The sequence below is a fragment of the Lissotriton vulgaris genome, chromosome 8, assembly GCF_964263255.1.
Source record: "Lissotriton vulgaris chromosome 8, aLisVul1.2, whole genome shotgun sequence".
Taxonomy (NCBI): Eukaryota; Metazoa; Chordata; class Amphibia; order Caudata; family Salamandridae; genus Lissotriton; species Lissotriton vulgaris.
In genome coordinates this window covers 1412592228-1412880585 of record NC_141696.1, presented here as the reverse complement: position 1 = coordinate 1412880585, position 288358 = coordinate 1412592228, and the positions used below count along the sequence as shown (strand labels likewise).

The 288358-nt window shown below is 46.7% G+C and overlaps 1 long non-coding RNA gene across 1 annotated transcript; it reads right to left on the bottom strand.

The window, feature by feature from the left end:
* Positions 1-133146: 133146 nt before the first annotated feature.
* On the bottom strand, positions 133147-287653 carry LOC147698838 (uncharacterized). Its single transcript, XR_015299371.1, has 3 exons — positions 287595-287653; positions 150267-150324; positions 133147-133522 (listed from the first exon to the last, which is right to left on the bottom strand). It is a non-coding gene; the product is annotated as an uncharacterized LOC147698838 (long non-coding RNA).
* Positions 287654-288358: the final 705 nt, after the last annotated feature.

Below are 288358 nucleotides of genomic sequence, written 5' to 3'. Positions count from 1 at the left end.
CATGTGCTTGATTGTGAGCAAGGAGAAAACTCAAAAATTAACCAAAAATAACAAAAAATGGAATGCTGATATGAAAATATAATACAGTCTATGTACAAAGTATACAAGGAGAGAGATAAAAATTACTTTGACACCTAACCTACTAAGTCCAGTGTGTTAAATTCATATTACACACTTAAAATGTATTTGTGTCTGGCCGGATGAGTTAATCACGGTAAGTATTATTATAATTCGCCGAGTGGGATACAACCCGGACTCCTAACCACAGATGTAGAAATAACCATAAAGGGCCCCAAATGGACAAAAAAGGGGGGAAAATGCCGGAGTTTAATGAAAGTTGTGAAGATCTTCTGTAGCGTTAAGCCCATAGGGCTGTTTACTGTCCAAGGCTATGATGTATAGGGTTTCCAACTTCCTCAACATTTTGTCCCTATCGCCATCCCGTCTTTGTAGTGGCACTGCATCTATGACATAGTAACTCAAACACAACAGATCCCTGTCATGTACTGAATTAAAATGTCGTGCCACGGGGTAGGCTGGGTCATGGTTTACAATTGCCCGGAGATGCTGCAATATTCTGACGTGCACTTGCGACCTCGTGCTTCCCACATAGCACAAGCCACAAGTGCATGCCAGAACACACACAGCAAACTCCGTACGGCTATTGAAATTGCCTCTGATTGCGATCTTGGCGCCGGAGAAAGGATTGACATAGTGGGTCATATTTTGTCCAAACTTGCACGCACGGCAAGAACTACATTTGTGGAAGCCTTTTCTGTTTAACCAGTCACTGCCAGTGACTAGTTCTGGACTTGGCTTCACTAGTCTGCTGTGCATGCTATAAGCTCTTTTGAAAGTGATGATGGGTTTGTCAGGGACTCTTGAGCATAATACACCGTCAGTTTTAATAATTGACCAGTGCTTGTTGATGATGGTTTTTATCTGTTTGTGTTGCTGACTATAGGTGATGATTAGTCTAGGGGGCTGGTCCTGACTGTCAACCTCAGCAGGCCTGGGCACCAATAATGATTCCCGTGATCTTTCTTTGGTTTTGAGCAGCGCCTTAGACAGCGTTGACTCACTGTACCCTCTGGCTCTCAAACGATTCATCATCAAACTGGCTCCCTGATCAAATTTTTCAGTATTGCTGCAGATTCTTTTTAACCGCAAAAGTTCCCCCAAAGGTATACTTTCAATTACGTGACGGGGATGTCCACTGCTGGCATGTAATATACTATTGCCAGCAGTGGGTTTGCGGTATAGTGATGTTATGATATTGGTTCCTTCAATATCAATCTGGACATCCAGAAATTGGGCAGATTGTTTGTTAACACTGGACGTGAAAAATAAATTGCTGCTGTTGTTATTGAGAATTTGGACAAACTGATGTGCGCTCGAAATATCGCCCTCCCATATGCAGAAAATATCATCAATGAATCGCATCCAGTGTTTAACATTGTTGAAACCCGGTGTGACGATGAGATCCCGCTCCTCCCACTAGCCAATGTGTAAACACGCGTAGCTGGCGGAGAAGCAGGATCCCATCGCAACACCTCTGATTTGTTTCCAAACATCCTTACCATACATGAAAAAATTATTGTTGAGGCACCACATCACCAATTCACATAGTATTGAATTATGACCATAGTACTCGCAAGATTTGTTGCCCAAATAGTGTTTGATGGCTTCAATACCCTTTGTGTGTTCTATACAGGTATACAATGATTCAACATCTAATGTGATCATACACCAATTGGGTTGCCATTGTAGGGTGCCCAATTTGGACAGAAAGTCCCCAGTGTCGTTAATATAACTGGCAAGGCCCTGAACATGACATTGCAGGAAAAAGTCAATGTAGCGTTAAATGTTCTCACTCAGACTGTTTATTGCAGAGATGATGGGTCTGCCGGGAGTTGGTTGCCTCATTTTGTGCACCTTTGGAATTAAATAAAGGTGCAGCATCACTGGATTCTCCACATGTAAAAAAGCGTATTCCTCAGATGAGATCAGATTGTTGCGTTTGTATGACATCAGCATACGTTTTATGTTGTCTCTGGCCCGTTTGAATTCCAAACCACTGCTTCTTTCATAGCAGTTGCTGTCGGCCAATTGTCTCATTGCTTCTGTCACATATTCTTGTTTTTGCCACAAGACGATGTTCCCTCCTTTGTCAGAGGAGTTTATTATTATGTCCGGATTCCTGCTTAGTTTGTTCATCAATTGGTCATATTGGGCACGCAGAAAGTTGTTTTTATTATTTTTTCTGGTGATATTTTTCTGTCTGTGTGTACGCCTGTTGAGTGTCTTAAGATCCTCCACCACACACTCATGGAATATGTCGACCGCGTCCTTCGGCATGACAGGGACAAACTTGCTCTTGGCTTTAAAGGGACTTTCTCCAGCTCCCTTTTGTGCAACATTTATGGCCCGAAGTTGGTTCTGGGTATCCGATAGATCTGTGGATTGATTATTACTGGAAATAGAGGATCCAGTTTCGAAGTCACATAAAGTTAGCAAGATTCTCGCATCCCTGGAAGCTGCCAGAGGAACCTCATTAATCGCTTCATCTTTATCCTTACTGTTGGTCTCTTTGGGGTTGGATTTGATGGTGAAAAACTTCTTTAATTTAAGTTTCCTGATGAAAAGAAACACATCTGCTCTTGTGTTTGTGTAATTGAATGAGCTTTATGGGCAATAGTTAAGTCCCAAGGATAGTATTTGTTGCTCCGCCATTGTTAAAGTCAAATTTGACAAATTTGTGATGGTAATGGCCATGGTTATTGCTTTTAGTTCTTCTTGTTGTACCACGGCTTGTTTTTGTTTTGCGGCGGTCTTGGCGTGTTTCCTCCTTGCCTTGCGCCTTGCATTGCGCCGCTTCGGGCACCATTGTTGCGCGTTCTCGGTCGCAGCGTCTTGAGGCGCTCTTCGACTAAAAAATCGATTTCCTCAATTAGGTTTAGGACCGTGTGCGTTTCACTGTCTTCAGATACACCGGTCGATGACCCCAGTGAGCTGCCTGAGCTTGATAAAGAAATGGAGTCCAGATCCGGAAGAACCGAAGGTCCTGGTTCGTTGCTGGTAGCTGAAAGTTGCATTGCTCTAGCTTGGCTGTTTGCCTGTTTTAGTTTTCTTGTTGATCACATTTCCTTGCAAAAGTATAAATGCGACCTGTCTCGTAATCGTTGTGATCTTGAGCAAATTTGTTTATTTTGCGCAACTTTATTTTTTCTTCATGCTTTTTTAGTCTGTCACCAATTTCTTTACAACTTTTGTCAATATATGCTTTAATGTCCACATCCACTTGTTTGTCAAGTTCTTTATTGCTTTTTTTTATTTCTGCCAGCAGGGTTTCTCTGTCCAGTATTGCATACTTTATTAAGATTTTAATCAGGTTCATGGAGGCATTGAGGTTGCTTTCCCCCCATTCCCTGAGCATGGCAGGATTCGGGTCCACAAAGCTGGGGGCTAGTAATATTCGTAAGCCCCTGGGTACCCTCCCCGCTTCTGCATATTTATTCAGGGACTTATGTTCCCACCATTTCGTGACCTCGGATTTGGATTTCTTTTCCAGTGTTTTTAATAATTGTTTAACGTCCTGGTTAGCTGGACTGGCGGCAGTTGGAGGCGTTTGTTTGTTGGACCCGCCTCGGGGTAAATTCCCGTAAAGCATTTCTTCTGCTGCCTCCCTCTCTTCGTCGAGACTCTTTGACATGATTGAAACAGTGAGTCACGGTGTTTCAAGAAGGATTTGGAATGTTATAATCGGCACCAAGCCGCTGCGTGTGCTTTTGCCTGAATTGTAGCCGCTGCCTTCTCACCTGCTAATAACTGTATGTGAAGACGCTGAGCCTCGGCTTTTTTTCTCCGCTGGTCAGCCGACCTGCTGATCGCGCACACCGGTGCTGGATTTGTAATCACTTCGTCAGTTGCAGGTGGCCATGCCACGATACTCCTCCTCGGAATGCTGCAGGTTCTGGCTGTAAAGGCGAGGCCACTCGTTACGAAGGGGGTTCTGTCGACGGAGACAACCAAAATCCGTGATTTAATTCAATGAAAATCCTCTGACTTCCACACCAGTGGCGCGGCAAAAGAAGGAGACAGACCTCACGGCTTCAGGCAAGATGTTGCTTTTATTTAAAACCTTCCTGGCGACGCGTTTCGAGTAACTGGTACTCTTGATCACACACCATTGAATGAGTCAGCCTGTTATTTTTGAATGCTTGTTTTCCCTGACCCCTCCTATAGGCCACACCTCCTAAAGTGCATTACATGGTTTTTTAAAACATAGGCATAGAAAGGGTACATATATCGTAATGGAATATAAAACAGACTGGTGTGGACTTTTCGATTTAGTGAAAAAAGTATATTTTGCCTGAAACAATACCGTATAACAAATTAATTCTGTTTATACTTGTCAATCAATTTTTCATGATTTTATAATGCTAAAATATCGCATGTAAAAACCGTAGTTACTTCCATTAGTAATTATTGCACATATCCCATGGCTGTGTATAACCGTCTATTATAACTGCATGAATGAAGAAGCGCCTCACGGCTAATAAAGTGACTGGTGCTATATCCTTGCTGCGTGAATGCACATACCCATCGGGTATAAAATAACCAGTAACAGATAATATTTAAACAACCATCAGATTCGTGAATATTAATTCCACCTATAGTTGAAACAATCATGTAATATAAAATCTAAGTGTTTTGGAACTAAACCATGAAACCCCCAGCTCATGTAATGAATATTTATTAAACATTCAAAGTGCTTGAATTTATGTACATCATAAATATTAATACTATATACACTGTACATACTCAAAAAAAACCATTTCTTTTAAAGTACCAGTGCTATATGTGTACATGTGCTTGATTGTGAGCGAGGAGAAAACTGTGAGAAAAACTCAAAAATTAACCAAAAATAACAAAAAATGGAATGCTGATATGAAAATATAATACAGTCTATGTACAAAGTATACAAGGAGAGAGATAAAAATTACTTTTACACCTAAATTACTAAGTCCAGTGTGTTAAATTCATATTACACACTTAAAATGTATTTGTGTCTGGCCGGATGAGTTAATCACGGTAAGTATTATTATAATTCGCCGAGTGGGATACAACCCGGACTCCTAACCACAGATGTAGAAATAACCATAAAGGGCCCCAAATGGACTAAAAAGGGGGGAAAATGCCGGAGTTTACTGAAAGTTGAGAAGATCTTCTGTAGCGTTAAGCCCATAGGGCTGTTTACTGTCCAAGGCTATGATGTATTGGGTTTCCAACTTCCTCAACATTTTGTCCCTATCGCCACCCCGTCTTTGTAGTGGCACTGCATCTATGACATAGTAACTCAAACACAACAGATCCCTGTCATGTACTTAATTAAAATGTCGTGCCACGGGGTAGGCTGGGTCATGGTTTACAATTGCCCGGAGATGCTGCAATATTCTGACGTGCACTTGCGACCTCGTGCTTCCCACATAGCACAAGCCACAGTGCATGCCAGAACATACGCAGCAAACTCCGTACGGCAATTGAAATTGCCTCTGATTGCGATCTTGGCGCCGGAGAAAGGATTGACATAGTGGGTCATATTTTGTCCAAACTTGCACGCACGGCAAGAACTACATTTGTGGAAGCCTTTTCTGTTTAACCAGTCACTGCCAGTGACTAGTTCTGGACTTGGCTTCACTAGTCTGCTGTGCATGCTATAAGCTCTTTTGAAAGTGATGATGGGTTTGTCAGGGACTCTTGAGCATAATACACCGTCAGTTTTAAGAATTGACCAGTGCTTGTTGATGATGGTTTTTATCTGTTTGTGTTGCTGACTATAGGTGATGATTAGTCTAGGGGGCTGGTCCTGACTGTCAACCTCAGCAGGCCTGGGCACCAATAATGATTCCCGTGATCTTTCTTTGGTTTTGAGCAGCGCCTTAGACAGCGTTGACTCACTGTACCCTCTGGCTCTCAAACGATTCATCATCAAACTGGCTCCCTGATCAAATTTTTCAGTATTGCTGCAGATTCTTTTTAACCGCAAAAGTTACCCCAAAGGTATACTTTCAATTACGTGACGGGGATGTCCACTGCTGGCATGTAATATACTATTGCCAGCAGTGGATTTGCGGTATAGTGATGTTATGATATTGGTTCCTTCAATATCAATCTGGACATCGAGAAATTGGGCAGATTGTTTGTTAACACTGGACGTGAAAAATAAATTGCTGCTGTTGTTATTGAGGGTTTGGACAAACTGATGTGCGCTCGAAATATCATCCTCCCATATGCAAAAAATATCATCTATGAATCGCATCCAGTGTTTAACATTGTTGAAACCCGGTGTGACGATGAGATCCCGCTCCTCCCACCAGCCAACGTGTAAACACGCGTAGCTGGCGGAGAAGCAGGATCCCATCGCAACACCTCTGATTTGTTTCCAAACATCCTTACCATACATGAAAAAATTATTGTTGAGGCACCACATCACCAATTCACATAGTATTGAATTATGACCATAGTACTCGCAAGATTTGTTGCCCAAATAGTGTTTGATGGCTTCAATACTCTTTGTGTGTTCTATACAGGTATACAATGATTCAACATCTAATGTGATCATACACCAATTGGGTTGCCATTGTAGGGTGCCCAATTTGGACAGAAAGTCCCCAGTGTCCTTAATATAACTGGCAAGGCCCTGAACATGACATTGCAGGAAAAAGTCAATGTAGCGTTAAATGTTCTCACCCAGACTGTTTATCGCAGAGATGATGGGTCTGCCGGGAGTTGGTTGCCTCATTTTGTGCACCTTTGGAATTAAATAAAGGTGTGGCATCACTGGATTCTCCACATGTAAAAAAGCGTATTCCTCAGATGAGATCAGATTGTTGCGTTTGTATGACATCAGCATACGTTTTATGTTGTCTCTGGCCCGTTTGTATTCCAAACCACTGCTTCTTTCATAGCAGTTGCTGTCGGCCAATTGTCTCATTGCTTCTGTCACATATTCTTGTTTTTGCCACAAGACAATGTTCCCTCCTTTGTCAGAGGAGTTTATTATTATGTCCGGATTCCTGCTTAGTTTGTTCATCAATTGGTCATATTGGGCACGCAGAAAGTTGTTTTTATTATTTTTTCTGGTGATATTTTTCTGTCTGTGTGTACGCCTGTTGAGTGTCTTAAGATCCTCCACCACACACTCATGGAATATGTCGACCGCGTCCTTCGGCATGACGGGGACAAACTTGCTCTTGGCTTTAAAGGGACTTTCTCCAGCTCCCTTTTGTGCAACATTTATGGCCCGAAGTTGGTTCTGGGTATCCGATAGATCTGTGGATTGATTATTACTGGAAATAGAGGATCCAGTTTCTAAGCCACATAAAGTTAGCAAGGTTCTCGCATCCCTGGCAGCTGCCAGAGGAACCTCATTTATCGCTTCATCTTTATCCTTACTGTTGGTCTCTTTGGGGTTGGATTTGATGGTGAAAAACTTCTTTAATTTAAGTTTCCTGATGAAAATAAACACATCTGCTCTTGAGTTTGTGTAATTGAATGAGCTTTATGGGCAATAGTTAAGTCCCAAGGATAGTATTTGTTGCTCAGCCATTGTTAAAGTCAAATTTGACAAATTTGTGATGGTAATGGCATGGTTATTGCTTTTTGTTCTTCTTCTTGTACCACGGCTTGTTTTTGTTTTGCGGCGGTCTTGGCGCGTTTCCTCCTTGACTTGCGCCTTGCATTGCGCCGCTTAGGGCACCATTGTTGCGCGTTCTCGGTCGCAGCGTCTTGAGGCGCTCTTCGACTAAAAAATCGATTTCCTCAATTAGGTTTAGGACCGTGTGCGTTTCACTGTCTTCAGATACACCGGTCGATGACCCCAGTGAGCTGCCTGAGCTTGATAAAGAAATGGAGTCCAGATCCGGAAGAACCGAAGGTCCTGGTTCGTTGCTGGTAGCTGAAAGTTGCACTGCTCTAGCTTGGCTGTTTGCCTGTTTTAGTTTTCTTGCTTGGTCAAATTTCCTTGCAAAAGTATAAATGCGACCTGCCTCGTAATCGTTGAGATCTCGAGCAAATTTGTTTATTTTGCACAACTTTATTTTTTCTTCATGCTTTTTTAGTCTGTCACCAATTTCTTTACGACTTTTGTCAATATATGCTTTAATGTCCACATCCACTTGTTTGTCAAGTTCTTCATTGCTTTTTTTTATTTCTGCCAGCAGGGTTTCTCTGTCCCGTATTGCATACTTTATTAAGATTTTAATCAGGTTCATGGAGGCATTGAGGTTGCTTTCCCCCCATTCCCTGAGCATGGCAGGATTCGGGTCCACAAAGCTGGGGGCTAGTAATATTCGTAAGCCCCTGGGTACCCTCCCCGCTTCTGTATATTTATTCAGGGACTTTTGTTCCCACCATTTCGTGACCTCGAATTTGGATTTCTTTTCCAATGTTTTTAATAATTGTTTAACGTCCTGGTTAGCTGGACTGGCGGCAGTTGGAGGCGTTTGTTTGTTGGACCCGCCTCGGGGTAAATTCCCATAAAGCATTTCTGCTGCTGCCTCCCTCTCTTCGTCGAGACTCTTTGACATGATTGAAACAGTGAGTCACAGTGTTTCAAGAAGGATTTGGAATGTTATAATCGGCACCAAGCCGCTGCGTGTGCTTTTGCCTGAAAGTGTAGCCGCTGCCTTCTCACCTGCTAATATCTGTATGTGAAGACGCTGAGCCTCGGCGTTTCGTTCTCCGCTGGTCAGCCGACCTGCTGATCGCGCACACCGGTACTGGATTTGTAATCACTTCGTCAGTTGCAGGGGGCCACGCCACAATACTCCTCCTCGGAATGCTGCAGGTTCTGGCTGTAAAGGCGAGGCCACTCGTTACGAAGGGGGTTCTGTCGACGGAGACAACCAACATCCGTGATTTAATTCAATGAAAATCCTCTGACTTCCACACCAGCGGCGCGGCGAAAGAAGGAGACAGACCTCACGGCTTCAGGCAAGATGTTGCTTTTATTTAAAACCTTCCTGGCGACGCGTTTCGAGTAACTGGTACTCTTGATCACACACCATTGAATGAGTCAGCCTGTTATTTTTGAATGCTTGTTTTCCCTGACCCCTCCTATGGGCCACACCTCCTAAAATGCATCACATAGTTTGTTAAAACATAGGCATAGAAAGGGTACATATATCGTAATGGAATATAAAACAGGCTGGTGTGGACTTTTCGATTTAGTGAAAAAAGTACATTTTGCCTGAAACAATACCGTATAACAAATTAATTCTGTTTATACTTGTTAATCAATTTATTGCATGTAAAAACCTTAGTTACTTCCATTAGTAATTATTGCACATATCCCATGGCTGTGTATAACCGTCTATCATAACTGCATGAATGCAGAAGTGCCTCACGGCTAATAAAGTGACTGGTGCTATATCCTTGCTGCGTGAATGCACATACCCATAGGGTATATAATAACCAGTAACAGATAATTTTTAAACAACCATCAGATTTGTGAATATTAATTCCACCTATAGTTGAAACAATCATGTAATATAAAATCTAAGTGTGTTGGAACTAAACCATGAAACCCCCCCAGCTCATGTAATGAATATTTATAAAAAATTCAAAGTGCTTGAATTTATATACATCATAAATATTAATACTATTTACATCGTACATACTCGAAATAAAAAAATTCTTTTAAAGTACCAGTGCTATATGTGTACATGTGATTGATTTTGAGCGAGGAGAAAACTGAGAAAAACCCAAAAATTAACTAAAAATAACAAAAAATGGAATGCTGATATGAAAATATAATACAGTCTTATGATATATATATATAAGGAGAAGCTGCAACAGGAGACACAGAGAGAACAGTCAGCATCTGTTTGTGTACAGCCAGACCGGTTTCGGGAGTCTATCCCTTCTTCAATGGCTCCTGCTTGGCAATGATGATGCAGTATGCACTCGTGATATTAAAGCCTGCCTTCAAGGGCGTGGTCAGATGAAATGGCCTTCAGGGTCTTGTAGTGCATACACCATTTACCTCGTGTGAGTTCATCATTGTGGCAGTTAATAAAAGTACGATTAAAACCCATGTGGGCTGGTGAGCATGTGGCTCTGGGTGTCCTCTTGTCTGTGGTCAGCTGCTTCTGGACACCACTCCCCTGTGTACTGATCGCACTGTTGGGCGCAATCACGGGTCCGCAGCAAGCGGCAGGCTTTGCTTCCACGACTGGGCTCAGCCGCAAAATATTCAAACAAAGAGTTTAGCCCTCAGTGGAAGAAGCCACAAGAATGGTAAAATTTGGATCCATTTCTTTAAGGAGCAGCTGCAACAGGAGACGCAGAGAGAACAGTCACCATCTGTTTGTGTACAGCCAGACGGGTTTTGGGAGTCTATCCCTTCTTCAATGGCTCCTGCTTGGCAATGATGATGCAGTATGCACTCGTGATATTAAAGCCTGCCTTCAAGTGCGTGGTCAGATGAAATGGCCTTCTGGGTCTTGTAGTGCATACACCATTTACCTCGTGTGAGTTCATCATTGTGGCAGTTAATAAAAGTACGATTAAAACCCATGTGGGCTGGTGAGCATGCAATGTGTTCTTTCACATGGGACAAGCCCCATGTAAAAGGGCCTGCGTCAGTCTTACGCCTGATGTGAGGCAGGCACAAGATTTTGACGCAACGGCGTCCTAGAAGTGACGCAGTGAAATCTCATAGATTTCACTGCGTAACTTCTACGGGGCTTTTTGCGGGGGAACGCCCTCCCTTCATACATTATACCTGACGCAGGTATAATGTAGCGCAGGGGTTTACAAAGTGACGCATCTGCTTAGATGCGTCACTTTGTAAATAGTGCGCAACAGGAGGAATGTTTTACACCACCGATGCGTCACAAAAAGTGACGCATCGGAAGCGCAAAACTGACGCAAGCCCTCATAAATGAGGCCCTCAGTGTCCCATATCCCACTGCTCACAACCATCTGTGACTGATTTGCGGCTCATAAGGCGTGCAGCAATCCCACAGCACAGGATGCGCCCGAGCAAAGCCACGCCAAGGGTGGGTCAGTCTTTGCCCAGAAAAGCACGGGCTGGGCCACCCCCCTTGGCTGCACTTTTTCTTCACAGACATTGGTAAACTAGATTGTTCCTCAGTTCTGTAATCTTCATAGTAATTACCCGGGGCTGAGTCAGAAGGAGCAGGGCTTGTTGAGTTTGTGTGTTATGGCCCAGTTTAAAGGCGCAGCATGCTGAAATAAAACACACTCACATTCAATCTGTGGTATTGCTCCGAACCACGAGGTTGGGACCCGGGTCTTTTTATTTCCTTGCCCCGCATGTCACGAGCTTAAACCATTCAGCTTGTGTGTGATAGGTTTGCCTAATAAACACCCCTCTGTCGCTGGACTATGTGGGATATTCCACATCCCCAGCATAACATTCCTCCTTACTCAAATTTACCAAAACCATATGAACAAAATAAAACCAAACGGTGATGCTCAATCTTCCACTGAAGTAACAAACATCAAATACTACGCTCAAAACTCCCACAGGTGATTTAGCCAACAAAAGCTAAAATAACAAAAACACATGATCCGAAACAGTATGATGATTTGCCATAAATGCTTCACTGTATCCCAAAACAAAATCTTTCAACCTCTGGGAGACAACGGTTTCAGGGCGCAGATCATATCTTCCCATCCCTTGTCGACTGGGACCATGCCCCCTGCCTTCCTGCTGAACATGAGAAGGGGGAAAAACAGAGAGGCATATTCTCAAGGATTTATCGCTGCGTTATTGGCACTATTTCGCAGCCAAAGTGGCAATAAATATACTGCCCCATTCACAAGCTGGTGCTAACATCCAATGTCACCAGTTTACCAGTGATAGCAGCCGCAAAAAAAACATTGCCACAGATGACACTGGCAACTATCGCTAATGAGATGCAGAGTAGGCATTCCTGTGCAAAAAGTCGCGACAACACCACTCCACAACATTCTCAACGACCAGCTAGATCGGCGATAAGATCCAAAAACAGGCGATAAGGCGCGTTAGCAGCAGAAATTTAACACCTTCTCTGACCTGGTGTAAAGTCAGACGACAGCTCAGAGCCACACCTGAAGAACAACGGATGCCATGGAGCTACTGATCATGCAGCTCGGAGCCCCAAGAGGGTCACAACACCCACCGCCACCACCCCCAGGCCCACCACCCCCCTCGGACCTCCCCCGGACTACCACAGAGGCAGCACAGACAAAGACAGCGGACCTTCAGAAAATGCACCAGCCTCACAGACCTAGCAACAGAGAATATCATTGCCCACTACAGGCTCAAAAAGACAACCATCCTCCGCATCCTGAACATCATAGCCCACAGGCTGGCGGTACTAACACAGCGGACAAACAACATCCCTCTGCAGACAAAGCTGCTGGCTGTGCTTCATCTGTTGGCCTCTGGTACCTTCTAACCAACAACTACCAGAGTCAGAGGAGTCTCACAGCCAGCCCTATAAAAGTTCCACACAACTGTCTTGGATGCCATCATCAGCTTGGTACCCCAGTACCTTCACTTCCCCACACTGCGCAGGAACAGCTGGAGACCAACCAAGGCTTCGACTGCATAGCTGGGTTCCCACACGTGTTGGGGGCAATCGACTGCACACATGTCCTACTTGTGACCCCTGCCGACACTGCACAGAATTACCGCATAAAGGAAGCACACGCATTCCATCAATGTGCAGGCAATAGGGGACCACCGGGGAGTCTTCACCAATGTCGTCGCAAACTACCCAGGCAGTGTGCATGATTCCTACATCTTCCGACAGTCCATCATCAACCAGCGTTCTCAGGATGGCACCTTTGGAAATGCTCTGCTCGTTAATAAGTACCAAATGAACATAACCACACACCCCAACTCCACAATCATGCAACTCAGAACTCTGGGAATGCACATGTTAGAAACTCACATACAACATGCCAAACAACATGCCCACCTACCAGACACGACAACACAATGATCCAGCGGGTTACTAGCAACAGATAATCTAACACCACATACTCACCTGGGCCCATAAATTCATTCACACTGGCAATAACTGCTGGGGTCATGTTTTGTAATTCTCTAGATTAGTTATCTCTAGTCCCTAACTAATCTTTCATTGATCAAAAAGTTCTTTCCTCAGGTCAATGGAACATTATTTGGAACTAGTTGACGGTGAAATGACATAAGATTTCAATATACTTACACATTAAAAATGATCACAGAGTCGGGATGTATTTAAAATTTTATCTCAGATTAATTCATGTGAACCACTTACACAGTACAGAACCAACTTCGTTTCTCACAGGAAGGAAGAATCAAATAATCAAATCAAAATGCATTCATTTATACTTTGCAATGACACTGCATGGAAAGGAGAGGATAGAGAGAAAAACACTCAAGCGCATACACAGATATTTTTATAATTACCAAGAATGGAGTGAAAACCAACTCCCAGGCATAGGAATTGGAAGGGGTCCCCCAGGAAAGGTCTGGGGAACAAAGTATTCAGGACAGGAATTAGAACCGGAATCAGGACAGGACATGCGACCTCTCAATCACCAACGCTTGCGTAGCACCCCTCTCTGACACTCTTTTCCTCCTCGAGATTCTTCCGTGATCTTCTTCTAAATTAATTTGCTTATGATAATTGGCTCAGATATTCGATTCTTCTTCAGCGTCACTCGTCACTCCGACACTCCGACAGTATCCGGGTATGGACTTCAGCATCTCCGTATTCAGTCTAACTAACTAACTAAGAGTTACCTCAATTATACCTTTCTGTATGTTGGTACCACCCATTAATGTTTCAAACTAATGACATTTCTAACTCTGATTGGACATGCAATCACCATGTCTACTACACTACAACGCTAGTCTACAAAAACAAACAGAGCTCACCAACTCACTCTCAACCACAACCTACACACAAAAACCTAACAATATGGCTTCCAACCTGATGGTTGAGGATTACGATATAGAAAAACAACATGATGGTTATCTTGTTGCTGTTAATACCAAGGATAATATTTTATTTATTTAGAAGTTTGTAAAGCGCGTAGCTACCTCCGACGGAGGTGTCCCGGCGCTGAAGACAACATCTAGTGAGGTTCAGAGAAGTTCAGGGGGATAAAGAGTGGGCTAGATCAAGGAGAAGAGCCAGGTCTTACGTTTCTTTCGAAACAGAGGCTCAGAAGTCAAGAATCTCAGTTCTATTGGCAGATGATTCCACAGTCTGGAGGTGGCCACTGCAAAGGCCCTTCCTCCCGTTCGCGCTAGACGAAAACGGGGGCAGATCATTAGGCGGAGATGGTTAGATCTGAGATTTCGGGATGCTTGTGAGATCTTCAGTCTGTGTCTCAGGTAGGCGGGGCCTCGACCATTAAGAGCTCTAAAAGCAAGGGTCAGGGATTTGAACTGAATACGTAGTCTCACTGTGAGCCAATGGAGTTTGATCAGATGAGGTGAAATGGAATGACGGTAGGGAACATTACAGATCAACCTGGCCGCTGAATTCTGTACTGTCTGCAATCGATTTATGAGATACGCTGGGGCTCCAAAGTACAGACTATTTGCATAGTCCAAATGGGAAGTTATGAGGGCGTGGACTACTGTCTTGCGTGAGTCTAATGGTAGGAAGGGGATGATTTTTTTAATCATACGGAGCTTTCCAAAACAAGACGCTGTGACTTTGTTAATTTGGGTTTTGCAGGAGAAATAGCAGTGTCAAATTGGAAGCCCAGATTGCGGGCAGCTTGGACAGGTACAGGGGGAGGATCTAATTCAGCGGGCCACCAGAGGCTAGTAGAGATGGGGGATTTCTTTTTTTTTTTTTGGTGTAAGATTTTTATTGACAATTGCCATCAAAATAACATCAGTACATCTGGTCAGTCATACACTTCATATGGTAATGCAATAGTTTGTACTGTCACACAGCTATTCAGCCGACAGCCCTCCGGTCCGGCAGTGATCGATGGAAATGATGTGAAATGCAATCAGGATACAATAACTGAATTTATGAAATCTTACTTTTTCTAGTCCATTTTTTGTTTTTGTGTAGAAAGTTGAACAGAACAAAACTCGATGGCTCATCTGTGGTATATAGTCACAAAATAGGAAACTGTGTCAGTGAAGTGTGCCGATCCCAATTACCCAGGTAGATACCCTTCCCCTGGGCGTGGCTTGGACGCCGATGGCGATGGTCGCCTGAGAGCTCGGCTCCGGGACTGAGCCCACTTTGATCCTGCAGATCGGAGGCCGCGGGGCACCCTGACCCCCGCAAACCGATGATTGGACCAGTGGGGACCTGCTGGAACGCCCGGGGATACTTGAAAACCGGTTGTTCCGTCGAAAAACCGAAGTTCAGGGGTTCGCAGAGTGAGACCCAAGATGGCGCTCGGACTTCCCCGATTTCTTGGCCGGGACCCTAGACCCATGGGAGCGTAGCAGGGCACGGCGCATCCGCTCCACATCCTCTCTCCCAGTGGAACGTTAGTCTGGGGAACAACTGGGAAAGGTCGGAGCACGGCGACCGTCCCCTGACGGACGGCTGGTTGATTTCTAGTCGGACCTAGGACATGGACGGCCGGCGGCCCAGTGCATGAAGACGTTCCCGCAAGCCGCACCCGGCTACCCCCACTGAGCGACTGAACTTGATGGGCGGCACAGTGCCCTGGCGCCGTAGAGTCTCAAGCGGTACTGGTGACACTCATTCCAGATCCTCTTCGGCCTGGCGGGCCTACCCGACCTGGCGCCAGTCGTCCCCGCCTCCTCCTCATTGGCCTCCGACGACACAGCGGTGGCACAGCCCGGGGTTTCGGAAGAGCAGCGGGCCCTGGAGACGGCGATCGGCGGCCCTCGGCACGACAACTGCGTGCCAGGAGCGATTTGGATGGCGCCAGCACTCGGTGGTACCTTTGACGAACTTTCCTCCACGGGGCTTAACCGCCATGGGAAAACCGAAGGGGCCCAAGGGGACCACCCCAGCCGCCTCGGATACGGAGGCGCCGGATAAGGATGACCGAGGAGACCCGGAGAGACCTGGTGGTCCCCATCTGCAGCAGCAATTTGACCGGGTCCTGGAGGCGATCGCAACCACGCGCTCGGCCCTACAGCAAGACATCGCCCAGGTCGCGACGAGCTTGGGCCTCCTCAGGGCGGACCACGGCAAGCTCTCGGATAGGGTCAAGGAGGTGGAGAGCTCAGTGAAGGTCTTGGAGCCGGCACAGAGGACCCTGGCCGCGACAATGAAGGATGCCCCGGATTGTGGCCTTGGAGAGACGGGCGGAGGATGCTGAAGGACGCATAGACGGAACAATATTCGGGTGGTGGGCCTGCCGGAAAAGATTGAAGATGGCGACATGGTGGCCTACTTGGAAGCCTGGCTCCGGGACACAATAGCCCCAGAGGGTCTGTCCTCCTTCTACACCCTGGAACGGGCGCACAGAGTGCCGGCGAGGCCGCCGCAACAGGGCCGCGCCCCGCGACCGGTGGTGGCGCGTTTGCTACACTTTCAGGACAGAGACCTCATCCTCAATGCAGCCAGACACAACGGCCCTTATCAGGTGGAGAATAGCCAGGTGAACATTTTCCCGGACTATACATATGAGACCCAGCGCAAACGAGCTTCCTTTCTGGCGATCAAGCGCGAACTTCGGAGCGAGGGCATCCAATACTCGCTCCTCTTTCCTGCACGGCTCTGCATTATCATAGACGACAAAACCCAGTTCTTCGATACCCCAGAGGACGTCTGCAACTGGCTCGAACTCTATAGGGCTGGCAAAGATGGTTTTGGCTCGTCGTCTCAACTGGCAGAGGAACCTGGACAACAACGCCGCTCCAAAAGACTTCGCAGCCGCCGCGGCAAGCCGGGCAGGCCTTCGACTGTGGAGACACTGGCGGAGCGGAGAGGAGTGCTGAAGATGGTGTCTACACTATCTGGTTCGCACAGTGGCCCCATTATCGAGGAATCGGGACTTGGAGGCGAAGGGGCCCAGACGGACACGGAAGAATCGGAGACCGGTACTGTCCACTTGCCGGTGGTTACTCCGGGCTCAGCTGAGAGCATGCTGGATGGACAGGGGTGACGGGGTGAGCTACTTCCAATTGGGTGGGGGTAAGCGGCGGGGGTGGTGAGGGGAGGCGAGTGATCATAGGCCCTGGTGGAGGGGGGGGAGCCCCGGCTGGGCTGTAGCGGTTTGATCTGGGCTCAATTCCATCTCGGTAGTCCGAGAATCGAGGGCCCATTGCCCGCGCCCAGCCCGCACCTAGCCCTTAAGGCCTTCCTGCGGTGACGACCGCAGGATTAGTCGGGGATTGTGGGATTGTTGGGAATATGGTTTGGATGGGAACTAGATGGCATTATTTGGGTCCTGTTCTGGGGAGGGTGGGTAGGGGTTTGTTTCGAACGGGAGTTGTTGTTTCTTTGTTGGGTAAAATGGCCGCCATCAGTGTCGCATTGACTGTCGCTAGTTTTTGGTTGGGGCCTAGGTGGGGTGGCCCGGAACGGACGATATGGGACAATGGGAGATATTGCTAATGTGAAATGCATCACTTGGAATGTACGAGGGCTTCACACTATGTCTAGACGACACAAGGTTCACGCTTATCTAGTGCGTAGAGGGGTGCAGATAGCGCTGCTGCAGGAGACTCATCTTAACAAGGCGGAGGGGGCGGCGCTTCAGCGTAGATGGAGGGGGCAGGTCTTCTATACCTCGTACTCAGCGTACGCAAGAGGAGCACTAATATGGATCAGGGCTGGGGTTCCCTTTCAGGTTACTAAGTCACTGGTGGATCCGGAGGGTCGCTATGTGGCTTTCTCGGGCACTCTGGGGGGCAGGGACTTGAACATTTGCTGCATTTACGCGCCTAATGTGGACCAGCTTGCCTTCCTCTCCGGGTTATCGGGTTCGTTGGCCCATTTCTTCTCGGGAACCCTCCTACTCGGTGGTGATTTCAATTCAGTAGTGGACGTAGAGGCCGACCGCTCGCACCCCCCCCCCTCCCAGACTCCCCAGTTCGCCGGGTGGCAAGAGGGCGGAAGGACTGGCAGTCACACTGGGGGCTCACGGATATCTGGAGGGCACAGCACCCAGATTCTAGGGACTACTCCTATTTCTCTAGCTTGCATGAGTTGCACGTGCGGCTGGATGGGTTTCTGGGATCGGCGGAGGTGGTTTCTGCTGCGGTACGTTCTGAGTATTTAACCAGGACCATATCAGACCACAACCCCCTCCTGATGGACCTTCGTTGGTTTCCCGGGGTTCCTGCTGTGCCCACCTGGAAAATGCGCCCGGAGATCCTAGAGGACATAGTTTTTAAGGCGGACCTGGGGGACAGAATCTCAGAGTACTTTGCGTCCAATGGGGGTACTGCGGGATCGAGAGCGTTGGAGTGGGACGCCTTTAAGGTGGTGGTCAGAGGCTACTGCATTTCTAAAAAAGTGGGCATGCGGCGAGTCATCCTTGATGACCTGGCTGCGGCTGATCGGAAGCTCCGCGAGATGGAGCTTCGCCGCCCCGGTCACCCTGAGCTCCAGGAGCGCACATCGGCGGCGAGGGAGACGGTGGCGACGGCGGTCGAACGGCTGCGCTGCTTTGACTATAAGGCCTACACTACTAGGTCGCTCGCGGAGGGGGATAGGTCGAGCGCTTTGTCGGCGTGGCTGGCCAATCCCACGCGCCGGACATCTTTGACGACGTCCATGCGCACAGCGGAGGGAGCTGAAGTACACACTCAGTCGGAGATTTTGAGCTGCTACCTGCGCTACTATGAACAATTGTACCGCAGCAGCTCTGCCAGGGACCCTGACCTGATTGAGGAATACCTGCAACCCCTAGAGTTGCCAACGCTGGAGCCGGACGTGGCGAAGGCTCTAGGCTCCGACATTGAATTGGGTGAAATTCGCAGTGCCATTAAAGGGATGGCGAGGAACAAGACCCCGGGCCTGGATGGCCTCCCAATTGAATTTTACTCCGCTTACGTTGACCTCTTGGCACCTCGGCTACTGATAGTATACAGAGAGGCGAAGCGGCTGGGTCGTCTCCCCGGCTCGATGTGTGAGGCTTTAGTGGTTCCCCTCCTCAAACCTGGGAGAGAATCAGCTGACCCGGCGTCCTACCGACCGCTTTCAATGCTGACGGTCGATTATAAGATCCTGAGCAGCATATTGGCATCGAGGCTGTTAGGGCACATGCGCTCTTTGGTGCACGAGGACCAGGCTGGATTCATTCCCAAGCGGAACACAACCATGAACATTCGCAGGCTGTTTCGCTTACTAGGGGATTTGCATTCAGACGCCCCGTGCCCGGTGGTTCTTTCAGTAGACTTGGAAAAGGCCTTTGATAGCCTGGAATGGGATTACCTGCGCAGTGTCTTGCTACGATTCGGTCTGGGGGAGGGCTTTGTCAGGTGGACCACGGTATTGTATGCCTCGGCGTCAGCCAGGGTAAGGGCGGGCCCACTGATCTCCTCACAATACCCGGTGGAGAGAGGCACGAGACAGGGTTGCTCACTATCCCCGCTGCTCTTCGCGCTAGCGGTGGAGCCCCTAGCGCTGCTGCTCCGATCCGGGGCTTACTTCAACGGTTTGCGGACGCCTTCTGGCTCGCACCATGTCTCGCTGTATGCTGATGACCTGTTGCTCTTTCTTGAGAACCCGGTTGCTGCCTTGCAGGGGGCCGCGTCGGCGCTAACAGCTTTCGGAGAGGTCTCGGGCCTTCGGGTCAACTGGGCCAAGACTTGTCTGTTCCCGGTTCGCAGGGGAACGCCCAGTCCAGACGTCAATGGGGGTATTAGATGGGAACCTGACTGCTTCAAGTACCTGGGGGTTTACATATACCACGACCCAATTGACCTCCTGGATGGGAACATAGCCCGTTGCACTCGAGCGTTGCGTGGTAGCATGGACTTCTGGGCTACCTTGCCGCTCTCGGTGGCAGGGCGGATCGCCCTGTTGAAAATGGTGGCACTCCCCCGGCTGCTCTACTACTTTCGTGCATTACCGATTTGGATCCCGCCGGCCACCTTTCGCCAGTTGCGATCCATGGTGGTGGGATTCCTCTGGGGTTCGGGCCGCCGGAGAGTGGCTCTCAAGACCCTGATGAGGTCAAAAACTGAGGGTGGCCTGGCGATGCCGGATTTTGAGAAGTACTATTTGGCGGCGCAACTACAGACCTTCACCCAGGAGGTCGCAAGAGAGTTTCGGGGCCCGGAGACTGGGAGAGGCACGGGGATGCCTAGGCACGTTATCTCCTTCATCGCATTGCGACAACGTTTGGCCTTGCAGGACCTGACGCTCGAGGAAAGGACCATTCGTTTATGTTGGAATCGAGGACAGCTGAGGTTGCCATATGCACCTGAAATACCACTGGGTATGTTGACGGCCCTCCCGCACGGGGGGACTGGTCATGCCTGGGGCACTGGGAGGACGCGGGACTGCAGCTGGTGGGGGACCTTTACGAGGACGGGACGTTATTGCCCTTCCAAGAGATCATAGACCGCTTTGATGTTCCTCGGGGTGATTTCCTCTTGCACGCGGCCCTGGTCCGAGCGATACAGACGCACTGGAAAAGCGGGCTGGAGGAACCGCCTACATCCCCGGTGTGCCAATATGTTATGATGTCCGCGGGGACGGTCAAAACGGTCACGTGTCTGTATAGCAGATTGATTGGCGAGGGGTTGCCCCCCCTCACCACTTTACGAACCCGATGGGAGGCAGACATAGGGAAGGAGATACCGGAGACGACCTGGTCACAACTCATGAGGCGGGCCTGGAAGGGTACGCGCCATGCCTGCTTCCAACTGGTCCACTTTTACTTGCTCCACAGGGCCTATTTGACCCCGACGAAGATCCAACAGTACTTCGCCGCGGACTCTGCAGAGTGCCCCAGATGCCGGGCGCCTGAGGCGGATCTCCTCCATATGTTGTGGTCTTGCCCGGCGCTGTCCTCCTATTGGCTTGGAGTAGGAGACACCCTGAATAGGGTGACAGGGAGGTCCTTGTCGGTCGACACGGCGGTGGGGCTCCTACACTGGTTCCCGCATACCCCCAAGAATAAAATCTCAAGTAAATTTATTGATCTGGGGCTTCTCCTCGCTAAGGGGGAGATAACCAGGAACTGGAAGGCAAGGACTGGTCCAACAGTGGGTAGATGGCACGGCGAACTTTTGAAATGGGCGGCGGGAGAGAGTACGCTGCGATACCAATTGGCTAGGCGTCAGCAAAACGAGAGAGCGCTAGAATCGGCACTGGAATGGGAGACGTTAGTACAGGCCCTCAGAGATGATTGCGCTTCCAGCGATTCCGAGAGTGAGGATGCGACACGTCCCGAGTCCCGATAGATAACTATACTTCAGATGTCTGTTGGATCCTCCGGGGTACTTCACATAGGCCTTCCTACGTACACTACCACACACACTGATGGCGGGGTTGGGGGGGGGGGGTACCAGTAGAACCACTGGATTGTTTGGGAGGGTTTCTTTTGCTCTGTTGGTAGGATGATTTAGAAAAGCAGATGAAGACCTTTGGATCATCCGGACCAGCTTCGACCTTATACCAGATCCCCTTTGGTGTTTGCCGCCCGACCCTTGGGTTGTGGGCTGAATGGCTGTGTACTCTTGTCGTTGGCCAGGGGGAGATGGGAAATGCTCAATTTTTTCTGATTGTGATTATTTTGCTGGTCCGATATGTAATATTAACTAATTCCTGCAATAAAAATATATTTAAAAAAAAAAAAAAAAGTAGATACCCTTCCCCCCTCAAGCACCGAACAAGTCTAAATCCCTGTTAGCAAAGGAACATTCCCCGTCCATCCCCAGAATTCCCCCCCGATTCAATCGACCAGTTCCTCCTCATCCTCCGAGTCTTCGTCTTCGTCCTCCGGCAGCTATTAATTCAGTATTGAGTCCACTGTAATTCTAATACCCGCCCCATAGTTTATTTTCTGCCCAGGTCCAAACATGCCTGCTGCAATTATCTTTGAGGAGGTAAGAAGTGAGATGCAGGCATTAGTAGCAGTCTTCCAGTGTCTAAATTCTGTGACTGTTAGCGGGCATTACTTTCTTGAAGTTACCATCAGTCACAATAGGATTCATTTGATGCAAAGAGGATGAAAAATGTTTTCTTATCTGCGCACTCCCTGATTTGATATCAATGTTGCTCAAAAAATTATGTGTACAATTTACAAAAGATAGGTGTGCTGCTTGGTGATAGGGCAGCCAGCCCAAAGTAACAAAAGAACCTCCGGTGGAAAACTCCACTAGTATACCAAGCGCGCTTCCAAGTATTTAAAGTATAACAATTATCAACAATTTACGCCTGAGTATTACAATTAATCACACAACAAAAACGGTTTCTTCTTCAAAGATCAAGAATTTTTATGTAATCATTTACTTGTAAATCTCATTTTCCAACAAGTCAGTGATAGATTCAATTAATGCAAAGTTAATGAAAGAAATGACAAAAATAACTCAACAACACTAGAATGCTGTGTTTCTGCAATTAACACTCTGCAGAAAAATATGCTGATACATTAAAGAACATAGTTGAGAAGTAGGCCCAATGCATTTCGGGGGGATTCCCTTCTTCAGGGGCACTGCAAAAATAAAACAATGTATAAGTCATTCATATTTACATTTTTTTGGTAAACCTAAGGGTACAAGAGTGAATTATTTACGATGCGGAGGCAGTTCATGGCAACCAGTTGATAATACATGAATGAATATAAACGTAAAAATTACAACATCATGTTGTATAGCTTATGCACTATGAACATCTTATCCAGGTCAACGGAGAAACCCCAATTGCTGAAGAAAAAGTGCGAAGACTGTATTGCAGTGACTAGATACAGATACTGTAATGAACAAGGTTATTCTGTACAAGTGGCAACATTCCTAATAAAAACGTCATGTTATTATAAGTGTGAATATAAAATAACTCATATACTCACATCTCAACTATTCTGAGTCACATAGTGGATTAGGGGATGTTTCTACCATGTGGGAATTTCGAATACGATCCTATAAACTGAGGACAGAAAACAACAAAATGTATGTTTATCAACCACTTGTTATCTAGGTGATCACTGACCAACCAGGTCTTCTATTCATATAGATCACAACTTACTCGATGTCATTGCAAACTGTGGCTGATAAATCGATTCCGCGAGGGTAGTCAATACTGGATGTAGTCTAAAGTATGTGAGCACCTAGTCCGTCTGTACTAAGCGGCATTCAACCATTGCGAAGAATTCTCGAAACTCTCTTTTTCTGTGGTGCAATAAGCAAAGAGAAATAAGACTCTCCTTTATTTATTGAAAGTTGCAGAAGACACTCTAAGGTAAAAGACTAAAAATCATTCTGAAACATCTACACGGTGAAGTTCTAATACACGCATGTTAACGCCATCATTTTTGGCTTCCAAATGACAAGACAAGCTGAGCCGATCATTTAAAATCTTCCCTAGATGTCAAAGCTCTTGGCATTAATGTAAGAGCAAGTTGATTTAAACAGCCTAATGCCGCGCATCGTTTCCCCTTACCGAAACTGGTAAACTGTTAATCTTAACGTTAAATCGCGCTTGGCTAGTTACGTAGTAGAACACTAGATGAAACCGTGCATTTCTAAACATCAAATACGCGCTTATAACCGTTTGCCTGCCAAACCAATGCACATCGTTTCCCCTCGGCGAAACCGATTTACTGTTACTCTTCACGTTATGGTGATTGGCATGATTCCGAAATGCAGCGCTTTATAACGTACACATCTAAACATCGTGTTCATGCTCGCTAACCAATTGAGCTCTGCTTTTCATAGTTTCACACTCACCCCAGTAGTGCACTTCCTCACAAAATTACCAATCAGCTTCTCTCTTTAAATCTGAAAAGAGTAAGCGAGTCTATTTTAAACAAGTTAAAATCTGCTAACTCGAAACTAACAATACCACCGCCAACTGCAACTCACCTTAACTTTTGACAGTTCCCGGTCGTCCTCTAACGCACTCCACCATGGATTAACCTGTTAATGGTGTGCTACATTGTTATATACCCGAGAAAATTAGAAACCGAAGTGAGACTACATTGTAACATTCATTTCTGAGCACCCATGTGACCACCATCGACAGAGCAAAAGGACTGAGTTATGTTCGGCCATCTTAGAGTGGTGCAGAGAAGCAAAAATGCGTCCTACACTGTTACCTCCACTTAATATGTTACATTGATATGAACCCTCGTTCTCACTCTAAACTAAGTGAAGAAACGGACAGTTAATCATTCATCTAAACAGATAAACAGTAGGGAGCACCCAACTGTATAGCGACCCTGTGAATAACAATGACCGAAACGCTGAGATTGTATGTTATCTCACGCTGATATATCATGTGGTGCAATCGCAAAGCTTGAAATTTCCATCCATGTTTAGATATAGCTAAATGTAGTGTCTATCTCATCTGCTACTGCGAGTAATGCAAAAACTAGACTTAATAAAAATCACCAACACGGAACACAATTGGTCCACTGTATGTGACTACTCAATATTAGTGTGCCGAGAGTGCATAGAGTGCTTGGTTTTTCCTAAATATTTCTGTCCTGAACAAAATTATTAAATAAATGAAGTAGATTAGGATGCTGTTCGAATAAAAAGTAAACCAGCTTTTTTGATAGCAGCTGGTTTACTTTTTATTCGAACAGCATCCTAGATAGACACTACATTTAGCTATATCTAAACATGGATGGAAATTTCAAGCTTTGCGATTGCACCACATGATATATCAGCGTGAGATAACATACAATCTCAGCGTTTCGGTCATTGTTATTCACAGGGTCGCTATACAGTTGGGTGCTCCCTACTGTTTATCTGTTTAGATGAATGATTAACTGTCCGTTTCTTCACTTAGTTTAGAGTGAGAACGAGGGTTCATATCAATGTAAGATATTAAGTGGAGGTAACAGTGTAGGACGCATTTTTGCTTCACTGCACCACTCTAAGATGGCCGAACATAACTCAGTCCTTTTGCTCTGTCGATGGTGGTCACATGGGTGCTCAGTAATGAATGTTACAATGTAGTCTCACTTCGGTTTCTAATTTTCTCGGGTATATAACAATGTAGCACACCATTAACAGGTTAATCCATGGTGGAGTGCGTTAGAGGACGACCGGGAACTGTCAAAAGTTAAGGTGAGTTGCAGTTGGCGGTGGTATTGTTAGTTTCGAGTTAGCAGATTTTAACTTGTTTAAAATAGACTCGCTTACTCTTTTCAGATTTAAAGAGAGAAGCTGATTGGTAATTTTGTGAGGAAGTGCACTACTGGGGTGAGTGTGAAACTATGAAAAGCAGAGCTCAATTGGTTAGCGAGCATGAACACGATGTTTAGATGTGTACGTTATAAAGCGCTGCATTTCGGAATCATGCCAATCACCATAACGTGAAGAGTAACAGTAAATCGGTTTCGCCGAGGGGAAACGATGTGCATTGGTTTGGCAGGCAAACGGTTATAAGCGCGTATTTGATGTTTAGAAATGCACGGTTTCATCTAGTGTTCTACTACGTAACTAGCCAAGCGCGATTTAACGTTAAGATTAACAGTTTACCAGTTTCGGTAAGGGGAAACGATGCGCGGCATTAGGCTGTTTAAATCAACTTGCTCTTACATTAATGCCAAGAGCTTTGACATCTAGGGAAGATTTTAAATGATCGGCTCAGCTTGTCTTGTCATTTGGAAGCCAAAAATGATGGCGTTAACATGCGTGTATTAGAACTTCACCGTGTAGATGTTTCAGAATGATTTTTAGTCTTTTACCTTAGAGTGTCTTCTGCAACTTTCAATAAATAAAGGAGAGTCTTATTTCTCTTTGCTTATTGCACCACAGAAAAAGAGAGTTTCGAGAATTCTTCGCAATGGTTGAATGCCGCTTAGTACAGACGGACTAGGTGCTCACATACTTTAGACTACATCCAGTATTGACTACCCTCGCGGAATCGATTTATCAGCCACAGTTTGCAATGACATCGAGTAAGTTGTGATCTATATGAATAGAAGACCTGGTTGGTCAGTGATCACCTAGATAACAAGTGGTTGATAAACATACATTTTGTTGTTTTCTGTCCTCAGTTTATAGGATCGTATTCGAAATTCCCACATGGTAGAAACATCCCCTAATCCACTATGTGACTCAGAATAGTTGAGATGTGAGTATATGAGTTATTTTATATTCACACTTATAATAACATGACGTTTTTATTAGGAATGTTGCCACTTGTACAGAATAACCTTGTTCATTACAGTATCTGTATCTAGTCACTGCAATACAGTCTTCGCACTTTTTCTTCAGCAATTGGGGTTTCTCCGTTGACCTGGATAAGATGTTCATAGTGCATAAGCTATACAACATGATGTTGTAATTTTTACGTTTATATTCATTCATGTATTATCAACTGGTTGCCATGAACTGCCTCCGCATCGTAAATAATTCACTCTTGTACCCTTAGGTTTACCAAAAAAATGTAAATATGAATGACTTATACATTGTTTTATTTTTGCAGTGCCCCTGAAGAAGGGAATCCCCCCGAAATGCATTGGGCCTACTTCTCAACTATGTTCTTTAATGTATCAGCATATTTTTCTGCAGAGTGTTAATTGCAGAAACACAGCATTCTAGTGTTGTTGAGTTATTTTTGTCATTTCTTTCATTAACTTTGCATTAATTGAATCTATCACTGACTTGTTGGAAAATGAGATTTACAAGTAAATGATTACATAAAAATTCTTGATCTTTGAAGAAGAAACCGTTTTTGTTGTGTGATTAATTGTAATACTCAGGCGTAAATTGTTGATAATTGTTATACTTTAAATACTTGGAAGCGCGCTTGCAAAGAGGATGAAGCCATTTTTGTGCCCACAGCACTTCTGTAAGCAGAAATGCTACATCAGTAATTCGTGGGATAAGCTTTGGAGGCTAGTGGGACCAAAAGGGTAGACGTTTTTTATGGGTAGAAAAGGCCAGAGAGGGAAATTAATTTACCCTGACTGCTTCCTATCTGTTCCAAATGTGTTTAATATTGCACCAGGAAGGCTTGGACCCTCCTTCGTTTACTAAAGGCACACTTATTTACCGAAATAAATCATGATAGTTTCTCATTGTGGGCAATGAAACACCGGTTCTAAAATACTAGAATTAACGGCGAGCAGCAGTCATGATTCATTTGGGGAAATAAGCGTGCGTCTGGTAGATTAACACCCAATGCTGTAATGCAAATATAAAGTACTTGTGAAATGGAAGCTGGACCCTAAGCATTCCCTGAGAAAGTGGCACGCGAGCTTCCACTTTCCCCTGTAATTTTACATTTGCGTCAGGCAGCATATCCTGCACACAATCATGATAGCTGCTTGTTGTGGGCAGTGAAACGCCGAGAAGTAGATAGTGCCAGCTTTATCGGCATTTCATTGCCCACGAAGAGGAGCCATCGTGCTTTATTTTGGAAAATAAGTGTGCGCCAAGACGATTCATGTCCAAGGCGGTGTTGTAAAGTATTCGGAAAGGGGGAAGTGGAATCTGGAAACGTAGACAGAGAGCAACAAAGGTGTGCCCGCTCCAGTGCTACCGAGATCCGACCTCGAGACAAACACAACCGACTCCATCCGAAAAGAAAACAAAATTAAAATGTCACGTCTTCCCAGTTTTCTAAGCATGCAGGCTGGATTTGTTTTTTAATCTATGTATGAGTGACAAATCAACAGTCACGGCCGGCATGACGGGTGGGGGTGGAAATGGGGTCGTCTTGGGAGGCATGGGGGGGGGAGGCGGGATGGGTTTGAGAGAGCGCAATTTGAATAAAAAGTATATCCGAGTCATATTTACAAGCATATCGCATAAACGTAGAAATGAAATGTATACTGTAACGTGAAGTTGACACTTGTAGCATAAAGTTAACAGATGTAACCAAAGTAATATAGGAAATGTATTTGTATTTACTCTTGAACATGCATTAGATTTAGAAGGCCCGTATAAATAGTGGGCTAATGTAGAAATGTGTAGAAATGCTTACGAACAGAAGAACGTGCAAAGTAGAATTCATGTACGTGTGTAACTTTAAATGAAGAAACGGCGAGAAATGTAAAACGAAGAAATGTGCAGAGCATATATATAACTGTGTAACGATCGAGAATATAACTTTGTATTCTATGTAAAATGTATTCACTTATAAGTAAATGATTTGCTAAATGCGATTATATATAAATGTGTGTTAAAGGTTATACTGTGTAGAAGAGTTTTGTAGGAATGTTAGAAGAGTTTGGTCATGTGTGATTTTAACCTGACTGACCAAGGGTTCGCAGGAGTGTAGTCCGCTGTATGTAATTTAGTGGGCTCACAGGAGTCGTGAATAGCCTTGTTCTGAATGTGCGAGCCAAGGAGTCTAGGTTCTTGTTAGATTTAAGATGACAATGCCGGACGAAGTTTATTGCCTAAACGTGAGAGGAGACGCTTGGAATTTGAGTCTTGTTTTGAAATGACCGTTCACAGGACCAAGAAAGGTTAAGCATATAGTCGTAAAGAGTAAAGTTCTGCTGAGGTGATAGACTTTTGCTCCGAAAGTGTCAAATGAAATGTCAGATGAAGTCACCAGCAAGAAGACGAAGATGGCGTCTAAGAAGAAGGGTCAACTTAACGGACGACGCGAAGAGATGAAGCTATGAAAGGAGCTAGAAAATGACATCATGGGGAAAGTCCGTGGTGGGCGTCGAAGGGGCGTTCCACCCATACTGTGATTGTGTATTTTAGGGACAGCACCCCGGGGAGAAGATAGCGAAGGCGAAGCGAACAGCGAAGCGAAGAGCTCAGGGCAAAAAGGCAGATGACTTGAGCAGATGCGCTGAGAGAGATCAGAGCGCAAGGGAGCAGTAGGCCGAGGACCCTTAGAGAGCGGATGGGTAGGCAGAGAGGGTACTGCTTCTTAAACTTAAGATTACCTTTAGAGGCTAAGAGAGTTTGAACTTCTTTGGAAGTCAAACTGCTGACACCTTTTTTAGGTAAGGAACTTGCGAAGTAGGGATGTCACCTAGCATAGAGTAGGGACAGATTTAACTTGATTATTTTTCTCTTTTCTTTAGATGACGCAACGGAACCACATTATATCTATGCTTTTTAATTTGTTGATTCTCGAACTGACTTTAATTGTATTCGTCTGTAGACTGAGGTTCTTTAGGGAATATATGTTCCTTCTAGTTCCTGTATACTTATTGAATATTATCCTGAGAGGATTGTATTTGCAACTTTTCTTAATTTTATATTAAATCTTTTAAACTTCATCAGTTGTAAGTGGTTCTTCAGAGTTGCGTCAGTTTATGGGGTTTATCTAACCTATGCGGGGTTTGTCTTTTACTCAATGACAGAAAATAATTGATCCAAATTTGACGAATGAGATGAGTTATCAAATTGATCATAAAAGGTATTAAAATCTCATTCCCCGCAGTTGGTAGCAGAGAAAGATGGTTTTCTTCTTGAGGAAGACAACCTAGGTCAGGTTTAGTTTACCCCAAGGTCCCTAGTCATCGATGACCAGAAGAAGAATCCCAGCCGAAGACGGTGCTGACGGTGCGTCGAGAGAAAAGCAGCAGAGTCGGTCGAGAGTGAGTATAAGGGTCATGCGTTGTAAGATTGCGGTGTTTTATGTTGTACTTGTGTTGTAATGTCAAGCGGAGTTGAATGCCTGTAGTGTGATTGAGGGAAGGTTGTGAGCGCGCGCAACCGGATAAAATCTTAAGTTCAAGGAGAGCTTAAGTGGTTCGGGTGTATCGAACACCCAGAGTAATTTGTCTACCATTGAAAGCGGGTCATGAGGTACCATTGATCGCCCGACAGACCGATGATAGGGGGAGCGTAAGAGTGAGTGTATGAGTAACGGACGCTGGTCGTACGTTCACTGTGTGTAAGTAACCTATCAGTGAAGGCGAGCGTCTGAACGTGAGAGGGAAGACGTTTCACCAGTTGAGGTAGCAATTACAGTTAGACTGTGGCCGTACAGTCAGAGAAAAGTGATCGCTTGGACGGAAGTAGTCATTTTTTGGTGTATGAATGAAACGCATGCAAGACCGCGAGACGAGCTGAGAAAGGAGGGGAACTGCTGCAGAGGGGACGAGTGACGTCAGCGTAGAGTCGCGCTGAGATTGGCCGGTTGGTGTAGAACCGCGCTGGGATAGGCCGATTAGCGAGAGTCGCACAGGGATAGGTGGTTGTCATCGGGACGTAAACAGGGAAGAGAATTAATAAGGAAAATCGTAGATTACCAAAAATGAAGTGTTTTAAACGTTTAAGGGCGATCTTTAAGAGAGATAGAAGAAACTTATATGCAGGAGAAGAAGCTCCACCAGAAGGCACACCAGCTTATCATATGGCAGTAAAAGTAGGCTTACACTCGATACTATGGATCTCTGAGTGGAATAAGCTAACTGAAGGGAATAAGGAACTGACGTTTCCGAGATACGGGACGTTTAAGCTAGAAGTATTGAACCAACTGAAAGCGGTAATGCTCGCAACGAGACCTCTACCGAGGCCAACACAGTTCGAAGCCCTTAGTGCATGGTTTAGAGCAGCGCAAGAAAAGAGCTTGAGTAGACGCCAAGAAAGAGTGAGACGATCGGTAAAAGCAGTGCAGGATGCTAAATGGTATGATGAAGCTAAAAAGTGGAGAGTGCAAAAGATAGAAGCAGACAAACTGTTCACAATGCTAGAAGCTACGGGAGAAAAGAAACCTCTAGAAGAAGATGAGGATAGCGAGCCAGATGAAGATCTGATAGATAGGCTATTAATGGATAGACCACCTCCGTACAACAGAGAAGCCGAAAGTCCCGTACTACAACAAGGGGACGGAGCTAGATGGGGGGAAAATAAACCGCTCCCAGTAACAGAGTGGGATTCCAAGAAAGGTGAGGAAGTACCTCAATCTAGTCCCGAACAGAGAGTAGTAGGAAGATTCGTGGTTCAGAAGGTGCCAGAAACGCAGCATGCAAGGTTGTATCAAATGCCAGATGCTCTTCAAGTACCTGTTACCATAGGGCCTATAGTGTCAATCTACAACCCAGAGGGGGTCCAGCAGGAGGAACAGGCACGATGGGACAGGGAAAGGGCAGAGAAGGAGAATAGGAACAACACGATAAATCCTCAGAGGCAGTTGCTAGGACCGATGAGTCGGAGTACCCCATTAGATTCCGCAACGGGTCCCTGGATAGAACAAGGGGGTCAAAGAGGACAAATGGATTTGAGGGGACCGAAACCAAAATCCTACAAAGAGTTAAGGGAATATTTGAGAGAATGGGATGCTGCCGAAGAGACTCAGAATAAGAAATTAGAAACAGGAGCAGAATGGAGAGACCAGGATAACAGGATCCTCTCTCATTGTGGAGCTGGCGAAAGCAGCCCGGAGTGGGAGAGAGGGAGTCAAGGAAGCAGAGGAGATACTTGCCATATTACCAGCGGCAATAGGCAAATGTGCAACGACAGGAGTGCAGGGTGTGGGGGAGTGCCTCGCGTTATCCTTAGTGAGGGAGAACGAAGGACGCAGGAGTACCGAAATAGTTTCAGGTGCACTCACCATACCCCGGACGAAAATGTGCGACATTGGAATCACGTGAACATGGAGAGTCGCGAAGGGTCTCGACATGCCTCCGGTGATCACGGACGAAATCATGGGAACATGGAGAGCCGCGAAGGGTCTCGCCATGCATCCGGTGATCACGGACGAAGTCATGAGAATATAGGGAGTCGCGAAACGTCTCGCCATGCATCCGGCGATCACGAACGAGATCGCGGGAACATGGAGGACCGTGAAGGACATTATCGGTTATTGAGCGACACCAGACAGCAAGGGATTTGCAGTGATACAGAACAGCACGGAGCATCCTATCTCGTATCTGGAGAAACCGAGCCGAAGAGACGGAATGTAGTGATGGGGGATGGAGCATTGTTCCACCATACCCCAAGGGAAGATGGAAAGGCTTGGGATCTAGAGAGGTGGGAACAAAGAGATGGAAGAAGAACTTCTCATAACTCACCTGTGCTTAGGCGTAGGGCGCATAGTGGAGGTGAGAGGGGCGTGAGCGATCAACCTAGGACTGACGTACTGAGAGCTGAAATAAAAGCAAGACGGCTTGATGTACTGAGTTTAAAATCAGATTTGGATGAGATAATTGACGGCACAGTGGCAATAGAAAGGTTAGAGCTGTACGAACCGGATGAAATACTGTTTCTATCTAAGGATGTTACTCGGAAAGCAAGGGCAGCTCATGAAAAATTATCTGAATTAGCAGACAGGTATATGATAGACATGTCACGAACTAAAGCTTTACAGGCCAACCATAGGCTGAATTGCACGGATCAGGATCTAGATGAGCGTAGGACGATTGGGCTAAGAGTACACATAAGGGAACTAATCATGTGCATCAGAATATGGAGGGATCTGGATAGATGGGAGGAAAGATGGTCCAAGAGGGGAACCGTCAGAAGGAGTGCACTTGCGAAGTCCCAGGATGGAGACCTAATGCGAATGGAAGCTTTCCCTTTGCGAGAAATCGCGAACGGAAACTACGTTCATGTGCCCTGGAGTAGGGGGGATTTAGTGGCATTCACTAATTCTTTCCCAAAGCTTAGAGAGAACCCCGTGGAGTGGTATAAGCAGGTAGAGAGATTCGTGAAGATCTCTAAGGTGCTGTGGATAGATTTGAACACTTTGTTCGATATCGTAGTACCCGGAGATTTGTGGCCGGCATGCAAGCTTAGTGTTGAATGGCCCGCTTGCGAGCCTCCGAGAGATACCCGGACAAACGGTCCATCAGATAGAGTCATGGAAAAATACGAGAGAGTAATAACATGGCTAAAAGAGAAAGTGCCGGTGCAGGATATAGACTGGGTTAAGATAGATCGAACAACTCAGGAGCCTAAAGAGACAGTTCACGAGTTCTATGAGAGATTACTAAAAGCATTCAAACAGTACAGTGGGTTGGACGTAATGGATCCTAAAGACATAGGACAGTTTGTGTCGAAGTTTGTTCTAGGATTGAGACCAGACATAAGCCTAATGATACAACAGCATTTGATTTGTTGGCAGAACAAACCTTTAGATGAGATTCTGAGGTATGCGAGGTACTGTAGCGATGAAATAGATTCGAAGGCAAAGAAACTTAAGGAAAAGCTGATGTTGGTGCAGATGCAAGCAGGTGGAAAGGGTGGACAGAGGCAACAGGGAACAGGAACGCCAGCAAAGAAACAGAATAATCAAAGCAGAGATGAGGAAGAAAGACCGAGACCGAGAATAGATATTGCGACACTGAAAAACACCACAAGGTGCCATCAGTGTAACGAGGTGGGACATTGGAGACGCGAGTGTCCTTACAATGTTGAGACAGGGGAATTAGAACAGGAGGAGGAAGAGGTACAGAACAACGTGGTTAAGGGAGCAACAGTCCCGAAGGGAAAGTTTGTCAAAGGGGGGACTCAGACTCCTCGAGCCCCGTTTCCTCAACCGCCTCGCATTACAAATGGAGGGAAAACCTATAGGCAAATGCCATTGTTCGTAGGAGGAGAAGAATGTTACTACGTTGATCCTCTTACAGGGCAACGAGTGAATAGGGAGGAAGACTGTACTCTAGGAGCAGCCCTGGAAGTAGATCAGAGAGGACCATACGTAGAGGCTGAAGTGGCTGGATGTCCTACGACCTTTTTGGTGGATACGGGGGCCACTCGATCCACGTTGAGATCAGCGGTAGTCCCAGGTCTGCCAATATCGGGAGAGACGATTCAGGTGGTAGGAGTCGCAAACAAGAGGATGACGAATCCTCTGACCGAACCAGTGTCAGTGAAGATAGGGAATTACAGTGACGAACACCAGTTCGTGATCTGTGATTCTAGCCCTGTGTGTTTGCTAGGAAGAGATCTGTTGTGTAAACTGAACTGCACAATACATTGCACACCTGAAGGAGTAGAAGTGCAGACCAACGATGAGGATGCCGATTTTAAGGTTGTAAACTCACAGGAATGCGTGGAACTATATCCTACCTTAACAGTGGAGGAGCTTCCACAGGACTTGAGGGAGAAAGTGTCAGCTGAGGTGTGGGACTTTACTGGAGAAGAAATAGGATTGATCAAAGGGGTAGAACCAGTAAAGATCCTGGTAAGACTCAATGCTGAGTATCCAAGAACACCACAATACAAGTTGACACCGGAGACGATTGCCGGAATAAAGCCTGTGATCGAATCCATGATTAAACAGGGAATACTGAAGGAGATCGTGGGTAGTCCATGTAACTCCCCGATTATGGGTTTGCAGAAGCCTAATGGAAAATACAGAATAGTGCAGGACCTTCGAAAGATTAATAATATTGTTGTCTCATGTTGTCCAGTGGTACCGAATCCATCAGTGATATTGTTTCAGATACCGTTCCAAGCTGAATGGTTCACAGTGATAGATTTGTGCCAGGCTTTCTTTTCGATTCCTTTAGATGAAGAGAGCCAGTATCTTTTCGCTTTTAAGCTGGAAAATCGCGTTTTAACATGGTGTCGTATCCCTCAGGGGTATACAGAAAGCCCATCGATTTTTAACCAGCTGCTGAAGAAAAATCTTGAGAGTCTAGTACTGCCCAAGAATTCGGTTCTGGTCCAGTACATAGACGACCTCCTAGTTGCGTCAGAAACTGAGGAAGCTTGCAAGGAAGACACCATCACCTTGTTAAATCATTTGGCCGAGAACGGACACAAGGTGTCTCCAAGTAAATTGCAATATTGTATGACTGAAGTGCAATACTTGGGCCATAGGATTGAAAAGGGAAAACGGAAGGTGTCTCCAGACAGAATAGAGGCGATTATGAAAATGAACGCGCCTAAAACACAAAGAGAAGTCAGGATGTTTCTAGGCATGGTCGGTTATTGTCGACAGTGGATAGCCAACTTCTCACTGAAGGCAAAACCGTTACTACAACTGACGCACAAAGGAGTGAGTGATCCGGTACCATGGGACAAAGATTGTTTGATGGCATTTTTGCAGCTGAGGGAGGACTTATGTCGCGCCCCGGCTTTGGGAATGCCGGATTACACAAAACCATTTTTGCTTTACTGCTGCGAAAGAGAGGGTTGCGCTTTAGCAGTTTTGGCCCAGATACACGGAGATGCGCGTAGGCCAGTTGCGTATTTTTCGGCTACATTAGATCCAGTAGCCCCAGCGTTGCCCGGATGTCTCAAATCCGTAGCTGCAACGGGTGTCAGCATTGAACGTTGTGAAAGTGTGGTAATGGGACATCAGTTAGTGGTGTACGTACCGCATTCTGTGGAATTGTTAATGACCAGGACTAAGACTCAGCATCTGACGAATAGCAGGCTCACACGCTACGAGCAAGTCATATTGGCTGCCGAGAATGTGACCCTAAAAAGATGCTCCGTCTTGAATCCTGCAACTTTGATGCCACTTACAAATGAGATTGATGATGAAATTTGTACAGATCATGACTGCCTTGATGTGACTGAACTATGCACCAAACCGAGACCTGATATCGTAGATGAGCCATTGACTGACCCCGATGAAATATTCTTTGTTGATGGTTCATGCGTAAGGGACGATATCGGTCAGCTGAGAGCAGCATATGCAGTTTGTACAATTACCAGAGTTGTGGAAGCCGCCTGCCTGGAAGGAGTACACTCCGCTCAGGTAGCTGAAATTATTGCTTTGACCCGTGCCTGTTTAGCAGGTAACAAAATTCGAGTTACCATATACACCGATAGCCAGTATGGTTTCGGGGTAGTTCACGATTACGGGCAGTTGTGGTCTCAAAGAGGTTACATGACCTCCTCGGGTTCTCCCATTAGGAATGGAGAATTCGTGAGACTATTGTTAGAAGCATTGCAAGGCCCGGCAGCCATAGCGGTTGTCAAATGTGCCGCGCACACGAAGAATGTAGATTTTGTGTCGCAAGGCAATCGTTATGCAGATGAAGTAGTGCGTTACTGCGCAGAACAGGGATATTCTCACACCAATGTAGAAGTGGGGGGAATACAAGAAAGAACTGAATTAACAATGTTGTTAGACACTGTAGATACGTGGGATGAGTTGAAATGTGTTCAGGAAAATGCACCAGATGATGAGAAAAAGGGCTGGGAAACAGCTGGATGTACTAGAAGTGAAATGAACTTTTGGATCTCTGCAGATGGGAGAGCAGTTTTACCAAACGAACTTGTTAGTCCAATGGCAAGGAAATTGCATGGATCAGCACACATAGGTAGAGATGCTATGGTGAGAGTATTCAGACAAACGTGGTTCAATCCGAAATTTAGAGTAGCGGCAGAAGCAGTATGTCAGCGATGTGCGATCTGTCAGCAACTAAACGTAGGAAAGAGAACACCAGTCACATTGAGTCACATAGGAAGGTCTGGGGGGCCTTTCAATAGAATGCAGCTTGATTTCATAGAAATGCCTAAATGCAATAGACTCAGATACGTTTTAGTGATTGTCTGTATATTTTCTAGATGGGTTGAAGCTTACCCTACACGTAGGTGCGATACACTCACAGTAGCGAAATTGTTACTTAGAGAGTTGATACCGAGGTTTGGGGTGCCATCCTCTTTGGAATCGGACAGAGGAACTCATTTTAACAGCGAAATAGTGAAGATGCTGTGCTCAGCTTTGAGTATCGATCAGAAGCTCCATTGCAGTTACCGACCAGAAGCTTCAGGGATTGTAGAACAAATCAACAGCACAATCAAGTCCAGACTTGCCAAAGTTTGTTCATCGACATCCCTGAGTTGGCCAGACGCACTTCCATTGGTTCTTATGAGCATACGTAGCACACCAGATAGAAAAACATTTCTCTCTCCACATGAAGTGCTAATGGGGAGAGCTATGAGATTGCCATCGGTTCCGACTGCAGCGTTATTGAACATCACAGACGATTTGATCTTGGACTACTGCAAGGGACTATCTGATGCCATTAATTCTGTGTCCCTCCAGGTCCAGGCTGCAGAGGTTCCATCAGCACAAGACTTGTGCCATGACCTGAGTCCGGGGGACTGGGTTTTGGTGAAGAAACACGTCAGGAAGAACTGCTTAGACGTGCGCTGGCGAGGACCGTTTCAAGTCATACTAGTTACAAACACTGCAGTAAAGTGTGGAGGCCTGCCAAACTGGATACATGCTTCACACACCCGAAGAGTGCCAACACCTCTAGAAGAAACAGCTCCTCTCTCGGATGAGAATCCAACGGAAAGCGGAGAAGCCACAGAGGGGGAAAGCCAAGCTGTAGAGGTGATCGAAGAGGCTGAGCCTGTGTCGGAACAGGTTGACGACGGTCAGGACACCAGTGGGACCGAAGTCGCCTCAGGAGAAGAAAGTAACTGGGAGTTCGAATCAGATACCGAACAAGCTGAGAGTGACCAAGAGACAAGTCCAAGAACACGGAGCAGGAGGACAAGGAGTGACGAAGCTAGTTGGCCGGAGAGAAGGAGAAGGCCAAGCTTAAAAGCACAACAAGAAAGAACTCTTGTCCCGATCGCTGAAGAGTCGGATCAGGAAGAAGAAACTACAGATTCAGGCACTGAAAGTCCGAGAAGATCAAGAAGGGTACGTGTGCCCTGCAGAAGGTACGCCACCCCAGAGTGGACTTATCTAGCAGATGTCTTGGGGACAGAAATCTGGGAGAGTGAGAGAAGTGAAGGTAATCGATCTCGATCCATTTGTGGCAGTGGAGATATGGATGTTGACGCCTGGACTCGAGACTGAGGGGTTACTGACTTTCACACTTCCCATACCCCCATACTTGAGTCGGATCAAAGATCTAGTGCAAAATAGATTACAGTTTCCAACTTTTGGTCATCAAATTCCAGAAGAAGAAGAAAAGGTTGTTCGTTTTGAATTACTGGAACATGTTGTTAAAGCTGCAGGTACGAGAATAATTGTAGATGCATAAAGACTTTTGTTTAAGCTATAAAGAAGAAGATAACCTAGCGCCGAGTGGAAAGAAGAATAAAAATTAGGGATTACATTTAGAGGACGGAGAAGGGTTAGGGTTGTCTGTTGTTAAAGAGAAAAAGACATTGTTGCGAAAAAGAGACTTTGTTGATAAAAGAGCACTTTACAAACTGAGAAAGCAAATAAAGCAAACAAAGACTTGAGGAGAAAAACTTTCTTCGAAAAAGAACGAGTTACGCTGTTTTGATAACATGGAGAACGGCAACCCAAACCGAAAAACCAAATGCATAGTAGGTACACTAATAACAGTAGTAATTTTTCTCATAATTACAGTAGTGACCATATCATACATAGTAGGACAGGAAAGTGATAAAGAAACAGCAGATGTAAAGCCTGTAACGACTTTGAAACCCGCTCTTGTTGGGAAGAAGGAGGAGAGCAATGTTATCCGTGAAAAAGCGTTACTGGCAGATGAAGCTCGTAGATTGCACGTAGACGAGTCACAGGGAAACTTTAGGTCAAACGCATATGCCAAACTATTGTACGAATATATCGATGCCATGGAGGCCAAAGATTGCTACGTTTGTATGCAATTGCCGGCTTCTGTAGATGAAGGCATCAGATATCATCATCTCCCACTGACTTATGGGATAACATGTAGTTTACTGCTCAGTATATTTTATGGTAGAGAAGGGTTTGAGTACTACTTTTCAAATTATGATTCGGTACTGCCTGAAGTTCCGAATTATAAACAAATGAATAAGTGGGACTATTATAAAAAGGAGGATAGACTAGCCAAATTCTTTCTTCCTTGGGATACATTAGATACATCATACGCACGCAGAAATAATCTGACTTGCAAAGTGTCAGAGGTAGAGAAAAAGTTCATAGGACAAGTAGATGACCGATACAGAAGGCAGAAGATTCTAAAAATGTCAGGACAGTGGAAAACTGATTGGACCGAAGAAGAAAAGGCACATAAAAAGAAAGGTAGCAATGGTCCAATAGCTTTGGATAGAACGCAGAAAGGAAAGTTATGTTTAACTCGAAGCAAGACATATTATGAGAGTGTATTTGTAGGTGAAGTAAATTGCGAACATGCTTTTAGATTAGAGTACTACACGAAAGATTTCATGAAAGGGATGCAAGCTATTCCGAATGTGTATTTTGTATGTGGAAGAAATGCCTATGTAAAACTGCCTGACAATTGGTATGGTTCGTGTTACTTGGCAATTGTCTTCCCCAAAATATATCATGCAAAGGATTTAGCGATCATAGAAGGAAAGGCTTCGACAAAAGCGAAAAGAGAAGTAGGGGATGCAGAAGTAGTTGGAGACATATTTGGAGCGATGTTTCCTATGTTAGGTTTAATACTTAACGATGTTAAGATCAGGAGACTAGCTACAGTCGTAGATAGATTGTCTGCAAGTACTGCAAGGTCATTAATGCTAGTAGAGGGCGAGATGCAGTCAATTAGAGCAATGGTTCTTCAGAATCGTCTTGCTCTAGATGTTCTATTAGCAAAAGAGGGCGGAGTCTGCAAGGCTTTGAAGGTTCAGGAATGTTGGACTTATATTCCTGATAATTCAAAACCACTTTAGAAGGTCATACAAAACATTACAGAGATACACCAAGAAATCGAAGATTTAACAAAAGTAAATGTTTGGGAAAAAGTAGGTCATGGAGTAGGAAAGGTTGGAAGTTGGTTTGCCAACCTTGGTAAAAGCATTGTGTGGTACATACTAAAACCTGTATTAATAGTATTAATTTGCATAATTACATTGTTAGGGTTAGTAAAACTATACAAATGGTATAGGTCGAACCGGTTACAAAGGTCCATGAGAGAACAAGAAAGGAGATTAGCTGCTTTACAAGATCAACAGTATAAAAGTTTAAGAGCTCTCGAAACGATAAAAAGAGGAAATATTGTAACTAGTTCTGTGTAAAGGTGTTATTCAAATTTCATTTAGTGATGACCCCTATAGGTCATCAAAGGGGGGAACTGAGAGAGCGCAATTTGAATAAAAAGTATATCCGAGTCATATTTACAAGCATATCGCATAAACGTAGAAATGAAATGTATACTGTAACGTGAAGTTGACACTTGTAGCATAAAGTTAACAGATGTAACCAAAGTAATATAGGAAATGTATTTGTATTTACTCTTGAACATGCATTAGATTTAGAAGGCCCGTATAAATAGTGGGCTAATGTAGAAATGTGTAGAAATGCTTACGAACAGAAGAACGTGCAAAGTAGAATTCATGTACGTGTGTAACTTTAAATGAAGAAACGGCGAGAAATGTAAAACGAAGAAATGTGCAGAGCATATATATAACTGTGTAACGATCGAGAATATAACTTTGTATTCTATGTAAAATGTATTCACTTATAAGTAAATGATTTGCTAAATGCGATTATATATAAATGTGTGTTAAAGGTTATACTGTGTAGAAGAGTTTTGTAGGAATGTTAGAAGAGTTTGGTCATGTGTGATTTTAACCTGACTGACCAAGGGTTCGCAGGAGTGTAGTCCGCTGTATGTAATTTAGTGGGCTCACAGGAGTCGTGAATAGCCTTGTTCTGAATGTGCGAGCCAAGGAGTCTAGGTTCTTGTTAGATTTAAGATGACAATGCCGGACGAAGTTTATTGCCTAAACGTGAGAGGAGACGCTTGGAATTTGAGTCTTGTTTTGAAATGACCGTTCACAGGACCAAGAAAGGTTAAGCATATAGTCGTAAAGAGTAAAGTTCTGCTGAGGTGATAGACTTTTGCTCCGAAAGTGTCAAATGAAATGTCAGATGAAGTCACCAGCAAGAAGACGAAGATGGCGTCTAAGAAGAAGGGTCAACTTAACGGACGACGCGAAGAGATGAAACTATGAAAGGAGCTAGAAAATGACATCATGGGGAAAGTCCGTGGTGGGCGTCGAAGGGGCGTTCCACCCTTACTGTGATTGTGTATTTTAGGGACAGCACCCCGGGGAGAAGATAGCGAAGGCGAAGCGAACAGCGAAGCGAAGAGCTCAGGGCGAAAAGGCAGATGACTTGAGCAGATGCGCTGAGAGAGATCAGAGCGCAAGGGAGCAGTAGGCCGAGGACCCTTAGAGAGCGGATGAGTAGGCAGAGAGGGTACTGCTTCTTAAACTTAAGATTACCTTTAGAGGCTAAGAGAGTTTGAACTTCTTTGGAAGTCAAACTGCTGACACCTTTTTTAGGTAAGGAACTTGCGAAGTAGGGATGTCACCTAGCATAGAGTAGGGACAGATTTAACTTGATTATTTTTCTCTTTTCTTTAGATGACGCAACGGAACCACATTATATCTATGCTTTTTAATTTGTTGATTCTCGAACTGACTTTAATTGTATTCGTCTGTAGACTGAGGTTCTTTAGGGAATATATGTTCCTTCTAGTTCCTGTATACTTATTGAATATTATCCTGAGAGGATTGTATTTGCAACTTTTCTTAATTTTATATTAAATCTTTTAAACTTCATCAGTTGTAAGTGGTTCTTCAGAGTTGCGTCAGTTTATGGGGTTTATCTAACCTATGCGGGGTTTGTCTTTTACTCAATGACAGAAAATAATCGATCCAAATTTGACGAATGAGATGAGTTATCAAATTGATCATAAAAGGTATTAAAATCTCATTCCCCGCAGGTTTAATTAAAGAAAATAAAACTTACCGTCCCGCGCCATCTCTTCTTCTAGATGGGTTCCGACTCCCGCCGTCCTGCAGCTCTCGTCATTAACATCAAGGAAAGGCAGCCTCCCTCCCTCCCCTTGCCAATCACAACGCTGCAATGGCAGCATTATGATTGGTGAGGCGCAGGGGAGAGCACCCCAGCTGAGCCATATTCTCTATGTAGGCTTCTGCATGCAGTAGCCTACATAGAGAATAAGGCAGAGTGTGCGGTTCTGCTCGAGGGCAGGGTGGGAGTGGCTTGCTCACTGTTGTGGGTATTGACAGTTTGGTCGGCCCCAGGGCCGACCAAACATTCACTACCTACAACAGTGAGCAAGCCACTCCCACCCTGCCCTCGAGTAGGACCGCCCACCCCCAAAAAGGCACTTCTGCTTTCTCCCCGTACCAGAAGGCATAAACAGAAAATGGTAGTTATTACCATTTATGTTTCTGCCTTCTCGCACGGCGATAAAGCAGAGGGGCAATGCCCCCACGCCCCAATGGGGGAGCCGCCAATGTGTGCAGGACATCTAACCTGGGCTTGTATTGGAATTCTATAACGCATATTAGCAAGCCCATTATCGCCATTTTAGCAGCAGTTTCCTGCCGCTAAAACAGCAATAATTTTAACGAGGTTCTTGCTAATATGCTCCTTTATTTCCTTTTGCCTTGTAAATATTTTTACATCTGTGTACCCCTTCTCACACATTTACTCAGAATTTCAATTGGAACTGGAATACATGACCATTGTTCTGTGTGCTCGGCAGAGAGGTCAACCCACTGACAGGCACTTTGCTCTACCTTCAACCTCATTGTTGGATCTCTCAATCAAAACCCCTCATAAACACCTTGCACAACTCAAAGTATGCACTATACAAGAGTAATAGGATACATGAAACAACTATTAAAAAACAAGATTATGAAATAGCTAACACTTTGGAAATGCAAGATTAAGTAAAACATGTGAAATAAGACAGGAACCAAATCGTTGACATGCATTACCGTAACGTTTTAAACATTCATTGTTTGTAAATCAATCCATTTTTTGGGCATTAATGTTATGGGCATGAAGATAGGGCAGTGTTAACTCCATATAGCAGATAACTGTCTTTACTATAAGCACATATTTCTCCCTGTGCGCTACACTCTGATATTTGGATCAAATTTATAAGAGAAAAAAACCCCAGCTTGTCTTTTGGATTAATTTTGCAGGGAAACAAATACAGCAGCTCCACTTCTAAAGGGGACAGTGACCTACAGCCAGGACCTGGGGTGTCACAGTAAGAGAGGTTAGCGTGACCAGGGGTCTCAATACAATATACATAACACAAGATTATCATAACACTTCCCATTACCGAGGACAAGGCACCAAATCACACGTTTGTATCCAGTCCTACCATGTGATGAATGGGAAAGGGTGGGATCTATGCCTATAAATGACAGACGGCTGGACTCATGCAGGAATGAAGAATCAGTTGCATAACACCATGACACCGTGACACTGACCTACTCTGGATACCACCATAGACTACAATGGCAATGAAGGGCTTTAGAAAGGTAAACCCTGCGTGTCACAGCCAAGAAGTCCTCCTGGTACCTCCGGTAAGTCCTACGCAGCGGAATTTCTGAGTGCTGGTCGGAGGCCCAGCACACTTTCTCCACTGCTCTGCAAACGCTTCTACTAGTTAAAGAAGTGTTTGCAATGCAATAGGTTTCACATTTGCAAGAGTTAGATCTACTGGCGCTTCTAAACATTTTTTACAAATGTTTTTGGGAGTAGAGTGGATGTACGTTGTATGTAGGCGAATTATGTGGTAAGTTGTGCAGTGAAATTATGTGGATAGAAAGTATGTGGTATTTAGTGTGTAGGAATTATGTAGAGTGGGATTATGTGTTATGGAGAGTAATTATATGGTATGGTAGTCTTTGTTGTAGAATGGTAACCTTAGGTTTAGTCTTCCTCGTTTCCATAGAAGCTCAACTATGAGAAAAAAAGAAGGAATCACTGAGGAGCACTTGTAGACCTAGTCAGATGTATGAGCAGGGCCACTGGAATTATGCGACTGTTTGGCTGCACCGACTTTCGCACAATTATACATTTTCTGCATTAGCCACATAATCAATCATTTGCTCCCTAATCTGCAGATTTGAACAAAAAAAGACTTGTTTCTAGCTCAAACTTTACCAAAAATGCAGCGACAAGTGTTACAGCGTGGTTGAAGGCCCTTTGCAAACCTAGAACCTATTGCTAAATGTGGCTTTTAAATTGGTACCAATGGTGTGCAAGCCACTCTTGCTTCCTTCTGCGCCTCTCTTGCCTCTTTCTGCAGTTCTGTTGATTCTTTCTGCACATTTCTTTCTATTTCTGTACTTCTCTTACCTCTTTCTGCAAACCTCTTCTACTTTCTGCACCTCTCTTTACCCTTCCTGTACCTCACTTGCTTCTTTCTGTACCCCTCTTGCCTCTTTCTGCACCCTTCTTCCCTCTTTCTGCACCCTTCTTGTCTCTTTCAGCACCTCTGTAGCTTCATTCTGTACTTCTCTTCTTTCTGCACCCCTCTTGCCTCTTTCTGTACCCCTCTTGCCTCTTTCTGTACCCCGCTTGCCTCTTTCTGCACCTCTGATGGTTCTTTCTGCACTGCTCATGCTTCTTTCTGCAACTCACTTGCCTCTTTTTGCACTTCTCTTGGTTCTTTCTAAACCTCTGTTGCTTCTTTCAGCAATTCTCTTGCCTCTTTTACACTTCTCTTGCTTGTTTCTGCACCTCTCCTGTATCTTTCTGCACCTCTGTTGCTTCTTTCTGCACTTCACTTGCCTCTTTCTGTACCTCTCTTGCCTCTTTTGGCAACTCTGTTGCTTCTTTCTGCACCACTCGTGCCTCTTTCTGTACCTCTGTTGCTTCTTTCTGCACTTCTCTTGCCTCTTTCTGCACCCTTCATGCCTCTTTCAGCACCTCTGTTGCTTCTTTATTCACTTCTCTTCTTTCTGCGCCCCTCCTGCCTCCTTCTGCACCTCTGTTGCTTCTTTCTGCACTTCTCTTGTTTTTTTCTGCACTGCGCTTGCCTCTTTGTGCATCCCTCTTGCCTCTGAGCACCTCTTTTGACTCTTGCTGCACCTGTTGCTTCTTTTTGCACTTCTATTGCCTCTCTCTGCACCTCTCTTGCTTCTTTCAGCAGCTTACTTGCCTCTTTCAGCACCTGTGTTGCTTTTTTTCTGCAGATCTCTTGCCCCTTTCTACACCTCACATGCCTCTTTCAGCACTTCTGTTGCTTTTTTCTGCAGCTCTCTTGCCTCTTTCTGTATACCTTGTTTCTCTTTCTGTACCTCTCTTGCCTCTTTATGCACCTCTGTTCCCTGTTTTTGCACCTTTCCTGCCTGTTTCTGTACCTCTTGCTTCTTTCTGCACTTCTCTTGCTCTTTCTGCACCCTTCGCGCCTCTTTCAGCACCTCTGTTTGTTCTTTCTGCACTGCTCTTGCTTCTTTCTGCATCTCACTTGCCTCTTTCTGCACCTCTCTTGCTTCTTTCTACACCTCTGTTGCTTCTTTAAGCAATTCTCTTGCCTCTTTCTGCACTTCTCTGACTTCATTCTGCACCCCTCCTGCCTCTTTCTGTACCTCTCTTGCCTTTTTGTGCACCCCCTTACCTCTTTCTGCACCCTTCTTGCCTCTTTCTGCAACTCACTTGCCTCCTTCTGCACTTCTCTTGCCTCTTTCTACAGCTCTGTTGTTTCTTTCAGCAATTCTCTTGCCTCTTTCTGCACTTCTCATCCTTTCTGCACCCCTCCTGTCTCTTTATGTATCTCCCTTGCCTCTTTCGGCACCTCACTTGCCTCTTTCTGCACTTCAGTTGCTTCTTTCTGCACCTCTCTTGCCTCTTTCGACACCTCTGTTGCTTCTTTCTGCACTTCTCTTGCCTCTTTCTGCACATCTCAGTTAGAGGTAGTTTTAATCCCTCTGCCCTATTATGTAGGAGGGCCTTGCAGGGGAGGTCATGCCAATCACAGGGGTACCCCAAATCATGGTGTATACCCTAGTGTATGTAGGTGTTTTCACAGTATTCTAGGTCTCTTTCAGCATAGCACTGGCTCTGGGCCTGGTTAGTCAGAGTCAGATACCACCAGTACCAGTCTGCAAAATGTTGGGGGCACAGGATGACTGCAACAAGGCCTCTTTCTGCACCTCTGTTGGTTCTTTCTGTATATCTCTTGCATCTTTCTGCACTTTTCTTCGTCTTTCTAGAGTTCTGTTGCCTCTTCCTGCATTTCTCTTGCTTCTTTCTTCACCGCCTTTCTTCCTCTTTCTTCACATGTCCTACCTCTGTAAGCATAGTTCGAAATTAGCATTTAAAAAACCTTTGAAATTCACTGAAAATACCATAGGTTTCAGGGACATTATAGTTAGAAATTAGCATTTAAAAACCTTTGAAATTCACTGAAAGGGACGTTCTAGTTCGTTGGACATTTCACTCATGCAAAACAAGAGAAATTTGGCTGTTATAGTTAGTTGAGCTAACTATAACTCACACCCCTTCAATGCACTGCTGATGATGTCACATATTACATCACTGATGGCATTGTCAGTGACATCACTGATGACATCTCAAATGACATCACTGATGACATTATCCACGTGATAATCTGATGCACCTCCTCACACCCTAATATAACCTTTGATACACCCACTCTAAAATACAGACTGCCATTCTCGAAACCATATACACACCAATACCAGTTACTACATACCCACTCACTGATTCCTAGGTCTAGACACACATCTACTCCCTCATCCATACAGTCACTCATAAATGCAGTCACTCATCAATACAGCCACTATCATATGTACTCATACACCCATACAGACACTCACACACTGCCACTCACCCATAGAGTTACTCACACAGCAATACAAAGAATCAATCACACTCCCATTTACTCACCTACACAGTTATACACACACCACCTCACTTATTTATACAGATACTAACACATACTTAATCGCGTATACAATCACTGACACAAGCACACATTCATCCATACAGCTACCCTCACAATCACTCACTATCACATATAATCATTTATATACTCCAACACTCACATATACTGCTTTTCACATATGTAGCTACTCACACATATATCACTGAGACATCCAGTCACTCACCAACACAGCTATACACACACTCACCCACCCATATAGCGCCTCATAAACACACTCTTGAATCCACACACCCAGTGAATCACACACTCACAAATCCATGCAGGGAGTCATACATACCCCATACACCCACACAGACTCTGAGACACCCATTCAGGTACCTCGACAACCAATCAACAACCCATATATAGATACTCATGTAGCTACTCACCAACGCAAACAGCCACTTACACCTGACAGACTGATACAGACATTCATACAGATTATTCAGTCACCCATGTATTAGTAAGACACATTTAATCACTCACTTATACAGTCAGTCATGCACCTATAAAATCATCCATTCAGACACTCATACACCCACTCATTCTTAAATGCACCTTGGCATATATATGTATAAAACATATTTAAACTCTATAGAAACACTCAGTCACTGGATGATGTCATCAGTGATGTCAATTATGATGTCATCAGTGATGGCACTGACCATGTCATGAGTGATGTAATATGTGACATCATCAGCAGTGCTGTGCCTGGGGCACGAGTTATAGTTAGCTCAAATAACTATAACTGCCGAATTTCTCTTGTTTTGTACGAATGAAATGTCCAACTAGCTAAAAAAGTCCCCGAAACCTATGTTTTTTTTATGTGAATTTCTAAATGCTAATTTCTAACTATAACGTCTCTGATACCTGTTTGTTTCAGTGAATATTTATATATTATATATATCCGTATCCACTGGAAAACAAATATATATATATATCTATATATATATCTATATATCTATACATATATATATAGATAGATATATAGATATATATATATAGATATATATATTCCTTACACATGTTGTCCACAGAAGATTAAGACACAGCTTTATTAGTTGCAGGAGCATGACTGTGCATTCATGTTCGAAATTCAAAGTGGCCTGATGCATTTCGAGCCTCCTGGCTCTTGTTCACAGGCTTTGCTGGCAAAACGGAAACCATCATTTTCGGCATTTTAACAGGTAACTTCCTCTTGGCGCAGTGCACTCTGGTCATTGAAGTGCCTACAATAGAAAAAAAAACTTTCAGTAGGTCGTTCCGTTTGTCAGAAATGTTATTCAGCAATGTTATAACCCTCCAGTGGGCCTCCAAACATGCCTGCACAGTCCATTAAAATATCTCCTGTGGCCACACTGAGGCACGAACAGTTCTTCGCCCCAGCAGCACCTTCCAAACTTTTCACAAGGCGGTGCGCTTTCACGGCGGGACGGCCGTTAGTTATTCCTTACACATGTTGTCCAGAGACGAAAGCGCGACTCCACAGAAGATTAAGACACAGCTTTATTAGTTGCAGGAGCATGACTGTACATTCATGTTCGAAATTCAAAGTGGCCTGATGCATTTCGAGCCTCCTGGCTCTTGTTCACAGGCTTTGCTGGCAAAACGGAAACCATCATTTTCGGCATTTTAACAGGTAGTTATTCCTTACACATGACGCTTTCGTCTCTGGACAACATGTGTAAGGAATATATATATATATATATATATATATATATATATATATATATATATATATATATATTACCTACTGGCGATAGCCAGTAGGTATATATAGATATATAGTTAGGATTTTTTCTCTATGGAACTTTTGAAAATTCTATGCCTAATAACTTTGGCGTTTGTGGACGGAATTGGCTGAAATTTTCAGGAAAATGGACCATTGTGTTTCTGAGCAGCTCCTGGAAATTTGGGGGGTTTCGTCAAGGGGGGGCCGAGAAAAAAGGGGGGTCCCAAAACGCGTTTTTCCCATGTTAATTTCCATAGGGCGGTTGGACTCACTTTTAGCCCGAACGGCTGAATGGATTTCCACGAAACTTGGCAAAATTGTAGAGACTGTTAGCCCGATGTGCCTTTGCTAGGTCTCAATATATGTGCTTCAGTGAATTTTGAGAAATTAACGTTTAAAACAAGATATATATCTGTAACAGCGCTCCGGGCTGCGCTCCGGTCCGCTTACTTTTCGCGTATCGGAACTTTGCGAAGCGAAGCTGATTGGCTCTCCGGTGTCTGTCAACATTCTAAACAGTCCGGTGCGGCCGCCATCTTGTCTCTCGGTAGGATCGAGAGACAAGAGGAGGCCAAAACAAAGGGGGAAATGAAGGAAAGGGGGCAAGGTAGACCCCTTCTGACCCCCTAGGATTGATGAGGGGATATTATAGAGCCACGCTGGGCCCAAAAAAAAAAAAAAAAATTCAGATTTTTTCGCCGTAGAGACGCGTCTTGGTACGCGAACCGGGCAGCTAACCGGGCAGCTAACCGGGAAGCTAACCGGCAGTGTAACGGGAGTCTGACGAGTAGCTGATTGGCTGTCAACATTGTAAACAGTCCGGAGCGGCCGCCATCTTGTCTCTCGGTAGGATCGAGAGACAAGAGGAGGCCAAAACAAAGGGGGAAATGAAGGAAAGGGGCAAGGTAGACCCCTTCTGACCCCCTAGGATTGATGAGGGGATATTATAGAGCCACGCTGGGCCCAAAAAAAAAAAATAATTCCGATTTTTTCGCCGTAGAGACGCGTCTTGGTACGCGAACCGGGCAGCTAACCGGGCAGCTAACCGGCAGTGTAACGGGAGTCTGAGGAGAAGCTGATTGGCTGTTATCATTGTAAACAGTCTGGAGCGGCCGCCATCTTGTCTCTCTGTGGGATCGAGAGACAAGAGGTGGAAAAAAAAAAGGTGTAAATGAATGAAAGGGGTAAGGCAAACCCCTCCTGAACCCCTAGGATTGATGAGGGGGCTATTAAAGTTCCCTGGGGGGTGAAAAAAAAAATTGCGATTTTTCGCGGTAAAGGAGCTTCCTGGTACGTTAACCGGGCAGCTAACCGGCAGCGTAACGGGAGTCCGACATATTGTGTTTTTTGAACGTTTGTGATATGTGCACGTGTGGATTTTGTCTAATTAAGGTTAAAAAAATATATATATATCTTTAAGCGTGTTCTGGCGCGCTTACGTTTTGGGTTTGGTTTGCGCTGCAGAGACATACGTCAAGGTTATGCGATGCATCATGAGGCGTCTCACGGGCTACGTGATACGTCACTTAATAAAGAATATATTTTACAGCTATAGATATTAGCTTTTAAAAAACCAATGAAATTCACAGAAAAAACCATAGGTTATAGACCATATATAGTTAGGAATTTGCATTTACAAAACCTTGAAAATTCACTGAAAAAACCATAGGTTATAGACCATATATAGTTAGGGATTAGCATTTAAAAAACCTTATTTTACTCGCACAAAACCATTGAAATTCCATATATAGTTAGATGCACTAACTATATATCGCGGACCCGCAATCCACTGCTAATGATGTCACATATTACATCATTCATGACATGGTCAGTGACATCACTGATGACATCACTGATGACATCTCAAATGACATCACTGATGACATCACTGATGACAACACCCAGTGACTGTATGTTTCTGTAAAGTTAAAATATGTCTTACATATTGAAGAATGAGTGGATGTATAAGTGTCTGGATGAAGGATTTAGTAGGTGCATGACTGACTGTATGAGAGAATGATTAAATGTGTCTCACTGAGTGCATGGGTTAGTGATTAAAGTGTCTTAATTTGGCAATCATTATTTATGTTCTTCTGTAAACTGCTGCATGTTTAAATCAGTAGCTATATCAGTAACTATATGGGTTATTGAATGGTTGCCCAAGTATTTGTATGGGAGACTGAGTATGTGTGTGGGTGGCTGGGAGGTGTATAACTCTGTGCATAGATGTGTGAGCAGTTGATTCCCTAGGTGTATGGGTTCAAAAGTGCATGTAGAAACAGCTGTATGGACAGTTGACTGTGTGCATGAGTATATTGGTGAGTGAATGGATATCTCAGTTCTACATGTCAAAGTAAGTACATATGTAAAACACACTCCATGTGAGAGTTGACATATATAAATAACTGAACATAAGAGCCAGTGAATGTGAGAGTGGCTGTATGAATCATTGTGAACTTGTATCAAGGATTGTATAAGAGAGTAAATATGTGTTAGTATATGTTTGAATAAGTAAGGTGTGTATAACTGTATAGTTGAGGAAATGGAGGTGTGATTGATTCTTTGCATGACGGACTAGGTGTGTGGGTAACTCCATGGATGTGTGACAGTCTGTGAGTGCCTGTTTACACTGAGTGTATCTAAGGTTATATTAGAGTCTGAAGATGTATTATCACATAAATGATATCATCAGTGATGTAATCAGTAATGTCAAATGAGATGTCAGTGATGTCATCAGTGATGTCATTTGAGATGTCATCAGTGATGTCATCAGTGATGTCATTTGAGATGTCATCAGTGATGTCATCAGTGATGTCACTGACCATGTCATGAATGATGTAATATGTGACATCATTAGCAGTGGATTGCGGGTCCGCGATATATAGTTAGTGCATCTAACTATATATGGAATTTCAATGGTTTTGTGCGAGTAAAATAAGGTTTTTTAAATGCTAATCCCTAACTATATATGGTCTATAACCTATGGTTTTTTCAGTGAATATATATATATATATATATATATATATATATATATATATATATATATATATATATATATATATATATATATATATATATATATATAAATATATAAAAGCTCCAAGTTTGTCCACAAACGAGTTGGGTGCAGTGTTTTGTGGGTCCCCAATCAAGCCCACAGATGGGCCCCGGAGTGGGAAAGGTCTATATTCTCGGTGCTGCTGCCCCATATGCAGAGTTCGACAGGATGTCAAGTTCAAAGGCCCGCTGCTCTTAAAAACGGTGGTGCGCTCTCCAAGGCTGGACCGCCGTGTAAATACAAAAGCTCCAAGTTTGTCCACAAACGAGAGCGCAGGCAGGCTGCAGCAAATCCCCTCAGACCTTCACCCACAGTGGGATGTCGCCGACGCGTTTCGGATAAATTCCTTTTTCACAGGCTGGTAACCACAGAACACAGCGTTTCATGCCACACCACTTTATTCAATTACAAGCCTCCTGATAGGCCGGTAAGCCGCTCCAATCAGCAACGTCCCAGGTCTTATGGGACATGTAGTGCGGTGATTCTACCCAGTTGGGTGCAGTGTTCTGTGGGTCCCCAATCAAGCCCACAGATGGGCCCCGGAGTGGGAAAGGTCTATATTCTCGGTGCTGCTGCCCCATATGCAGAGTTCAACAGGATGTCAAGTTCAAAGGGCCGCTGCTCTTAGAAACGGTGGTGCGCTCTCCACGGCTGGACTGCCGTGTAAATACAAAAGCTCCAAGTTTGTCCACAAACGAGAGCGCACGCAGGCTGCAGCAAATCCCCTCAGACCTTCACCCACAGCGGGATGTCGCCGACGCGTTTCGGATAAATTCCTTTTTCACAGGCTGGTAACCACAGTGGGTGAAGGTCTGAGGGGATTTGCTGCAGCCTGCGTGCGCTCTCGTTTGTGGACAAACATGGAGCTTTTATATATAAATATATATATATATATATATATATATATATATATATATATATATATATATATATATATATATATATATATATTCACTGAAAAAACCATAGGTTTCACACCAGTTATAGTTACCTGGAAATTTTACTGACATAAAACCATTGAAATTCCCACGTTATAGTTAGTTGGACTCACTATAACTTGCGCGCCTGCAATGCACTGCTGATGATGTCACATATTACATCACTCATGACATGGTCAGTGACATCACTCATGACATCACTGATGACACCATCCAGTGAATGTGTCTCTTTCTAAAAAATAAATATGTTTTATATATGTATTTGTAAAGGTGGATGGAAGAATAAATGTTTAAATAAGTGTCTAAATGGATGTTTTTTTTTTTTTTAAATGATTGATTAACTGGCTTATTAAGTGTATCTTAGTGAATACATATATTAGCGAGTAATGTTTAAATATTTAAATGTTTGTATCAGTGTTTCACTTTGTGTATAAGTGGCTGCAAGGGTTGGTGAGTAGCTACATGTGTGTGTATATAAGTTATTAGATGTTTTTTTTAGTATCAGTAAGAGTGTCTGTATGGTTTGGTGGGGGTATTACTTAGCACATAGATGCATCAATGACTGACTCACTGTTTGTATGTGTTTTGAAGACAGCTTATGTGCAGGACTGTATGGGTGGATGAGTGTGTATATGTGTGTGTTAGTGAGTGAATGACTGTCTCACTAGTGTCTTTATCAGTAACTACATATGTTTTAATGTAGTATATGGAGTATTGATGTATATAAGTTAGTAAATGTGAGAGTGAGAGATTGTAAGAGTTCCTGTTTAAATAAGTATGTGTTTCTATAAGTGATTGTTTAAGAGAGTAAGTATGTGTACGTTTCCTTAGAAGTAAGGTGGTAGTGTGTGTATAGCTGTATATGCAAATAAATGGATGTTCAATAGTTTATTTGCATGTGTGAGTAAATTTTGGATGACTGTTGGTGTGTAACAGGATTTATAGGTGTATCACTACATATGATGAGTGAGTATATGTATGAGTGACTATATAGAACTGTTGATGAATGAGTGGATGTGTATATAGATGGTGGAATTACTGAATTGGTTGTTGTAACTGGTATGGGTATCTCCATGTTTTTGAAAATGTTAGTTTCTATTTTTGAATATGTGTTTCAAGGGTTACATTACACTGAAAGGAGGTCTGTCACTCTGTCACAAGGATGGAGTCATCAGTGATGTCATGAGTGATGTCACTGACCATGTCATGAGTGATGTAATATGTGACATCATCAGCAGTGCATTGCAGGCGCGCAAGTTATAGTGAGTCCAACTAACTATAACGTGGGAATTTCAATGGTTTTATGTCAGAAAAATTTCCAGGTAACTATAACTGGTGTGAAACCTATGTTTTTTTCAGTGAATTTAATAGGTTTTTTAAATGCTAATTCCTAACTATAACTGGTGTGAAACCTATGGTTTTTTCAGTGAATTTCATAGGTTTTTTAAATGCTAATTCCTAACTATAACTGGTGTGGAACCTATATTTTTTTCAGTGAATTTCATAGGTTTTTTAAATGCAAATTCTTAACTACAACTGGTGTGAAACCTATGGTTTTTTCAGTGAATATATATATATATATATATATATATATATATATATATATATATATATATATATATATGGAGAGACTGGAGCATTTTACGCTACTCGAAAAATATGCACTAAAATCCAGCATGATGAAAATTACCCACCTAGTGCATTCTGGCTCCCGTAGTTAGTATACTGCGGGCCGTAGTCCACTTGGAAAGTACCTGTAACACACCCACCTGTGAACAAGGCGGAGTACCGCTGAAACGCGTAAGGACCTTTTAGTGTGTTAATTGGCTGCTGTGCTTCTGACAAATAAATGTCCGCTTTCTGCATCAGTCGGAGTTGGGCTCCATTCTTTCCTGTGAGGTATTACAAAGCAGCAGGATCTCCATTCCTGCCCCAGGAGCCCGCCCTGCAGGTTCGGAGCCCCCAGTAAATGGAACTTTGTGGTGATGTTAAATGAGGGGGATGAACCGCTTACGAACGTTGCCAGCCACCAACGGACTTCCACAGGCCATTTGGCAGTGCTTTCGGTGAGAAAGGGAGAGGAAAGAGGCGTTTGTTCTTTCCTGCAACTCCGCAGCGCCAGCACCTACTTTGAACATTGCAGCAAAGAAAGACTTTTCTTTAAATACATGAACTCTTGCACTTTAGGATGGGAAAACAAATGGAGAGACTGGAGCATTTTACGCTACTCGAAAAATATGCACTAAAATCCAGCATGATGAAAATTACCCACCTAGTGCATTCTGGCTCCCGTAGTTAGTATACTGCGGGCCGTAGTCCACTTGGAAAGTACCTGTAACACACCAGCCTGTGAACAAGGCGGAGTACCGCTGAAACGCGTAAGGACCTTTTAGTGTGTTAATTGGCTGCTGTGCTTCTGACAAAAAATTGTTCGCTTTCTGCATCAGTCGGAGTTGGGCTCCATTCTTTCCTGTGAGGTATTACAAAGCAGCAGGATCTCCATTCCTGCCCCAGGAGCCCGCCCTGCAGGTTCGGAGCCCCCAGTAAATGGAACTTTGTGGTGATGTTAAATGAGGGGGATGAACCGCTTACGAACGCTGCCAGCCACCAACGGACTTCCACAGGCCATTTGGCAGTGCTTTCGGTGAGAAAGGGAGAGGAAAGAGGTGTTTGTTCTTTCCTGCAACTCCGCAGCGCCAGCACCTACTTTGAACATTGCAGCAAAGAAAGACTTTTCTTTAAATACATGAACTCTTGCACTTTAGGATGGGAAAACAAATGGAGAGACTGGAGCATTTTACGCTACTCGAAAAATATGCACTAAAATCCAGCATGATGAAAATTACCCACCTAGTGCATTCTGGCTCCCGTAGTTAGTATACTGCGGGCCGTAGTCCACTTGGAAAGTACCTGTAACACACCCACCTGTGAACAAGGCGGAGTACCGCTGAAACGCGTAAGGACCTTTTAGTGTGTTAATTGGCTGCTGTGCTTCTGACAAATAAATGTCCGCTTTCTGCATCAGTCGGAGTTGGGCTCCATTCTTTCCTGTGAGGTATTACAAAGCAGCAGGATCTCCATTCCTGCCCCAGGAGCCCGCCCTGCAGGTTCGGAGCCCCCAGTAAATGGAACTTTGTGGTGATGTTAAATGAGGGGGATGAACCGCTTACGAACGCTGCCAGCCACCAACGGACTTCCACAGGCCATTTGGCAGTGCTTTCGGTGAGAAAGGGAGAGGAAAGAGGTGTTTGTTCTTTCCTGCAACTCCGCAGCGCCAGCACCTACTTTGAACATTGCGGCAAAGAAAGACTTTTCTGTAAATACATGAACTCTTGCACTTTAGGATGGGAAAACAAATGGAGAGACTGGAGCATTTTACGCTACTCGAAAAATATGCACTAAAATCCAGCATGATGAAAATTACCCACCTAGTGCATTCTGGCTCCCGTAGTTAGTATACTGCGGGCCGTAGTCCACTTGGAAAGTACCTGTAACACACCCACCTGTGATCAAGGCGGAGTACCGCTGAAACGCGTAAGGACATTTTAGTGTGTTAATTGGCTGCTGTGCTTCTGACAAATAAATGTCCGCTTTCTGCATCAGTCGGAGTTGGGCTCCATTCTTTCCTGTGAGGTATTACAAAGCAGCAGGATCTCCATTCCTGCCCCAGGAGCCCGCCCTGCAGGTTCGGAGCCCCCAGTAAATGGAACTTTGTGGTGATGTTAAATGAGGGGGATGAACCGCTTACGAACGCTGCCAGCCACCAACGGACTTCCACAGGCCATTTGGCAGTGCTTTCGGTGAGAAAGGGAGAGGAAAGAGGTGTTTGTTCTTTCCTGCAACTCCGCAGCGCCAGCACCTACTTTGAACATTGCAGCAAAGAAAGACTTTTCTTTAAATACATGAACTCTTGCACTTTAGGATGGGAAAACAAATGGAGAGACTGGAGCATTTTACGCTACTCGAAAAATATGCACTAAAATCCAGCATGATGAAAATTACCCACCTAGTGCATTCTGGCTCCCGTAGTTAGTGTACTGCGGGCCGTAGTCCACTTGGAAAGTACCTGTAACACACCCACCTGTGAACAAGGCGGAGTACCGCTGAAACGCGTAAGGACCTTTTAGTGTGTTAATTGGCTGCTGTGCTTCTGACACATAAATGTCCGCTTTCTGCATCAGTCGGAGTTGGGCTCCATTCTTTCCTGTGAGGTATTACAAAGCAGCAGGATCTCCATTCCTGCCCCAGGAGCCCGCCCTGCAGGTTCGGAGCCCCCAGTAAATGGAACTTTGTGGTGATGTTAAATGAGGGGGATGAACCGCTTACGAACGCTGCCAGCCACCAACGGACTTCCACAGGCCATTTGGCAGTGCTTTCGGTGAGAAAGGGAGAGGAAAGAGGTGTTTGTTCTTTCCTGCAACTCCGCAGCGCCAGCACCTACTTTGAACATTGCAGCAAAGAAAGACTTTTCTTTAAATACATGAACTCTTGCACTTTAGGATGGGAAAACAAATGGAGAGACTGGAGCATTTTACGCTACTCGAAAAATATGCACTAAAATCCAGCATGATGAAAATTACCCACCTAGTGCATTCTGGCTCCCGTAGTTAGTATACTGCGGGCCGTAGTCCACTTGGAAAGTACCTGTAACACACCCACCTGTGAACAAGGCGGAGTACCACTGAAACGCGTAAGGACCTTTTAGTGTGTTAATTGGCTGCTGTGCTTCTGACAAATAAATGTCCGCTTTCTGCATCAGTCGGAGTTGGGCTCCATTCTTTCCTGTGAGGTATTACAAAGCAGCAGGATCTCCATTCCTGCCCCAGGAGCCCGCCCTGCAGGTTCGGAGCCCCCAGTAAATGGAACTTTGTGGTGATGTTAAATGAGGGGGATGAACCGCTTACGAACGCTGCCAGCCACCAACGGACTTCCACAGGCCATTTGGCATTGCTTTCGGTGAGAAAGGGAGAGGAAAGAGGTGTTTGTTCTTTCCTGCAACTCCGCAGCGCCAGCACCTACTTTGAACATTGCAGCAAAGAAAGACTTTTCTTTAAATACATGAACTCTTGCACTGTAGGATGGGAAAACAAATGGAGAGACTGGAGCATTTTACGCTACTCGAAAAATATGCACTAAAATCCAGCATGATGAAAATTACCCACCTAGTGCATTCTGGCTCCCGTAGTTAGTATACTGCGGGCCGTAGTCCACTTGGAAAGTACCTGTAACACACCCACCTGTGAACAAGGCGGAGTACCGCTGAAACGCGTAAGGACCTTTTAGTGTGTTAATTGGCTGCTGTGCTTCTGACAAATAAATGTCCGCTTTCTGCATCAGTCGGAGTTGGGCTCCATTCTTTCCTGTGAGGTATTACAAAGCAGCAGGATCTCCATTCCTGCCCCAGGAGCCCGCCCTGCAGGTTCGGAGCCCCCAGTAAATGGAACTTTGTGGTGATGTTAAATGAGGGGGATGAACCGCTTACGAACGCTGCCAGACACCAACGGACTTCCACAGGCCATTTGGCAGCGCTTTCGGTGAGAAAGGGAGAGGAAAGAGGTGTTTGTTCTTTCCTGCAACTCCGCAGCGCCAGCACCTACTTTGAACATTGCAGCAAAGAAAGACTTTTCTTTAAATACATGAACTCTTGCACTTTAGGATGGGAAAACAAATGGAGAGACTGGAGCATTTTACACTACTCGAAAAATATGCACTAAAATCCAGCATGATGAAAATTACCCACCTAGTGCATTCTGGCTCCCGTAGTTAGTATAATGCGGGCCGTAGTCCACTTGGAAAGTACCTGTAACACACCCACCTGTGAACAAGGCGGAGTACCGCTGAAACGCGTAAGGACCTTCTAGTGTGTTAATTGGCCGCTGTGCTTCTGACAAATAAATGTCCGCTTTCTGCATCAGTCGGAGTTGGGCTCCATTCTTTCCTGTGAGGTATTACAAAGCAGCAGGATCTCCATTCCTGCCCCAGGAGCCCGCCCTGCAGGTTCGGAGCCCCCAGTAAATGGAACTTTGTGGTGATGTTAAATGAGGGGGATGAACCGCTTACGAACGCTGCCAGCCACCAACGGACTTCCACAGGCCATTTGGCATTGCTTTCGGTGAGAAAGGGAGAGGAAAGAGGTGTTTGTTCTTTCCTGCAACTCCGCAGCGCCAGCACCTACTTTGAACATTGCAGCAAAGAAATACTTTTCTTTAAATACATGAACTCTTGCACTGTAGGATGGGAAAACAAATGGAGAGACTGGAGCATTTTACGCTACTCGAAAAATATGCACTAAAATCCAGCATGATGAAAATTACCCACCTAGTGCATTCTGGCTCCCGTAGTTAGTATACTGCGGGCCGTAGTCCACTTGGAAAGTACCTGTAACACACCCACCTGTGAACAAGGCGGAGTACCGCTGAAACGCGTAAGGACCTTTTAGTGTGTTAATTGGCTGCTGTGCTTCTGACAAATAAATGTCCGCTTTCTGCATCAGTCGGAGTTGGGCTCCATTCTTTCCTGTGAGGTATTACAAAGCAGCAGGATCTCCATTCCTGCCCCAGGAGCCCGCCCTGCAGGTTCGGAGCCCCCAGTAAATGGAACTTTGTGGTGATGTTAAATGAGGGGGATGAACCGCTTACGAACGCTGCCAGCCACCAACGGACTTCCACAGGCCATTTGGCAGCGCTTTCGGTGAGAAAGGGAGAGGAAAGAGGTGTTTGTTCTTTCCTGCAACTCCGCAGCGCCAGCACCTACTTTGAACATTGCAGCAAAGAAATACTTTTCTTTAAATACATGAACTCTTGCACTGTAGGATGGGAAAACAAATGGAGAGACTGGAGCATTTTACGCTACTCGAAAAATATGCACTAAAATCCAGCATGATGAAAATTACCCACCTAGTGCATTCTGGCTCCCGTAGTTAGTATACTGCGGGCCGTAGTCCACTTGGAAAGTACCTGTAACACACCCACCTGTGAACAAGGCGGAGTACCGCTGAAACGCGTAAGGACCTTTTAGTGTGTTAATTGGCTGCTGTGCTTCTGACAAATAAATGTCCGCTTTCTGCATCAGTCGGAGTTGGGCTCCATTCTTTCCTGTGAGGTATTACAAAGCAGCAGGATCTCCATTCCTGCCCCAGGAGCCCGCCCTGCAGGTTCAGAGCCCCCAGTAAATGGAACTTTGTGGTGATGTTAAATGAGGGGGATGAACCGCTTACGAACGCTGCCAGCCACCAACGGACTTCCACAGGCCATTTGGCATTGCTTTCGGTGAGAAAGGGAGAGGAAAGAGGTGTTTGTTCTTTCCTGCAACTCCGCAGCGCCAGCACCTACTTTGAACATTGCAGCAAAGAAATACTTTTCTTTAAATACATGAACTCTTGCACTGTAGGATGGGAAAACAAATGGAGAGACTGGAGCATTTTACGCTACTCGAAAAATATGCACTAAAATCCAGCATGATGAAAATTACCCACCTAGTGCATTCTGGCTCCCGTAGTTAGTATACTGCGGGCCGTAGTCCACTTGGAAAGTACCTGTAACACACCCACCTGTGAACAAGGCGGAGTACCGCTGAAACGCGTAAGGACCTTTTAGTGTGTTAATTGGCTGCTGTGCTTCTGACAAATAAATGTCCGCTTTCTGCATCAGTCGGAGTTGGGCTCCATTCTTTCCTGTGAGGTATTACAAAGCAGCAGGATCTCCATTCCTGCCCCAGGAGCCCGCCCTGCAGGTTCGGAGCCCCCAGTAAATGGAACTTTGTGGTGATGTTAAATGAGGAGGATGAACCGCTTACGAACGCTGCCAGCCACCAACGGACTTCCACAGGCCATTTGGCAGTGCTTTCGGTTAGAAAGGGAGAGGAAATAGGTGTTTGTTCTTTCCTGCAACTCCGCAGCGCCAGCACCTACTGTGAACATTGCAGCAAAGAAAGACTTTTCTTTAAATACATGAACTCTTGCACTTTAGGATGGGAAAACAAATGGAGAGACTGGAGCATTTTACGCTACTCGAAAAATATGCACTAAAATCCAGCATGATGAAAATTACCCACCTAGTGCATTCTGGCTCCCGTAGTTAGTATACTGCGGGCCGTAGTCCACTTGGAAAGTACCTGTAACACACCCACCTGTGAACAAGGCGGAGTACCGCTGAAACGCGTAAGGACCTTTTAGTGTGTTAATTGGCTGCTGTGCTTCTGACAAATAAATGTCCGCTTTCTGCATCAGTCGGAGTTGGGCTCCATTCTTTCCTGTGAGGTATTACAAAGCAGCAGGATCTCCATTCCTGCCCCAGGAGCCCGCCCTGCAGGTTCGGAGCCCCCAGTAAATGGAACTTTGTGGTGATGTTAAATGAGGGGGATGAACCGCTTACGAACGCTGCCAGACACCAACGGACTTCCACAGGCCATTTGGCAGTGCTTTCGGTGAGAAAGGGAGAGGAAAGAGGTGTTTGTTCTTTCCTGCAACTCCGCAGCGCCAGCACCTACTTTGAACATTGCAGCAAAGAAAGACTTTTCTTTAAATACATGAACTCTTGCACTTTAGGATGGGAAAACAAATGGAGAGACTGGAGCATTTTACGCTGCTCGAAAAATATGCACTAAAATCCAGCATGATGAAAATTACCCACCTAGTGCATTCTGGCTCCCGTAGTTAGTATACTGCGGGCCGTAGTCCACTTGGAAAGTACCTGTAACACACCCACCTGTGAACAAGGCAGAGTACCTCTGAAACGCGTAAGGACCTTTTAGTGTGTTAATTGGCTGCTGTGCTTCTGACAAATAAATGTCCGCTTTCTGCATCAGTCGGAGTTGGGCTCCATTCTTTCCTGTGAGGTATTACAAAGCAGCAGGATCTCCATTCCTGCCCCAGGAGCCCGCCCTGCAGGTTCGGAGCCCCCAGTAAATGGAACTTTGTGGTGATGTTAAATGAGGAGGATGAACCGCTTACGAACGCTGCCAGCCACCAACGGACTTCCACAGGCCATTTGGCAGTGCTTTCGGTGAGAAAGGGAGAGGAAATAGGTGTTTGTTCTTTCCTGCAACTCCGCAGCGCCAGCACCTACTGTGAACATTGCAGCAAAGAAAGACTTTTCTTTAAATACATGAACTCTTGCACTTTAGGATGGGAAAACAAATGGAGAGACTGGAGCATTTTACGCTACTCGAAAAATATGCACTAAAATCCAGCATGATGAAAATTACCCACCTAGTGCATTCTGGCTCCCGTAGTTAGTATACTGCGGGCCGTAGTCCACTTGGAAAGTACCTGTAACACACCCACCTGTGAACAAGGCGGAGTACCGCTGAAACGCGTAAGGACCTTTTAGTGTGTTAATTGGCTGCTGTGCTTCTGACAAATAAATGTCCGCTTTCTGCATCAGTCGGAGTTGGGCTCCATTCTTTCCTGTGAGGTATTACAAAGCAGCAGGATCTCCATTCCTGCCCCAGGAGCCCGCCCTGCAGGTCCGGAGCCCCCAGTAAATGGAACTTTGTGGTGATGTTAAATGAGGGGGATGAACCGCTTACGAACGCTGCCAGCCACCAACGGACTTCCACAGGCCATTTGGCAGTGCTTTCGGTGAGAAAGGGAGAGGAAAGAGGTGTTTGTTCTTTCCTGCAACTCCGCAGCGCCAGCACCTACTTTGAACATTGCAGCAAAGAAAGACTTTTCTTTAAATACATGAACTCTTGCACTTTAGGATGGGAAAACAAATGGAGAGACTGGAGCATTTTACGCTGCTCGAAAAATATGCACTAAAATCCAGCATGATGAAAATTACCCACCTAGTGCATTCTGGCTCCCGTAGTTAGTATACTGCGGGCCGTAGTCCACTTGGAAAGTACCTGTAACACACCCACCTGTGAACAAGGCAGAGTACCTCTGAAACGCGTAAGGACCTTTTAGTGTGTTAATTGGCTGCTGTGCTTCTGACAAATAAATGTCCGCTTTCTGCATCAGTCGGAGTTGGGCTCCATTCTTTCCTGTGAGGTATTACAAAGCAGCAGGATCTCCATTCCTGCCCCAGGAGCCCGCCCTGCAGGTTCGGAGCCCCCAGTAAATGGAACTTTGTGGTGATGTTAAATGAGGAGGATGAACCGCTTACGAACGCTGCCAGCCACCAACGGACTTCCACAGGCCATTTGGCAGTGCTTTCGGTGAGAAAGGGAGAGGAAATAGGTGTTTGTTCTTTCCTGCAACTCCGCAGCGCCAGCACCTACTGTGAACATTGCAGCAAAGAAAGACTTTTCTTTAAATACATGAACTCTTGCACTTTAGGATGGGAAAACAAATGGAGAGACTGGAGCATTTTACGCTACTCGAAAAATATGCACTAAAATCCAGCATGATGAAAATTACCCACCTAGTGCATTCTGGCTCCCGTAGTTAGTATACTGCGGGCCGTAGTCCACTTGGAAAGTACCTGTAACACACCCACCTGTGAACAAGGCGGAGTACCGCTGAAACGCGTAAGGACCTTTTAGTGTGTTAATTGGCTGCTGTGCTTCTGACAAATAAATGTCCGCTTTCTGCATCAGTCGGAGTTGGGCTCCATTCTTTCCTGTGAGGTATTACAAAGCAGCAGGATCTCCATTCCTGCCCCAGGAGCCCGCCCTGCAGGTCCGGAGCCCCCAGTAAATGGAACTTTGTGGTGATATATATATATATATATATATATATATATATATATATATATATATATATATATATATATATATATATATATATATAAAATTTCTATGGCAAAATGAAACCCCTCATTTTGTTCCTTTTCAAATTAAATTTATTAAGTGTTACCACTTTATTCCAATCAAGATGACTTCAGGTGTGCCATACTTTTGTCATAGGTAAGACTGTTAGCGTTCTAGTTGTTCTTTAGAACACTCTGAGACATTCTGTCATTGGGCTTAGTTGGGCAACATCTGGCTGTTATTTGGGCTACATTTGGGCTCTTTTGTCTCTGGTGGCCATCTTGGGAGACTGCATATCAGAATTGTTTTAATGAAATATAAGAGGATTTGAGAAGTCACTCAAAATGTGCCCTAATTTTTCTTTCTTCAGCACTAATCATAATTTCTATGGCAAAATGAACCCCCTCATTTTGTTCCTTTGCAAATTAAATGTTTTAAGTGTTAACACTTTATTCCAATCAAGATGACTTCAGGTGTGCCATACTTTTGTCATAAGTAAGACTGTTAGCGCTCTAGTTGTTCTTTAGAACACTCTGGGACATTCCGTCATTGGGCTATAGTTGGGCTACATCTGGCTGATATTTGGCTACATTTGTTTTTTTTTGTCTCAGGTGGCCATCTTTGGGCTACCTTGGGCTATATAGGGCTACATTTGGGCTCTAACATATATATAGCCTAATGTAGCCCAATATATATTTTTTCAAAGTTAATTTTCGTGAAAACCACTGGAGCATATATCTTGAGACATAGCAAAGGCACATCGGGGTACCAGTCCCTACAATTTTGCCAAGTTTGGTGGAAATCCATTCAGCCGTTCGGGCTAAAAGTGAGTTTGACCGCCCTATGGAAATTAACATGGAAAAAACACGTTTTAGAACCCCCTTTTATCTCGGCCCCCGCTTGACGAATCCCCCCACATTTTCAGGGAAGGGGCGGAGCGGGGCGGGCCACCTACTTTGAGAAATTCGCGAAGATTCGTCCACCGGCGCCAAAGTTATTCCAAATAGAATGTTGCGGATTTCCTATGGAAAGGAGATCCTAACTATAACTACCTATAACTAGAACTACCTACTGGCGACCGCCAGTAGGTAATGTATATATATATATATATGCTTCTTTAAATGCATGACCTGCAAAGCCTGCAAGAATGGGGTAAATAAAAAGTCCTATACTTCCCCTTTCTCAGACAGACAGATTTCCATCTCAAAATATTTAACTTGCAAGACTGAAGACTGAATTTGCGATTTACGTTTTGGAGTGCCCATGTGGACTTAGGTACATCGGAAGTACTAAACTCCCAGTGCACAAGAGGGTACTACAGCACATGAGGGCCATCACGAATTATGATGAAGCTTATCCTGTCGCAAGACACTTTAATGACTGCCACAATAGAGACCTTTGTGGTAGATGCAGTCATGCCCCTGAGAAGGGGTGGCGACAGAGAAGGGATCCTCCGCAAATTAGAAACCCATTACATTCTTAACCTTGACAGTAAACATCCCAATGGTTTGAATGCATGGGAGGATCAGCATACATGCTTATAGACTAATATTAAACTCGTCTCTCTGTTATCGCTCTGTCTTGAATGAACTGCAAGTAATTTATTTGGTATTTATCTATGAAATTTGGAAATATGTAATGAATGTTCTGGTTTTTCAACTTTTAGATAAATTGATTTTATTGTTATAATTAATTTTACTTAGCACTAATTGTTTTATATATGCATTTTACTATTTATTGGTTTTTAAATAGTGGCTTGCATATTTTAGCACATTTTGGTTTGCACAGGTTCTTTGCACTATTGTCTTGCACATTTTTGCACGTTGCCTTTGATAAACATTACTTATCATATACTATGATACGTCATCTGACATTTTATCAATTCTAGTATATAGCAGTGTCTATGTTTTTGAATAATTTTATTGAGGAATGTCCATCACATTACACATTTGCAGTAATTGTATTTTACAATTATTCCCAGAAACAACCACAACAGGCATGTCATTTGCACATGAGATAGTGTCAAATATGGTTTTAAATTGCTATTTTAGCAGTAACTATGTTGACTTTTATCATCCCTGATTTTTACCATTGATTTGTGTAAATAGGTTGTTGCGCTTTTAAAACAGTATTTATTGATGTCTTTTAAGCACATGACGAGCTGCTTAGCATTATACTTTGTTTATGTCTATGATGATATTGTTGATTGCAACTTGCACTGCCACTTTAAATTCATGAACATCACACCATAGCGTGTCATGTGATCAGGGGCCAAGGGGGCCCGAGACGCGTCATGGCTAAGGTGCAGGGTTACTTGCACGAATAAAATAATTGCACCTTTAAAATTTGGGTCTGCTGTCGTCCTTCCAACTACTCAAGGCATCGACTTTCCTGTTCCTAAATTACCGAGTGGCTCTCTCGGTTCAAGCAGAACCCCTCCTTTGTTTTTTGGTGGAACAAACAGCAAGCCACGCGGCCAGGTCTTGACCTCAGAAGCAAAAAACAGTTTTCCTACACAGGATTTCTACTTTGTTCCAGCCCCCGAGCATACTGCAGTAACCTTGTGGAGCAGACCAGCCGGGCAATGTCGGTGTGTCTAACAGCTCGGTGAAGGAGAGTGCGGGTAAGACAACGAGGACAGCTGTCCGTTTGTAGTTGCTCTGTGCTCCATTAAAATACCCCTATATGCACCATGGCCGGCGCGCTGCGGAGTCGGGAAGAAGCCGCGACTGATATGTTCAGTGACGAACCATCAGCGGTGGTACCTGTAAACCAACCTGGAGCCATGAGTGATGTGGCCGACGCGACTTATCGCGACAAAGTTAAAAAACTAGAAAATTTTAAAAAAGGAGAGCAGGCGAAATGGTGGGAACATCGGTCCCTGTCCCGGTATCTGGAAGTGGGAAGAGTGCCCCGTGGCTTGCGCATTATGTTGGTCCCCACGTACGAGACTCCCAATCCTGAGCTGCTAAATGAGTGGGCACATTGTAACCTGCAATCATCCATGAGTCTCATGGCCTTACTTGTGAAATATGCCGAGATTGATCGGGTTAAATATGAAGAGCAAATTGTGACACTTGAAATGGAATTAAGTAGCTGTGAACAGAGTGTTGCTAATGTCAAAATGAGAGATGACATGCTTGTATGGATCAGCAAAGAGGAAGAGGTTATACGCAAAAGGAAAGCATTCAAATTTCAAAGGGACAAACAGGATTATGAGAGGGGACAGGTGTTTACCTTCGCCAAACGCTTCCAGGCTGTGAAAAAGAACATTCCCAAGCCTCCGTTAGACTCAGTGCCTCCACAGCAACAGGGAATTCTAACCAGCAGGGCGGAATCGACAACATCGCTCTTGGATTACAGCTCTGTGGGAGAAAACGGATCCGATAATGAGCAAGCAGGCCCTAGTGGAGAGCTGGGGTTTCGTCGACTTACCTTGGCCTAAGAGGTAGATTGTATGAGGCGGGACCGCCTCGATACTCTAAGGCCCAGGGTAACAAAGCCCAAAAATTCCCAAACTACAAACGCCACCAATGTAGGAAGCTCCAATGCGAGGGGAAGAAACAAAAGAACCAACAATTATTGGAAGCGCAAGCAAACACCAATATAATGGCAGCAACGGATGCGATGTCTGTAGTAAACTTGTCTGACATTGAACTGAGCATGACAGAGACACAAATTCTATCTCTGGGTCAGTCGTATAGCCGTGCAAGCAACTTCAGGTACACACAAACCAGGGTTGATGTGTTTCGTTTTGTGCGTAAGATGAAACTTAAGAAGTTCTTTGCTTCAGAACCGACAAGGGAAAGAATACAGCGTGGGACTGCGGCTGCAGTCGATAGCCCGGCGGCCTTAACAGCAGGTGATATGAATCTTAGAATGGACCTTGTTGGTTTACAAGGTGAGAGTACTCAATTGTCAGCAAGCGACATGAACCAAGCCACAATGGGGGCCGGTTTCATGGATTTTAAAGCAAAATTTTCTGTCCGGTAATGGTCAAGGACAACATAGACTATTAACATGATTTGGTGACTACAGACATTAAAAAGTTGCAGCACAAGGTGGCACGAAGCAAATTTAAACATTCTAAATGTGACCAACAATACCATGATCTTGTTAAAAAACGACAAGCGAACAAGTCTGTGATTATTCGCCAGGCGGATAAAGGCGGCAACGTGATCATCTGGCCGAGGGAGAAATACATGGAGGAGGCATGGCGTCACCTTAATGACAAAGATTGCTACAAAAGGGTGGATGTAGCAACAATTAAGGTATTTTGGAATAGTTTTTATATGAAACTAGTGGCCTGGAAAGGTTTGGGATTATTACGCTCTGATGAGTTAAAGTTTTTGAAGAATGAACTCCCAGTTATACCTTGTATATATTTTATACCCAAAATACACAAACACCCGTAAAACCCTCCGGGCAGGCCCATCATCTCTGCCTGCGGTAGCCTGCTAGAGAATACTTCCAAGTATATTGACTTTTTCCTTCAGGAACACATGAACAGTTTACCCACCTTTATTCAGGACACCGGAGATTTCCTCAGGAAATTAAAAGACATAACATGGCAGGAGGACTACTTACTCATCACGCTAGACGTGACCTCCCTATATACAAGCATCAATCATGTTGATGGCCTTAAAGCTGTAAAACACTTGGACAATCGGCCTTTACATTGCCATGCCCACAACAATATGATTGTAAACATGATTGAAATGTGCCTGTATAATAACTTCTTCATGTTTCAGCAAATGTGCTTTCAGCAGACTAGAGGAGTGGCGATGGGTTCCTGCTTCTCCCCCAGCTATGCTTGTCTGCATATGGGGCTGTGGGAGAGGCAGGTTCTCGGAGTCCAGTTTGCTGAAATTATGCACAATAATGCTGTATGCATTTACAGATACATAGACGACCTGTTTTTGATTTGGAGAGGGGAGGAGAGCTTGGCTAATGTATTTATTGATAATTTGAATGTCAACTCTTTAAAACTTAATTTACCTCCAGTGTTAGCAAGTCCACAGTGAACTTTCTGGATGTTGAAGTTTTTATTGACCAACAAACAATTCAAACCACATTGCATCATAAGGCCACGGCAGGCAACACACTGCTGCATGCGACCAGCCACCACCCTCTCCATTTGATCCACAGCATCCCCTATGGGGAGATGCTACGCATCAAACGCATTTGCAGCCGACAACAAGATGTGGTGGAAGCACAATCAGCTTGCCGTTTGCGCTTTCTAGCAAGGGGCTATACTGATAAAACTATCAAGTCAGCTATCAAGCGCACATGGGCCCTACCCAGAAATGAAGCTTTAATCACAAAAGCCATGAAACAAAGAAATCAGCCAGTGTCCGAAGATAACACTATTCGTCTAATAGTTACCTATAGCAAACAACATCAGGCGATTAGGAAAATCATGGGTAAACATTGGGCACTCATTCAGAATGATCCAGCACTAAAAATGGGGTCCATCAAGTCACCGACCATCACTTACAGAAAGGCAGGATCAATGCAAAATAGCCTGGTTAGTAGCAGCCCTGAGGTCTTGGCCAAGACCGACTGGCTGAGTAGCCGCACAGGCTTCTTTAAATGCATGACCTGCAAAGCCTGCAAGCATGGGGTAAATAAAAAGTCCTATTCTTCCCCTTTCTCAGACAGACAGATTTCCATCTCAAAATATTTAACTTGCGAGACTGAATTTGCGATTTACGTTTTGGAGTGCCCATGTGGACTTAGGTACATCGGAAGTACTAAACTACCAGTACACAAGAGGGTACTACAGCACATGAGGGCCATCACGAATTGTGATGAAGCTTATCCTGTCTCAAGACACTTTAATGACTGCCACAATAGAGACCTTCAATTACTACAATATTATGTAATAGATGCAGTCATGCCCCTGAGAAGGGGTGGCAACAGAGAAGGGATCCTCCGCAAATTAGAAACCCATTACATTCTTAACCTTGACAGTAAACATCCCAATGGTTTGAATGCATGGGAGGTTCTGCATACATGCTTATAGACTAATGTTAAACTCGTCTCTCTGTTATCGCTCTGTCTTGAATGAACTGCAAGTAATTTATTTTGTATTTATCTATGAAATTTGGAAATATGTAATGAATGTTCTGGTTTTTCAACTTTTAGATAAATTGATTTTATAGTTATAATCAATTTTACTTAGCACTAATTGTTTTATATATGCATTTTACTATTTATTGGTTTTTAAATAGTGGCTTGCATATTTTAGCACAATTTGGTTTGCACAGGGTCTTTGCACTATTGTCTTGCACATTTTTGCACGTTGCCTTTGATAAACATTACTTATCATATACTATGATACGTCATCTGACATTTTATCAATTCTAGTATATAGCAGTGTCTATGTTTTTGAACAAATTTATTGAGGAATGTCCATCACATTACACATTTGCAGTAATTGTATTTTACAATTATTCCCAGAAACAACCACAACAGGCATGTCATTTGCACATGAGATAGTGTCAAATATGGTTTTAAATTGCTATTTTAGCAGTAACTATGTTGACTTTTATCTTCCCTGATTTTTACCATTGATTTGTGTAAATAGGTTGTTACGCTTTTAAAACAGTATTTATTGATGTCTTTTAAGCAAATGACGAGCTGCTTAACATTATACTTTGTTTATGTCTATGATGACGTTGTTGATTGCAACTTGCACTGCCACTTTAAATTCATGAACATCACTCCATAGCGTGTCATGTGATCAAGGGCCAAGGGGGCCTGAAACGCGTCATAGCTAAGGTGCGGGGTTACTTGAACGAATATAATATTTGCACCTTTAAAATTTGGGTCTGCTGTCGTCCTTCCAACTACTCAAGGCGTCGACTTTCCTGTTTGAAAACTGTGGAAAACTGTGGCCACGGTTCCTTTGTTGATAAACTCGACGTGAATTCAGTGAGTTTTCTACGGGGTGACAGCGTGTTTGATTTAGAGGGGGTGGCTACCCCAGCCGTGTGCCCGCCGGATTTGTGGCTTGGGTCAGCCTAACTTTCGTGTTTCATACTGTGGCCTGCAATATATTGGTAGTACCAAATTGCAGGTCCACAAAAGGGTACTCCAGCATATTAGAGCAATCAACACCAATGACGCCACCAACCCTGTCGCACGACATTTTAAGGAGTTCCATGGTAACAACAGTAGTCTCCTTAAATATTACGCTATTGACTCAGTAGGTCCTTTGAGGAGAGGTGGCAACCGGGATGGGATCTTAAGGGCACTTGAGACCAGATATATCCTGGAGATGGACAGCAAGAGTCCGAATGGCCTCAATTCCACGGAGGATTTTTACACTTGTTTGTAGGAAACTTAACACCTGAAATCCTCTTGCTGTACCGTTACCACTTCCTCGCTTTCTTGGTGTTGGCAATCTGAAGTAATGGTTACCTGACTTGGCCATTAATGTTTGGTCTTTTGGCAATCAAATATGACTATACAAGGTAAAAAACACTAGGTCATAAGAATAATGTCGATTTAAATGTTTGCTGTGTTCCTCAGAAGCCTCATGTAACCAATTTTAAGCTTATTTTCTGAAAAAAAGATTAAAATTGTTTTTTAACTGCACTTGTTTATTTAGCATACTCAACAGCGAGGGTTTTGTGGTTTGATCATGTATAAACATCTAATATTGAAAAGGTTTGGGGAGGTGCTAAAATACACGCATAATTGTGCCCTGTATATCCGACTATGATACTACTACACCTCATCCAAGTAGTTAGATGGTAGTAGTTGGAAGGTTCTGTTATGTATATAGTTGTAAATATATGAAATTTGGTGTATATATTTTATATACGAGGGACCGTTTGGTATATTGTGCATTGACTTATTGTTGTATCTCAGGCATTTATGCCGTTAGCCTCAAGACATTTAATCCCAATGAAATTTTGATTGAGGGTTTTCTCTTTGCACACTTTGTAAATATATGAACTTTCTAATGAATTTTGTACATACCTTGCGTGCCCATGGATTAACGTAATAACCCAGTCGAATTGTCGGATATTTCAAATGTATTTATACAGTTATCAATGTGAAGGGCAATTGCGTTAACACACATGGTTCCCCGCCCCTGCAATTGCAAACAAATCAGCTTTCAATGCAGTTAAACACTCCCACTGCTTCAAATTTAACCAATAAAATGTGTCCGTCGCTGTGGTATGAGCACTTTAAATTTCTTGCAACTCTCTCAGTGCGTCATGTGACCAAGGCCTCTGTGTAGGCCGAAACGTTATGCTGTCGTGGTGTGCTGAGGAATAAAGAAACTCACCTGCACTCTGGGTCTTCCGTGTTTTTTCCTGCTTGATGGTCAAGAATCTGAGTCTATCGCAGAAAAAGCGCAAGTGCGGAAATATATATATATATATATATATATATATATATATATATATATATATATATATATATATATATATATATATATATATATATCGCGATGCGAGGAGTATCAGAAGAAAAATCTCCACGAGCCCACTGATCAAGTTTAGAAGGTATTTAATTCAGTAGCAGAGAAAGACGCGTTTCGACCACGTACGTAGTCTTGGTCACATATATCTATATTCACTGAGGGACCACCACCTCCCTGGGGCCAAATCCAAAATGTAAATGTTGTGTGGGGATCGAGGTCCCCTTCTGGGCCATATATAGTCCTGCAAGCCCATGCAAAAAAGGAGGGGGACGTGTGTATCCCTTACTGGAGCCAATTATGGCCCTGGGGCCCGCAACCCCCCAGGGCCAGCTCCTGAGTTGTCCCAGGGTGCCCACCCCTGGGACATAGCAGTTTGGCTGTGCTTGGCGGGAGATGACCGCTCCTGCCAAGCAGGATCAAACATAACTCTGTTCCCAGCAAGCAGGAGCTCCCAAACTGCCCCCGCTTGCAGGTAGCTGAGTTTTCATCTGCTTCAGTGGCTGCTGTCATGGGGGCAGGGAAATAGGATGAAGTGATTGCTCCAACACACAGGGAGCTGCATTTCTAGTCATTCCCTCTGTGTGGGAGCAATACTGGCTCCTGCAGGAGGCAGGGAGATGGCTGGGACCAAGGGGGTCTTTTGGTTGCACCCGTGGGTCACATCATTGCACAGTGGATATCCTGGGTGAGCTCCAGGGCACCTAGGCAGACTAGGCTGGACCCCACGAGATTGGGTCCCCATGGCAGAAATCAGCCCCAGGTAATATGTAAGGTCATAAGCAGTGCATGGGGGGAGCGTAAGTTATAATTTGCTCAGGTAACTATAACTGCGGAATTTCAATGGTGTTGTACATGTAAAATCTGAGCCTAATTATTATGTCTGTGTAAACTTTGTTTTTTACAGTAAATTTCTAAGGTTTTATAAATTCTATTTCCTAACTATAATGTCCCCTTAACCTTTGTTTTTTTTTCAGTGAATTTCTAAGTTTAAAAAAAATCAATTACCTAACTATAACATGCCTGAAACTTTGATTAAGTGAATTTGTAAGATCTTTTTTAAATTTTATTTCCTACTGTAACCACTAACCTTTGACACCAAATGTGTGACTAAGTGCATGAGTGTCTCAGTGGGTGTATGAGTGTCTGAGTAGGTTTGTAATGGATGTGAGCGTATGAGTGTGGCTATAAGCGGGTATTTGGTTGTCTGAGAGGGTCTGTGAGTTGGTGAGTGAGGCTATGAGTAGATATGTGAGTGGGTGGGAGAGTATGAGTGATTCTGTTTTGGGTATATGAGTGTCTGACTGTGTCTGTAATTGGCCACACATCTAGTTTGTCTGTGAGTGGGTGCATGAGTGCCTGAAAAGGTTCACATGTTCTGTTAATTTTCTGCCTTTTTCTGCTCTTTTCTGACCTTTATTTTGCCTCTTTCTACTCATTATTGACCTTTATTTTTTCTCTTTCTGTTTGTTTCTGACCTGTAATTTGCCTCTTTGTGCCATTTCTGGCCTTTATTTGTTCCTCTTTCTGCTCATTCCTGACCTTTATTTAGTTTCCTTCTGCTCTTTTCCCACTGGGACCGAGGGAGGGGAGCCTGAAGGCCCTTGCGTCCCTTGCCGATTCCTCGAATCCTGCAGGAGCCGGCATTGCTCTCACACGGAGGAAGCTGCAGGAAAGGCAGCTCCCTCCGTGCAAGAGCAATCTGTTTCATTTCTATCCCTGCCGACAAGTATGCGGCCTGGGAAAGAGATGAAACCACCGCTTCCAGCAGGCGGGAGTACTTTGACAGCTCCCGCCCGCTAGACGCACAGTGTTTGTTTTTGTTTTCCAGTCAAGCGAAAGCAAACCGCTTTTTCCCAGGAAAAAGCAGGAGCCAGCCCTGGGCGGTGGTGGTCCCCAGGGCAATATATGGCTCCAGGATGGGGGGACGTGTGGCCCCCTCCTTCTATTTGTATGGGCTGGCCCTGGGGAGGTGTTGGTCCCCAGGGCCATAAAGGCCCCTTTCCAGTTTTTTAAGCGATTTGGCCTGGGGAGGGGTCTGCACCTCCCCTTCTTTTTATATTTAGCCCTGGGGGGAGGAGGGCTTCGAAGAAGCCATGGAGGGGAGTCTGTGCAGCCCACCTCAATTATGTAAATAAAGCCCCGGGGAGGTAGTGGTCCCCAGGACTCTAATGCCCACATGCATCAAGGGTGTTTTGCATTCGCAAACGGTGCGAATCGCAAAATTCGGCCGTTTGCGAATGCAAATCCCGTTTTTGGGATGCATGAAGCTTTTTGCTATTTTCGCAATTTAAGAAATCGCAATTTGTTTGCGATTTCTCAAATTGCGATTGCATTTAAGAAATCGCATTTTTGCGAATTCTTAAATGCAATGCATGATTTTGAAAAATTTGCGAATTCGCAAATTAGAAGTGGTAAATTACCATGAAGTTCACCTTCATGGTAATTTTAGAAAACTTTCAAAAATGCACTAAAGTGCATTTTTGAAAGTTTCATATTAAACACACACATGCCCTTTGGGCATGTGTGTGTGAAAAAAGCACTTTCAGGTACATTACAGGGGTGCAGGGGGGGTCCTTTGGACCCCCCCCTGCACCCTTGAAATTGCATTCTTATTTTGCGATTCCTTAATTGCGAATCGCAATATGAGAATGCCTTCCAATTGATTCCTACGGGCCTCTAGGCCCATAGGAATCAATGTAAAGGGATTCCTTATTTGAGATTCGCAAAATTGGGAATCGCAAATAAGGAAAAATAAGGAATCGCAAATAAAAATGTGAATTTTTCATGCATAGGTATTTGTTATTTCTAAATTGCGATTCCTTAATTTTCGCAATTTAGGAATCGCAAATACCAACAATGATGCATAAGAGTCTTAGTAGGGGGGGCCGTGCGCTCTCCCCTTTTCTTTTAAAAATGCCCATGGGACCTAGCCTACCCTGAAGCTAATTTCAAAACAAGAGCAGGAGACCACGCTTGTTTTTGTCTTCCAATTTTGCTTCAAATTTGGAGATCCACCTGCGATTTCACAGCACAATTTAAGAAAAAAACATGTTGTTAAACTCCACCGTCACATCTAGGGGGGTCAGGGTATGCCTACCCTGCCCCCTTTTCTATATTTTTAACATTTTGTGTGGGACTCAGCTTTAGCGGAGTCCTAAGATGGCTGCCCACAATTCCTGGTTGAAGTGCTGGCAGCGAATGAGATTAGAGCATGGGAACTGTCGGATCCGTGCCCCTCCATATGCAAATTCTGATTTCGGTAATATCTTTAAAACTGCTGAACGAATGTACACCAAAATACCAAAATGCACTACTCTGGACCAAGATCTAGCTTTCTGCCAAACTGAGAGTAATTCTCTTTAGTGGTTCGGGCTATAGTCATGTTTGAAAACCCAATGGGAAATAACATGGGGAAACGCGTTTTAGGAACCCCCCCCTCATTTTTTCTCAGTCGCCGCTTCATGGATCACCCTGAGCACTTACTGCACAAGGGTCAGGAAAGTGTTAGAAGTAAGAAGTAAGCCATAAATCCTAGTATAATGCCTTATTGATGCCATTTTATAACGACTAACAGAACAGCGTCAATGTAATTGCTCTACACTTGTTCAAATGTTGCTTGTGGGTATATAAAACTTAGATTGTGAGACAATCTTTGGGATTGCACAGAGAGCTAAAGATAAGTTAAAGGAATGATGCACCAGTATCAATTAGTGTTCGAACAATACCAAAGCGGGAAAGACGGATGTACATTCTACCTGTAAGCTGTCCAGCAATTGATACATTTATTTATTTGAAGAGTTTTATATAGCGCTGGCTAGATGCTTTTTAGACTGGCATTGCTCTTTGAATTACCTGGCCAGAATGTCATGTTTAGCAGTAAGAATGTTAGGTACAGTTGCAGTACTAGATGTGCTCTTCCATATCTTAGCATCCAGATGGTGGGTTCAGAAAGCTATGAAAAGATGGGACAGTGCTTAATGATGCCACTGGGCTTGACTACCCAGCAATCACCGGAGACCAGGGAAACTTTCTCCCAGCCTTTTTCTGTTTTGGAAGATTCTCATTTTTCCAATGTGATCTTTTAGGCTAGACAATTATGAAATATTACTCAAGCTGGACACTTTCTGCATTAGAGCAGAGGGTTGATGGCTTCCCCTCTACTGCAGGCTGCTATAAAGCTTTGATTTTATTTCCATGATAATGTGAGGGTGTAATAACTGGCCTCACCTGTTCAGACCAACAATGAAGAATGGTTTCTCAGCATGGGATGGGAAAAGGTGGGGAAGAGTAGCAAATGAAGATGATTTTGCACGCAAGTTATGGACACTTTCACCAAGTCTTCTCTGCATTACATGTATTGTTATTATATAACAAAAAAGGGCCTGACTCTAATCAGTAAGGCTGAGACAACTAAACCAAAAAAACCAAACAAGCTGCCAGTACTGATGGAAATTTCAAACCACTGAATAGATGGTGCAAGGATATTCAAACCAAGCACCCATATGCTTATTAATAGCTTTTATTTTCAGTATTCAAAACTTTTCATTTGAAAAACATATAAGGGATTTATACATACATATGATATAGAACAAATAAATACATAATACACACTACTCTTTTCAATCACCAACAATCCTTTTATTCAAACATACAGTCACAAACATTCCAACTCCAATCAAACAATCACCACACTTATCACACACCACAAAGTCCTTACAGGTCAATCGAAGTTTTAACAAAAGGCCTTACCACTAACCAAACAAAGTCCTACTTGGGTTATTTTTAAATGTGCACAGAATTTGCATAAGAAACAAGTCAATTTTAACAGAACAGTTTTTTACACTTCTTCAAAGTGCACCACAAGTCTTAATCAAAACATTAAAAAAATTGTTTGGTAGTGGCAATACAAAAGGTCTACGTGTTTCAAACCCCGAACACTGTAGGGGTTCTCATCAGGACCAAAAAACCACTGTGGAGACAAAAAAACAAAGAAAAATCAAGACCTTACTCTTGCTGCATTTACCTGGCGCTCCTTATCAATCACCGCTGGCCACTACTTACCATTGTCTCCAATTTATTAATGAAATCCGTAGTGTCTTTAAGATAAGATTTTACATATCCCATAAATTCCTTTCCTAAAGAGTACAAATTTTTATATAATAAACATCCAAGAACACCAGTGTACTACGTCTTACCAAAAATTCACAAGTGTGAAAAAACGGCTGCGGGAAGGCTGATTATTTCTGGCTGCGGTGCTTTGATAGAACCAATTTCCAAATATGTCGATTACTTCTTAAAGGAATTTATGGGATATGTAAAATCTTATCTTAAAGACACTACGGATTTCATTAATAAATTGGAGACAATATCATTCAACAGTGAGACTGACTTATTGGTAACTGTAGACGTGACTTCATTGTACACGCACATACCTCAAGATGAAGCAGTTGAGGTACTCTTCGATTTTTGGGAAAAACGCGAAAAACCTGTTAGAGTCCTCTCTGAGTTCATCACTAAATAGGCTTACTTTGCATTAAAGAAAAACTACCTTACGTTTGGTGACGACTTCTTTTTTCAAATAAAGGAGTCACAATGGGGTGTCCTTTTGCCCCGGAGTTGGCGGTTTTGTTTGTGTCAATGTATGAAGATTCTTTTGTGTACAATAATAATCCCTTTTTGCCCAAGATAACCACCTGGCGTTTCATTGTCGACGTTTTCCTAGTGTGGTCTGGGAATGAGACACAACTGATGGCATTTTTTGATTGGCTTAACGACAGGACAAAGGATATTAAGTGCAGTATTTCGCGCATTTATTGATGTGGAAGTACATCCAGCAGGGGGCGACTTGATAACAATGCTGTTCAAAAAGAAAACAGATAGAAATAATGCTCTTTTATTTTCCAGCAACCACCAAAGGAGTTTGCGAGAAAATTTGCCTTGCGGGCAATTTTTAAGAATTCATAGTAACTGCTTTTACAGAGATGATTACACCACAAACGCAAACATTCTAGCAGGTAACCTACGGGAGCGTGGGTACCCGAAGAAATTAGTTAAGACTGCAATGAAACGTGCCTGGTGTAACCCGAGAGAAATATTGCTGGAAAGACGTGAAAAACTTTCTTTGGAGCTCCAAGTTGGTGTATCAACTTTTTTCCGAATTCCAACAATTTGAAAAAGGTAATTTTTCAAAATTGGCATTTAATTAAAAAGCTGGACAAAGATTTTGCATCTGTTCCTTTGTTTGCCTTCAAAAAGGAAAAGAGTATTTCCAACTTCATTGTGAGAGCAGCAGTGAAAAAGCAGCCCAAACAAACATTGAGGGAATTAATGGGTCTCCAACCAAAAACAGGTCACCACAGGTGTGGTACCTGTGTTTGTTGCGATCAAACGATAGAGGGGTCCTTATTCTCACACAGAAATGTTTACTGGAAACACAATACATTTACCAACTGCAGAACAAGATTTGTGGTTTATGGTATTGTATGCCCCTGTGGATTACTTTACGTTGGTAAAACAAACCAAGAAATACGTCAACGGATTACGCAGCATAAATCCCGCATAAGGAATTCTGTCATTTAAGCACCATTGGTAAATCACTGGTTTAAAAAGTCACATGTGAAAGGAGATATCCGCTAGACAGTAATTTGCAAGGTAGAACGTGATCCAAGAGGTGGGGATATTGAGTTGAAGTTATCTCAAAAAGAAGCCATGCTTATACTAAAATTTGATACGGCTGTGTCAGGTTTGAACGAAATTTTCCGAATTATATAAACTGTAAGCACATCCGTGCAGGTATCACTTCACAGGATCTAAATGAACATGGACACCATAGGTGTCAAAATCTAGGAACACCTGTACAGGTACTTTTCCTATAGTACGATGAAACTAGAAAAGACACTTTGCGTTAAAACCCAAATTCAGGGGAAAATTGGATTTTGGGCACACATGGTACATCATTGTGGACAATTCGTATAGATTATCCTCCCCTATACAACTTGTGGCAAGGGTGCCATTGTTTTTGAAAGTTGCTGCTGTTTCTGATGAATTGGTGTTGTTTTTGAGATAGTGCCAATCACAAACGGGTTCGGCTCGAACTGAAGTACCGAAAAATAAATTACAACCCAAATAGAGCCATACTTACAAATATCCCCAATACCAATTATCCGTCAGTTGGCAGTGTAGAAGGTCCAATCGTTTATTATAACAAAACAAACTCTGCCAGAGGAGCTTCTCGCGACTTAACCCCTCGAGGTCCGCCGAGAAGACTGCTGGCACATTATCAACAGATCACATATATACTGTTACATTTCGAAACCGTTACCTAAGAAGGAAAAATACAAGTTGGTACAGGTTGATGCAGGGGAAAGACCATATACGGAAGACAAAGCTTTCTTAGTTTAGCCCAGCTCGTTATAACAAGGTCAAGAGGGTGACTCCCTTCTGCTAGCTCAGAGAGAGTCCGCACAGCGCCTCCTGGAATGTGCGTATCCAGCCTACCCCCACCTACAACCTTGACAGGCCTAACGTGCAGAAGCAGCAGTTTGTTACAGTTGTACTATTTCTCAGGAGAACGGGTTTAGCTGAGTGTAATGGTAGGTTTTCACTAATGCTGTGAGCAGAGTAGGACACAAAATGGCGTCGGTCGAGTCAAACTGTATAAGCTATGATTAAATGCAAAAATGTGTAATATGGCATTTACTAATCCCTAAGTCATTACATATTGCGTGCTTATTAGTGTTTTAATCCCTCTATTGGCCTAATAGGTGCATCACGCTAATTACTAAAATGACTACATGTTCTAATAAGCCTAAATCAAATTCCGGTTCCTCAGAACCGGGCATTATACCTCTCTTCGCGATGTGCGTAGACCCCCCAGAGAAATGTGTAGTATTTACCTGGAAGGACTATATAGGTCAAACTACACTACCCGACGAGCCATTCTCCCGGCACGCACGCCACATGCTTGCTCGACGTTGAGGTGCCAGGATTTATCTTCCGGTGCTCACGTTTTTTAGTTCCTGTCAGCAAAACAAAAGACTGTACCGATGGCGTTTGTGGAACCAGGCGTTAGAGGATCGAGGTAAGACATGCAATTTTGGCAGTCGTGTGACCTTCTGAGCAAGAGCGGCAACTCAATATCATAATATTGTTGTTTTTAGCTGGTGAAAGCCTTGAATTACATTATAGCGAGGGGAGGCGAAAAAGCACCCGGCTTAGCAGGTATGCTTAAGACCATGTTCGATCGGGTTACATTCACTCTTTTTTTGAAACACGCAATGCAAGGAAATGTGAAACTTATTTGTGCATACCGCTGTTTATCTAGGTGCCCATGCATCGGCGTATTGAGTGATTTGGTGGAACATGAGATACGTAAAATCCTCCGCTGAAATATTTTGGAGGAAGTGTAAATGCCATCAATAGACTAATTCGATAAATGCCCCCGAACTGATTTTGACCATAGGACGTGTTCTGTCTGTTTCTTTTGTTTTAGAATCACACTCTGAGTCAAAAATTATGGAAGTCCACGTGGTGGCTTTTTCTTTAGATTGGTAAGTAGTGGCCAGCGGTGATTGATAAGGAGCGCCAGGTAAATGCAGCAAGAGTAGGGTCTTGATTTTCCTTTGTTTTTTTGTCTCCACAGTGGTTTTTTGGTCCTAATGAGAACCCCTACAGTGTTCAGGGTTTGAAATGTGTAGACCTTTTGTATTGCCACTACCAAACAATTATTTTTATGTTTGGATTAAGACTTGTGGTGCACTTTGAAGAATTGTAAAAACTGTTCTATTAAAATTGACTTGTTTCTTATGGAAATTCTGTGCACATTTAAAAATAACCCAAGTAGGACTTTGTTTGGTTAGTGGTAAGGCCTTTTGTTAAAACTGTGTTTGGCCTATAAGGACTTTGTGGTGTGTGATGAGTTTGGTGATTGTTTGACTGGAGTTGGAATGTTTGTGACTGTATGTTTGAATAACAGGATTGTTAGTTATTGAAAAGAGTAGTGTGTATTATGTATTTATTTGTTCTGTATCATATGTATGTATATATCCCTTATATGTTTTTCAAATGAAAAGTTTTGAATACTGAAAATAAAAGCTATTAATAAACATATGGGTGCTTGGTCTGAATATCCTTGCACCATCTATTCAGTGGTTTGAAATTTCCATCAGTACTGGCAGCTTGTTTGGTTTTTTGGTCACATGTATTGTGGCATGTTTAAGCGGAAGGATCACGCTCTAAATGTATTAGAAGTAAAAGCTCTTCAATGCCTCATCAGGCTTATTAGAATTATACATACCTACAGTACAGTATTTTATTTATTTATTTGAAGAGTTTTATATAGCGCTGGCTAGACCCGGAGGTATCAGAGCGCTTTACAAGAGAACAGTTGTACAGAGTTACATCAGTTACCATAACATAAAATAAGACAGATACGAGTCACTTGGAGCAAGAGGGTGGGAGGGGGTGGGGATTGAGACAAGGATGTAGGAAAAAAAGAAACAGAACTAAGTCAGGCAGGGCTGGAAGAGGAAGGCAGCCACAGGATCACAGAGGGAGGAGGCAGGGGAGGGAAAGGAAAAAAACGATGCAGAGAGACGAGGAAGAACTATGTCCAATGTCCGGCTTTGTAGGTGATGGCCAAGGGGGTGAAAACCAAGCCAATCTCCTCGATAGCTGCCTAAACAGCTCCACCTGGCATCAGCCATGTTGGTCGGGCTCCCCGTCAGTACAAAATGTATGGTTTCTACCCATGGGGCATCGTCATAGTTCCATCAGTCGCACCGGTCGTGGTATTACCGGGTAGCACCACCCGCTTCAACCTCCATCTCTCCAGCACTCGTCTATCCTCAGCTGGTCAAAACTGGCTCGGAGTGAAGAGTAAGCAGACTCCGCTCCACGATTCAGGGGCATGGCCTCGCAGTCCCTCGCCTCGCAATCCGGTGTTCTGACTTTCTCCACACAGGCACCGACGAGTCCCACAGATATTTGGGTGGCTGCCATGTGGTTGGCTTTGATGTTTGAATAGATTGGCGATAACATCTTAAGAGGCTGAGTTCAATGAAACCTGCATGAGTGTTGAAGAGGGCAACAGTACTTTACAGGTTAAACTAATAAGGAACTGGAAGTGTTGCTGAAGAGCCCCCCAGCTAGCTGTATAAGAAAATGATTGACCTGAAATCAATAATACAGCATTATCAGACGGGCATATCACTGATTGAATGTGCTAAGATCTGAGTCACGGGCGCCATTTTGGGCATAGGTAATGCTCTCATAAAGGTCACTGTAGCAATGAAGTCGGTCTTACAATGAAGCGCTCCTTATTATTAACAGGTATCGCATCAGCAATAGTCAGTGACAGTCCTGAAGCAGCTTCAGACGAACGTATCACTCATTAAATACGCCAAGTTCTAAAACACAGGCGCCATCTTAAGGTCAGACTCAGCGCTCATGAGAATCGCTGTGTTGAAAGGATCAGCTTAGCAATAACTCACTCATTATAAATAACAGGCACCTCATCAGAAATACTAGCTCAGATTACGGGATTTCACCGCGCACCTCCGCTCCCCATACTTCTTATATAGTCGCCATTTTAGGATCAGAACGCCTAAACTAATGATTGCCGTAACGTTAAGATCATTTTGTATGGCTGCAGTAAATATTGCACCTTAGTGAAGAAAAGTGAGGTCAAATTGATCTTCAGGTAACGGGCACTCGGAATGGCAATCAGGCTCATTGCAGTTTCATTGGTAATGCCTTTGTTGATGTTGTTCCATGTCCGCCATTTTAGATCATTTTATTTTTCCAATCGGTGGGATTACGGGCAGCAATTAAGCTTCTCTAGCACATCTAATCGAACGATACAGGCACCCACATGAGTAGCGCTTTAACAGGAGCCGGAGCCCGTTACTCCGATCCGCACTTGGTCCCAGCGGCTCTGGAAATTCAAGCACTCAGATTCTGCACTCAACAGAGAGACAGGATCATCGGCTCTGCCGGGAAACACGTCGGCCTAGCCCGCGGGTAAGTGGGAGCTTAAACAATGAAAATTCCGGTGAGGGTGAACTGCTAAGAGCCAGGCAGGAGAGTGGAGGGCTGATGGTAAGGTTTAAGAGGGGATAACTACAGATGTGGTAATCCCCAAACCGGGAGCTCTCCGGAGGGCTCCTACTCTGCAGCGGCCATCTTGCCTACAATAACATGGTACATGAGCATGCAACTGCTATATTGCAACATGCACTGCAAATAATGAACGGATGATATTTAAGCCAGTGCAGCCATCCACGATCACAAGACAGAGCAGGGGCAATTTAGTCTCCTCCAGAGAGATCTCAGGATAGAGCAACGGAGCACCGATACCCAAAAAGGGATCACAGGCGATGTAGAAACACCAACACTGGAATCTGAAGAGATGGTAAAAGAAGGTGTGCAGAGACAACTATAATAAGGGGGAACATCATTTAAGACGCGGTTTTTACACCACGGTGCCTTTACCCTGCAGCTATTACAACGCAAGTCGTTACTACGACTTGCGCTGGATGGTGCTGTGGGATAAGGAATCTTGCAATTTTATATTCCAACACCTTCCCTACTGTTACGGGGACTGGAGGTTGGAATATAAAATTATAAGATTCCTAAATCCACGCCCTACAACGCAAGTTGTTGTAACGACTTGCGTTGTAAGACTTGCGTGGTAAAGGCATGCGTTGTTACAACATGTATTGTAACAACGTACATCCATAATAAGTTCCCACTTCTTGAATACATCCTACTTTTGCTGTATGCTAGTCCTCCTTTGGCCTTTCAACTCTGCAGAGAATCCTATGCCTCATGTGACACTCACACACCTCTCCTAACCATATGACATCAAACACACTATTGGCATGCAAGTGCACCACACTCACCTTTGTCCGCTGCACTCCTGCTTCCTAGGGGCCATACATATGCACTTCTGCAACCCAAGAGCCATGAAAACACTTGCCTTGCAAGTACTGCACTAACACTCTACTGGCATATTACACACTACATTTCTTTTCTTAGGGTGATGTGCATATGCTTTTGCTATCCATGCGCAGCTGAACTCTTGATTGAGTAAGTGGTCTAGCACCTTCTGAATGGGGAAAAGAGAGAACTCTGGATTCACTCATGGCATCGGAACGATTGCATAGGAAGTGCACATAGCACAGACACTCACAGAAGGAGGATTCTAGAGGCACATGCTCCTTTGATCTATGCATCTTCTGACCCCTTTCCCTGTCCCTCCATCACAAGGGTATGCCCAGGGGTACTCACTTGTGCGCCAGGCACATGCACACCAGCAATTGGGTAACAGTGGGGTCTACGATGTCCTCTACTGCCAGGGTTCACTATTCTGCCTCCTGTAGGAGGCGTGGGGGCAAAGCCAGTACTGATGAGCAATGGAGGCTGAAGGGGAAGACAGGTGCCAACTGTGACCCTGGTTGATGCAGTTTGCTTTGACCAGGTGCCAAAGCGTACAAAAGCTGCCTGCTGGTGTCTTGCTTTCATTTTCAAACGGTCAGATGGGCGAGAAGAACAGCAGACTTGACTGATGCCCGCGTAGGTTTTAATCTCGGAGCAGAAGTCTCAGTCCATGGCCAGGAGGAATTCTTGATGTTGCTGATGACCTGGGTGCATTGAGTGGAAAGGCTGCCAAAGTCATGGACACATTAAACAGGTGGGCCAGCCAACAAATTAACAGGGAGGCTAGTAGAGCCTGTGCACAAGCCAAGCCAAGCCTTGAAAATATTTGCTATGTAAAGTATGCAACAAACACCATGTTGTACGAGTTACTTACCTTCGGTAACGATGTATCTGGTAGAGACGATTCTAGCCGCAGATTCCTGAATTTAGAATTATCCCCAGGTGTGAGACTGGATCCGGAACATTTTTGCCACTGCATCCCTGCGTGCCGGGGGGACGGCATCACGTGACTCCGCCCTGACGTTGTACGTGACGTCAGTGAGGTCACATAAGTCCCACCCCGGCGCGCCTACATCAGTTTTCTTCTGAGAACTTTTCTGCGACACAAAGCGGAACCATCAGAACAAAACTGTGAGAGTATAGGAACAGGTTGCGAAAGAGCAGAAGAATAGACAAAGCATGGTGAGGAACAGCACCATATGGGGCAGTGCCAGACACTGCAGTACTGAAAAGCAGGGAAAAGAAAGAACAGAGCACCGCCCTGAGCAGCAACCCTGCAAGTACGGAGAGAGCCCCCCTGGGACAGAGGAGTATACGATGATAACATGTAGCAAGTCTACAACCCCAATCAACAACAATGAAGGGGAACAATTCTGGGACAGACAAGGAACGACAATACACCCAGACAAACTCATCAAGAAGGTTACATCCCCCATAAAGAACAAAGGGCAGAGGCACAGCCAAGCGACCCCAACCTAGAGTATAGCAGAGGGGCCAAACCCCTCAGTAATGAAAAGGGAGGGGGGTGTTGAAGGAAGGCCCAAACCTGGAAAAACCAGAGCGTAAATGCTTAGAAGGACAGAGAAACCCATCCTTCAATGGCCAGAAAGGAAGGAATGGAACAATAAAACAGGACGAAGCATCCTGCCAGGAAAGAAAGAAAGAAAGAAAGAAAGAAAGAAAGAAAGAAAGAAAGAAAGAAAGAAAGAAAGAAAGAAAGAAAGAAAGAAAAAAGAAAGAAAGAATGCACTCACAGAAGACATACCCCCCAAGAGGAGGCGAGTGCAGAAGACCAGCGGAAGGTCCTCGCAGAACGTGGAGGAAGGGCAGGTCATGAAGGAATCTGCGGCTAGAATTCTCTCTACCAGATGCATTGTTACCAAAGGTAAGTAACTCGTACATCTGATAGAGACTACTAGCCGCAGATTCCTTAACGTAGAAAAAATACCCTAGCCATACCCAAGGGGGAGGAGGGTCTGCGAGAGGACCTCACCAGCCTGGACTGAACACAGGGCCCCAACAGGGGATGAGTCAAACGGACAGGAAGAAGAGCCCTGTCCCCCCAGGCAAGGGAAACCCCTTCATCTAAAAGACAACCGACCCCGAGGGGAAGCGGGAATACAAGAAAAGAGGGAGCCCGCGCTCACTCAGCAGGAGGAAAAAGGGCAAGGCGAAAGGGGGCCAGGGCACCCCACGCCCAGGCAGGGGACCAAGAATCCCCATCAGACGCCTTCAAAGGCCCAAGCAAGGCAGAGGAGCACAGAGGAAGAAGAGCAACCCAGAGACTCCAAGGAGAACGAAGGAAAGCCCCCCTCCGCCCCCCACTGGGAAACACACCCAGGGAAGAGGACAGCCGAGTCTATCACAGCCGGAAGGCAACAGACAAGACAGAACTGCGCCTCAGCCAGAAGGCAGGTGGAAGAAGAAAGGATTGTGCAGTCCCACCAAAGGAGAACTGGCCAACACCCCTCAGGGACAGACAGCGCCCGATGAGGCACAAGGAACCCAAAGACCACCTCAACCCCCAGGGAGGAGAGGTGAAACTGAAGGCAGGGCTCACTGGAAGAAAGCCGAACACACCCCAGCCTCAAGCAGCGGACAAGGCAAGGACGGCTGCCCCGCTAAGGCACAAGGAAAAGCACAATGGTGCAGAAGAACAGCAGGTCGACAACGGCAAGCACAGCCAGCAGCAGACAACACCACGGAACAGTGCACCCAGGACAAGCAAGACGCCAGCCGAAGATAGAGGCCAGGCAGGCCAAGAAGGGCCTGGACACGCCCCAAGGGAGGGGCTCGCACACACAGCCCACGAAAGAAGTGGAAACAGGCAGAGCTACGACGCAAGGCTGCAGACAGCAGACCAGACCAGGCCAGCGACACAGCGACCCCGGAAAAGGACAGACCGGGGCGCAATGCAAGCTATTACAAGGCCATCAGCAAGAGGATCACACCTGCGACCTACCGTGATGCCACGGAGAGCAGAGGCCCGAAAGGAGACCACACCTCCCCAGCACATGACAGAGCTATATAATAGCTACCAAAACCCCACATAAGGCATGGCACGTCTCTAGACATAGGAACCATCTTAGGAAAAACTTTCCGCAGCAGAGGACAAACAGAAAAGACCTGCGGAGGATCCGCAGACGGCTTGACCAATCAGCCAACAACATCACACAGAGGACCTAATCTCAAGGCCAACACAGCTTACCAAAAGCCAAACACCACACTTAAAAAAAAGGGCCGGACCAGCAGCCAACAGTACCATAGTCCTAACAAAAAGGACTTGAAGGCGCATTAATCACACAGAACACAACTGAGAACACCTCCCACTTCCAGACCAACTCACAGGTCACTGAGGGGGAGAAGAAGGAGGAGGAGGAGGAGGATGCCGAAGCCCCGCCGGGAACCTCTGAATGGCCGAGTCTGCAAGTGCATGAAACAAAAAAGGAAGGTCCACCAGCCGTTCCCGAACGTTCTCTGGGAACACACTATCCCGAAGCCAAGCATGTCGACACAGGGGGACCACCGAAGCCAAGGTACGACCAAGCTCCTCCGAAATGTCCAGAGCACAACGAAGAATAAATGTCGCCAGCTCCCGGCCATCCAATACATGGTGCCTCAGATCAACACAGGCACCCTTATGAGAAACGGCTGACATAAGGGACTCCGCCAAATCCCACAAGCAAGAAGTGGCCCTGGCCAAAACACAAAGAGTGTTCAGGGCCCGCAGAGCCGCACTGGTGGAGGCAAAGATATTGCGCCCCCAGGAATCCAGCCAGCGGGCCTCCCGAGACGGGGAGACAATATCGACGGCAGGGAGGGAAGGGCAGTCTGCAAAAGAGGGCCCCTGGTAGAGGGGTGGAGGGAAAGACACACAGGATCACTCAGCGCAGAATGTGTTGGGGCACCGGGTCCCCCGTGGCGGGACGGCCCCAAGCCCCCAAAAGAAAAGAATAGAGCGAAGCTGCGAAGGGAAGGAGCAGCTCCCTACCATCAGAGCCCTGATGGAGGACCTCCAGAAGGTGATCCGTGGGGAAATGGGCAGCCTGATCACCAATGCACAAAATTCCCACAGCCGTGGAAACAGTGCATGCGAAGGCAGCACCCGCCTCCATAGGGCCCCGCGGTGGAGAAAGCAGCTCCTCTGTGGGCGACGGCTGCAAGTTAAGGCGGCCGTCCCCCAGACCAACCGGAGGAAGAAAAGGCCAAGTCCGGAAAGGAGGAAGGGGAGGCTGAGGAGTATGGAACCTGCGGTGTCTCAAGCGAAGACCGCTGCAACGTTGAAAAGCCGTTCTTAGACGACGTCGGGGGAAAAGCCACAATGTGGCGGCCCGTCTCTGGAGAGGACAAAACCAGCAAGCACCGAATCTCTGGAGAAGAGGAGGCATCGGAAGACAAGTCAACGACCCGACGCCAGCCTGGCACAATAGAGTCCGCGACCGGAGCCAGGTCAACGTCGACCGGCGCCGCAGGAGACGCCGGAATGACCTCTGCCACAACGTGTGGCATAGGAGGCTGAGGCTGGGTCGGAGCCGGGGATGCTAAAGAACGGCGCCGAAAATGCGTTGACTCGACCTCCGACGAGGCAGCCGCCTGCGTGGAGAGACGGGGGCCCGAAGCCACGCCCGACCCCCAGCCAGTCCCTGCGGAGCCGACCAGGACCAGCAGCCACCGGCACCTGAGCAGCTTCACCTCGGACAAGGCCGCCGCCTGCCCCAAAGACCGAGGGGGACTCGGGGACACGCCCCAAGCCCCGGCAACGTCCAGCAACACCACAGGGACCCCCATGGTTGTTTACGGTAAGGCAGGAGCACCGTGGTCTGAAGGAGGGAACCCCGAAGGGCCGCACTCAAACGGCACCACATCCTCCGAAACCTGGATCCGAACTAGCTGAGGCTGGAGCCACCGGCGACGCCGCAGGAGTCCCCACACGCAGCAAGGGATCCGCAGACATCCCAGGAGGAGGAGGAGAAGCCAACGAGGCCGGTAAGGCCGCCGCATAGGCATCCATCTGGGCTCTAGTCGCCCCCGCATCGGGGAACAGCGGATAGGGTGACGACACGCAGGGCTGCACCACCCGCAAAGAGCCCACGCCCCCAACGGGCCGGTAACCAGCACTCAGGAAAAAACTGTGACACTTACCAACAGGTGAGTGACCTGGGAGGAGGACGATGCCGAAGACGGATGCAGCGGTTCTTGAACCCATCCGCGGGAGACTGATGCGGTGACGACGCCAACCTAGACATGTGCACTGAAAGGAGTTTCATCCGGCGCTTCCACCGGGACTCCGGTTTCATCTGCAGTCACGCCTCACAATCTGTAGAATCGTGGTGTTCCCCCAAACACCACATGCAGATGGGGTGAGGATCCGTCGCCGACATCTGACGCGCGCAAGAGGAGCACGTCTTAAAGCCCGAAGGCATTCGCACACTGTTCCCAGAAATACATTTCAGAAACAAAAAAGGGAAGGCCTGAAACAGGCCAGGAACACAAACCGGATCCGCGTTGCACGAGGAAAAGGAGAAAACTGACGTAGGGCACCGGGGTGGGACTTATGTGACCTCATTGACGTCACGTACGCGAACAATGTCAGGGTGGAGTTGCGTGATGCCGTCCCCCCGGTGCGCAGGGATACTGTGGCAGAAAATTTCGGGATCCAGTCTCACCCGTGGGAATAATTCTACGTTAAGGAATCTGCGGCTAGTAGTTTCTATCAGATGGAATATGGGAAAGCGTTTCACCTTATTACCTCAGATTTTTTTAAAGTATTTATTAAAAATGAGAGTTTTTAAACATGAACTGAGAAACATTCTTGCCTCCACCCTGATGACAATACTTTTAGTGAACTAAGAGGAAAGTTAGGTATCCGATTTACCCTAAGTATTGCCTAGATTTTTATTATAGCTTGAGATTAATTTTAGGTCATTAAATCAGAAACAAGTGTGGTTTATGTAAAGTGTACATCCTGAACTTACATATTTGGTGGGCACACTCATATGTGATAGTGAACGAAAAGTAGTCTCGGAGAAACAAAGTATTTACATACAATCACACAATTTGGTCTATCAAGAAAACTGATTGAACCCAGATTTTCGTGTTTCACACAGTGGAATTGAGGCACTAGATGCCGGACCTTAAAATGTAATGTGTTTTTCCTGAATGCCTGGAGGACGAAATTAAAGTGTGGGTGATAAATAGACTATGTTTTATTTTGCGCATATTTACGTATCACAAACCTTACCCGAGGGCATGAAACACTTCACAATAGATATAGACTACTTTACAAGTGCTTCTTTGGGCACACTCAGATTTTGTTTCCCCTTTTCCTGCTTCCTTTCACATATAGATATAAGGGGGCCTATTCACAAAGGAGATATGTAGCACATAAAGTAGTACTCCTATTGTAGTATTTTAGGTACTCTCACTTGCCTTTGTATATTAGCCCCAAAGTATCAAAAATCGAATAAAATTGAAATATTCATGGCAGCTTTATTTACAATTAATAGAAATAGAAAGGACTGTGACCTTTTGAAAGTGGACATTGTGAAGACAATTCACAAAGGCATGTAGCACTACTGACGCTCATAAATGCTTTTGTGAAACAACCAGATATTATGAATATTTAAAGGCACTGTTATGTGTTAGCACAAATGAAGATCAAATTTGTGAGCGAGTACCGTTATTATTATTTGTATCATTCATTTGATTTTTGTCTGCCAGTTGCTAATAAAGAACAAGTCACCCTCTCCTCCCTAAAGGCAAAATGTCTCCTTCATTAAAAAAAAACAAGCATTTCCAATGCTTTAGGCCTCGCATTTAGTAGAGAGTTTAAGCTATTGGCATTGTAAATGACAATGCCTTTCTATTTATCTGTTTTGATAATTAACGCATAAATAATAGGCACTGTCATTTACAATGCCAATAGCTAAAACTCTTGTAAATGCGAGACCTATTTCATTTCAAATAAGCAGCCGCCATCGTCCCGGGCTGCTTAGAAAGTGAAAACGCGCATGGCGCACTGAATGCTGCAGGAAAGGGGGTTGTGCCAACAGTAGAAGAAACTCATGAAAGAAAACAGTGCTCACAGACTAAATAACACATACCGTGTAACAACAGGAGTAAAAGGGCCAGTCCTCGTGGGAGGTTACAAATGAAGACTAGGCGGTACTAAGGAGGGACGAACAAGCCAATTAACGAATCAGAAACCAGCATTTACGAAGGACAAGGACACAAGCAAATGACAAATATTGGCGGCGAGTGGGCGGGCCTTCAAGTCTATTCTCGAATACAGCATGCCTCTCAGAGCAGCGCATGCGCTGCCCAGGCTCTAACTAAAAATGAGTTTCACTTCAGCCTCCATGGGGGAGAGAAACTCACAGAAAGCCCCTTGTGACAAATGCCAAAGAATTGCTGAGGATACGGCTAATGGTAATTACAAAGAGTTAGGGGGAGGGAGAAATACAAGGCAGGAAACTTCCAGAACCTATGGTGCTCCAATCTTTACATGTATTCCGTAATCGTACTCACCCTTAGGAACAAATATGGCCTCACTCTGGCGTGGGTGCTTTATTTGCCCCATAAACTGAATAAACAGAGCTTCTAATAAATAACTAACATAATGAAATCTCTGCTTTACCTCAGTAAGCAACAGGGCAGGGGCATTATTTTAAACAGCTACAAATTAGCACATTGAATCAAAGAAGATGTAGGTTTTATGGCGTTAGAGCTAAATGAAATCCACTCTAGATAATTACCCAACAGCCCTTCAGCGTCAGGATGCAGCCATTGAAGTGCAGAGAGGCTCACAAACTTTAGTAGGCCCCCAATGCTTTGCGGGTCCAAATTCAACCCAAAGCCAATGAATATCTGTGAGATTTCCGAGACTTAAGGGACCCTCATGACATTTTTCCTGGCCCTATAAATTGTAAATTGATACTTGTATAGTGCACTACTCACCCGCAAGGGTCTCAAGGCGCTTGTACGAATACCGCTGTGGAACCCATCCTGGCTTTCCCTGTGAGGCGTCCACTCCTGGGCACCCCCAAGGTGGAGGCCAGGCATCCTTAGCGTTGTGGGGGCCATTGTGGAGATTAAGCAAGCTATTGCCCAGAGTTGCAGAGTGGGACTACATGATTGGAATAGGCACCGAGGCGAGAATTATCAGGTCCGTGGAATTTTGAGCCCAAGACCCTCCGAGGCGGGGAATTGAACCCTGGTCCCGGGCTAGACCTCTGCATCAGGGTCATCCGCTCTAACCATTGAGCCACACTTCTCCACTCTCTATAATTTTGTGTTATGCTACTGGCCTGTAGGGCAAGCAGGCAGTGCAGACAGGCTGGTCTGACAGGTCAGTGTGTGGGACGGTTTTGTGGTTTCTTGTGGGCCTGTTTTGTGTTCGGTAAACACTTACGCATCTTGTCTTTACAAGTTCAAAACCGCCCCAGTTTCCCAACATGGCCACTTGTTTAGTTTTCTAATTCAGTAATTGGCGGTGTGTGTGTGTGGGGCGGTTGGCGGGGGGGGGTCACTATTTATTTTGGTGCCCAGGCCAATTGTCTTTCCTGGTCCGACTCGGTAAACAGGCAACGCTCTGAACCTCTTCTATGCCAACTGGATGAAGCCACTCTGGCATGGCCGTCAATTGGGGTCGCAACTGGGCCCCTCAAACAACCTGTTGTGACCCCTAGCACTCTGCTTGCAACCCCTAGATCTGTTGATCAGGGCACGGGTTTAGATTTATGAAGACATAACTTAAAATTTAAAAATGCATTGTGACATCATCTTGTCCTTCCAGGTTTAAAATAATTGAGGTGGTACTGTGATTCACAAAGGCATGCACTAGAAGAAGCCTGCCCATGTGATGTGGCACAGAATTTACGCAGTGGCGTAGCTGCATGCACATTTGCGTATGTGCACATATGGGCTTGGCTGGGTGGGACCCCTAGCCCGGTAGAGTAGTTTCAGTCCAGTGTCCAATCACTACATTGCGATCCCCCTCTGCTCCGTCTTGGCCTGCAGTGCAATAGCCAATAGCAGCGTGGCACCAAGCATTGAGCTGATGTGGGTTGCATCCTGGCCTGACCCTGCAGTGTCTCTTCACCCAGCCCCAGGTCCACATCACACTTCTAATACGCATGCAGGTATGCCCTGGTGCTGGGACAGTGGTTAAGAAGCAGTGCTTCTATGGTTTGATTGCTCTTACGTAATACGACAGGCGACCCGTGCCTCCTGTTTTTTAACGTGAATAACTTTTTGTAATGAAGGGTGCAATTGCTAATCATTTTTTAGGGTGAACACCGGGTGCGGATGATTTGTTGTGATCAACACATGATAGAATGCAGTTGCCAGGTTTTCAAGAAACATGTGTGGCATTCCCATTCTTTTTATGTGCTTATGAGTGACATTTCATTGCCTAATTTATGACAGTTTGAGCACATCAGTACCAGTGAATCAATCAATAGTGAAATACATAGAGGAATAAATGTTCTCATATTGTGCAGTGAGAAGCACTGGTGAAATGTCCTTCAAACAGCTGCCACAACCCCCAAGGGTTGATGGAAGATCACTAAGCCATTTCCCCCAACTTACATATTCGTACTAGAAACAACTCTGACTTTGTGATATTTAACAAGCACTTCTATCCAACCGGATCCTGAGGCTTTTTTTCTCAAGTCACCAGTAGACTCAAGCTCCTCCAGGCAGCAGACTTGCAAAACAAACCCACACAAAAATAATGTGACCTTGGGTAATGTAACTAGTGCTCATGTAAAGCTCAGCAATACCTTTGGGTTGAGTTTGCACTATCCAAAAGTGTACAAAAATATATATCCTTCCTTATATTTGTACACACTATCAAACCACTCTTTGCAGCGAGTAGTGCACCTGTTAGCCAGCTATGGGTATGATACAGAAACGCTAAATAAAAAACACATGAAAACATGAATACTGCTGTGTAGATTGTTTACAGTTGGGTGTTACCTCCTCCACTTAGTCAGCCTAAGCCTAAGGTCACAAATGTACCTTTTCACCTGCAAGTTTATGGCTGCACGATGGAGCAAGGTGAAGAACAAGATTTTGTTCAAACTTGTGAAGTTAATCTCCGATAACAGTAATTAAATTAATAAGCTTGTGGTGAAATTACTAATCAACTTAGCTTAAGAATACATTCATCAATACACGCTGGATGAACTAAAGTGCTTTATGTTGCAAACGCAAAGAAAGAAATAATAAACTAACCTTGTCTATTGTCTTTGTCAGTATTTATAATGCTGCTTGACTGTGCTTTATGCTAGGTAACATAATTAACAGGATTATTTAGTAAAGGGGGTGGGTAACAGAATGGGTCTTAATTCTTTAATTAATTGATGTCTTGTGTTTGTTTAATAATAGTTTCCAAAGTGAGGCCTAAAGGTGGTTTAGAAAATATGGCTGACAGAGCTGTAGACCCAAAAGCTTGTCCAGAGTGAAGTCTTTGCACATGCGTAGCTGTGAAGATTTTTACTGCACTGTCATCGTTAATTGAAAAAGCAGTTCTTTGGTTGTGTTTGAACGTGCTCATGGAGAAAAGGCTCAAGGACAGGAACTTAAAGTGTCTGCCAAGGCTAGGAAGTAAATGTTCGAAACTCGAGGAAAAAGTTACTTTCTTGAGGAAGCTGAAAGATGTGGAAATAAAAGACAATAGGGCTTATTTGAAGCCTGGACTTGGTCAAGAATCGGAGATGACCTAATACATTTTATCATGGACTGACACAGGACAGCCAATGAAAAGCTCGGATTTGCTTAAAAGAATGTAAAATGTAGAAAGTTTAGCTAGAGGGAAAGGTATAAAATCTGACACTATGAGCAGGGAAAAAACTCTTACTTTCCGATTCCTGAATGACGTGACATGCTGTTGGGCCTTTGGCGCATGTAAGGACAGCAGACTTTAAATGATTTTTCCTTTTTAGGTGAAGTGAGAAATAGTCAGGGAAATAGATTTAGGGAATAGAAACTGTTATTATACTAATACTTCGTTTTACAGAACTTGCTTTGAAAATGTCCGTTTTAATTCATTTCCTTATTTAAATGTTGCTTTCTTAATTGCTTATAAAATAAAGATTCTAAAACGTAAATGCTTTTTCTTTATGGAAAAAATAAAGTTAATAAAATTAGATTTGAAGAGACAAGCTGGTCTTGTTGTTCATGGTCTAGTTTCCATCAGTTGATCCAATCGCCTTAGTGGTCTGATTAATAAATAATAAATGTTTAAAACCACGGTAAAGAAAGATAAACTGCAGTTGTATATAATAATGTAAATAATATGTGAGTAGTTTAGTTAATCACACCACCTGATTCAGTTGCTCAAAAATAGTCTTATTGGTATTATGGGCCTTTTTATGTGTTTCATGATTAATGGTGAGTATTGAGGTGATAGTTAGCGTTTATGAGACAGTTTTTCAATCAGAGCGCTGGATCATAATGAAGACACAACTTTAATAGTATTAGACTTTTTATTTACAGAACATTGTTTTCAGATGTGATTGTTCAATTAGATTAATTTAACTACATCAGTACTACAAGTTCCAACATGCACTGATTTGTGCATGAATGGGAGACTGCCTCAATCAAGCCAGAATGAGCATGCTGAGGGATTGTGGCCAGGAAATGCCCAGCTTTAGATTCTCCTCTGTGCCAAAAAGAACAGCGTCACGAGGGTTCAAAAGTCACATGATGGCACTTTCTATGTTGTCACCAGGTCAAAGGTGTCGTGATGTCACGTCCTGTGATGTCAGTTCCGCAACCCTTGGCGTTTTGGTGAATCGACAGCCATGCGCTCTGTGTGAAATGTTTTTCAAAACATAAGAATGTCCTCAAGCCTGCAGAGTGCTAGAAAAAAACTCGAAATGGGTGGAAAAATCACATTCTAGCAATTTATTTTGAGGCTGAAAATGCGGTTGATTTCCTCCTCTCCGCCTCACAGTTTTATCCCTTTTTCAGTGTTTCACATGTTGTCCTGCAGATGTTTGCCGAAAGGAATTACATCATGAGATTAGATCTTCCTGCACAGATATAGTCCACGGAAAGGAGGGGCGGTTTCAGCAGGATGATTGTGATTGTGTGTGTGTAGGCGCCGATCACAGGGCCCGCGAGCTGGTGCTCTTGACAGGGGCTGAAATCTCCCGAACGCTGCTCTGCGACGATGAGGGGCGGCAATGATAAACAGGAAAGGGAATTAACTATGGCTGGGTTTCAACAGCTGCTGCATGAGCCAGAGAGAATCCTAAAGTGTCCGAAGCACATGCACATCCGGATGAAAATCTGATGTCCTGTCTGGAACACTAATGAGAAAACAGGCTCGCGCTCACTGCTGCGCAATGGCCGACGGCAACCAATTTCCCCATGAGAACAAATATACGGTGTGAAAGGAACAAGCGCACACGCACACAAATGGACAATTAGCAACATTTATGACATAAAAAAAACATATACAATAAACACTTTTACACAATCAAATAAACAAAAAACGCACAATGCCAGCAAAACATTACAAAATAAAACACATATTTTCTAACATGGAGTGAAGACGTTTTATAGCCAAAGGGCATTCAAACAAAAACAAACAAACAATAAAAGCACTCAAGCAGAGTGCTCGTCCCGAGGCAATACTCCATGGGAGTTAACTTCTATGGAAAAGTGGGTGGGACATTCAACACCCATCAGCCATTACCCCACTCTCATTTTTTAAATGAGAGATAATCCAATCCTAAGCAAATGAGGAGTTAGACTCCACGAAGTAGATACAACAGATCGACCTAATGAATATTCTGTTCTATTCATGGCACATCTAGAACGCATGGCTAACCAACGGGCTTCCCTGCCCTTATGAACATACCAAGCGACACCAAAGACGATGATATACTGAGTGTTGAACATTGCAAGCCCTCACCCCCAGTCACTTCATCTGGGTTTTATCCATCATCATTCTTTAGCTCACTTCGCCACCCCAGTTCAGACATGGCCATATGCAAATCAGTCTGACCCTGTGCCTCATGGGAACAGTCCAGCCCGAACTGCCAAGCCATGTCTTCCCTGGACTGGAAACAAGCATCCTGGGACCAGTTTCTGGCATTACAGCCGTCATCAGCCAGGCTAGCTTGAATCGAGTGGCAAAGTGAGCAAGGGACCCACGTCTGGGCATCACCTGCCAATTTAGGGCGAACAAAGCAAAACCAAAGGGGATGATGGACGGAGTGTTGAACATACCAGTCGCAGATTACCTTTGCTAAATAGAAGAAAACATAGTTAAAAAGAAAGGTCTTTAGCTGTTTCCTGAAGCCGAGTTGCACCTTACTCTTTCTTGGAGCTAGTGGGAGAGCATTCCAGAGTTTAGGCCTGGGTAGGCCAGCCTGGCGTTTTTGATCTTGGGAACTGTGATTAATGGATCTTATTGATATTTAGACAGTTACAGTCATGCTCTTATAACTTGCTGTCTCAAAACGACCACTTTCTATTTTCCTCTGTGTTGTTGTTGAAAGAACAATTAATGTATGTACATTTAGAGGCAATGTCCTTTTGCACTTTGTCCCCTTTCTTTTTTCCATTCTACCTGCACTCACAAAATATTAGTGGTATTCCATGCCTCATACCACCCTAAGGGCCCCACTTAAACCTATCTTTTTAATGTTTACGCTCTTGTGACAAGTTTGGTAGGGAACTGCATTCAAATGTTGCTGACAAACTCCAGCGCGCACAAAACGCTGCGGCGAGACTCATTCTCAACCTTCCTCCCAGAGCCTCTACCACACCGGCCCTTAAATCTCTGCACTGGCTTCCGGTCCGCCAGCGAGTGAAATTTAAGGCCATGTGCATCACGCACAAACTCATCAATGGGGCTGGACCTGCCGCCCTCAAAGATATGATTACACCTTATAAAGCCCACAGAAACCTTCGCTCGGACAACGAACATCTGGCCACAGTCCCAAGATTCAAGAAGACGCGTACCGGTGGCCGCCGCTTCTCGGTTAAGGCCGCCTCTAAATGGAACGCTCTTCCTCGCCTGCTGCGCCTGGAACCTAGCCACGCACTTTTCCGCAAAAAACTCAAAACCCTCCTCTTCCCCAAATAGTTCCTGGTTTTCGCCTGTCCTGGATTTTACAGTCTTATAGCGCGGGGATGCCCTCGGATCACCAGGCGCTCTATAAATCTCAAAATAAATAAATAAATAAATTGTAAGTTTGTGGGTGTTTACACCTTGTGCAATATATGTTTCACATACTCCCTACGCCTTAACGCCGCCATTTTTAAATATTCTAGATCCATCCACTGGTGAATATGTCTGTTATACGCATGGGCAGTCAAATTATGAAATTCTGAATTTGTCTAATTTTCTGTGCGATTATGGGTTTACCCCACATACCACATAATACACCAACAGGTCCAAGGATGCTCATTTCCGGTCCAGGAAGGACCTAGTTTGGCAGTTGGGGCTGGACTGTTCTAATCAGAAGCAGGGTCAAGACTGATTTGCATATGGGTGGGTCCAAACTGGGGTGGCGTAGTGAGCAAAAGAACAATGGATTTAACCCAGATCACTTGAATGACGGTGAATGTTTAATTTCCTTAGCATTTTATCCATTAGTGGCTGCGACATAATTCACCATCTGCAGCATTATTTGCAAATTGCAAGATAAAATGTTTCTAGCTCAAACAGATGAAAAGTTACTACAAAAAAGTGTCCCACATTGTGTTGCACAGTTACACACCTTCTGCAAAGCTTAGTTGGGCTTTTAATTGCTAACTGATGCTTTAAAGTGATAATCGACTACTAATGAGATGTAACCTTTGTCCTAGCAGGGGCAAAATGACAAAATAATGATACAATTTTAACACTGAAGATGCCATAGAATCTTATTTGGCCATCTATTGCTGAATATTATTTGGCCCCCTATTGCTGAATATTATTTGGCCTTTTATTGCTGAATACTTTTAGTGGCCTAATCTTAAGTGCCATCTACACCCACAAATATCTGAAAATCAAAAGTAACACTGATTTCCCACTTGTGTTCAAGAAAGATTTTGTAGGACATTCCGAGGGGAGTGGCCAAGTCAGCGACTAAGATGGTTGCTCGGCATTGAAGCTCCGACGACGTTGGCTCTGATTCTGGTTCGGCTGGATATATTGGTCCTGTGGTGTGGGATTCCCTCACATACCTCCTGGGGCTAGAGCAAAAGGGCCAAATAGCTCTTGGAGCTGTGACAGTGGTAGAAGCAGCGGCGCGTGGCAAGACAGGGTCTGTGGGTGAGCCCGAGGTGTGGGGCGAGTGGGCACAGGGTGCGGCCTGTGCCTTGAGCACACAGCGGGCTGTCACTGCTGTGGTGGAGAATGAGCAGGGGCACCCACTGCGAGGCCTGTAGCAGAGACGGGTAGCCCTGGGGGAGGGGGCGGGGGGGGGTGAAGTAGGGCCGAAGCTGAGAAAAGGATCGGCTGAGTAGGGCAACCAATGGGGGAGGCCCTGATTTTAGTCTTACATCGGTAGGTCACTGCGACCCTGAGAGGCCTTCTGGGTCCATGTTGGTGAGAGATGTGCCCTGCCCCACGACTGTAAGTACAGGTCCTCGATTGGATGGCACCCCTCTTGATGCGCTCCTTGCTGCCTGATCTACCCTGCCACCTTTGATTGCTGCCTTCTGGCATCCTATGGCTTGTTTTCTACACCACCCCTACATCCCGAGGCATAACAACTACAGGGATGCCGCCGTTACCTCCCCCCAGCTGCTTCTGACCAGCTTTGCCCCTTTTGATGGCCCCTTCCCCCCTTGGGGGACCCTGGACACTGCGAGTTGCCGTCCATCTGCACCAATGAGCCTGGATGGGGCCTACAAAGGAGAGCTGCCTGTGGCCCTGCCAACTGCAACTGCGGGTGAGAGAATCTGGAGTACAGCGGTGTCTGCCAATACAATGGTGAGAGGGCACCCAAAACAATGCAAGCTGCCATTCAAAAAGACGAGTGCTGCGGGGGGTGCGGAGAGTGCCTCAGCTATGGAGGAAAGCGCAGTGGGGTGCTATACAGCTGACCAAACAACTGGTCTAGATGCCATTATGGCCAAGCTCAAGACTGGCTTTCGCTCAGTAAATACCTGCCTAGACACCATTAGAAACCGGCTAGACCATATGGGGGAATGCCTAAATAGGCAATGTTAGATTTGGGGGTCTCTGGTTGGCACAGGTAGGTACTTGTGACAAGCAGGGACCCTCTCCTCTAGTCAGGACAAGGGGATTACACTCCTAAAATAACCCCTGCTCACCCTCTAGGTTGCGTGGCGCGAGCAGGCAAGGCTTATCTCAGAGGCGTTGTAAGTTAAGCAGTTGTGACCACATACAGTAACCCAGCGACAACACTACAAATAGACACCACACAGGTTTTATATAAAAAATAAGTATACTTTATATAGAGTTACCACAAGACCATTAAACGACAAAAATACACACTATGATTACTTTAAGGTGGTAGATTAAGCTTAGTTCAGTTCAGTTCTTAGATGCGACACTCTGCGTCAATGTACCTTAAGTTGCGTTGTGCTTCCACGACAAGCAATGTCGCAGCGATGGGAAATGCGGCAAAGTTCAGATACAAAGAAATAAAGACGTGAAGATCTTCCAGATGCGGCACGCTTCTCGGGGATGCGAGAAGCTCTCGGTTCGATGCGTGGACTGCAGCGGCGACACCCTTACGATGCGACGGCAACAGCTCCAGCGGCGACACTTTTCTCCCACGATGCGTGAAGCTTCTGCTCGATGCGACAACTACAGCGGCAACATCCAAGATGCGACGGCAGCAGTTCCGACGGCGGCGCGCTTCTCGGGGATGCGAGGTGCTCTTGATTGATACGGTGCAGTGCGACAGTTCCAGCAGCAACACCCTCCTTCTCCAGAGTTGCGATGGCAGGCACAGCGACGGCGACACACTCCGACCTCGTTGCGAGATTGTTGTCCTGATGCGGTGCAGTGCGACAGCTCCAGCGGCGACACCCTCCTTCGGAGTTGTGCGGCAGCAGCAGCGACGGCGACACGCTTCCTCTTTGTTGCGGCACGCTTCTCTCCGATGCGGTGCAGGACAAGTGTGGCTCAATGGTTAGAACGGCAGACCCTGATGCAGAGGTCTAGCCGGGGACCAGGGTTCAATTCCCCGCCTCGGCGGGTCTTGGGCTCAAAATTCCACGGACCTGATAATTCTCGCCTCGGTGCCTATTCCAATCATGGAGTCCCACTCTGCAACTCTGGGCAATAGCTTGCTTAATCTCCACAACGGCCCCCACAACGCTAAGGATGCCTGGCCTCCACCTTGGGGGTGCCCAGGAGTGGACGCCTCACAGGGAAACCAGGATGGGTTCCACAGCGGTATTCGTACAAGCGCCTTGAGACCCTTGAAGGTGAGTAGTGCGCTATACAAGTATCAATTTACATTTTATTTACATTTAGTGAGACAGTTCCAGCGGCGACACCCTCCTTTCTCCGGAGTTGCGACGGCAGGCACAGCGACACGCTTCTTCTCGTTGAGTCGCGCTTTCACCTCCTTGCGACACGCAGTTCCTCAGAAGGCCCAAAACAGCAGCAGGCACTTCCAAAAGAACTGTGGGGAGCTGGGGGGTGAAGCCTGTGGTCCCTGAGACTTCAGCAGGAGGCAAGCTCTTTTCCAAGCCCTTGGGGATCCTTCACAAGTTGAAAGCAAAGTACACGAAGTTCCTTTCTCCTTCCTTTGGCAGTAAGGCAACCACTGCAGGCCAATCCCCCAAGCAGCACTTCATCTTGGGAATAGTGTCTACTCAGTAAAGGTTTCTTCTTGTAGTCCAAAAATGATCTAATTTCTTGGGGAGCAGGGTCCCAATATTTATACCCCAAAATCCTTTGTTCTCTGAGGGGAGAGGGGCCTGTGCCTAGTCCAAACCAGTTCTGAAGCACTCTGTTTACCAGACCTCTCCTTTCCTTTCACAGTGCAGAGAAGAAACTTCAGACGCCCCACAGGAGGTGGAGCCAGCATTGTGGAAGGCAAGTACAGTCCTGGAGCACTTTGTTGACAGGACTCCTTCTCTTCTTGCAGTGTGCAGGGCAGAGACATCAGACGCTCCCCAGGGGGTGGAGCCAGCATTGTGGAAGGCAGGCACAGCCCTATTCTGAGTTCAGGTGCAGTCCTCCCTCCCATCTAGATGCAGATCTCTCTATTCACCACTGGGTGACTCGGCCTGTGTCCTGGAATTCCCCAGCCCTGTCACTCTCAAAACCAGACATAGGAATACACAAACTAGCAGAGGCAGGTTTGAATGGTTAGACTAGCAAATACCTACTTTCTAAAAGTGGTATTTGCAAACACAGAATATTAAAATAAACTTTACTAAAATATGTATTTTATTATTCTGAGTTCAGGCATACTAGACTCGAATTTCTACCATGTTCTCGGAGCCTGTTAGGATTACAAAATGTAACAATTCTAACAGCCCATCCTGGCCTATGGAGAACAGGTAGCCTTTCAATAGTAAAAAACGAAAATGGCTGTAATTCACTATAAGGACATGCCACACACACCAAGGCTTGTCCTACCTTATACGTACAATGCACCCTGCCCTTGGGCCTACCATAGGGGTGACTGATATGAAGAAAAGGGAAGGTTTAGGGACTGGGAAGTGGGTGCACTTGCCCAGTCAGCATGACAGTACCAGACTGCACGTAGGCTCTGCAATGGCAGACCTTAGACACATTTTACAAGGCTGCTTCTGTGGGTGGCACAACCAGTGCTGCCGTCCCACCAGCAGTATTTGGAATACACGCCCTGGCACACTCAGTGCACTAGACTAGGGTCTGACAAGTAAATCAAAATAACCAAACATGGCATCACTAATCCATACATCGATTTACAATAGAGAGCACTTGCACTGTGGCACTGAATAGCAGTGGCACAGTGCCCAAAGCATCTAAGACCAGCAAAAATACATGAGGCAACAGCAAAAAATGGAAGGGAGACCCACACCAATGGTGCCAGGTCTAACTCGTGTCCCCTCCAGCTGAAAAGTGGGGAGAACTACCCTAACTACTGGGAGTTCTCTTCACTAAGGCGGAAAAATCTGGACAGACCATCAGCATTGGCAATTTCTGTACCAAGGCGGTGTTCCACCGTAAAGTCCATACCGTGTAGGGAGATGGACCACCTCAACAGCTTTGGGTTCTCACTCCTCATTTGCATCAACCATCTGAGGGACCTGTGATCTGTCTGAACCCGGAAGTGAGTCCCAAACAGGTATGGTCTCAGCTTCTTCAGAGCCCAGACCACAGCAAATACCCCACACTCAATAGCACACCATCTCTGTTCCCGTGGAAGTAACCTTCTACTGATAAAGGCTACAGGTTGATCTAGGCCCACCTCATTCATCTGTGACAAAACAGCCCCCACACCATGCTCTGAAGCGTCTGTCTGGACAATGAACTCTCTTGAGAGGTTGGGTGCCAGGAGCACGGGCGCCGTGCACATGGCAGCTTTCAGGGCCTCAAAGGCTTTCTGAAAGGTGTCAGTCCAAATCACTTTCTTGGGCTGCTTGCTGGAAGTCAGCTCTGTCGAGGGTGCAACAATGTTGCCATATCCCTTGACAAACCTCCTGTAATACCCTGTGAGACCTATGAAGGCTCTCACCTCTGTCTGGGTTTTGGGTGGCTCCCTAGCCAGGATGGTTTCAATCTTGGGTTGTAGGGGCGCCACCAGGCCGCTCCCAACTTGGTGTCCCAAGTACACCACAGAACCCTGCCTGATCTGGCACTTACTCGCCTTGATCGTGAGGCCTGCTTTCCCCAGCGCCAACAACACTTCCCAGAGGTGGCATAGATGTTCCTCGCAACTGACACTGAACACTGCGATGTCATCCAGGTAGGCGGTACTGAATTCCTCCAGTCCAACCAACACCTGGTTGACCAACCTCTGAAAGGTGGCAGGGGAATTCTTCATCCCAAAGGGTATAACACGGAACTGGAAATGCCCATCTGGTGTGGAAAATGCTGACCTCTCCTCTGCCCCATCAGTCAAGGCGATCTGCCAGTACCCAGATGTGCTGAGGTACCGTGTAGCCCCTAACCGATCAATGAGCTCATCAGCTCTGGGGATGGGGTGCGCGTCAGTCTTCGTGACTGAATTTAGCCCTCTGTAGTCCACACAGAACTGGAGTTCGGGTGTGGCACCCGGCGCTGGCCCAAGGACTGCTGGATGACTCAATCACCCCAAATACAAGCATCTTTGAGACCTCCTCTTTAATGCAAGCTCTTACCCTGTCAGTTACCCTGTAAGACTTGTGCTTCACAGGTAAGCTGTCTCCTGTGTCCACATCATGGATGCACCAATCTGTGACACTGGGAACCGGGGAGAACAGATCAGAAAACTGTCCCAGCAACTGGCGGCATTCATTCTGTTGCTCATGGGTCAGGGTGGAAGAGAGGTTAACACCATCCACTGACCCATCTTGCTCTGAGGCTGACAGGAGGTCAGGAAGAGGCTCAGTCTCCTCCTCCATCCCAGCATCTGTTGCCAAGAGCATGCCCACTTCAGACCTCTCTAAGTGGGGCTTAAGGCGGTTGACATGTAGGACCCTCAAGGGGTTCCTAGGAGACCGTAAGTCCACCAAATAGGTAACAGGACACTTGCACTCCACAACCTCAAAAGGTCCGGTCCACTTATCTTGGAGCGCGCAGGGCTCAACTGGGGCCATGACCCACACCTTCTGTCCAGGCTGAAGCTCTACCAGAGTGGCATACTGGTCATACCAGAGCTTCATCTCCTGGCTGGCCTCCAGGTTCGCCTGAGCGAGCTGACTGAAGTGCCTGGTTTGGTTCCTGAAGGCCAGCATGTAGCTAAATACATCTTGGGGAGGTTTCCTGGGAGATTGCTCCCAGCCTTCTTTGACCAGACTCAGAGGTCCTCTGACCGGGTGTCCATAGAGCAGCTCAAAGGTACTGAACCCTAGAGATTTCTGTGGCACCTCCCGGTATGCAAAGTGTAGGCATGGTAAGAGGACGTCCCACTTACGCCTCATGGGTTCCTCAAGACCCATAATCATGCCCTTCAGGGTCCGGTTGAACCTTTCAACCAACCCATTTTCTTGTGGGTGGTAAGGAGTGGTGAACTTGTAAGTTACACCTCACTCCTGCCACAGGGACTTCATATACTTAGAAATAAAGTTGGTCCCCGGTCAGACACTACCTCACGAGGGAACCCCACTCGGGAGAAAATACCCATCAGTGCTCGTCCTACCACGGGGGCCGTCACTATCCTCAGAGGTATGGCTTCCGGGTACCGGGTGGCATGGTCCACCAAGACCAGGATGAACCTGTTGCCCATGGCTGTCTTGGGGTCCAGTGGCCCCACAATGTCAATCCCCACCCGCTCAAAGGGGGTACTGACCGCAGGGAATGGCTGGAGAGGAGCTTTGTGCTTCCTCCCACTCTTTCCACTTGCCTGGCAAGTCTGACAAGTCCTGCAATGAGTATCAGAACTCCTGCGCGTTTGGGGCCAATGAAAGTGGGTGACAAGCCTCTCAAAGGTCTTGTCCTGCCCCAAATTTCCTGCTAACGTCACATCATGAGCCTGCCCCAGTAGGAAGGCTCTGAACTTCTGGGGTACCCCCAGCACACGGGCGGACCCAGGTTCAGCAACCTTAGGCTCACTATACAGGAGGCCATTCTCCCAGTAAATCAAGTGTGACCCTGACTGATCACCTGCTGCCTGGCTTACAGCTGTTGCCGCAAGCCCACAAGAGAAGGGCATTCTTTCTGCTCCTTGCAAAAGTCTTCCCTGGAGGTACCTCCTTCTTGCTTTTTTTTTTAATCCTCATTTTGCGATTATATGTGTAAGGAGTTGGCGGGAGCCCGTTGCTACAACATTTTGTGCTATCACTGCCCCGTGTTAGTCGACCTAGGGTGGGGAGTATCCCTTTAGCGGTTGTTTCAATCAGGGGTCTCCTTTATCCTTTATCATAATCAATAATTCTGTTTACTTTTGAGGGAGCTAGCCTTCCTGGCTACTCGGCGGGAATGATTCCGGTCTGAATTATTGTAACCGCTTTAATCATTGGATTTTATTTTCCGGGGCCACACAAATGCATTAAGTGCCTGGTTGAAGATACAGTTCCCAGATTTCCCAGAAGTTTAGCTTTTTACTGGGTTTTCCTTTCCTATCAAGTGTGTTTATTTTTATTATGGAATTCAGCCAGTTCCCATGTAATGGTGGTACTGGTTTAACCCAGTTTATGCATGTCTCTCTCCTTGCTAGCAGTATCAATACAAACAACAGTCTTTCCTGTTTTTTTGTTAACTTACCCAGATCATTTGTGATGTAAATCCCAAAGATAATGAGAGTTATACTTACATCTATTTGTTTTCCCAATACTGTGCTTATCGTCTTACCGACTTCCTGCCAGAAGGAGTCGAGGAAGGGGCATTCCTGGAACATGTGAATATCGTTCGCCTTCTCCATTCCGCATTTGGGGCAGGTCTTTATGTAGGCTCCCTTAAACTTTGATAACCTTTTTGGGGTCCAATAGGCCCTGTTTATTGTAAATAGGTGGTTCCTCTTCAAAGCGGCTGGTTTTATGGTAGACCAGTACTTTTATAGGGATCTTAGCCATATATTTTGTAAGTCTAGCTCTGGTATATCTTTCCTCCAGACTGTTTCTGGGATCAAAAAATCTTCTTCTCCTGATGTAATGAGAGCCAAATACCACCTAGATATTTCTTTTATCATCATTGTGGCTTTCGTCATTTCTTTCTCTAGATCCTCGTTTCCCTTTTTTCCTCAGTTAGTGATTTGGCCCAGCTGACAAGTTGATAATATTTAAATTTGGATAAGGTTGAATTGGAAATTATGGATAGTTGATCCCATGTAGTTATGGAATTTTCTGCCATCAGTTGACCCCAATTTTCGATTCCTGCTGCTTTCAGAGGTAAGGCCAAAGAGTCTTTTAAGCAGTCAGGTGTGCTCGGAGATTCCCATATAGGGGCCATAGCGCTGTAGTATGGTATATTTAATGTGCTTCTGATTTGGTACCATAATTTTGCTGCGTTGTTTAGGATCTTTAGTTTTATCTTTTTGAAGAATTTTGGGTGACCAAATTTATATAAAAAATGATCTGTTCTACCTGTCATGTTTTGTAGGGAGTCGGGGTAAGATTGATACTTCTTTAAAATAGGTCTCATGTTTTTAAATTGGAATGCCCTGCAGTATTCAAATAGGTCAGGATTGGCTATTCCCCCTTGCTCTTTTCTCCTCCTTAGTTTACTCCAAGTGATTCTTGTTCTTTTAGATGACCAAATAAAACTTGTTATTTCTCCCTGGATTTTCTTCAATGCGTCTCTCTTGAATTCCAAAGGTATAGTATTAAAAAGGTAGGTAAATTTGGGTACAATGGACATTTTTTTTATATTAGATCTTCCCAGGAAGCTTAAAGGTAGCACATCCCATACTTTGAGGAGTCTCCTGGTTTCTCCGGCGATTCTGTTGAGATTTATCTGGGACACTTTTTTAGATCTTTAACCAGGTTAATCGCCAGATATTTTATTTTGTCTTTAGTGTATGGGGTATTGGGGTGCGTGTTCCAGCTCATAGCCTCAGTTTTCGCCTGATTTGTCAGATAGCCAGACACACTGCCAAAGTTAATTATTGTATCTTCTATTGCTGCTACAGAGTTTTAAAAGTTATCCGTAAAGACCATCAGGTCATCCGCGTATAAGGCCACTTTTTTGGACCATTCTTGATGTTTAAAGGGTGTTATTGAGCTGTGATTTCTGAGAGAGCATGCTAATGGCTCAATATAAAGATTGAACAGTAGCGGTGACAGCGGGCATCCTTGCCTTGTTCCTCTTTGTATTTCAATATTCTCTGTAAGGCTCCCATTGACTAGTATCTTCGCTCTTGGCCTTTTATAGATTTCCACCACCATATGACCAAAGCTTTCCCCTAGATTATATTTGCTGATGACCTTATTCAGAAATGTTCAGTTGACTCTGTTGAAAGCTTTGGCTGCGTCGAAAGTGATTATAGTAAGGGGTACTTTTTCTCAGGTGGCTATATCTATTGCCGCAAAAAGTTTGTGGGTTATCTCTTGTATTTGCCTTCCCTTCACGAAACCCTTTTGGTCAGGGTTGATCAGTTTTGTCATTACCGAGGCTAATCTCCTTGCCATACCCTACGTAAAGATTTTGTAGTCGCAGTTCAGCAATGAGATAAGTCTGTAAGATTCACAGACTTTTGTTTTTTTTCCTGGTTTTAGGATGATGCTGATGGTCGCATCGTTCCATGAGTCGGGAATTTTATCCTGGTCCTTATAAATTATATTTATTAGCTTTGTTATTGGCGGAGCCAAGGTTTCCCTCAGGGCTAAATAGAATTTGTTAGGTAAGGCATCAGGGCCGGCAGCTTTCCCTCTTTTCAGACCCTTTATCACAGCTCTTACTTCTTCAATTGTGATATCACTATTCAACTCTTCTTTCTCCTCCTCCGATAGTAGTGGGAGGGACAGGATATCTAGATAGTTTCCAATCTGTTCCTCCGTGGGGTTTGTGTCTTCCTTGTATAGATTGGAAAAGAAGTTTGTGAACTCCTACATTATTACGGAGTCCTCAGAGCTTGGTTCAGTTTGGTTATGCTGCTGAATGCTGGATATTTTATTTCTTGTTTGGTCGGCCTTGGTTTTCCATGCCAGCATTTTACTGCATCCTTTCCCATACTCATGATTTGATAATTTGCTGGCTTCCCACTTTTTTCTCACTTTGTTCTCAAGGAGGTGAACTAGTTTCTCTTTTAGTTCTTGCCTTTTCTTTTCTAGTACTTCTTTGCTATCTGGAGTGTTTCATGTCACTATTTGTGGATCTAATAGTTTTTTTTTTTTTTTTTTGTGTTCAAACTGCTTTTTTGAATATTACAGATATTACACTGCTCGGTATGCCTACAACCCGGAGGCCGGCAGCATCATGTGGAAAGCCATGAGGAGGTTGCACTAGGTAGAACCCAGCTTTAAAACCGACATCCCGGGGTTCTGGTAGCGTTGAATAGGAGCATGTAATGCGAGATCGGCAGCAAGTGCTAAAAGGAATATCATTCTGAAAATACAATGCAGTAGAACAAGGTTTTTCCTGTTTTTTGTTTAGTGTCCAACAGTGAACAGAACTGTAGTAACTCACAAACATACTCGGGAATGGGTTCAGGGACAGCAGGTTAGCATCACGTGTCCATAGTCTTCAGTCATTGTGCTACGATACATCAACACTTTCAATTGTACATCGCACACTGGGGGGTGCGGATTTCGTGCAGTACTATAGGGTAGTACCGGGTCAAATGATGTGGGTGTATGGAAGCATCAGGGCAGTGGGGAGTGCAGGACGAGCTAGGGTCCACTGACAGTGTCCGCGTGCGCGGTGTTCGTGAACAACAGACAAGAAAGTGCCGTGCAGGTTGTGATCAATAGAGCAATATGCGGGGTAGTATGCTAGCATGACATGTGGTGAGTGGCGTGCGCGGCAACAAGTATCCGGCAGCTCTGCCAAGTGTATTTAAGTGTATTTAACTCAATCAGCCACTGGCAGGTCCGTCCTCAGGGACGTCATCGTCGTCTGCTCGAGCGAATAAATAGGCGACCAGAGGGCCCCAGATATCCTTAGGCCGCTAGGGATCGGTACCAGTTCAGTGAAGGTGACGTGTTGCTCCTGACAGTAAATCATATCTGCCAACCACTCCTTGAATTTAGGTGCTCTGCCCCTGCCCCATCGACACGCCACTCGACGCCTTGCCATCAGCAATGCAATATCTACGAATTTCCTACAGGATTTCTGGATGTGTGGCGTGTCCGATCAGCGTGAGGAGCGGCTCCGCGGCGATGGTCTCTCCGGTCATCGCCGTGAGGGCGTCAGTCAGCTGCTGCCAGTACAGTTGGACAGGAGGGCATTCCCAGGCCAAGTGCAGGAAGCCCGCGTGTTCGGCGTGACAGCGCTCACACCTGTCGCTGTCAGCGAGGCCAAATCTGTGTTTTTTTTCAGGGGTATAGTACAGCCGTTGTAAGAATTTATAGTGTATCATTTTAAGTCTGTTACTAGCTGATATATGGGCCGTTAAGGCACAGCAGTACTGCCAGTGATCGTCGGTGAGTTCGATGGCCAACTCAGTACCCCAACACGTTCGAGCCTTCGCCTCTGGCATCACAGCGGCAGATCTGAGTTGACGATACAGACCAGCGACCAAGTGCGCTCCGTCTTGCGAGCACACTAGGAAGTGGAGTGGAGGAAGGATCTCAGGTTCCGCAGGGAACGATGGTAGGATGTCTCTCATCCCTTGGAGTAGACGCAGGTAATAAAATACATCCAACTGGGTGCGGGCGTGAGAGGAAAAGAACAACTCTGCGGATTTGAATGTTCCATCCGCAAACAAATCGCCCCATGAGGCGATCTGCAGCCGTTCACAGAGCTTATGAAATCCTCGCTCCTGTAGAAGGGCAAGGTTAGGGTGAAATGTCAATGGCAATTTAGGGGAGTAAGGTAGATCACTTGACAACCTCTTAGCTATGCGGCGCCATGCATTAAGTGTGCAGGATATGGAAGTGTTCGGCGTTGGTATGAGGGGCTCCGGGCAGAAGAGCAGGCCATTAAGCGGAATGGGATGTGCGATCCAGTCCTCCACCGCCAGCTGGGGCATGAAGGGCATCGGGGCAAGCCAGTGATATGCATAATGCGCCTGCGCACAGAGGTAATATGCCTCGAAGTCGGGTATGTCAAAGCCTCCAGATTGGTAAGGCTGGGTCAGCATGGACCATTTCAGTCGTGGATTCTTACCACTCCAGAATAGCCGAAAGAGTTCCGATTTGAGGGTTTTGAAAAAAAAGGCCCCCGGATAGTATGGAATATTGAGAAAGAGGTATAGGAACTGAGGTAATACCACCATTTTAATGAGGGACGCTCTGCCAGCCATGGATAATGGTAAGGTGATCCAGCAATCCACTGTAGTCGTAAGTTTCGTGACTGCCACTCCGTAATTGGAGTGTAGCGTTTCGTCTTTATCACGCGAAATCTGTATACCTAGGTATCGGAGGTCCGTCCGGCACCACTCGAGGGGATAGTCGAGGGGGAAGTCAGTGACCGCATCTGTAAGGGGGAAGAATTGCGACTTGGACTAGTTAATGTTTATTCCCGACAACCCGCCGAATGCCACAAATTCCCTCAATAGGGGATTGATGTGGAGTTCAGGATGCTTGACATAAAGGGTAATGTCGTCAGCGTATAAAGACACATCAATTTGGCGCTGAAGGCACCGTACCGCGCCATTACGATGTAACTGACGCAATCTGCAGGCCAGTGGTTCAACTGCAATTGCGAATAGTAGGGGGTTTTTGTGGATCTAATAGTTTTATGTCTTTTTCCATGTTTCCAATTTCCTGCTTTGTGAGTCTGGATCTGTAGGCTCCCATACTTAATAGATAACCCCTAATAACTGCCTTATATGTATCCCAGGTGGTTTGTTTTGAAGTGCCAATTTGGTTGTCCTCAAAGAAATTAGCGGAAGCGATCGTTAGTTCTTCCGTAGACTGCGGGTCTAACAACATAGTGCGGTCAACCGTCCATCTGGGTTGTGCGTTATTGTTTGTCATTTGTATAGTTGGACTGCTGAGTGGTCAGACAAGTGAGCTGGCAGGTGCTCAATTCTTCTAACGCTGCCTAGTATGTTCCTATTTATTAAGAAGTAGTCAATTCTAGATCTGTGACCCAGTTCTTTGTTATGAAAGGTGAAGGGCTGTCCTTTATCTCCCTTTTCCTTCCACATGTCCATCAGATCCAGATCTTTTTTGTAGTTACCTAACCACTCCCTCATTTTGGGTAAATTTGCTTGTCTACTAGGGGGGATCTATCCATTTTCTAATATAATGTTATAGTCGCCCCCTAGTATTATCGGAGCAGTTGTTGATAAAAGTTCTGTGTAGAGTCTTTGGAGGGGAGTTGGGTTGTCCGAGTTTGCCTACTACAGTAAATATGTTATCATTTATTCTTACATTGGTTACAGCCCATCTTCCTTTGCTGTCTACTACTTTGTGTTCAATCTTAGCTTTAAGTGATTTTTTTAAAATTATTGCTATACCTTTGATATTGCAGTCTTGATTAGTGCACACATAGGCATCAACCCAGCTAAGATTTTTCAATATTTGGTCCCACTTCGCACTTAAAAGAAGCGTCTCTTGTAGTACGATTACCTCGCTTTCGGCTTCCTTTAGGTATTCAAGGATCCTTCTTCTTCTATTAGCAGTTCTAAGACCATTAACATTCCAAGAGAGAACTTTAAATTTTTTAGAGTTTGTCATCATTTATTTAAATTGTGTTGGGTAGTGATATAGGTTGATTTGTGTTTATAGGCCCCGCGTACTCCTTTTACTTTAATTAGTGAGGACATTTTTTCTATTTTTTTCCCCAGTTTGCTCCCCACCCGTGCTCTCTTTTTGTTTTGTATTTGTGCTTTTTTGTGAGGTTCATTGTTACCCACCCTGAGGAAGCCTCCCTTCTTCTTTTTGGGCGGTATTGTTCGCCCTCTTTAAGCTCCATTCTTCGCCTGGTTTGCAAGTTTCACCTTTCTTGACTTTTATGTCTCGGTCCGCAGTTGATCCTTAATTTGTTCTATAAAGGTTTCTACCTCTTTGGGATCCCTGATGTTGTGCATTTTGTTCCTCCACATGATCCTCAGAGCAGCAGGGAATTTCATTTGGACTGTGGCCCCAAGGGACTTTAGTTCTTGCATGAATTGCCCCAATTCCCACTGTCTATCCTGGGTAGCTTTGGACATGTCGGAGCGAATTCTGAAAGACCAGTTATCTTTTTTAAGAGTGCCATTTTTAAGCCCTAGCTTTAGATTCTCTCTTTCAGTGTGTAGGTTTTAAAATTGATTAAGATTTTCCTTGGTGTCTTTCTCTCTTTGCTCTTTCCGAAGTGATCCCGGTGGACCCTCTGAATGTCATCCATCAGATTAGCTTCTTTGGCCCAGGGGAAATACTCTTCTAGGAGGGAGATAATAAACCTTTTAATGTCTGTCCCTTCCAAGTTCTCTGGAACGTTCAGTACCCTTAAATTGTTTTTTCTCGCTTGATTTTCTAGCGATTCGAGTTTTCCTTCATGCTTCTATCGCTGTCTCTTAGCAACCTTATCTCCTTTTGATTAGTGTCCACATTTTTACTGAGAACTTCTACCGCTGACTCGACCGCAGTCACTCTTTCTCCTAGCTCATTCAGTTTTTGGTCTATGTTCTCGCATACTTCCTGAATTTTATTTTGATTAGCCTCAGAGATTGCAAATTTTTCTCTTATTTCCCCCAGCATTTTATCCATGAATTTTTCCATGAGCTTCTCAGTATGTTCTAGGGCAGGGTGGTTTCCCCCTGAGTTAGCTGTAGGTGTTTCAGCAGATGATGATGGACCCCCCTGATATCTCAACATGCTGGTCTGCGTGGGACTCTTTCCCTTTACTCATGCCCCGAGCTTTATCGTCTAAATCTGTAATGTTCAGCTCCACTCTCGTAGGGCGGTTTATTTTTAGGATAGTGACTGGGTTCGAGACTAGAGATTTGTTCTTGTCTTGCGGGGCAGGGTGGTTACCTCTCACTTGGACCAGCTGTTGAACTTTGAAAAAGGATCTTAGAGAGGGGGTTACTTTAATCTTTTGTTCTGGCTGATCTTTCCCTAGATCTTTCTCCTTCGCTGTTCTACTTTTTATTTTTTGTGACTGGCCTTCAAGGTTGGGAGTCCCTCTCCTTCCTTTTTGTACTCCTAGGAAACACGGTCTGTTTTATGGGAGGGAGGAAGCACTGTTTGGAGAACTGCCTGTTCCTAAGACAGTAGCTAGATCTTTTCCTGCTACCACCTTCAAGCTCTACTACTATGGGGGTTTGGGTATCTCCACCCCCCTAGCCTCTGAGTTTTCCTGTGGGATAACAGCTTCTGCCACTATTTCGCCCTTTGCTCTCTCTCCCCCCAGCCCCCTTTCCACCCTTCACTTGTTTGCTTTGCTTACACCCAGTAAGCAGGTCTAGCGACCACCTCTCCACCTCTCCCCCTGTACCTTGTTCATGGGCGTATGTGCAGTCCTTCGATCAGGCCAGGGAGTATTCTGCTGATCCCAGAGGTCCAGATGCCTCGCTTCTGTTTGGGGCAGTGCAGAAAATGCCTCCTCCGTGGGCCCCCTCTTCCCAGCCTCCGCTGTGCCAGAATCCCCTGTGTCAGTCATTCTTACCAATTCCGTCGATTCTACCATCACTTCTACCGCCTCTGCACAGTAATCCCTGATCTTGTTTGTGGCAGCCGCGTCTATCGAGGGAGCACCATCAGCGCTTCCTCTTTTTACCCGGAACTGTAAAGACTCTGCTAAGTCGGGTGTTGCTGTACCTGGGCTGCCGCTTCTGCCGCTTCTACCGCTTTTGCCCCGGAACAGGAAGGGAATCCTTCCTATCGCTTTCCGGCAGCCTCTGTTTGCTCCTGCCGCCGCCGCCCAGAGCCCGGCGTATGCGGTCAGAACGCTGTTGGTTACAGTGGTAGCCCGGGGGGAGAGAACTCACATTCCGGGACAGTCTCCAGAGATCGCCAGGTAAATACCTTTTGTTGTTGTTGCTCACTGCGGGTTTTTCTGTAAATTTACATGCGGAAGGTGATTTTATTTGCGAGATATGTCTCGGCGAGCACGGAGCTCCCGACCGGACCTCCTAGCCGGCCGCCATCTTCCTCCAATATCAGTTCTACCTCCTTCTTGCTGCCAATGGGTAAGCTCAGGCAGGTCTCCCAGTTCAGCTATCTGCTCCCCAGTAGGCTCCAGGGCATCCCCCTCAGGGCCTACCTCCTCCTGGGCTGTGGGAAACTTCAGGTGCCGGTTTCCCGCGCCCCTCGCCACTTCTCTCTTCGGCAGGTTCCTGGGCCTCCCTCTCAGGCTCCAGGTCCTCTTGAGAACCCCTACTGGCTGACATTGACCGGGTGGTCACGCACGCCCAATCAGGCAGTCCAACCATCTTCAAGTGAGTACTCTTCTCCACCTTTTCCCAAGGGGAGCTCTCCAAGTCATTTCCTAACAAACAGTCAACAGGCATGGCGGGCCTCAAAGCTACCTAAAGAGTACCAGAGACCCCCCCCCCCCCTCACCCCCCAAAGGACAATGACTCTGTGTTGTTGGCGTTAACAACTCAGCAAAATGCATGAGGGACAATCTGATCTTGAAACACCAGGTGACACATGACAGCTGTCACACTGGCTCCTGTATCTCTAAGAGCCTCCACCTTGTGGTCATTGACGGTCACTTGCTGCCCATATTTCTTAGTGTTCCTGGGTAGCTGATCTTCTGAGACCGTCTCACAGTCTCCTAAAGAGACAAGGGTCATCTGTGCGGGACCCCACCCACCTTGGACATCCATCTCCTCCCCCAAGGATACACTAGCCATCTGCTGGGGCGGAGAACTACTGGATGCTTGTTTACCAAACAGACGGCACCTGGTATAATTTGCCTTATGACCCAGGTCACCACTCTTGTAACATTTCAGGGCCCCTGGGGAACAGGACTACTTGTCGGGCCCCTTTCTTTCTCTCAGGGGGAGGCTGGGAACCTTTCACGGGGTTCCCTTGGGGACTACTTTGGGTCCCTTTGCGGAACTCCTTCTGTTTACCCTTGTGCGGGGGACCCTGCCCACCTTTGGCTGAGTCTCCCATGTGACCCTTGTTGACCCTGGTACTGACCCAGTGGTCCGCCTCCTCAGCAAGCTTCCTAGGGTTAGTCAGCTTGCTATCTATCAGATGCTGGCACAGCTCTGGAAAACAATTATCACACAAGTGCTCCCATGCAATCAAATCAAAGAGACCTTTAAAATCATTAACCTTGCTGCCCTTTACCCAACCATCCAATGCTCTGCAGAAAAAAGTGACATATTCAACCCAAGTACTGTTTTCTAACGTTTTGCATTTCCTGACCCTCTGCCTATAGAGCTCAGGTGTCAAACCATATTTAGACATCAATGCTTCTTTCATGTGGCCGTATGAATTGTGTACTTCAGAAGGCAGGTCTAACAATGTATCCCGCTCCTCACTAAGGGACCTTCCCCACAATGCCGCTCCCCAAACTCTCTCAGGGAGCCGTGGGAAGACATGGCTACCTCATAGGCTCTGAACCACTGACCAATATCATCATTTTTGTAAAACTCCTTCACCACATCCTTGGGAATATACACTCTACTTTCTGTATGTACTGACGGTACGCTGCCACCAGAGGGAATACTTTCTAAACTTTTAGCTTTTAACTCCAACTCCCTCAAAACTTTTTCATGCTCAAACTGTATTTTCTTTTCCTCAAGATCTAACCTTCTATTTTCTATTTCTAGCTGCCTATTCACCTTGAACTTGGTTATCTCCATTTCATGCCTTCTTGATCTCTCTTTGTCTTTCAACTCTTCTTGGTACAGAATTTTGTTACAGCCAATGCTACCTGCACGGGAAGGTACCTTCCTTCCCCCTGAGCCCAATGGCTCTTTGTAGTGGTTGCTTTAAGTTACTGGTGCACTTCGCGCGGTGTGTCGCGCGATGTGCACGGATTCATTGTTATCTTTTAATTGTACGGCCACGCGCAATGTGGTCGCATGCATTATTATTATTTGATTCTACACCCTCGTGCGATGTACTCGTTTGGTGGTTATCTCCAACGTGCCTTCAGTCATCGTTGGGGCTGACCACTTGAAGGAAGCATTTCACATCGGGTGGAGTTTATCTTTTGAATTGGAAATTAAAGCCTGATTTCATCTCTACGACTTTTCCTGTGGATTTCCTTATCATAACATTTTGGCGACGAGGGTGGGATAAACTCCACCATACCCACGCAATATTTGTATTAAATTTGCGACCATACCTTACAAGTTTCATTGTGAAGTTCGACATGAATCACGGATTACCAAGGTATGTTGATATGAATTTCATGTACAAGTGACTTTTAAACCTAACGTCAGGATTGGCTTTCAATTCAAGCTTCAGGATTGGCCATCATTAATTCCTTTTCTTTCACATTCACGGATTGGCCATTAAAAATCCTTTGTTACATCAGGTGTTTAAAGATTGGTCAAATCGCCCATTTTATGACTCAGCGCTGATTCGCCAGTAGATTTCAAAGGCATTTCATAAGATCTGCATTACTATTAGTTAATTTCCAGTCAGCGGGCCAACCACGCACTCGTTTCTTTGGTGTTCAGAAACAATCATTGGTGCGTTATTTCATTGGAGTTTCTCCCCGTCAGCGCATTTCTTCAGCGATGCGCACGCTTTCATAACAGTTTATTTCTTCAGCGATATGCTTCCATAACAGCGCATTTCTTCAGCGATGCGCACGCTTTCATAACAGTTTATTTCTCCTCTTCCTGTTGCATAATTGCATCATCATCCTCCTCAATCACAGGAGTTTTCCTTGCTTCTACCCAGGCCCTCAGCGCCTTGTAGAATTCTTCGTTCACTCTGAACCCAGAGTGGGAAACATTGAACAAAAGTACTTCAACTGCTTTACTTTGTGGCTCTCTAGCTTCTCTTCTTCCCATTCACAATCAATAGAGGCTAGGGATTCTGTATCTCCCATGAATCAGGCATCTTTCAAAAATAGAACAAAAAATCCAAAAAGGAATCTACCAAAAAGTATGTGTTATCGTTATGGTCTGCACCAGTCACTGTACATCAGCCACAAATGAAAAATTCGGAATCCTCACCGCTGCTACCAATGTTAGATTTGGAGTTCTCTGGTTGGCACAGGTAGGTACTTGTGACAAGCAGGGACCCTCTCCTCTATTCAGGATAAGGGGATTACACTCCTAAAATAACCCCTGCTCGCGTGGCGAGAGAAGTCAAGGCTTATCTCAGAGGTGTTGTAAGTTAAGCAGTTGTGACCACATACAGTAACCCAGTGACAACACTACAAATAGACACCACACAGGTTTTATATCAAAAATAAGTATACTTTATATAGAGTTACCACAAGACCATTAAACGACAAAAATACACACTATGATTACTTTAAGGCGGTAGATTAAGCTTAGTTCAGTTCAGTTCATAGATGCGACACTGCGTCAATGTACCACAAGTTGCGTTGCGCTTCCACGACAAGCAATGGGAAATGCCGCAAAGTTCAGATACAAAGAAATAAAGAAGTGAAGATCTTCCAGATGCGCACGCTTCTCGGGGATGCGAGAAGCTCTCGGTTCGATGCGTGGACTGCAGCGGCGACACACTTACGATGCGAAGGCAACAGCTCCAGTGGCGATGCTCTTCTCCCACGATGCGTGAAGCTTCCGCTCGATGCAACAACTACAGCGGCGACATCCAAGATGCGACGGCAGCAGCTCCGAAGGCGGCGCGCTTCTCGGGGATGCGAGGTGCTCTTGATCGATGCGGTGCAGTGCGACAGTTTCAGCGTCGACACCCTCCTTCTCCGGAGATGCGACGGCAGGCTGTTATGATCGCGGAAGCACCGCGAACTACAATTCCCGGCATCCTCCGGGAAAGAACTACCGCTCCCGGCATCCTTCGCGGCGCATCGCGCTCCCGCGAGACTGTTCAAAGGGCGAATGGCGGCCGGGGAGCGGTGTCGGTGATTCCGGACCTGACTCTGTTCTTGTCCCAGGAGTTCTGGTGATCGGGCGCGGTAAGAGTTTGGTTGCTGCAACGCTGAGAGGTTTGAGCTCAGCGGCAGCTTGTCTCTTACACGCCTCTTGCTGTTGCAACCCTTTGTGGAGACCTTGCTTGCTTGTACTCGTGCTTTTTGGATTATGTGTGGGATTTGACCCGGTTGGTATTTTCGGCCAACGGCGGGTTATCTTGTGTAGCTATCGAACTTGGGATAGTTACTCCTTTTTGTGGTGATTTATTTGTTGCTTGTAAATACGAATTGTCCTGGAACTCAACTAAGAGGTATTAGTTGAAGATCCCATCAAAAGACCTTCCAGAGGAGCCTTGTCTAGAAATGCATTACTGTGTGTAGAAAGGGTATCACGGATCATATGTACATATATGTGTAACTTAAATTGTTGACTTTTGTATTAACAGGGGATTAGGAGGTGTGGGTCACACTCTACCCCTGTGATGTTTAGTGGAGTCACATTTAGGTAGGTGCATAGAGTTCAATAGGTTGGGTTGTATCAGACACTGTGTACATGTTCTTCTAGACTATTTATGTTCCTGTATGTTCTATTTCCCATAGTTACCTCATATCCAACCCTACGTGCTTCTACACATCCACAAGGCTTTATCTTTTCTTTTACAGGTATGAACCCTCATAGCCACGATTATAGAATTGATTCATTTACAGTATAGGGATTTAGTCTTATGCTTGTGTTCTGTTTGTGTCTTACAGATCTCCCTCCCTGCTGTCCCCATCCTTTCCTTCCTTGATCTTTCTTATTTTTTCCCCTCACTTAATCCTGTCAACACTCTGTGCCATAAAGGCTTTCCAGGTGTTGGCTAGATTTAGAGGTGGACTTACCTTTCTACAAACCGATCCTGAGGACGATTCGCAACACAGGCACAGCAACGCGACACGCTCCAACCTCGTTGCGAGATTCTTCTCCGGATGCGGTGCAGTGCAACAGCTCCAGCGTCGACACCCTCCTTCTTCGAAGTTACGACGGCAGCAGCAGCGACGGCGGCAGGCTTCTTGTTGAGTCGCGCTTCCAACTCTTTGCGACACGCAGTTCCTCAGAAGGCCCAAAACAGCAGCAGGCACTTCCAAAAGAACTCTGGGGAGCTGGGGGGTGAAGTCTGTTGTCCCTGATACTTCAGCAAGAGGCAAGCTCTTTTCCAAGCCCTTGGAGATCCTTCACAAGTTGAAAGCAAAGTACACAAAGTTCCTTTCTTCTTCCTTTAGCCGTAAGGCAACCACTGCAGGCCAATCCCCCAAGCAGCACTTCAGCTTGGGAATAGTCTCTCCTCAGTATCTTCAGGTTCCTCTCCTCAGTAAGGGTTTCTTCTTGGAGTCCAAAAGTGATCTAATTTCTTAGGAGCAGAGTCCCAATATTTATACTCCAAAATCCTTTGTTCTCTGAGGGGAGAGGGGCCTGTGCCTAGTCCAAACCAGTTCTGAAGCACTCTGTTTACCAGACCTCTCCTTTCCTTTCACAGTGCAGAGCAGAAACATCAGACGCCCCACAGGAGGTGGAGCCAGCATTGTGGAAGGCAAGTACAGTCCTGGAGCACGTTGTTGACAGGACTCCTTCTCTTCTTGCAGTGTGCAGGGCAGAGACATCAGCCGCTCCCCAGGGTGTGGAGCCAGCATTGTGGAAGGCAGGCACAGCCCTATTCAGAGTTAAGGTGCACTCCTCCCTCCCATCTAGATGCAGATCTCTCTATTCACCACTGGGTGACTCAGCCTTTCTCCTGGAATTCCCCAGCCCTGTCACTTTCAAAACTAGACATAGGAATACACAAACTAGCAGAGGCAGGTTTGAATGGTTAGGCAAGCAAATACCTACTTTCTAAAAGTGCTATTTGCAAACACAGAATATTAAAATAAACTTTACTAAAAGATGTATTTTATTATTCTGAATTCAGGCATACTAAACTCGAATTTCTAACATGTTCTCTGAGCCTGTTAAGATTATAAAATGTAACAATTCTAACAGCCCATTTTGGGCTACGGAGAACAGGTAGCCTTGCAAGAGTGAAAAACGAAAATGGCTGTAATTCACTATTAGGACATGCCACACACACACACCAGGGCTTGTCCTAACTTACACTTACAATGCACCCTGCCCTTGGGCCTACAATAGGGGTGACTGATATGAAGAAAAGGGAAGGTTTATGGACTGGGAAGTGGCCACTTGCCCAGTCAGCATGACAGTACCAGACTGCACGCAGGCTCTGCAATGGCAGACCTTAGACACATTTTACAAGGCTGCTTCTGTGGGTGGCACAACCAGTGCTGCAGGCCCACCAGCAGTATTTGGATTACATGCCCTGGCACACTCAGTGCACTAGACTAGGGTCTGACAAGTACACCAAAATAGCCAAACATGGAATCCCTAATCCATACATCAATTTACAACTGGGAGCACTTGCACTGTGACGCTGAATAGCAGGGGCACAGTACCCAAAGCATCTAACACCAGCAAAAATACATGAGGCAACAGCATAAAATGGAAGGGAGACCCACGCCGATGGTGCCAGGTCTAACAGGCAAAATGTGCACATACCAGGGGCAGAGGAACAAATATCTTTTTTTTTTTTTTTTATATTCTTATATAGCGCCTGAATAGACCCCCGAAGGGGTATCTCCGCGCTTTGCCAGTAAGAATATAACTCCAGATGGTCTTGTTCAGAGAGGATAGTACATATTACCAGGGGAAAGTCAATTGCTGGAAAATAGGTGTGTTTTTAAGATCTTCCGGAAAGTCAGATGGCTGGTGAGTGATCTCAACTCAAGAGGTAGAGAGTTCCAGAGCCTTGGTCCCATATGGGCCAGCGCTCGGCCTCCTTGTCTGGACTTCTTTATTCTAGGTACCTGTAGAAACTGCAGGTTACCAGAGCGCAAGGAGCGCCCAGGGGCATATGGCTGAAAGATTTTGGCCAGATATTTTAGACCTTCGCCTATCACACTTTTGTGAATAGTGCATAGGGTCTTAAACTGGACTCGCTTCCTCACTGGTAACCAATGGAGTCTGGTCAGCAGGGGGCGAGAAGGAGTCCTAGAGGGGACATTAAGGACTGTCCTTGCTGCCGTGTTTTGGATCACTTGTAACTTTTTAAGTTGCCCTTCATTGGCTCCTAAAAGAAGGCTGTTACAATAATCCACTCTGCTGATGACTAGCGCCTGCACAAGTGTTTTCCTGTGGCAGTCTGGCAGATAGGGGAACACTCTTCTTAGCATCCCAATTGCCCGAAAGCAGGTACTAGCCACTTGATTTACATGGTCTTTGAAAGTGAGTGTCTGATCTAATAACACTCCCAGGTTTTTGACCGTGCTCTTAGGGCTGGGAACAGGTCCTAATTCTAAGGGCCACCATTCAGGTGACCAGTGTATTGCTGCTTGTCCAAACAACATGACCTCTGTTTTCCCTACGTTGCATTGAAGACAGTTTGATGACATCCATTCAGATATTGCTCTCATTCCATCTGCAAAAGATCTTTTTATTGCAGGTGTCAGACTTTTAAAAGGAAAGAGGAGTTGGGTGTCATCGGCGTATGACACCGGGGTAAACCCAAATGATCTTGCTAGGTTGGCTAAGGGAGCCACATACACATTAAATAGTGTCGGGCTTAGACAAGAGCCCTGTGGCACTCCCTTGTTGAGCTCCCTGTGGATGGATTTGTGGGAGCCCAGCCTAACTTCTTGGGAGCGGCCAGATGGAAAACTTTCCATCCATGACAGAGCCACTCCTTCCAGGCCTACGTCCTTTAAACGATCGAGAAGCACCTTGTGAGACACCGTATCAAAAGCGGCGGAGAGGTCCAGCAGCACCAGAATCATAGAGCTGCCCTCATCCAGTGCCATTTTGATGTTATTGGTCACTGTTTGAAGGGCTGATTCGGTGCTGTGGTTAGGCCTGAACCCAGATTGTGAATAGTCCAGGCCCTCCGTCGCCTGGACTATTCACAATCTGTCGCTCCATCTGGATTACAAGACACCTCCGCTACAGTTGTAAAGAGACTGGAAAAGCTGGAGACGCGCCAAAAGGCAGAAGCCGTAAAAAATTAAGATTTGGAGGCCAGGTGGTGCCGAAACAACATTTGCATTTTAGGGATCACGGAGGCGGCCAACACCAGGAAACTGGACCTCTTCATGGAGTGCCACCTCTCTGACCTCCTAGGAAGAGAAAACTTCACCTCTACATTTGTTGTGGAGAGACCACATAGATCTCTGGGTCCGTGCCCGGTGCTGGTTAACTTGCCAAGGACATTGGGGCTCAGCTCCTCAACTACAGGGCCCACAATGTCGGGTTTCGGAGGGTGAGAGCTTAGCCCACTCCAGTACCAGGGAGATGCTGTTGCAATTTCTGCAGATTTCACCACAGCGGTCCAGGAGGCCCACCGCAAATTCGGTGAGGTCAAAGCTACATGGCGTAAATTGGGACTCCAATACAACATGCTCTACCCGGCCTGCCTTTGAGTCAATGTTGAAGGGAAGCACCGACCCAGCAGTCGAGCATCCCCAGGGTGATCGACACCTGAGAACATCGCGCCTGACTCACAAATCCCTGCCAGTATGGAACTTTTCTCACCTGGCTAAAATCTTCTGATGAGATGCTTCCTGACTGCCGTTGGCGCGGTACATTGTGGCGGCCCTCTACATCTGCTCATTCCACTGCACTTGAACATGTTAGTTATTCCGACACCTTTGACTGCCTGGACCCATCCGGGACCCCCATATTGTCTTGAACATTGCTACATTTTGAGCCAACCGTCGAGCCATTGCCACTTCCCGAGGGTTTCATACCACTCCACAGTTAAGAGGGAGACATTTTTCAGCATTTTGCTATCTAGGGATTCACTTGTCATCAGGTGTGTAAGGGAGGAGGGGGAATCGGCATTTTTGGGATGTTTCAGTTTATTTGAATATATTAATTCACTGTTCCACCTATGAAGCTTACCAGCTACACTACAGATTTCCTTATGATTCTTATTGATGAATGTCCTTATACACTAATGTCAACCCATTTGCCGAGGTCTCTTTTTCTCTACAGCATTGGATCAGGCCAGCGCTCAGAAGCCCACTGCGAACTGTCAACAGTGATGAATCGCTTTACTTGCGGACTTTAGGGAGACGGCATAGAGGGAGGTCCATTACTTCGTGAAATATGCTAGAGCCCGCCAGTATGGGGAGGGGGAAGAGGCCAGACCGTACACTGTCTAGACTGCTACAGCCATACAGATGGCAGTCCTGTATATCGGGCCTGCAGCACCCTGATGGCACTCGGGTCTCAAATACAGTGGGTGTCCAGACTGAGGTGCTTAACTATTACACCAACCTTTATACTTCGCAGCTAGAGGGGAATGACACTGAAAGGTCCAGCTATCTAGAGGAAATAGCCACGGTTGGCTCCCTGCGGGGCTCCGCAGTTCCTTAGTGAGCCTTTTACTGTTGAAGAGATCATTCAGGCAATATAATTTGATGGACGGTTCAAAGACACCTGTCCTTGACGGCTACACAGGTGCATTTTATAAAGCATACAAGCATATTTTTGCACCATACCTTCTTGCAATGTACTCTGAGGCAATGGAAAATGGTGTGCTTCCACACGCTGATCCTGAAACCGGGCAAGGACCCACTGAACTGCGGTACCTACCAGCCACTCTCATTGAATTTCGACAACAAAATACTAGCAAATATTTTGGCAACTCGTCTTGCATTACTAATGGAACAAATAATATCCCCAGCCCAGTCTGGCATTGTCCCACACTGGTTAACCGCTCTGAATCTGCACACGGTTCTTGAAGTGCTACATAGGATCTCTCCAACAGTCCCCGCAATGGTCGCCTTATTATATGTGGAAAAAGCATTTAAATCACTGGTCTACATATAAAATGGAGCAAATCCAAGGTGTTTCTCCTCACCGTGGCGACCACACAGGTGTGCTGCGAATTCCCATTGACATGGTGTGACACCTCGATCCGAAATCTGGGGATTCATGTCCATAAGAATAAGAACAGGTTATACGCCTCAACTATACCTTTTTCATAATATTCCTATCCCATTAACCAATGTGTTTTTTGCGACGCTCCGTAGTATATTAAAGTGCCTTCTTTGGGGGGCGTGGCCAAGATGGTGGCCGAGTAGCACAATTTCTTCAGTACTCCGTTCGCTAGGGTCGAGAAAGGCATCCAGACGGCATCATTGCGACCCCAATTCAGGCGGAATTGCACCTCTACGGCCCCGGACATTGACGGGCTGAGCGAGAGCGAAATCACGTCCCCGCGCTGCAGGGATCTGTATCGGGACACCGGGGCTACGGACTGGCGCTGAGGCCTAGATAACGCTGCAGTCACCGCACTCGACCCCTGCCGCGGGGGTGATTGGTGCAGTTGTGTGAATTGCTGAAGGTAGTGCGGAGAAGACCCGGCTGTGTCCTTGTGAGTGCAACAACGAGGAACTGTGCCGGCATCCCCAGGGCAGGCAGCCCTGGAACCTCGTGGAGGCCTGAACGGGCCTTGGAGCAGCCAGAGCGGTGACTGCCGGAAAGACCTCAAGATGAAGCCGGGTTGCTGGAGAAGTGGCCGCAAGCAGTGCCACCACCCGGGTGAGCAGGCAGAGGTAGCGACCCGGGGTGGAGGACGCCGATTCAGAGGGCAGAGATCCGGTAAATCACAGGAGCTGGTAAACAAACTTCAACACTCCCTCACAACCCCTGGGGGCCGGAGGAATGAAGGTTATAGATATACGGACAGACTGGACGACGGCGGAACTCCCCAGTGACCCTTCGACTGCGCAGTCCCTTGGCCTGCTCAGAACTGCCCCAAGCTCGGCACTGCCCCACAGCAATATCTACGCAACTAGCTAAGAAGGACCCTACGATTAAAGACCTCCTTCAGCAACCAGGCGCCAAGAAAACGGGGGGCCACGGACCTGAACAACAAATGGCACCGCCCTCTGAGAAAGACATGGTCCCGGTCGGAGACCGCGTAGATCACCCAATAACACTGGGCTTTATGGAGCAACTGTTTGGCATGCTAAGGGAGGATTTTGCAAGCCTGCGGCAAGACGTAGCCTCAGACATCAAACAGCTGCGAATGGAGACCGCACTCACTGTGCCGGGAGGCCCACCTCCAGTCCGGGACAACAGCAGGACATCCTCATCTGTTTTCACTCATATAGGCAGAAGGAGATCATTATGAGTGCAACACGAAACATTGAGACCGTGGCATTTGGGGTCTTCAGGTGGGGGTCTTCCAGGACCTCTCGCCCCTCACTCTGCAAGGCTGCAAAGCTTTGAAGCCGGCCACAACATATCTCCGAGACCAAGGTACTTGATGCCGATGAGGACATCCATTCAGACTATCTTTCATTTGGAATAAAGAGTTGCGAGTGGTGCAAACTTTTAAAGAAGCCTAAGAAATCCTCAGAATCGACCTGGAGGAAGATGGAGGCCTTGAGACGCTAGAGGAAGGCCCAACCTCTGAGAGGCCACCTTAGTGAACTGAAGACGGGGTCCCACACGAGGGAACAGCCCAAAACCTTCTGAACAAGAAAGCCAGACAGAAAAGGAAGCTCTTCTGCAACAGATACAGAACCGCAAGGGTGCGGGTGACCACCTTAACGAGTGAACTCAACAGATGCTATTGTGGGGCCCAGGGAGTGAGACAGCATTCAGACAAACCTGGGGTGAGCTATTTTGGTCTGGGTGAGCAGAGCCCAACCCCTTGGATGCGATGACAGACTACCGGACACATGGACCCATGCACAATGGTGTGATCCAGGGCCAACGGATGGCGGGTCATCTGTTTCATTTGACTTGTTTGCTGTTTCTTTCTCCTCTCTCCTGTTTTTCTTTCCATATTTCTGACATCAGAGGTTTTAACACACGGGTATAGATCCCGGCGTGAGGGATCATTCACATCACAAAGTGGCTTGGGGTCCACCAAACCATTTCCTTGGTGGGCACGAGTAGAGGGGGGGATACGCATCAGCACCAAGCACTTCTAGCTGGACACTCTCTGGTGGATAGGTTGGGCAATTAATCCCACAAACGCAAGGTACACAGAGAGATTGCTGCATTCTGGCCTGCAGGTGGCCTGTGGGGGTGGGGGAGGGACTCGGGTGGTGGCATCGTGCCCACCAGCTAAACCTTACGGGAGGTTGGGGATGGGAGGAAGCGCCTAGTCTGGCTTATGGTCATGCACCTAAGTTTTGCCCTGGCTTATGCCCACACATCCCCCAATGACAGTTCCTAAGGTTCTTAACCAGAGTTTTAACGGTCGGGGTCTTAACTCACCCATTCAACAGAGGGCACTCCTAATTATGCCAAGACGTTTTAAATGAATATCTGCCTCTTACAAGAGACTCATCTCCTGTGCGCTGACTGGAAACGTCTCATGTCGAAATAGTTTGACAGACAGTATTTTTAATAAGGGACTGGGAAGAGGGCGGAGTGGCCATCTTGTTGGCAATTCAGTTTCAGGGGACAGTTTTGGAAGTACATGCAGAAACACCGGGCAGGATGCTAGCACTGAGGGTATCAGTTGGGGATCACACATACACAATCACTTATGTCTACAGCCCTAAGGAACAGCTTCTTCCTTTGGCTCGCTGAACACTATTCTTGAGTCTCTGGATGAGGACTTGGTGGTTGGGGGAGACTTCAACCTGGCCCCAGACGCCCAGATGCCCTCTCGGAATCTATTTTACAGAGGCTGAGGGAGGTTGGGCTTACGGACACTTGGAGACACCGCTACCCAACAGCTTGGGAATACACCTTTTCCACGGCACACCAAACTGATGGCCGCATAGACTTGTTCTGGACTTCCTCAATAGTAATGAGGGCTACAGAGGAAGTTGTGATTGGGACAGCGGCGCTCTCAGATCACTCCCCAATTTCCCTTGCGTTGCTTTGGCCCAGGGGATCTCCTCGCCAGAGAGCGTGGAGATTGAACCATAAACTTCTCACATACAATTCTAATGTCACCGAGATACGTACCACTATACAAACTTATTTAGCAACCAATGATGATGGCTTGGTCGCAGTCCCCTTAGTGTGGGATGCGCTGAAGGCGGTCATAAGGGGCCAGTTCATAGCTATTGCGGCTGGATCGAATAAAGAGAGGAGAGATAAGCGGGAACACCTGGTGGACCAAATTAGAGAGTTGGAGGGAGTCCACCGCCGGAAAGGGGTGATCCGGATGCGCAGGTTACTTAACACGACGAGGAAACAGCTAAGGGCTCTTGATCGGGCTGAGTACGCCCTTCTATGCACCAGAAGCGCTATTACGTAGGGGGTAATAAGGCTGGGAAATTCCTAGCACACTTGCTTCGAGCCCAGAAAAACGCCTGTCGTATAGCTGAGATTAGGTTTGGCCGGAGAGAGATTCTCTGGTCAGATAGGGTCATTGCGACTGAATTTGAGTCCTTATATACCACCCTCTACACAGCGGATCAATCAGATCAGTCAGCGGCCAGAGAATACACTTGTGGGGTACGAGTGTCCTCCCTCCTGCCAACGAATGCGGCCAAGCTGGAAGCGGACATACGACAAGAGGAGGTCTTACGGGCAATACAGAGAGGACGGCTTTTCGGCTGACTTTTACAAAGTTTTTGCATCAGACCTTATCCCCCTCCTAACCCGACTGTTCAATACTTTTAGTGCAACTGGAAGCTTGGCTCCGTCGGTGTCAATGGCGGAGGTGGCTGTTATACATAAACCGGGAAAAGACCCTCTAGACTGCGCATCACACCGTCCCATATCCCTTCTAAATGTGGATCTGAAGATTTTTACCAGTATTCTAGCAGCACATCTCGCTCCCCACATGCAAGGAATGGTGGACCAGTATCAATCGCGGTTTATCCAGGAATGAAATTGAAGCAATGGGACTAGGCGACTATGCCATCTTCTGGATAAAACTCAGCACACGCAGATTCCTGCGGTGTTCCTGTCGGTGGACGCCGAGAAGGCATTCGACCGGGTCCACTGGCCCTACCTGTGACAGGTCCTACACAGATTCGGCATTGGGGAGCGATACATGAAGTGAGTGAACTGCATATACATCAGACCGGAGACCCGAACCAGGGTAAATGGGGTTGCCTCCCATCCCTTCCGGATTGGTGGGGGCACTAGACAGGGGTGTCCAGTCTCCCCCCTACTCTTTGAGCTCTATATGGAGCCGTTCGCGGAGCGATTCAGACTGCTCCCAACCAAAACTGGGATTCAGATGGGTGATAGAGAGCATAAGATTTCGCTTTATGCGGATGATGTGGAGCATTTTCTCACACAGCTGTTGCTCTCCCTGCTCCCCCTCTTGGCGGAGATAGAGGCCTTTAGCACCATCTCAGGCTTTAAAATAAACCTTCGGAAGACAAGGGCCTTAGCCTAATCCTTCTCAAAGCAGACCAGCAACACCTTGTGACACAATTCCCATCCGCAGGGGCTTCCAGTGGCATTACGTACCTAGGGCTGCGGATCTTTCCCACGGTTGAGAAGATTACTCAGAGATCCTGGCTAAAGTACAAAGGGAACTCCTTACCTGTAAGAAGTACATAATGTCATGGTTGGGCAGACTGGCTGCTATCAAAATTACTCTCTTACCCATATTATATTTATAACGCAGACGCTTCTGCTACATCCTCCACCTAGAATACTGGCTCAACTTCAGCAACTCATTAGGGGTTTGAGATGGGTACGGAAGAAGGCACGCATGGCTCGACACCTGATTTTTCTCAGGCAAGAGTATGGGGGACTCGGAGTCCCACACCTGGGGCGATAATTTAAGGCAGCGTAATTATGCTGCATGACAGAATGGTATAAATTGGAATTGAAAAGGCACTGGTGCTTTAATGACTGTGCTTTCGCAGGCATGCATATTTGGAAGGTGCCCTGGCTCCCCAAATGACACCGCCAACCTGGAGTGTACATCTCCCAGGTCTTGAGATCCGCCATGAGGGTGTGGGACAAAGAACAGGAGAAGTGTGGGCTCTCGACTGCTATGTCACACCTGACCCCCTTCATAGGCAACCCTGACCCCCCGCTAGCAAAGGGAATGAATACTTGAAATGGCAATAGGCCAATTGCAAACGAATAGGGGACCTTTTCGACGAGCAGGGTGTTCTTGACTTCCCCCAACTATTGTCGGGATTTGGAATCCCCAGAGACGCGTGCTGGTCACCCATCCCAGATACATCCCCACCCAAGCCGTTCCTCACTAAATTAAGAGCTCTGGTTCATCACTTGTAACTCAGACAAATGCCTACTGTCCGACATTTACACCTTTCTGAACAAAGCTAAAAATAACAATAAATCCCCGACGTAGCAAAGGTGGGAATCAGAATTCGAACAGGAATTTTCCATGATGGAATGGGCGAGACATTATCCATAGGGCCAGAGCCTTCTCCTGTAGCACAGCTGAAAAGGAAATGTTTTTAAAGATTGCACATTACTGGTACTATACCCAGGCCCGCATTGCACAATGGAAACCAGGAGGGGATGATCTCTGTTTGCGCAGGTGTGGATAATCAGGCACACTAACACACATTCTCTGGCAGTGTCCTAAGACCTTTTGGGACTCCATCCTACCAGATATTGACAACATTTACCACACAGAAATCACTAGATTCCCCAGCTCTATCTTATTGGGACTCCCTAACCCCCTGCAATTAGGTCTTGCAGGGGCAGAGCGATCACCTTAGCACTAGGCGCGGCTAAGCAAGTGTTACTATCCAGATGGGGAACGTAGGTCATCCCAACTAAACTGGACTGGCTACACAAGGTCTAGGAAGTGGTGGGCATGGAGTGGATTACAGCGGGATCTCCCGAACATTACCCAGATTTGACAAGACATGGGGCTCCACTGTTGCTTATCTATCATCCGAGTTTGTAGAACTCACATGCCCAGGATACCTGCAGGTTCTCAGGCTTTCTACCACGACTCTCACCGAAAAGGAACACACTCCCAAGGAGGGGGTGACCCCCTTACTAGCTAGAACCCCAAACGCTCAGGATATGGAGAGTACCTAGACATCTGACTATCTCCTTTCATATCTCTTTGATTCTTTCTCTCTACTTTCCACAGTATATTCATACTCCTCACTATTCCCCATGAGCCAAAGGTTGCAGGTGGTGGTTTTGTTTAACTTTGATACCCAAAAATCAATAAAACGATTTAAACCATAAAGTGCCTCCTTTGAGGTGGCAGACAGCCCCGATTTGGATGGGACATCTAAGTGCTCCAGTATAAACGAGGTGGACTCGGAGTTCCCAATACGCACCTATATTATCTTGTGCTGCAGTGCAGCTTCGCCCAACATTGGTACCATGAAGACACAACACATGCATACCAAATGCCAGACTCAAGACAGATCTTGCAGCCAGACACCTTTAAAGACGCTGTTACTGGCAGGTCTGCCGCAGGACCCCCACGACATACAAATGTTGTCTACAACTAGCTGGGCCTGAGGATACTGATTTGGATGCTGGGCAGACAGCTTGTGCACTCTCCCACAATCTCCCGGGCTGCCAACCCCTGGTTACCTATCACATAAGAGAACTGGTTCAATGCACGTAAACAAAATACGCATTAGATACCTTTGGGGCTCTCTTCCCCAAAGGTCATGTATTTTCCCGTACAGAAGATGTTCGTTTTTAGGAAACTCCCTATATGGATCACTTGGAGCTGCAACGGCTCCAGTAGGCACTCAAGGCCCAGGTTTCATCCTACCGACTGGCAACATATGAATTCACACAGCTGATATTGGTGATCACTGATCTAGATGGAGACTGGCTATACCACAACTGCTTAGACCTTTTACCAACCTGTGACTCTAACCCTAGGGCAGCTTGAAAGGCAGACCTGGGGTACCCCTTTCCAGATAAAACAGGTACCCTTGCTGCATGCAGACACACCTTTTTCCTTTAACCACCGTCATAGGATGATACACTACAAATTCCTGTGAAGAGCGTACGCCACGTCAACTAAATGATCACACAAGCTATACATTGTGGAAGCAAACACCCACCCACCACAGAGGCGTGGATTAAAAGCCCAATATATTGCAACACCAATAGTGAGCTCTATGCATCTCTCCAGCAGCCCACCTCTAGAACTAGAAATACTGCCAACCATTGAGAGACTACCTCCTAACACTAGACCCTCTCAGGTACCACTCAATCGCCATAAGCGGCCTACTTCCAGCACTATAAACATTGCTACACGACATTGGCGGATGGGGAGACTCCACATCAAAACTCTGTATCCATTCAAGATGACCTGTGATGTCCTAACATTTTATTTCTTCTACTTCTTGTGTTGCTCTTCGATGTCTGTGACATGTAACAGAAAGTACTATATTGATGTTCTCCTTCCGAGGAACTGTTGTTTTCAGTGTATAGTACTATAAACAATTTAAAATAAAGTTTTTTTTTTTTTTAAAAAGGTTTTGTAGGATCTACTTTTGTTTTCTGGCCACCTCCAGTCCTCGGCCCCTTGCATCACAGCACGGTGGTTTATAGGTCAATGAAATGCGTGAGAAGTGCTGCCTGTAAAAAGAAAACTTGAGGAATGACATCTGCAGAAAAAAGACATGAAACAAGAGTCTGACACCGAATTAGAAAAGTTGTTTTACCTTCACTGGCACAAGCCACTGTCACTTCACAGAGGTTTCAAAGAGACAAAAGGATACATTTGGAACATATTGGGAGAAATGTACTTATTACCTCAGCATACTGGGGCCAATGATTTCAATATTTTAAATAAATCACTTACTGCAAAATTATAAGCAGACCGCTAATGTTTCATGACGAGTAATTTGGGATTTGCAGAAATAAGCCATTTTGCCAAAGATTCCAGTACGACGATTTTATGTTTGCGGGGGTTTCTGGTACAGAGGGAGGGTTTGCGAAAGGTAAGATGAACACCATGCAGATAGCTGACAACTGCACTTTTACCATTGATGGTGGCATTCAGTCTTGCTTTTGAAACAACAACACTAAGCATGTTGGGAAATGTAGGCCAATACGAATAATGGGAAACGTCAAACTACATGTTCCATTATGGCTGGAAATATAGGTTTGGTTGAAACTCGACATAATGGGCACAAGGTAAACGGGTGACTATTTACGGAAGAAAGGATTACAGTATATTTTTACTTGTCTTTTGGAAGCAATCACCCTTCTCAGTATATTTTTTCTAAATGATCTTTTATTGGACGTGTGGAGCCAATTTTCTGGCATTTGATACCCATCAAACATATGGCGATATATGATGAATCAGGTACGTTGTTAATGCCACTGAATTTTTTTTTATTGCACTGGTTTAAAAAGTCATCTGAAGCAGCCGCATACCCCTGATCTTTTCCAAAATACTCTTTTAGGTAAGCATTTTAAGATTTCAAAATATTTACCTCTAACCACTTCGAATTAAATGTATATTTCGTATTCTGTGCTGCTCGGATTTTGATCTGTGTTAAATAACGTTTTAGCAACTTAATTAAAGGCGTATGAAAAGGGATTTCGTAATTTTGTACTAGCACGTGGTATACGTTGCATGCAGCGTTTCAATAAAAAAAATTGGAAATTCATTCAAATGCAATTTGGAAAATAATAAAATAGAGCCTCTGCTAGATGAAAACAGAAGGAAGCCATGGACATTTTCTTTACTGTCCCCGGGTCTTTTAAGCACAATCTCCCCACAGTTTTCTCCTGCAAAGCGTATCTGTGTTTCAGGACACCTTCAGTCAAGTCCTGGCTTTTCAGTCAACACAACTTGGCATGATGGGATTTTTAACCTTATACTAAATGTTAAAAACAAAATTACAAGTCCCAGAATGCACCATGCTCGAGGCTAAAACGTTAGGACTTTCAAAAAAATGTCACACTTGGCGAAGATAAATTGCCAGCTAAAAAGGCAGGTGGCAGGAACCCCTGGGGTCTTCCACATTTTCTAATTCCTACAATCTGCATTCAGTCGCTGGGCTAGGCCGTGCATTTTAAAAACCTTCACATTTTGGGGGTGTTGTCAATTACTCCACTCAATTGACAAAGCCAAGGTGTGTGATTAAACACTGCCTTTATTGAAGCAGTCACACATTTTTTATATGTGCATCAAGCATTACAAGTAAATGCCATATGCAAAAATATACAGAACGTGGGTAAGCACACACTCCTGCCCAGGAGACTGCCCGAATGAGAGGCTGTATGCAGATCAGAGAGCACTGGCCTGCATTACCAGGCTGGTCTGTGCAGAGTTAGCAGTAGGAGGACACACACAATGCAGTAAGGCCAAAACAAAGATTCGGAATCTCAACAGGGCAGATCGAGTCCTCTCAAGTGCCTCTTGTTTCTCAAAAACATCAAGTGTCCATTGTTGTGACTTGAAAAAGGTGCTTTAGTTCCACCGGTGTTGCTCGAGCTTGTGCTTGTGGCATGCTGCAAAGGGAAAAAAACAAGATTTGATTACTTATCACTATATAATAAAGTTTACACTTGCACAAATAAAGTATAAAATGTTGAGTCATACAATGACCCAGAAGTACATTATCTGGTAGGGATGAAAGATAACCCTTAAATGTTCTGGTCTCCGAAGACAACACCAACACCGACATCCAGATGGACATCGCCAACCGGATGAAGAACAACTGCCTAAAGCTCAACACAGACAAGACAGAGGAACTGTTCTACTGTGACAAAGGCTCCCCATGGGATGCCTCCTGTTGGCCCATGGAGCTTGTTCCCACGCAAACCCCGACTGACAATGCCAGAAACCTATGCATCATCATGGATAACAAGTTAACCATGACAGGCCAGATCAACTGTCTCCTCCTCCTGCTTTTTCATTCTCGCAAGATCTTCAAATGTCTACCCCAAAGCTCCAGACATACCAACACCCATGCCCTCATCTCCAGACGACTGGATTACGGCAACACTCTCTTACACAGGGAACCCATGCCAACCCCTCGAAACACTACAGACCATTCAGAATGCCACAGCCAGACCAGTCATCGACCACCCAATACAAACCCACATCACACCCACCACAGGGAACTCCACTGGATTACTATTTAGAAAATATCTCTGACCTACGCATTCAATGCCCTACATTAACCACTGCCTTCCTCTCGCTAGCCCACACCCACTGCTTTCGAGGAAGAAGGCGTGGAGGACGTTCTTTCGCCTACCTGGCAGCGAAGACCTGGAACAAACTACCCCTAAATCTCATCTCTTCCACAGTTCCATAAGGCTCTGAAGACCTAGCTCTTCTGCTTATCACCTGGACTGTGCGAGCACTTGGATACCCTCATGGTTGACAAGCTACACTTTACAAATCTACTGATTGAATGATTAATTGACTGTTGCCACAGCGAGACCTTGCGGGACTAAATCAGTCAAAACAACAAGATGTCAGACAACTTTGTATCCAAGGTTTGGATGTTGCGGGGGAATACAAGGCAACAACAAACTTCTCCCACTGTCCTGCAGATACAATTGTGGTGGATATACCACTGGCTGCTTAGGTGACCCCAATTATATTGGGCATGATATTAAAAGCCATCAAATGTCGCCACTCAGTCACCACACATCGAGATGCAAGTTGTGCCGGCTTGGGTGCTGGACCCAACCCTCATGATGCAACAGGTGGCCCTCCCGAAGGAGTAGCCTGATCGGAGGACAAATGCTGATTGCAAGACGTTCCAAACTCTCCACGCCCATTCTGTAGCATTTAGGACTACTTGGGCCCAGTCTTTCTTAATCTTTTTCAGAACTGTGGATCAGAAAGGCATACAGGAGCCCCAACCTTATTTTGAAATAGTTGAACTTGTTGAGGAGGAGGAGGAAAGGCTCGGACAAGCCCTGTGCCCAGGACGGCTGCAATGAAGTAGCACCGTTGTGAAGGAGTCAAGTGTGACTTTGACACTATTGAAATGCCCACTGATGTCAGAAAATTGGCCATCGTCTGGAGGTGGCTTATGACTGGTTGAGGCAAGCTCGCCTTCAGTAGCCAGTCTTCGAGTTATGATAAGACTGGTATTAACATTTGAAATGGGCTGAAACCACCACCATTACCTCTGTGAACACTCGAGGCGCACTGGTCAAGCCAAATGGGAGCACGGACTGCTGAAAATGCTCTTGGCCTACCTGGAATTGTAGCTAGTGTTGAGGGACTGCAGGGCGGGAATGTGGAAAGAAGTCTTCTGCAAATCCAATGCCTCCATTCAGCCTCCTTGATTCATGACAGATAGAACTTGTGCCAGTGTGTACATTTTGAACTTGTCCTTCAAGAGAAAGAAGTTCAAAAGGTGCATCGTTTGTCCACTATTGGACCCAATATATTTTTCCCTTTTATTAGACCATCCACGCAGGCTGCACACGTTGTAGGCTGCTTTTTCTTTACAAACATTATCAAATTACATGTTTGTTTTTATATCACACATTTATTTTAGCCACTGTGTGTTGGACCGCCGGGTGCAGTCCGATCTGCGCATGCGTCAAATTCGCCCGCACCACAGTGGAATGTGCGCCGCGGCGAAGTGGTTAGAAATAGGCTGCACATGTTTTATTATTCTGCTTTTTTGCTGAGATTCAGTCTGAACATTTAGTACAAGGTCAAACAACATTGTGCCCTGTTATTCTCTGTTGTTGGAGATTAACACCTAGGCACAATAGAAGAGACCCAGCTACTTTTTAAGAGTAGCGCATTTCTTATCACATAAACTGAGACTTGCCTTTTTAAAAATAGAGAGGAGGATTTTTAGCAGATACGAGGTTCCAGAACCAGAGCGCCAGCTTTGTGCAATCTAAGATGCAGACCAGATAACAGCAAAGGCCAGGTTTGGGGCCCATCACCATCCCAGAGATCTTTGTGTTACATCTGGCTTATGTCTGGCTTTTACCTTGCTTAGATTTCCCCATTGCTTAGCCACTGTATCTGGTAGAATGTTTGATGACACCTTAGAATGTTTGGTACCTGACTGGTGTGTGGAGAGGCAGTTGATGGCAGGCAGGCTGAGCGACAGAAGAACTGCTCCTGGTGGGGTTTATATTTACATCTACTTATATCTTTATTATTATCTTAATCTGGAACTTAACTTCAATAAATCATACCTATTCATACATACTGGATTTTTTATTTGTTACACTTTGTTATATTATTGTGAGGCTATGCTTAGGCAGATACGCCAATAACCATGACAGGGATTTTCATTGTGTAAGATTTATTCATGATGCTAATTACATTACTAAGTTATATGTATGTTTTCTAGTTCCAACACAGTTGCTTCATAATAGAGCACAATAGTTTTAATAAATATTGTAAACAGTTTTCGTGTCTTGTTTAGTTTATTGTGGACATGAGTGAGGGAAAGAAGGGTGATAACCTGTTACCGTGGTTCTCTGAGGTGACTATAGTGTGGTTCTGGGAGGCCAAATTACCTGTTACTCTGGAAAGGTTGGGACAGCAGGTGAGGCAGCATGGGCTAGTCTGAATTGGGGTTCATGGGTACTGATGTGATATGGTCACTCAGTCCCTACATACTGACATTTTTGGATCCCAGGCATAGTTCTTGTTCAAAGCAGAATCCCTCCAACAGGCGCAGATCAAAGATAGGACCGAGACCTCCATCCTTTTTCAGCACCAAGAAATAACGGGAGTAACAACCAGCTACAATGGGTTGATTAAAGAGGGTTTGCTGCAGCTGCAGGAGGGGCAGCTGGGGCTTTTTAGTAGTATGTTGCCCCTGTTGGCTTGATCTCCAACCTCAATTATGAAAGGGCTGTGAGGTTTGTTGGTGCTGAGACACATAAAGGCTGCCTCTGCTGATATCCCCTGCCAAAGTTTTGAAATGGGGGAAGTTGCCTGAGGGAAGGCACTGCTAGCCCTAAAAAGCGAGAAGTGGCTTTGCTCTCCTTACATTTTCCTCAGGCTGAGTGCACCACATTTCTGAACAGCTTACAGCTGCCAAAGGGCATGTCCGTTAGAGATTGTTGAACCTCAGAAGATAAGCCTGTAGAGTGAATCCAGGCGTGGTGCTGAAGCACCACAGTGGTCCCACTTCTCTTCTTACACAGTCAGTCGCGTACAGGCCCAAGCAAATGTAGAACTTTGCTGCATCCTGGCCAACCGTGATGAGGCATTGCAGGGTTGACCGTTTGTCATCGGGAACAGCTGGCAAGATAGCCGCCATTCTGCCAGTACCTTCCCAGGAGGTAGTTAATATTCATGAACCTGAATGCAAGGATGGTGGAGGAAAATATATGCTTGGTGTAAGTCTCCATGCCTTTTGATTAGTGTTGGGAGTTGTTGGAAATGCATTAGGGTAACAGTGACTCATGGATGTCTGTACCACTAAGCTCTCTGGAGAAAATCAGGATCCATGAGAGCAGGTCTATGCTGCCTTGCCACTTGCCTATTAACCAGGGCAATGCCCTGATGTGGCATAAGTGCCCACCAGCACATCAACAGAAGCCTGATTGAAAGGAAGAAGAGGTTCTTGGCTTGTTTGGCCTGGGTTGAGCACCTCTGTCAAAACATCCGTATTCACCTCTGTTGTGTGCGGGATGAGGTCTAAAACATCTAGCACCCTCCTAATCACTGTTACGGAGGAGGCAGACTCCTAGGGCCTCAGCTAAGACACCACCAGATTACAGACCAAGAAGTGTACAAAAGAAAAAACAAGACAACAGGCCGTTTCCCTTTAGGCATTCAGGATCTGGAATAACATCCCTATATTCATTTAGACCGCCCCAACACTGCTCTAATTTAGGAAAGAGTTAAAAACTCCCTATTTAAAGAACACTACTTCACAATGCCTTAACCGTCCTCAAGTAGCTTCTGCTCCTGCTAATCATTGGCTTTCATCTTACCTTTGAACATGTACAGTGCTCCTCTGCCTTTTGGCTGGGTTTGTGCTAGGGAAATATTATATAAATACATACATATATAAATATATATCCAAACAAACAGGCGCCCCATTGAAGAAATCGCCATACGAAGGTAAGTTCAAGCTCATCTTTATTGGCCGACAGCCTGCCAGCAGGAACCATCGAGGAGCTGCCATATTCAATTTGTAACATGCTAGACGCGTTTCAGGTGTGACCCTTTCCTCAGTGGCATTTCGGTAACAAACAGCTGCATGCGCTGCTGGGAGTACACAAAATAGTTCCAAAACCTCCCCAGGTGGGCGGAACCATTGGCATGGCATTGTAGGTGATGTAGTGTACTCCAAATACATCCAAGTGGATGCTTTGCCGCAGTCTTGTAAATGTCCATAAATAAAGGATGCAGCCTCCAAGGCGGGACATGTCCTGCTTTGTGACTGCAAACCGGAGCTTTTGGAACAGGTTCCCCCCTTGTGTAGAGGCGCTAGTTCCATCTTCGTTCAAACGCTACAGCACCCTCGTGGTGTTGTCACTGACCCGCAGCAGCGGTGGGCATTTCTTCAGGACTGGGTAAGGGCCACCTGTATATATATTTACTGTAATAAATTTGCTAATGGTAGTGTATACATTCTTTTAGTCACAAAACATTACAGTATGCTTTAATAAAACCTCATATATTTTCTTAAACATCACACCTAAAATGAAATTATGGTTACTAAGCAACAACTGACAGACTGTAAAAAAAAAGAAAAATTAAACTCACGCCATGGGAGAAAACGTCTATGGTGTGGGCACCATTTGTGTTCTTTGTTTTTCAAAAACAAACTCCCTGTTTGGGTGTCTGGAAAAAATAAATGGGGAAAAAAACTTTGGAAATGTTTGACAACTGGCCGTCATGTTTGACCAAGCCAGCTGTCAACTTCTCCTACACTGAGACAGGAACTGCCATGACGGCAGTTCCTGCTAATGTACACAGATGCTCGCGGGCAGGGCCGGACTGAGAACTACAACCGACCCTGGCAAAGTGCTTGGCCGTCCCCCCCACCCCATCCCCTCGGGGGGGTTGGAGGTCCCGCCGAGCTCTTTGCCGGGGCCGGTTTTCGGCTGCTTTTGGTACTGGGCAGATTTTCTATGCTGCAAAAACGGCGCTGTAACAAAAACGGGCCCCAGGGGCCCCAAACCGGGCCCCACCTGTGCGGCACACCGGGGGATTGCCCGGTGCCCGCTATGGCCAGTCCGGCCCTGCTCGCGGGGCCGGCAGACGTTTCTAAATTGGCAGGCAGAAGAAAGACAGGGAGGCAGACGAAAAGTCCTCTGCCTCCCTGTCTGCCTTTACTCCATCCATGAACTTCTAAATCTGGGCCTCTGTCTTCTGGGGGACAGTGAGCTGAAAATTTTGGTTCGGAATGCCATCACAAGCGATTGCCATAAGATTATTTGCAAGCATTTGTCCCATAATCTTTTGTATGTTTGATTGCCAGTAGTATGCCTGGAGACCTGAGACTGGGCAGCTTTCCAAGCCTACTACTGCTAACGTTTGTGAACTCTAAAAAGTGGTATATTTGCATCCATTTAAGTACCTCTATTAGTGCCGATATGCTACTTTTTTGGTAAACCGGTCACTATATGCATTTAAGTTATTGATCCAAAAAAATGAACAAGTTAAAACCTCTTACTAAAATCAGGATAACAAGAAAAATAAATAAACACAGATAAGGTAGAACTAACTCAGAACCCAGATCTAACTACCAAGCCAATAAAGCATTTATTTGAATGGGGAGGCTAACTCCAACCTGCCTACCCCCTCTCCCTACGAAGCTAAACCCCTCCCTGCAGACTGACGGAAATCCCTTGTAAATATCCTCAAATTCAGATTGTAGATTCATGGCCCTGACAAGGCTGCGAAGTGCCCCGATTGTGATGGCGTTCATCGGAGGCCCCTCTGTGTGCATAGGTGAAATAGGTGACTGGGTGTGGGGCTGTTGTGTGGCGTTTAAGGGAGCATTGGGCGCGGTTCGAAGTCGTGCTCCAATCTTCATTCGGTAAATGTGTCGCTGCGATTACGCATGAGATGATGCAGTAAGGTGTGCTTTTAGACGCGGCTGTGAATGTGAAGATACAGTTTTTCCTTTGGCAGTATCCTGTCTTGTGAATCTATGCTCGAATCACATTTGTCATGTGCCCGTTCCTTGAATGTCTCAGCTTCAATCATCGGCTGCCAGTGCCTTTTAAGTGATTTCAAAGCTGCAGAACTTCACCTCCTCGATTTTTTATGGGAAACTGGACAAAGTCTGTTAAAGTTTACGAAGTGTGTGAAGTTTTTTTGGGGCAAATGAATCCCAACCTTGTCATCAAGTTGCGATACTCTGATGGCCTTTTCACTTTCAGTACCTTGGCTGGGGCGAGCCTTCTAAATAAATGATGTTGAAAGGATTCATACAGTGCAGAACAGAGCTGTCTTTTGGGGGATCATAACATCAGCGATTTGTAATGTGAGTGCATACGAGGTAGAAAAACTCCACAGTATCATTAGCTTGGCCCCCTATATCAGTGTGCCACAGACTACAGATGTAGGCCACAATCATGAAGGAATCCTTGAATGTTTGCCTCTTTACCAATACTATGTCAGATACTTGCCTCACATCATGTGTTTGCAGTATACGCTCCCCGCGGCTCTACCAAAGCACCTAATATCACAGCTGAATCCCATATTTACAAGGGTGACAATAGAAATAATGAGAGCCTTTATACTACTCTAAGCCAATTCTATTTTTAGGTCTCGTGGCGATTTACCGCGCGAAAGCGTGGTCTCCCCAGAGACCTATAGTCACCGGCTCAGCTTCCCAGGAGACAAGAGATGGCCACGCGCATCTTCAAGAATCTGATCGGAGCGGGTCGCGCGCGTGTGTGCACATCTCCTGTCTCCTGGGAAGCTCCAACACACACAGCCACACCTCCCCCTGCTTTTGCACACGCATGCGCGCACACAGAGACACACACACACACGAGACAACATACACGCATGCACACATACAGAGACACACACACCACCACCCCCCGCTGCAGCCTTGGGGCCATCCCCACTCCCCAGCAGCACACGCCGTCCTCTGGACTGCTCCCTCAGCAGCCTCCCCAGACCCCTCCATTCCAGTACCCTCAGCAGTCCCCCCAGACCCCTCCGTTCCAGTAAGCACATGCCCTTTAATCCCGCCGCCAGTCCCCTCTCCACACTCTGCAACCAGCCCTCCTCGCGTCGCCCCCTTCTCCGCAGCTGGGTCGGCCTGGCCTTCGCCCTCTTTCCAGTCCTCTCCCCTGCACGACCAATGCCCCTCCCCAATAGCCATCTTCCTCGCCTCCCGCCGTACGAGCACACTCCTCTCTGGCGCCGTCTCCTACCTCACCGCTGACTGTGCCTGAAACACTCGGCAGCATGGACACAGGCGGGCCCGGCTCCTTGGGAGGCCTTGGCAACCTGGGCGGCTTCTTTGAAGGGGCGGGACCCGGGTATTCTCACACAGATCTGGCGGGAGTGCCGTGTGAGTGAAAGGCTAGCTGGGTGGTCGGGCTCAAGGTGAGGTAACACGAGGCTGGGGTAATGGCTCCTGGCGTTAAGCCAGTCTTCAGGTGTAGTCAGGGTATCGATAAGGGACGGCGTGATGATAATGGGGGTTTCTTCCCTACGACCCCGTTAGGGTTATTCATCAAAATGTACCCGCTTCAGTAATCTTTGGGTGGTTTACGTACCCTGGTTGAGATAATCTACAAAGCCGCGGAAAGATTGGATGCAAGACCTTTGCTTACAGGAGCACGAGGGTTCCCAGGAGCGAACACGATTCTTGGTGAATACGTCCTGATACACTATAAATGAGTTAACTAAGTCAATATATTTATGTGGGGAGGTGGGTTAATTGTGCGGGGAGGGAAAGATGAGTCAGATAATGGCTAGGTGGGCAAGAGGTGTTAGGACGCGGTCAGGAGGTGGAACACGTGGGTCGTGCATTAAAAGATAAGGCCTTCCCAGTGAGAACCGTTGATTTGCGAAAGGGAGGGGTTAGAGCTTATCCTACTCAAGGTTTCATATTCATCCTACTCAGCATTCCAAGTGTTAAAAATATATTTCTGGAGTTACATTTTGCAAGGCACCTTCTGTGTAATTGAAAACAAATGAAGGCACTAAAAGCAACAGTATCCAACCCCATATTCATGTCTGTAAATGCACATTTATGGCTGTAAGTACCCCAAATTATCCTTGGCAAATATTCTCAAAAGGATTCCTGGTCACTGGAGTTTGCATCTGAGCGGTGCTGCAAGTTGTCCATAAAATACTGCACATTGTGCGACTTAGAATGCTTCAAGCGTAGGAATTGTGCAGCACACAGTTTCATAATATTAGCCTTATCTGTATTGTTCAATGAAAGTCATTATTTTAACTGCTTCAAAAAGTCCCTGCAAGCCTGTCCCATTGGTAAAAGCAGGAGTTTTCCTATAAAACGTGGAAAAACTTTACTGACTTGTCGCTATTAAAGTGTAATAGTTCTTGTCCGCTCTTTTTAAAATGTTAATATTAGCCTAGCAATTTTACAAGCAAAACCGAGTATGCGTGAAATATGTGGCAGTACTGCGAGCCAACCACCCACTCTCCATGTCCAGCACTGTCTTGACCCCTACCCACACCCACCACCTCCCTTCACCGACGGTCCGCTGCACTCTGCATTCCCATCATCTCACCCTGCTGCAGTTTAGCACCCCCCCACCCGATGAGTCAGAATGTGACTCCCATATTCGAGCCTGTGTTGCTCTGTTATCCTGTTAAGACATGTTTGCCTTCATCACCTGATCTCATCCGTGCATTCCTGAATTTACTGCCTTTAAATAACTCTTTTCGTCTGATCAGGGAGGCTAATGGATGAGTCTCTTTCGCATGGCTGGTACTTTTACAAGCAGTAAACAAGATCAGAGAACTCTTTTGAACGTATGCAAATCGTCACTGTGTGAGCATTTCAATCTCATTTGTGCAAAGTGTTGTAATGGGCTTATTGGAGAGTTAGAGAAACGTGCTCACAAGTTACATTTTGATGCAAATCATCTGAGTAAATAAACAATAGCATGGTGCCGTTTGCGTCCTTGACTTGATCTGGTTTTTATTTTTATTTTTCTATGATTCCCACAAAGGCTAAGGTCTGCCTACTTTAGTAATAAGTGCTATACGTCGCATAAGCAACAGCTAACCATTCACAAACAATGTTTATATACCAATTGCAAATAAAATAAAAAAATTAATGCAAAGCATTGTCATTTACAATGCCAGTAACTCAAACTTTAATGCTGCGAGACCTATTGCATTTTAAATGCTTGTTTACCATGTTTCTACTCCCATGTGTTTTATTCTTAGTCCTCTTTGTAGGTAGTGAGTGATGGATGGCCAGTATCTAATAGACCTCAGTTATTTGTTCTGTTTTAGATTAAGAGATTGTCTTCTTTTTTATTTATTTTATTTTATTTTTTAAATTTGTAAGGTGCTACAGCTACCCAAAAAGGGTTTCCCGGCGCCGAGACACAGCATAAGGATGTCAGGAGAATTTGCAGGCTATTCTTGTTATTGTTCGAATAGCCAGGTATTAACGTGTCTTCTGAACCTGACGCACAAGTTACTACTTGTGTAACGATATATCTGTAAGAGACATTAGTTAGTGATAGATTCCTTACCTTAGAATATCCCCAGGCGTCAGACTGGATCCGGAAATTTTTGCGTAGCAATACCCCTGCGCGCTGTTAGGCGTCGTCTGCGGCTCCGCGTCCGTCGTCGGCGTCGTGAGCGCCGGGATGACGTCATCGGAGTATATAGACGGCGCCCATGCGCGCTGACGTCAGTTCTGATAACACAGCTTTTCCGCGCCAGATACGCAGAGCCATGATAGAACTAACACTGGTGCCATGAAACTAGGGCCCTGAAAGGGGATGACCTTAACCCTAAATATCGGTTCGCAGAACGGGGAGGATGGGAGGGCGGTAAGGAATCTATCACTAACTAATGTCTCTTACAGATATATCGTTACACAAGTAGTAACTTGTGCATCTGAAAGAGACACGTTAGTGATAGATTCCTTACCTTAGAATAGATACCCCAGCAATACCAACCCCGGTGGTGGGTCTGCGAACCAATATCACACCAGAAAGTCCTGGAGGACGGAACGGCCAAAGAAGCCATCCCTCCGGACTTGACTGTCCAGGCAGTAGTGTCTTGCGAACGTGTGCAGCGAGGCCCACGTGGCTGCCTGACAGATGTCCTGCAGGGGGACACCGCGGCCCAGGGCAGTTGTCGTTGCCGTGGCCCGAGTGGAGTGAGCCCGCAATCCAGCCGGGGGCTCCTTCCTCGCCATGGAGTAGCATGCTTGGATGCACAAGATGATCCACCTGGAGATGGTCCTCTTGTGTACAGCCTTTCCCTTCTTCGCGCCCACGTAACCAACGAAGAGTTGGTCATCCACCCGGAATTGGCGAGTGCGGTCTAGGTAGTAGGAGAGCGCACGTTTTGGATCCAGACGGTGGAGCCTCTCCTCCTCTTTCGAGGGATGCGGAGGCGGAAAGAAGGTGGGCAAGGTGATGGACTGCCCGATGTGGAAGGCCGTGACAACCTTGGGCAGAAAGGAAGGTCGTGTACGCAACACCACCTTATCAGGGTGAACAGACAGGAAAGGCGGAGAAGAAGAAAGAGCCTGGAGCTCACTCACCCTCCTGGCAGAGGTGATGGCAACCAGGAAGGCCGTCTTCAGCGTAAGGAGGCGAAGAGGACAGTTATGAAGTGGCTCAAAGGGAGCACACATCAGATAGGTGAGAACAAGGTTCAAGTCCCACTGGGGCATCACGAAGGGAACAGGAGGGAACATGTGTGTGATGCCCTTCAGAAATCTACTCACTATAGGGGACTTGAACAAAGAAGGCTGATCAGGTAGCCTCAAGAAGGCTGAAAGAGCAGAGAGGTACCCTTTAAGAGTGCCCAGAGCAGAGCCCTGCTGGGCAAGGGAAAGAAGAAAGAGCAGCACTTCCGAAAGGGGTGCAGAGAGGGGATCCACAGCCTTTGCTGCGCACCATGCCACAAATCTATTCCACCGGCAGGCGTATACCGACTTAGTGGAGGGACGCCTGGCTGCCAGAATGATGTCACAGACTTCGGGAGGCAAGTCAAATGGCCTCAACTGCCGCCGCTCAATCTCCAAGCTTGTAGGTGGAGACTGGACAGGTTCGGGTGCAGGACCGTCCCCTGCTGCTGCGACAGAAGGTCCTCCCGAAGAGGCAGACGAATCGGGGGATCGACTGACATGCTGAGTAGCTCGGGATACCAGTATCTTCGAGCCCAGTCCGGAGCCACAAGGATAACCTGGGCCCGGTCGCGCTTGATCTTCTTCAGCACTCTGGGCAGAAGTGGTATAGGCGGAAAGGCGTACAACAGGCCGCAGCTCCACTCGCGACGAAAAGCGTCTCCGAGCGAGTGCCGCCTTGGAAACTCCAACGCGCAGAACTGCTGACATTGCGCGTTCTCTTCTGTGGCGAATAGATCTAACCAAGGCTCTCCCCACTGTCGAAAGAGACCTTGCGCCACGTCCGAGTTCAGACGCCATTCGTGATCCATCATGCACCGGCGGCTGAGTTCGTCCGCCCTGGCATTCAGAGAACCTGCCAGGTGTTGAACCACCAGAGTCACGCCCTGATGTTCCAGCCACTGCCAGAGGCGCAGAGCCTCCTGGCAAAGGGTCCACGACCCCACACCGCCCTGTTTGTTGCAGTACCACATGGCGGTGGTGTTGTCGGTGAACACTTGCACCACGCTCCCCCTGACAGAGGGGAGGAATGCCTTCAGTGCAAGACGAATCGCCCGCAGCTCCAGAAGGTTGATGTGGAGCCGGGACTCCGCCGGAGACCAGAGGCCTCTGATCTCCGCCTCTCCCATGTGGCCTCCCCAGCCCTGGAGGGACGCGTCCGTCACAACTACGTGCTCCGGCTGGGGTAGAGAGAGGGGTCTGCCACTGACCCAGTCGCGGTCCGTGAGCCACCACTGCAGTTGTCTCGCAGTGCCCTCCGAGATCAGGACATGATCGGACAGGTTGCCCTGATGCTGGGCCCACTGAAACTTCAGGTCCCACTGTAGAGCCCGCATCCGCCACCTGGCGTGACGCACCAGAAGGATGCAGGAGGCCATCAGTCCCAGAAGCCGCAGCGTCAACCTGACCGAGACCCGGGATAACGGCCCGAAGACAGGAATCAGAGCCTGAATATCCCGAACCCGCTGCTCGGGTGGGTAAACCCGAAACTGCGCCGAGTCGAGAACCGCTCCGATGAAAAGGAGCTTCTGAGAGGGACACAGGTGTGACTTCGGCACATTGATGGAGAACCCCAGCAAGTGCAGGAGGTCGGCCGTAGTCTGGAGGTGGCTGACGACTGTCTGGGGCGAGCCCGCCTCCAACAACCAGTCGTCGAGGTAGGGGAAGACTGACACCCCTTGCCTGCGCAGATGGGCTGCGACCACCGCCATCACCTTCGTGAACACCCGTGGGGCGCTGGTAAGGCCGAAGGGGAGCACGGTAAACTGAAAGTGCTCGTGGCCTACCGTGAACCGCAGGTAACGCCGGTGGGCCGGCAGGACGGGGATGTGGAAATAGGCGTCCTGCAAGTCCAACGCTACCATCCAGTCTCCTGGGTCCAGGGCAGCCAGGACCTGAGCCAAAGTGAGCATCTTGAACTTCTCCGTACGGAGGAAGCCGTTCACGTTCCGCAGATCCAAGATAGGGCGTAGGCCCCCTTTGCCCTTCTTGGGTACCAGAAAGTAGTGGGAGTAACAGCCACGTCCTACTTCTGGCCCAGGAACGCGCTCGATGGCCCTCTTGGCCAAGAGGGCCGAAACTTCCTCTTGCAGAAGTCGCAAGTGATCCCCCGACACACGGTGGCATTGAGGTGGCATGGATGGAGGGGAAGACTCGAAGGGGAGGGAGAAACCCCTTCGGACAATTTGCAGCACCCACCTGTCCGAAGTGACTGTATGCCAGTGGGAGAGGTGATGGCGAACCCTGCCTCCCACAGGCGTCACATGGGCCTGAAAACTCGGACTAGGAAGGTTTTGAGGCGGGGGCTGCTGAGGGAGGTGTGGACTGGCCTCGCCGCTGGCCCCGACCACCGCCACGGCGGTTCCCACGGCCGCCACCGCGTTGCTGAACATTCTGCGGCGCGTGGCTGACGGTCCGTGGTGGGGCGCCCCTTCCGTGGCCACGAAAGGAGCGAAAGGCACCCGATTGCTGGCGTGGGGCCGCAAGGCCCAAGGACTTGGCCGTGGCCCTGGAGTCCTTAAAACGTTCCAGCGCATGGTCTGCCTTGTCGCCGAAGAGGCGACGGCCATCAAACGGCATGTCCAGGAGAGTGGCCTGGACATCGGCCGAGAAATTGGCGGACCTCAACCAGGCGTGGCGTCGAACCGCCACTGTCGTTGCCATCGCCCTGCCCAGTGAGTCCGTGGTATCCAGCCCACACCGGATGGAAAATCGTGCCGCATCTCGGCCGTCCGCAAGGGTTTGGCTGAGTTTAGCCCTGACCTCCTCAGAGCATTGTGGCAGCACCTCCGCAACCGTGTCCCACAGAGTGTGGGTGTAGCGGCCCAAGAGACAGTTGGTGTTCACTGACCGGAGCCCTAGGCTCACAGACGAGAAGACCTTCTTCCCGAACTGCTCATATCTCTTGGATTCCCGATCGGGCGGGGCCGTCGGGAATGCGGTCTGGGAAGTGGAGGCCTGGATGACCAGGCTCTCGGGGGTGGGGTGGGTGGACAAAAAGCAAGGGTCGCCCGGTGCCGGGCGGTAGCGTCTGGCCACGTTCCTATCCACAGGGGGACCTGTGGCGGGCTTGGACCAAGTGCCCAGCAGAACGTCACACAAGGCCTCATTGAACGGCAGAAGGGGCTCCGCGGAGCCGGACTGCTGTTTGAGCACCTCAGTGAGGAGATTAGTCCTCACGGCCGCGACGGGGAGCTCAAGGTTTAGGGCCTTAGCTGCCTTCGTCAACACTACACTGTAAGCAGAACCCGCCTCCGAAGCCACAGTCGGGGGCGACGTAAATCCAGTGTCTGGCGATGTGTCAATACCACTGGCCTCCCCAAGCTCAAATGTCCAGTCCTGATGAGACTGGCAATCACGTGCCAGAGGGTCCTCGGACCCCTCCCACTGCTCCTCGTCACCCAGCTCCTGGAGACCAGGATGAACAGCCAGGGCCTCCTCGTGGAGATAGAATTCTCCGACGGCCGACGGAATCGGCGCCCAGCGGCGCCCTTCCGACGCCTGAGGCGGACCGTAGGAAGCATTGGGGTCGGCAACCACTACGGCTGCCGGGGACGACACCTGAAGGGACGGCGCCGGTGAGGTCGTAAGGTCGACCGGCGAGGTCCCGGATCCGGAGCCGGATCCAGCGAGGTCGCGCGGCGCCGGGACCGAAGTCGCCAGCGGCGCCGGGCCCGAAGCACCCGACGTCGTCGGGGCCGAAGCGCCCGACCCGGAAGGACCTCCAGACGGAGCCGATCGGCCCGAAGGCGCCACGGGAACCGACTGAGGAGGGAGGGCCCTCATGGCCATGAGGTACCTCTCGACCTCCTCCTGCGACGCGCCGTGCCCAGGGACCCGAAGGTGTGGGGCAGGCGGCGACGCTTGCGACTCCCGCGGAGCCGCGTGGGCGGTGTCGCCCGAACCCCCGGCCGCATCGAGCGAGCGTCGGGGCGGGTCGGAGGACCGATGGTGTCGCTCCGACCTCTCATGCCTCTTACCTGAGGACTTGGATCCAGACGATCGGTGACCACTCCCGGAGCGTCGATGACTCCGACCTCGCGACCTGTCCCTCGACCTCCCGTGGGACCGGGACCTGGAGCGGCGCGGGGCCGACTGCCTCAGCTCGAGACGTTTGCGGGACCGCTCCCGCCTAGCCTTCGACGTCAGGGCCCGGCAGTCGTCACAGGTTCGATCGTCGTGGTCGAGGCCTAAGCACTTCAGGCACCGGCGATGGGGGTCCGTGACCGACATGAGTCGGCCGCACTTCGAGCAAGGCTTGAACCCGGGCATCCCTGGCACCGATAGTCGAGAATCGACTAAGTAGAGGATCAAAAAGATCAAAAAAGTTTTCAGTCAAAAAGTGACTGGGGGTAGAGCTTCTTCCGGATCTGCGCTAGCTGGCGCGGAAAAAAGAAGAACTGACGTCAGCGCGCATGGGCGCCGTCTATATACTCCGATGACGTCATCCCGGCGCTCACGACGCCGACGACGGACGCGGAGCCGCAGACGACGCCTAACAGCGCGCAGGGGTATTGCTACGCAAAAATTTCCGGATCCAGTCTGACGCCTGGGGATATTCTAAGGTAAGGAATCTATCACTAACGTGTCTCTTTCAGATATGGTTTTCCTCCTTTCGAATGAAGGGAGGGAGTGCGTTCCAGAGTGATGGTCCAAGGTGGGCGAAAGATCTGCCTCCCATTCTTGCCAATTTAAATGTTGGTACACAGAAGTTGGCAGCTGATTGCGAACGAAGATTACGCTTGGGAGTATAGGGGTGAGCCAGAGCTAAAAGGTATTTGGGTGCAGTACCTGCTTTGATTTTGAACATGTAGTTCAGAGCTTTAAACAGATTCTACTTTCTACCCTGAGCCAGTGGAGTTCCCGACGGTAGCTCAAGACTCCGGAATTTTTTGGGATTCTGCACAGTAGTCGGACTGCGGCGTTCTGGACAAGTTGTAGTCTTCACTGAGTAATTGTGCCATTATACCCAGTGGGGAGATGACTGTGTTCCAAGACCTAAGAGCTAAACATTTTTAAACAATATATGTTACAATCACTTTCCGTTGTATTAGTTTTAGTACCTCTTCATTGATAAATCAATGTCCTAATTGTTTCTAAATTATTTAATATTACCTTTACGTTTCTTAAGCTTGATACATGTTTTTTTTGCTGACAGCTGGGTGGGGGAAAAAGTGAACCAAAAATGGAATAGAAAAGAAACGTCATTGAAGTTGATGGCTTTCATTGTGAGTGTAATGAAGGAAAATGGTGGACAGGCACTCGACGCTTGCCCTATTTGTTAAGGGTTTTCAGAGGAACAGGGATTCGGGACAACAGAGACCTTTGGGGAAGTACATGGAACAGATATGGCAGTTTTGTTGCTCGTGTTTTCAAGCTCTGTAATGCTACGACCAGCAACATTTTGATTGTTCAAAACAAATGCTACTTTTCGTTTCGTTCTATCCTGTTACAAAATCCATAGGTGTCTTAAACATTACCTTTCAGGAAACACGGACATAGTAAGGAGCCATTTTATGAAGCTTCCTCCTCTCCTTCCTGTGGGATGGCAGAAACAAAACGAAGAAAGAAAACAGAGAAAGGATTTAGACAGACTCAAAACAGAAACATAACAAGGAATTAGAATTATAATCAATTAGCTTTGCACAACGAAGAGGCTACACAGCTGTTTTGTTGAAATACAAGCAGTATGTGTAGCCTTTTCTGCAGACATCCTGCTCTCTCTGTTCCCAAGAAGAGTTATGGCATCGATTTTTTAGAAAAAAAGAAACATTTTCAATGGATTCAAATATTTATGTACAGTTTTACTTGGCAAAGAAAATATCACTTTCAATCAAAAAATAATTAAAATGTAACCCTGTAACTCTTGAGATGGTTCATGCTCAATCTTACAAGAAGGGAGCATCGCATGATTTGTACTCTATTGTAACAACCATCCACTCTACAACTTTGCAACTCTGAGCCCAGAATGTGATGGGCGGTAATTTATTTCCACCGAGCAGTACAAACTAGAAGGTGAGGTCAACATAAATCCCTCTCGGACAGCTATGTGATAAAAACAGGCCTCCAAGACTCTTCCAACAGATCTACACACGCCATTCTTATTTGTCGAGATGAATAGAGGCTAGATGGACCAACAGGAATTGCTATAAGGTTGGATACTTACCATAGTTCTTCTAGTAGATTTGTTTCAGGGTTTTAATTACAGATGAGATTTACTCCTGTTGTCTCGTTAACATCCTGCGAAGGTGTGAGTATCTTTCAGATAGGATGATAGACAACCTTGAACTATTATGCCAAAAATACTGAAAGTGATTCTGGCTTTAACAAGTAGACAGAAGAAGTTAATGTGAATTGATTTAACCATAAATTCGCAACCAAAGCAACTCGTCCATTTCAGGCGGAAGAATGGCATGTTGGCTATTCCAACCACGATTTTCTCAGGTTATCTCTGATTAACAAGAACACCTGATCAAAAGTGAGACTTCAGATCTTAAGATGGATCATTATGTTAGGTGTCTACTAACTGGAATATTTCAAATAGAAAACTGCAAAGTTTTAATCAGAGACAGGAGAAGGCGTGCTTCCAGGTTTACGTTGGAGTAGTGATTTGCTTCTGGTGCTAAGATAACCTTCTACATAGTAAAGTTTATTCTTCAAGTTCAAGGGACAGCTTATGTGGGTCACCTTCATATTGTTCAGAAGATATTGTGTGCTGATTTAAACATAAGTAAGCAATCAACTAACTAAATGATTGATTTCCTTCCTTCCTTCCTTAGCTTGAAGCCTGATTGAATATCTGGTGCTGAGACTCACGTCTTTACCTTTTTGGAAAGGTGAAGTTGGAACGAAGAGGCTTGGTGGGACTTGTGATGGAGTATTATGTCAATGTTAAATCCTAGGTATTATCTTTATGCAATTTGAGTGGAAATATGCCCACTGGGAAAAGGGTGTCAAACCAATGTGGACGACTAGAGGCAAGTCTTTGGAGTGCTGAAGGAGACATTCTGGTCTGTTGTGATTTAGTTTGAAAGAAATGGAGCTTATTCAATTCACCAACTGTTTTGACATAGGTTTCCACGGTTGCCAAGCCAGATAGATTAGACTTCTGTAGGTTGCACCTGAGTGGCATCTCCATATTGATGGATGGATGTGTTGCCTCCTGGTAGAGCTTCTTCCACAGGTTCCAAGTAAAAGTTGATCAGGGAGAGTCAGCAGTCAGAGGACAGAACGCTGAGCTCCCCAAAAAAGGGAAATTGTCAGGAATCACTCATTACTGAGCCTGCCTAAATATTGGAACTGCAACTCTCAGGAGGCCATGGGAGGAATGCACGTTCCTACAAATGACGCGCTGCGCACAAACCGGCGTGCGTAATTCTGTTTTGCTTTGTGGTCCGGAGTTCCAGGAAGCGCCTTGAAGCAAGTCGCAGCTTCCCTGGAACCAAGCAGCGAAAGTGAGTACTTCAAGGTCTACATAGGTGGCGGCTCAGTAATGACCGCGGACGCCTAAACTGGGATCTCGTGTTTCTGTGCACCGCTGTGCAATATTTATAACACAACAAAACAACTGCCAGTACTGCCACTCTATTCTCAATCTTCTTTTTAGGGGGACGTATTGATGTGAAACAATATGTACCATGGATTTCATTTTCAATCCGAGATAAATCAATTTGTTTTATTTCAATTTTTCATAACAAGATCATTTTTCATTTTCAAACTTCTTTAACACATAATTGACATTTGCACCTTGGTATATCCTAGAAAACTATAAAAGTCAATAGCATTCACTCTCTCTTTCTCACATTCTTTTACATACATCGATACATACAGCCAACACCTATCTCAAAACTCTTAGTTTTACAAAAACACTATATACATTTAACATTTGTTATTTACAACAACAAAGCCATGGAAAATTATTATTTTGCAAATCCATATAGAGGCGGCGGCTCAAAAAGACAGTGGATGCCTTCTTTGTTTTTTCTCTTCTTTAATTACCTTCTTTTGTTTTGGGACGGAGTATTATCAGGCGGCAGTGACTTCAACCGTGGAAGCCCTGCTCTTCTTTATTTTACTACAATCATTTTTGGGAGCAGAGGACATCGGGCGGCGGTATATACACCGTGGAAGCCCTATTTCAATAAGTTTTTTATTTGTTATATCTTCGTTATTTTTTAGACTTAATCAATACTCCCAGAGTGGAATCCCCCAGAGAACCGGTGAGCCAGGTCAGCCTATACAAAAGGGGGAGGGGTTCAGAGGACAGGGGTTTCCACAACCAAGCTGAATGTATGGTTATGTCTTAAATACCTGTTCATTGTGTTTATTAGGAATTATCCATAGGAGCGCTCTCGTATGTCTGAAGTTCTTGCAAGAGTAAGCTGGTCCTTTTGTGGATAAGGTATGATGGTCTGTAAATGTAAATGTATTGGCATTTATATAGCGCACTACTTACCCGTAGGGTCCCAAGGCGCTTCGACCGCTGCGAAACCCTTCCTGGCTTCCCTGAGAGATGGTCCCTTAATGGGTATCTCCAGGGTGAGACCAGGCATCCCCGGTGGTCTGGTGGGGCCGTTAGTGAAGATGAGGCAAGCTAATGCCCAGAGTTGCCGAGTGTGATCGCTGATCAGAGTGGGCACCGAGGCGAGAGAATTATCGAGTCCGCTGACCCTGGTCCAGAAACCTGCCGCGCCGGGAATCGAACCCTTGTCCCGGGCCGTCCTCTGCTCTCGGGTCTGCCGCCTCTAACCAGTGAGCCACACTACTTCACTATGGTCTTTTGCGGAGTTGCCAAGTTTCTGGGAAAGGCCTGGCAGATACGTTTAAGACTGATAAAATCGAGCACGGGGTAGGAAACTGTGTACTATAAAGCATTAGAATATCACCGGTTCTCTGTCTTAGGGCTTTATTTTATCTATCTTTTAACTGTATATTGTCTCTTGCTGTAGAAAGGACTTCTCTTTATTAAAGTTTTTACATTCCTTTTAACAATTAAACTGTATGTACTTTTATGATAAATTTTATTTTTATCGAAAGAAAGTATTACAACAACGGATAAGGTATGCTGATTACTTAGTGAGATTATATGAGCGTAGACTTGTATGTGGCATATGTTTTCTGAATATGTACGTTCTTTCTTTCAGGTTCTCCTTCCTGCTGTTCCCACCCTTTCCTATCCCTCGCTTGATTGCCCTAAGACTCCGTAACTTTTAGTTGGAGTTTGGGGACGTCAGGAGGTGGACTATTTTTTGCATCATCCAGATCCTGAGGAGTACTGTATCCTGACAGAAATAGTAGGAGATCAGAAAGATTACAGCTTCACATATTGTGACCGATAGTTGCAGAATGAGAAAGAAGAGTAAAGGAATACGCCCTGAAGTCCATACTCAAGAAAAGGACACCAAGTAGTCCCTCATGATGAACAGTATCGATCAGAGCAAAGAGGAAGAGCAGGAGTTTGAGGCGGGCCTCGTCGCTGCTTTCAACGTGCATGTGGTCATCCAGTACCATAAAATAACTTGAGCATAGCTCTTAGGGCATTTGGTTTCATTTGGTCTCTAAATCCAAGGGTAATAACGCACCTTCTGCTTGAAGTAACTTTAAAAACATCGATGCAGGATGTAGTGGCAAACTCAAAATAAGAGCCAAATAATTTATAATAGAATTTCAAAAATCCAACATAATCCTGTAATGGGATGCTTGTTTTAAGAAGTCATGGCAAACATGGCACTGAAGATGCATCACATTCAGATAATTGGTAATTCCTCTATAATGTCACAACCATTTACAGTACAAAAGAAACATACACAGCGCACAACAGATTTGATATGTCGAATCTAAATGAACCAAAATATCAGCACAACTCATTAGATGCAAGCATCCAACAGTGGAGTCCCCGTTTTAAAGAATTGCATTTTTCATAAACAAGTCCCTAGTCTTGAAATGGAGAGGGGTATACACTAGTTTCTAAAATGAAGATATTAAAATATTCCAGTCTTCAAAAAAAATGTTTGAGGATGCAACGCCACTATTACCTGCTCTTCGTCCTCCTCTTCTGCTTCCTCCTTCATAAATAAATGTAAAAAGTGATTAGCAAAGGCAGCACTATGCCAGGGATAAACTCAACCAATGGATGGCAATGGAGGAATCCTAATCACATATATGGTTACAATTAAACTGTTAATAGGGTAAACGTGGAAGGAGTTAGATGTGGTTAGAATCAAAATAGATGGGAATGAGATATTAGTGTGGTGGCAATTTAGTACAACACATTTATTCGGTAACATCTCTACCATGACGAATGATGACTGGTCTCAGATTGCCCCTTTAAAAGATTGACCAAATTATTTCTTCTTCAAGGTACCATAGGTGACATTCTATAAATGGAAGTATGTATAGCGCTGGTCCTCCAGAGCCACAACCATTGCACAGCTTCAGAATAATCACGGGCTATGTAGATGATTCCAGGTAGATTTGTAGCATGTCAATGTATTGCTTGTGGATATCCTGGAGATCTGACGTGACTCTGGCCATCGAGGAATGAGACTGGTCAGAACCTGGCATAGCAGATGCAGGTAAATCCACCAGCAGAGCTCTACAGAAAGGCTGATAAAATAATCTATGTGGCCATGAATTCTTTGGACATATCTTTGTTTATCAGTGGTCACAGTCTTTTGGGATTTGCTTGCTAACTTCTGGTTCTGAGTGCAGTTCTTTAGAACAGATTGTACTTTCTCAGTGTCTAATTTGTTGAAGTCACAGAGGGCCTTTGCTCACCCTTTAATAAGTAGGAAGTTCTTATGCTCATCTGGCAGATTTTTAAGACTCTCTCAAGGCACAATTCATTTTACGACCCATATCATTGCCTTAACATACGCTGCCATAGACATGGTCAATTTCTGCATGAGGCAAATGCTACCTACCTTTGTAGAGTCCAACCACTTGCCGGAGGTTTGGCCTGTCAGTTTGCTGGAGGACTGCTCCAGCTAATCTCAGTGGAACTAATCTAAGAACATGGTGACAAACTTAAGCCACTTCAGTTAAGCCCCTGGAACAAGTGGCATCAGATTACATCTACAAGTCATCTGTCAAGTTACTGAGGGGTTGGTGAAGGGCAATTAGACACTTGCTATGCTGCTGGGTTTTGAAAGTACATTGTCAGCCATTAGTATTGCCTTGCCTTATAGCATTCTATGATGTCTGTGGGTGCTACAGCACGCAATCCCCGGGATCCAATCAGAGACAGGGGTCTAGGTCATATTGTGACAAAATGTTCTCTGTACTATGTGCTGCTCTAGGTGGAATTTGGTAGTGTTGTTAAGTTCAGTGAGCTGTGCCTGTGCAATTGGGATGTCAGGGGTCTGCTGGAGGAAATGTACCAGTTCCTTATGCATCTATTAGGTAGAATAAGAAGCTATGTTCGTGGTGGTTACAGGTAGAGTACATCAGGGGTGGCTTGCTGTGTGATGTTAATGCATGGTGTGCCTTGGTTGCAAGAGCTGGTGAGCACAATAATATAGTCTACAATAGGCCACATAGCTGAGATGTTGGTAATATTGAGGACATTGTGACTTGCTTATGTTGTCAGAAATTAATTGGAAACTACTGGATTTCACAATGACTGCAGGGATAAAATTAGTTCAATTCAACTGCTTAATTAGGATCTATCTATATGGTTGTTGTGTTGACTTATGCACCTGTATTTGGTGGCATTGATTTGATCATTTCTTGTTACGTGAAAACAAATACAGATATTTCTTAAACAAATTTATTGGACTTGAACGACATCAACCGCATTCCACAATGTTAACCTCGGGTTACCAAAGCGGTGTTCCAGATGTATGTGTGAGATTGCTGTTATGTACATACAGTTTGACAGTATGCAGCGGTACACCCCTTTTGGCGCTAAGTAACTGGAAAATCTCAGAACAGGAAGAGTAGATTTGGGGACTGGCATGTCGCACCTATTTTCCTGAATCTCTGTCGCCCACTGTGTCAGAACTGTATTATATAATACTATACATTAATACGTAAATAAATAAATAGACAGACAAATAAAGGACCTTTTATAGAACTGGATCTTGCTATTAGCCAAAATCATTATCCTAAGGGACTGAAAATGCTTTTATGGTTCGCAGAGCTCTGGATCCATGACTTGGGGACCTGGGGCCGTATTATGTAGCGGGTGAACTGTTCATGTCGGAGCCACTACATGTGCGCCAGCGCTACCAGCATTACAGTAGTGGGCGTTCAACTGCAGCCCTGTTCTGTAATACTAAAGTTCCCTGGGGATTCACAAAGTAGGTGCACGCGCCTGTGCGCCCCTCGGGTCAGCCTTTGGTTTTATTTTCACTACAATATACCTCCCCTGGGCACATCATTCTTCCTGATGGATTTTCCTACAACCTTAAGCCTGTTCCCTTTCCTCGTTTTTCATCCCTCCTCTAGTCAAGCACATCAGACTGCTTCAATGCGATTGGCCATTGATAACACTATGATCCTTAATGATAAAAACAAGTGACAGAGGTCCTATACTTTCCTTCCTCTACTGCACATTTGTCTACTTTACACAATTTCCCTCCTGTTACCCTGACCTTCGCCCCATAAAGCCAGAATTATTGGTGTTCTCTTCAGTCCTAGCATGAGAAGGGAATCTTCTATCGGGTTTCAAATATACACATGAAATGTGCTTTCATGCCACACAATCCATCCAAAAACATTGCTAAATGTCTTTGTTAAGGAGTACTATATATAACAATTTGCTAGCAGGCCTCCCTCACACTCCTATGCGTCCCTCGATAAAGTCCTAAGTGTAGATACACAAGCACTTTTCAATTTCCCCAAACACTCTCTACCTCATTCTATCGCAAGCAAGTGGCTGGCTATCTGCTAGAAACAGGGCGCTGTACAAATTACTGACACCAGCCATTAAAACAGCCCCTGACAATCGTTATACCCCACTGACCCACTATAACCATCTATGCAAGGCCGATCAGAATGTTCTTGTTTCAGCCAAACTAACGTGTGGTTCAATTCGATTCCAGTCTGTTCGTCTACTGTGTTCCCTCCATGGACCCTGCTTCCACCTGCCATCTGTGCCGCATAATTCCAGAATTTGAACATCCCTAAAGAAGCATTGCCTGCTACTGGAAGTAAAGGGTGATTTCTGACTCGCATAACCCTAAAAAATATACCCAGGTGCATCATTATGCTTTAGTCTCTTTTCTACCTTTTTATTTTGCAAACACATATATTTCTGGCTTCACTACCTATACTGTTCTTTACTTTCAACACACATTCTCACTGGTTTGCATTAACTACTCATATACTGGTTTCTCCAAAACATGTCTGTTTGAAGGATGAATGCATGAATCAAATATATTTGAGAGTTTAACGCTCAGCAGTTGCACATAACTTTTAACTGCACATTTACAAGTGACTTACAAAAGGACACGTTTGTCATTTAAAAATTCAAAAAGCTTCACTTTTACATTTGACACACAGACCAAGTCTTTGCTGCTACATGGCTGTTCTTAAACCAATGTAGCAGGTTTTGTTCCAACTGTGAGTCGGAAATGTTTCTCTGCAAGTTCACATTTGTAATTTCCTTTTAAGCAGCTTGCATCATACGTTGGGACATTACAACGTACTCACAAAACGATGCAAATGTAATTACAAAATATTGTTTACGTTTAGGGAGGGGCATAGAAGGTTGGTAATGTTGCGGCAGGCCCAGACACTCAGATGTCAAAATAAAACTGAACACCTCTGCCAAAACATGGGTTTGATACCGTTATCAAGCATTGCATATTGATTCTACTTTAATATGTGTCACTCTATAGTTGAAATAAAGATATGGAAGTGTAGGCACCTGGACACCCAGCCTGCCACTTGCCTGTGGCCTCCAGTCTCTGCTTTTTCCAGCCTGATTCAGTGGCACTGCCGCTGCAGGGGTTTTCCTGCCTGGGTTTTCCTGCTCACCCATTTATCCACCAACAGAAATGCCGCCACCCTGGACCTACTTATTTCAGACCGCAGTCCCCTGCGCTGCGCCAAGGTTGCACCAAAGGCAAGCCCATCTGCACTCATCCGTGCCTAGGCAGCGGCCAGCGCCACGACCCCTGGCCCACCCACCACCCGCAGGTATACCATAGCCAAGCTCTACTCTCTCAATGCCACAAGAAACACTGCTACCGCGCCGACCCACAGTAGGGCCTATCACCTGTACCCACTGCCACAGCACACACACCAACCAGCCCACTGACTAGCACCACCACGAACATAAAACTTGAACAAAAACACCAACTCACATGCGCCCTTCTCAACACATGCTCACTATGCAAATCAAACACCGAGATTTGGGGACCTCATCTCCACCATCACACTCAACATTCTCTTCCTCACTGAGACCTGGCTCAACCCCACTACCATCGAGAAAGCAAAAGACACACAATTTATGGACGAAATGCAAAACAAATCTAAACATTCACCCCAATCAAGAGATCGGGGTTAAATCCATCATTCTTTTGCTCACCATGCCACCCCAGTTCAGACTTGGCCATATGCAAATCAGTCTTGACCCTGTGCATCATGGGAACAGTCCAGCCCGTAGTGCCAAGTCAGGTCCTCCCTGGACAGGAAATAATCATCCTAGGAAAAATTTCGGGGTTTCACTCCTCTTCAGCCAGGATAGCTTGATTCCAGTGGCACAGTGAGCCCAGGACCCACGTCTGAGCATACCTGGCGCACTTAGGGCGACAAAGCAAAAGACACACAATTGATGGATGGAATGTAGAACAAATGAAAACATTTGCCCCCAGTCAAGAGATCTGGGTTAAATCCATCATTCTTTTGCTCACCATGCCACCCGAGTTTACACCTAGCCATACTTCTGTGCCAGACCGCAATACCCGAAGATAACGCCAAAAACAGACCTCGGAAATTATTCGAGATTCTAAAACAACAATCCAATAAATTAGCTAAAACCAATCAAGAAACCACAAAAACGCAAATAGACTGTGAAGAATTCTCAACATTCTTCACAGAGAAGGCAAACAAGCTGGAAAGAGAGCTCAGGAAAGAGGCGGACAACATTGACATTACGGACAGACAGAATCCCAATATCACCGTAGAAAACACCCTTGATAGGACAAAAAACAAGGCACAATGGGTTAACTTCAAACTACTGGATCAAAAGACCATAGCCAAAACACTATCAGACATCAAACCTAACAACCACTAAAGTGATCCACTACCATCAAAATGCGTCAGAGAAATAAACCACATAGTGATTCCCATTTGGACGAAAATAATAAACGCCTCTCTATCACAAGGGATCCTTCCAGACTGCCTAAAAACAGGTCAAGTCGTCCTCATCATCAAGAAACCAACAGCGGACCCAGCAGATCCAAATAACTTTCGCCCAGTGACCAACATCCCTATACTTGCCAAACTCATAGAGAAATGCGTACAAAACCAACTAAGCCACCAATAGCCAATTTCTCGCTACTAGACGACTGCCAATCAGGATTCAGGACAGGACATAGCACAGAAACAGCGATCCTGCATATTGTCGATGATGCACTACAGGCACTGGACCGTAATCAAACATGTCTACTTATCCTTCTAGACCTATCATCAACATTCGACACGGTAAATCATGAAAAACTACTGAAACGGCTTCATGACAGGATGGGAATGGCTGGAAATGTGCTAAAATGGTTTGAATCATTCCTGCAGAATAGAACGCAAAGATTCCTGGTCAACCAATCACTCTCACCTGCATGCCCTAATTCAATTGGAGTCCCGCAAGGCTCTACATTATCGCCATCACTGTTCAACCTTTACATCGAACCTCTCACTGAAATCCTCCGAAAGTCGAAAATCTCCTACCACATGTACGCGGATGATACCCAGATATATATCAAGATCACATCCAGGGAAGACATCATGAGAATGAATGAGACCTTAAAATTGACATTACGATGGCTAGTTGACAACCATCTAAAACTAAACACACAAAAAACGGAATTCTGGGGGCGTGGCCAAGATGGCGGGGTAGGAGGACGTGTTTCCCGGAGCTCCTGATCCCCTCCTAGGCCCCAAGCCCTATTTCATGCGGATTCTCCCCCCCCAGAGCCGCAAAGTGGAGCGGCAGCAGTGCGGACAGCGGCGGTCTGTCAACCGCACCGGATGAGCCCTGCGGAGCCTAAATATATCGAAGCTGGGAGACCGGGTGCCTGACCGGTGCTGACGGGAGCCGTCGCGGCTCTTCTCCCGGAGGGGGCGGCAGCCACGGAGCTGGAGAGGAGCGGTGGCCCGGCAGGCTGCGGAGAGCGTTGCAGGTCGGTGGGGCAGGCCGGGGAGCCGGTTGAGCGGGTCCAGCACCGAGCGGAGTCCGGGGCGCTCCTGCCCCTCCCCCCATGCACAAGATGGCGGCGATTTGAGGCTGGGGCTTTCCCCCGACCCCGTGGAAAGAGCTGAGCCCAGAGGACAGTGAGGCAAGCAGAAGCGGCCAACAGCCGACATCAGGTCAGAGCCCAGGGCAGAGAGGCGGGCGGGGAGCCGGGAGCAGCAGGCTCGATCGCTGGTGCCCAGAGACTGGTCCCCGCTGGGGTGCTGCCCCAGCCGGCCTCGGAGCTACGCAAGTGCCCGGCTTGAGGGCCCTCAGCAGGCCTGGCTGGCGTTCGGGGTCAGTGGACCAGGCCGTAGAGGTCCACCCACGCACCGGTTGGAGCCGGGAAGCCCCCGGTGCCTCACAGACTGTTGGCGCCTGCTGCCCGTGGCGCCGGGTGACTTTGCACAGCCTTCACATCTGGGGCCACAAGAACTAGGCCGCGCACAGGACAGGACGGGGCCGGCGGCGGTGCGGAGTGCCACCCGAAGCAACCCTCATCCACACAGGCAGTACGGGGCAGTCGAAGGGGGGCTACAGGGCCCTGTGTTGCGGCCCCCGCCCACGTGCACCGGCTGATGGTGCTGGCACTGATCGGAGCCAGTGGACGACCGGGATCCCACGGAAGACTTGGTGCGGGGCGCAGCGGGGAGACCCCGGGGGGGAATCCCTGTCTTGGCTCAGAGACCGGCCGGAGCACGGATCCGGAGGCCGGGAAAGCATTGAGGACTCTGCACAGCCGATAACCCTACAGGTACTGCGCTTGGGGCATTTGGGGAACAAGGTCGTGGATCCTCCACCTCAGCCAGGAAGGCGGCGAGTGCGCCGCGTTGTCCGCATCTTGCAGGGGTGGTGCAGGAGGGCCTCCATTCTGGACTGAGAGCGAATTCCGGGGGAGGTGCCGGCTGAGGGAGTCCGGAGCAGTGGGGGGCGCCTGAAACTAGGGAACAGACAGCAACATGGCCGGCCAGAGGGGTGGCAAACGCACCGGCGGCACACTGCCGGAGATGCTCAGCAGATCCCAAAGCAAAGGAGATAAGAACCCCTCCTCGCCTGGAGCAGCTGGGGGCTCGCACTCTGGCGCTGCGGCGGAGCCCCCTGTCACCAGATCATTCCTGGAATCTCTCTTTGGCACCCTCAGGGAGGACTTCCAAGCTTTGAAACAGGAAGTGGCAAGTGAGGTGCGAGAAATACACAGGGACGTAGATGGCCTAGGCGAGAGGGTGGCCACGGTGGAGAGTTCCACACAACGACAGGATGAGGAAATCACTCTGCTGCAGCAGGAGGTGTTGGCTCTCAGGGAACAGCACCTGGACCTCCAATTACACAACGAAGACTTGGAGAACAGGTCACGAAGAAACAACATAAGGGTCCGGGGTGTGCCATCCTCGGAGGAGAACCCGGATATAGTCAAGTACCTGCAGGATCTTTTTCGAGCAGTCCTGGAGAAGGGACTGATTTTCCCATTAGGATTGACAGAGCTCACAGGGTGGGACCCCCTAGACGGGCGAATGGCCCTCCACCGGACATTCTAGCGTTCCTCCCGGACTTCCCACTGAAGGAAAGAATTATGGCGGAGGCACGGAGGGACCGCTCGCTCACATTCCGAGATCACCCTGTGGCGCTGTACCAGGACCTCTCCACAATCACGCTACAAAAGCGTAAAGCCTTTAAGATAGTCACGGACTTCCTCAGACAGCATGAAACGCCCTACTCCTGGGGCCACCTCCTTCCGTATCATCTTTAAGTGTCATGGAGAGACCCACCAATTGCGATCTCTACAGGACGCCTGTGAAGTGCTTGGCATCACCACGGAGGAGGCGGAGTCCCCCGCACCGCGGAGCCGGCGCGCAGGTGACGGTGGATGGCAACGAGTAGCACAGAGGAGGACGCGGGGAGTGTCCCGGAGGCCAGGCTCTCCGACCATCAGAGCAGGAATGGAGGATGCGGTCCGAACAGCTTCTGGGGAGCTGGGTGGCGCGGAAGACGTTGCTTTGACCGCTTGAAAGTGCTCTGGGGGGAGTCCACCTTGGCATCACTGCGACAGCTGGCCTGGGGTGGGGGGGGGGGGCACCGGGCGGAACACGTGTGGCTGGACGTCCACTGAGGTAACATACCACAGACTGGTCTTCTTGGACTAGTCCGGGACTTCTTGGAGTAGTTGTTGGAGGGTTCGGGGGAGGAGTACGGGTCGGGAAGTTGGGGAGTTTGTTGAGAGTATGGGGGGGAGGGAGTTTTGGGGAGTTGGGAGGGAGGGATTTGGGGGGGAAGTTTGGGGCTACCCTGTCCAGAATCCCCAAAGCGGCCACGCACATCTGTCTCGGCACCCGAGCCAATTTGCATGCCGTTTCGATGCCACACACCCCGAGTCTAATGCACAAGGAAGATGATCCCTATGACTGATGGCAGACCTGAAGGTTTTGACCTTGAATGTTAAGGGGTTGAATAATCCCACAAAGAGGAGGGCGATCCTATCACTGTTGGAGGGCTCGCAAGCGGACGTCTGTCTGCTCCAGGAAACTCACCTATAGGCTAGTGATTGTCACAGGTTGCGATCCCGCCATTTCCCTACACAGTTCTTCTCTTCCACCACGACCAAAACGGCAGGGGTGGCTATTCTTCTGTCCAAGTCCTTTAAGGGGGAAGTGTTGCACAAACTTGTAGAGCAGAAAGGTCGGCTTCTAGCCTACCGGTTTAGACTGGGGTCACTACTGTTTACGATAGGGACGATTTATGGCCCGAATGAGCAGCAAGACAGGTTCCTCCGCACCGCGCTCGAGGACATTACAGCGTCACTAGATAGACACATTATATTGGGGGGGGACATTAACTTGGTCTTTGACTCCTCCGCGGATAGATCAGCGCAGCGACACCCACAAACTGGGGAACTATCACACGCAGTGAAAACACAGTTAACTGACTTGGACATACACGATCTCTGGCGAGGGCTTCACCCAACCGATAGGGACTTCTCTTACTACTCACATGCACACAACACATATGCCAGACTGGACCATCTGCTGGTCTCTGGTCCGGTCCGAGACATGGCCGCCTCCTCAGACATGGGGGTTATTTCTCTTTCCGACCATGCCCCGGTCTCGGGAACCTTTCTTCTCCCATCGACATTTGCTCGGCGAGGGGTTTGGCGGCTTCGGGACACACTCCTCCATAAAAAGTCGGTAGTGCAGCAGATAACTGACTCGGTGACGGATTTTCAGCGGCATAACTCTAACTCTGATACCCCGCTGTCGACCCAATGGGGTGCTCTTAAAGCAGTGTTGCGGGGAAAATTCATTGCGATTTTGGCGGCGGACAACAAAGAGAGGGAACTTAAACGGGAAGAGCTCACCCAGAAGGTCAGGGAGCTCGAACAGGTCCACCGCCGGACCGGAGCCCCCAGGGTTTGGAAGCAGCTGAAGGCAGCCAGGAAACTCTTATCAGCGTTAGATTTGGATAGGGCGGAATATGCCGCGCTGCGTTTGAAGCATGCCTATTATACAGGGGGGGATCGATGCGGTCGCCTATTGGCAGCCAGACTGAGGGCGGCGCATCAGAGTCGTCGGGTTAAAGAAATAGAGGGGGAAGCAGGGCAGCGGATTACGGATGACGCTGGCGTGGCCGAGGCCTTCCGCCGGTTCTACGCAGAACTGTATGCTGCAGGGGATGCGCAGATGGAGGAGCCGGAAGCTTACTTAGACTCGGTGTCCCTTCCGTCCCTAGCCCCGGAGCAAGCAGCCTATTTAGAGAGGGAGATACGGATTGAGGAAGTTGTTGCTGCAATTTCCAGATTGAAACATGGAAAGGCCCCGGGCCCGGACGGTTACACCACCCTCTTCTATAGAACGTTTAGCTCGACGTTGGCTCCGATTTGGACTAAGCTGTTCAATTCCTTCGCTGACCCGGGGGCTATTCCTCAGGACCTCTTGCAGGCAACGGTGTCGGTAATACCCAAACCAGGGAAGGACAGGTCCCAGTGTAGCTCGTATAGGCCGATCTCCCTCCTTAACGTGGATCTTAAACTTTACACGGGGATTCTAGCGGCGAGGCTGGCGCAGTACCTCCCAGGCTTAATTGAACCGGATCAATCTGGCTTTGTGCCTGGAAGGCAAACTGTGGACAACACTAAGCGAATAGTGCACGTTTTGGAAAAGGCCTTGCGTATTCCGGGGGAGAGGATGCTGCTTTCGGTCGACGCCGAGAAAGCGTTTGACCGAGTGCATTGGCCCTACCTCGAGAGCGTGATGGCACGGCTGGAGATGGGGGAGAAGTTTCGCTGCATGGTGTTCAACTGCTATAGATTCCCGTCTGCGGAGGTGCGCGTGAATGGCTGGGGTTCGAAGAGATTCGCTATTGAACGTGGAACGAGACAGGGATGTCCCCTTTCCCCTCTCCTTTTCGCGCTTTACATGGAGCCCTTTGCTCAGCGAGTACGGCAAAATCCTGACGTGACCGGAGTACGGATGGGTGGTTACACCCACACAATCAGCCTTTACGCGGACGACGTAATTTTCACGCTGGAGAACCCGGGACGGGCATTGCCTGCAGGGATGGCTGAACTCCAGGCCTTCGAGGGTGTAGCGGGCTTTAAGATGAATGTGGCAAAGTCTTCGGCCTTGGATGTCTCCCTTAAGCCTGCTACAAGGCGCGAACTAGAGGGACTCTACCCCCTGCGTTGGTCGCGGGACCAAGTGTAATACTTAGGGATCGCGCTGGCGCCGACGTTGCCGGCGATGGTCAACATCAACTATGAGGCGATGCGTAAGAAAGTTAGGGAGGAACTGGGTAGGTGGAACAAGGGGACGATATCTTGGCTTGGTCGAGTTGCAGCGATTAAAATGACAGTCTTGCCCCAAATTCTGTACCTATTTCGCGCACTGCCCCTACAGCCCCCTAGAGGGTGGATCCAACAGATGCAAACTGAAGTGTCCCGCTTTGTGTGGCAGGGCCGTAAACCCCGGATGCGCCGCGCCCTCACAACCTTGGCGCCAGAGTCGGGGGGACTGGGAATCCCAGACCTGCGCAAATACTTCCAGGCATCACAATTGCGGTACTTGGTGGAATGGAGCAGGTGGGAGTCGGGCAAACACTGGCTCTTCCAGGATCAAGCGGTAGCTGGGCGCCCCTTACAGGAAATACCGTTTCTCCGACGGTCACACCGCCCCCCGAATCTCTACGCCTCTTACTTAACGCGGGTACCGCTGAAAGTGTGGGACGCTACCAATCGTACATTCGATCTCACCACGTTCCCATCCCCATTCACACCCATTGTGGACAATCCGGACTTTACACCGGGGACTGAACCCAGAGCCTTCTCGCACTGGAGGGAGAGGGGCTGCAGAGCGCTTTTCCACATGTACACAGAAGAGGGGATAATCCCCTTCCAGAGCTTTAAGGAAAGTTATCAGATGACCGAAACGGACCGTATGAGGTACTGGCAGGTTCGACACTGGGCCTTGCAGCCGCAAGTTAGAGAATCAGCAGACAGAAGGCTGCTACCGTATGAACGGTGGCTGGCGACACGCACTTCAGACTCGAAACTCATAACCGACCTCTATAAGATGCTACAGCTCCCGTCCTCCCATTTCCATATTCCTGGTAGGGCTCGCTGGGATAGAGAACTAGGGAGAACATTAAGTCACAAGGAATGGGAACAAATCTCATACAGGGCACGACATTCCGCTTACCATGTAGGTCTCACCGAAACCTTTACCAACGTCTCCACTTATTGGTATCACACACCGGAACGATTGCATGAGATGAATCGGCTTATAGATGACAAATGCTGGCGCAATTGTGGGCAGGTAGGCACATTGACACACATCCTCTGGGACTGCCCAGTGTTGCAGGCATACTGGTCGGGAGTGATTGAAGAGGTAGACACATGCTTTGAAGTAGAACTACCCCGATTTCCGGCATACACCCTGCTAGGCCTCCCTAATGGTTTGATGTACCCGTTGAAATCGAGAAGGGGGAGACAGATCGCAATTATGTTGGGTTCTGCTGTTCAGAACATCCTCATACACTGGCGCACGCCGACCGCTCCTTCTCATACTGGTTGGCTACACAGGCTGTGGCATGTTCTGGGGATGGAGAAGCTCTCACTCACACTGGCCGGGGACGTGGACAGCTTTGAGGAGCTATGGCAACCTTTCCACACACTATTAGCTGCGGAATTCAAGGAAATCACTTGCCCAAGGTATTTGAGATTGATGAGGCTTACGCCACCGTTGTGATGTTCTATCCGAATGGGGGGGGGTTGAGAGTGTGACCTACCGAGTGAGGTGAGGGGGGGTGGGATTGGTCGAGACGGAGCCTGGGTTCTATAGTACACAGCGCTGGACAGGGTAGGGGGAAGGGGCGGGGGGGGAAGGAGTTGTTAAAATGCTTTAAACATAAAAAGGGAAGGGCATGGACATTTTATCTCTACCTCAGGGTGTTATCTGATGTAATGTTGATGGACGAGGAGCCTACGCAGCCTCCACCGCACTTAGGGGACAAGTGGCATTTTTTTGGTGATGGGCTCCCGGGACTGCAGCATGATGTCATTGGCTGAATGTCTTTCTTTTGTTCTTTGTATCCTTTCAATAAAATACTTTAAACATAAAAAACAGAATTCTTACTTATATCCCCACCAAAGAAACACACAGATGTGAATGAATGGACCAATATGATCACAGCTTTAAATTGCACCCCTACCCTAGTGGGCTCAGCGAAATCACTAGGAATCACACTAGATGAGAAATTAAACATGAAATCCCATATCAACTCAATGGCAAAAAGCGCCCGCTACCATCTGAACTACATCAGAAAAGTGAAACCATTCATATCCAAAGCAGACCTCAAACTGCCAGTTCAGTCTCTAGTTATCGCGAGGATTGAATATGGATGTACGACGCTAGCAGGGCTACCAAAAATTTCAACAGCACCTCTGAAGGCATGTCTCAATGCAGCCGCAAGACTGATCACTGGATCAAGGAAATTTGACCATATTTCGCCACACTTGAAGGCATTTCACTTCCTTCAAACATTAGAAAGATTGAAAACACTATATCCTTTAAGAGGGAAACTAAGATCTTCCTAATGAGTAAATTCCTTTCATAGTCAAAACATGGAAGTCAGAATGCATGTTCAATGACTGGATCTGAATCAGACTCAGAAAATAAACAATCAGGATCAGTGGGATTCAGTCACACATTATATTGTGCTATGTACTATACCGTGGTTCTTACTTTATGTTGACATTCTTTGTAGAAATGTGTTCTGATATTCTCACTCTATGTGCCATATATGTACCTACCTCATAATGTGGTGAAAGTTACTACAACTATACAGGCTATAACTACCTCATGTAATGTGAAGCGCTCTGATACCCAAGGGTCTTGTTCGCGCTATACAAAACTCTAAATAAATAAATAAATAAATAAATAAATAAAAATACAAGATCACAAACCGCTACTGCATTAACAAGCCTGGCTGGAGGAATCCATTCAAAGCACCACCACAATGACGGCATCACCTCAGCCACCTCAACTTCCGACTGCAAACAGACAACGAAACCACCATTAGAGCAGCCGCGCCTACTATTCTCCAGGACCAAGTCCAGCCTGATGCAACTTCATCAGCGACTTCATCGTCCGCATTGCCATAGACTCCAGTAACTACATTTTCCTCAGCAACCTCAAATTATATCTTGACTAACACAATGACATCAATACTACCAACCTCCTCAACAGAATAAACAACATCAAACTCACTCAAATCGTCCACAACACCACGCACACCACAGGCCTCACGCTAGACCCCATCTTCAGCTCCAGCGAGGGCATCAGGTACAGCCACACCATGGAACTCACCTGGACCGACCACTCCATTGTTCACTTCAAAATCACCAGCTCACGGACCTCTTCCTCCAGTCTGCCCAACAACCCTCACCACAGTTGGAGCAAAATCTCAAAGGACACATGGATCAATGCGCTCAACATCACCCACCCCAGCTCCTCCAAGAACCTAGACCAGAACGTCAGAAACCTCAACAACTGGATCACCAACTGCATGACAGCGTTGCTCCCATCGGCAACAGCACCCACAGTAGGTCCACCAAGCAGGCTAGTTGGCACACTGAAGATCTCATAACCGCTAAACGACACTGGAAACAACTGGAAAAGTGATGGCACACCAGCAAGGACATAATCAACAAGACCACATCCAAACATCGCTCACCTCTACCACAAACAGTTGAGAGAAGTGAAGGTAAAAGGCCTTAGCCTCACATATTGAATCAAGCTCCAATACCAGCAAAGAACTCTTCAACATTGTCAAAGAATTCCCCAGTTCCTAAGCTGCAACAAACAATATTATCCCCTCACAGGAACTCTACGATAATCTTGCAAACTTCTTCTGTGACAAGATTGCCAACATCTACAGAAACTTCAAACCCCAGCCCAAGGCCACCAACTTTTTCAAGCAACACAACGACTCCGCTACCACCCCAGACAGCCAACTAACCAAATGGATCTCGCTCGCCCCACAGGACACTGCCTCCATCAGGAACTCTTTTCACTCAGGGTCCCCAACTGTCCCATGCGCTCACCACATCTTCAACCTAGGTGAAGCCAGAATCAGCCACGTACTCACCCCCTTGTTCACCCCCTCAACTGCTATAGACACCTTCCCCGAGGACTGAAAACATGCAGAAGTCAGTGCACTACTAAAGAAATCATCTGCAGACCCCAGCAAACTCAACAACTACCGACTGATCTCCCTGCTCCCGTTCCTGGCCAAAGTATTAGAAAAAGCCATCAATCAAAAACTCTCATCACTTCGAGTATGGAACCTTCTACACGACTCCTCCCAATCCGGATTCCTCAGCAACAAAAGCACCGAAACAGCCCTCATCACGGCTACCAACAACATCAAAGCCCTACTCAACTGAGGAGAGATGGCAGCTATGAGCCTCCTAAACCTTTTGTCAGCCTTCGATACAGTCTCCCACCACACACTCATTACAAGGCTGCACAACATAGACATCCAAGGAGCCGCGCTCAGATGGACTGCCTTTTTCCCCACCAATGAAAAAACACAAAAAGTCCACCTTCCCCCCTTCACCTTCGAACCCAAGAAAATAATCTGTGAGTTCCCCAAGGATTCGCGCTCAGCCCCACCCTCTTCAACACTTATATGACACCTCTGACCAGCAACTCCAAAATCCAGACTCAATATCATATCATACGCCGACAACACTCAACTCATACTCTTCATCGCCAAAGAGGCCACCTACACCAAGACCAACTTCCACAACTGCATGACAGACGTCGTCAACTGGATGAAGGACAATGGCCTGAAGCTCAACTCAGAAAAGACAGAGGTATTGATTTTTGGGAACAAAATACCCCTGAGCAACTATACACAACAAAACGGTATGTGATTACTATATAAATGGGCCAAACAACTTAATTATAAAAAAAGATCAATCCTGTTTATTATTGATTTGACAGCATCTATTTAAAAATCAATACATAATATACAAAATATAGAATTACTGTCACATATGTATCAACAATCACATCTCCATACAGTCACACATGCACACGACAATACAACATCACAATGTTATGCTTGTAATTAGTAGATCTGACCTTTTTATTCCAAATCCGGGTAACAATAATCCAAGATCTTGGATGAGCATTATTTCTTAAAATTAATGTTAGTGTTAATGTTAGTGTCACAAAATAGCTGATCACAAAAATTGTGGCCTTAATTGTTGTGCATTATTCTTACACTACGCATGTTTTGGTGAAAGAGGTGCCTTGATCAGGAAAGGCACATGTAGGACTATAGAGCATCAGCCATAGAAAATGCGGATCACTCAAATGGCATTTAAAACAGGAAAAGATGCCAGTTAAACCAGCGCCTGAACTTCCATCAGCCCACCAGACACCTCTGCTTTAAATCCCTTTCTCTAACGCTAACCCCCGCATCTGATGTAGTTGATGCAGAGGTCTCTTGACCTGGGTTTTCGGCTAATCAGCGGGACCCTGACAGCGCCTGGATACCATCACGGGTGACAATAAGTGCTATACAAATCTACTGAGTGATTGATTGAAGTGCAGGACGGCAATAGGACTGGTTGGCTGTGTAGCACTGTGTAGCCCAACTGCCCTACAAGTAATTTGCAGATCGCCTCTGTGAATCGGTGATTTGCAAACCTTTTGATATTAGTGCTATTATCCTTATGTAGGTGGTAAGAATATAGAGAAAATATAACGACACAATAATTAACATTAATGTGCTACTTGGAGTTAGTGAAAAAAGGATTCAAATTCCAAATTCATGATGAGAAATACATAGTAACTGACAGACATGCAATTCTTCTAGGAAATTCGATACATTCAAGAGATGAAGGTAAAAGTAGTAAAATGAAGTAAATAATGAATGTTATGGAATGGAATGTCATGAAGTGTCATGATATGGCAAAGCGTTTCAAGTTTGCCTTTTACCTCCGTCAGGGGATCTTCTTCTTCATCCTATGGAAATTAGAAGGAAAAAATGCACAGGGCGATATAGTCAAAAAGGATAAATTATGTTTATGGAACACTGTCAACAAGGGGCGAGTAGATCCTTCCTCAAAACTGTTCCTCATACGTTTCACTTCTCAGTGTTTGGCATAAGCCTCATAACTTGATTGCTGCCCACATTAATTTAAAAATGTTCGTGTCAAATAAAAAATTGGATCACACAATATACAAATATAATGTATTTTAGATTGAATTGAAAACTGTTTGCTTTCATTGGCATACGTAATGCATGTGAATGGATTCATGAGTAGTTTCTGTCAAAGTGTAGCAAAAAAAATATTACCAGATAGCAGACATGCATAAGCAAGCAACAGCACGCTCCAGCTGCCATCTTGCAATGATTTTTGTTCTGGTTTTGTTAAAACCATTTCAAGGTGGCCGCAAGCATGTGTGTGCACAGGTTTACATCCTAAAACAGTTTTTGCATTCCTACTCTGGCTTCGTTCATTAGCTGTGTGCACACTGAGTACTGAAAGAGATCTTTGGCCCTCCCATTCAAGTTCATCCATGCTCGCCTAAGATTGACGAGCAATGTCTGGAAAGAAGTTATGCGCTCGTGTCTGTGTTCCATGCTACCCTGCATTTCTCTGTGGCTCCTCTAACTGTCTGTATTGTATCTTTTTCCCTAATCCATGGCAGCTCCTATATGGAGTGTCCCATTAGCATATGGTCCAATACAGTTTAAAGTTTCCTCTCTCTACTTCTACCACATGTAGCATACCTAAGAGGCTCTGTAGTATGTGGTTAGATGAAGGAGCCCCAAAACTCCCAAGCCGGCAGCCTTCAGGGTGTGTCTACAAGCCCCCCCAGATTGCACAGAGGGACGTCTGGTGTACCGACAGGAAGAGCGGTGCTCCTCTTACCTGAGCATATTTAACAACAAGGGGTGGTGATGGACAGAGTTTCTGAATTAAGCAGAATACTCTCACCCAGGCAAGAGATCAGGGCTAGATCCAACACCGTTTTTTAGCTCACTGCACCATCCCAGCTCAGAACCTGGCTATATGCAAATTAGTCTGTTCCTGTCCCAGTACATGATGGGAACAGGACAAACCAAACTATCAAGCCAATTCTTACACTGGGAAGGAAACAAGCTTCCTGGGACCGGTTTCTGGCATTACAGCCGTCTTCGGCCCGGCTTGCTTGAATCCTGATGGTGCAATGAGCAAGGGACTCACATCTGAGTATACCCTTCCACGCTTATGGTGGACAAAATATTTAACAACAAGGGGTGGTGATGGACAGAGTTTCTGAATTAAGCAGAATACTCTCACCCAGTCAAGAGATCAGGGCTAGATCCAACACCGTTTTTTAGCTCACTGCACCATCCCAGCTCAGAACCTGGCTATATGCAAATTAGTCTGTTCCTGTCCCAGTACATGATGGGAACAGGACAAACCAAACTACCAAGCCAATTCTTACACTGGGAAGGAAACAAGCTTCCGGGGACCGGTTTCTGGCATTACAGCCGTCTTCGGCCCGGCTTGCTTGAATCCTGATGGTGCAATGAGCAAGGGACTCACATCTGAGTATACCCTTCCACGCTTATGGTGGACAAAATATTTAACAACAAGGGGTGGTGATGGACAGAGTTTCTGAATTAAGCAGAATACTCTCACCCAGTCAAGAGATCAGGGCTAGATCCAACACCGTTTTTTAGCTCACTGCACCATCCCAGCTCAGAACCTGGCTATATGCAAATTAGTCTGTTCCTGTCCCAGTACATGATGGGAACAGGACAAACCAAACTACCAAGCCAATTCTTACCTGAGCAGCGGCCAGGTGGGGTGATGCTTTTCCTCATACCAAATTGAGTGGAGAAGATTGAACGAAGTTGAAAAATATACAGGTGATATTTTTCCTTTATTTCTCACACAGTAGCCAATAAAATCAAGGTCCTGATGAAAGCAGTGACATATCAAGTCACATTTGCTGAAACATGTTGACCATACTGTATAAACAGATATTATGTTAAATCTGTTTGCTTTTTCACATTTTAATATTGGGAGTTTTGAGGGAACTGATTAAAATTGTTTACATCCACTCAATAGCTACCCAATTTTAACATCACAATTTTTCACATATTTAATTTGGCACTGTATTTCAGTAACCCACATTAATACTCTGACACTCCTACCAGAGACATTTTCTGAAGTCAATCTATCACTACCACACTGATAGATATACTGCATTTTCTCCTGGGTAAGGAGAGCCCAAATGATGTAGGGTGGAATCAGGCGGGAACTGATGGGCACTTTTTTCCAAGAAGGAATTTTGAGTGCAGAATGACACATAGTCACGTCACTTTAACTATCACACAGTATTGGGTTTTGTGGTTTTCAAAGTAGCTTCGTGGTTTCTTTATGACTCCCTGGTACTTTTTCTAGTTTTTCATGTGTCTACAATCAACCTTCTTTCCCCCTCCAATACAATTAAAACTTGCTTTCTGCAAGTGTTCTAGGAGCATCAGTGATTATGGGGAAAGAATGAGACGGTAACAGAGCCCTCAGCAAGACAGTCATCTTAATCAATGCTACGCTACTCAACCATAACAGGTGTTTATTATATGTCAGCTCTATGACTCGACCTTCATAGAGTGTAACAGTGAAGGGTAGTTCAACGAGAATAAATCCTTCCTGTGGAAGAGAATAACTATCCCCAAGTATCTGATCATCTTGGAGGTTCATTTGACGGGCACGCACCTTTGCATACTGTGTACGGTGCCGGAGGCCCTGAGGATAAGCACCTCCGATTTTGCCAATTTGACTTTATAAACTGAGATTTCATTAAAAATGTCTAGCCCCATCAGTGCTGGGAAGGAAATACGCAAGTCCATCACCAACACTAGGACAACATCTGCAAAGAATGTAAGCTTGATCGAATTCGAGTATAAGCCACCTGTGAACATCTGATTGGCATGGATATTTTGAGCTCATGACTCTATACTGAGGGTGAAGAGCATATGAGACAGCGCATACCCCTGATCCATCCCCTGCCTATCTTTATTGCTCCAGAGTCCTGATCGTCCAACCAGATTTTCGCAGTTGGTGCTTGGACCTTGTCATGAATGTTACACAAAAAACAGTACTTCCCCATAGGAACCTTCACCCCACCCTAATGCATGCTTTTTCAGCATCTATGGATAGAGGCACTCTCTCTATCTTGAGTCGAGGAGCTGCATGCATTAGGTGAGCTACCTTTTTTGGTGTTTTTGCATAACATCCAGGAAGCCGGATTGGCTCGGGTCTTTCAGCTGTGGCTATTTACCAAAAACTCTGAAGATTTTCACTGCCACATTGAGGAGTGAGACTTGCCTATACAACCCACATTCCTCCCTGTTGTTTCCTGCTTTCAATATGAAGGGAATTTTGGCTTCTGTCACTCCAGCTATTGAGGTAAATGAACTGATGAGACTTGTCATCAGGTCGAGGGTTTTCGACTAGTAAACATTGTAAAAAGAGAGCATTCACCCATCTGGCACTGGTGCTTTTAAAATCTTAAGGGCTTACTGCCTTTATAACTTTTTCTTTTCCACTGGGGCGGTCCAGGTCCTCTCTCTGCTCATGGGATGGTGAGCTCAACCTAATGGTCCTTAGTTATTCTGTTATCTGGCCTGGTGTGGGGTTCTCTGTTTCATATAACTTCTGGTAAAGTTATAAGTAAGTAAGTACATTTTATTTGCATAGTTAATTAAAACCATTGCAATACGACCATTTAAAATTACATTTATACCCAATACATTTCTCACTGTAAGCATAAAATTGCATCTGCATAAATAAAATTATATATATTCTGTTTCAGATTTCCCATTTAAAATCGTAAAATGTATACTTTTTTAGACGATCATTATTAAATGAGAGTCCACTTATATTTTTAATGTTATCTGAGAGTTAATGAAAGGTCAAGTTTCGACATCTTCTTTTCCACTACCTTCATAAACTTCACAAAACTACAGTTTTGCACCCAACTGCGGGTCGTTGAGTGCAAAGCAAGCAAGAACTGCATGTCTTCGTAAGCGTATTCCTCGCTGGTAAATTGAAATTTTAACAAACGTTTCCGTTCCTCAAGCATTTTGTCGCAGGAACACAACAGATGCGGCATATCCTCAGGCGCCATGCCACATAAGCGACAGAGGGATTCCGCCTTATCCTTAAACCAGTGTGGAAAATGGCAGATACAAGGTAACAGGCCCAATCTATACTTTAAAAACTTCAACTTTGTAGTTTTTGAGTATCCTAAGTCAAGATAGCTCTGTTGTCCTTGTATGGAGTAGGAGTTTAGGGTTATCCATCCATGTGACCTTGTAGCAAGAGGCGCCTGGTCTTCAGTCCATGAAAGATGTTTAATTGTTTTCTTTACTAACTTTTTAACCGTTGTATGGTTGGTAGGGGTATTCCAGAGCTGTTGCAAGTCTAGGTTCGCCAGGCTGTTTTTCAGATACTTAGAGGATGGTGAGACTGGGTTTCGCTCTAATTCCGACCATAAATGGTCGTTTAAGGTTCATTTTTTGGCTTTCCAGACTTTGTCCCAGGCGGTTATGTACGCCCCCTGTCTTGACAGAAACTGTTTCTGGCCACCAAACTCTAGCCTAATTTGAGCCGGGGAGGTATGTTTTGGCAGGCTAAAGATAATCCTATATGCAGCTGTCACAGTTTATCCAAAGTCACTGCATCTCTGCCTCTCTGAACTTCACTCCCATAAGTAATTGTGGGCAGGAGCTTGGCTCGTATTACTTGTGACAGGGGCAGAAGAGATGGACTGGTAAGTTTACTGTTTAATACTTTTCGAGAAATTGCTATAGCAATTACTTTACCTCTAATGCTAGCTTTCTGAGTAGTAAACTGGTTGCCATTGTCGATTTTGACTCCTAGATATTTATACTCTGTAGTATCTTCAATACTGGTAAAGTTGAGGGATTTGTCTAACATTCTTCCGTCTTTTCATGATCGGATACCACCTATGCCTTGAATCACTATGGTGCACTTATGAATCTGCCTTCACTTGAGGCATGATGTTAATAGCCTAGCAGCTCTACTACCTAAAACGGTCCCTTGGCTAGACCTAAAATGTGTGATACTCTGGCAGACTAATGACGAGCTGTGAGAGATGATGCATGACATTGGGTGGGACAAGTAAGTGACTTTTAGTGTTAGAAAAGTGATGTGGAGTGAATTGTAAAATAGATACTTCCCATTGAGAACACAGCTGGCTGTTCAGGAGGAACTTTTAGGAAGCCTCATGGGACTCAGGCCACCTCTGACTTGTGGAAAATTACGGCACGCCTGCTGGTGTTCAGAAGAATGTTTTAAGAAGGCTATTGGGGCTAAGGTTAACCCAGCGAAGCCTGCCCGGACTCAAGGGTATCTATGGGTAGCCTTTTGAGGTTCCATTATTACATATGGGAAGCCTGCTGAGGTTGCCAGAAACCTTGGAGAAAACTATGGAAAGCCTGATGAACCTTAGGGGAAACAGATGGAAAGCTTATTGGGGCTCGGAGGAATCTGTGGGAAGCCTGCTTGTGATCTGCTCAAACTGCCAAGCCTGATGAAACACAGGGGGAGCCACAGGAAATCTGCAGGGCTCAGAGAACGTATGTGGAGCACACTGGGGATTTGCTGAACTAATTGGGTAACCTCAAGTGTCTTGGGGGGAGGTATGTGAAGCCTACTAAGGTTCAGGAAAGCATAAATGAAGCCTGCAGGGATCCAGAGAGCGTGGAGAAAGGTTGCAGAGGTGCCAGCATGCTCTCTCGTGCCAGGTGACACTTTTCCTTTTCCTCTCTCCCATTCAACCCCTCCACCTTTCCTGCACAGTACTCCTGCAGACATTTACCACCTGCGCAAAGCACCTGGTAAGTGTCTGTAATAAACCCCACAGTATGGGGAGTTTCATGCTGAATTACACCCTGTAATTACGGGCCCACAGAGATGTTGCCCATTCCCTGGGGTTTAACTCAAAATGTTCAGGTATTGTATGTGGAGATTTTGGCCATCATGTGACATTCCGGTCAATACTAGTGACTGGGTCCTTTATCTGTGATAATGGTAAGGGATTTATTTAGGGGACATAATTCCCTTGAAGTTATACAGAGCTGACAGTTGGTTTTTCCAGTGAGTGATCTTTATAGAAAAAGCCACCCACTTTTTTGTGCTGGGTTGCTGAGGACATTCACTTTCCTAGAATGTCAGAGAAATAAAATCTAGAGGCACTTGGAGCCATTAGCTTCTGGTCACATGATAAACAGGGCAGGTAGCAATATTTTTCCACTGGGCAGTGTTGGAGAGTTTGAAACTGAAAATTCATCTCCACTCGGCCTGCCTGTAAAATTATTCATTTTTTACAATGATGCTGGTGATTTTTAGAACAGTGAAATGGAGTAGCCTGGTGCACCCACTCCCACTGCAGGGCTTCCCAGTGCACTCTGGTAAGTGAACAGGTTTCATACAGACTCGTCCAGACCTCCCTCCAAAGCTGTCGAGGGTAACACCACCTAAAGGCTGGCCTTACTTTGGATCATTTCCAACCTCCTTTCTGATTTGTGTTAATCCGCAGGGGATAACGCTGCAGACAGCCACGTCGAAGAACTCCTTTGCATTAGTCCCTAACAGTGTGGTACAGTGGCCTAAATAAAGCACTGCTGGAGCACATTTCCTCCCTTTTCATACCCTTGTGTAACGTTTTGTTACTTACCGGTAATCTTCATTACCCCGATTAAGGTCCTCATCATCCCAGTCCTTACACAAATTAGGCAATCCTGCCTCCCAACAGGCTAGTCTAAAACGCTAGTATTTCTTTTCTCTTTATTATATAAACCCCACCCACCCACAGCCTTGCCTGTTTTCACTAAGTCCAGACACAAACGCAGCAGGAGGGAGGGAGGGAACAGGACTGGGAAGAGGAGGACCTTAATTTGGGTAATATAGATTACTGGTAAGTAACAAAGCATTACCCCCTCATATGTCCTCCTCGTTCCAGTCCCTACACAAGTGAGGCCATCCTGCCTTCCGACAGGCTAGTCTAAAATGCTACTCTTTCTTTTATCTTCATTATATAAGCCCCACCCACCCATCGAAATGCCTGTTATCAACAAGTCCAGACACAAACACAGCGGGAGGGAGGGGGGAACAGGACTGGGAAGAGGATGACCTTAATTGGGGTAATGAAGATTACCGGTAAAAACGGAACACTACCCCCTCAGATGTCTTCCTCGTCCCAGTCCTTTCAAAAGTGAGGACCTCACATGCAGAAAAACATGAAGAAAAACGCATGAACCAGGGATCCATGCAAAAGTACAAAATATTGAATCAAAAAAATTATTAAGACACAGCAGGGTTCATAACGCCAACAGCGAAATTGTCCACAGAGGCATGCAAGACATCAAGGTGATAATGACAGACAAAAGCATGATGGGACTGCCAAGTAGCCACCCTACAAATATCCTGGATAGAAACCCCAGCCGCCTCAGCCCAGGAAGCGGACACAGAACGCATTGAACACCACTGAACCTGAGCCGGAGGAGGCAAACCCACAGACATATAGGACTGGCAAACCGTCAAACGCATCCACTGACTGATAATGGGAGTAGACACCTTCTTCCCCTTGGCCACCCCATCAAAGGAGACAAACTGGGCGGCAGGAGAAACATGTAAACCTGAAGGGCTCTGCAAACATCCAAGGTAGAATGAACAAGCACTTCCGCCTCCCCAGGAAAATCAGAAAGAAGCACCTCCTGCTGCAAATGGAACTTGGAGGAAACTTTAAGGAGAAAGGCCGGGTCAAGCCGCCAAACCACCCTGTCATGCAAGAACTGCAAATAAGGAAGAGAAACAAGCAAAGCACCCAACTCACCCAACCGCCTAGCAGAGGTGATGGCCAACAGAAAAGCAATTTTAGCAGACAACCACAACAAATCTACCACCAGCAAAGGTTCAAAAGGGGGCAACTGCAGACTGCTCAGAACAGTTGGCAAATCCCAAGAGCGCACAATTACAGGAGTGAGCGGATGACAAAGCTGGAAACCCAGCAGGAGCCAACTCATCAAAGGAGCAATCGCCTCCTAGGATGCCCCTGGGCCCCTACATGCCTGAACCACAGCCCACAGAGCCGACAAAGTAGAAGGGGAAAGCTCTTTCATAAACCTATCTAAACTAAAAAATAGAGGCCGGATCACCAACCACAGGATCCACGCCCTGCGTAGAGCACCAATTGACAAAAGAAACCCAATGCTTACTTAAGGGTAGAAGGCCTATGGGAAAGCTGGATATCGCAGGCCACCAAGGAAGAACAACCAAAAGACTCCAAAGTCAAATGTTCAAGAGCCAGGCTGTCTGTTTTAACTGACGAAGACGAGGCAAAGACAGAAGTGGGAAGTGAAGAGGAGACGGGAATATGGGAAGCCGGACAAACACGCCCCCAGCCAGCTGCATCAACAGTGGGAACCAAAGGCGGCGAGGCCAAAAAGGAGCAATCAAGAAAATCGACACCTTCTACACCCGAATATTCTGCAGCACCCTAGGGAGGAAGGGAATCAGCGGGAAAGCCTACAGAAGGCCCGGGGTCCAAGGAAACGAGAGAGCATCCACTGCCCATGCCTCAGGACAAACCAGAACCGAGGGAGAAGGGAAATGTTCAGGGAAGCAAATAGGTCGATCTAGGGCGTCCCAAACTGAAGACAACGGTCGCGGAACAGGGGAACAGACAGATGGAACTGAACCGTGGATGGAAGGTTGCGGCTCAAGCTGTCCATATGAAAGTCCAGGTGACCCTGAATGTAAACAGCCCTCAATGCCAACAGGTGAGACTCCGCCCAGGCATAAATTATGGAAGCCAGCAGATTCAGAGACGTGCACGCGGTTCAAGTAATAGCGAGCCACCTGATTGTCAGTACAAACCAACAGATTTGCCCCTGGACCCGCAACCAAACCAGAGCAGGAGCAGAAAGGCCACTCAGCAGGACCCACAGAAGAAGCTGCATGGAAGAGATATGAGTAGGAAGGAGAAACACCGCCCCCAACAAGGTGTCGAAGAGTCCCCCGATAAACTGCAGTCTCAGAACAGGGACCAGATGAGACGTCGCCAGATTCAGCCTAAACCCCAGACCCTGGAACATGGCCATGGTTTCCTCCAATGCCAGAAGAGCCTTAGGAAGGGAGTAAGCAGAGATCAAACAATCATCAAATTAGGGAAACACTGAGAAACCCTGAAGCTGCAAAACCCCCACAGCAGGAGCCAATACCTTGGTTAAAGTCCGGGGAGCAGTAGAGAGAGCAAAAGGGAACAACTGACACTGGTAATGGACCCCATTTACTGCAAACCTCAGGAACATTCTGGCTTACAGGATGGACAGGGACGTGGAAAATAGGCGTCTTTTAAGTCCAGAGAAGCCAGAAAGTTGCCCTCCTGGATGAGGGGAACGACGGACTGCAAGGTGGTCATCTGAAAATGATCCAGCAACACCAATTTGTTCAGAGCCTTGAGATTCAGAATTGGGCGGAACAAACCATCGGGTTTTGGGACCAAAAAGAGTGTTTAATAGAAACCCAGACCCCTTTCCGCCTCCGGAACCAGGAGAACAGCACCCTTTGCCTGCAATTATTCCACTCCTTATAACATAGCAGACCTCTGTATGAGGTCTTTTGACAATGGGGTAACCCGATAACAAGTACGAGGGGGAGGGCACTGGAACGGAATCTGGTAACCTGATTGATGACTGACAGGACCCACTGGTCCGGAATCAGAGGTGAGCAATGATCCAGGAACAAATAAAGGCAAGCCCCCACCTTGGCACAGTCACTATTGTCCAGCACCCTGGGGTGCTGCTGCTGAGGTCTGGACTTATAATGGAATACAGCCCTCCGACCACGAGTCCTTCCACGAAAGGGCTGAGAAGAGGAGCGAACACCCTGAAACCCCTGCTTATGGAAAAAGGATTTCTTCTTCTGCACACTCTGAAAAGGCTTTAACAACTTCTTTAACTCAGCAGACCACTGCACCATAGTGTGCAAATAGTTCCCAAAAAGCCTGGGACCCTCAAAAGGCAGTTTATGAATCAAGGCCTTCTGAGCAGCTTCAAGACACCTAGGCTTTGTCCACAGAGACCTACGACCAGCCAGCTGCCACAGCAGCCAAGGAGAAGGCCCACAGTGTATCAAAGGTCACATCGGACAGAAACTCCATCTGCGCCAAGATAGGAGTAGGATTTCCCTGATCCTGAAGACAGTCAAATAACTTCTCGAAATCCTTAATAACGACCTGTGAGGCATAGGCAGATTAAGTGCTAGCCCAAATCCCAAAATGAGAGGCAGCATAAGAACGTTTCAAGGCAGTCTCCACTTTCCGTTCAACTGAATCAGAAAGGAAAGCCTGCTCTGAAGACAAAGAAGAGGAAGAAGCCATCGAGGACAAAATAGAATTGGCTTTAGGAACCTGAGGAAACTAGACATCAAACTCAGCCGAGCGATACATCTTGCCCAAAAAGCGAGGATTCCCCTGATTGTCGACCTCAAGCCATTCCTTAGCAAGAATATCCTTAATGACATCATGCAAGGGCAAGTCATCCACCACCGAGGTGCTATACTGGGAGTAAAAGCCATCATCCAACAAAGACTTAAGATCAAACCCCAGGACCTCACGAATATGGGCCAACATGTCCGAAAAAATGTTACCCTGGATATATTTGTCCTTAGGGGAATTATCCATGTATTCATCCTCCTCTACTTTTGATTTTTGGGCCATAGGCTCCAGTAGCGCAGCCTGAACAGCTGAATTAATTAAATCTTACACATCAGACCTGGAAATTTGCAACAGGTCATCCTACTGCAGGTCCTGTACATTATTTCTCTCAGAAAGAGACTTGGCAGGCACCGGGAAAGAATCCTCATTCCCCATGGCAAAGGCAGAAAAGCACCTACACCAAGAGGAACCAACAGAGCACAAAGGAAGTGCGCAGCAACTCCCCCTAAATACCGTCTCCCAGCAATCAAGTCTCAACCCCAACGAGACTTGAAGTGCCTAAAGACAGCCCGCTGCCTCCGCTACAGCAAAATACACATTAGACATGGCCGCAGGAGCCTGTCGCTGCTGGAAACCCCCAGCACCGGAACAACCCATCAACCAAACACCAGGACCAGGAAAAGTTCCTCCGCCCCAGCCAAGCACATGCTTGGGGAGCGCATTCAGAGGACAGAGTAGGGACGCAACCGATCGGAACACCGGTAAGGTCCACGTCGAAATCACAAATAAAAGCTTAAATAAAACAGAATCTTACCGCTTCATAGCCACGCCTGCTATGAAAGGCCATCAACAGGATAGCAACACGGAAGAGAAAACATCAACGCTCTGACTACGCGTCGGGCAGGAAAACAAACAGGCATGGCGATGGGTGGCAGGAGTTTATATAATGAAGATAAAAGTAATACTAGCGTTTTAGACTAGCCTGTCGGGAGGCAGGATTGCCTCACTTGTGTAAGGACTGGGAAGAGGAGGACATATGAGGGGGTAATGTGGCATCAAGTGCCAAGGGCCCAAGCTATAAGCTGACGGAACACTAATGTTCTTCGCTCTATGGCTCTTGAAAGCTTTCACATCTCTTCCTTCACTGGTCCTGCTGCTCGCTGTTAGTGCTAGACACACCATAACAGTCAGAAGTAGGGAGGATGAAGCCTCCCCAGCCTCACCCCGGCCCACCCCAACCAGGTTCAGTTTGGAAAACCAGAGGGAGGGACAGGGCCTAAAGATGGTTCCACCTTCCACTCTTCAGCATCTCTTTGATAGTATGAGTTACGAGGAACCTGCCTTCCATCCACAGCCTTTGCACATTTCCACATATCCTTCTGAGAGGCAGGAGAGTGGAAAAAGGCAGAGGATGGTGATCAGGATGTTGAAAAATTGACAGCAGCGACCTTATACCAGTGTTTAAATCTGGCTGCACTGCCCTTGTCCTCAAGCTCCCAACATTCCAATGTTCTAGGGCCCCTTAGATAGCAAGGCTGAAGCGATTTATCTAGGAGTGCAAAGTTGCTCCCTTTGTTGGTTAACTTGTGATACATTGGGTGCCATGGGGTAAATGCACGTCCCAGGTTCTGCAGTTTTCTTTTTAACAGAAGGGATAAATAGGCACTAAAAAGGACAAGCATTTGCAATGCAATCAGTCTCACCTTTGGGACCTTATAGTATTTAGCCATGCAGCACATTCATTTGGGTGCTGCAACATCTACTGTTCTTTAACATGGAAGCTTTGACATTAATATGCACATTATCTCACAGCTTTTAGGCCACTAAAGACCGCTGTAGTGTGAAAATCCATGTCCAAACAAGGCGCTATTAATATAAAGAAGGGCCTATTAGCATCACAAGTCATTGAAACAAAATATACACAAAACACTACAAACCAAAATTACCACCCCCAACGTTAGAAAAAACATGATGAAAATGCAGCTAGTCCTGAAATCTCACTGAATCAAAACTGTGCATATCTAAATATCAAAAAAAGGTTTACCAATGTAACTTAAAAACATGAAAGTATAATAGTTACCCTCGAGGTCAGGATACACTTTCGGGGCACATACACGATACTGGGAACACCCATAAATGTGTTCATGTTTCAATAGTTGGTTCAATATTAAAGTTATCAACATAGAAAGAGAACCCATAGTCAAAAGTCCTCACATAAACGATCCAGTAGCGGCTGCTACCGGACCCAGGTGGTAGGGTGGGGCCCGGCAGCAAGAATCAGCAGGAAGCACCCGGACTCCCAGGCTCCCATGAGCAAATCACAACATTGCAATGCAGCATTGTGCTTGGTCTGAGCGCCGTGGATCGGCGCTCAGACGGGGAATGGGAGGCAGGGCATGTTTCTCATCAGGCTGTGCTTTACAGCCTGGTGGGAAAGATGCAAAGTTTGCATGACTGTTTGGCCAGCCCAAGCGGGCCGGCCCAGCAGTCGTGCGCACTCAGGGAGTGCAAACCTCGCCTCCCCCTGCGCTGTCCAGCACCGCCCCGCCCTGAGAACCACTGACTGCAATGGGAAAACTAAAATGATAATAACGCACGTTATTATCATTTTAATTTTCCTTCTGAGCAGTGGGGCAACACTCCTCTGCCTTAGCGGAGCCGCCGCCACTGGAACGACCGCCGGTGGTGGCCATGGTAAAAGTGCGGAATATTTAATAAAACTAAATAGATTCTCACCAAAGGAAGTTTTTTGATGCATGTATAATCTAATTTGTAACCATATTAATATAAATCTTATGTGGCGAACAAGTATATTACATAATAAAGGTTGGTTAACTAACGTGCAGTAAAAACACTGAAATATCCCTGTTAAGGGCAATTTTCCTTCACAGACCCAGTTTTATTTAAAAAGTAACGTACACGCTAGGTGTACATATATTGTAATCCACAATTCGTACAGCATGGCCGGCATCTGTGAATGCGAGAACAAGAGCGAAGCAATTGAGGCAGAGAAAGAAAAGGGTGAGGTGGAGAGAGACTGGTGTAAATCAGGGAGCGAGGCAGTGAAAAGTAATGTGAAGCAGAGAGCAAAACAAAAGGCACACATGTAGCTACTAATAACACAGTGAAAAATACATAAGCAGAAAGTAAAAAGTGAAAGCCGACAAGTCCTGGGGCGACGCTCCAGAGCCCACAAAGATCATACAACAGATCTCCTAGACAGCGCAAGCGCTGCCTAGGCTCGACCTAAAAAACACAACTGGATAGTGTTGGCCATCTCAATAGATTAAGTGCCGAGTTGTGGGGTACTTGTAATTTGGATGTACTTGTAAAATCGGAGAGCACATTTTTAAAAGATCTGATGGCTCTCCCGACGAGCACTCCAACTGTCCCTGTGTCCCTTGACTTAGGCTGCAAATCTATCAAGGATCATGCGCAACTTCGCCCCTTGCTTCTCTGGGCTCGGCTGTGGCGGGTGCCGGAATTAGCCTCCTATGCAGAAGCGCTTTTAGAGATAATGGCAATGACAGGCTGGTCTAAGATCAAATAGTTGAGGGATGTAAAATGGCTGCTAGTGGAGATTGGGCTAGGTGAGGCTTGCGCATCGAGATCTGCCCCTCCAAAAGCTGTGATTAAGAAATTGTATTGGGATTGGGTCTCTTTTAAACTACTCTCAGATCCAAGTCATTGCAATTCCACTGTAGCCTTTTTGGGGATTAAAGACGTGGTGGCTTATGAACCCTACCTTGACATGATTTCCATCCCTTTTGATCGTACCCTGTACTTTAAATTTAGAGTGGGAATATTACCAGTAGGCGAATTAGTTGCCCGTTGGAAATCCCCTAATCAGATATCTCCCTTTTGCCCGTGCTGTTGGTAGCCCACATTCTCTTCGAATGTCCGGATTATTCTGCACCCAGGAGGAGATGACTTAAACCTGTATGCAGACTTTTAGGCACCCGTCACTATAAAGTCGCATTACGAATTTTAATGTCTGACACATCAACCTTGATTGTTTGTTCCGTGTCAAAAATTTTAAAGTGGTGTTGGTTGATTCGTGCAAGAAGGCTTGCAGTATCAATTTAATCCTGTTTTACCTGTCTTTTAACACTCTTTTCCATTGTTTTTCTTCCTTTGTATATTTGAAAAGTGATTGTTTTAAACACTGTGTTTTATATTTTTTGTACACGCTTTTATGATATTTTTATATCGAAATAAAGCCTATCAATCAATCAATAGATGAAGTGTATTTTCTATGCTGCATCAAGACACACAATAGCCTTGGAAGGGAGCAGATACCTACAGTGAAATGCCTTTATTTACTTTTCATAACGGTGTCTTTAAGTCATCTTGTGGCCTGTTCTCCAGAAACTGATTGTTTTTGCTTCTTTAAGCAGTGTGTTAGTTTAACAGTGCTAATCTGGAGATTTGACAGGTGCCACTCGGTTAATTGTTCATCATTTCGCCAGTCAAACAGTGCAGCTTGTAGATTTTTGTAGCAGCCTATAGAAATCTGGACAATGCATGAAAGGCAGGTGCTATTGATGGGCATGAATTGGATTCAGTTATGAATGAAAACCCGGTAGAAAGATGACAAGATGGAACTACTCCAGTTTGTGAAGCCTATCATCACAGCCTCCACATTTTCATTTGTTAAACAGATACCTCACGGAAATCTTCAGCCACTTGTTTCCATTTTAAAATTCCAGTCAAGCCCGATAGTTCAATTAGATTTGCATAGTGCAATTGACCAAGTTATATGAAGTGGCTTATGTGCTATTGTGTTAAGTTAAGCAGACACATTCCAAATAATGTTTTCACACACGGTCCTCTCTCAATCAGAGGAGCAAGCATCCTTAATCTTTGATGCCCTTTTTGTTGCTTCAAGTCCCCGAACACAGTTTATAGCAAAGGAACTATTTTCAAATATATTTTACAATTGTTGGAGCCAAATTGTCCCTGAAGGGCACCCTCGAATGATGAAATAACAAAGTGTGTAGCTTTCTTTACTTAATTTCCTACTTTGGTAATTTAGCAGGAAATTGCTAGTTGAAACATATGCAAGGTTCTCCTTGTTAGGTCTCGCTAGATCCAGCGCATGCGCTTGTCTGGCGAGACATTTAGTGAGTGGTTTTTAAAAGTGCCACCAGAGGCTGGCCACCAGCTTGCGGTTACGCGCGCAAGCGCGCGCTCAGCCGCTAGCTTTCAGTGCCTGATCGCGATCGGTTTCACTTTCGGGCGCGCACAACTCCCGCTTCTCCCCCTCCCCCACCACAGATCGCCTCTCGCGGGAGGTCGCACGCGGCCAATGCTTGTTTACAAAGTGCTTGGTACCGAAAACGAAAACAATAAGAACACTGCAGCAAAACAAGTACAAGTTCATTGGAGCACTTTTGCAGCTTTTATAGCTTCGGGCGCATCTCCATACAAGGGACTCCTCGCTGCTGCAATCCATAGCGCCTCCCTGAACTTCATGAATGACGCCTTGCTGCAGTTCGGTTGCTGAGTTTTTGGGTTTGCTGATGATTGTTGGCCAGTTTTGTCGCCACTGCTCCCAGGGCAGCCGATTGACATAACGTGGTAACTGGATACACGGCTGTGTTGTCGCACCTGAGCGTCTGTGACCTACCAGGGAAAAGAAACTCTGAGATGGGCACTACAGGCTTGGGAAGCCCTCAGTCTTTGTTTTGATTCTCTGAATTGTCTTTTGTTAAGCAGATCGCTTGTGTGTGTGTGTGTGTGCGTGCGTGTGCGTTCGTGTTCGTTCACTCACTGTACGGTACATGACGGGTTGTTTTCTTTCCTGGCATTATTGATCTAGCCTGCCGCACTATGTAAATAAACAAGTACGCAGCAATGGTAGCCTCATAAGGTTAGTAAACCATGTAGACATTCTATGAATGGTTTGTTTTCTACCAGTTAACAACCCGCTCTTCATTTCCTCTATCAGCTAGCCTTCCCAGAGGTTTTAGACTAGTCGCATCTCAAGCACAATCTACCCTAAAACAGTGTTGTGTATAACCGGGTTCTGGTTGAACTTACATTACTGAACTGTAAATATGTAAATGGGAAAATACTACTTATTTATTACAGTACTAGCAGCCCGCCCCGGCGTTGCCCGTGGGCAGAAGGGAGCTGGGGGCTGCATTTTGTGCATTTGCTTAGTCCCGGCTGGGCCCCCCCCGTCCCGGCCGGCCCCCCTCCCGCCCCGAAGTACAGTCCTGTCTGGAATCGAAGGATGACCAGACTTCGGAGATATCTCACTCCAGATTATGTTTGAGGGCTCTGAAGGAGATACCAGTAAGAATGTGAGGGCATAGGGAAGGCGCTCACAAAGCCCTCCAGGGTGGACCTTTGTGCACTCTAAGATTTGCCATCCTGTCAAAGCGAGGATGTGGTGAGAGGATGAGGGGTAACTGCCAGAGCTGTTCACTCGTATACAGCTGCCCGCCGCCCGCCTCTCGCCTCCCGCCGCCCGCCTCCCACCTCTGCCTTACCTCCGCTCCAGACTTAGCCCCCACTCCGGGGCCCCCGCCCACACCGACATTGCCTGGACCGGCTCCCGCCTCCCGCCTCGCCTTACCTGAGGTGCCGCGCCACTCCTCGCCGCACGTCGCCGCTCGTCACCGCTCCTCCCCGCCTGTCGTCATCACGCAGGTGTAGGTGACTGTTAGCGCTACGTCCCGGCAGGCGCTTGTTTTAGGGGACTACTTTGTTTTAAAACTTAAATTTTTTAATTTACGTTTTATTTTATTTTATACAGCCTATGTCCATCTTCACACCCTGAGGATTACAACAATATATTGGGTGTGTGGATTGGCGCTGTGGTTCCAGAGTTTACCTTGCCAAAAGGTGTCTGTTCTCTCTTTATAATAATAGTATAGATTGCTAGAAGGCCTCGCCCAATGGCAGCAATTATTTTACATCGCACATATGTACACGTGACTCAGTTGCACATACATACATTGCATTTTACGTGTTTCCAAATCGAGGTAAAGGGAATGAAGGAGCTTTGCCGAGGAGAGATGGTTTTTGGGCATTTGCTGCATATAATGACACATTTGCTGATTCTTTGCTTGCGAGTATCAGAGTGGTTTTTTGGGACCATTGGCCCCAGGGCCGGCTTTAGTGCTGGTGGCGCCCAGTGTGACATTCTCTTTTGTCGCACCCCTTCTGTCCTCCTCCTCGGATACCCCCACAGCCACCCTGCAAAAGTGCCCCTCATCTCTCCATAGCCCCTCTCTCTCACATACATTTCACTTGTTTTAAAGCGATGGTGTAGGCTGGATTTACTAATCTGCTCAGCTACTCACACAAAAAACAGTTCTGTTCTTTGCAGCAGCCATGTTAACCCTCTGCGCTACTTTATGGCGAGTCAAAACTGCCACTAGACAAAACTTTCATCTCTGTCTAGCCTGAACATTAATCACAAGAGGTATCTGACATTTTAATTACTGCCAGAATCCTGGAAGCATTAGCAAATCTGCAGCAGATGCTTTTAAAGGATATGTTATTGCCAAACAGCGCCCTCTCTGAGGTCATTGCCCCCCATTCTCCTTGGTCAGTGCCCAGTGCAGCCGCACCCGTCGCACTGCCTTAAAGCCGGCCCTTATTGGCCTGTTGTCACTATGGGAACTGTTTTTCTGTGGCTCAGCATCTTGGTTGTTGTGGGGTAGAAAGGGTCATGTTAATTGTCATAGCACAGTACTGTTTGCTGACATGTCGATCGCAGGCAAGAGATGACGCAAAGGGCCATGGGAGAAGTGCTGCACTCACAGGAGTGCGGTGGGCTGGAGGGGGGTGAGGCAGTGATTGTGGTAGCATATGTAGGACAAGCCGTGTCTAGCGTCTTTCCTTTATGACACATATACAACGCTCTTTACAGTATGAAATGGAATACAAAAGAATGTGCTTTTTTTTTTTTACACTTCAGTAACTGCTGGGGCATCATAGCTTTAGCTGGTATTGGTTTATATTTCACAAACGTAGTTTACTCCGAATATTCTGAAGTAAATATTTCAAAATCACGTACAGTAGTGTTGAAATTCTGACACTTAGCACATACTTGTTACTGGGTCTGCTCTTTACTTGTCTACCCACCGACATAGGGACACAATTTATTCTGTTATATTGAGGTGTACTTTTGCTACAATAGTATTTTTCTCATTGTTTCTGGTTAATATTTATTGATATGTGTTTGTGTGCCCCTCCATAACACATTCCTCAGTGTTTAGGAATAGAAGACTTATTTATTTAAAACAAGAATTGCATTTTAAAAATATCACAGTGGCGGCACATCCTCTGCTGCACCATTTTCGGCCTGGCAGTTTGGGGGGCTGTTCCCATGAGAAAGGTTAGTACTGATTTGCATAAGGTGGGCCTTTGTCTAGTGTGGCATAGTGGGCGAAGAAACGTAGACTGGAATCTACCTGACCAATCGCCAGTGGCTGGGATAAATTCAAGCATTGCATCCATCACCTTGTTGCTGTTGCAGTTGACCCCATTTTAGGAAGCAGTTGCCTCACTTTCTCGTTGATTGCGTTTTTCTGTAGTGCCCAGGGCTGAGAAGGGTTCCTAATGTTATGCAAATTGAGGGCGAGGATAAAAAGCAACCAGAAGCGCGTGCAGAGCTGGATGTTCCATTTCAATCCTTCCTTGACGTGGGAGCGGAACATCATCCTGTGTTTCAGAGTGACCTGCTGGCATCAAACGCATTGAACAAGCATTGGCATAGCCAATAGGTCTCGCCTTTGGGACATTATAAGTGTTTAGCCATGCAACAGTTGATGTTGTTGTACCAAGGATATTGTGCTGCATAACTAAATACTTATATAGGTCCCAAAAGCGAGACCTATTGGCTATGCCAATGCTTGTTTTTCAAACTTGCAAGGAGTTCTGCAAACTGGTGTGCTAAGACATTTACCTTACCACTGTGTTGGTGTGTCTTGAAGTCCACTACTCTGCAGTATAATCAGAGGCACTAGAATCATACGATTCCTCAGCGTCGTCAATGCAATTTCGGATTTGCTGCATTTGCAACTTTGTCATGCCTTTTTTGCATGATGTATAAATTTAAAGAAAATGTTTATAGCTCAATGGTTTGTGGGTCAAAAGTTACAAACGTTGCTGAATAAAAAAGGGAGACGAAGGTCCAGACATCTTTGGAAAGTTAGCATTTCGTACGTGGTGGTTTTGCACACAACTTTTGAGCTAGCGGGGTAAGTAATGCAGTTGTGATCCGATCCGTGATGGACTGTCTCACCGCCTCTGTCGTTCCTTATGTCTAGATTTAAATACAATTATGTTTGGAGAAAAAAAAGGAACCAATATTTTGTTGCTGCTTACAAAGTGTGCACTGCTACCGTAAATAAAGGACTGTGCGGTGAATATGCGGAACCATTTTTTACTAATATTATATTCACATCCTTGAATATTCTTTTACATTTCTGGGTGACCTGAGGAGCCCAGCAAGAACATGCAGCGCGATCTATGTGAAAATAAATACATGGGCAACTTTACAGTTATTTAGAAGAAGAGACCCATCTCTCTGCTCCCCTTCCAAGCCAAGGTCATAGAGAAGGCCATCAATGCCCAACTTTCCGAGTTCATCAGGGCGAACCACATCCCGGCCCTCTCTCAATCTGGCTTCCAAAGCAACCAAAACATCGAGACAGAGCTCCTCGTCGCCACAGACCAGAGGCGTAGCAAGAGTAAGGCTTGAGTTTTGGGGGCAGCGGCCCCTCCGCTCTTACCTACAGCAATCGCAGGGCCGCAAACGCCCCAACTACCACTGGCACCACTAGCACAGATGACGCCCATACCCTCCTCGACCAAGGCAAAACTTCAGTCCTCATCCTCCTGTCTGCCTTTGATTCTGTCTCCCAGTGCACCCTATGCACAAGACTCTGCAACGCCGGTATCAACAACAAAGCCCTGGAATGGATCCGCTCCTTCCTCACCGGCGGAATGCAGAGAGTCAGACTACCACCATTCCACTCGAAACCCACAGAGATCAGCTGCGGAGTGCCTCAGGGCTCCTCCCTGAGCCCCACTCTCTTCAATATCTACATGGCCCCGCTCGCAGCCATCATCAGGAACCATTGACTCAACATAGTCTCCTACGCCAGCGACATCCAGCTGATTCTCTCCCTCAACAATGAACACATAGTCGCAATAACAACTTCCACAATGAGATGAAGGCTGTCGCCACTGGATGAAGAACAGCTGCCTCAAACTCAACTCAGAGAAGACCGAAGTCCTCATTCTGGGCTCCAACCTCACCTCCTGGGACGACTCTAGTGGCCCGCAACACTTGGAACCCTCCCCCCACACACACAATCACAGGCTAGGCACAAAACCATGGCATCATCCTGGACTCCTCGCTCACCATGAACCGCCAGATCAATTCCGTATCATCATCCTGCTTCCTCACGCCATGACTGCTCTGAAAGATCTTCAAGTGGATCCCCACCGAGTCAGCAGCAGACTCAACTACGGTAATGCACTCTACGTCAGCCTCACCCAGAAACTCCGCAAGAAACAGCAGAACATTAAGGACACCTCCGCCAGACTCATCCTCAGCATCATCCACTGCAGCCACCCGAGAGACCTCCACTGACTCCCAGTCAACAAAAGAATCACCTTCAAGCTCCTCACACATGCCTACAAAGCCCTACATGACGCAGGACCTGCGTACCTTAACCACTTCCTTGCATTCCACGCACTCACCAGAGACCTCCACTCCGCCCAGCTTGCCCTGGCCATCGTCCCACAAGACCATGGTCGGAAAAAGATCCTTCTCCTACCTCGCAGCAAAGACCTGGAACACCTTGCCGCTCCACCTCAGGCAATCACTGCTTCAATTCAGGAAGGACCTGGCTCTTCAACTGAAACACAGCACCTTCGACGGATCAGTAGACTCCCTGCCCCATCCCCCAGTGCCTTTAGACCCTTACGGGTGAGTAGTCGCACTTTACAAGACACTTGATTGATTTTTTTAAGCAGCATGAGCAAGCACTGTGCAACAATTGGGCCTGCTCTGTGCCTTTTAGTCAAGCTCTGTTTTCATTTTGTCCTGTAGTGCCTGACGAAGCGCACCATCTTGTCTCGTGCACGGAGTTTAGGGCGAGTTAAAGTACAGTACATTTCTTGCTAGTTTCTGGGAGGAAGTAAGCACCGATAAGTTACAGTAAACGCAGGTTAAAAGCGCAGTTGCCATGGGCCTGCATCATTCCCCTTTTCCCTGTTTAGAGAGAGATTATCTTCCTATAAAAAATACTCTAGTGAGGAGGACGTTTCCGTGTTATTCAGCGCAGCCTGCAGCTGTTATTGCTTTGAATTACATCTGTTATAGCATGGAGTTTTAAGACTCTTCTGAACGCTGGGAGAAGGAATGATGCCCTGATGTCAGTGGATGTTCCTGGGAATGCTTTGCATTCCTCTTTTACAGCGTGTGGGTCCGGGGCTCCTGAAGCGGCCGCTTAATGGCACAAGTAACATGGTGGGAGGGGTGAGGGGCGAGAGCACCAGGCAGGAGGAGGAGTGGGAGGGGCTGCAATGCTTCATGCTTGCTACGGCGCTGAAGCTGAATTAACCAGGACACCTGAATTTGGCAGCTATGGTGTTGCTACAAACTGAGTGCCCTGGTGTACGTCACCGCTGCTCACACACAAAGCAGGGGCTGATATGGTGGTCTCCCGCAGCCCTGTACTCTGCAGATGAGAGGGCAAGGGGGTCTTCAGCATAGCAGGCAGATCGTATGGAAGTGACCAAGGCCAGGAAGGTTTGGTGGCGGGGCCGGCGGCACGCAGAGCAGAACTGAGCACAGCAGTCAGCCTGAGGGAGGAATAAAAATTAAACACAAATGGGGTACGGGTGTTGTAAATGTGACGGAGATAACATCATGATTTACAGCCCGGGTTACAGAAACAGTGTTGCAGTGAAGCTAAGCTCAGAGCAAGTATACTCTGCAAATGAAAAGGAAAGCTTCACCAAACACAAGCAGGAAACTAAGGAAAAAAAAGTTCCCCAAAGAACACATAAACATGATAAAGCGTAATGATAAAGTAGGTAGTCCCTGCTCTGTGGGAGAAAAAAAGAGACAAGGAGGGCTAAGGAGGCAGGACTGACCACTAGTAAGCAATGATTTATATCGGACTGAAACAAACAAATCAAAATTAGGGGGATGGCTTTAAGCCCACCAGGGAAGTATACTAAAGTATTAACCAGAAAAAACCCCAACGGAAGGATCAGGGGTTTGAGGATGTGAAGCAGCAACCCAAATACTCGATTATTTTCATCACTCAATACATTTACCTGGAGTATTTTATGCATTACATGTAGAAAACAATATAATTCCATTTGAAGAATACACATTTAGATAAAATTACTTTATCTTCAAGTACTACAAAATGAATAAAATAGTAGCATTCAGGGAACACTGAAATAATGGAAAGCATGCCGTTAACTTTTTGATTTTAGTTAGGAATGACAAGGACCACTGCAAACAATGCAGACACTGTTGCTACTGTTTGTAATACGTTCAGACACATGCAGTCAGATGCAACTGGCAGTCAAGGAGCTGTAATGCTGGTATCATCAGCGGTGAACAAACATGTATGGTGAGTCCAAACATTACAACATTTAAGGAAAACAACTCTCTGGGTCTCTCTTCCGGAAGGACAGTATCACTAATAACTCTCTCTCAAAATGTAGAAAATAAAATAGCTATCATCTACCCCCTTCCCCCCATATCGACAGTGATATTCATTTATGATGGACAGTACACCATAATCCAAGCAATGTTTTGGACTAGTACAGTTTTCCTTTGTGCAGCATCAGTGGAGGAGATGGCAGTCAGGACGGTAGAAACTGAATAAGTGATATAGGGTGGGGCTTTGCGATATGTCAAGGAACTACTTACTGGGCAGGAAGGAAAGATCACACTAGGGTGCACATATATGACCATTTAATTTTGCGATACGTAAATTGCGATTTTTAGCGTCTCACAATTTGTACCAATGTGTCTCAGACACATTTATTGATGCCCAAAGGGGTCGCAAATGACTTACCTCAAATATTGAGGTAGGTCACAATTTGCGACCCCTTGTGAATGGCCTGTAATCAGAGAGATGGTGGTTTGCTGGGGTCAGTGATTGCTTTTCAAAAAAAGCAATTTATTTTTCAAAATACAGCCCATTTTCCTTAAAGGAAAACGATGCATTTTAAAAAGAAGATGAAAACGTGTTTGCTACCATTCACAAAGGAGAAGGGTCTTCTGTGGACCCCTTCCCATTTGCTAGTGGTTACCACCAATTTGAAGAAGGCGGTAAATTGAGATTTTTTTGAAGCTGCATTCCGGTTGCAAAACAATTGTACATCCCCCTGCAACTCGCTATTAGGTAGGGATGCCCATGGCACACCCCTATCTAATAGTGACTCGCAAACCCTATTTTGCGAGTCAGTAATGTGTTACCGACTGACAAAGCAGGGTTCGTACACAGAAAAAGCCATTTTAGCAGTCGCAAACGGGCCGAATCTCCATTTGCAGCAGCTAAAAACAGTTGTATAAGTACTGATCGAATAAAGCCCCAACTTACCCAACACCCTTTGCCTAACAACAGTGAATTGTGAGCTTTAATCCACTTTGTGCAAATTTGCCTCGGATAGCATCCCCTGCACTTTTCTGTTTTATCTCTCTGTCTCCGGGTTACCCTGAGTTATTAGAGGAGAAGATGTCCTCTTCTTCTCTTCTTAGGTCCTTCCTAGCAAACAAGGTCCTACCCTCTACAATGGTCTACTACCAGCTGATGGTGCAGCTCAGCGGTCTTGTCCCTTTCGACTCCCGGGCTGATTCTTCATAGTCAGTGGCTAGTTAAGTACCACCTTAGATAATAGCCAGTAAGATCACATTCTCTACGTATGTATCCTGTTAGGAATGTTATTGAATACAGTGTTCACTTGATTTTTTTCCTCTGTCTGTCCAGACCGAGTGTTATTGTTCTATGCACCAGACTTCGCCATAGAAAGGTAGTCCCGAGAACCTTAGGTCCACCTGCAGCCAAGAGAGTGAGCTAATGTTCATATGGAGACCTTGAAAGATCACCTTAAAAAACAGTGAAAGACAATTGGCTCAGCTGTTAAACAGTATTTTGAAATGTTTCCATGCACAGAGTAAAATACTCAGTAAGCAGCCTTTCCCCAAAGAGAACAGCAAGCAAGGCATAAGAGGCACATTCAATGGAAGGATATTGCACATAGTAAATACTAATACCACAGGGTGTCTCAGCCACTTACATGCCTTAATTACAGCTCAGACCAAGTCTCATTTCATGACGAACCACCCATTTATCTCATATCCTCTGGGTGATTCCAGCACATGGAGCAACCTTTGGGCAAGTGGTCAGTTCAACTTTTCACTATGCACTAGATTTTTACTTACCCTCTGCCTTTTTGTTCAAGTTAATCAGCAAGTTCAAATCACAGCATATCTCCTTATATGTCCTTTTGTGACATGCCTCCTTATTCTACGTGTGTCTTCCACGTAGCGTACTAATTTCACCCATTATTTCTACCACAGTTGATGCAGCTGCATTCCGGTTGCAAAACAATTGTACATCCCCCTGCAACACTCAATTAGGTATGGATGACCATTGCACACCCCTATGAAATGCGTTACTTACCTGTAACAGCAGTTATCCAGTATTGGTGTCTTTCATAGATTCACATGCCTGAATCATCCCCCGTCGCCGAGACGGGAGCCTCCGGTACATAAAAAAGTAATGTCCTATAGACATACATAGAGAAAAATAGGCCTAAGGGCTTCCCCTTAGTAGCCTTTCCTCGTCCTTATGTAAAAAGGACCAAACTCTCACAGTTAGCCAATCAGCTCCGACCTCCCTCTAGAACCTTCCAGGGAGGAGCCTCAGTCCCTCAGATTTTCGTACGCACCCAGCTAGGTTGGCGTAATATTGTTAGAGAGGGATGTGAGCCCTTCCAGGGGAGGTGGGAGGGTTGCATGTGAATCTATGAAAGACACCAATACTGGATAACTGCTGTTACAGGTAAGTAACGCATTTCTTATCCAGTATTTGGGTGTCTTTCATAGATTCACATGCCTGAATCAAAATAGCCAGCAATTATATATGCACAATCGTAAAGCAAGTAGTTCTGCAGACATGTCAGACAATACACAGATCATCAACAACATGGTAAAAACAGCGCAAGCAGAAACATACAATCATAATGAATGTGCATACCTGGATGGCGGGATGTAGGAAGGCTCACCTCACTGAAAGAGATGGCGCAGCACCGCCTGGCCCACTGCCGCATCCTTCTGAAGCTCTATATCCAGGCAGTAGTGCCTGGAGAAAGTGTGCGGAGACTTCCAGGTCGCCGCCCGGCATATGTCCAAGATTGGCACTCCAGCGAATAGCGCCGCTGACGTGGACATCGCCCTTGTGGAATGAGCAGTAACACGATCAGTCAAAGGCCGTCCGGCCTGGTCGTGGCAGAATGCAATCGCCGAGGAGATCCATCTGGAGATACTCTGTTTCGTAAGAGGCAGGCCCATTCTTGGTCTGCTGTATGCCACGAACAGTTGTGTAGACTTTCTGAGATCCTTGGTTTTATCCAAGTAGAACTGTAGGCATCGTTTGAGATCCAAAGAATGCAGCGCCCTTTCCGCCGCCGTGGAAGGGTTCGCAAAGAAGGACTTAAGGACAATCGGTTCATTCAGATGAAAGTCCGAAGGCACCTTGGGTATAAATTTAGGGTTCGGTCTCAGTACCACCCTGTCCTGTCTGAATTGCAGATATGGTTCCTGAATGGACAACGCTTGTAGCTCGCTAACTCTCCTGGCCGATGTGAGGGCGAGCAAGAGCGCCGTTTTCCAAGAGAGGTGTTTGATAGACGCCCGATGAATGGGTTCAAACGGATGTCTCATGAGCTGGTTGAGTACCAGATTCAGTTGCCAGGTCGGAGGGACCTTCCGAGGCCTCGGAAAGGATCTGTAGAGCCCCTTCAGGAATTGCTTGATCAGCCTACTTGACCACAGGGAAGGCCCTGTAAAAGTTCTGGTGAACCTAGAGATCGCTGCCAGGTGAACCTTAATGGAAGCGTGTGCTAATCCTGACTGTGCCAGATGTAGGAGGTATGGCAGTATCTGTTCAGGGGTGACTTCAAGCGGCCGCAGGCCCTGGTCCGAACACCAGATGCAGAACCGTTTCCACTTGAGGGAGTAGGTTTTGTTCGTACTACCTGCCCTCGCTTTCGCCAGAACGTCCCTGCAGTCCTGCGGGATATCTAGGTCACAGAATTCTCTGTGCTCAGGAGCCAGGCCGATAACTTGAGCGAGTGGAGGCTCGGGTGCTGTACCTGTCCGTTGGACATCGTTATGAGGTTCGGGTGCTGCCTCAGGCGAATCGGAGGCCTGATGGAGAGGCGAAGCAGATCCGAGAACCAGTGTTGTCTCGGCCAGAACCGAGCAATCAGGATCAGGGTGCAAGGCTCCGCCCTCATCTTCCGGAGGAGCCTCGGGATCATCGGAAACGGAGGAAAAGCGTACGCAAACACGCTGAACCAACCGATGGAAAAAGCATTTCCCAGTGACCCCTGTTGGGGATGCCAGCTTGCGTAGCATGGGCATTTGGCGTTCCCCCTGGTGGCGAACAGGTCGATTTTCGGGACACCCCACTGAGAGAAGATGTGAGCCAGAGTGTCATCGTTCATTTCCCACTCGTGGGAGAGGGATGTCTGCCTGCTGAGGGCGTCCGCGATGGTATTGTCCTTTCCGGGAACATATTCCGCTTTGAGCGAGATGCCGTGCAACACCAGCCAGTTCCAGACTTTCTGCGATTCGCGTGATAGAGAGAGCAACCGCGTTCCCCCCTGTTTTTTTAGATAGTGCATCGTCGTGGTGTTGTCTGTCTTGACGAGCACCGGGGAGTTCTGGATGCGCGGCAGGAAGGCTTGTAGAGCAAGATAGACCGCCCTCAGCTCTAAAAGGTTTATGTGGAGCAGTTTCTCCTGATCCTCCCACTTGCCGCTGATCCGAAGGTCCTGGAGAACAGCGCCCCAGCCCTCCAGGGAAGCATCCGTCGTTATTACCAGGGGCGCCGCCGGAAGGAGAAACGGCAAGCCTGCCATCAGATTCTTTCGATGTCTCCACCAGTGCAGACTCTCGGAAATCTTTGGCGTGATCCTTACAATGTCTTTAAACGAGCCATTACTTTGAGTCCATTGGCTCGTGAGAGCCTGCTGCAAGGGGCGCATCCTGAGCCTGCAGTGAGGGATGAGGAGTATGCAGGAAGACATCATTCCGAGCAAGGAGGTGTAAGTCCGGACTTTGAGGCGTGTCTTTGCTGCCACAACCGTGGCCAGGGACAGTATCTTGTCCGTTCTTTCCTTTGAGGGGAAGGCCCTTGCGCACTCCGTGTCCAAGGTAGCCCCGAGGAAGGTAATCCTTGTCGTCGGAGTAGTGTAGGATTTTTTGAGATTGAGGGTCAATCCCAGCTATTGAAAAAGAGTGGTGCAGGCGTTGGAGGACTCGGCTGCGCCTTCGGGTGAGGGTGCCTTTACCAGCCAGTCGTCGAGGTAGGGGAAGACTTGGTGACCCAGCTGACGTAGAAAAGCCGCCACCGGTGCAAGGCACTTTGTGAAAATCCGCGGCGCGGACTTGAGGCCAAACGGCAGGACTTTGAACTGATAATGTCTGCCTGCCACCTCGAACCTCAGGAACTTTCTGTGACGCTTGAGGATGGGGATGTGGTAGTAGGCGTCCTGGAGGTCCAGGGAAGTCATGAAATCTCCCTTTTCCAGTGCGTCCAGGATTTCCTGGATTGTCACCATCCTGAATGACTGGCTCCGTAGGAAGGTGTTGAGCGCCCGGAGGTCCAAGATGGGTCTCCACTTGTCTTCCTTCTGTCGCACAAGGAAGAAGTGGGAATAAAATCCCGTCCCCTTCAAGGATGCTGGAACCCTCTCGATTGCTCCCTTGTGTAGCATGACGGACAGTTCCTGGAGAAGGAGGCGTAGGTGCTTGTGCGTCCGCCTCAGGGGAGGGATGTTTGTGAATTCGAGAGAATGTCCAAATCGTATCATTTGTAGGACCCACCGGTCCGTGGTAATTTGTTGCCAATTGGTGAGGAAATGGGTCAGTTTTCCTCCAATTTGAAAGGATGGAGACGGTGGTGGGACTGGCTGGAGTAAGCGTGGTAAGACTGGCTGGAGTAAGCGGTCACTGGCGGCCGCCTGCGCCCTTCTTGGTATTTTTGCCTCTGAAGGTAGATCTGCCATAGAAAGATTGTCTACCCTGTTGCTGCCTGTGCTGGAACTGATTTCTGTTATTGTACGAGTAAGAGGACCTGTTCTGGTAGGAACCCCTATAGGAGGACTGACCTCTGGAGCGGCCGCCCCGAAAGGACTGGTTTCGTGACTGCAGGGTGCCCAGTGACCTGGCGGTATCGGTATCTTTCTTTATGGCCTGCAGCGCCTCATCGATTTTTTCACCAAAAAGATGCTGGCCGTCGAAGGGCATGTCCAGCACCTTCGATTGAACCTCCTGGCGGAAAGATGTAGCCTTTAGCCAGCCCTGACGGCGGAGAACCGCAGCCCCAGCGAGCTGACTGAACCCAGTCATTGCTGCGTCGATAGCACAGTCGATTATCTCTGCCGCGGAATTCAGACCTTCCACAAGGAGAGCCTTGACCTCGCTCTGGACTGCGTCGGGCAGTTCTTGTACGTAAGGGGCAATGTCCTCCCAGAGTTGGCGATTGTAGCGCCCCAGTAGGGCGATGGAGTTGGCCACTTTGATTGTCATTGCAGACGTAGTCGTAAACCTCTTTCCAATCGTGTCCAGTTTCCTGCCTTCCTTGTCAGGAGGTGCGGACAGCGGGGAGGATGGGTTGCGAGAGTGTTTCTGGGCCGCCTGAGTCACCACCGAATCCGGTTTAGGGTGTCCGTTGAGGCAAGCCGCCGCCGTTTGTGGGGCTTTATATTTCTTGTCCAGGCGTGGCACCACCGCGGGCACCGAAGCGGGCGTTAGCATCAATTTCTTGCCCTGGTCCCATAGAAACTCAATAATTGGAATAGATTTAGCCGACTTTTGGCTGTGCTCTTTGAAGTCATGCAAAAAGCATTCCGTTTCAGTCGATTCCACGACCATATGAAACCTCTTAGCCGCCCTGTCCACCAGTTTGTGAAAGCCGCCAATGTCCGCCGGCATCGAGTCCGCTTGGCGTGGGTGCGGCGAAGCTGGAGACGACGAAGCTGGGGAGGACGCTACATATTCATCTTCGTCATGCTGGTCCGAGTGGACGTCTTGGACCTCACCTTCTTCTAATTCTTCCTCTTCCTCCTCCTCCTCAGAGGATTCCTCCGCCTGAGGTTGGACCTTGTCACGGGGCCTCACCACCTGAGGCCGGATCTGTTTGCGTCCGATTTGAGCGGGAGTGTGATTTGGGGCGGACGCCGGGGCACGTGTGACAGGCGTCTGAATCCCACTGTCCGCATCCGGGAAGCGTTTTTTGTAGTCTTGTACTAGGTACCGCAGGTCATTGACAAGGGTCGCCGGCAGGCATATCATTGGGGTGACCTCCGTGCGGACACTAGCGTGGACGGAGTGTTCCTGATAAGTGAACTCCTCATGCTCTTCGTCAGTACTCTGGCATTTGACGTTAAGGTCCGAGATAGAGGTAGCTGGACCTGGCTGGTCTTCCCCATCAGACTCCTCACTTTGGAAGATTTCCTGAGGTGGCTGCTTTTCCACTCTGCTCGGAGACGTCGATTCCGGGGTGATCTGCGCCCTGGTAGTTTTGCCAGACGTGGCCTGTAATCCTGCCGCGGTGAGGGGAGCCGTTGACGAGAGGGCAGACACCTCGACTAGCTTGGATTTCTTCCATGGCGCCGTTAGTGCCGTCTCCGTCGACGTTTCACCCGTGGACGGAGCCTCTGTCGTCAACGACGACCTGCCCAAGGACGGGGTAGTCGACGGCACCTTCATCGTGGGGGACGATTTCGACGTCGATGTGGTCGTCGATGCACAAATGGACGGCGAGCCTGGTATCAGTGCCTTCGTCGACACCACCGTTGGAACCGGCGTCTTCGGCGTCGACTCCTTCATCGACGGCTTCATTTCCGAGCTTCCCGTCGACGTCTTTTTTGTCGACGGTGTGTTCTTCGGTTGCGATTTCGACGACGATGGGCTCGTCAACGCTGACGTCGTCGGCGAGGACTCCGTCGTTGATAAGGTCTTCGTCTTCGACGATGACTTCAGTAAAATGATAGAGGAAACAGGTCTACCTGAGGACGAGGATGTAGTCGTGGTTGCCGCCGCAGAGGGCGACGACGCTGACGTCGTCGACACGGTGGTCGTGACCGAGGTAGTCCTCTGGGCATGTTTAGTGGTAGACGGAGCAGGCTTTTTAAAGGTTTGATCGTCTCAAACAGACACTGAAGATGTCGTAGATCTCGCCTCTGAAGACTTCTTGTGTGTCTTCTTAGGAGGAGCGTCTGTATGGCCAGGGGAATGTACCCTGGGCCTCTTTTTAGAGACTTCCGAGGACCTGGAAGCACTGCCTTCTGAAGATTCCAGAGTGTCTCTGTCCTTAAGCCTGTCGAGCCATGCGAGAAGGCGAGCCTCTCTATCCTTCACAGTCTTTTTAGGGAAGGCTCTACACACCCTGCATTTGTCAGAGACGTTGTCAGGGTACAGGCAATACAAGCATAGATAGTGCTTATCATCCGCATGAATCCGTTTCTTCCCACATGAAGAGCAGGCCCTGAAAAGAGCTTTCTTCTGCGATTCCGACATGGAAGAGGCCTTTTTCTGCGATTCCGACATGGAATAAGGCAGCGGAAGGGCAACACGTACTGTAAGAACAGTGTAGTGAAGCAGTGTATTGAAGATTTGAGATCGAAGAAGCACTTTCAAAGAAAGTTTGATGATTTCGAAGAAAAACCTGAGGAGAGCTCAGGCTGGAGACTCCCTAGCACAACGTGCGGTAGAAAATCTGAGGGACTGAGGCTCCTCCCAGGAAGGTTCTAGAGGGAGGTCGGAGCTGATTGGCTAACTGTGAGAGTTTGGTCCTTTTTACATAAGGACGAGGAAAGGCTACTAAGGGGAAGCCCTTAGGCCTATTTTTCTCTATGTATGTCTATAGGACATTACTTTTTTATGTACCGGAGGCTCCCGTCTCGGCGACGGGGGATGATTTAGGCATGTGAATCTATGAAAGACACCCAAATACGGGATAACTAATAGTGACTCGCAAACCCTATTTTGCGAGTCAGTAATTGGTTACCGACTCACAAAGTAGGGTTCGTACACGGCAAAAGCCATTTTAGCGGTCGCAAACGGGCTGAATCTCCATTTGCGGCAGCTAAAAACAGTTGTATCAGTGCCCATCTATGCGCTGACACTTTGAGGGCTTTGAAAAAAAGTACTGATCGAATAAAGCCCCAACTTACCCAACACCCTTTGCCTAACAACAGTGAATTGTGAGCTTTAATCCACTTTGAGCAAATTTGCATCGGATAGCATCCCCTGCACTTTTCTGTTTTATATCTCTGTCTCCGGGTTACCCTGAGTTATTAGAGGAGAAGATGTCCTCTTCTTCTCTTCTTAGGTCCTTCCTAGCAAACGAGATCCTACCCTCTACAATGGTCTACTACCAGCTGATGGTGCAGCTCAGCGGTCTTGTCCCTTTCGACTCCCGGGCTGATTCTTCATAGTCAGTGGCTAGTTAAGTACCACCTTAGATAACAGCCAGTAAGATCACATTCTCTACGTATGTATCCTGTTAGGAATGTTATTGAATACAGTGTTCACTTGATTTTTTCCTCTGTCTGTCCAGACCGAGTGTTATTGTTCTATGCACCAGACTTCGCCATAGAAAGGTAGTCCCGAGAACCTTAGGTCCACCTGCAGCCAAGAGAGTGAGCTAATTTCATATGGAGACCTTGAAAGATCACCTTAAAAAACAGTGAAAGACAATTGGCTCAGCTGTTAAACAGTATTTTGAAATGTTTCCATGCACAGCGTAAAATACTCAGTAAGCAGCCTTTCCCCAAAGAGAACAGCAAGCAAGGCATAAGAGGCACATTCAATGGAAGGATATTGCACATAGTAAATACTAATACCACAGGGTGTCTCAGCCACTTACATGCCTTAATTACAGCTCAGACCAAGTCTCATTTCATGACGCACCACCCATTTATCTCATATCCTCTGGGTGATTCCAGCACATGGAGCAACCTTTGTGCAAGTGGTCAGTTCAACTTTTCACTATGCACTAGATTTTTACTTACCCTCTGCCGTTTTGTTCAAGTTAAACAGCAAGTTCAAATCACAACATATCTCCTTATATGTCCTTTTGTGACATGCCTCCTTATTCTACGTGTCTCTTCCACGTAGCATACTAATTTCACCCATTATTTCTACCACAGTTGATGCAGAATAAGTGTTCTACTGTCCTAAGCTGGTACAATGCATAGGCTTTTGTAGCCGAAAAGACATCTTTGGGAAAATAAATATTAGCTTATGTTTCTTAGTGAGGCCAACAAATGTAAGCAAAATGTGTGCTTTTGGATTTGAGGTATTGGCATACATGGCGTTAAACTCTTTTTCACTTTCTATAGGATCTTTTAAACTCCTTTTTCACTTTCAATAGGGACTTTGAACTATTAGTGGTGCAATATACGAAACTACGGCGTTAACAAGAATCTGATATACGGTGTAAAGAGTCGAGGGGTTCCCTTATGAGTGGTCAGAGGCATGCAAGGCAATACCAAAGTGTTCTATTAGTGGATAGTGTGGTCGAGCAGTCTTAGGCTTAACAGCGAGGAGTGCAAGACATAAGCAAATACACAAAATGATTAACAAATGACAACACGACTCAAGAAGGAGAGCCACACCAATTTATAAAAATAACAAGTATCTGTACTATGTTTAGGCATCAGCGAAAAATCATTCAGTAAGAATGTTTTTAAATATAAAATATTTACAATTTAAAAAATTGGAAACTGCAATTTCTGAGTTTGGCAATATTATGAAAAGGAAGGAAGAACAAGTTCTTCACATATATGTATAGTACAGTGACTTAGAAGACCATTCCCCAGGAGTTAAGGTGCGTGGTGGGAAAAATCCAAGGCAGCACCAACAGAACACCACCAGCGACACAAGAGCGGCAGGGTGCAAATCAGCGTCAGGGGCCTAATGAATTTCAATGGAGATCTGTCACTATGCAAAAAGGCTGCAGGCTCTGGCCAGCAGGCCAGTCGGGCTGCACCACCAAGTGGGCTTAGGCTTTGTGATGCTCGGGGACAGGGGGACACCTTTGGTCCTCTTCTCTAACATGCAACAATGTCTCGATGGGAGTCAATAATGAATTGCAAATATGAACAGTAAATTAACTACACAATGACAATAAATTGGGAGATCGGGAAGGGGGAAGGGCAAGAAAGGGGGACAGGGCAAGGAAGGGCGGAAGATGGGTCCTACTCGTTACAGGTGGTGGCAAGGGGGTGTAATCTTAAGAGGGTCTAGTTCCCAATCAGTACAAGGCAGAGGTTAGATCTAATTGTACAATGCAGTGACAGGGATCTTCAGGGGTGAGCAATGGAAGGGATTTCTACAGAGAGGGAGAGGTAGAGGGATCCCAGTCAGAATCTAGGAATCGTGAAAGTAATGCACCCCAGAGGGTTGCTATATGACAGTGACAAAGGTCTTTGGCTTCTTTCCTGTGTTGTGCTGTTGCCTTGGCATCAACCCAGCGCACCGCCGCCACCCTACTGCCCACGCCAGTAGCGGGGGTCGCTTTTCAAGCACATGGTCATGGCACATTACTCTAAGGCCAGACTGGTGAAGAGTGCCGCTGTCTTATACTTCTTTTGACCCCTAAGGTGCATGCCTCCCAAGTATCCAGAAGAGGGCGGCAACCAGTTCTGCTAACAAGAGGAGTTGACCATTGGCAGATAGGTGCCCTAGAGATGATAGAATGGCTTGGTTCCAAGCTCGGTGTGTTCACTTAGAAAGGGGACCAGATCCGCCTGGGAGGCCCAGTAGATGAATAGAGGGAGCATAGGAAAGAGACCTGCGAATGAGCCAATAACATATTCGCAGACAGTGGAGCGACCCCTGCACCAGGGACCAAGAGGGTCAGAAGTGTCGTCTCAGACAGGGGAGGAGTGGCCACACTAGTATCTACCGAATCGTAGCTCACTCGTCAATGGGCCTGCCATCGCAGCTGTGCCGCTTAGTAATATAGTTCAAAGTTCGGGACTGCATGGCCATCAGAATCCAGCGGTAGCTGCAATTTTGTAAGGGTCACACTCTGCACCTCCCATAATACCAGAGAAGATCCCTTAGCAGTTGATGCAAATCTTGAAATAGCAATAACAGGGAATCACTGAGAGAGTAGCGAAATCATAAAGCAGGCATGGGAGCATAACCATTTTTGAAATGGCTATATGGTCTTTCATGGATAAAGGGAGAGTTCTTCAGAAAGTGGCTTGAGCTCTAAGAGGGACACTATTTTTGTCAAATTACCCTCCATGAGATCTGTGGCAGCATGATAAAAGTTGATGCCCGGGTATCAGAATGAACAATTTTCCCATCTTAAGTGGCACTCCCCTATGACCAATCGGTAAGGGGAGCCGTGGGCATTAATGGAAAAACACATGATATTGTCTAGCTCTCCTGGAGGCCCGATAGATTGACGAAGGTGGTTAGAAGTTTCGCAAGAGTGGAAAGGTCCGCAGAGATATCTCTGATGTAAAACAATATATCATCCGCCTACTGGAAAATTATATGCGTGTTATCGAAGAAGGGGATTCTACATGAGATCCCATTTTGGCGAGCATGGGAGGCTAGTGGTCAACCACTAGGGCGAACAGGAGCAGGGACAGTAAACATACCTGACAAGTGTCCCTCCCCACCTCATATTTTCAAGCAGGCCCCTTTGGAAACAAAGCCTGCAAGGGTTCTTCCTCCTTAGGTCATATCTGACCCCATCCTGCCGCCACAAATACTGCTGCTCACTGACACAAATTCTACCTACAGAAGAAGCCGCAGACACTCGCGCTGCTTATTTAGTAACAACTTAATGCCACGAAGGTGCAAAAAGTAGGCCAAACACCAGCTGCACCTCAGCCTCTAGGGCACTAATGTAATTCATTCAGCCTCTGGGGTGAAAAGACTTGTCTGTGGCTGGAGTGTGCAAAAAGTCTCCAAGTACCAAAAATCACCAAGTGGTCCCTTGTATTGTCGTGGGGTTTCAGCCAACACTGTCCATGCTAGGATTCTTAAGCCTATACAAGTAACAGCATACCTGCCACTCACACGGTGGTGCCACTGTGTGACACGAGATATCGCCACCCATCCAGTGCTTAATTTGAGCAGGAGCATTCAGGTGCTCAGCACCAGCACTTCTTTCACAGGGCAGAGGCTAAGATTTCTGGTCCTGCAGGTGGTAGTATCAATATTAATTGACCAATTTAAAATAAAAAGAACCACATACCTATCATGGTGATGGGCTGGTATGTTTTCATGGGCAGGTATACATCTGTTCAGGCAGGCATGATTGTGTATCATCACATTAACGAATGGCTTGCATTCTATTCCCCGAGTCTGTTGCACCCTGCCACTGCCTGAGCCTAATCCTCCCATTGAATAATTGTAGTGGGTTCTGCAGTCCTGCAATGCTACTATCCTCAACGTGAAACTTTTGTGCGCTATGGAGTCACCTGCGCTGCCTCCAAGCATGCTAATTGCTGAGTGTGCTTGAGCCCAGTAGGTACAACAGCCAAACTCACATCTCACTGGCATTGCAGCATTACGGCTGGGGACAATGCTTGTGCTGTGGCAGGCAGGGTCACAGCAAGCTGAGCAGTGGATGCATATGCTGTTGTCATACCTGGACCAAACTAATTACAGGCAGCACTAGCCGTGACGAGACCTGCTGTGCTCAAGCAGCCTCCTGACCTGCAACAAACCCAGTCAGACTGCACTGATTAATGTGTTCAAAAAAAGCATTTTCATTGGTGTACATTTTGTTTTCAACTCATCTGTCGGTGTAGGTAAAGAAGTAAAAAGCATGTCCTCTGATTCAGGGCCGGTCGCTCCACGCACTGCAAGGCTCCCCGTGAGTCTGTCCAGGTCCCCACCGCCGCTGCCGCGAGTTCGCCGCTGCTCCTGCAGCTGAGTATTGCTGGTTTTTGCTGAACTTTGTGCCTGTATTTTCTGCCCGTGACTTGCCTGTATTTGTCCATTGTTACTGTGTGATTGTATTTTCTGCCCGTGACTCTGCCGCATTTTTTTCACTTAAATTTCAAATTTACTTTATTTGGTTTGTCACAACCTTAAAAGTATACAATGTAGTAAAATAAACATCAGTATAAAACATGGTAAACATATATTCCTTAAAATTTACAGGTAAAAAAGAAGAACGCCCAGGCTTTAGTCTGTTTTGCTTTTCAAGAGTAAAATCTCTACCAGAGTCATGAATTTTACTCCGCGGCATATAAGGATGTTCGATGATGCGCCCAACCACTTAGTGACCGCCTGCCTGCAGGTGCGGATTCTGAAAACGTTTAAGATTGATTTTAACAAATGTCTTCTTTCATTTTTTACTGTCTCGCACGTGCACATTAAATGGTGCAAACTTTCTGAATGATACCCACACAGGCGGTCTTTTCTTGCTGATTACTTTTCCAAGTTGGTATTAGATCTTTGGAGCAATGGTCACCCAGTCTATATGCCATGAATTTTATTTTCAACGATAGCCGAAAGTGCGCATCAAGGTAAAGTTGTGGTTTTAATCTTTTATGTGAATTGATTACAGACCAAGCATGGCGGCGTTTTGCTAAGATCCTTTTGTCTTCTATCAAGGATAGTGACTTTGCATTTAGCTTGCAAACTTTGTTAAAAGATGTTCGTTCCAAATGGCTGTTCCAAACCTCCTTGATTTTTAGTGACTCCAGGGCAATTCCCAAATAAGTGCCCCAAGTGTTTGGTTATTTTACTTCGAATTGTTTCTTAATTTCCAGCCAACAAAGGTTGTTTAGTATTCCTGTTTCTGATGCTCTGAGTTTCCAGCACCGTTTTGCAAAGATTGCTTTCCTCTGGAAGACTTGATTTTGTAATCCAAATTTCAGGCTTATTTGTGCTGGAGACGATCCTTTAAAAAGATTAAATACAGATTTATATACTCTAATCTGTAATTTATTTAGGATGTCGATTTCTTTCCCATGCCATATTTCCAGCCCATAAGACAAAGTAGGTAACAGTTGAGCTGCCATGACCTTTAGAAGATGGCCGTATGAGGGGCATTGAAGTTTCTTTAGGAGTAATTTATAGGCAAAGGTCAACGATTGTGCTTTTGCTGAGATATCTCTTTTTTTTATACCATTGACATGTTTCTGCATAGTTTGATACCCAAATATTTATTTGTGGATGTTTCCTCAATTTGGATATTCTTTGCATACCATCTAAAGGAGCCTTTACTCGGGCCCGCCAGTCTCACAACCTTTGTTTTTTTGTTGTTAAGTTCCAAACCTACTATGTCGAGGTACTCTGTTAATTTGTTTATGACCCTTTGTAACCCTACAGGTGTGTGGCATAGAACCACAATGTCATCTGCGTATTGCAGAAACTGAATTGCTTCGTTTGCCAGTTTCGGTGGGTGCCCATTAGCCTGTAGCAGATAACTATTTAAATCTGCTAGATACACATTAAATAGGCTTGGCGAGAGCACACAGCCCTGTTTAAGGCCATTTCTTATGTTTGTTTGTTTTGATATCGGTCTCCCATCACCAAGCTTTATTTTGGCCCATGTTTCACTGCATAAGGTGATTAATATGTCTAGTAATTTCTGCGGGAGGCCCCAGGATTCTAGCTTTTTCCATAACTGGTCTCTTGGCACTCTGTTGAACGCAGATTTCTAGATCAATGTAGCAAGTCAGCAGTCCAGCCTTCTTTTTTTCTGCTCTTTCTATTAATAACGACAGAACGGTGAGGTTTGTGGTACATCCCATGCCTTCTCTAACTTTGGAACTTCGGGACTATATTGTTTTTATTTATCCTTTCCTGTAGATGGCGTAATATACATGATGAAAAAAGTTTTGCCTCTACGTCGATGAGGGCTATCAGCCTATAGTTCCCTGGTTCCAATCTGCTCCCGTTTTTGAAAATGGGGTGAAAGATGTTACCATACCAGGACCTTGGTATCTTTTTATCAGTGAAGAGTTGGTTGAAAAGTGGGGTAAGGTAGTTTGCCCAGAAGTTGGGGTCTTGTTTGAATATGGCATTTGGTAGCCCATTGGGGCCTGCTGTGCCCTCGGGTTTCAATTTTTTTATCAACAGAGTTGTTTGTTCCACTGTTGTCAACGGGGAAGGCTCCGTAGGTGCCCCACTTGGTGTTTCTTTTTCCCTTTTGTGTGTTCCGTGCGTTATTACTTCGTTTCCCACATCCATTCCCTTGTTTGTTTCCTTCCTTGGTTCTATGCACGGGGATTGGCACATATGATTGTTGTATAGGAAGTCTATGTGATTCAGCCTTGCGGTTTCACTTATTCCTATATTTAGCTGCCCTCCAGTTCCTTTTGATAAATTATTGATTAGGCCCCAGAATTCGCTGCTATTTGGGAGTTTTCTTGTCCTTAACAGGTCTACCCATATTTTCCTAGTATATAGCCTTTTTGCCTTTCCACAATATTTTTTGTATTCTTTTCGCATTTTCCGTAACTCGCTATTGTCTATAACCACTCCCTGTCTGTTTAAAGAGGCCATTTGTCTTAATTTTTTGGCAATTTCCTTTTCTTTGGCTCTTAGCTTTGTGGTGAACCATGGCGGTTTATGGGCGTCATATGCTTGTATCACTGTTGGCTTTGCCAGAAATTTTTCTAGCAGGAGTGTATTTAGATTTTCCCAGTTTTTTGCATGCGAGTGAGGTTCAGATGTCTGTATATTTTCTACTTGCGTATACACTGTTTCCATTATCTCATTTGTTATGACACCTCTCCATTTGAGTTTCCTTATATTGTTAACTTCTGGGATTGAGGCTAACGACGTGATACCTGCTTTTTGTTGTGATTTTAAATTCAGTATGGTTTCTTGCGGGAAATGGTCACTTTCGGGTCGAATTATAATACCGAAATGATTAACCAACTGTATGAACTCTTTACTAATCAATGTGTGGTCTATAATGGATTTTTTGTTTCCACACATGTAAGTGATTTTTGCGGGTTGATCGCCCTTTGTGTTTCCATTAACTGTCAATAGTCCCAGCGATTCCAGGTCATTCCATGTTGCTTGGATTTTGCATTTGTTACTCCTTACCCTTATCAAGTTAATGTTGAAGTCACCTGTGATCAACATCCCGTAGTATTGGTGAGTTATTTGTAATATTTTTATGAAATTTATCAGTTCTAGCAGCTTGTTGATTTTTGTGGTCTTCTCAGGATGAATGTAAACATTTAAAATCAGTAACTTCCACCCAACTTCTAATATTGATTGGATGTTTTCTAGCTTTATAATTTGTATCCAATTTACCCCTGAGTCCATTATCTCTGACTTCCGACTGAACTTATTTGTTATAAATGTGGACAGACCCCCCACTAGGGTGGCCATATTTTGCTATTTTTTCCACCATCACATGGTGTTCCTCGTATCCTATGATTTGTCTGGGGGTAACGTTCCATGTTTCTTGCCAGAGAATTATGTCAAAAGAACCCAAGAAGGCAATTGTCTCACGATCTTGTTCCATTTCTTTGAAACCGTGAACATTCCATGAGCAAATTCTTATTTTCCTTTCCACTTTCATTTGGTCCTCGATGTATCTTTCTTGTATTGTTCTTTCCGAACTGTTTCCATCAGGATCGATGTGTATTCAATACCTGTGCGATCCAAGACCAGTCCTGATCTACATCTGGGCGGAGATTTTGTGGGCCCGGTTTTTTGCTGGAAGACACGGCTTCCCTCCTTATTTGTTGGGTGATTGACTCATTTCTTGCTCCTCTTAAAACTGAAGATGTTATTACTTTAATATTTGTTGCTAGGGGGGCCATGCTGTTTAATAGTGGGTATGGATACTTTATTGGGGTGGGATATTCCAGCGTTATGCCCCAAGCCTCAAAATCAGTTCTTGTGGAGAAAATAAGGTCCGTTGTCTTCTTTGATATCCATGTGGTGCAACTCATTTCACAGTCGGGGTCCTTATTTGTTTGGACAAACTCTACTGCTATGAGGTCTTTAGTTGTTATTTCCCTTAATTTCGGAATCTCCTTGAATAGCCTTAGTATATTCCCCCTGTTCAACGTGTCCATTTTACCTTTTGTTTGATATTCTGGCCTGAATAGTAGTTTACGGCCTGTCTCTAAGGTAACCGTTTGGGTTGTCTGAGTCCGGCTGTGTTCACTTCTTTCCTCTGTTTGCTCTCGGTGAGTGTCTTGCCTTGGGAGATTAGCACTGGCTATTTCTACTGAATTGGATCTTAATGATGACACTGCTTCTCTTTGGAACCATGGGGCTGGTTCTGCTGGCCTATGCGTTGTAATCCGCCTCTCAAAATTCTTTTGCGTTAACTTCTGGAGGGCATTATGTGTTCCTTCGTAGTTTTCTACCGTGATTGTTAGTTTGGTGTTCATACTCATTGATTGCTCTGATTGCTCTGTTTGGGTTTTGTGCTTAATTTCTTTTCCAAATTGGTTTGATTTGCTTCCATCGCATTCCCCTTTAGTCGACTTTGAATTATCTTGCTCTTTAGGTTCTTGTGGATTGTCTTTTATTTGCACTATAACCTGTGGTATTTGTTGTTTGTTTCCTGATCCTCCTTGTGGTTTTGCTGTATCGTCCACTATTCTTTTTATTATATTTGGTGGATTTATTTTTGTAATTCTATCGTCTTTAGGTGTTCGTTGGAAGGTAAGCGTTGACTTTGCTTGCTTTGTGTTTTTTGTGGAGAAGCGTGGCTCAGTGGTTAGAGGCGGCAGACCCGGAAGCTGAGATCGACCGTGGACCAGGGTTCGATTCCCCGCCTCGGCGGGTCTTGGGCTCAAAATTCCACGGACTCGACAATTCTCGCTCTGGTGCCTACTCAACTCACAGGGTCACACTCTGCGACTCTGGGCAATAGCTTGCTTAATCTCCACTACGGCCCCTTGCGGCGGGATGCCTGGCTTTCACCTTGTGGACACCCTGCCGTGGTTTTTCACAGGGGAATACCAGGACGGGTTCCCTAAGCAAGCGCCGGGACGCTTACGGGCAGCTGTGCGCTTTACAAGTCCAGCACATTTACATTTACATTTAACGGATCAGTATTTTCTTCTGCGTTTACCTCTTGGTTTATAGCTTCTACTATGTCTGATTCTTCTCTCTGATCTATTGAACTCTTAATTCTTCTTTATGCGAATATGGGGTAATTTTGACTTTCTTGTTTGGTTTTGGAGACATTCTTCCTGGCTTTCCATGCTTGTTTACGTTGTCTTTTGGATTGGATTTCAATTTTAACCACTGACGAATGTGTAATAATTTCTTCTTGACCTTTTTCGTTTATTTCCCTTTCTTCAGATAACATTTCTTTCTCAGTGAATAGACCTTTGCCTTTCTGCTTTTTTGTCTTAGAAGTTTCGGTCTTTGTTTCTTGGTATGACATCTCTCCATGAGACCTTGTTGTGCGTGTCACACGTAAGATTTCTGACAGGATTGCTGGTAAGGTAGCGAGTTTGTCTATTATTTTCCCACAGTCGCAGTTTGATGCCGTTGATTTGCCCTGTGTTTGTGTTTCCTTTATTGTTTCTCTTGCAATGTGATCTGAGATTGTTTCCAATTTAGTGTTTATTCCTGCTGTATGCATTGCGATTATATTCATTAGATCCACCTGAATGTCCAGTTTGTCAGATTGGAGATTTAAAACATTGATTCCTTGCTGTAAACTTTTTAGTAATAGATCGCTCCAGGGGACCGTCTGTGTTATTGTTGGATGCGTCAGGGCCCCAGCCGTGGACTCGAAGCCACTGGCGGAGGAAATAGTTATCGCTGAGTGTTTTTTTGCATTTCCATGTTGAAGACCACTTTTCTCAGGTTTACACACCTTCCTACTGATTGAACTGGATATTGCTTTTTGGGTGTTGAGGTAATTTCCTGTTTTTCTCCATTTTCTATTATTATCGACCGCTTTGTTTCATTGTTTTCCACTTGCCTTATCCCCCCTGATTCCTCTGTTTTTTGTGCGTTTACCTCTAGCATCTTCAGCAGTTCTTCTTCCTCGAAAATTGAGAATGATCTTGTCCAGTTTATCTTATGTGTATTCCCTTGGGAGTTCACTTGACATCCAATTTGGCTTTGATCATTATTTAAAGTTAGGCTATTTCCTTTTTCTTTAAAGTTTGTCTTGTCCGGTGTGGACATAAGTTGGCAGTTCGGTACATGGATCTGAGCCGTTGTTTTTAACAACCAGTTTTTAATCGTTGATTTTTCTCGGGTCAGAATACCCTTTCTACCTTCCAATTCATTACTTTGTTTTAGTATTGGCTGATTTTCTCGTTGTACCTGACCTTTTCCTTCCCATTTACTTGATGTATTTAAGTTTATTGGTTATAATGGTCTTTGTAGGCTTTTTTCCTCTTCTGTTCTTGCGTAAATAGCCGCCATTTGATCTTTTAGAACATGAAATTTGTGCCTTGGGTTTTTCTCCCCAAACTTGAAGAGTTCAGGAGTGGGGACTGGGATCAGGCTCTTTAATTCCTTCCCAGCGGTCTCCTGTGTTTTATTTTTATTTACTTGCTTGCTTTGGTCTTTTGTAGCGGTTCTTTTCTTATGTTTGTATGTTGGTGCCTTTCAAATTTTTCCTGACCTCATGGTCTTTTTGCAATTACACCAAAGTGTTTTCCTACTAATCGGCTGGCTTGGGGTTCCTGGGATCGAAACTTATACGTATTATGGGATTTCCTTCCTATATAAGCAATATTTTGGCTGGCTTTAACGTTTAGGTGGTCTGGGAGTCTAGCTAGGAAATGCCAATTTTCTTAAGTATCTCTGAAGATGACTTTCTATTTCCTCCTGATATTTAGGTGATTTACAACTTTATTGTTTGCTTGCTCTGACCCGCCGGTGCTATGGGGAATCACACAGCCCCTGATCCCCCTTCCGCTCCACTCCTTATGCCCGTTCTGCTGTGTCTCCTATGCCTCTCACAGAAACCTATTACAGAAACCTTTTTCCCTTGTCGCTTATCCCTTCGTCCTGCTCCCTATATTCTATTCGGGGAAACCTTTCCCCCTTATTCCCCCAAGCCAACACACCCACCAATCAACACAACACGGCTTATGCCACAGCTTACCTCCAAACCTGTCCACCGACTATCGCAGGAAAGCTGTTCAAATATGACCGAGTGCGTGGCAGTGTGACTGTGACCTAATTCGGGCAGCTGCCATCAGGAAGTTAGCCGTTTTGGTGAATGGTGGTGGAGGTGGCTGGGGTGATGACTGAGGTAATGTCGCTGGGACGGCTTTGGTGGGCGGGCAATTTAGATAGAGATGGCGTGGACTACGATGTGTGCCTCTTTGATAATTAGGTGGACCTTCCAATGGTGCTGCTCCTTGTATATGCTTTGATTTTTCATGGCACGTAGCTCTGCCAAAACTTGAGCTCCAAAACTCCTGTCACCCAAAGGTTTCTCTGTCCTCTTTATGGTTCGGTGTCTCCTCTTGGAGTCTTTCCGCCTCTCAACAGGAGAAAGCTGGAGGGGCCAAACACATCTGTGGTGGGGATGGCTCAGCTGACTGCTCCAAGCTGCTCCGAGCCGATTCTGCGGTTTCATAGACTCTGTTTCTGCTCTGCACTGTTTCACAGGTACACTGCCTCGGGGCTCACCGGCGCTTAAACTAGCTGCCCTCCAGGCCTCTTTCCGCTGCAAACAGCTACTCGCCGCAAATCATCCCAGGCAAGCACCAGATGAGCACCAGGCGCGGGTTAAGCTTCCACAACTTCCGTGGACTACTGCAGGCTTCCCATCAAGGTCAGGCGGGCATTCAGGCTAGCAGGCAGGCAGGCAGGAAGGCACGGCTTTGACTGGCTGGACCTCGCCGGACCCAGACCAACCGACCGAGATACGACCCCCCCACCCTAATCGCACTCAACACCGGATGAACGCCCGCCTGCTATCAAGCCACCCCCAAGCGCCCCCACGGACCCTTCACCTGTCAAGCCTGCAGATTCCCCTGCCTCCTTATCCGCTCCCCCCCGCCAAACCTAGCAGCAACAACCACCTCAAGTGCATCCTCCTCAACACCCGCTCCGTACACAAGCACGCCATCGACCTCTGGGACCTCCTCGACTCAACAGCACCAGACGTCGCCTTCCTCACGGAGACCTGGATGAACACCTCTTCAGCCCCCGACATCGCAATAGCCATCCCGAACGGCTATAAAATCACCTTGAGGGACCGCATCAACAAATCAGGAGGAGGGATTGCCATCATCTAGAGGGAACACCATCAGCATCACGACCAACTCCGAAGACACCATCCCCACCGCCGAACACCTACACTTCCAGATCCACACCGACCCCCAGACCACCCTCAGAGGTACGCTCATCTACAGACCCCCGGTATTTCGCTGCTGCCGTGCTGCCGTGCTGCCGGCTGCCAGCTACCTGCCTGCTACCTGTTTGCCTGTTTGCGGTTGTTGCCGCTGGATTGCTGACGGGCTGTTTCGATCTCTCGGGGCCCCCCCGCTCTTTGTTGCTGCCGCTGCCTCTGTTTGTGTCCCGACGGCTGCCGTCTCTTAGTCGTGCCTCCTCGCCTCACTGCCGATTACACCTTGCCGCCACCTCGCCTTACTACTCTGGTGCTGGCGTCCTCGGCGTTCTTGGCGTTCTGCCACAGGCGGTTTTGCGGGATTTGAGGCAGACAGGCTGGGAGCAGGACGGCGCTGTTTCCTCCGGGTGAGTGCCTGCGACTGTAGATAGTCTCCACGGATGCGGGGCAGCGAAGGCGGAGGCAAAGGTGAGCCCATGATCCAGCAGTGGAAAAAACTACCATGGGACGAGTGTGAATCAAAGGACTGACCAAGTCATTTGTGACTGTGAAGAGTATTGGCACAGAAAAAACAATTCCTGCAGTAAGGAGACGGAAGATTTCACTTCTGTTTGAGCCTATCCGCAGCTTGCAACGACCAAACAGCATCACTCTTCCCTCCATGTTAGTCTCTTGATCCAGTCCTGATTTTGCAGAGAAGCAGGCACTCAAGCACTCGAACAGGAGCAGGAGCTCGAGAGCGGCACGGAGCCGGGGGGTGCGAGAAGCAGTGTGAAGCTGTCTGAAGGTGCCGCTGCGCTGAGCTGTTTGTGCTGAGATCGTGTGGACATTGCGGATTGCGGAAGCACGCTTCATTTCCTGGCGTTCCTGTGTGCTCATATCTGCACGGAGTGACCGAGTGACATTTCAGCAGCATAGCGCCCTGATTGCGAGTGGCGCTTTCTTCTGGTTGAACTTTGTTTGTTGCTTGCCTATCTGTGGGGGACTACAAGTCCCAAGACTCCCTCCGCCCAGGCACACCTGGCCCGGACCATCACCACGCCTACAACCCTAAGCGTGATTTAACTGACAACCATTTCCGCTTCGCGGGAGCGCCGGGCTAAGCCCGGGCAAAGGGCGGGCCCTCTGTGGCCCTCGGTGACTGAGGTAGGCTGGGCTGGGCCCCGTTATTTTCATTTATTCTCCAGTATACGCCTGGTGGCTCAGACGAAGTCATTCCACGAGAAGTTAAAAGTTGCTTTACGCTCCACTGACAGTGACTGCAAGCTGGTTTCAGGCGTATAACCAATAACAAATTTATTTTATGGTGTTTACATAAATTTTATTCCATTCTCTTCTGGAAAAATATTATTTCATAAACGACGTAGTGTGGGAATCTTTTGCAGAAGATGACCAAAAAACTTCGCTCTGGGAGATTGGTGGGGGGTAGAACTTGTGCCAAAACTTTTTGAGTTATGGGAAAAACCTGTGGATAAAAACTCATTTGCTGCTGGAAAGGAAGCTTTAGTCTCTGTTATTCAGGAGGGTCACAATCAAGTTGTTGATACTACGACACCCCTCTCCTTGATGATAGAGCCACCCCAAGCGGAAATCATTGATAGTTCCTGCCTTGTGCATTCCGAAGAGGATGGGGTTATTAAGCCTCTCGCACTTTCCATGAAAGGCAAACAAGCAAACAATCCTGGTCTTCCTCAAGCTTCTACCCCGAATGTTATGGAAGGTGAAGCCTCCTCACTGCTTTCCATTGACCTTGAACTTTGCGGCCGCTATGTGAAGGCAGTTAGTTTGGAGGCTCCAGAAATTAGTAAACCTCCTGGGGGTGCTACTCCATCGGGGCTATTGTTATATAGCAGTACTCCATCATTAAATAGGCAGGATATGTCCGACTTGTTAAATGCTTCCAGGAGTCCGGCTCTCAACCTTTCCGGCATTTGTCCTCCTGTTGGGACAGGCGATAAACCTTTATCGGAATCTCTGATTGCTCTGGAACATTTGTTAGCCTCCATATTATTTCTTTTGGGGAAATTTGTAGGTAGTTCTGATTGTATCTTGGACTCCGTTACTCAAATTTTGAATACTCTGCTACAAAAAGCACCTGAAACGAGGAATGTTCCCTTCCCCATGGCCGATACTAACTTGATAAAGGGGAAAACAAAGGTGCACATAGAGAATTCCGATATAAAGGTACCAGTATCAGTACATGAAAGCAACGTCATGGGCCTGCCTGTAACAGCTGCGTCCAATTGTGTAATGAATTCTGATCTGGAGATAGAGGAAGAAATTATATCTAGCTCTGGCTGTAAAGTAGTACAAGAACTATTTCCTATTTTCATTTCGGAAAATAAAAAAGAGTACTCTGAGGACAAGCAAGAAGTAAAGGAAAAAAACGGAAAACATAAAAATAATAAAGGAAACAAAAGGAAACCGGTCCGCAAGCACAGGAAGAAAAGACAGAGGCGGATAATCTTCCAAAACTCTATAGTCCTTAATGATAAGGAAGATAAAGCCACTGAACCAATCCCGATGACCGCAAAGGTGGCTAGTGAATCCAGCCCTCCTTGTCGTGCCTCAGAGATTACTTGTAATATCCTGCCTACGACTATGGAAGATCCACCACAAAAGGATGGTCTTGGTTCAAATACCTCCCCAGTGTTGGAAATAAGGAGCTCTAATCAAGATAAACTTGGGTCGCTTAACCCTTTGGCCTCTCCCTTTTCTCTTACAGCTGGGGCTGGGGATCAACCATTTCCTTTATCGGAGCCAAAAGATTTAATGTCTTATGTGGACACTTTTGTTTTGGACTTTCTTCCCTTATTTGATGTGGATTTACCATTAAACAGAGCATGGTTACTTAAACGCTTCAGTGAGGTGGATAGTCTCCACCTTATCCAATCAAGTGACATTGAGTTAGTCTCTTTGTTAGGGGGAGATAGTGTCTCACGTTTAAGGGTCAAATTTTACTCTAAAATTATTGTAAATCTGATTTTACAGCAAGCAGAGAATTTCCAATGTACAGGTATTGATGTCCTGCCTATTCTTAGCTTTGGTTACATCCACTCTCCCCATATGATGTCTCAAAAGGGTGATAGACAAAATGGGGTATCCTCACCACTCAAAGATCTAAAGATTTGGGTTTCTAAAGGGAAACGTTTGGTCTCCCAGGTAAAGCCACTTCCACTGACTCAGAACTCTTCTCTAATAGAGGACTCTAATCGGTGGAATTGGCTGCATAATGCCTTATCGTCTAAGACCTCAGATAACCCCAAATGGTTTCATTTGGGGTTGAAAATCATTCCTTGGAACGCAGCTGGGATACATAGTAGTCCAGAGAAACTTGAGTTTCTATTTACGCTGGGAGCAAACGTGATTTGCATACAAGAAACTTGGTGTACCGATAATATTGATGTCAGAAAGGACTACTCTGTGTTGGAAGTGCCGGATGCCCCATCCAAGAAAGGTCATGCTAAAGGGGGCATCGCTTGTTTATTATCTAATAAATTTCACTGGAAATTCTCCCACTATATTGATCCAAGTAACCTCTTTCAAGCTATAACAATAGCAAATCTCCCTACATATTTAAAGAAGCCCTCTGTCGTAATCATTAATGTGTATATTCCTCCAGAAGAGCGTTTTAACGGTTTATTGAAGCATGTCATCCAATATATCGGCCAGATCAAAAATACTTCACCTTCACCAGAAGTTATCCTAGTAGGAGATTTAAACTGTAAAATATCTAATACTAGTTTGAATCTCTTTAGAAATAAAGCCAAAGAAGAGGCGCATTTTATACCACAACCCCTCTTTCCAGATAAAATAGTAACCAATAAAAGAGGGAAGATTCTGCTAGAAGAATTATCGGCAGTTGAGGGGCTTATTTTAAATGGGAGATTCCCCTCAGACGTGCCTGCAGAATTTACTCATAAGTCCCCTTTTAGGCCCTCTATTCTTGATTATGCGATCTCGGACTATGACATTTTCCCTTGCATCCAGGATCTCATGATAGTCCCCACAACGTTGAGTGATCATAACATAATCCTCCTAACTATTTCTCTAAAAACGCCGCCTACAGCATCATGGTCCCTTAATAGTAATGATGCTACTTTCCATGCATCCTCTGGAAGATGCTTTTGGAACCCATCTGCCATTTCTGGGGTGCATACCATTCTATGTAAAACCATACTAGAACTAAATGCTTGGCACGGTTTGGAAATTGTTAAGTTTGAAAGATTTATGCGGAACATTATCCTGGATGTGAAAAGGGTTAACTGTCCCATGAAAAGGGTAGTTCTGCCTAGTGCCTTGCGCACCTTGAATAAAGAAATAAATAAATTAGTCTGAGAGCAATTCCTAGGTAGATCTGGTGAACGGGAAAAAGAAATATCTAGGTTAAAAAGAAAGAGACTTGTGGAATTTAAGTTTACGAACTGAACATCATCTGCGCCAGCTTGTCACCCACGTATAACCTGCACGGCAGCCATTTTGGGTACCATGGTCTCCCCGTTCACGATCGATCACCAGCGCGCTCCCCTGACCCTGCGAGCGTCCTCCGCGCACCCTGGCTGCCCCCCTCCCTCACATGCACAAGTCCGCATGACCCTGTCCTTGGGAGTCACGCTCGCGTCTGACCAACACCTCCTTTCCTTTCATGAATACCCCTCTGTTGGTAAACTCTCCCTCTGCGCTTGATTGTCCACGCGGCATGAATACCTCTCCTTTGATGACCCCTTCCACCGAGTCCGATTGTCCACACAGGTCCGAGGCCATCGCCTAAGCCGGGAGATACAGTTTACTGCCCCCTATTGTATGGAGTCGCTCCTCTTCAAAGGGCCCACTATTGATCCTGGCCTCCCCACCCCCTGGGATACGATCAGGCGCACACATCCTAAGAATCGGCGGAACACTCAGCTGCGTGATAGTCCCCTCCTCTTATCAGCAGGTTGAGGACCTCTATTGTGGATGCATGTGGGGGTGGGATTGACACGAGGATTACGGGGATGTCTTTTTCCTTGCTTCACAATGTCTTGATTGTAATAAAGGGTGGTCATATGGCATAAACCAGTGTATAAGAGGCCAGGCCTCAGAGAGGCTGTTAGAGCACCTCGAGACGATACCTTGTTGTCTGATCTGATGTGTTCTGCTCCGTCGGAATAAAAACTTCTGTTTCCTGCCTTCAAGTCTCCAGCGCCTGCCTCTTTGTTTGATAACTAGAGTGGTATAGAGGCGGATAACGCCGGGCAACTCTGAAAAAGGTCATCAGCCCTACCCTTTTTCTACAATTGGCGTCCCAAAGCGTGGGGCCCATCAGCAACACGTGGATCCAGTGGGAGAGGTCCCGACGACAGAGTGAACGACTGCAACGATCGGGAGAGCTCCTGTCCGATAGACCCTCGTCTGACAGCCGATCATCCGAACTTCACTGGTTCTGAACAGACCTCTCTCGAGTGATCTACGGTCCTGACTGGGAACCATCAGGAGTGCCGCGAACATCACGAAGAATAGAGGACGATCGGGCGCTGGATTCGGAAGACAGGAAACTGTCCATGCGGTCCGGGTAAGGTCGTGTAAACGCGACAAAATTACGAAATGATTGTTTGATTTGGATAATACTAGTATTACGCTTTGTTGATTCTTCTGGAGATTCACCGTCTGCAAACGGAGAAACAACAGGCTCTCTCTCTCTTTGCAAGCAGTGAAGGATAGGTAACGCAGACTTTTGTCCCCATTGTAACCCGTCTTGCCTATCTTCCTCCCCCACTGTTTTCCCGAACTGTTGTTCGTGGATTGTTGTCTGGAGATTCTCTGTCTGCAAACAGGGAAGAACAAGGTCTCTCTTTGCAGGTAGAGAAAAAGTAGGTAACGCAAACTTTTAACCCGTCGTACCTACTTATTCTCCCCACTGATTGTTTGATTGACCGTACATTAAGTGTTCGGTATTGGTTCTTTTTGAGGTATTCACCGCCTGCAAACAACGGAGAATAGAAATATTCTATCTAGTCTTTGCACGCCGTGATAAGATAGGTAGTGCAGACCTTTGTCCCCGTTGTAACCCGTCATGCCTATCTTCTCCCCACTGATTGGTAGCCTGTTTGGCCCAGACCGCTTATTAGAGATGAACCATCAAGCTCCGCTGGAGGGCACCCCTAATAAGGACATGTTCACTAAGCATGGACTAGTCGCTATAGCTTATACTAAGTTATGGCATAAATACACAAAGAAGAACCCTGAAAGTCAGTGGCCACTGATAGGTTCCTTTGATGATCATAAAATAAAAACATTAGAAATAGCGCTCCAGAAAAATAAGACTACGCCCACTATGCTCGATAGTATCGGCATGTGGCGCAAAGAAACGGAACAACGAAGAAAAAGAGAAGAAGCAAAAATAGGGAAAGAATTACGAAAGGCAGCCCACCTAGCCGCTGAGCAATTAGAAGAAGAAATAAAAGAAAAAAAAGAAGCTACACAAAAACAAGAATCAGGGCTGACAGGTCAATGTCCTGTTAGGACCCCCTCTACGATCTACCCTGAATTGCCCTCCAAACAACGGGCGAACGATGAGTTACTGCTAGGTCCCCCAATCATCTACATGCCCCCTCCATACGCCCCCTGCCAACAACACCTACAAGCCCTGGGTGCAAACAAGAGTGAACTTAGCGCTAGTGCACCAGCCCTCGCGGCCTCCGCACCAGGCGCATTAGCAACAACACCAGGTGACCCCGAGGCGAGCGAGCAACCACCGGTCAGATCAAACAGACTGAGTAAAGATGAACAGGATGGGATTGACAAAATAGCAAAGACACTAGTCGAGCGGAAGGAAAGCGAAGAATACACAATGAACATGTATAATTCACATGCCGACAGCCACAGACGGCATTTCATTTTACGATTCAGCTACCACACCCTGAACGCATATGAGGATAGGTATCAGAGTAAGGGCCCCGCTAAACTGACAACGCTGTATAGAAAGATTGATGTTGGAGATGGGACGGAACGTGATGCGACGGACCTCTTCATGCAAATGCTTGAAGTCTTCCGCCACCTCACGGAACAGAAACCAGAAGTCAAGGTTACAGTCCCTGAAACAACCGAGTCCTCAGTAGAAGTAGCCAACTCTATGATGCCCATCAGAGAGGCGGCCCCTTACTGGGTTCCGCCACGTGGTCAGGGAACAAACGACGATATTAACCATGAAGATGCAAAGGGGAGGGTTGTGTACAATTGGGTTTACCAACCATGGGACCGACAAGATATCTTAACTTTTAGGCAAACTCTGCCCGATTTAAGAAAGAACCCGACAGCATTCTATACCGAATTAGGCACAGCCTTGGGTTCGACAATAATGACTTTAGCGGACATTGACTTATTTTTCGGGTTATGCCTGCCAGCTGACGTGTGGAAGCAAATCCGGAAGGCTGACCACACGGATCTGTTCGGACATACCTGGAAGCAACTCAGTGATCTAGATAGACAGCGAGAGCCCGGAAAGAAACCAGTAAAAGACATATTGGAACTCCCAGACAAATTAGTTCAGAAGTTAAAGACACTGATCCCAGAGAAAAAGGTAGACTGGTCGATAGTCACGGCCTGTCGTCAGAAATCCCAGGAAGACGTATCGGAATACTTCTCCCGATTCGAGACAGTGTTCTCCGACTACAGTGGCCAAGACATGACCACCGCAACCGGACAACACCTGTTTGTACAAAATTATGTAAATGGCCTATCACAAGAGGTCTCCCAAAAGCTGCAGACGAGTGAGAGTAGTTGGGGGGCCTCCAAACCCGCAGCTATCCTTCAGATGGCTCAGTATTACGAGCATCAGAAAAATGAGAGTGATAGGGCATCCGAGAAAAAGAAGAAAGATTTGAAAGAAAGGGTGATGATAGCTCAGATACAAGGTATAGTGGGCGGACGGGAACCCCACAGGGGGAACTACCAATCGACTACCCCTAGAAATCCACCTCCCAAAGACCACACCCCAGCACCCCACATTGGACGTAGAGACATTAGCGAGGACCAATGCGCCTTCTGCAAAGGATTCGGCCATTGGAAATCCCAGTGTCCGGTTCTGTTGGAAATTAACAGAAATAGGGACCCCAAGGACGTAGCGGGTGGGCCAAGAAATAGGGGACAAGGACGAGGGCACACAAACGACACCAACAATGACAGATCAGGGAGATCGAACACATTTGACCGTCCCCGACAGAACCAGTATCAACTATCCGACGGTGAGAATGCCCCCGATTTTGCATAGGACTGCCAGGGGCAAGGGAGGGATCCAGTCGAGCTCTGTGTTGACCAGCAAGGTCCTTACGTCACTGCTAAGGTCCTGGGTACAGAGTCTCCATTTTTGGTTGACACTGGGGCGACACGTAGTGTGTTATCGAAACGACTGATTCCAAGGGCACCCTTGTCTGGCTCACACATTACATCGATAGGTTTCGATGGGATGCCCTCCACTAACCCCCTGTCCGTGCCTATCGCCTTTGACCTAGAAAGCAACACCACTGACACAACATTTCTGCTCTCCTCCAACTCCCCTGACACCATTATGGGCATTGACTAACTGAAGCATTTTCGAGCTACCATTAGGTGTTCCCCAGATGGAGTCCGAGTCATCCTGTACGACAACCCAGGCATGCCCAAATCCTGCCCTGCACGACACATGTGCTCCATAACTGACGCTGATCTGTCCTTGCTCGACACCCTGCCCCCGTACCTATGGGCCAAGAATGACTCTGATGTGGGACGAATGATGATTGACCCCATTCATATAACTGTAAGACAGGACGCTATGCTCCCGAAACTCCCACAGTATCGGATATCGCCCGAGGGCGAGAAGGCACTGGTAGCAATCATTCAGTCTCTGGTAGATGCAGGAGTGGTCGAAGAAGTGGTTAGCAATGTCTGCAACAGCCCTATCCTACCCATTGTTAAAAAGCAAGGCGAGGGAGATGAGAAAGCGTACCGCTTCATCATCGACCTGCGAGAGATTAACAAAGTGGTTGTACCCCAATACCCCGTAGTCTCAGACATCACCACCATTTTGACCCTCATTCCGTCCACTGCCACCACCTTCACTGTTATTGACCTCAAGAATGCGTTTTTCTCTATCCCCATCCACCCAGACAGCCGTAATCTCTTTGGCTTCACCCTAAAATCCCGCTCGTACCGATTTTGTAGAGCTCCCCAGGGGTACACTGAAAGTCCCAGCATTTACAGCCAGGCCCTCAAAAGACAGCTGGACGCCGTCCAGCTACCAGAAGGAGTGGTGTTGATTCAATATGTCGATGATATCCTTTTGGCGGCTGACACCACCCCACTTGCAATCACAGCCACTATCCAACTCCTACACTTTCTCGCAGAAAATGGCCACAAAGTCTCCAAAAAGAAACTACAGTTCTGCCAGCCACAAGTGACATACCTAGGCCATCTCCTGTCCAAAGAAGGGAGGAAACTTACGCCCGACCGAATCCAGACCATCCTAGATACCCCCATCCCAAAAACACAGAAGCAAGTCCGCTCTTTGGTTGGCCTTACCTCTTTTTGCAGACAATGGTTACCAAATTTCAGCCTCATTGTAAAACCCCTACTTGCCTTGTTGACCAAAGATGCCCCCTTCCCGCTTCCTTGGACCCCTGAGTGTCAAGCATCCTTTAAGGAGCTACGGGATGCCCTTTGCTCGGCCCCTGTCCTGGGAACACCGGATTACTCCAAGCCCTTTTCCCTTTTCATCCACGAAAGGGAGGGGTGTGCATTGTCCGTTCTAACACAGTCTATCGGTCCTAAGCAGCGCCCTTGTGCCTACTTCTCTGCCACTCTTGACCCTGTAGCCAGAGCTTTGCCTGCCTGCCTTCGAGCAGTAGCTGCCGCTGCTGTCTCTATCCGTCAGAGCGAGGGAATCGTACTTTCGAACCCCCTCACTGTGTTAGTACCCCATGCGGTCGACACCCTTTTGAACCAAACCAAGACTCAACACCAAACTAGCGCACGACTGACGGGGTACGAATTAACGCTACTTGCACCCCACATCACACTAAAGAGATGCACGACCTTGAATCCTGCCACACTGTTGCCCCTGCCTGAAAATGACCCCGACGTGCCTCCCATCACGACTGTGTAACACTCACGGACGAACAAACTAGGAGTAGAATTGACCTCCGAGACACTGCTTTTACAGACCCAGATGGAGAGCTATGGGTAGACGGCTCATGCATCAAACTCCCAGATGGCACCACTTCAGCTGCCTATGCAGTCACGACAGCCCGGACAGTAGTTGAGACAGCCCGCATCGCACAACGATCTGCACAGGCAGCGGAGCTGATAGCCCTCACACGAGCATGCATCATAGCCACAGGAACCACCGCGAACGTATATACAGACAGCCAGTATGCCTTCGGGGTGGTTCACCATTTTGGGCTCCTGTGGAGGGAAAGGGGATTCCTGACGTCCCACGGCACCCCCATCCTTCACGGAGATCTGGTCTCTGCTTTGATTGAAGCAGTTCTCCTCCCCAAACGATTAGCAGTGATCAAATGCCAGGCACACAAGAAGGTGACAGACTTAGTCGGACAAGGGAACGCACTGGCCGACATCACTGCACGAACCACAGCTGAGAATATGACGGTGACACGCATATATGTGACCAGATCACAAGCAGAGAAATGGACTAACGCAAGGGAAATGATTAGGGACATCCAGTCGGCCAGCACCCCTCACGAACTGACCGAGTGGGCAAGGGTGGGTTTGAAGGACGATGAGGGCTGCTGGCGGACAAAAGACGCAAAGAGATGGCTACTGCCTGACTCATAGCTGATCCCGATACTGACTATGGCACATTCCCCCGCACACATAGGATCTGCACCCATGATCGAACTCATTTCCAAAGTCTGGTACAACGACAAAATCCCCGACTCAGCCAAACGCCTGGTCCAGCAGTGCCTTATCTGTTTACAACATAACCCCGGGAAAGGAACTGTGGTGCCCCGGGGAGGGTTTGGGATCCCCGATCACCCCTTTGAGGTCCTCCAGATGGATTACATCCAGCTAGAGAGATGCCAAGGCTTGAAGTATGTACTAGTCATTGTATGTGCCTTCAGCAAATGGGTAGAGGCCTATCCAACCCGTGACAACACTGCCATGACTACTGCCAAGTACTACTGAAAGAGTTCTTCCCTCGCTATGGGCTTTGTCGAATTTTATGGAGCGACAATGGCCCCCACTTCATAGCTGAGGTTATCCAACTAATCTTAAAAGGGTTGGGGTGAAGCAAAGGTTTCATGCGGTCTTCCACCCCCAATCCGCCGGTCTGGTGGAGCGACATAATGCCACATTGAAGTTGAAATTGTCAAAAATAGTGGCCACCACCGGACTTAAGTGGCCAGATGCCCTCCCACTGGCTTTGCTGTCGATGCGCTCCACTCCCACCAAACACCATTTGACCCCCTACGAGGTTGTATTCGGGCGACCGATGAACCTCTGGACTGCCCCCAAGCCGACCTCCATTCATGACGTCCCGGACATCCTACTGTCTGATTATTTGTGCAAGTTGACTAAAACGTTGTCTGTAATTCATCAACAGGTGCAGCAGGCCATCCCCGATGCTTCTAGGGGCCCAGGCCACGACATCCAACCGGAGGACTTTGTGCTAGTCCGAAACTTTCAACGGGCCAAAAGTCTGGAACCCCGGTGGACGGGCCCCTGGCAAGTGCTGATCACCACCCGGACGGCGCTTCGAGTGGAGGGGAAGCGGCACTGGCTGCACGCACACCACTGCAGGAAGGTCTCCTCGACCCTGGCCACGACAGAAAACGTCAACACCCAAGAAGAGCTCCTGAACAAAGACCGGCCAGCATTGAACTGTTATCCCGACACCGAGGCACTTGAACTTGCAAAATTCCCTGATCCCACTGTGCCATCCAGAGAAGGGTATTTCCTGCGTCGAAAGGAGGGAGCTTCGGCTAAGTAGGCCACGGACTAAGTTAAATCTCAGAACGGTGACCTAAACACAACCAAGGGTTACCGGGAGAGAAGCTAAACGAAGTCTGTGGTTCTGCCCGCTACCGAGCACCTTGAAGATGATGGAAGCGCCAGATAAGAAGATGATGGAAGCAACAGGAAATACCCGCTACAGGAACCCAAAGACTGAAAATCTGCACAAATCAAAGACAATCGCCTTCTTCGTTGTCTTTCTCTTTTGCCTCCTCCTCATGACCTCCTTCTGGATCCTGGAGGAAAACACACCCGCTCGTCAAGTATTGCTGCCCACTGCTCAGCCAACCCCTATGAGAGAGCATCACCTAATCTCCCTGTCACCTCAGCTCAGAGAAAGGCGCAGGGAGTTCTGGAACAATTCCTTTGTGCAACTGTTGCACCAACACAACCTTGCTGCAAATGCCACGAACTGCTGGATCTGCGGGTTGCTCCCGCACGCCACTGGACACTCAATCCCTTTCATCCCTTCTCCTTTCTCAGTTCACGGCTCCTGCCTCGCCTGGCTGATCCTCATGCAAGAGAGCCACAAGGACAACGCCACTTCCGGCCAAACAGTATCACACTTCTACTATGGGTTCTGGCTGAACAAAACCGGAAGGACCTCTGCTCCCCTGTGTCCTGTACCCTCGGGTGCCACCTTCCTCAAGAACATCCCAGCCAAAGAACGTGTTGAAGTGCAAGTGCTCCACAATCCGGCTAGACCCACCTTCTCTCACCTGCAAAAATAAACTGCCGCCACCCTGACTGTGGCTCTGTCTGTTATCAATATCACAGGACTTGTGTGTCTCGAAGGCCAGGGAACGCAGCTGGTGGGTCACAGTTCTTGCCGCATCACCAGAACATTGGACTCAGTTGATCCTCCTTCCTTTGTTGCTTCTCCAAATATGTACTTTGTTTGTGGCACCAAAGCTTACACCTGGCTCCCGAAAGGTTGGAAGGGCACCTGCTACATCGCCTTCGTTCTCCCTCCCACATATGTAGCCCCTGCTAACCATCACCGGCAGAGGCGCGCAAGTGACATTGAACAAGCCGACTCCACTGGAGCACAGTTCCTGGATGCAGCAAAGGGACTTGTTCCCCTGTGGGGCCCAATGGCGAACAGTCGCGCTATCCGACACCTGACCCAGGCAGTGGAAACAACGATCAACATCACGGCTGGCATCCTCGCTAACAACACGGCTGAGCTTCAGGCGGTCCGCCTTGTGGCCCTTCAAAACCACCTTGTTCTAGATGTGGTTCTAGCCGATCGAGGAGGAGCATGCCGCATCATCGGATCTAGCTGTTGCACCTACGTGCCAGATAACTCGCCCTCAGTCTACAAAGCAATTGAACACCTCCACAGACTTTCCTCGGAGGTTCACCAAGAACAAGAGGGATGGTCGCTTGGGAGCTGGTTCTGGGGCACCTTGAAGGACTGGGGTTGGAGGTTGCTTTCTTTTGTATTGATACCTGTTGTGATACTATGTGGGTGTTGTTTAGGTGTTCAATGCCTGCCATCCTTGTGCGCACGTGTCTCTAACTGTGTGTGCCCAAAGACTTTGGACTTCGGAAATGAACGCATGAGCCCCCTCTATGAGGTAGAAATACGTGGCCTTATGGGGATAAATCCGAATTGACAAGTTGGCGAGACATGTTAAAAGGGAGGACTGTGGAATTTAAGTTTACGAACTGAACATCATCTGCGCCAGCTTGTCACCCACGTATAACCTGCACGGCAGCCATTTTGGGTACCATGGTCTCCCCGTTCACGATCGATCACCAGCGCGCTCCCGTGACCCTGCGAGCGTCCTCCGCGCACCCTGGCTGCCCCCCTCCCTCACATGCACAAGTCCGCATGACCTTGTCCTTGGGAGTCACGCTCGCGTCTGACCAACACCTCCTTTCCTTTCATGAATACCCCTCTGTTGGTAAACTCTCCCTCTGCGCTTGATTGTCCACGCGGCATGAATACCTCTCCTTTGATGACCCCTTCCACCGAGTCCGATTGTCCACACAGGTCCGAGGCCATCGCCTAAGCCGGGAGATACAGTTTACTGCCCCCTATTGTATGGAGTCGCTCCTCTTCAAAGGGCCCACTATTGATCCTGGCCTCCCCACCCCCTGGGATACGATCAGGCGCACACATCCTAAGAATCGGCGGAACACTCAGCTGCGTGATAGTCCCCTCCTCTTATCAGCAGGTTGAGGACCTCTATTGTGGATGCATGTGGGGGTGGGATTGACACGAGGATTACGGGGATGTCTTTTTCCTTGCTTCACAATGTCTTGATTGTAATAAAGGGTGGTCACATGCCATAAACCAGTGTATAAGAGGCCAGGCCTCAGAGAGGCTGTTAGAGCACCTCGAGACGATACCTTGTTGTCTGATCTGATGTGTTCTGCTCCGTCGGAATAAAAACTTCTGTTTCCTGCCTTCAAGTCTCCAGCGCCTGCCTCTTTGTTTGATAACTAGAGTGGTATAGAGGCGGATAAAGCCGGGCAACTCTGAAAAAGGTCATCAGCCCTACCCTTTTTCTACAACTTAGACTAAAAGCGAAAATAAAAAAGGAGAAGGAAGATACAGTTTGGATTAACCTGAGGGAATCAGTAGTGCATGGCAAGATTCGTGAATTTTGGTCCATAATTGGGAAGGGATGTGGCACTAGATTAAATCCTTGCCCAATTCCTATAGCTGAAGAGGTATGGACCTCTTATATTCGGGAGCTTTATGGAGGGAATGGCATTTCTGGGGATGATAGTGCCCCTGATTTAACATCTGAAGGAGTGATTAAGTATCCATCGGAGGAAACAATAGAAATGGCCATAAAGAATATGCGCTCCTCCGGCGCAATGGGTCCTGACGAACTCCCTATGACGGTTTTGAAGCAGGATCCCTCTCTGTGGAGTAAAATTCTTCACCCATTGTTTAAATCCTGTTTTTATTCTAAAAAGGTACCAGCATCCTGGAGGGGAAGTATTCTGGTCCCCATTTTTAAGAAGGGAACGAGGGATAGCCCCAGTAATTACCGTTTGATTGCTCTCCTCGACTCAATCGGTAAGGTTTTTGCGAAATATCTTTTAAATCTACTTTCCGACTGGGTTGAGGAGAACAATATTTTGCCACTCGAACAAACTGGATTTCGTAGGGACCACGGCACCCTAGATAATCTCACCGCCCTACATGTGATATCGGATAAATACACGCAAGTCAGAGGGGGGGGTGGTGTACGCTGCTTTTATTGATTTCTCCACGGCGTTCGATAAAGTGGATCGTAGATCGCTGTGGAGAAAATTAGCAGCCCTTGGGGTACCATCTTACTTATTAGACCTTGTTCGTACACTTCATACGGAAACTTGGTGTAGGGTGCTTCAAGGGGGCGAAAGGGGTCTCTCCGACCGAATTCCCTCTTTAAATGGCCTCAAACAAGGCTGTCTTTTGGCACCTCTTTTGTTCTCCCTATACACGCAGGACCTGCCTGCCGCCTTATCTGTCTGTGAGGGTATTGCTCCAGTGATAGGGAGGGCCCCTATCTCTTGTTTGATGTATGCCGATGACATTCTTGTTTTAGATTTAACGCCAAAAGGTCTTGCAAATAGGCTGGAAGCTCTTTATGCTTTTGCTGTTTCCCACTCTATGAAGATCAACATATCTAAAAGTAAAATTATGTGCATAGTTGGGAAAAAGAAGTGCCGCTCTGAAAACTTTGGATGGTATATTGGTGGCCAAAAACTAGAGGTTGTTAAATCTTACACTTTTTTGGGGAAAATCATCGCGGCTAATCTGAGTGAGAGGCCTCACATCGAATATAGCTCACGGAAAGCCCTCGCCCATGGTAAAGGTTTAAATTCCCTTTACCTTGCGACCGGAAAAAGGCACTTCGCCTGCTTGCTAGAGGTCTATAGGGCTAAGATCTCCGCTACGTTAGTTTATGGCATCGAACTTGTAGATTTGAAACATTGGGACTTCTGTCATAAAATTGAAGGGAAACTCCTAAGATCCTTATCTTCACTAAACACTTCTTGCTCTCTGGCCGCTTGTAGACTCGATTTTGGTCTCAGGAGCAGCTGGGTACAGGGACTATGTGCCCTAGTAAGATGGGTGGTTTCCCTGGCTAGAGCGGAACCGGGGACGATGAGAGCCCTACTTAAAAATTAATTACTGGGCAATTTTAAAGAGTTTTCACAACTTGTAAGGAACTTTAGAAGAGCCGTGACTCTTTTAAAGTTAGATGAAAGTGTTTTGTTCCTGCACTCACCAACTCAACTAAAATTCCTGTTAAAACAGGCTTCGTGGGAACTATGCTTTCTGACAGATAAGAATACAATACAAGGAAAAGGGGGTTGTGATTTTCTCCTTAATTCATATGTCATTAAGAGGGCCCAACCCTATGCTATATGGAATTTGCCCCATGGCATTCGAAGATTATGGTTCCTTTTACGCTACTACTTATTACCCTTAAATGTACTTTTATCCAAATGGTATGGATCGTCTCAAATGTGTAATCTCTGTAATCTGAGTGGACAGGACCGTATGCATGTCTTGCTGATTTGCCCTGCACTCTGTACATTGCGCCTCAAATGGTTAAAACCTATATGCCTCCGTTTAGGTATTTCTAATGTGAATATCTTTGTTCAATCCTTATATTGGCCTCCGAATGAAATGTTCTGCTTCCACATTTTTTTTAAAGGTTTTTTAGCTATTTATTAATATGTTATTGGAGTGGTCTGACCTGGCTTTTTGTTGTATTTCTGTCAATGGATGGTATTTGATTTAAATGTGTTTATTGAATATTATGCTTTTATTTGTACTTGTTTTTGAATTTGTAGTATGTATTTTATGTGGCCCTCGTTGAGAGCCAAAACATAATAAAATTTGAATTTGAATTACAGACCCCCGGGCCCACGCTCACAATTCAGCGAAACCATCGCCGACCTTATCAGCTCGCACACCCTAGCCTCACCAGACTACATCCTCCTAGGAGACCTGAACTTTGACCTAGAAAACAACAACGACAGCGCCACCACCACACTGCTCGACAACCTCGCCAGCTTTGGACTCAAGCAACTAGTGAACTCCCCCACTCACCTCGCCGGCCACACCCTCGACACCATCTTCTCAGCCAGCGACCACATCGCCTTCAACCATGCCACAGGACTACACTGGACAGACCACAGCCGCGTACACTTCACATTCAAGAGGACCACATCTCACTACCACACGCCTCGGATCCCCCACAGATGCTGGAGCAAAATCACCACGGACCAGCTTACTACATCACTGAGCCAGAACCCACCTGCCGACACCAACATTCCCGACACCAACATCGCAGTGCTCAACCTCGCACATTGGATCACCAACTGCACCGACGACCTCGCTCCTCTCAAGAACACCCACAGCAAGACCACCACCAGAAAACCCTCATGGTTCACGGACACTCTCAAAGCCGCAAAGAACGCCTGCCGAACTCTCGAAAAGACCTGGCGCAAAGAACGAACCACGGAGAACATGACAGCCCTCAAATCCGCCACCCGTGAATACCAACAGCAGATCCGGAACACCAAGAGGACATCGCTCAAGGAACGACTAGACAACAACGCCCAATACAGCAAAGAACTATTCAGCATCGTCAAAGAGTTCTCGAATCCGAGCACCAGCAACAACGAAATCACCCCTTCGCAACCTCTGCAACTCCCTTGCCACGTTCTTCCACCGCAAGATTGCAGACATACACGACAGCTTCGGACCCCAACCTCCACCTCCGGACACCATCCCAACGACCCCCACCAACACCATCAACTCCTGGACCCCCATCAGCAGTGAAGACACCATCCACGTCATGAACACCATCCACTCAGGATCCCCCTCCGACGCATGCCCCCATCACATCTTCAACAAGGCCGACACCATCATCGCACCCCACCTACTGAACGTCATAAACAGCTCCTTCACATCAGCTACCTTCCCTGAGAGCTGGAAGCACGCAGAGATCAACGCCCTCCTGAAAAAACCCTCCGGAGACCTAATGGGACCTCAAGAACTTCTGGCCCATCTCACTTCTCCCCTTCCCGGCTAAAGTCATCGAGAAGACCGTCAACAAACAGCTGACCGCGTTCCTCGAGGACAACAACTCGCTTGACCCCTCCCAGCCCGGATTTCGAGCAAACCATAGCACCGAGACCGCCCTCATCGCAGCCACAGACGACATCAGAACCATGATGGACGACGGAGAAACAGCAGCCCTCATCCTCCTAGACCTCTCAGCAGCCTTTGACACCGTGTGCCACCGCACCCTAATACACCGCCTCAGCAACACAGGAATCCAGGGGAAGGCCCTGGAATGGATCACCTCATTCCTCACCGGCAGAACCCAGAGAGTCCGCCTCCCACCCTTCCGCTCATCGGCAAACGAAATCATCTGCAGCGTACCCCAAGGATCCTCACTCAGCTCAACCCTCTTCAATATCTACATGAGCCCCCTCGCCACCATCGCACGCAAGCACAACATCAACATCATCTCCTATGCCGACGATACTGAGCTGATACTCTCCCTCACCAAGGACCCAGCCACCACCAAATCAAACTTCCAGGAAGGAATGAGAGAGGTAGCAGACTGGATGAAGCACAGCCACCTCAAACTCAACTCGGACAAGAGAGAGGTCCTCATCCTCGGACAATCCACCTCGGCATGGGACAACTCCTGGTGGCCCTCGGCGTTGGGCGCCGCACCGACACCCACGGACCACGCACGCAACCTGGGCGTCATCCTGGACTCCTCGCTCAAAATGACCAAACAAGTCAACGCCGTCTCATCCTCATGCTTCAACACCCTGCGCATGCTCCGGAAGATCTTCCAATAGATCCCCACCGAAACCAGAAGAACAGTCACCCAGGCCCTCGTCACCAGCCGACTGGACTACGGGAACGCCCTCTACGCTGGAACTACTGCTAAACTCCAGAACCCTCTCCAGCACAACGCCTTAGCACGACTCATCCTCAACATCCATCGCCACAGCCACATGTCAACCCACCTGAAAAATCTCCACTGGCTCCCCGTCATCAATAGGATAGCCTTCAGATTGCTCACCCACGCACACAAAGCAATCCACAACGAAGGCCCGGAATACCTCAACAGCCGACTCACGTTCTACACCCCCACCCGCCAGCTCCGCTACACCAACCTCGCCCTCATCCCACGGATCCGCAGAGCCACCATCGGAGGAAGATCATTCTCCTACCTAGCAGCAAAGAAAGACCTGGAACGCCCTCCCCACACACCTGCGACTGACCCAGGACCACCTTAGCTTCAGGAAACACCTCAAGACCTGGCTCTTCGAGCAGTAACGGCGCCACTCCCCCCCCCCCCAGCGCCTTGAGACCCGTACGGGTGAGTAGAGCGCTCTACAAATTTTTTGATTGATTGATTGATGTCTTAGGGGACAGACAGCAGAGCATGGTTACAGGATAGAGACTATGCGGGTGTTGAAAGTTGGGCACACCGGAGGTAGAAGTGGGCTGTAGCCTCCTTGGCAGCATTTTCAGCCCCGGCACTTCATTTTTTACAAATTAAGCACTGCCCCATCACACGGTCTCCCCATGAGGAGCCAAAGTCACACAGTATCAGGGAAAACCACTTTAAAAAACATGGAAAATTGTGGTTTTCCGAGGCTTTGAACAGCCGAAGCATGAAGAGGTGTGAAAACACCCCAAGACATCGGCACCAAACGAGTGCCCGCCCCTTCAAGGCCACGCTCCTCCTCACACTGTGAGATTGTTATTAAAGTTGGCAGGTATGTTACAGGAAAGTAGGTGAATGAACAGCGTTCATGGCTGAAAAGTTGGGACTGGCTGAATGTGTGGTGCATAGCACATGGCCTCTTGGCAAATCATATGCTTGTATTTATGCATTTACAAAGAGCACAGTTTTAACCTTCACTGGAAAAATATATATATAATTCGTTACTGACTTTAGAGCAGCAGTCCATTTTTTTCTAATACAAAGCAAGAGATGTGTTTTTGGTAGGAATTATATCACAGCACCTATTTACAAGAAGAGGAGTCACAGTGAATTAGATGAAATATGTATTTTAGGTCGCGTGGCGCCCTCTTGTGGTAACACACTAACAACACTCTCCAGAATGTAGTTTATTGGATTGATAAATTTTCACTAATGAGTTTTCACTCGGCAGTTTTCGGCCAAGGGGGCGCCACTACCTATACGTTTTGTGTTATGTGTTGAACTTATTAGAACCTAGAACAATCGCAAATACCTACATGTTTTATGTTAAATGTTTACAAGTCAGAAGGGCAAGAAAGCGCAGGCAGCTACCCTCAAATTGTATGCCCCACAAAAAAAACCTGCAACCAGAAGTCAATGACGAGGGCCCCTGCGAGTACAACCGCGAAGTGATGATACATGTTATTTGTCATGTATTTGTAATGTGAAAATACAAATAAAAAAAACTTTTAAAAAAACTTACAAAAAATAAAAAAGGATTTGAATAAACAAAATACAAAATAAAAGGAGTACCAGGAGAGGGAAGGTCAGACCGAGAGTAAACTAGTAGTAAAGGTTTTGTGTGTTTCATTCCCACACAGTTTTTTTTAACTTTGATAAAAAGTGTAAAGAGTGCCGCAGAAAGTAAAGTATTTGAGTATTTCGACTGGCACAATTTCAGGGATTGACTACACGTGTGACGGCAAATTCCAACCCCTTCATTGAACCCAGGGGGCATATTATCAAGGGGGTTTATCTCCGCTTTTTTGGCTTTAAAAGCCAAGAAAGCGGAGATGTAATTATCTCCCTATTACCTAGCTGTCGCTAACACTAGTTAGCGACAGCTAGTAGGAGATAGCGACCATCTTGGGCCCCACTTTGCATGTCAGTGATATTTATCACTAATGACATGCAAAGTGGGCGTGCCAAGATGTTAGCGACTGGAAACTAACATCGCTATCTCCTATTACCAACTTTTGGAGATATCCAAAAGCTAACACCTGCCCTGAGCAGTTCTTAGCCATGTTATCCACTGGGAGGTGGATAACATGGTGGTTTTTTTTTAAGCCCATAGGAATCAATGGGGAATACCGATTCGGTATTTACCGAATCGGTAAATACCGAATCCAGCAAGGGTGCAGGGGGTGTCACTTTGACACCCTCTAGCACCCCAAATGCAGTCTTGTGTGCCATGTGGACACATACATGCCCTAAGGGCATGTCTGTGTGTCACATTGCACAGGTGTGCATGCACACCTGAATTCGGTATTTTACCACCCAATAGGATTGGGTGGTAAAATACAGACTCTTAAGGGCCTGTGGCACTCTGTGGAGTGCCACCTACATCTTGATTTACCGAATCGGTAAAATTACCGATTCAGTATTTTACAGGATCGGTAAATTTACCGATTCTGTAAATTTACCGATTCTGTAAAATAATGGCCCCTACATCTCAATCACCAATTACCGGTCGGTAACGGCCGAATTCGGCCGTTACCGACCGGTAAGAAAACAAGTTACTTACCTGTAACTTCAGTTATCCAGTATTGGTATCTTTCATAGATTCACATGCCTGAATCATTCCCCGTCGTCGAGGCGGGAGTCCCACGGTAAATAAAAAAGCAGTGCCAAAAGCACTTTGCAGTAGTAGGCCCTAGAAAAAGACCTGAGGTCTATATTATAGTAGCCTATCTACCTCATTATGCTAAAAGACCCAAAGTCTTTGCTCCAACCAATCAGCTCACAGCACCCTCTAGAACCTTCCCTGCAGAGCCAGCTCTCCTCAGATTTTTGTAGCACAAGTGGGAACAAGTATCCCAAACTTAGAGAACTGACTCTCCGGGGAGGAGGGTGGGTTCATGTGAATCTATGAAAGATACCAATACTGGATAACTGAAGTTACAGGTAAGTAACTTGTTTTCTTATCCAGTATTGGGGTATCTTTCATAGATTCACATGCCTGAATCAGAATAGCAAGCAGTAAGCCAGGTAAAGTCGGTTGCGGATGGTGGGAGACTTATAGCAGTGCACCCCCATGAATGTATCGTCAACAACCAACAAACGCCTAGAGATTGAACTATTAATAAATCATGTTCAAGTTCAACATTGAAATTATGCATTTTCTTTCTGGAAAGAAAACTTAGGCATCATACAACAAATACACAACATGTTAGCATATGTCTGCATATTTAAAAACAATCTATTGAATTGCATGTACTTTATATGAAATAAGTGAATATCAGTACCTGAACATACTCCTTATGGAAACAGGTGACGTAAAACAGCTTGGCCCACTGCCGCATCACGCTGATTTGCTGATTGCAGGCAGTAATGTCTTGTAAACGTGTGGACATTCTTCCATGTCGCAGCACGGCAAATGTTCTCAAGCGTCACTCCTGCAAACAAAGCCGCAGACGCTGCTACAGCTCTTGTGGAGTGAGATCGAACAGATCTTGTCAATGGTCGATTAGCCTTGACGTGGCAGAATTGAATAGCGGATGCGATCCATCTTGAAATTGTGGCTTTAGTGACCGCTTTCCCCAATGTAGTCTGGCCATACGCTACAAACAGTTGATCTTATTTTCTCAAAGTCTTGGTTCTCTGAAGATAGAATTTTAAGCATCGTTTGATGTCCAAAGAATGCAATGTCTTTTCAGCCGGGGTTGTCGGGTTTGGAAAGAAAACTTTCAGCTTGACAGGTTCATTTAGATGAAACTGGGAAGACACTTTCGGTATGAACGTTGGATTTGTTCGTAAAGTGACATAGTCCTGGGAGAAATGTAAAAAGGGCTCCTTTATAGTGAAAGCTTGTATTTCTCCCACTCTTCTTGCGGAAGTTAGCGCCAGTAATAAAGCAATCTTCCATGTCAAGAACTTTAGGTCGGCTCTATGGATAGGCTCGAACGGATGCTTCATCAGCTGTGATAGAACCGTGTTGAGCTCCCATTCCGGTGGTGAGGGCTTCACTGGGGGGTAAGCCCGGAACAGACCCCTCATAAATTGCTTGATTAGCGATGAAGAGCAGAGTGACTGAGAGTTAGTCATCTTTCTGTACCTGGATAAGGCCGCTAGGTGGACCTTTATTGATGAAAAAGAAAGGCCAGATTGCGCTAAATGCAACAAATAGGGTAATAAAGCACTAGAGATGCACCATGCGCAAAAACGCTTCCACTTGAGACGATAAGTTTTTAATGTACTCTGGGCTCTTGCCTTTTCTAAAATGTCTCGGCATTCCTGAGGAATTTGAAGATGCTCGAATTCTAGGAAGTTAGGAGCCATGCGTGCAATTTCAGAGATTGAGGATCTGGGTGAAGTACTTGGCCCTCGTTGCGTGACAGTAACCTTGGAGTCACACGCAGTTTGATCGGTGGTTCCTGTGAAAGTAGCATGAGTTCCTGAAACCAGTACTGGCGAGGCCACTTGGGAGCAATGAGGAGAAGGCGACAACTCTCCACTTTCATTTTGCGCACCACTCGTGGAATCAGAGGGATCGGAGGAAAAGCGTATGCATAGGTCCCTGACCATCGCATCGAAAGGTCATTCCCCCTTGACCCCTGTTGAGGATATCTGCTGGCGTAGTACCGGCATTTCTTGTTCTGTTGGGTCGCAAATAGGTCCAACCTGGGTTTGCCCCATCTCTGAAACACATAGTTCAACTGGCCGTCGTCCAGTTCCCACTCGTGGCAATCTGACAATGTTCTGCTCAGTTTGTCTGCCAAGGTGTTGTAGAAGCCTCTGACGTGCTCCACTTTGAGAGTTATGTTGTGAACTGTTAACCATTTCCATAACTCTTGGGCTTGTTTGGATAGCGTTGCCGATCTCGTTCCTCCCTGCTTGTTGATATAAAACATGCTTGTGGTGTTGTCCGTTCTGACTAGAACCGAGGATCCCACTATCCTGGGGAGGAACGCTTGAAGAGACAGACAAATGGCTTTCAACTCTAGGCTGTTGATGTGGCATTTCTTGTGTTGCTGAGACCATTTTCCCTGCACTTGCAGTTCCTGGAGATGACCACCCCAGCCCTCCATGGACGCATCCGTTGTCAGAATAAAATCCGGAGGATTCTGCAAGAATGAAAGCCCCTGTTCCAGATTGCTGATCTGAGACCACCATTGGAGTGCATGCACCATCCTGTTGGTGATAGTGATGGTGTCCTCGAATGAACCCGTCGCTTGATGCCATTGACAGTTTAGCTCTCTTGCAGTGGCCGCATCTTTAGACGCGCCAATGGAATGAGGTTGATGGCTGAAGAACACATCCCCAGAAGTGATGCAAATAGGCGAACTGAAAGTGACCTTCTTCTTGCCAGTTTTTTGGCCAACGTCTGCAGACGGAGTTGTCTCTCTCGAGATAAGGATGCCTTGCAATCCACTGTGTCCAAGCAAGCTCCTAGGAACAACAGGCTTTGTTTTGGATGCATCTGAGATTTGGTTTTGTTGATTGTGAGGCCTAGCGATGCGAAGAGATTGCGGCATGCCGTAATGTCGGCTCTTACTTTGGCTTCTGATGGACCTTTGACTAGCCAGTCGTCCAAATACGGGAAGACCTGCACTTTTGCTGCCCGAAGAGCTGCTGCCACAGGGGCCAGGCACTTCGTGAAAATTCTTGGGGCCGACTTGAGGCCAAATGGGAGAACTTTGAATTGATAATGGGCGCCGGCCACAGTGAAACGGAGGTACTTCTGATGGTTTGGGTGGATTGGGATGTGGAAGTATGCGTCTTCCATGTCCAAGGAAGCCATGTAATCTCCCTCGTTGAGGCAACTGAGAATGTCCGAGAGGGTGACCATTCGAAATCCCTGCTTCTTGAGATATTTGTTCAGATTGCGTAGGTCTAGGATCGGTCGCCATTCCCCTGTTTTCTTTTTTATAAGGAAAAAACGGGAATAGAAACCTGTCCCTCTCTGATGGATTGGAACCTTCTCTACTGCGTTCTTGAGTAGCATAGCTTGCACCTTCTTGAACAATAAGTGAAGACGAGGGGGAGGGGGACCCCTGGGCGGAGTCGGTGGAGGTTTGGTGATTAACTCTAGGGTGTGACCATGTTGGATCAAGTCTAACACCCACCGATCCGATGTTATATTCTGCCATTGCTGTTGGAAAGCAGATATCTTCGCGCCCACGGGAAGGTAAGGGGTTGGAGGTGGCGCCCAATTGCTCTCAATGTTTCTTGTGACTGTCTCGTCCTTGGTTGTTTGCGTGCCTTCTTCCTCCTTGGCGAGAGAAACCAGCCGATCCAGATTGTCTGTAAGAGGACTGGTAGTTCTGGCGGTATTGTGGTTGATATTGTCTGCCTTGCTGGTAATAACTTCCTCTGGACGAATAACCTCGTCCTCTAGCTCCTCTGAACGATCCTCTTTTATATTGCAAAGATCCTAGTGACTTTGCAGTATCTGTGTCAGTTTTAATCGTCTGGAGAGCCTCATCGACATGTTTTCCAAAGAGGGACTCTCCATCATATGCCATGTCCAGTATTTTCAACTGAACTTCCGGACGAAATGTAGTGGCCTTTAACCACCCTTGACGTCTCAGGACAGCTGCCCCAGCCAACTGCCTGAAATTCGTATTCGCCATATCTAGAGCGCAGTCGATGGATTCTTCCGCTGCCCGCTCTCCTTCCATTAAAACTTTCCTGGCTTCTTGTCTTTTGTCCTCTGGCAATAGCTCTATGAATTTAGCCATTTCCGACCACATTTGGCGATCGTAGCGCCCAATAATCGCCATTGAATTTGCTATCCTGATGGATGCTGCAGCCATAGTGGAAAACTTCTTCCCAATAAGGTCTAATCGTCGCCCCTCTTTATCTGGTGGAGTAGAAATAGGGGTAGCTGGGTTCTTTGACCTTTGCTGTGCCGCCTGAGAGATTACCGAATCCGGGCGTGGATGACCAATAAGGCACGCCGGACTAGAGAGCGGGGCACGATATTTCTTTTCTATTCTGGGTAACACAGCAGGCACAGATGCAAGGTTTTTCATTATCTTTATACCTTCCTTCCAAATAAACTCAATCATGGGAATGGCTCTAGATATCTTTCTTGTTTCCTCTTTAAAGTCATGGAGGAAACACTCCGTTTGCTCCACTGTAACCGGGAGCTTAAACCTGGTTGATGACCTCTGCATCAGGTTGTGAAAACCACCTACATCTTCAGGCGGTGAATCTGAAGGTTGTGGAGTTGGAGGGGACGGCATGGGTATAACATATTCATCCCATGGGTCTGATGAAGGTATGTTAGGCAACTCTCCATCTTCTACCTCCTCTTCTGATGACGTATCCGGAGTTTGTGGAGGCAAGACCGGTTGCGGATTTTCCACAATTGGAGAAACCGGTGGCTGTTGCCGAGGAGGAACTACAGTATCAGATTGAGGTACTTGCGGTGGAAAACGCTGTTTGTAGTCCGCCAGCATAGCCTGTAAATCTTGTATCAAATTAGGCGGCAACTGAGTGACTTCCGGGACTCTAGGCCTTCTCTGATGTTCCAATGAATGAGGCACTATGATATCCTCCGTGTAGTAGTGTTCAGCGTATGAATCGTCTTCATCATCATCTTGGCACTTGATGACAAGCTCGGATGGGTGACGTGCCACACCAAAAGCACCCTCATCATCATCATCTTCAAAGTCATCTTCTTCATCATCAGCATAAGTTTCTAGAAGATGAGAAGGCATAAGCGGAGATATATATGAACCCTGTTGCCTCTTATAAGACACTAATTGAAAGTTCTTTGTCGCTATTGGCGTACAAAAGGCCTGATTCCCAGTGGTAGGTCTTAGTAAAGCTGATCCCATCGATCTTGAGACGAAGGTGCATCCACTTGCTGAAAGGATGCCGTCGTCGACGGGTTTATCGTCGACGAGATCGACGACGAGGGCATCGTCGACGATAGACTTGCCGTCGACGGGACTGTCGTCGACGGGCTCGACGTCGACGGGACAGTCGTCGACGGACTCGTCGTCGATGGAGCCACCCTCGACGGGACGGTCGTCGACGGGGTAACCGAGGACGGGCTCGTCGTCGACGGGATAGACGTCGATGCTTTCTTCGTCGACGAGGCAGTCGTCGACGGCGGCGTCGACGACTTCGTCGACGGGCTCTTCCTAGATGACGAACCTTTTGATGATGATGGCGTCTTCGTCGACGAGTCGTCCACGAGAGTTCTTTTTGTCACGATACCAATTTTTGTAGACACAATCGGAGTAGTAATAGATGTAGTGGATATCATATCCATAGAAGAAGAGGTTGAAGTAGAGACAGTGGTTACTGGAGAGGAGACAGTAGAAGTCTTACTCACAGTTTTCTTTGCCGAATCGTTGGTGGCTGAGGCTCCAGAGACAGAACGTTTGGATCTCTGTGAAGAGCCTGAAGTAGAGTGGGAGGTCTTAACATGCTTTCTCCCCTCACTTGCCTTGTCCTCTTGAGACCTCGCCCTCTTGCTAGAGGTAGAGGCTCTGTCGTCATCATCCTTGGAAGAGGACTTAAGCCACAAAAGGACTCTGGCCTCCCTATGCCTTAAGGTCTTGGCAGGGAAGGTAAGGCAGATCTTACAGGTTTTTGCCTCATGCTTGGGATACAGGCAATAAATGCAGTCCTTGTGTAGGTCATCCACATGGACCCTCTTCTTCTCGCATGTTCTGCAGGGTCTGAACAAGGCCTTCTTGTCAGACATCTTGAAGCTCTTGAAGAAAAAAAAAAACTGAGTCAAGACTCAGGGAGACTCCCTTCCACACGACGTGCGGTAAAAATCTGAGGAGAGCTGGCTCTGCAGGGAAGGTTCTAGAGGGTGCTGTGAGCTGATTGGTTGGAGCAAAGACTTTGGGTCTTTTAGCATAATGAGGTAGATAGGCTACTATAATATAGGCCTCAGGCCTTTTTCTAGGGCCTACTACTGCAAAGTGCTTTGGCACTGCTTTTTTATTTACCGTGGGACTCCCGCCTCGACGACGGGGAATGATTCAGGCATGTGAATCTATGAAAGATACCCCAATACTGGATAATTGGCGACCTTCATCTGGCCCATAGTGTTCATTTAACTTACTGCACCTGTTGTCAAATGTGTAACACACAAAGTAGCTGATGAGAATAAGGCAAGCCTATGTTCTCTTAGGATTGCAATCAAACAAATTATTACAGCACATAACTCAAAACTCAAGAACCAAAAAACAGCGTTTACAATAGAAGCCCGCATCACAAGTGGTCCTGGGATAATTATTGCACCTGATAACATACAATTCCTTCCAGTTCAAAATTTATGAGATGTGATAAAAACCACACAATTATGAATTTTGGGAAACAACATGCAGATTGTGGTGCTTACTGCGCCAAAATCAACATGTTCCAGTAAACACAGGACTACTCCCCCCAATAAATATAGAAAGGTTTGGCGATATTTATCTCCAACTCGTAATTGCAATATATATGATAACAGCATGCCTGTAGGCCTTACGTTGAGCGTGGAAAAAGTCTGTGAACTCCGCGATCTTTTTTACATTATTAATAGATTACTACCTTTATGCCCAAGTATTACATAAACAACTGCTTCAGCATGCAAGATAACAGAGACATCTAATTACATTGTCTTTGCTTGTAAAAGTAGAGTTTACCTTAGTGTCTTTTACCGGTGGTGCACTGTCTTCAATAAGTGGTGAGCTGCTGATGTCCTGTTAACAGAGCAAAGAATGGTTTAGTAAACTAAGTGGAAAGGAAAAGGTTTCAAAACAGAGCTACAGATATCAAGCACAGGTAATTGGAATACTAATTTAAAGGGGGATGAGGGCTTTCTTGTATTATATTGTTTTATCGGGAGAATTTACAACACCACGTCAATTCACCATATTGCACTTTAATAGCAGTTCTTACAATAATGTCTTTTCAAGTTCTGCACACCGGTAATTCTGCTCTTCACATTGAATATGATACTACAATTTCATACTGACCGTATTACTGGAGTTTATACAAAGTTTTCGCATGGCTTCAGAAACTTACTATACGACCCTGTCCTCACACATACCATCTCTCTATTCTTAACATTTTGGCTCTCCAGTGATTCAGTGTAGGTATTAGCTTTGTTTTCCAGTTCTGCAGGATTTTAGATCTCGCCTTACGCTGAGAAAAGAGCTGTGGGGCACTCCGCAGCTGGTCTCTGCCGGTTCCGAGCAGTATTGCAGAACTCTGACCCGTTGTGCTCTGCCTGTGAGGAAGGATAAGAACCAGGTGAGGGCCTTGTCGCGGTGCTGGCATCATGGAGTCTAGTGGTTAGGGTGCGGTGGGAGACGCGGTTGAATGCTACAGAGAGGACCAGGAGGATGAGGACTGCAGTTTCACCCTGGTCGAGTGGGGGGCAAATGTCATCGGTGGCAGCGAGGAGGGCAGTCTCGGTGCTGTGATTGCTTCGGAAACCGGATTGGGAGATGTCCAGGATGTCGTTAGTTTCTATAAAGTCAGCTAGTTGGTGGTTGATGGCTTTTTCAGTGACTTTGGCTGTGAAGGGGAGCAGGCAGATGGGCCTGAAGTTCTTAAGGTCTCACAAGGTCCTCAGAGGGTTTCTTCAGGAGTGGGTTGATTTCGGTGTGTTTCCAGTCATCAGGCAAGGAGGCGGTCTCGAGGGAGCAGTTGATGGTTCAGTGTAGCTCGGGTGCGATAGGCTTTGTGGAAGATGCAGTGTGGTAGTCCGATGCTGCACCAGAGTGGATACTTTTCATGGTCTTGAGGGTTTTGGCCGTGGAGTGTGGGGTCCAACTGAGCAGGGTCTGTCTGGTGGCGTAAGTTGAGGAGGTTGCTGATGCGGTGGAGAGGTCCTGGTTGTCAAAGTTGTCGTAGATCGTCTTGATATTGTGGTGAAAGAAGGTGCTGAGTCTGTTGCAAAGGTCTTGGGAGGGTAGGACGTCTGTGGTTTCGCTTTTGGGTTTGGTGAATTCCTTGATGATGATGAAGAAATGCGTTACTTACCTGTAACAGCAGTTATCCAGTATTGGTGTCTTTCATAGATTCACATGCCTGAATCATTCCCCGTCGTCGAGACGGGAGCCTCTGGCAAATAAAAAAGTAATGTCCTATAGACATACATAGAGAAAATAGGCCTAAGGGCCTCCCCTTAGTAGCCTTTCTTTGTCCTTATGTAAAAAGGACCAAACTCTCACAGTCAGCCAATCAGCTCCGACCTCCCTCTAGAACCTTCCTGGGACGAGCCTCAGTCCCTCAGATTTTCGTACGCACCCAGCTAGGTTGGCGTAATATTGTCAGAGAGGGTTGTGAGTCCTTCCAGGGGAGGCGGGAGGGTTGCATGTGAATCTATGAAAGACACCAATACTGGATAACTGCTGTTACAGGTAAGTAACGCATTTCTTATCCAGTATTTGGGTGTCTTTCATAGATTCACATGCCTGAATCAGAATAGCTAGCAGTTAGATATGCACATTTGTGAAGTAATGTCGCTCTGCAGTCATGTTAGACAATGCATATATTATCACATAACATGGAATGATAGCATAAGTAAAATACCACAAGAGCAAAGAATGTGCATACCTGGATGGCGAGATGTAGGAAGGCTCACCTCACTGAAAGAGGCGGCGAAGCACCACCTGGCCCACTGCCGTATCCTTCTGAAGTTCGATATCCAGGCAGTAGTGTCTGGAGAAAGTGTGCGGTGACTTCCAGGTCGCCGCTCTGCATATGTCCAAGATTGGCACCCCAGCGAACAGTGCTGCTGACATGGACATCGCCCTGGTGGAGTGAGCAGTAACACGATCAGTCAAAGGCCGTCCGGCCTTGTCGTGGCAGAATGCAATCGCCGAGGAGATCCATCTCGAGATGCTTTGCTTCGTGAGAGGCAGGCCCATTCTTGGACTGCTGTATGCCACGAACAGTTGTGAAGATTTCCTGATAGCCTTAGTTTTATCCAGGTAGAACTTTAGGCATCGTTGGAGATCCAAAGAATGCAGTGCCCTTTCTGCTGCTGTGGACCTAAGGACAATTGGTTCATTGAGATGAAAGTCCGAGGGCACCGTTGGTATGAATTTAGGGTTCGGTCTCAGCACCACTCTGTCCTGTATGAACTGCATATATGGTTCCTGAATGGACAAAGCCTGCAGCTCGCTTACTCTCCTGGCCGATGTTAAAGCGAGCAAGAGCGCCGTTTTCCAGGAGATGTATTTAATAGATGCTCGATGAATGGGTTCAAACGGACGTCTCATGAGTTGGTTGAGTACTAGATTCAGTTGCCATGTCGGAGGGACTTTCCGAGGCCTTGGAAAGGATCTGTAGAGCCCCTTCAGGAATTGCTTGACTAGCCTATTTGACCACAGAGAAGGTCCTGTGAAAGTTCTGGTGAACCTAGAGATAGCAGCCAGGTGAACCTTAATGGATGCATGTGCCAGTCCTGATTGTGCTAAATGTAGAAGGTATGGCAATATCTGTTCAGGGGTGACAGCGAGTGGTCGCAGGCCCTGGTCTGAACACCAAAGGCAGAACCTTTTCCACTTGAGAGAGTAGGTTTTGTTCGTACTGTCCGCTTTCGCTTTCGCCAGGACATCCCTGCAGTCCTGTGGGATATTTAGGTCACAGAACTCTCTGTGCTCAGGAGCCAGGCTGGTAACCTGAGCGATTGCAGATTCGGGTGTTGCACCTGCCCGTTGGACATTGTCAGCAGGTTCGGGTGCCGCTTCAGAGGAATCGGTGTCCTGATGGAGAGGCGATGAAGATCCGAGAACCAGTCCTGCCTCGGCCAGAACGGGGCAATTAGGATCAGGGTACAAGGCTCCGCCTTCATCCTCCTGAGAACCCTGGGAATCATCAGAAATGGTGGAAAAGCGTACGCAAATACGCTGAACCAACCGATGGAAAAAGCATTTCCGAGTGACCTTGGTTGGGGACGCCAGCTTGCGTAGTTTGGGCATTTGGCGTTCTCCTTGGTGGCAAACAGGTCGATTCCTGGGGCCCCCCATTCTGAGAATAAGTGATCCAGCGTACTCTTGTCGAGCTCCCATTCGTGGGAGAGGGATTTCTGTCGGCTTAGGGCGTCGGCAATGGTGTTGTCCTCGCTCGGGACATAGTCCGCCCTGAGCGTGATCCCCTGGAGTACAAGCCAGTTCCAGATCTTTTGCGACTCGCGTGATAGAGTGAGCGAACGCGTTCCTCCCTGTTTGTTGAGATAGTGCATTGTCGTGGTGTTGTCCGTTCTGACAAGCACATGGGAGTTCTGGATGCGTGGTAAAAAGGCATGTAGTGCTAGATACACAGCCCTTAGTTCCCGAAGATTGATATGGAGTTGCTTCTCCTGAATTGTCCATTTGCCGCTTATTTGGAGATCCTGGAGGACAGCTCCCCAGCCTTCCAGGGGTGCATCCGTGGTGATCACCAGAGGTGCTGCTGGAAGTAGGAATGGCAGTCCTATAGACAAATTCCTGTGATTTCTCCACCATTCCAGGCTCTTGGATATTTGTGGTGTTATCTTCACAATGTCCTCGAAAGAACCTGTACTCTGTGTCCATTGGTTCGTGAGGGCTTCTTGCAATGGGCGCATCCTGAGTCTGCAGTGAGGGATGATGAGTATACAAGAAGACATCATTCCTAGGAGTGATTTGTAGGTTCGAACTCTTAGGGACTTCCTTGATGCCACAGCCGTGGCCAGAGATATTATCCTGTTTTTCCTGTCCCTTGAAGGAAATGCCCTTGCGCATTCCGTGTTCAAGGTCGCCCCGAGGAAGGTGATGTTTCTTGTTGGGGTCATGCAGGATTTCTCGTGATTGAGAGTCAATCCTAGCTGGTGAAAGAGATTGGTGCAGGCGTTGGAGGATTTGGTTGAGCCTGCAGCTGAAGGTGCCGTTACCAGCCAGTCGTCGAGGTAGGGGAAGACTTGGTGACCCATTTGACGCAGGAAAGCTGCCACAGGTGAAAGGCACTTGGTGAAAATCCGCGGTGCCGATTTGAGGCCAAACGGTAGGACTTTGAATTGGTAGTGCTGCCCTGCCACCTCGAATCTCAGGAATTTTCTGTGCCCCTTGAGAATCGGGATGTGGTAGTAGGCATCCTGGAGATCCAAAGATGTCATAAAATCTCCTTTTTCCAGTATGCCTAGTATTTCTTGGATCGTCACCATCCTGAACGACTGACTCTTCACGATAGAGTTTAGTGCTTTGAGGTCTAGTATGGGCCTCCACTCTTTCTCCTTCTTGCGTATAAGAAAGAAGCGGGAATAGAATCCTTTCCCTCTTTGAGACGAATGAACTTGCTCGATCGCTCCTTTCTTCAACATCGCAGATATTTCCTGGAGCAGCAGGCGTAGATGTTTGTGCGGAAGCCTGCGGGGAGGGGTTGCTCCAGCCAACTGGCGGAACCTTGTCATTGCGATATCCATCGCGCAATCTATAGTTTCTGACGCCGATTCTCCACCATCTAGCAGAATCCTCTTTGGATGAATCTGGCAATTCCGACAGGTATGTGGCTATGTGTGCCCACAATTGTCTATGATAGCGTCCCAAGAGCGCTAGGGCATTCGCGGCCTTTACCATCATTGCCGACATTGAGGAAAACCTGTTCCCAATGTTGTCCACTCTTTTTCCCCCCCTTATCAGGAGGAAGCGACAAAGGGGCCGAAGGATTCCTGGAGTTCTTCTGGGTCGTCTATGTCACTACGCAGTGTAAATGTAAATGTAAATGTATAGGCATTTATATAGCGCACTACTTACCCGTAGGGTCCCAAGGCGCTTCGACCGCTGCGAAACCCTTCCTGGCTTCCCTGAGAGATGGTCCCTTAATGGGTATCTCCAGGGTGAGACCAGGCATCCCCGGCGGTCTGGTGGGGCCGTTAGTGAAGATGAGGCAAGCTAATGCCCAGAGTTGCCGAGTGTGATCGCTGATCAGAGTGGGCACCGAGGCGAGAGAATTATCAAGTCCGCTGACCCTGGTCCAAAAACCTGCCGCGCCGGGAATCGAACCCTGGTCCCGGGCCGTCCTCTGCTCTTGGGTCTGCTGCCTCTAACCAGTGAGCCACACTACTTCACAGTCCGGCTTAGGATATCCTGTTAAACACGCCAGTGCTGTATCTGGCGCCCTATACCTTTCTGACTATAGGTAATCGATAATCGGTAATGACCTTAATGCTTTCTTGAGAGGTTCTATGAAGTCATACAAGAAGCAGTCCTGTTCTTGAGAGGCAATTGAGATCTTAAAACATTGAGCAGCCTCTCTACCACCTTATAAGAGATTCCAGAATTGTCGGAATTTCCCTCGTCGACGAGCCAGTCGACGAGATCGCAGTCATAGACTATGCCGTCGTAGACGAGCAGTCATAGACGAGGCCGTCGTAGACGACGCCATAGACGATCCATCGTAGACGACGCCATAGACGATCCATCGTAGACGAGCCATCTTAGATGAGGCCGTCGTAGACGAGGCCATCATAGACGAGGCCATCATAGACGAGGCCATCATAGACGAGGCCCTCATAGACGAGGCCCTCATAGACGAGGCAATCATAGACGAGGCCGTCATAGACGAGGCCATCATAGACGAGGCCATCATAGACGAGGCCATCATAGACGAGGCCATCATAGACGAGGCCATCATAGGCTAGGCCACCATAGACGAGGCCACCATAGACGAGGCCACCATAGACGAGGCCACCATAGACGAGGCCATCATAGACGAGGCCATCATAGACGAGGCCATCATAGACGAGGCCATCATAGACGAGGCCATCATAGACGAGGTCATCATAGACGAGGCAATCATAGACGAGGGCCTCGTCGACGCCGTAGACAGGCCGTCATAGCCGAGCAGTCATAGACGAGGTCGTCGATGGCGATGCCGTCGTAGACGAGCCATCGAAGACGAGCCCTCGTAGATGAATCCATCGTAGACGAGGCCATCGTAGACGAGGTCAACGTAGACGAGGCCAACGTCAACGCCGTAGACAGGCCGTCGTAGACGAGCAGTCATAGACGAGCCATCGTAGACAAGCCATCGTAGATGAGGCCATCGTAGACAAGCCATCGTAGATGAGGCCATCGTAGATGAGGCCATCATAGATGAGGCCATCATAGATGAGGCCCTCATAGATGAGGCCCTCATAGATGAGGCCCTCATAGACGAGCAGTCATAGACGAGGCCGTAGTCGACGCTCTCGTCGTCGACGCTCTCATCGTCGACGAGCCATCGTAGACGAGCCATCGTAGATGAGGCCATCGTAGACGAGGCCATCATAGACGAGGCCATCATAGACGAGGCCATCATAGACGAGGCCATCATAGACGAGGCCATCATAGACGAGGCCATCATAGATGAGGCCATCATAGATGAGGCCATCGTCGACGCCATAGACGAGGCCGTCGTAGACGAGGCCGTCGTCGACGAGCCGTCGTAGACGAGCCGTCGTAGACTCGTAGATGAGCCGTCGTAGACGAGCCGTCGTAGACGAGCCGTCGTAGACGAGCCGTCGTAGACGAGGCCATCGTAGACGAGGCCATCGTAGACGAGGCCATCATAGATGAGGCCATCATAGATGAGGCCATCGTCGACGCCATAGACTAGGCCGTCGTAGACGAGGCCGTCGTAGACGAGGCCGTCGTAGACGAGACGTCGTAGACGAGCCATCGTAGACGAGCCATCGTAGACGAGCCATTGTAGATGAGCCGTCGTAGACGAGCCATCGTAGACGAGCCATTGTAGATGAGCCGTCGTAGACAAGACCATCGTAGACGAGGCCATCGTAGACGAGGTTGGCTTCTTAGTCTTTACCTCAGACGGTATAGAAGACGCCCTTCTGAAGGGTTCAATGACCAGAGGAGGTGATTTTGACGGCTCAGAAGTCGTCTTTTTTACATGATTTTTCTCCAAAAGCCAGTCCTTTACTCTCCTTTTCCACAGAGTGAGGAGATTTTGAAGGACTGTGCCCAGAAGACCCATGAGTGGTCTTTTTGAGGGCCTTCTCAGGACGTTTCCCTGAGGAATGAGTCTGAGGAGATTCTCTTCTCTTTTGAGGTCTCCTAGACGTTGAGGACAACGCCTCATCTCGGTCACTGGAGAAAATAAAAAACCTCCTTTCTGGTCTTAGTGTCTCAAAAACTTACTTGAGAAAGTGCGACAGACTTTCAGTCCTTGGCCTGCAGTATAGACAGTAAATGCAGTCGGTGTGAGGATCAGAGCAGAGCAACCTCTTCCTTACCAGACCTTCTTTAAAGAATGTATTTGAAGATAATCCATAGTAGAAAAGAATCCTTGACAACAAAGTCATTTAATGAAGTGAAAAAACACAGAATCTGAGCAGAGCTCAGAGGAGACTCTCTTAGCACAACGTGCGGTAGAAAATCTGAGGGACTGAGGCTCCTCCCAGGAAGGTTCTAGAGGGAGGTCGGAGCTGATTGGCTGACTGTGAGAGTTTGGTCCTTTTTACATAAGGACAAAGAAAGGCTACTAAGGGGAGGCCCTTAGGCCTATTTTCTCTATGTATGTCTATAGGACATTACTTTTTTATTTACCGGAGGCTCCCGTCTCGACGACGGGGAATGATTCAGGCATGTGAATCTATGAAAGACACCCAAATACTGGATAAGAAAACAAGTTACTTACCTGTAACTTCAGTTATCCAGTATTGGTATCTTTCATAGATTCACATGCCTGAATCATTCCCCGTCGTCGAGGCGGGAGTCCCACGGTAAATAAAAAAGCAGTGCCAAAAGCACTTTGCAGTAGTAGGCCCTAGAAAAAAGGCCTGAGGCCTATATTATAGTAGCCTATCTACCTCATTATGCTAAAAGACCCAAAGTCTTTGCTCCAACCAATCAGCTCACAGCACCCTCTAGAACCTTCCCTGCAGAGCCAGCTCTCCTCAGATTTTCGTAGCACAAGTGGGAACAAGTATCCCAAACTTAGAGAACTGACTCTCCGGGGAGGAGGGTGGGTTGCATGTGAATCTATGAAAGATACCAATACTGGATAACTGAAGTTACAGGTAAGTAACTTGTTTTCTTATCCAGTATTGGGGTATCTTTCATAGATTCACATGCCTGAATCAGAATAGCAAGCAGTAAGCCAGGCAAAGTCGGTTGCGGATGGTGGGAGACTTATTGCAGTGCACCCCCATGAATGTATCGTCAACAACCAACAAACGCTTAGAGATTGAACTATTACTACATCATGTTCAAGTTCAACATTGACATTACGCATTTTCTTTCTGGAAAGAAATCTTAGGCATATACAACAAAAACACAACATGTTAAATGCTTCCAAATATATAAATACAATTTAATAAATGCATGTACTTTATATGAAATAAGTGAACATCAGTACCTGAACATACTCCTTATGGAAACAGGTGACGTAAAACAGCTTGACCTACTGCCGCATCATCCTGATTTGCTGATTGTAGGCAGTAGTGTCTTGTAAACGTGTGGACATTCTTCCATGTCGCAGCACGGCAAATGTTCTCAAGCGTCACTCCTGCAAATAAACCCGCAGACGCTGCTACAGCTCTTGTGGAGTGAGATCGAACAGACCTTGTCAATGGTCGATTAGCCTTGATGTGGCAGAATTGAATCGCGGATGCGATCCATCTTGAAATTGTGGCTTTAGTGACCGCTTTCCCCAAAGTATTTTGACTATAAGCCACAAACAGTTGATCTGATCTTCTCAAAGTCTTGGTTCTCTGAAGATAGAATTTTAAGCATCGCTTGATGTCTAAAGAATGCAATGTCTTTTCAGCCGGGGTTGACGGGTTTGGAAAGAAAACTTTGAGCTTGACAGGTTCATTTAAATGAAACTGGGAAGGCACTTTCGGTATGAATGTTGGATTTGTTCGTAAAGTGACATAGTCCTGGGAGAAATGCAAAAAGGGCTCCTTTATAGTGAAAGCTTGAATTTCTCCCACTCTTCTTGCGGAAGTTAGCGCCAATAATAAAGCAACCTTCCATGTTAAGAACTTTAGGTGGGCTCTATGGATAGGCTCGAACGGATGTTTCATCAGTTGTGATAGAACCGTGTTGAGCTCCCATTCCGGTGGTGAGGGCTTGACTGGTGGATAAGCCCGGAACAGACCTCTCATAAATTGCTTGATTAGCGATGAAGAGCAGAGTGACTGAGAATTGGTCCTCTTTCTGTACCTGGATAAGGCTGCTAAGTGGACCTTTATTGATGAAAAAGAAAGGCCAGACTGCGCTAAGTGTAACAAATAGGGCAATATCTTTTCCGCCGGTGCCTCTATAGGGTGCAAAGCACTAGAGATGCACCATGCGCAAAAACGCTTCCACTTGAGATGATAAGTCTTTAATGTACTCTGGGCTCTTGCCTTCTCTAGAATGTCCCGGCATTCCTGAGGAATTTGAAGATGCTCAAATTCTAAGAAGTTAGGAGCCATGCGTGCAATTTCAGTGATTGAGGATCTGGGTGAAGTACTTGACCCTCGTTGCGTGACAGTAGCTTCGGAAATACCCGCAGCCTGATCGGTGGCTCCTGAGAAAGTAGCATGAGTTCCTGAAACCAATACTGGCGAGGCCACTTGGGAGCAATGAGGAGAAGGCGACAACTCTCCACTTTCATTTTGCGCACCACTCGTGGAATCAGAGGGATCGGAGGAAAAGCGTATGTATATGTCCCTGACCATCGCATCGAAAGGGCATTCCCCCTTGACCCCTATTGAGGATATCTGCTGGCGTAGTACCGGCATTTCTTGTTCTGTTGGGTCGCAAATAGGTCCAGCCTGGGTTTGCCCCATCTCTGAAACACATAGTTCAACTGGCCGTTGTCCAGTTCCACTCGTGGCACTCTGACAAAGTTCTGCTCAGTTTGTCTGCCAAGGTGTTGTAGAGGCCTCTGACATGCTCCACTTTGAGGGTTATGTTGTGAACTGTTAACCATTTCCATAGCTCTTGGGCTTGTTTGGATAGTGTTGCCGATCTCGTTCCCCCCTGCTTGTTGATATAAAACATGCTTGTGGTGTTGTCCGTTCTGACTAAGACCGAGGATCCCACTATCCTGGGGAGGAATGCTTGAAGAGACAGACAAATGGCTTTCAGCTCTAGGCTGTTGATGTGGCATCTCTTGTCTTGCTGAGACCATCTTCCCTGCACTTGCAGGTCCTGGAGGTGACCACCCCAACCCTCCATGGACGCATCCGTTGTCACAATAAAATCCGGAGGGTTCTGCAAGAATGAAAGCCCCTGTTCCAGATTGCTGATCTGAGACCACCATTGGAGTGCGTGCACCATCCTGTTGGTGACTGTGATGGTGTCCTCGAATAAACCTGTCGCTTGATGCCATTGACAGTTTAGCTCCTCTTGCAGTGGTCGCATCTTTAGACGCACCAATGGAATGAGGTTGATGGCTGAAGAACACATCCCCAGAAGTGATGCATATAGGCGAACTGAAAGTGACTTTCTTCTTGCCAGTTTTCTGGCCAGCGCTTGCAGACGGAGTTGTCTCTCTCGAGATAAGGATGCCTTGCATTCCACCGTGTCCAAGCAAGCTCCTAGGAACAACAGGCTTTGTCTTGGATGCATCTGGGATTTGGTTTCGTTGACTATGAGGCCTAGCGATGCGAAGAGATTGCGGCATGCCGTAATGTCGGCTCTCACTTTGTCTTCTGATGGACCTTTGACTAGCCAGTCGTCCAAATACGGGAATACCTGCACTTTTGCTGCCCGGAGAGCTGCTGCCACAGGGGCCAGGCACTTCGTGAAGATTCTTGGGGCCGACTTGAGGCCAAATGGGAGAACTTTGAATTGATAATGGGCGCCGGCCACAGTGAAACGGAGGTACCTCCGATGGTTTGGGTGGATTGGGATGTGGAAGTATGCGTCTTCCATGTCCAAGGAAGCCATGTAATCTCCCTCGTTGAGGCAACTGAGAATGTCCGAGAGGGTGACCATTCGAAATCCCTGCTTCTTGAGATATTTGTTCAGATTGCGCAGGTCTAGGATCGGTCGCCATTCCCCTGTTTTCTTTTTTATGAGGAAAAAACGGGAATAGAAACCTGTCCCTCTCTGATGGAATGGAACCTTCTCTACTGCGTTCTTGAGTAGCATAGCTTGCACCTCCTTGAACAATAAGTGAAGACGAGGGGGAGGGGGACCCCTGGGCGGAGTTGGTGGGGGTTTGGTGATGAACTCTAAGGTGTGACCATGATGGATCAAGTCTAGCACCCACCGATCCGATGTTATATTCTGCCATTGTTGTTGGTAAGCAGATATTTTCGCGCCCACGGGAAGGTAAGGGATTGGAGGTGGCGCCCAATTGCTCTCACTGTTTCTTGTGGCTGTCTCGTCCTTGGTTGTTTGCGCGCCTTCTTCCTCCTTGACGAGAGAAACCAGCCGATCCAGATTGTCTGTAAGAGGACTGGTAGTTTTGACGGTATTGTGGTTGATACTGTCTGCCTTGCTGGTAATAACTTCCTCTGGAAGAATAACCTCGTCCTCTAGCTCCTCTGAATGAAGCTCTTCTATATTGCAAGGATCCTAGCGACTTTGCAGTATCCGTGTCGGTTTTAATCGTCTGGAGAGCCTCATCGACATGTTTCCCAAAGAGGGACTCTCCGTCATAAGCCATGTCCAGTATCTTCAGCTGAACCTCAGGACGAAACGTAGTGGCTTTTAACCACCCCTGACGTCTCAGGACAGCTGCCCCAGCCAACTGCCTGAAATTCGTATTCGCCATGTCTAGAGCGCAGTCGATGGATTCTTCCGCTGCCCGCTCTCCTTCCATCAAAACTTTCCTTGCTTCTTGTCTTGAGTCCTCTGGTAATAGCTCTATGAATCTAGCCATCTCCGACCACATCTGGCGATCGTAGCGTCCAATAATCGCCATTGAATTTGCTATCCTGATGGATGCTGCAGCCATAGTGGAAAACTTCTTTCCAATAAGGTCTAATCGTCGCCCCTCTTTATCTGGTGGAGTAGAAATAGGGGTAGCTGGGTTCTTTGACCTTTGCTGCGCCGCCTGAGAGATTACCGAATCCGGGCGTGGATGGCCAATAAGGCACGCCGGACTAGAGAGCGGAGCACGATATTTCTTTTCTATTCTAGGTAACACAGCAGGCACGGATGCAGGGTTTTTCATTATCTTTATGCCCTCCTTCCAGATAAAATCAATCATGGGAATGGCTCTAGATATTCTCCTTGTTTCCTCTTTAAAGTCATGGAGAAAACATTCCGTTTGCTCCACTGTAACCGGGAGCTTAAACCTGGTTGATGCCCTCTGCATCAAGTTGTGAAAACCACCTACATCTTCAGGCGGTGAATCTGAAGGTTGTGGAGTTGGAGGGGACGGCATGGGTATAACATACTCGTCCCATGGGTCCGATGAAGGTATGTTAGGCAACTCTCCATCCTCTACCTCCTCTTCTGATGATGTATCCGGAGTTTGTGGAGGCAAGACCGGTTGCGGAGTTTCTACAACTGGAGAGACCGGTGGCTGCCGAGGAGGAGCTACCGTATCAGATTGAGGTACTTGCGGAGGAAAACGCTGTTTGTAGTCCGCTAGCATAGCCTGCAAATCCTGTATCAGATTAGGCGGCAACTGAGTGACCTCCGGGACTCTAGGCCTTCTCTGATGTTCCAATGAATGAGGCACTATGATATCCTCATGGTAGTAGTGCTCCGCGTATGAATCCTCTTCATCATCATCTTGGCACTTGATGACAAGTTCGGATGGGTGACGTGCCACACCAAAAGCACCCACATCGTCATCATCTTCAAAGTCATCTTCTTCTTCATCATCCGCAAAGGTTTCTAGAAGATGAGAAGGCATAAGTGGAGATATATATGCACCCTGTTGTCTCTTATAAGACACTAGTTGAAAATTCTTTGTCGCTATTGGCGTACAAAAGGCCTGATTCCCAGTGGCAGGCCTTAGCAAAGCTGATCCCATCGACCTTGATGACCCAGGAGACCAAGGTGCATCTACTTGCTGAAAAGATGCCGTCGTCGACGGAGTTATCGTCGACGAGATCGACGACGAGGGCATCGTCGACGATAGACTTGTCGTCGACGGGATTGTCGTCGACGGGCTCGACGTCGACGAGACAGTCGTCGACGGATTCGTCGTCGACGGAGCCACCGTCGACGGGACTGTCGTCGACGGGGTAACCAAGGACGGGATCGTCGTCGACGGGATAGGCGTCGATGCATTCTTCGTCGACGAGGCAGTCGTCGACGGCGGCGTCGACGACTTCGTCGACGGGCTCTTCTTAGACGACGAATTTTTTGATGATGACGGCGTCTTCGTCGACGAGTCGTCCACGAGAGTTTTCTTTGTCACAATACTAATTTTAGTAGACACAATCGGAGTAGTGATAGATGTAGTGGATATCATACTCATAGAAGAAGAGGTCGAAGTAGAGACAGTGGTCACTGGAGAGGAGACAGTAGAAGTCTTACTCACAGTTTTCTTTGACGGATCGTTGGTGGCTGAGGCTCCAGAGACAGAGTGTTTGGATCTCTGAGAAGAACCTGAAGTAGAGTGGGAGGTCTTGGTATGCTTTCTCCCCTCACTTATCTTATCCTCGTGAGACCTTGCCCTCTTGCTAGAGGTAGAGGCTCTATCATCATCATCCTTGGAAGAGGATTTAAGCCACAAAAGGACTCTGGCCTCCCTATCCCTTAAGGTCTTGGCAGGGAAGGTAGTGCAGATCTTACAGGTTTTTGCCTCATGCTTGGGATACAGGCAATAAATACAGTCCTTGTGTAAGTCATCCACATGGACCCTCTTCTTCTCGCATGTTCTGCAGGGTCTGAACAAGGCCTTCTTGTCAGACATCTTGAAGCTCTTGAAGAAAAAAAACTGAGTCAAGACTCAGGGAGACTCCCTTCCACACGACGTGCGGTGAAAATCTGAGGAGAGCTGGCTCTGCAGGGAAGGTTCTAGAGGGTGCTGTGAGCTGATTGGTTGGAGCAAAGACTTTGGGTCTTTTAGCATAATGAGGTAGATAGGCTACTATAATATAGGCCTCAGGCCTTTTTTCTAGGGCCTACTACTGCAAAGTGCTTTTGGCACTGCTTTTTTATTTACCGTGGGACTCCCGCCTCGACGACGGGGAATGATTCAGGCATGTGAATCTATGAAAGACACCCAAATACTGGATAAGAGTTCTTTACTGTTGTGTGCATGGGTATTGATTCTGCATTGGAGGGTCTTCTTTTTTAGTTTCTCTTCATGTTTTTGCCTCCACTGGAGCATAACCCAAGAATGACTTCCAATTCAAGTGTAGTGTCTTTCAACTGCTCGTGCTTTATCAGAGGTACTTTTTCTTTTTTATGTGCAGCACTCCATAAGATTGCATGCGTTTGCTTGTCATCTTCCTCCATTCCCATATGCTCAGGGCCCACACAGTTCGCAATAACCGGTCCCGTCTGGCCATCCTCAGAATGAAAAGGACCAGAAGTGGAGGGTGGTCTTTCGGGTATTTGGTATCCAAGCTCTGGAACTGCCTCTCAAGACACCTAAGAGCAAACTGCAATCTCATGAGTTTTAGAAAGCAATTGAAGACTCATCAGTTCATCTAGTCACAACATCACTCTTCATTACTATGTTTGCTAGCACTGGGAAGCCCGTGTTTGGGTAGCCACGGGCTTTACGAAACAAGGTAACATAACATAGCATAACATGCTGCTACCAGTCGTTGCTTGCCCCGTCCTCCTCCCACCTTCCTCATTGTTACTTAACCTGTCCCTCCCTCTCATGCTGTTGCTTGACCTGTCCCTCCTTATTGTGCTGTTGCTTAACCTGACCCCCCCATTCCACCCCCATATTGTTGCTTGCCCAGTGCCCATGACCCCTTGTCCATGTTGTTGCTTCCTTCTTCTTGGCTCCACCCCCTGCCGCAAAAAAAAGTGTCATGTTGTTGCTAGCAGTGGCAGTGTTCAAACCGTTAGCCATGCTGAACAGCAGTCACCCTGTTGTACAACGGGGCTGAAACACACTGACAAAGCCAATGGCTGTTGCATAGGCAAGACCTAATCTTAACATTGTACGTATGGGGTGAAAAACCCACAGTATTCAAAGGACTATCAGCTAAAAAAAACAGTCCTTGTTACAGGTGGCACTAGACACCTGGGGGTGCTTTTTCTCTATGAGTAAAAAGTAAATGACTATGAGTAAAAAGTACAGTTATAAACTTGTGAGGGGCGAAAGAAAAATGGAACAAAAATAGTAACCAATGATTAATGATTCAAGAGAGAACAAGTAAGGAAGGCTGTCCACGGAATTATCATGACTGAGTATCTACGCGTGAATGCAGCACCCAAAGGCCTTTGGGTGACTAAAGCCCCCTGAATCTTCCTACAAGACCTACTCTTTCGGAAAGATTGGTCTGCCATATCATGGAAATGCACCAGGGATTACCTAGTTCTCATCACCAAAACAGCGACTTGACTAACTGAGGAACTCACGGTAAAAATTCAACTAAGTGAAACTAAATTGAGGAACATGGTCACCATCACTGTGTACAAAAAGAGACTTGATGAAATTAACCGTGAGATGAGCGAGACCAAAGAATATCTCACACAGAGCAAAATACAGAAACTAGGCAAAGATCTCAAAAAATTATCATCATGTGAATCAACCTTTCCAACCATTCAATCCCCAATTCCCGGGCTGGATGACCCCATACTTTCAAGGCCCACCACCTATGGGACCACAAATGGCACCACAAATGGGACAAGACTACACACCTAGGTTGCCTTTTTAGGGAGGGACCGCCAAAACCAAAGAACCAGACGAAAAGGAGTCACATGGACAAACCAGGAGCGACAGGTCCACACGAGGAGCATGACCGGGAACATACCCAGCACAAGCGCGACAACCTTATCGTCAACTCAACAGATCAGCCATTGACGGAGGAACAGACAAGAATCCTGAACAAAGGACTCGGTTTTGTCCCCACACCACCACTAAACACCTTTAAACTTCAGTGTGAAATGGCTGAATTCTGCCGAAAACTTAAGCTGAAAGCCTTCTTCAATGACCAGGGAGTATACACCACGGATGGAGACACCAACCTGCGGCGCAAATCCAAATTCTGCCCACTAAACAATGAGATCCCAATAGAAATACTGACGTTTGAACAGGCGGTAATGAAGGAAATAGACGACCTGAAGACGCAAGCAAGACAGCCCTTCCAGAACATCACTAATGCCGAAAAGAAGGCACTTGACGAACTACGACATGATGCCAACCTGATCATCAAGCCCGCGGACAAAGGGGGAGGAATTGTCCTACTTACAAAAGAAGGCTGTAACCTACAATGTACTGAATTGCTTTCTGACCAGAAATTCCACAAAAGGATAACAGTAGACCCCACAGAACGCCTCCAAAGGATCTACTCACTCATGGTGGACAAAGCCGAAACTAATAACTGGATCTCAAAAAATGAGGCTGATTTCCTGCAAACTGTAACACCAAGAACACCATACTTCTATTCCCTCCCGAAGACTCACAAAACACAACCACCACCCCCCGGGAGACCAATTGTCTCCGTAATTGGGTCGGTCCTGGAACCTCTATCCCAGTTTGCCGACCAATATCTCAAACCACTAGTCCAAGCAACCCCTACATACCTAAAGGACACCAGGGACCTATTGAACCTCCTTACAGACAAGGCATATTCGGAGGACACCATGCTACTGGTCGGATTCGACATAGAGAGCCTTTACACCAGTTCCCCCAAGAAAAAACCTTAGAAACTTTGAAGAAAATACTCTTCAATACACAGTGGACCCATAAGACACCAAGACATTTCGTTCTAGAGTGCAGCAGACTGGCACTCACCGATTTTTTTTTTTAGAGTATAACAACACTCTGTACCAACAGTGCCACAGAACTTCAATGGGCAGCACATTCGCCCCGAGCGTGGCCGAGCTCTACGTGAGTGACTTTGAGAACACCCACATTCAGAATGACAACAACCCCTACCTACACCAGATCCTTTTTTGGAAACGCTATATAGACGATATCATAGTCATATGGGATGGCAACAGGGAGAGCCTAGCTGAATTCCACAACTGGCTAAACATGAAAGACGAGTGGCTCAATTTCACGTACACAGCTTGGACCAGACGATATACGCTCAAAATGCTATCCTACAAGGAAGGACATATTTTAAACCTCCCTCTAAGAACAGTTTACTTTCATACAAAAGCTTTCATCCCCGACCCTCGAGGGAATATCTTCCCTATAGCCAATTTCTGCGCTTAAGACTCAACTGCAGCTACAAGAAAGAGTACAAAAACCAGGCAGAGGACCTCTGCACAAAATTAAGTGCCAGAGACTACCCAGAGAGAGTGATTAGGAAGTGCAGTAAGCGAGCTATTAACCAACCCAGGGAATGCCTCCTTGACACAACCCCTAAGACCACAGAGAGTGAAGTGGTTAACTGTGTTACTACTTACAGTGCAGCATCAGACAAAATAATGAAGATCGTGAATAAAAACTGGAGGATCATCACATCAGGGTCAATCAGTTGGCCCAAACCGAGGTTCGCTAACAAAAGAACTCGGAACCTTAAGGACATTTTGGTCCACACTAGATCAACACCAGTTAAGAGGAACGAACCCACCGCACAGCTATGGAACATTCCACCAGTGATGGGACACTACCCATGCGGCGCATGTTCTGTTTGCGACCTGACAGCAGCAACAAAACAACTACAGCTACTCCCAGATCTCAAATGGACGATTAGGAGTCACACTAACTGTAACACAACGCATGTAATCTACATGATCACCTGTCCCAGCAATTTGCGCTACATCGGAATGACCTGTCAAAAGGCAAAACAAAGAATTGTGGAACACCGAAGCAATGTAAAGTGCCAACGCAATACAACCAAAATGAGCAACCATTTCCTTGAGAAAAAACATACTGTTAAAGACCTGAAATGGGTAATCCTTGAAACCCTGCTCACCAAGAATCCCAACGCAGAGAAAATCCTTTTTGAAAAGGAACAGAGATGGGTCAATCGTCTCAAAATGAATGTAGCCGGGCTAAATGAAATATTCCGTGGCTCAGCCTGAGTAACTGAACTGATTGACAGCCAAAATTAAAATGAAACACTCAGAGAAGCCAAAAGCTCCTTTAAATCTCCCCAGAATCTCCTTTCAATGCATGAACATTGACCATTTTCCAACCGCAATATGCGGTACTCGAGACTGAGGTACCCATGTACCCCCCAAAATATCCATCATGAATACTAAATCTGAACGAGGGATGTGCTCAAACATATCCCAATTCTAAAGAGTTGTCACTTTACCGTACATTATTAGAAGAAGGAATTAAGGATCAGCACAAACAGTTCGCCATTGCCAAAATTGTCCTTTAACCCCTTTTATAATATTTGCCTCAAATTTCAATTTTTAACAATGTAGCTAATAGTGATTTTCCACAGAGTCTGTCCTCTGTGTCTAGCAAACACCGAACCCTTTCTAAAGATAGGAACCGAAGCAGCTTCTGTTTCCGGGGTCTGAGAGGCAGAGACAGCACAAGCATCTGCGAAGGAGGTAGCATGATTGCCAAGACGGACTTTCTCCATGCACCAAAACCGTAACGTGTTATTGGGGAATTGAGTGTAATGTAAGTTCAAGTTCAAGTTCAGTCATTTGTATAGCGCGCTGCTCACCCAGAGGGTCTCAAGGCGCTAGAGGGAGGGGTACGTTATTTGTCGAAAAGCCAGGTTTTCAGTTCTTTTCTGAAGGAAATGTGATTCTGATTAAGGCGGAGGTGGGTAGGGAGTGAGTTCCAGGTCTTGGCAGCCAGGAAGGAGAAGGATCTGCCACCCATGGTGGATTTTCGAATGCGCGGGACTGCGGCGAGGGCTTGATTGGATGATCTTAGTTGGCGGGTGGGATTGTAGAAGGACAGTCGAGTGTTGAGGCATTCGGGTCCTAGGTTATAAAGGACCTTCTGTGCGTGGGTGAGAAGGCGGAAAGTAATTCTTTTGTTGACGGGAAGCCAGTGGAGGTCTTTTAGGTGTCCGGTGATGTGCTCTGACGCGGGATGTCTAATATGAGTCTCGCTGACGCGTTTTGGATGCGCTGGAGTTTATTCTGTAATTTTGTTGTAATTCCGACGTAGAGTGTGTTGCCATAATCTAGTCGGCTCGTGACCAGTGCATGGGTGACAGTCTTTCCTGTCTTGAGGGGGATTCAGCGGAAGATCTTTTTGAGAATGCAAAGGACGTTGAAGCAGGAGGATGAGACGGCGTTGACTTGTCTGGACATTGAGAGAGAGGAGTCTAGAATGAAGCCAAGGTTACCTGCATGGTCTGTGGGTGTGGGTGCTGTGTCCAGAGCGGAAGGCCACCAGGAGTCGTCCCAAGCTGAGGGGGAGGATCCTAGGATGAGTACCTCCGATTTGTCCGAGTTGAGTTTCAGGCGGCTCTGTTTCATCCATTCGGCTACTTCTTTCATGCCTTCCTGAAGATTGGTTTTGGCGGTGTTGGGGTCTTTGGTGAGGGAGAGGATTAGCTGGGTGTCGTCGGCGTAAGAGATGATGTTGAGGTTGTGTTGACGCGCGATGGAAGCGAGAGGGCTCATGTAGACGTTGAAGAGGGTGGGACTGAGTGAGGATCCTTGAGGAACGCCGCAGATGACTTCGGTGGCCTCAGAGTAGAATGGGGGAAGTCGGACTCTCTGAGTTCTCCCAGCTAGGAACGAGATGATCCAGTCCAAGGCTTTTCCTTGTATGCCGATATTGCTGAGGCGTTGTATAAGGGTGCTGTGGCAGACTGTGTCGAAAGCGGCGGATAGGTCGAGTAGGATGAGGGCCACTGTTTCTCCGTTGTCCAGGAGTGTTCGGATGTCGTCGGTCGCTGCAATGAGGGCGGTTTCGGTGCTGTGTTTGGCCCGAAATCCGGATTGAGATGGATCAAGGGAGTTGTTGGATTCTAGGAAGGCGGCGAGTTGGCTGTTGACGGCTTTCTCGATGACTTTGGCCGGGAAAGGGAGGAGGGATATGGGTCGGTCGTTTTTCAGTTCTGAAGGATCTGCTGTGGGTTTTTTCAGAAGGGCGATGAGTTCGGCGTGTTTCCAGATTTCTGGAAAGGTGGCAGAGTTGAAAGAGCAGTTGATGACATCGCGGAGTTGGGGTGCGATGATGGAGTTGGCTTTGTTGAAGATGTGGTGGGGACAGGGGTCGGAGGGCGAGCCAGAGTGGATTGAGTTCATGAGGTGAATGGTCGCTGAGGTTGTTGGTTGGAGGAGTGGGATCTGAAGGGGGAGGTGCGGGTTGATCACTGGGAGTATTCTTGAAGCTGTTGTGGATGTCGGCAATTTTGTTGTAGAAGAAGGAGGATAGCGCATCGCAGAGGTCTTGGGAGGGAGTGATGTTGTTGGATGCTGCGGTGGGGTTAGTGAGTTCTTTGACGATATTGAAGAGTTCCTTGCTGTTATGAGAATTGTTGTCGAGGCGATCCTTGAATGCTGCTTTCTTGGCGGATCGAATCAGTTGGTGGTGTTTGCGTGTGGCTGTCTTGAGGGAGGCCATGTTGTCTGAGGTTGGGTTTTTTCTCCAATTCTTCTCCATGGTGCGACATAGCTTCTTGGATTTTTTAAGTTCATCATTGAACCAGGGAGCCTTTTTGTTTGCTGATTTCAACTGGGGCTTTTTCAGGGGAGCTAATTCGACCGCACTGTGGGAAATCCATTGCCTGAGGTTGGTGGCTGCTTGGTTTGGGTCCGTTGCTAGGGTTGGGGGGGTTTGGTTGAGTGATGTGAAGAGTTGGTCGGTGGTGACTTTGTTCCAGTTTCTTCGGGGAATGGGTTGTGGACGGTTGTGGGTCAGGGGGGTTTTGTAGCTGAAGTGAACACAGCAGTGATCAGTCCAGTGGAGAGCTGTAGTGCGATCGAAGGAGATGTGCTTGCTGGAGGTGAAGATAGGGTCGAGTGTGTGTCCGGCTGTGTGAGTGGGGGAGTCAACAAGTTGTTTGAGTCCAAGGTTGTCCATGTTGTCCAGAAGGGTGGTGGTGTTGCTGTCGAGTGTGTTTTCAAGGTGGTAGTTGAGGTCTCCTAGAAGAATGTAGTTCTCGGAGGCGAGGGCATGTGGGCTGACGAAGTCCGTGATGTCGTCGCTGAATTGAGTGCGGGTACCTGGAGGCCTGTAGATGAGGGTGCCTCTAAGGGTAGTCCTGGGGTCGGTGTGGATCTGAAAGTGGAGATGTTCGGCGTTTGCAAGATTGTCCTCGGAGCTGGTTGAGATTTTGATGGTATTTCTGTGGATGATGGCGATGCCTCCTCCAGTTTGATTGGTGCGGTCTTTTCGAATAATCTTGTAAGCGTCCGGTATGGCGATGGCGATGTCGGGAGCAGAGGAAGCGTTCATCCATGTTTCAGTGAGGAAGGCGATGTCAGGTGACGCAGTGTCGATTAGGTCCCAGAGCTCTGTTGCATGTCTGTGGACCGAGCGGGTGTTTAGTAGGATGCAGTTCAGGCGGTTGGGTTCGGAGCTGTGGGAGGAGGAAGTGGGTTTGGTGAGGGTCCTGAAGCAGTTGAACTTCCAGGAGAGGCAGGGAAAAGGGCCGTGGGTACATCCTGGGGTGGCTGCGCAGCATTGTGGTGCGCGTCCGGGGTTGAGGGCGAGGAGAGTAGCGGCATCATAGGTGACTCTAGAGGATAGGGAGCCGCGGGGGCCAGGGGGTCTGGCGCTGGGCGCGGTCCAGGCGCGGACGGGCGTAGACGGGCTTACCTTTGGCGCACTTTCGGCGTGGCCGCAGCGCGTGGACGCTGCGCGTTGGGACATCTGTCATGAATGGAGAGTGGAGGGGGCGGAGCGTGGGAGGGGCAGCAGGGAGGCTGTAGCGGGGATGAGGGGCGGGCCAGGGGAAACCAAAACAACAAAATGGAGGGTCAAAGGGAAAGCGAGACAGGGGCAGCAAATGTTCAAAGGCACTGAGTGTGCAGTCAATTTTACTAACATGCAGAAAAAGCCTCAGCAAGGTCGCGCTATGATACATTGCTGCGAAGACCGGCAAAACAAGACAATAACAATTACAGTTATAACGATACCAATTATGAATGATACCAGTTCCAGTAAGGCGTGCGTTACAGCACAGTGCGTTGCGGGTAGCAGCACGAACAGATAGTAGTGTTCAGAAGCGTGGGGGAGCGACCGTTCTGGAGTAGGTCCGGAATGTCTCCCTTTAACCGCAGGTCATTCCTCAGGACACCCGATGAGGCGACAACTGTTCTCCTGATAGGTATGAGAGAACTAATCTGTTTATAAAACCAACGGGGTGGGTCTCCATATATGAATGCACATCTCGCAATCGCACATGTGTTTAAACGACAGGAATGCAGACCGAGTGTTTTTGAAAACCTTTTACCTTCACCACGCACTAACATTACTAGCGCCGTGTATCTCGATGATCTGCCGACAGGACACACACATGATTATTTAACTCACGGCCCCTCTTGGGATTAGTAGTCGCATACACAAGAAATGCAAACATGGCAGTGTTTTTATGATCTGCCGACAAGGCGCACATCGCTTACACAATAAATGCAAATGTAGCCGTGTGATTTTATGATCTGCCGGCAAGGCGCACACGTGACTACTAAATGAGGTTAGAAATCGCATACACCAGTCATGCAAATAGCGGTTGATATGTATATATGGTCTTTCATGGATAAAGGGAGAGTTCTTCAGAAAGTGGCTTTAGCTCTAAGAGGGACACTGTTTTTGTCAAATTACCCTCCATGAGATCTGTGACAGCATGATAAACGTTGATGCCCGGGTATCAGAATGAACAATTTTCCCATCTTAAGTCGCACTCCCTTATGACCAATCGGTAAGGGGTAGCCGTGGGCATTAATGGAAAAACACATGATATTGTCTAGCTCTCCTGGAGGCCTGATGGATTGACGAAGGTGGTTAGAAATTTCGCAAGACTGGAAAGGTCCGCAGAGATATCTCTGATTTAAAACAATACATCATCCGCCTACTGGAAAATTATATGCGTGTCTTATCGAAGAAGGGGATTCTACATGGGATCCCATTTTGGCAAGCATGGGAGGCTAGAGGTCAACGACTAGGGCGAACAGGAGCAGGGACAGTGAACATACCTGACAAGTGTCCCTCCCTGTAGGAAGGTAGATATCAGACTATGGTTGCCCCCAACTTTTTGCCTGGTGTTTTGCTGGTTTTTCGACTTAGTTGACCTGAGGCCCTGCTATTCAGGACCCCAGGCCCACTGCTCTCTCTGTAAAATGGATTCCATGTACTCTAGGTACATATCTAATTGGATACTGAGTCACCTTATCAGCCCCTGTACAGTGTACCTTAGGTACCCAGGGCATAGGTGCACCCAGGGCCTACCAGGGGCTGCAGCATGTATTATGCCACCCCTGGCTGGCCCCCCAAATCTGACACAACTGGCTGCACGACAGCTGGGGCAAGGTGGTGTAATCACCCTTTGCTTTAGATATAGTATTCCTATATCTAACCCTAAAATGGACACATATATTCCTATCAGTCACTCCTAAGGCAGGCCTTATCAATCCTGAAGGCAGAGTGCTTGGAATTATGTGAGATGGTGCTCTGGCATGAGCTGAGCCCGTTTGCAGCTTGCGGAACCAAGTCCTAATAGCTGTTCCATGATAACGCTATACCATATACTCTTAAGTGCATTATGAACCTCGCGGTCAAAAGCTAACTTTGGCATAGCATTATCAAAACATGTCGAGTAAGGTGTCATACGAATTGAAATACTAACCCCTCGCCAATTCTGGCGACGGGGTTAGCATTCCACCATTCTAGAGGGACACGACATGTATGTAACTGTGAACCCCGGTTAAAGTTAACTCGAGCCTCAGCATCACAAAATGGATGCTGCCACCACAGACCCAAGTCTGACCTCATGCTGCTGGGAGTCCTTCCAGCGAGGAGGGCTCGGACAAAGGGTTTCCTGTCAGGGGCGGTGTTAGCACCATCCTAGACAGGACTTTGTGTATCCCAGGTAGGCAGGGCTGAGAGGAAGGTAATTGCAAGTGGCACCCCGGTGCTCACTGTGCATATGCCGGCTCAAACCAGTTCCAGGCGCACACCAGCCCCTGAGCTGGGGAGAGACTGGACAAAGGAGAGGGGTGTAACCACCCCCCTCCTGGTCCCACCCATGGGCAGGACCTAGTCGCGTGGCAGCCCCTTTTCTTAGAATAAAGGTAGGAGTGGGCACCCTTCCCAATTTGGATAATCTTGAATCTTGAACTACTTTCCACAAAAGGAACTCTTGACATTCTCTGAAGACTCTCCCTTGTGGCTAAGGAGTAGCCACCCTTCACCAGCAGGCACCACTTAAGTGCTTGCGATTTGCTGCACGTCCATCCTCCGGATCAAGACTGACCAGCTCGACGAGACCCGGATTCCCTGCCATCTCTGACCTCTACCTGCATCATCAGCCCAGCAGAGATTTGTGGGTGCTACGAGACCTGTGGGACCGGCTATCTTCAAGACCTGCACGGCGCTTAACCAGTACGACCGCCGAGGGATCCTCGAGTGAGTGCACTGGGGTTTGAGAAACCCCAACCCTGAGCAGCTCCAGCACCGAAGTCCAGCCCCCCAGCATCCACGAGATCTGCGTGGGGCCCTTCTGCTTCTTTGCTGCTTGCCACGTTGTCCGGACATTTGCCCGTTGGCTAGTGGCCCTCCTGACGATGTATTACGACATTTTTACCGCTGGTCTAGGTCCTCTAGACTGGCCCTTGCTCCTTGTTCAACAAGAAGTGCCCTGGACCCTCCTGGTCCACTCCAGACGCCATTTTGACTCCACCGCGTGGGCTTGCCTTTGCCAAGGCTTGTTGCTCCAATCTTGGATCCAGCATCGCCGACAGCAGACACCATCGTGGGACAGCTCGCACCTCCAGCCTGGTCGCAGACAACGCCTCCTGGTCCGTGTGACTGCAGAGTCCAGCGTCACCCACTCACCTGATCGCGGTGACTTCATCCGGTGCCATCCTGGTGCCCACACAATCACTGGCTAGTGATTGAGAACTGAGTCCCCTCTGATTTCAGGTCGTCTTCATCACTGATCCAGGCTTGGATCAAACCGAACATCTTCACTGGTCGCCTGCCAGCAACATCTTCTTTCAGGCTCCATAGACTACAACGAGGATTCCCGACGTCATTTGAACCCTATGCAGCCGCAGCCCCTGGGCTAGGTAACCCGAGCATTTCGGTGCTCCAGCACAGGTTCACTATCCTAGTGTCCAGATCCTTTTTCGTTTTTAGTCTACCTAGTCGGATTCGTCCGGAAACAGTAACTTTAGAATTACTAGCATCCATAGACTTTGTCCCGCATCCCGCGTAAGAGTTCACACTCTGCACCCGGGTTCCCTAGGCTTCCTGCTCCTAACCTTAGGGTTCAGTAAGGTAGTCCTAGCGGTCCTGAAGCCTCTATCGTGTTACTTACCTGCTAGTATTTCGCATTCCACTTTTAGAGTATATTGTGTTTCGTGCCCCTCGGGCATTTGTGTTATTTGTGCAACTTGCAGTATTTTCTTAAGAGTTTTGTATTGTGCTTAGCTCCCTGACTCATAAAGAGTTCAGGGTAGTCTTGTTATTAATAAATATACTTTATTTTTATAACAACTTGTGTGGTGTCCTTTCACTTGATGTTCAAGGGGTATATGTGATGGTAAAACAGCTGGCTTAACACGCCCTCTAGAGTTTAGCCTAAAGACTGCTCGTGTCCATGCTACTAGGATAGCTGGTCTATAAGGTTGTCTTACAACCAATCATCAATAAGGGTCGTTTGGAATGATACAAAGTGATCACTAGAATAGTGAGCACAATATATCAGGCCAACGTCTCACATTGGTGAGCAGCGGGTGGGATTTGAGCTTGCTGTTGTTTTACCACACACGTATCCTAAGAATATCATTTGAAAGATCACATAAGTACCAAGGTACATATAACTTAGCTTAGAATACTCTGAGTTCTACTGAACCAGCTGTTGTAGTGTAACAGGGCTTAGCACACCCTGACTACAACTCTTAGCAAGGGATCAGTAGGTAAACCCATAGTGTAGGTAAGTGCACCACTTACACCTCACTAGAAGCATGTCTACCAATGGAGAGTCTGCAGGGACTCCCCTTGTGGTTGTTGACCCTCCACAGGTCACTTCCAGATATGCAGCGCTTAGCTTCCAGGAGATGAGACAATTGTGTACCTCCAGGAAACTAAAACAGGGTTCTAACCCTACCACTCCTTTTCTGATAGGTCTCTTAGAGACATATGATGCCAGAAGGGCTTCTAACCCAGGCCCCTCTAATCCAGATGGGAGCATGCCCCCCTTAGAGGGAACCCTTGGTGACCCTGATCTTAACCTCCATGGAGCAGAAAGTGAAGAGGAGGAAGAGGAAGAGGAGTTATCAGGGGACGAGGCAGACAAAGGTCCAGTAGTAGTCAGTAGGCTCACCAGGACCAACTTAAGCAGGCATGAGAATGGAACTGGGGGACCCCCAGGCCCACTCTCAGGCAGGCTTAACATTGGGAATAGACGAGTTAGCTCTCACTCCAGAGGCTCTAACAGATCTATTCATACCCATGTCTCTCAGGCATCTTCTAAGAGGGGGATGACATCCCCTCAGAGAAGAGAGCATGAAGCTAAGATGAGGGAAGTCAATCTGAGGATTGAGAGGGAAGAACTTGCCCTTGCCAAAGAAAGACTTGCCTTTGCCAGAGAGCAGAAATTGAGTGGGGCAGACCCCACTGGTGGCAGCATTATCCCTAAGGATAAAGACAGGAGTTTTGATACTAGACACCTGAGTAAAATAGTGACCCCATTTAAACAAGGGGACGACATCCACAAATGGATGACTGCTTTGGCGCTTTCTGGGCTTACCTGCTATTCGTGAGGAGCCAGACTTGTGCTGTGTGTTTCCCTGCTTCCAGCCATCTACATCAACTGTTCGCGACACCCGCTTCGCGGGTGCCGCTCACCGCCTCTTTTGCCCCGTCCTCCCTGGTGTGAGCGGATCCACAGTCCGTGGTGAGTAACGCGCTCCCAGGTTGAGGATTATAACAACAGTTTGTGCGTGGAGCCTACCGAGGGACTGCGAGGTCCAGCAGCCTCAGCTGCACACAGCTGCTGCCTCTTCCCCCGGCGGCCACGCCCCCAGCCTCCGCATTTAACACCGCCTGGGTTCCTGGTTCACTGGCGCTTTCTGGGCTTACCTGCTATTCGTGAGGAGCCAGACTTGTGCTGTGTGTTTCCCTGCTTCCAGCCATCTACATCAACTGTTCGCCACACCCGCTTCGCGGGTGCCGCTCACCGCCTCTTTTGCCCCGTCCTCCCTGGTGTGAGCGGATCCACAGTCCGTGGTGAGTAACGCGCTCCCAGGTTGAGGATTATAACAACAGTTTGTGCGTGGAGCCTACCGAGGGACTGCGAGGTCCAGCAGCCTCAGCTGCACACAGCTGCTGCCTCTTCCCCCGGCGGCCACGCCCCCAGCCTCCGCATTTAACACCGCCTGGGTTCCTGGTTCACTGGCGCTTTCTGGGCTTACCTGCTATTCGTGAGGAGCCAGACTTGTGCTGTGTGTTTCCCTGCTTCCAGCCATCTACATCAACTGTTCGCGACACCCGCTTCGCGGGTGCCGCTCACCGCCTCTTTTGCCCCGTCCTCCCTGGTGTGAGCGGATCCACAGTCCGTGGTGAATAACGCGCTCCCAGGTTGAGGATTATAACAACAGTTTGTGCGTGGAGCCTACCGAGGGACTGCGAGGTCCAGCAGCCTCAGCTGCACACAGCTGCTGCCTCTTCCCCCGGCGGCCACGCCCCCAGCCTTCCCCTTCATTACTGGCTTCAGTTCTACCGCGACGCGGGACGCGCGCGGGGCGACTACCGGGGCGAAGACCGGGCAAAGAGCGGGCCGTTTAAGGCCGTTCAAGGACGGCAGAGGACGGCCCTGGCCCAGAACTCTTGTGTCTTCGCCCCTGTCAACCATAACGTCTAAAAATGTCGACCATACGCAACAGAACTCGAAGTTGCGCGAAAAAAGCTACGGCGGTAGCCCAGGTGACTGGACCTATTGATCTTTTTATTTCACGCGTGCACGAGACTATTGACCAAAGTATTGTATTATTGGAAAAAAGAGTCTCTATGGACCTTGCAAATGCTAGGCGCTCATCCTTGGGCCCTTTGGCAAAGGTTAAATCTCCTGCGGTGCAGACTTTGAATAATTGCTCCTTACCCGTAACTATGCCTACTAACAGTGTTCCGACTGTACCGAATACTGTTGATCTATCGGTTGCCCCATCAGACTCGGATCCGTCCTTTGAAGACCTGGAGGTTACACCAGATCTAGAAACCTGCCAGTCACCTGACAAGGGGGAGCCGAGTCTGAGTGGGTCTAATGATGCGGAAACAGCCCCTGTACCCACTGTTCCCCGGAGAAGGGCTCCTAACCCGCCTAAGGTTACATCGAAGGGCAAAAGTAAAGCAAAAGCACCAGTTAGGAATCACAATTTGATTTCCCCCACTCCACAAATGACTTCAGGTATTCCGTGCTGGGTACAAAACATGGTTACTGATTTAAAACTAGACCTTGAAGCCACTTTAGCAGCACAAATCAAACCTTTAATTTCTAAAGTGGATAGGCTTACTTCCTTAATACACTCCAAATGGCCACAAAAAAAGCAGGGACAAGGGCATGTTCAGTTACAAGGGACCACAGAATTAGCCCCCGAATGTTTAACGAACATCCAGTCCCCCAAAGACGTACCAACTAAGGTTCAAGGTATTGCAGCCCCTGGGAACCCAGTTATATCCCTTGAATCGCAAACAGTGAACAACTCGGTCCAACCAATAACTGTATCGATTCCAAAGGAGAATGTCCCTGTTCTGGCGAACCAACACCCAGTTGTTGATAACATTGCCACCACAACCATTCAAGCTAAAGAAGTAGCAGGGAAACCCAATCCAACCTCTGCACAAAATAAACCTGAAGGGCCTAAGCCAAAGCAGGCACGTTTCAGGTCTATTAATTTACCACCAGAGGTTTCTCCTTTTGTTGTCGTGTTGACAGCAGTTCCCCCATTGAAAGAGGGAGTAAAAGAAACGTTTACCGAGCTTAGAAATAAATGTGCTCAATGGCTCCATCTACATAAACCCCTACCTAATAACATGAACGGTGAAATTCTTACCGTGCGTAGAGGGGATTGGGTGGGCAGAAGTAAGAAATCAATAGTAGGGGACGTAATAACTGTTAATTTTAGGGATGTAGGGGCAGCAAGCTATGTATGTAATGCACCCAATAGTGGTCCTGCGACCCAAATTAAACCACTTCCTTTGTCGTATTTTTTACCAAAGCCTGCACGACCTAACCCTCCCTGTTCCACTTTTCAAAGTAACAGTGGACCGGGGTTTTTTCCACAGCAAGCCGTTAAACCTTGGCTGCAACCACCTTATCCGCCCCCTTTTTTCCCACATTATGTTAATTTACAGCAGCAACTATCAAATGCCTCACCTTTTCCTATGCATCAAGTCAAAGCCCACTGGCAACACCCTTTTCATTTTCCGCCACCTGTACCTCAGTCTGCTTACCAATGGCAGCAATCTTTTCAGCCACCACAATTAGACAAACACCCGTGGCAACAAACGTGGCAGGACCCGCCCCACTCCCAAGACCCCTTGTCTGCACAATTCGCCCACCCAAACAGATACGCCGTGCTAGATGAGGTAGACTGACTTAGCCCTCTAGAAGCACTGGATCTAAACATCCCTAAGTCCATTCTTGATAAGGAGTGTTCCTCTTCCTCTGTCAAGCCTCCTGCTGTACCTCACGAATCTACTATATTGTCACTACCAATACCTACCCAGTACATAGATAACCAGGGTAGCTCTGATATATGTATAACTACTGCTAGCCCGAGCCAAAGTTCAGTTACCACCTTTCGGGAAGAGGGTCCTGCCTTTCTACCACCAGCAAATCAGTCGGAGCTATCTGTTGTTGGTAATCCCGGTAAACCAGTAGGAATTTCTCTTATTTCTTGGAACATCGCTGGTCTTGCCGGCAAATTAGGTACACCCTTTTGGACCAGCTTCCTGGGTGAGGGATTTGACCTAATCCTACTTCAGGAAAATTGGTGTCCAGACCCTATTAACATTGAAGGGTATGCATCCTTCTGTCTTAGAGCAACCAAATCTAGCTCGGGAAGGGCTAAGGGGGGACTTTTATTGTTAGTGTCAACCAAGCTGTGTGACTGTACGGTCAAATATAGTATGACCGTGGGGACATACAGCCAAGTTATTAGGATGGAGTGTAGGAAGAATATTGATTTAGTCATTGTTAATTTCTATAATAATATTTTTGATACTACAAGGGGGGATATTTTACCGCCTTTAGAAAGGGAAATCATTAAGGCTCTGGACATCTCGAAAAGAAAGGCTGAGGTGGTTTGGGCTGGTGATTTTAACTTGCAGCCCTGCCATCTGTCCAATGGGAACATTTGTGGCTTCGATACAGCATTAAAAAGCCATTGGGGAGACCAGGGGGGGAGGGAGGATTCTCCCCACTTCAAACACTTCCAACACTGCAGTTATGGTTCCACTATAAATAATATGCTAGTCACGCTAGACATGACCCTGTTAAACTGCAATGTCAATAATCGGGCAATTACATGCCCTACATTTACAGGCAGAGGTGCAGGTTCATTCATAGATCATATTTTGCTGTCTAGCAGTGGAGACTACACGGATTTGTATGTGAATGAAGAAAGTCTCAGTGACCACAATAGCTTACGTGTTACCCTCTTGGGGCATGGTACTTCATTGGTTCCGGGTGGTAAATGTACAAATGATATAGTACCTACTAGACCTAAGGGCTTAAGGGTCAAATGGACTGGTCTAAATTCCAAAGTCAAACAGAAGGAGGTTGTTACTCTCTGTAAGAACCAAATTAGTTATTGTTTGGATGATGACAGTGACTCTGGCTGCTTAATAGATTATTTTGTATCCATGAATAGCATTATTGATGGTATTTTTACTAAGATCCCGTCAGCTAAGGGCGGTCCAAAGCAGGGGTGGTTTGATAAAACATGTATAGTCGCCCTCCGCGACCTAAAGAATGCGCTAGGCACTAGACCACGTGTTAAGACGGAGATACAATACCTCAGGGCCTGTTATAAAACAGCCATTGGTAATAGGAAGAAGGTATTACAGTCTGAGGCATGGGACAAGCTGAGGGAGGCTGCTGAGACCAAAAACAGTAAACTTTATTGGGAAACAATTAATAGCCCGTTTCTCAATAAAGAAAATGTTCCAGAACTGACCTCTCACGTGGCATGTAGCGACTGGGTTACCCATTTTTCTAAAATATTTAATCCAGAAAGGTCAACCTCTGAGTTATCTCCACCAGATCTAAGCCCATGGTTGCCCCTTTCGATGGATATAACACTAGATGAATGCCAGGAAGCTATCTCTTTAAGTAAAGGAAGCAAGGCCCCTGGCCCTGATGGGGTTCCGCTGGATTTATACAAAGACGAAATAGCGTTATGGGCTCCCATTTTGACGCGGGTTTTTAATTGTGCAGCTGAAAGTGAATTTCCTTCTACTTGGGGTCAATCGATCATCATTCCTCTACATAAGAAAGGTGACAAGTCAGAGGCCTCTAATTATCGTCCAATTTCATTATTGGACGCCTCTGTAAAGGTGATGAGTAGGATTTTGCTGAAGAGGCTAGAAGACTGGGCAACTGATTTTAACATTTTAACTAGAGTCCAATATGGCTTTCGCAAAGGCCTGGGTACACTGGACCAATGCGTAAATCTGGACCTTTTAATCAGTAAATATACTGTGGCTAAAAGTGGTAACCTCTTTTTATGTTTTGCTGATCTGAGCAGCGCATTTGATTTAGTTAACCATAATATTCTCTGGGAGGTTCTGCTTGATGCAGGGGCACCAAGGGAAATAGTGAATTTTTTAGCTAGATTGTATGAAAAACTTTCATGTAAAGTCCGCTATGGCACCCTTGGTGAATGTACCCCGTTTTTTAGAGTGTCTCGGGGCATACGTCAGGGTTGTGTTTTAGCCCCGCTTTTATTTTCCCTTTTCATTAATGGTGTTGACCGATCCCTGACTGACATCCCAGCAGATGCCCCTTTGATTGATGGTAAACCTGTTCCGCTGTTACTTTATGCGGATGACGCTGTCCTTTTATCTCGAACACAGTTGGGCCTTCAGCGCCTAATTGATAATTTCATGCAATTCATTCAAGCTAGGCGGCTTCGTGTGAATAAAACTAAGACATACGTAATGTCATGTGGTCAGGCAGCCAAGCAGGTTAAGCATACCTTCTTCCTTGACAAGGAAAAGCTAACTTCTGTTAAATCCTTTTGTTATCTGGGAATAACATATAATAATAGTGGGTCTTGGAACGCGGAATTTGATGCCGTAAAAATAAAAATGCTACGGTCCACTAGTAGCATATTTCGTTTTGCCTCCAAACTCGGCTCACGAAGTATCTCTGATATGGTGAACATATACAATGTATGTTGTGTTTCCTCTGCTCTGTATGGGGCAGGGGTATGGGGTCACTGTGAGGGTATTTCCCTGCAGAAGGAGGAAAACAAGTTCTTAAGGAGGCTGTTATGTGTTCCCCCTTCTGCCTCCACCCAGTTGATCCATGAAGAAGTTGGGATCGAGTATATTTCTGACTTAGCAGCAGTGCGGCCACTCTTATTGTGGCGTTCTATTTGGGCTAAGCCAGAGACTCGATTCACCAAGGACATTATCCTTGATTGTATAGGTTTGGATCACTCCTCACGTGTATTGTGGTTAAGATACATACATCGTTGGTATCTACTTCTTTTTAACATTGATGTGTTCCGTGAGCCTGAAAAGGTTGTCTCCATTTCAAAAAAAGAAATTAAGATTACGTTCCATAATTTTCGAAAGGCCGAACGAGACAAAGCCGTTGGCAATCTTGTTACTATGAAATTTTATAAAGACCTAAATCTAGCACCCGGATTACAACCCTATCTTGTATTTGTGACTCGCCCTTCTCACCAGTATGTCCTAACACGGGTTAGATTGGGCACTGTACACCACTTGGTTGCCTTTCCAAACACTAAAACTAGTTCAAACATACCCTGTCCATGCGATAGCACCTCCAGGCAAAGTAGTTGCCATTTCTTGCTTTTTTGTAAATTTTATCAGTTTTTTAGGTTAAAATACCTTAAACCCATTTTTATCAAATATAACATTTGTACCACACAAACAGCATTGATATTTTTATCTTCACTAGAGAACGAGGAGACTTGTTTCTTTTTGGCTACTTATATTTTAAAATGTACAGCTGCCAGGAAAAGTATTGTATTATAATTTTGTTTACTTACCTGTCTGTACTTATGCTATACAGCTGCCAGGATCTGTTAATGATGATATTACTGTTAAACACTCCTGTCTGTATATATATGCTCTCACTTTTATGATCCATATCAATTCCTGTAATTAAGGTATTATAAAACATAAAGTGGTCCACTGTATTGAATGCTTACTTAATAATTTTAATGTACAGTTCCCATGAAAAGCCTAGTGAGCAACTCCTACTGATCCCCAGCTAGTCATTGTAAGAATGTTCGTATTTTGTAATAACATGATGACCTATAGAGGCATGATCACTTTCTACTTGATGCACTTTAGCCTCTTTTTCTTCTTTTTAGGAATGACTATATGGCGTCCTTTTTAATATTTCAATTATGTATTTCTGCTTGTATGATTTGTATGTACAAATCGAATAAAAGCTTTTTGAATTGAATTGAATTGACTGCTTTGGAGAGGGACTGCACTGTCCAGTGCATCCCCCAGAGTCAGTGGGCAGCTATACTGTGGCTCTCCTTTGAAGGTAAAGGTAGAGATAAGCTCCTCACTACTAGAGCTGAGGATGCTAACAATTACCAAGTCCTGAGGAATACACTGATTGATGGGTTTGGCTTAACAACTGAGCAGTACAGGTTGCTGTTCAGAGACACCCAGAAAACTCAGTCTCAGGATTGGACTGACTTTATTGATTGTGCCACTAAGACTCTAGAAGGCTGGCTATTGGGTAGTAAAGTTACTGACTTCACAGGATTGTATAATCTTATTATGAGAGAGCAAGTCTTAAATAATTGTCAGAACCAGTTATTACACCAGCACCTGGTAGACTCTGATCTGACCTCTCCACAAGAATTGGGTAAGAGGGCAGACAAATGGGTCAGAACCAGGATTAGGCCTAAGAACCAGGGTGGTGACCAAAAGAAAGAATCAACCAAGCCTCAAGAGAAGGGTGGGAATAAATCTTCTGATCAAACCACATCAGGGCCCCAAAAATCCTCTGAAAGGGGTGGGTCCCAGAATCCTTCCTATACCCAAAAGAAACCTTATTGTCATACCTGCAAACAGGTAGGCCATTACAAAACTGACAGCAGTTGCCCAAGGGCCAACGACAATTAGGAGAACATACCCCCAAGTAACACTTCCAAGCCTCCTGTTGCTACTAGTAGTAATCCCCCAGGTGGTGGGAGTGCCCCCAAGAATTTGAGTGCATTTACTTTGGGAGTTCCTGGGGACTCTGGCCTAACCAGGTCCCCAAACTTAGATACTCTTGGCTGTGAGACTGGCATGGGGTTTGCCAACTTCACAGCTTGTCTCAACACTTTCGACAAGTACAGACAGGAGCCCCTCATCAATGGTTCAAAAGTTGAGGCCTACAGAGACACAGGGGCTAGCATCACCATGGTGACTGAGAGCCTAGTCCCCTCAAGGCAACTTATACCTGGAGCCACATACCAGGTAACCAACATTGATGGAGTGCAGAGAGATCATCCCATAGCAGTGGCCAATCTCAGCTGCGGAGGTGTCACTGGCCCCAAAAGAGTGGCAGTGTCATCAAACTTGCCTGTAGATTGCCTACTGGGGAATGATTTAGAAATCTCAGCCTGGGCTGAGGTAGAGCAAGAAACCCATTTTAAAATGGTAAACCTCCATGGTAAGGTTAGTGGGGCAGTGATAGCCACAGCCCCAGTCCAAGATGTCCTCCCAGAACAGGTCAGGAGGGCTGCGCCAGTCACAGCCCAATCTCAGACAGATTCCTTCCCTGAACAGGTTGGCACGGCTGTGTTGGTAACAGCCCATACCCAAACCGAGTCCCTTCCTGAAAAGGTTGGTGGAGTTGTGATGGCCACAGCTCAAACTCAGACAGATAATAGTGTTGTGAAGCCTGAAACTATGGATCACTCCACTCAGACAGAGAGCATTGAGGAGGAAGAGAAATCTCCCTCCCACCAGACTTTAGGAAAGGATCAGCCTCATCAGGGAACTGATCTGACCCCTTGTGAAGAAACTGCCCCAGAGGTAGTCAGGAATAGCCTGGCAGAACCCCTGATGTCAGTGGACCCTTCCAAGGTGGGACCCAGTCTGGAGCAGGTAACCTGCCCCTCTCTACCCTGCCTCAGTCAGCCCAGGGCTGTAGAGGTCAGGGAGGCCAGTGGTGGACCCCAAAGGGCCCCCTGTCCAAAAGAACTCCCCAATCAACAGATTAAGGGCACTGAAGCTAGTAGTCCTAGCCTAGTGAAACTAAAACAAACTCCTGAGGGATCCCCCTTAAAATTAGCTAGGGACCTCCCACAGATGGACACTGTTGGGCACAGCCAAACCTGGGACCTAAAAACCCCAAACCTGACCTGTCCCTCCAGTAAGCCAAACAGAGGGACCCAGCCTCCAGCTTTAGGTAGCCAGAGGGTGACCCTGAGAGCATACAGCAACTCAGTCCTGGAAAGAAAGGCATATATGGTGGATAATGATTGGAGGAAGTTGAGCCCAACATTAGTGGAGTCTCACTTCAGTACTCCATCCCAGCACCAGCCTTTTACTTTGCCAAAACACACCACAGGTAGAGATTCCCTATGGTGGAGACCCTCAGATACCCTTAGGGTGAGGGATTGCTTAGTGGACCATAAGATAGGGGGTAACCATGCCAGTGCATATACCACCTCATATGGCCACTCAGGCAATATAGGCTTACCTGGTCAAGGATAGCCTTATCTCCTTTCGTTTGGGGGGGGGGGGGGGAGAGGGGTTATGTTGGAAGGTGGATATCTGACTATGGTTGCCCCCAACTGTTTGCCTGGTGTTTTGCTGGTTTTTCGACTTAGTTGACCTGGGGCCCTGCTATTCAGGACCCCAGGCCCACTGCTCTGTCTGTAAAATGGATTCCATGTACTCTAGGTACATATCTAATTGGATACTGAGTCACCTTATCAGCCCCTGTACAGTGTACCTTAGGTACCCAGGGCATAGGTGCACCCAGGGCCTACCAGGGGCTGCAGCATGTATTATGCCACCCCTGGCTGGCCCACCAAATCTGACACAACTGGCTGCACGACAGCTGGGGCAAGGTGGTGTAATCACCCTTTGGTTTAGATATAGTATTCCTATATCTAACCCTAAAATGGACACATATATTCCTATCAGTCACTCCTATGGCAGGCCTTATCAATCCTGTAGGCAGAGTGCTTGGAATTATGTGAGATGGTGCTCTGGTATGAGCTGAGCCCGTTTGCAGCTTGTGGAACCAAGTCCTAATAGCTGTTCCATGATAACGCTATACCATATACTCTTAAGTGCATTATGAACCTTGCGGTCAAATGCTAACTTTGGCATAGCATTATCAAAACATGTCGAGTAAGGTGTCATACGAATTGGAATACTAACCCCTCGCCAATTCTGGCGACGGGGTTAGCATTCCACCCTTCCAGAGGGACACGACATGTATGTAACTGTGAACCCCTGTTAAAGTTAACTCGAGCCTCAGCATCACAAAATGGATGCTGCCACAAACAGACACAAGTCTGATCTCCTGCTGCTGGGAGTCCTTCCAGCGAGGAGGACTCGGACAAAGGGTTTCCTGTCAGGGGCGGTGTTAGCACCATCCCAGACAGGACTTTGTGTATCCCAGGTAGGCAGGGATGAGAGGAAGGTGACTGCAAGAGGCACCCCGGTGCTCACTGTGCATATGCCGGCTCAAACCAGTTCCAGGGGCACACCAGCCCCTGAGCTGGGGAGAGACCGGACAAAGGAGAGGGGTGTAACCACCCCCCTCCTGGTCCCACCCATGGGCAGGACCTAGTCGCGTGCCAGACCCTTTTCTTAGAATAAAGTTAGGAGCGGGCACCCTTCCCAATTTGGATAATCTTGAATCTTGAACTACTTTCCACGAAAGGAACTCTTGACATTCTCTGAAGACTCTCCCTTGTGGCTAAGGAGTAGCCACCCTGCACCAGCAGGCACCACCTAAGCGCTTGCGGTTTGCTGCACGTCCATCCTCCGGATCAAGACTGACCAGCTCGACGAGACCCGGATTCCCTGCCATCTCTGACCTCTACCTGCATCATCAGCCCAGCTGAGATTCGTGGGTGCGACGAGACCTGTGGGACCGGCTATCTTCAAGACCTGCATGACGCTTAACCAGCACGGCCGCCGAGGGATCCTCGAGTGAGTGCACTGGGGTTTGAGAAGCCCCAACCCTGAGCAGCTCCAGCACCGAAGTCCAGCCCCCCAGCATCCACGAGATCTGCGTGGGGCCCTTCTGCTTATTTGCTGCTTGCCACGTTGTCCGGTCACTTGCCCGTTGGCTAGTGGCCCTCCTGACGACGTACCACGTTTTCACCGCTGGTCTAGGTCCTCTAGACTGGCCCTTGCTCCTTGTTCAACAAGAAGTGCCCTGGACCCTCCTGGTCCACTCCAGACGCCATCTTGACTCCACCGCGTGGGCTTGCCTTTGCCAAGGCGTGTTGCTCCAATCTTGGATCCAGCATCGCCGACAGCAGACACCATCGTGGGACAGCTTGCACCTTCAGCCTGGTCGCCGACAACGCCTCCTGGTCCGTGTGACTGCAGAGTCCAGCGTCACCCACTCATCTGATCGCGGTGACTTTATCCGGTGTCATCCTGGTGCCCACACAATCACTGGCTAGTGATTGAGAACTGAGTCCCCTCTGATTTCAGGTCGTCTTCATCACTGATCCAGGCTTGGATCACACCGAACATCTTCACTGGTCGCCTGCCAGCAACATCTTCTTTCAGGCTCCATAGACTACAACGAGGATTCCCGACGTCATTTGAACCCTATGCAGTCGCAGCCCCTGGGCTAGGTAACCCGAGCATTTTGGTGCTCCAGCACAGGTTCACTATCCTAGTGTCCAGATCCTTTTTCGTTTTTAGTCTACCTAGTCGGATTCGTCCGGAAACAGTAACTTTAGAATTACTAGCATCCATAGACTTTGTCCCGCATCCCGCGTAAGAGTTTACACTCTGCACCCGGGTTCCCTAGGCCTCCTGATCCTAACCTTAGGGTTCAGTAAGGTAGTCCTAGCGGTCCTGAAGCCTCTGGATCGTGTTACTTACCTGCTAGTATTTCGCATTCCACTTTTAGAGTATATGGTTTTTCGTGCCCCTCGGGCATTTGTGTTATTTGTGCAACTTGCAGTATTTTCTTAATAGTTTTGCATTGTGGTTAGCTCCCTGACACATAAAGAGGTCAGGGTAGTCTTGTTATTAATAAATATACTTTATTTTTATAACAACTTGTGTGGTGTCCTTTCAATTGGTGTTCAAGGGGTAAATGTGATGGTAAAACAGCTGGCTTAACACGCCCTCTAGAGTTTAGCCTAAAGACTGCTCGTGTTCATGCTACTAGGATAGCTGGTCTTTAAGGTTGACTTACAACCAATCATCAATAAGGGTCGTTTGGAATGATACAAAGTGATCACTAGAATAGTGAGCACTATATATCAGGCCAACTTCTCACACTCCCCACCTCATATTTTCAATCAGGCCCCTTTGGAAACAAAGGCTGCAAGGGTTCTTCCTCCTTAGGTCACATCTGACCCCATCCTGGCGCCACAAATACCGCTGCTCACTGACACAAATTCTACCTACAGAAGAATTCGCAGACACTTGTGCTGCTTATTTTGTAACAACTTAATGCCACGAAGGTGCAAAAAGTGGGCCAAACACCAGCTGCACCTCAGCCTCTAGGGCACTAATGTAATTCATTCAGACTCTGGGGTGAAAAGACACGTCTGTGGCTGGTGTGTGCAAAAAGTCACCAAGTACCAAAAGTCGCCAAGTGGTCCCTTGTAATGTCGTGGGGTTTCAGCCAACACTGTGCATGCTGGGATTCTTAAGCCTATACAAGCAACAGCATACCTGCCAACTCACACGTTGGTGCCACCGTGTGACACGAGATATCGGTCCCCATCACACGGTCTTCCCATGAGGATCCAATGTCACACGGTATCAGGGAAACCACTTAAAAAACACGGAAAATTGTGGTTCTCCATAGGGGTGGGCGGAATTTGCGTAATCGCGTTACGCAAATCTCCGCAAAACGGTAACAACTCTCTGCGAATACGCAGAATTGCTCGTTCGCAATTCTTTATTCCTGTTCGCAATCGCTGTTTGCGTGCTCGTGGGGAAATATCTCACGAACACGCATTTTGAGAACGCGAACAAGCAAAAATATTTCGCGAAGTTGCGGAACGCAGAATTTTGGGCAATTACGCGTTCTCCGCGGAACGCGAATTTACCCAAATACCACAAATTCCGCAAGCGGAACGGAATTTACCGCCCAGGCCTAGTTCTCCAGCTCGTTTACTGAGGCTTTGAACAGTCGAAATCCATTAAGAGGTGTGAAAACACCCCAAGAGATCGGCACCAGACGACTGCCCGCCCCCTTCAAGGCCACACCCCCCCTTCTCACACGGTCAGATTGTTATTTAAGTTGTCAGGTATGTAACAGGAAAGTAGGTGAATGGCTGAAAAGTTGGGACTGGCTGAATGTGTGGCGTATGGCACATTGCCTCTTGGCAAATCATACGCTTGTATTTATGCATTTCCAAAGAGCACAGTATTAACCTTCACGGGAAAAAAATATATATAATTAATTTGTTACTGCCTTTAGAGCAGCATTCCATTTTTTCTAATACAAAGCAAGAGATGTGTTTTTGGTAGGAATTATATCACAGCACCTATTCACAAGAAGAGGAGTCACAGTGAATTAGATGAAATATGTATTTTAGGTCGCGTGGCACCATCTTGCGGTAACACACGAACAACACTCTCCAGAATGTAGTTTATTGGGTTGATAAATCTTAACTAATGAGTTTTCACTCTGCAGTCTTCGGCGAAGGGGGCGCCAGTATCTATATGTTTTGTGTTGTGTGTTGAACCTATTAGAACCTAGAACAATCGCAAATACCTACATGTTTTATGTTAAATGTTTACAAGTCAGAAGGGCAAGAAAGCGCAGGCAGCTACCCTCAAATTGTATGCCCCACAGAAAAAAAACCTGCAACCAAAACTCAATGACGAGGGCCCCTGCGAGTACAACCGCGAAGCGATGATACATGTTATTTGTCATATATTTGTAATGTGAAAATACAAATAAAAAAAACTTTTAAAAAACTTCCCCAAAAAAAAAAAAGGATTTTAATAAACAAAATAAAAGGAGAACCAGGAGAGGGAAGGTCAGACCGAGAGTAAACTAGTAAAGGTTTTGTGTGTTTCATTCCCACACACAGGTTTTTTAACTTTGATAAAAAGTGCAAAGGGTGCCACAGAAAGTAAAGTATTTGAGTATTTCGACTTGCACGATTTCAGGGATTGACTACACGTGTGACGGCAAATTCCAACCCCTTCATAGAACCCATGTTAGGTCAGAGAGCGGAATTTCAAGTTGTGCGGCGTTTATCACACCTGCTACTCAACGAGTGCGGTAAAGTCCGCAATTCCTGATAAATTCAACAGGTAAAAACTAATGGAATTAATGGGGGGAAAAGTCTTGGTATCTACCAGACCATGTGGAGAAATGTGGTTCAATGGTTAGAGCGGCAGACCCTGATGCAGAGGTCTGGCCCGGGACCAGGGTTCAATTCCCGCCTCGGCGGCTCTTGGACTCAATCTCCCGGACCTGATAATTCTCGCCTCGGTGCCTAGTCTAATCATGGGTCCCACTCTGTGACTCTGGGCAATAGCTTGCTTAACCTCTACAACGGCCCCAGCAGCGCTTGGATGCCTGGCTTCACCTTGGGGGTGCCCAGGAGTGGACATCTCACAAGAAAGCCAGGAAGGGTTCCACAGCGGTATGAATACAGCGCTACGAGACCTCTGGGTAGAAGGCGCTATATAAATACAAATACATTTACATTTACATGTGGATATTCGTTCACCAAAACCTGTATGTTATTTCCCCAAAAAAGTCATAAGAGATGCACTTTATTGCCCCAATACATTTTGAGCTCCGGGATGTCAGATTTTATTGGATGCAATAAATTCCGACTAACCTTCCGAGGCACATAGTGTTCATTTAACTTACTGCACCTGTTGTCAAATGTGTAACACACAAAGTAGCTGTTGAGAATAAGGGAAGCCTATATTCTCTTAGGATTGCAATCAAATTATTACAGCACATAACTCAAAACTCAAGAACCAAAAAACAGCGTTTGCAATAGAAACCCGCATCACAAGTGGTCCTGGGATAATTATTGCACCTGATAACACACAAATCCTTCGAGTTCAGAATTTATGAGATGTGATGAAAACCACACAATTATGAATTTTTGGGGAACAACATGCAGACTGTGGTGCTTACTGCGCCAAAATCAACATGTTCCAGTAAACACAGGACTACCCCCCCCCCCCCACCGCCCCCTCCCCAATAAATATAGAAAGGTTTGGCGATATTTATCTCCAAACTCGCAATCGCAATATATATGGTAACAGCAGGCCAGTAGGCCTTACGTTGAGCGTGGAAAAAGTCTGTAAACTCTGTGATCTTTTTTACATCATTACTGGATTACCACCTTTCTTCCCAAGTATTACATAAACAACTGCTTCAGCATGCAAGATAGAAGAGACATCTAATTATATTGTCTTTGCTTGTAAAAGTAGAGTTTACCTTAGTGTCTTCTACCGGTGGTACACTGTCTTCAATAAGTGGTGAGCTGCCGATGTCCTGTTAACAGAGCAAAGAATGGTTTAGCAAACTAAGTGGAAAGGAAAAGGTTTCAAAACAGAGCTACAGATATCAAGCACAGGGAATTGGAATACTAATCTAAGGCGGATAAGGGTTTTCTTGTATTATTTTGTTTTATTGGGAGAATTTACACCATGTCAATTCACCATATTGCATTTTAATAGCAGTTCTTACAATAATGGCTTTTCAAGTTCTGCACACCGGTAATTCTGCTCTTCACATTGAATATGATACTACAATTTCATACTGACCATATTACTGGAGTTTATACAAAGTTTTCGCATGTTATGTTATGTTATGTTAGTGCTATTTGTATTGCGCACGGCTGCTCCAGCGAAGGAGCGTCCCGGCGCACCGACAAGGTGGCGAACACAACACAACTGGGGAACAGAAATAATTATTAAGAAATTGGGGAGTGAAGGATTTAACAAAGCTCAGAAAATAAATGAGTTTTAGCGGCCTTGCGGAAGGAGAGCAGGTCACCAAAGGTCCGGAGTTTCAAAGGGAGAGCGTTCCAGAGTGCGGCTGCCCGCACCTTAAAAGAGCGACCCCCCACCCGACTGAGTTTGAACCGAGGGGCTACCGCTAATTCTTGGTCTAGCGAGCGCAGAGTGCGGCCCGGGATGTAAGGGCGCAAGAGTTGGTGCAGTAAGGGAGGTGATAGGCCCTTCAGAATTTTGAAGGAA